We start from the raw sequence: 276285 nt of genomic DNA, 5'->3' as shown, positions 1-276285 counted from the left end.
TATTTAACCCTCTGTTTCCCATCATGTTTTGGGTGTAATTGTTTCATGTTGCTGTGGTGTCTTTTTACGCGCTTTACTTTTGTATTGTTCCGTGTTTTTGAGCGCATTTGATTTATGTTGTGCTCTCGTTTTGGGAACTTCAATAAGGTGTGCCCGTTTACATCACGCTACTCTCCTGCACCTGACTTCGCCTCTTTTACACATGCTGACACAAGGGGTCTGAATACTTTCCGAAAGCACTGTTCATCCGTTTTCTCAGTTAGAAGAGATCTTTTGATTGGTGTAGTTGTTGACAATAATTATTGTTGTATTTTCTGAAAATACTTAGGTTAAACTCAGATTTGTAATGGGGTGAATTGTAACATTTGTTACAATTAACCCCTTACCTAAAATTCAATGGTATTTAATATGGTATTTTGACACATTCACATAATGATATAACATTTCACATTTTTACATCAAGTTTGCTAGTACAACTAAGATAACACCTTAGAAAAATACCTTACTCTTGCCTAAAAGAGGAAATGAAAACATGTTGTCAATTTGGGGTATTTCATCTAAATATCAGTTTTAACCCAGAATGTTTTCAATCAGCCCTCATTCATACCATTGAAGATGTAACAATTAACCCCGTGAGAGACACAAGAAACAACTTCCACAACTGTCGGTTGAATTGTAAACAACAGGCCTGTCCTAGAATCATCATTACAGTGGGTAATGGTAGATAAAATATGTATGTTGTCTGTATAAAAATATGAATTCAACTCAAATATTATTTTCATACTAAGAAAAAGTATAAAACTGTTACTTTGTTCCCCGGGCTCCCCTACAATACAAAAAGCTATCACACATCAGTACAAATATTCGAAGTGTTACAATGCTAAAGAGCCTTTCCAAATCATTACATTTACATTTTAGTCATTTAGCAGAAGCAAAAAAATAACAAAATAAAAATAACCAAAAATGTGCAACAGCATTTCATATCATACTGATCGAGAAATCTTTTGAAACATGTTTTTGAAGTGCACTGTATCTTCTAGTTTTGTGTGACAAAGTGAATATCACACCAAATCAACAATGACATATTTGTTAGGTTGAATAACATCTTCATATAGAAACATATTGCATTTGTATTTATTGGCAAGTTAAAATTCAGTCATTCATCTGTTATCCAGATGAAAGGTTTTGTTCATTCTGATGCCTCAACTAGCCTACTACCTAGCTCTACCTTTTTGTATTGTAAGGATTCTGCTAGATGTATAGCCTTATGGTTGCTGCAGAGTCCATACATCTTATTGCCAGGGTTACAGGTTCAAGCACTGTGAATGATGTGATTCACATCCTCTCTCCAGAACATAATTGCATAAGTGAGCCCAATTGCAACAACACTTTGGTAGAACAAACATGCAGAGTAGTTGTATTGCATTGTATCTATACAATAAAGGAACAAAGGAAATGTAAACAAGTTTGGGTTTCTTGAAAAGGGCATTTTCTCTCCATTGCAGTTTCTTGTCAATAACCACTCTCTGCTTGGCCTACTAATGAGTGCACAACCTCTATCTCATCTCAGTTATAAGTTACCACAAGTTTGATCATTCTGAAGGTTGAGGTCCATTTAGTTCTGGGTCAGAAAATGTGAGATGGGTGAAATGAGTTATTTTATGACATCGGCAGATCCTAGTCTCTCAAGCCAGACGGCTTACTTCTGCAATCTTTGAATCAGTTGCCTACAGGCTTACAATCAGGGACGAACTACCGCATTTTCGGCCCACGGGGGAAGTCAACTAACTTCCTTCATTTCAACACGTTGCAATGGGGGCAGTGATTTTTTTAAGCTGTTTTATAGCTCATCTCACGCTTTTGTTCACACTTTGCCATGAGGATGATAGAAAATGTTGCAGCCAATTTTTTGCAACTCTACACATTGCTCTCATATGCTATCTGGGGTCCCTCGACTTCCAGGGGGCCCCCAACCCACGTGCCCTGCGTACCCCGTTCGGTAATCCAGCCCTAATTACGATGCTCCAAGGTCGGGATATCCAAGACTAACCAGATCCTAGGTGAACACACATCTGAACTGTAGCCTCATTGATAGTAACTATGGTAACATTATGGTTGAGGTGATTGCTGTGTTCTAACCTGTGGTGCTGGACTTCTCCTTCTCCTCTGAATACAGCAAGCTACCAGCATCACTACTATAAAAAATCTGCATTCACTGGTCCTAATACTCGTCCTTTAAGCTTGTTGCCTGTATTAAGTAAATTATTGTATCTGTACAAGTCAAGGATTATTTATCATGTAATGGTCTGATAACGGGTTTCCAGCATGCATACAAAGAAGGGCATTCTACGAGTACGGCCTTAGCACAAATGACAGATGATTGGTTAAAGAGTATGGATGACAGAAAGTTAGTTGGTGCAGAGTTGTTGGATTTCAGTGCTGCTTTTGATGTAATTGATCATGAACTGTTACTAGGAAACCTCAAATGTTATGGTTTTACGTCTGCAACTCTATCCTGGATGGAAAGCTATCTATCCAGGAGAAGGCAAAAAGTGTTCTTTAATGGTAACTTTTAAAATAGTAAAGATATACACTGTGGTTTTCCTCAAGGAAGTTGCCTAGGCCCACTTCTCTACTCTATCTTTACTAATGATTTACCTTAAGTAATGAACTAAGCAAGTGTGGTCATGTATGCTGATGACTCTACAATGCATAGCGCAGCATCAGAATGTAATGAGCTAACAGATGTGCATGAGCAGTGAACTAAGACTGGTGTCTGAGTGGGTTGATATGAACAAATTGGTGTTGAACATTTCTAAAACTAAATGTATTGTATTTGGTTCAAGATGTATGCTTGCTGATGATCCCCTTTGAATTTGTCGATGAATAGAACACATGTAGAGCAAGCAACAAAAAAAAAACTACTAGGCGTCATGTTGGACGCAGCTTTATCATGGTCAGAACACAGATAATATTGTTATTAAGATGGGTAAGGGAATTGCTGTCAAAAGAAAATGTTCAGAGTATGTAACATCTAGTGCACTGAGTAAGATGATTCAATCCCTGGTTCTATCACACTTAGAGTACTGTCCGGTTATGTGGTCATCTGCAGCAAAAAAGGATATAAAAAAGCTTCAAATGGCTCAAAACATGGCTGCCAGATTATCTCTTCATTGCTCTAACCGTATGAATATTATCTAAATGCATCAGAATCTCTCATGGCTTCTGTCACATTCTGACCAGTAAAGGGGTTATTTGTTATTGTAGTTTGGTCAGGACATGGTGGGGGGTATTTGTTTTATGTGGTTCGGGGTGTGTGTTTATGTAGAGGGGTGTTTGGTTAGTGTTTTCCGGGGTTTTTGGGCTATGTTCTATGTTAGTATATTTCTATGTTCTAGTCTTTGTAATTCTGTGTTTAGTTTATTGATTTGGCCTTCAATTGGAGGCAGCTGCTCCACGTTGCCTCTGATTGAAGGTCCTATATAGAGGGGTGTGTTTTGTTTGTGGGAAGTTGTTCTTTGCATAGCTGTGTGTTGCCTGCAAGACTGTTTGTCGTCCGTTCATTGTTTTCGTGTTTTATTTTGTAAATAAACATGAGCATTCACGTACCCACTGCGCCTTGATCCATTCACTACGACGACCGTTACAGAACTTCCTACCACAAACGGACCAAGCAGCGGGGAAAGGAGCAGCAGGTGGACTATCGGGAGTTTTGGACTTGGGAGGAGATATTAGCCGGAGAGGGACCATGGAGAGAGGCTGAAGAGGACCGGGAACGCTAGAGGGGAACACGGCTGGCAAGGAAGCTGGAGAGGCAGCCCCAATACTTTTTTTGGGGGGGGCACACGGGTAGTTTGGCTGGGCCAAGGGTAAGCCCTAAGTCAACTCCCAGTGCTTATTATGGGGAGCGTATGGTGAAGAGAGCGCCGGTGTATGCGGAAGTGCGCACAATCTCGCCCATGCGCACGCACAGTCCGGTGTGAGTGATCCCAGCCCCTTGCAAGTGCCGTGCTAGAGTGGGCATCCAGCCTGGAAGGAGGATGCCTGCGCAACGCATCTGGCCACCAGTGCGCCTCCTAGGCACAGGCTATCCTACACCTGCTCTACACACGGCAACCATCAGGCCTCTGCACAGCCCAGTTCGCCCTGTGCCAGCACTCCACTCGTACAGGGTTACTATGACCATCGAGCCTGGACGGGTTGTGCAGGAGGTGCGCTCCAGACCTCCAGTGCTTACCCATGGTCCAGTGTATCCTGTTCCCACTCCACGCACTAGCCCTGAGGTGCGTGTTTCCAGTCTGGCACATCCAAAGCCAGCACCACGCACCAGGCTTCCAGTGCATCAGCCCAGTCCAACTCGTCCTGTTCCTGCTCCTCGCACTAGCCTTGAGGTGCGTGTCTCCAGTCTGGTATCTCCACTACCAGCCCCACGCATCAGGCTTTCAGTGCGCAGTCCCTGTCCAGAGCTTCCTACGACAGTACCCCGTCCAGAGCTTACGACGACAGTACCCCGTCCAGAGCTTACGACGACAGCACCCCGTCCAGGGCTTCCGACGACAGCACCCCGTCCAGGGCTTCCGACGACAGCACCCCGTCCAGGGCTTCCGACGACAGCACCCCGTCCAGGGCTTCCGACGACAGCACCCCGTCCAGGGCTTCCGACGACAGCACCCCGTCCAGGGCTTCCGACGACAGCACCCCGTCCAGGGCTTCCGACGACAGCACCCCGTCCAGGGCTTCCGACGACAGCACCCCGTCCAGGGCTTCCGACGACAGTACCCCATCCAGAGTGTCCGGAAACAGTGCCCCGTCTAGAGATGGCCCAAAGTCCGGAACCAAGAGAGACGGCCCACAGTCCGGAACCGTGTGAGACGGCCCACAGTCCGGAACCGTGTGAGACGGCCCACAGTCCGGAACCGTGTGAGACGGCCCACAGTCCGGAACCGTGTGAGACGGCCCACAGTCCGGAACCGTGTGAGACGGCCCACAGTCCGGAACCGTGTGAGACGGCCCACAGTCCGGAACCGTGTGAGACGGCCCACAGTCTGGAACCGAGTGAGACGGCCCACAGTCTGGAACCGAGTGAGACGGCCCACAGTCCGGAATTGACGCAGCCAGAGTCGCCCGACAGTCCGGAATTGACGCAGCCAGAGTCGCCCGACAGTCCGGAATTGACGCAGCCAGAGTCGCCCGACAGTCCGGAATTGACGCAGCCAGAGTCGCCCTTCAGCCTGAGGTCTCCAGAGTCGCCCTTCAGCCTGAGGTCTCCAGCTTGCCCTTCAGCCTGAGGTCTCCAGCGACGCCCTTCAGCCTGAGGTCTCCAGCGACGCGCATCAGCCTGAGGTCTCCAGCGACGTGCATCAGCCTGAGGTCTCCAGCGACGCGCATCAGCCTGAGGTCTCCAGCGACGCGCATCAGCCTGAGGTCTCCAGCGACGCGCATCAGCCTGAGGTCTCCAGCGACGCGCATCAGCCTGAGGTCTCCAGCGACGCGCATCAGCCTGAGGTCTCCAGCGACGCGCATCAGCCTGAGGTCTCCAGCGACGCGCATCAGCCTGAGGTCTCCAGCGACGCACATCAGCCCGAGGTCTTCAGCGATGCGCCATGGCACAGAGACTTCGGGAGGGGTAACATTAAATATGTATTCAGCGGGGGTGGACAGGTTAGGTGGGGGACTTAGGCCAGAGTCTGAGCCACCTCCACAGTAGGAGGATTGGGGAGGGGGGGTGTAGCACGGGAACCGTCGGTGACGGCAGCCACCCTCCCTTCCCTCCCTTTACTTGGGGGGGTTTATTTTGTGTTTATTTATTTTTTGTGTGAGGTGCATCCGGGGTCTGCACCTTTGGGGGGGTACTGTCACGCTCTGACCAGTAAAGGGGTTATTTGTTATTGTAGTTTGGTCAGGACGTGGCAGGGGGGTATTTGTTTTATGTGGTTCGGGGTGTGTGTTTATGTAGAGGGGTGTTTGGTTAGTGTTTTCCGGGGTTTTTGGGCTATGTTCTATGTTAGTATATTTCTATGTTCTAGTCTAGTCTTTGTAGTTCTGTGTTTAGTTTATTGATTTGGCCTTCAATTGGAGGCAGCTGCTCCACGTTGCCTCTGATTGAAGGTCCTATATAGAGGGGTGTGTTTTGTTTGTGGGAAGTTGTTCTTTGCATAGCTGTGTGTTGCCTGCAAGACTGTTTGTCGTCCGTTCATTGTTTTCGTGTTTTATTTTGTAAATAAACATGAGCATTCACGTACCCACTGCGCCTTGATCCATTCACTACGACGACCGTTACAGAACTTCCTACCACAAACGGACCAAGCAGCGGGGAAAGGAGCAGCGTGTGGACTATCGGGAGTTTTGGACTTGGGAGGAGATATTAGCCGGAGAGGGACCATGGAGAGAGGCTGAAGAGGACCGGGAACGCTAGAGGGGAACACGGCTGGCAAGGAAGCTGGAGAGGCAGCCCCAATACTTTTTTTGGGGGGGGCACACGGGTAGTTTGGCTGGGCCAAGGGTAAGCCCTAAGTCAACTCCCAGTGCTTATTATGGGGAGCGTATGGTGAAGAGAGCGCCGGTGTATGCGACGACCGTTACAGCTTCACGTTAAAACAAATTACTATCTAGTCTTCTGATTTCTTTAGGAATGTTTTATTTTTTATTTTTTAAACACAGTATTTTTCAGTCCAATTAGTACATACTGGCAACACGCATAACCACCAAACCAGACAGGCAAATTCAGGGCAGCTAAAACAACTCAAGCCAAGGACAAATTGCCCTAAATCTATAGTTTTATATAAAGCCATAGCTGAATGGATCTTTTTACCAATCCATATTTCTCAGGCAAAAAGTAAATCCACCTTCAAGAAAGAAAAAAAATACTTCTAATATGATAGACCATATGACTGGACAGGAAATAGAAAGCATCAACTGAATTTTAAATGTGTTTCCTGTCAGGTATTTTATTTATCTGTATTGTCCACTTGTTGAATGTTTGAAGTCTTGATTGTGGTTGTTTGTAATGTCTTGTTATTAATTGGTGTTGGACCTCAGGAAGATTACTTTGCTAATGGAGATCCTAATAAAAATTACCAGCTGAACCTGACCCCAAGATGAGCACCATGGGTAGACCTGGTCCTAGGTAGATGAGAGTTAACATGGTGGAGAGATGAGCATATTAATGGTAATACACACTACCTATATTTGTAGCCGATGCAGGACCCTGACTGAATTCAGGTGACTGTTACCAGGCAACAACACCCATAGAGTTCCCACTGGGAACAACACATCATTTCAACTTGGATAATATTTGTGAGACGTTGATAGATGAGATTAGAACCTATATTCACTCACTCAAAAAGACAGACACAAATGTGGTGAATTCCCAATGTGTTATCACTATGCTTTCAACCATCTAAAAGAACAACCAAATTCCAATGGAAAAATAATGTTCGATTTTTTTTGTTTGGTTGTCACTTAAATGTGTTATCACTGCACTTTAACCATTTAAAAAGCACAGAAAAGTTGAAATGCGAATACAATGACATTTTGTTTATATATACACAACATGCTACGTTCCCCAAATAGAAAACCAAATAATGTCACTCAAACAGAAAGGGGGACTAACAAAAAGTCACTGACAACAACTAAAACAAAACAGGTGGGGTTCTGAACGACACTCATGGGGGTGTCCACTGAAAGTTGACTAGCAACAACAACTGGAACCTAAAAGACACCTGTAACAAACAACTTTATGTATTTTCACAGTGCATCATCTTATAGTACAACCAAAAGACCTGGATTGCAGTTGAGATTACATTAAAAGTATGTACGCGATGCATAGTCCAAGTGATCAATGTTGTTTGAGATTCTTTATTATAGCAATTGTGAAGATCTCCACAGACTTGCGACCTTTGCATGCTATCTTGAACATGCACACTTTCTATGATTACACAAGAGGACATTATAGTGACAGTAACCTCAAAATGTGGCCATGGATATGTTACTCTTTAGGCCACAGGTGTCAAACTCATTCCATGGAGGGCTGAGTGTCTGCAGGTTTTCACTCCTCCATTGTACTTGATTAATGAATTAAGGTCACTAATTAGTAAGGAACTCCCCACACCTGGTTGTCTATTGCTTAATTGAAAGTTAAAACCAAAAACCTGCGGACACTAGGCCCTCCATGGAATGACTTTGACACCCCCGCTGTAGACCATTTACTATCTTACAAAAGTAATATTGAATTGTGATTGGTTGACAACGCAACCAAATATCAACATTTAAAGGTGCTTGGATAGTTTCATCTGAGCCACTGGCTGGATCTTCCACCTTAATTTACATTTTTGGTTGAGATGGAGATGTGATCCCAACATATAAATTGTTAACTTGTCAAAAGTAAAAAAATGAAGTTAAGTTCAAATGAAAGATAAAGAATAGGACTAAATCAAATAAAACTTTTTCTATGAGAGATGGGTTTATTTACAGAGCAAATCAGTTGAGCAATTCCTGTTGACATATCAGTGCAACATAATGTAAAGTGTGACCTAGGTTATTCTGAATGTAATGAAGTCCACATTCTCAACCATTTGACACCGAAATCCCTCTGATGGTATAGACCTTCCACAGACTCATCATTATTAGTTTCACATTCTGTCACTGCTTTTCTACAGTCTAGTAAACTATGGAAGGTTTGTTTCAATCTGGTAATGTTTTCTCACATGCGCCGAATACAACAGGTGTAGACCTTACTGTGAAATGCTTACTTACAAGCCCTAAACCAACAATGCAGTTTTAACAAAATATGAACAAAATATTTACTAAATAAAGTAAAGTAAAACAATTAATTTAAAAAATGAACACAATAAAATAACAATAATGAGGCTATGTACAGGGGGTACCGGTACCGAGTCAATGTGCAGGGGTACAGGTTAGTCGAGGTAATTTGTACATGTAGGTAGGGGTAAAGTGACTATGCACTGATATTAAACAGCGAGAAGCAGCAGTGTAAAACCAAAAAGGGGAGGATATCAATGCAAATATGTTTCGGTTCAGATGGAGATGTGAGGATAAGTTCGAAGGCATTATCCTCCACGTGTCTATGGTGGGATTTTGGCGATAGGCTACTTTCAAGGAAAGTCATTCTCATAATATGAAGTAAAATGTCCAGGTTTCAAATAATTAAGGAACAGAAAAAATATAGCAATGGTAATGATAGGCCTAACCGTCTTCTGGTAGATGGAAAAGCTTTCCCAAAACGTTCTGTATTAAATGTTAACTACAATAGCTACAAAGTAGCTTATGCCTACCTGTCAGAATGATATCATGATTATTTGAATCAAAACAGTATCCATTTCTTTTGCAAACTCCATCTCATGTGCAAGAGAAACACTGCAAACAAAACAACATTGCTAGGTGCCTGCACACTTACAGGGTAACGACAATCAAAAATCAACATTTCTTAGATATTCCCCAGACGTCAAAAGTGATCTCCTGATGTGGTTTAAGCATTGTTATGGTCTTAGAACATCATTCGTTTTTAGTTTTTCTTAAAAAAGTGTGACTTTGAGAGTGAAAATCTGAAGATTTTGAGAGATCTGAAAGTGTACGTTACTGTTTCTCATAGAATTTTTCATACAGGCCACCTGTGGTTCAGAGGTTCTTTTTAAACAGCAGTTCCCGTCCACTAGCGTTGGTCATTAGCTAGACATCCAGAGTTCCACCCAGAACCACGGAACGCTGGGATGAGTTCTGAGTAGAATTACAGGTGGTCACTATGTCTGTGGCTGATGAGAGAGAGACACAGAGAGAGAGATAGGGAAAGAGAGAGAGAGAGAGAATGATAATCACAATCTTGTCAGTGGGATCTCAATGAAAGACATGATGCCAGAAATCTCTTTATATAATTTGTGTGCTATTGAAATCACAGTTACAAAAAGCAATGATAACACTGATGTAATGCATGATGCTGTATGTGCATTTGACTCAATAACCATTCACATCTTTACAATACAAAGTAGACAATAGAAACCATGTAGCAGATGCAGAATAAGAGGATAAGAAGCATCTTACCATGAGACACTCCTGTTAACATCAACAACACTCGTCCAAACACAGCCTCCATGTCTCTTCACACAACAACCTTCTAATTCCAGTTACATTAAAAAAAAACTTGTTTAGGTATTCTCTTATTTTTTTTTAAATTGATCCTAAAGGCAGAAACATATTGATTAACCTAGTTGTCAGACAAGTAGTGAGGTGGTTGAGTCAGGAAATCAAGTGATGGTGTTGCCTCTGTGAGCAGGTGAAGTGCTTAACACAAGGGTCACATCTCACTTCTACATCCCATGGAGTCTGGCTTCTACCTCTGCATTGCTTGCTGTTTGGGGTTTTAGGCTGGGTGTCTGTATAGCACTTTGTGACATCTGCTGATGTAAAAAGGGCTTTATATATACATTTGATTGATTGATTGATTGGCATGCAATATACGGCTCTGAATTAAATTTGTATGTGTTTATTTGGGCTCAGCATAGTAGGTGGCCTGTGTCAGTGACAAAACCACTGATATGTTTCTTTCTTTGGCACATCAGACTGAAAGAGGAAGTGTTTGATAACAGAGTTTGTGTGGCCAACAATAACATTTTGTTCAAGTAGGCCAACTGATTGGTTAGATTAGCTACTAGGCAAAGCCAGGCCTTTTTACCAGCTTATACATGTTCTTTACCACCATACACACCAGTGGAGGCTGTTGAGGAGAGGACAGCTCATAATAATGGCTGGAATGGTATCAACCACATGGAAACCACTTGCTTAATGTGTTTGATACCATTCCATTGACTCCATTTCAACCATTATTATGAGCCGTCCTCCCTTCAGCAGCCTCTACTGATACAGACCATGCTTTTGATACTCTATATAGAATGGAGTGGGTTCACTTCTGATCTACTGGAATGACTTGAAAGGGAAGTGAGAGAAGAGGTTTTAACCTTATGGTGGCATGGGGCGCGCACAAGATAACAGTCAGTGCAGATCATTTGTTTTGGTAGCTGAAGGAATTATTGGATTTCCTTACCCAATTATGACCATTGGATAATTTCTACGGGTACGTTTTTGGGTACTCCTCTTCAGAATGTAACTGTGGGGGGAAATACTGCAATGGGTGATGAAAATGTGGTGAGCACAGTCCCCAGCTCATGGCCATCACCTTACGACCCCGGCCCTCCAGTCAAGCCCCAGGGGAAAAAGATGAGAGGCCAAGAGGGTATGTCACTTATTGAGATGCAAAACAATATTGTAATGCTTTTGACAGCAAAGATAGATGAAAGGGCAAATGGCTTGGAGGACTTGGTTAGGGAGAAAACGATGAAAATTGAGGCCATTAAAAAATCTGTTGACTTTATCTTTGGAGAAGTGAAAACTCTCAAAAGTGACATGAAGAAAGTGGAAGTTATGTGACTGGAAAATGAAAAGAAGGTGGCTGAAATCGAGCAAAAGGTGAATGAGGCAGAGAGATACCAGCGCAGGTGGAACCTGAGGCTCCATGGAATTCCAGAGCAGGCGGGTGAGGACATCAAATGCAGAGTTGTTGACATCTGTGGATCTGTCATTCCCGAATCAAAAGCCAAACTTCAGGAAAAACGTAGACATCGTCCATCGTTTGGGAAGACTCAAGGATCAAGACAAGAGACCGAGGACAACCATCATCCGGTTCACCAACAGATCTACACGTGATCTTCTCTGGCGGCGAGCGAAGAACGTTGAATTGTTTGTTAGAATGGATCCATCAGACGTTCCAATGGTGTTGAGAAGGAAATGTTATTCCTCCTGTTCGTTAGGTTAGATACCTTAAAGGTATATCACCCGGTGTTGATAGGGAAATGTTTTGATTTTCTCATCTTCGGTCAAGTTTCCTAGACTATTTTACATATACAGCTGCAGACTGAATGTGTAGTCTAGACTTCACCTCCACTCGTCGAAAGTTTTTCTGGTCTAGTAGTTTTAAACCGTTTTACATGCCAGTAGCAACCCGGCAATGGACTCGTCTCAATGGTTGATTATTCAGGGTACAACTAGAACCACTCTACACACCGGCAGCAACCCGGCATGTTTTGGTCTAAAGAGTTAATTCTTTAGGAGTCCTTTATAAGCACTCTGGAAAAAGGGGCGTTTTGGCGTAATGTCTGTGCTCACATGGGTGTTGTTACTGACTGGGTAAAACTCTATATGAAAAATAATTATCTCATTTAGAAGGCGAAAATCACATTTTGCATTCTCACAAATAGTTTCATATTTAACCATTTAAGTTTTACAACATTTAGATGTAAATCTGACATATACAGTTTACATACACCTTAGCCAAATACATTTAACCTCAGTTTTTCACAATTCCTGACAGTTAATCCTGTAATTATTCCCTGTTTTAGGTCAGTTAGGATCACCACTTTATTTTAAGAATGTGAAATGTCAGAATAATAGTAGAGAGAACGATTTATTTCTTTCATCACATTCCCAGTGGGTCAGACGTTTACATACACTCAATTAGTATTTGGTACCATTGCCTTTAAATTGTTTAACTTGGGTCAAAAGCTTCCACAAGCTTCCCACAATAAGTTGGGTGAATTTTGTCCCATTCCTCCTGACAGAGCTGGTGTAACTGAGTCAGGTTTGTAGGCCTCGTTGCTCGCACACACTTTTTCAGTTCTGCCCACAAATTTTCTATGGGATTGAGGTCAGGGTTTGTGATGGCCACTCCAATACCTTGACTTTGTTGTCTTTAAGCCATTTTGCCACAACTTTGGAAGTATGCTTGGGGTCATTGTCCATTTGGAAGACCCATTTGCGACCAAGCTTTAACTTCCTGACTGATGTCTTGAGATGTTGCTTCAATATATCCACAGAATTTTCCTGCTTCATGATGCTATCTATTTTGTGAAGTGCACCAGTCCCTCCTGCAGCAAAGCACCCCCACAACATGATGCTGCCACCCCCGTGCTTCACGGTTGGGATGGTGTTCTTCGGCTTGCAAGCCTCCCCCTTTTTCCTCCAAACATAATGATGGTCATTATGGCCAAACAGTTCTATTTTTGTTTCATCAGACCAGAGGACATTTCTCCAAAAAAGTATTAACTTTGTCCCCATGTGCAGTTGCAAACTGTAGTATGGCATTTCAATGGCAGTTTCGGAGCAGTTGCTTCTTCCTTGCTGAGCGGCCTTTCAGGTGATGTCGCTATAGGACTCATTTTACTCTGGATATAGATACTTTTGTACCTGTTTCCTCCAGCATCTTCACAAGATCCCTTGCTGCTGTTCTGGGATTGATTTGCACTTTTTGCACCAAAGTATGTTAATCTCTAGGAGACAGAACGCGTCTCCTTCCTGAGCGGTATGACGGCTGCGTGGTCCCATGGTGTTTATACTTGGGTACTATTGTTTGTACAGATGAACGTAGTACCTTCAGGCATTTGGAAATTGCTTCCAAGGATGAACCAGACTTGTGGAGGTCTACAATTTTTGGCTTATTTCTTTTGATTTTCCCATGATGTCAAGCAAAGAGGCACTGATTTTGAAGGTAGGCCTTGAAATACATCCACAGGTACACCTCCAATTGACTCAAATGATGTCAATTAGCCTATCAGAATCTTCTAAAGCCATGACATTATTTTCTGGAATTTTCGAAGCTGTTTAAATGCACAGTCAACTTACTGTATGTAAACTTCTGACCCACTGGAATTGTGGTACAGTGAATTATAAGTGAAATAATCTGTCTGTAAGCAATTGTTGGAAAAATTACTTGTGTCATGCACAAAGTAGATGTCCTAACCAACTTGTCAAAACTTTAGTAACCTGTTGAGTATAGGGGAATATGCATAGAATATGCATATTGTTAGTAGATATGGATAGAAAACACTCTGAAGTTTCTAAAACTGTTTGAATGATGTCTGTGAGTATAACAGAACTCATATGGCAAGCAAAAACCTGAGAAAAAGTCAACCAGGAAGTGGGAAATCTGAGAATTGTAGTTCTTCTTTTGAATCCCTATTGAAACAACAGTGTCTGTGGGGTCACATTGCACTTCCTAAGGCTTCCATTGGCTGTCAACAGCCTTTAGAACATTTTTTCATCCTTCTCCTGTTACTGGGCAGAGAATAGTAGCTCAGTTAATGAGTGGACTGCCTGAGGACAAAGGGCTTGGTGATGCGCAAGCCTGCGAGGGCGCCGTTCCTTCTTTTTCTCCTGGAATGAATACACTATTGTCCGGTTGGAATATTATCGCATTTTTATGTTAAAAATACCCTAACGATTGATTGTAAACAACGTTTAACATGTTTCTACAAACGGTAATGGAACATTTTGACTTTTCGTCTCTGGTACTGCGCTCGCGCATTATGCCTTTGGATAGTGATCTGAACGCACAAACTAAACGGAGGTATTTGGACATAAATATGGAGTATTTTGAACAAAAAGAACATTTCTTGTGGAAGTAGGAGTCCTCGGAGTGCATTCTGACGAAGATCAGAAAAGGTAAGAGAATATTTATAATACTAATTCAGAGTTTTGTTGATGCCAGAACTTCGCGGGTAGCTGTATAGCTTGCTTCGATGGCTGAGCTATGTTCTCAGAATATTGAAAAATGTGCTTTCTCCGCAAAGTTATTTTGAAATCTGACAAAGTGGTTGCGTCAAGGAGTAGTGTATCTATAATTCTTTCAATAACTGTTGTAAATTTTATCAACGTTTATGATGAGTATTTTTGTAAATTGATGTGCACATTCACCAGGGGTTTTAGTGGGAATACATTTTCTGAACATCACGCGCCAATGTAAAATGCTGTTTTTGGATATAAATATTAACTTTATCGAGCAAAACATACATGTATTGTATAACATGAAGTCCTATGAGTGCCATCTGATGAAGATCATCAAAGGTTAGTGAATATTTTAGCTGTACTTTTGGTTTTTGTGATGCATGTCCTTGCTTGGAAAATGGCTGTGTTTTTTTTTTGTGAAGTTTATGTCCTAACATAATCTAATTTTATGCTTTCGCGGTAAAGCCTTTTTGAAATCGGACAATGTGGTTAGATTAATGAGAGTCTAATCTTTAAAATGGTGTAAAATAGTTGATTGTTTGAGAAAATAAAATTATGAAATTTTTGCTGTTTTGTATTTCGCGCCATGCTATTTCACTGGCTGTTGAATAGTGTGTCCTGCAGGTGGAATGCTAGCATCCCACGTAGCCCTGAGAAGTTAATGACTCCAACGTAAGTGTATGTGAACTTCCGACTTCAACTGTACATTGTGAAAGCTCTTAAAATTACAATGTTTTATTATAACGTCTTCAATTATATCACAAAACAATACATTATCTGACATGATTGTTCTTTAAGTCCCTCCCGACCATTTCCCACATTCTTTGTGTTAGAAATATTGTTTCATTATCCACTTTTGGATGTTGGAGTTTTGTCAGGAAGAATCACTTTGTAACAAAATGTTTTTTTCCCCTCAATACTACATGGCAAGGGAGAGAAAGTTCCTGCAATGTATTTACGACCGTCATAAAACTGGCCAACTCCCCCAGAAGAGGGGGGTCTTGAAACCTTTGGTTAGCCGGCACCTTTGATCTCCGTCCAGGAGGGCAAGTCATGACAGCTCTGCCCAGAGTACAAAACGTGATTCCATAATCAACCTCATTCTGAACACAAATCAGAGAGCCAATGTTTACACAAGGCATACAGAAACATACAGGTTGTGGAGTGTAAACAAAGTAATTGATTTAACCTGTCTGGGCTAGGAGGCAGTATTTTCACGGCCGGAAAAAAACGTACCCAATTTAAACAGGTTACTACTCTGGCCCAGAAACTAGAATATGCATATTATTAGTAGATTTGGATAGAAAACACTCTGAAGTTTCTAAAACTGTTTGAACGGTGTCTCTGAGTATAACAGAACTAATATGGCAGGCAAAAAACCTGAGAAAAATCCAAGCAGGAAGTGGAAAGTCTGAGAATTGTAGTTCTTCTTTTGATTCTCTATCGAAACTACAGTGTCTGTGGGGGAGGTTGCACTTTCTAAGGCTTCCATTGGCTGTCAACAGCCTTCAGAAAGTGGTTTGAGCATTCTCCTGTCACTGGGCAGATAATAGGAGCTCAGTTACTGAGTGGTCTGCCTGGCAACAAAGGGATTGGATATGCGCAGTGACGCGAGCGCGCCATTCCTTCTTTTTCTTCTTGAATGAATATGCTATTGTCCGGTTGGAATATTATTGCAATTTTACGTTAAAAATACCATAAAGATTCATTTTAAACAGCGTTTGACATGCTTCTAGGTACGGTAATGGAACATTTTTACTTTTCGTCTCTGTTTCCGCTTGAGCGTTATGCCTTTGGATAAGTGATCTGTACGCACCAACAAAACGGAGGTATTTGTACATAAATATGGATTATTTCGAACAAAAACAACATTTCTTGTGGAAGTGGCAGTCCTGGGAGTGCATTCTGACGAAGATCAGCAAAGGTAAGAGAATATTTCTAATACTAATTCTGAGTTTAGGTTGCCCCGAACTTGGCAGGTGTCTGAATAGCTCGCTGTGATGGCTGAGCTATGTACTCAGAATATTGAAAAATGTGCTTTCTCCGTAAAGCTATTTTAAAATCTGACACAGCGGTTGCATCCAGGAGTAGTCCATCTATAATTCTTTAAATAATTGTTATATATTTTGTCAATGTTTATGATGAGTATTTTTGTAAATTGATGTGCACATTCACCGGACGTTTTGGTGGGAATACATTTTCTGAACATCACGCGCCAATGTAAAATGCTGTTTTTGGATATAAATATGAACTTTATCAAACAAAACATACATGTATTGTGTAACATAATGTCCTAGGAGTGTCATCTGATGAAGATCGTCAAAGATTAGTGCTTCATTTAGCTGTGTTTTGAGTTTAATTACAGTTACATTTACATTTAAGTCATTTAGCAGACGCTCTTATCCAGAGCGACTTACAAATTGGTGCATTCACCTTATAATATCCAGTGGAACAACCACTTTACAATAGTGCATCTAAATCTTTTAAGGGGGGGGTTAGAAGGATTACTTTATCCTATCCCAGGTATTCCTTAAAGAGGTGGGGTTTCAGGTGTCTCCGGAAGGTGGTGATTGACTCCACTGTCCTGGCGTCATGAGGGAGCTTGTTCCACCATTGGGGTGCCAGAGCAGCGAACAGTTTTGACTGGGCTGAGCGGGAACTGTGCTTCCTCGGAGGTAGGGAGGCGAGCAGGCCAGAGGTGGATGAACGCAGTGCCCTTGTTTGGGTGTAGGGCCTGATCAGAGCCTGAAGGTACGGAGGTGCCGTTCCCCTCACAGCTCCGTAGGCAAGCACCATGGTCTTGTAGCGGATGCGAGCTTCAACTGGAAGCCAGTGGAGAGAGCGGAGGAGCGGGGTGACGTGAGAGAACTTGGGAAGGTTGAACACCAGACGGGCTGCGGCGTTCTGGATGAGTTGTAGGGGTTTAATGGCACAGGCAGGGAGCCCAGCCAACAGCGAGTTGCAGTAATCCAGACGGGAGATGACAAGTGCCTGGATTAGGACCTGCGCCGCTTCCTGTGTGAGGCAGGGTCGTACTCTGCGAATGTTGTAGAGCATGAACCTACAGGATCGGGTCACCGCCTTGATGTTAGTGGAGACCGACAGGGTGTTGTCCAGGGTCACGGCGAGGCTCTTAGCACTCTGGGAGGAGGACACAAGGGAGTTGTCAACCGTGATGGCGAGATCATGGAACGGGCAGTCCTTCCCCGGGAGGAAGAGCAGCTCCGTCTTGCCGAGGTTCAGCTTGAGGTGGTGATCCGTCATCCACACTGATATGTCTGCCAGACATGCAGAGATGCGATTCGCCACCTGGTTGTCAGAAGGGGGAAAGGAGAAGATTAATTGTGTGTCGTCTGCATAGCAATGACATGAGAGACCATGTGAGGATATGACAGAGCCAAGTGACTTGGTGTATAGCGAGGATAGGAGAGGGCCTAGAACAGAGCCCTGGGGGACACCAGTGGTGAGAGCACGTGGTGCGGAGACAGATTCTCGCCACGCCACCTGGTAGGAGCGACCTGTCAGGTAGGACGCAATCCAAGCGTGGGCCACGCCGGAGATGCCCAGCTCGGAGAGGGTGGAGAGGAGGATCTGATGGTTTACAGTATCAAAGGCAGCAGATAGGTCTAGAAGGATGAGAGCAGAGGAGAGAGAGTTAGCTTTAGCAGTGCGGAGAGCCTCTGTGACACAGAGAAGAGCAGTCTCAGTTGAATGCCCAGTCTTGAAACCTGACTGATTAGGATCAAGAAGGTCATTCTGAGAGAGATAGCAAGAGAGCTGGCCAAGGACGGCACTTCAAGAGATTTGGAGAGAAAAGAAAGAAGGGATACTGGTCTGTAGTTGTTGACATCGGAGGGATCGAGTGTAGGTTTTTTCAGAAGGGGTGCAACTCTCGCTCTCTTGAAGACGGGAGGGACGTAGCCAGCGGTCAAGGATGAGTTGATGAGCGAGGTGAGGTAGGGGAGAAGGTCTCCGGAAATGGTCTGGAGAAGAGAGGAGGGGATAGGGTCAAGTGGGCAGGTTGTTGGGCGGCCGGCCGTCACAAGACGCGAGATTTCATCTGGAGAGAGAGGGGAGAAAGAGGTCAAAGCACAGGGTAGGGCAGTGTGAGCAGGACCAGCGGTGTCGTTTGACTTAGCAAACGAGGATCAGATGTCGTCAACCTTCTTTTCAAAATGGTTGACGAAGTCATCCGCAGAGAGGGAGGAGGGGGGGGGGGGAGGAGGATTCAGGAGGGAGGAGAAGGTAGCAAAGAGCTTCCTAGGGTTAGAGGCAGATGCTTGGAATTTAGAGTGGTAGAAAGTGGCTTTAGCAGCAGAGACAGAAGAGGAAAATGTAGAGAGGAGGGAGTGAAAGGATGCCAGGTCCGCAGGGGAGGCGAGTTTTCCTCCATTTCCGCTCGGCTGCCCGGAGCCCTGTTCTGTGAGCTCGCAGTGAGTCGTCGAGCCACGGAGCAGGAGGGGAGGACCGAGCCGGCCTGGAGGATAGGGGACAGAGGAAATCAAAGGATGCAGAGAGGGAGGAGAGGAGGGTTGAGGAGGCAGAATCAGGAGATAGGTTGGAGAAGGTTTGAGCAGAGGGAAGAGATGATAGGATGGAAGAGGAGAGAGTAGCGGGAGAGAGAGAGCGAAGGTTGGGACGGCGCAATACCATCCGAGTAGGGGCAGAGTGAGAAGTGTTGGATGAGAGCGAGAGGGAAAAGGATACAAGGTAGTGGACACATGTCCTTGCTTGGAAAATGGCTGTGTGATTATTTTTGTCTACGTACTCTCCTAACTCTAAAACAAAGCTCTCCCTCACCCTCAATTTGGCAATCTGACCATAACTCTATCCTCCTTATTCCTGCTAACAAGCAAAAACTCAAACAGAAAGTACCAGTGATGCTCTCAACGCGGAAGTGGTCCAATGAAACGGATGCTAAGCTACAGGACTCACTAGCATAGACTGGAATATGTTTCGGGATACATCCGATTGCATTGATTGTAAAGATTGTAAAGCTGCCGCGGTCATCCCCCTCTTCAAAGGGGGAGACACTCTATACCCAAACTGCTACAGACCTATATCTATGCTACCCTGCCTTTCTAAGGTCCTCGAAAGCCAAGTTAACTAACGGATAACCGACCATTTCGAATCCCACCGTGCCTTCTCCGCTATGCAATCTGGTTTCCGAGCTGGTCATGGGTGCACCTCAGCCACGCTCAAGGTCCTAAATGATATCATAACCGCCATCGATAAGAGACAATACTGTGCAGCTGTATTCATCGACCTGGCCAAGGCTTTCGACTCTGTCAATCACCACATTCTTATCGGCAGACCCAACAGCCTTGGTTTCTGAAATGACTGCCTCGCCTGGTTCACCAACTACTTCTCAGATAGAGTTCAGTGTGTCAAATCGGAGGGCCTGTTCACCGGATCTCTGGCAGTCTCTATGGGGGTGCCACATGGTTCAATTCTCGGGCCGTCTCTCTCCTCTGTATACATCAATGATATCACTCTTGCTGCTGGTGATTCTCTGATCCACCTCTACGCAGACGACACCATTCTGTATACATCTGGCCCTTCTTTACAGATGGGCTATGTACAGGTGCAGTGATCTATGAGCTGCTCTGACAGCTGGTGCTTAAAGCTAGTGAGGGAGAAATGAGTCTCCAGCTTTGATTTTTGCAGTTCAATCCAGTCATTGGCAGCAGAGAACTGAAAGGAAAGGTGGTCAACCTCCAGACGAGCTTCAAAGCCATACAACTCTCATTCTGTGGCCTCCAACTGCTCTTAAATGCAAGTAAAACTAAATGCATGCTCTTCAACCGATCACTGCCCGCACCTGCCCGCCCGTCCAGCATCACTACTTTGGACGGTTCTGACTTAGAATATGTGGACAACTACAAATACCTAGGTGTCTGGTTAGACTGTAAACTCTCCTTCCAGACTCACATTAAGCATCTCCAATCCAAAATTAAATCTAGAATCGGCTTCCTATTTCGCAATAAAGCATCCTTCACTCATGCTGCCAAACATACCCTCGTTAAACTGACTATCCTACCGATCCTTGACTTCGACGATGTCATTTACAAAATATCCTCCAACACTCTACTGAACAAATTGGATGCAGTCTATCACAGTGCCATCCGTTTTGTCACCAAAGCCCCATATACTACCCACCACTGCGACCTGTACGCTCTCGTTGGCTGGCCCTCGCTTCATACTCGTCGCCAAACCCACTGGCTCCAGGTCATCTACAAATCTTGCTAGGTAAAGCCCCACCTTATCTCAGCTCACTGGTCACCATAGCAGCACCCACCCGTAGAACGCGCTCCAGCAGGTATATTTCTCTCCCAAAGCCAATTCCTCCGTTGGCCGCCTCTCCTTTCAGTTCTCTGCTGCCAATGACTGTAACGAACTGCAAAAATCAAAGCTGGAGACTCATATCTCCCTCACTAGCTTTAAGCACCAGCTGTCAGAGCAGCTCACAGATCACTGCACCTGTACATAGCCCATCTGTAAATAGCCCATCCAACTACCTCATCGTCATACTGTTATTTATTTATTTATTTTGCTCCTTTGCACAACAGTATCTCTACTTGCACATTCATCTTCTGCACATTTATCACTCCAGTGTTTAATTGCTATATTGTAATTACTTCGCCGCTATGGCCTATTTATTGCCTTACCTCCCTTATCTTACCTCATTTGCACACACTGTATATAGACTTTTTCTATTGTATAATTTACTGTATGTTTGTTCATTCCATGTGTATCTCTGTGTTGTTGTTTGTGTTGCACTGCTTTGCTTTATCTTGGCCAGGTCGCAGTTGTAAATGAGAACTTGTTCTCAACTAGCCTACCTGGTTAAATAAAGGTGAAATAAAAATAAGAAAAAAAAGTTGTTTACCACATCAGTCACTGGCTTCATTAAAGTCCAGGTAGCAGATAAAGGACCCTATCAGATATTTGTATGTAGTTGCTGTTGTATATTAACTAATATACATGGGTTCTAACTTGAACAATTATTTGTTAGTTTACGATTTAAAAATGTATGCTCCCTGCATATAAAAAAGACAAAAACTGCTGGAAAGCCCCAAACACAAGATCGTAATATTGATGACTCACTCACATGGTGAGCCTACTGTAGCCATAGTACACATAGTAAGCTGGTGCGCACCAATTTCTACTTCACTTTTTAGTATGGAAAACAGCAGTGATGTAAATTACTTAAGTAAAAGTACTTTAAAGTACTACTTACGTCATTTTGGGGGGTATCTGTACTTTACTATTAATATATTTGACAAATTTAACTTTTACTTCACTTCATTACAAAAGAAAATAATGTACTTTTTACTACATGCATTTATCCTGACACCCAAAAGTACTCATTACATTTTGAATGCTTAGGAGGACAGGAAAATGGTGTAATTCACAAGAGATCATCCCTGGTCATCCCTACTGCCTCTGATCTGGCGGACTCCCTAAACACTAATGCTGAGTTTGTAAATTATGCTTGACTGTTGGAGTGTGCCCCTGGCTGCCATAAATAAAAAAATAAAAGAAAATGGTGCCGTCTGGTTGGATTAATATAAGGAATTTGAAATGATTTATACTTTTACTTTTACTTTTGATACTTAAGTATATTTTATCATTACATTTACTTTTGATACTTAAGTATATTTAAAACCAAACACTTGTCTTTTAGTCAAGTAGGATTTTACTTTGTGACTTTCACTTTAACTTGAGTCATTTTCTAATAAGGTATTGTCGTGGAAATTCTTACACAGGGACACTCAAAGTCAATCTTAAATGAATCATTGTTTATTCTCAGCGCGCTTGTCAGACGGTTGCTAGGAGTGGTGGTAGGAGTCAGGCGCAGAGAGCAGAGGTACGGAACTTAGTGTTTATTTAAATTTAAAAAAACAACACGATCGATGCCAACACAAACGGCGTGGAAAAAATGCCAAGTGCCCAAAACAGGTGCACAGCCAGCATACAATATTACAGTCGTAAATTGCTAGCACATCCAACTACAAAAACACAACCTGACGCTAAAATAATCCCGCACAACACTGGGCGGGCTAACCAGGCTTAAATAACCAAAATCAAAAGACAAATGAGGAACAGGTGCAAACAATAAGACATACCAAACGAAAAGGAAAAAGGGATCAGCGGCGGCTAGTAGGTCGGTGACGACGACCGCCGAGCGCCGCCCGAGCAGGCAGGGGAGCCACCTTCGGTGGGATTCGTGACAGTACCCCCCCTCCTGACGCGCGGCTCCCGCAGCGCGCCGCCACCGACCTCGAGGGCGACCCGGAGGACGAGGCGCAGGGCGATCCCCATGAAGGCGGTGGAACTGCCTCAGTAGTGGGGGGTCCAAAATGTCCCTCCTGGGTACCCAGCACCTCTCCTCCGCGCCGTACCCCTCCCAGTCGACGAGGTACTGTAGGCCCCCCCCGAAGTCTGGAGTCCAGAATACGCCGGGGACCCCCCAATGTCCAGCGGGGGGGGAGGAACCTCCGGCACCTCACCTTCCTGCATGGGACCAGCCACCACCGGCCTGAGGAGAGACACATGAAACGAGGGGTTAATACGGTAGTAAGATGGAAGTTGTAACCGGTAACACACCTCATTTATCCTCCTCAGGACTTTCAACGGCCCTACACACTGCGGGCCCAGCTTCCGGCAGGGCAAGCGGAGGGGCAGGTTTCTAGCCGAGAGCCAGACTCGATCCCCTGGTGCAAACACAGGGGTCTCACTGCGGTGCTGGTCAGCGCTCTTCTTCTGCCGTCCACTCGCCTTTGTAAGTGCGTCTTGGACGGCTCTCCAGGTGTCCTTCGAGCGCTGCACCCAATCCTCCACCGCAGGAGCCTCGGTCTGGCTCTGGTGCCATGGAGCCAGGACCGGCTGGTAGCCCAACACGCACTGGAACGGTGACATGTTGGTTGATGAGTGCCGTAGAGAATTTTGGGCTATTTCTGCCCATGGCACGTATCTCGCCCATTCTCTGGGCCGGTCCTGGCAATACGTCCTTAGAAACCTACCCACCTCTTGGTTCACCCTCTCCACCTGCCCATTACTCTCGGGGTGGAAACCCGAGGTCAGGCTGACCGAGACCCCCAAACGTTCCATGAACGCCCTCCAAACTCTGGATGTGAACTGGGGACCCCGATCAGAAACGATGTCCTCGGGCACCCCATAGTGCCGGAAGACATGGGTAAACAGGGCCTCCGCAGTCTGCAGAGCCGTAGGGAGACCGGGCAACGGGATGAGGCGACAGGACTTCGAGAACCGATCCACAACGACCAGGATAGTGGTGTTCCCCTGAGATACGGGAAGGTCAGTGAGGAAGTCCACTGACAAGTGTGACCACGGCCGCTGTGGAACGGGGAGGGGGTGTAATTTCCCTCTAGGCAGGTGTCGAGGAGCCTTGCTCTGAGCGCACACCGAGCAGGAGGAAACATAAAACCGCACGTCCTTACCCAAGGTGGGCCACCAGTACTTCCCCCTCAGGTTCCGCACTGTCCTCTCGATCCCAGGGTGACCCGAAGAGGGGAGATTATGGGCCCATCGAATCAATCGATCCCGGAGACCAAGCGGTACGTACTGAACACCTGCCGGACACTGCGATGGTGCAGGTTCCGACCGTAACGCCCGCTCGATCTCCGCGTTCAACTCCCATACCACCGGAGCTACCAAACACGACGCCGGAAGAATGGGAGCTGGATCGATGGCCCTCTCCTCGGTGTCATATAGGCGGGACAGTGCGTCGGCCTTCGTGTTCTGTGAACCTGGCCGATAAGAGATTGTGAACCGGAAACGGGTAAAGAACATGGCCCACATGGCCTGACGCGGATTCAGTCTCCTAGCTGCCCGGATGTACTCGAGATTACGGTGGTCAGTCCAGATGAGGAAAGGGTGCTTAGCCCCCTCAAGCCAATGTCTCCACACCTTCAGAGCCTTGACCACAGCTAACAACTCCCTGTCCCCCACGTCATAGTTCTGCTCCGCCGGCCCTAGCTTCCTAGAAAAGAAAGCGCACGGGCGGAGTTTGGGTGGCGTGCCCGAGCGCTGTGATAGCACGGCCCCCACCCCAGTCTCGGACGTGTCCACCTCCACTATGAATGCCAAAGAGGGATCCGGATGAGCCAGCACTGGAGCGACGGTAAACAGCTGCTTCAGGCGACTGAACGCTCTGTTCACCTCTGCTGACCAGCGCAAGCGCGCCGGACCCCCTTCAGCAGTGAGGTAATGGGAGCAGCAACTTGACCAAAGCCCCGGATAAACCTCCGGTAGTAATTGGCAACCCCTAAAAACCGCTGCACCTCCTTTACCGTGGTCGGAGTCGGCCAATTACGCACGGCTTTAACGCGGTCATCCTCCATCACCACCCCCGAGGTGGAAATGCGATACCCCAGGAAGGAAACGGCTCGTTTGAAAAACTCACATTTCTCAGCCTTGACGTACAGGTCATTCTCCAGCAGTCGCCCAAGCACCTTGCGCACCAGGGAGACATGCGCGGCGCGGGTGGCGGAATAAATCAGGATGTCGTCAATATACACCACCACCCCCTGCCCGTGCAGGTCCCTGAGAATCTCGTCAACAAAGGATTGAAAGACGGCTGGAGCATTCTTTAACCCGTACGGCATGACGAGGTACTCATAGTGGCCCGATGTGGTACTGAATGCGGTTTTCCACTCGTCTCCTCCCCGGATACGCACCAGATTGTACGCGCTCCTGAGGACCAGTTTCGTGAAAAAACGCGCACCGTGAAATGATTCCACCGCCGTAGCGATGAGAGGTAGTGGGTAACTGAACCCTACTGTGATGGAATTTAGACCTCGATAATCAATGCACGGACGCAACCCTCCATCCTTTTTCTTCACGAAAAAGAAACTCGAGGAGACGGGTGACATGGAGGGCCGAATATACCCCTGTCTCAGAGATTCCGTGACATATGTCTCCATAGCCAACGTCTCCTCCTGTGACAATGGGTACACGTGACTCCTGGGAAGTGCAGCGTTTACCTGGAGATTTATCACGCAATCCCCTCGTTGATGAGGTGGTAATCAGGTCGCCCTCTTTTTACAGAAGGTGATAGCCAAATCGGCATATTCTGAGGGAATGCGCACAGTGGAAACCTGGTCTGGACTCTCCACCGTCGTCGCACCGATAGAAACTCCCTTACACCTGCCTGAGCACTCCTCTGACCACCCTCTGAGAGCCCCCTGTCTCCACGAAATATTGGGATTGTGATTGGCCAGCCAGGGAATCCCCAGCACCACCGGAAACGCAGGAGAATCAATGAGGAAGAGACTAATCCGTTCCCCATGATCCCCCTGCGTTACCATGTCCAGTGGCACCGTGGCCTCCCTGACCAGTCCTGACCCTAATGGTCGGCTATCTAAGGAGTGCACGGGGAAAGGTTGGTCCAACGACACCAGGGGAATCCCTAGCCTTAATGCGAGCCCACGATCCATAAAGTTTCCAGCTGCGCCTGAATCGACTAGCGCCTTATGCTGGAAAGAGGGAGAAAACAAGGGGAAAGTTACTAAAACTAACATGTGTCCAACAGGGAGCTCTGGGTGAGGTTGGTGCTTACTCACCTGAGATGGACGAGGAGTGCTCCGCCTGCCATCCCGATTCCCAGAGGAGCTCCCCCAGCACCGGTCGGTAAAGTGTCCTCTCCGACCACACTGGGTACAAGGGGAGCCTCCTCCTCCGGTTCCCCTGGACGCGGCCCCCCCTAGCTCCATAGGTATGGGAGCTGGAGGACCTGGAGGTGGAACCAACAGGGCCCCGTCTGGACGCCCGCGCGCAGCCAGCAGATTGTCAAGACGAATGGACATGTCGATTAGTTCGTCTAGTGACAGGGTAGTGTCTCGACAGGCTAGCACACGGCGGACGTCCTCCCGGAGGCTACACCGATAGTGGTCCATCAGGGCCCTGTCGTTCCACCCCGCTCCAGCAGCCAAGGTCCGGAACTCCAGAGCAAAGTCCTGTGCGCTCCTCGTCTCCTGACGCAGGTGGAACAGCCGTTCACCCGCCGCCCGGCCTTCTGCTGGGTGGTCGAACACGGCCCGGAACCGGCGGGTGAACTCGGGGTAGTGATCCCTTGCCGAGTCTGGGCCATACCACACTGCGTTGGCCCACTCCAGGGCACGTCCCGTTAAGCAGGAGACGAGGACGCTTACGCACTCCTCTCCCGAGGGAGCTGGATGAACGGTAGCCAGGTACAAATCCAACTGTAGCAGGAACCCCTGGCACCCAGCCGCCGCTCCATCGTACTCCCTGGGGAGAGCCAGGCGTAGGGCTCCGGGTCCGGACGTCGGTGGAGGGGTAGATGGTGGAGGGGGATTTGGTGCTGGTGATGCGGTAGGGAGGCCACTCCTCTCCCATCGGTCCATCCTCTCCATCATCTCCTCCATCGCTGAGCCGATTTGGTGGAGGATGGTGGTATGGTGAAGGACCCGTTCCTCCATCGATGGGAGAGGAGGGGAGGCTGCTCCTGCTGACTCCATAGTCGGTGTGGGATTCTGTCAGACGGTTGCTAGGAGTGGTGGTAGGAGTCAGGCGCAGAGAGCAGAGGTACGGAACTTAGTGTTTATTTAAATTTAAAAAAACAACACGATCGATGCCAACACAAACGGCGTGGAAAAAATGCCAAGTGCCCAAAACAGGTGCACAGCCAGCATACAATATTACAGTCGTAAATCGCCAGCACATCCAAGTACAAAAACACAACCTGACGCTAAAATAATCCCGCACAACACTGGGCGGGCTAACCAGGCTTAAATAACCAAAATCAAAAGACAAATGAGGAACAGGTGCAAACAATAAGACATACCAAACGAAAAGGAAAAAGGGATCAGCGGCGGCTAGTAGGTCGGTGACGACGACCGCCGAGCGCCGCCCGAGCAGGCAGGGGAGCCACCTTCGGTGGGATTCGTGACAGCGCTGGAGAGGTTCCAACAAACTCAATGCACCATAGTACACATGTCAATCAGGAGCTCCCCTGGGCAGACCTAGCAGTTGTCTTATAAACGGCTATACACAGACAAGTTATATTTGCATGATTTAGCATAATTAATTAATCATTACCTTTTGTTTCATTCGTGTGACCGACCAATACTGTTTCATAACGTGACAGACCAACATTGAGTGAACATTATCAAGCCAGCAGTAGATAAAACAGTAAGTTAATTCTCTCCCAAGTTTTAGCTTGCAGCTATCACTGTCTAGCTGGCTAGCTTAAGGATATGTACTAGCCCATACCAGTGACAAACTTGATGTGTTATCGACATATGACAGTACACAAACAAAATCTAGCTCACTTATTTTGCCAGCTAGAAAGAAACGGCAACAAATGAATTCACAAACGGAGGAAGATCCTAAGATAAAAAAAGTAATCTTCCCTTTGAACAAAATCTACTCCTCCAAAGAAAGCCTGTCCCCAGATCAGCAATCAGATCCATAACCAGAACATCGCATTTCAATTTAGTCCACATGCAGGATCTATAGAAAACCCCGGTGCCCCAGACACCATCCAACGACCAATCCACACTCACACACACACAGAGCCTAAGTGCAGACAGCCAGAGGCTCCCAAAACACAACACATGCAGCAAGCTCCAGAAACAAACTTTCCCATTGAGCAAAATCCACTATCCAACCCTCTAAAGAAAACCTGGCTCCTTTCTCCGAAATTCTACCAGATCCACAATTGAATACCTGGCCAAAGCGTCGCATTTTGGTTTAGCCCACCATCCACACACATACACACACACACACACAGTTTCGGGACCAGCCACAGGGCTCTACACTTAAGCAATAAGTCCCGAGGAGGTGTGGTATATGGTGAATATACCATGGCTAAGGGCTGTTTTTACCCACGACGCAACGCGGAGTGCCTGGACATAGTCCTTAGCCATGGTATATTGGCCATATACCACACCTCCATCGCGACAAAAGCTATTTTACACTTTTCCCATAGGCTTCTACTATCTATAGTATGACAGCACCAGCAGTTAGCTACCAACAGCTGGCAGACATGTTAATTTAGTTACTTCAGCATTAATCAGTGTTATTTAGATGGAAATGCAGTAGCTCTATAGCTATCTAGTGTTAGCATAGAGGTAGTAAGCAAGCTCTTTAACTTACCTGGTGAAGCCCTGATAATGCTCTGTCTCTGCTGGTGCTGCTGGCTTTGTGATACTTTATAACCTCGTTGTTGGCAGGGACTGCACTACATTTAAAGAGCAATGTTTTTCTGAAGCTATCCTTCCATTGTTGGTAGCCGTGGAAGTTCACAAGGATGAAATGTTCCCCGCAGATTGACGAATAGATGCCCAATTTGCCCGCCTCATTTTTACAAATGTATTCTTCTTTTTATGAGGTGGTTCATTTGCGTGCCCATAGAAAGATACTCACATTTGCATATCAAGTGTTGCTATACCCTGCATCGACACAAAGCTTGGCCATCTTGATGAATAAAAATGGAATTGCTAGCTAGCTCCATACTACTGACCCACAAATGTATTTTTGTGGTTGTTGTTTTTTTACCCATAAGTACATGAAGGGTGAGCATGGATTTTATTCCCTCACCATGTGACGCTGACCGCGGAGCGTTGTGGGATTGCTTCCAAAGTTAGACCTGATTTGGAGAAAGCCTCAAACACAACTTTGAGAACAATATTACAGTATTATTAAAATATATTTAAGTGTTTGTATTTTGGGGATGTTTTCTCAGGGTGCTCTACGGTACAATTGTATGCGTTTCTGTAATTGAGAAATTGCTGCTACTTGCCCTCTCAGGAATGCGTGCTTAGTCCACTCCTGTACTCTTTGTTCACCCACGACCGCATGGCCGCGCACAACTCCAACACCATCATTAAGTTTGTTGACAACACAGTGTAGTGCCAACAACCTTTCCCTCAACATCAGCAAGACAAAAGAGCTTTATGGAGGGCTACAGTAAACGGCGGGCTGAGAACGGCCACATTCATATCGACGGGGCCGTAGTGGAGCAGGTCGAGAGCTTCAAGTTACTCGGTGTTCACATCACTAAGGATCTATCATGGTCCAAACACACCAACACAGTCGTGAAGAGGGCCTCTTCCCCCTCAAGAGGCTGAAAAGATTTGACATGGGCTCTCAGATCTTCAAAAAGTTCTACAGCTGCACCATTGAGAGCATCTTGACTGACTGCATCACTGCTTGGTATGGCAACTGCTTGGCATCAGACCGCAAGGCGCTACAGAGGGTAGTGCATACGGCCCAATACATCACTGGGGCCGAGCTCCCTGCCATCCAGGACCTCTATACCAGGCAGTGTCAGAGGAAGTGCCTAAAAATGGTCAAAGACTCCAGCCTCTCAAGTCATATACTGTTCTCTCTGCTACCACATGGCAAGTGGTGCCGATGAACCAAGTCTGGAACCAAAAGGATCCTGATCAGCTTCTACCCCCAAGCCATAAGACTGCTAAATAAATAGTTAACCAAATAGCTACCCGGACTATCTACATTGACCCTTTTTGCAGTAACTTTTTTGACTCATCATATACGCTGCTGCTGTTTATTATCTGTCACTTTATTCCTAGTTATATGTACATATCTACCTCAATTACGTCGTACCCCTGCACACTGACTCAGTTCTGGAACCCTGTTAATATAGCCATGCTATTACCTCGTACCCCTGCACATTGACTCGGTACTGGTAGCCCGTGTATATTGCCATGTTATTACCTCGTACCCCTGCACATTGACTCAGTACTGGTACCCCGTGTATATAACCATGTTATTACCTCGTACCCCTGCACATTGACTCGGTACTGGTAGCCCGTGTATATAGCCATGTTATTACATCGTACCCCTGCACATTGACTCAGTACTGGTACCCCATGTATATAGTCATATTATTACCTCGTACCCCTGCACATAAACTCGGTACTGGTAGCCCGTGTATATAGCCATGTTATTACCTCGTACCCCTGCACATTGACTCGGTACTGGTAGCCCGTGTATATAGCCATGTTATTACATTGTACCCCTGCACATTGACTCAGTACTGGTACCCCGTGTATATAGCCATATTATTACCTCGTACCCCTGCACATAAACTCGGTACTGGTAGCCCGTGTATATAGCCATGTTATTACCTCGTACCCCTGCACATTGACTCGGTACTGGTAGCACGTGTATATGTAACCGGTGTGAAATGGCTAGCTAGTTAACGGGGTGCGCGCCAGTAGTGTTTCAATCGGTGACGTCACTTGCTCTGAGACCTTGAAGTAGTTGTTTCCCTTGCTCTGCAAGGGCCACGGATTTTGTGGAGCGATGGATAATGGTGCTTCGAGGGTGACTGTTGCGAATGTGTGCAGAGGGTCCCTTGTTCAAGCCCAGGTAGGGGAGAGGAGAGGGACGGAAGCTATACTGTTGCATTGATGCTTTTGACCCGGATTACTGGTTGCTGCGGAAAAGGAGGAGGTCAAAAGGGGGGTGAGTGTAACTGGTGTGAAATGGCTAGCTCATTAGCGGGGTGCACGCTAATAGCGTTTCAATCGGTGATGTCACTTGCTCTGAGACCTTGAAGTAGCTGTTTCCCTTGCTCTGCAAGGGCCTCGGCTTTTGTGGAGCGATGGATAATGGTGCTTCGAGGGTGACTGTTGCGAATGTGTGCAGAGGGTCGCTGGTTCAAGCCCAGGTAGGGGAGAGAAGAGGGACGGAAGCTATACTGTTGCATTGATGCTTTTGACCCGGATTACTGGTTGCTGCAGAAAAGGAGGAGGTCAAAAGGGGGGTGAGTGTAACTGGTGTGAAATGGCTAGCTCATTAGCGGGGTGCGCGCTAATAGCGTTTCAATCGGTGATGTCACTTGCTCTGAGACCTTGAAGTAGCTGTTTCCCTTGCTCTGCAAGGGCCGCAGCTTTTGTGGAGCGATGGGTAATGGTGCTTCGAGGGTGACTGTTGTCGATGTGTGCAGAGGGTCGCTGGTTTGAGCCCAGGTAGGGGCGAGGAGAGGGACGGAAGCAATACTGTTACATATATAGCCATGATATTACCTCGTACCCCTGCACATTGACTCGGTACTGGTACCCTGTGTATATAGCCATGTTATTACCTCGTACCCCTGCACATTGACTCGGTACTTGTACCTCGTGTATATACTATAGCCATGTTTCCATTACTCATTGTATCTATTATTATGTTTATTGTAACTTTTTTTACTTTTCTATTATTTCTCTATTTTCTTTCTCTCTGCACTGTCGGGAAGGGCCTGTAAGTAAGCATTTCACTGTTAGTGTACACCTGTTGTTTACGAAGCATGTGATGAATACAATTTCATTTTCTTTGTGAGGGAGAACTTCATTTTAACAAAGTGTTACAGGTTCATGCTGTTTGTTTTACTTGAGAAAAAGTATTCAAATGCAATTTGTTTCCATATACTGAGAAAATGTTTTAATGCCATTGCTAATTCCTGTCTGCCCCCCAAAAAATGGAAATAAAAGCCAATACCATAGAAATATGTATTAGAAATCAATGAATGAATACAATGAAAGACCAAAGGGCTTAAGAAATGAGAAATGAGGTCCAGAATGTTTCGAAAGTAGTAGATAATGAGAAATTACATCCAGAATGTTTCAAAAAGTTACTTGCTTTTATTATTTTCTATGCATTCAAAATCACAAATACATCAAATCAAAACATGATGAACTTAAAATAAGAAGGGAAGTGTCTATGTTACAGTTTCCCCGATTAAAGCCATCCCAAACTCATACATTTCTGTTACTGTATATCACAAGCAACATAAAAGAAAACACTTCAATATACTGTACTATATACTCCTGTCACGTCCTGACCAGTATAAGGGGTTATTGGTTATTGTAGTTTGGTCAGGACGTGGCAGGGGGTATTTGTTTTATGTGGTTCGGGGTTTAATGGGATATGTATTTATGTAAGAGGGGTGTTTGTTTTATGTGTTCCGGGGTTTTTGGGTAATGTTCTTGATTTGTATTTCTATGGTTTTCTATGTTGTGTATTTCTTTGTTGGCCTGGTATGGCTCTCAATCAGGAACAGCTGTACATCATTGTTTCTGATTGGGAGTCATACTTAGGTAGCCCTTTTTTCACCTGTGGTTGGTGGGAAGTTGTTGTTGCATAGCTGTTTGTGTAGCCTGCAATACTGTTCGTTCGATCGGTTTCTTGTTTTTGTTTCGTATGCGTTCAAATAAAGTTAAGATGAGCACTCAACCCGCTGCGCATTGGTCCATTACGTACAACGACCGTTACAACTCCTTTCAAATGTTTAACAATAATTAACACTAGAATAGCCTTGTTTCGAGGAACTCCCCTTCGAGCCAATGTCCCTCCCCCCAAACTCTCAGTTTTTTAGCTTACTTTATTATTTCATGTCTATTGCTTCTGATATTGTTATGTAGACCAGACTGTTGTCTCTTTTCAATTATATGTGACATTTGATAGTCCATTTTTTATATTCTTCTACATATTCCTTGCTAATATGCACTGACTCCCTATTCGCCAGTATCTAATCAACTATCTGCTTGCACCTGTTACGCACATAAGCTGTCTTCATAATTTGTTTGTACAGCACTGATGAAGGCATGAGGTCAAAACGTATAATCCGTTTTTGTTTTATAGCACCTTTTTGTATTCTTTTGAGCATGGATTAAATGAAGTACATTATTTTTGCATCTCCTTGGGTTATTCCTTTTCATGGTTTTGAATGCAAGTACCTTTTGAACGCTACATACAGTACCAGTCAAAAGTTTGAACACACCCACTCATTCAAGGGTTTTTCTTAATCTTTACTGTTTTCTACGTTGTAGAATAATAGTGAAGACATCAAAACTATGAAATAACTCATATGGAATAATGTAGTAACAAAAAAATTGTTAAGCAAATCCAAATATATAGATTCTTCATAGTAGCTACACTTTGCCTTGATGACAGCGTTGCACACTCTTGGCATCCTCTCAACCAGCTTCAGCTGGAATGCTTTTCCAACTGTCTTGAAGGAATTCCCACATATGCTTAGCACTTGTTGGTTGCTTTTCCTTCACTCTGCGGTCCAACTCATCCCAAAACATCTCAAATGGGTTGAGGTCGAGTGATTGTGGAGGCCAGGTCATCTGATGCAGCACCCCATCACTCTCCTTCTTGGTCAAATAGCCCTTACACAGCCTGGAGTTGTGTTGGGTCATTGTCCTGTTGAAAATCAAATGATCCCACTAAGCACAAACCAGATGGGATGGCGTATTGCTGCAGAATGCTGTGGAAGCCATGCTGGTTAAGTGTGCCTTGAATTCTAAATAAATCACAGACAGTGACACCAGCAAAGCACCCCCACACCATCACAACTCCTCCTCCAACCTTCACGGTGGGAACAACACGTGCGGAGATCATCCGTTCACCTAATTTGCGTCTCACAAAGACACGGCGGTTGGAACCAAAAATCAAAAATGTTGACTCATCAGACCAAAGGACAGATTTCCACTGCTCTAATGTCCATTGCTCGTGTTTCTTGGACAAAGCAAGTCTCTTCTTATTGGTGTCCTTTTATAATGGTGTCTTTGCAGCAATTCAACCATGAAGGCCTGATTCACGCAGTCTCCTCTGAACAGTTGATGTTGAGATGTTTCTGTTACTTGAACTCTGTGAAGCATTTATTTGGGATGCAATTTCTGAGACTGGTAACTCTAATGAACGTATCCTCTGCAGCAGAGGTAACTCTGGGTCTTCCTTTCTTCCTGTGGTGGTCCTCATGAGAACTTGTTTCATCATAGAGATTGATGGTTTTTGCAACTTCACTTTCAAAGTTCTTGAAATTTACCGCATTGACTGACCTTTATGTCTTAAAGTAAGGATGGGCTGTCGTTTCTCCTTGCTTATTTGAGCTGTTCTTGCCATAACATGGACTTGGTCTTTTACCAAATAGGACTTTCTTCTGTATATCACCCCTACCTTGTCACATCACAACTGATTGGCTCAAACGCATTAAGAAGGGGAAAAAATCCACAAATTAACTTTTAACAAGGAACTCCAGTTAACTTAAATGCATTCCAGGTGACTAACTCATAGCCCATCATTCTAGGAAGTAGGAGACAGCTCTGGTGACGTGAGATGTGGTCTATGACATTGTGATGTTTGACTGACTACACCACAACATTGGTTCTTCATGAAGGGAAGTGCTACAGTCTGTGTGATAACATTTCTTTCACTGGCCCATAGAAAAGTCAGAAAACCCTGCACATATTCACTTAGTTTGTTGTGCTTCAAACAAAAAGTTGTAGATAATGAAAATGACAAACAATGACTGTTTCTCAAATAACCAACAGATGATTTAATGTTGATGGATGTAGTTATGACTCTTTGTACCAACTACAGTAACATATGAAAATAAAAATGAGCAGGGGGAGAGAGTGGTTAGTGAAGCAGCAGGTTTAAATACCCTGAGCCCAGGTGGCTCCAATCACGCCAGCTCCAATCACTAACGACCCTCCTCAGCCTGCAGGAGGAAGCGTGACAATGGTTACACATAAAATGCATTTCTCATTATTTGTATTATTAGGTAGTCACATATTTGTAGTTCAGCCAGAGCAATATGTAGAGCTTGTCAAAGTTATCATTTGTAATAATCATTTGGCAAGTTATTAAAATGAGGTCCAGAATGTTTTAAAAGTAGTAGATAATGAGAAATGATGTCCAGAATGTTTCAGGAAGTAGTAGATAATGAGAAATGAGGTCCATAATGTTTCAAAAATAGTAGATAATGATAAATAATGTCCAGGATTTTTTTGAAGGAGTAGTTAATGGAAAATGAGGTCCAGAATGTTTAAAAAGTTGCTTGCTTGTATTTCTATGAATTCAAAATCATACAAATACGCTATATTAAAGCATAATAAAGTTAAGGAAAGTGTTTTGTTACCTTTCACCATTTAACAAGTCTTCCCAATATCATACATTTAGGTTACTGTATGTCACAAGTAACGTAAAACAAAACACTGCAATGCAATACACTGTACTATAAACTCATTAAAAATTCAAAATGATAATAAAAGCTTAATTACATTTTAAAAGAGCGAAATCAAATATTTTCAATGGTAAGCAATATTAAATCATCATCAGGTAATCTCACAGCCTAGTTGGTCTCCATAGCACCTCTCAGGACATAAACACCCTCATCTGAGTCCCACCATGATCCACCTGAGACTGCATACACTCTGCTTACTCAACATCAGAGAGAGAGAGAGAGAGAATTAAGCAGAATAAAATTAGAAACGTATTAAACAAAATACCTTCAGTAAAGGTACAATGGTGCATTACTGACCTTTTTCTTGATGATAGGTTTCCTTCTTGTAGAAACAGTATGATCCCAGACAGACTGTCAGAAGAATGAAGACTTCAGCGAGTTGGAAATAAACAAACACACTGACTCCTCGTCCTAGGAAACAGAATGACACTTAAATTAAGTATTCAGCTAATTTTGACAAGCTATGTGTTTGAAAAATAGTCAAAAATCGGATTTATTGAAGTTTCCATGTGGTCTATATTAAAGAAAATATCAAAGGGATGCAAAAGAGCCTAATTTCGTAGAACGACCCTAAAGGTCATGATGATAATGACGATGAAGTCAATCATCATCATCATTAATATCAATATAATCATGTATTATTTTGCATGATGTGTCTGCTAAACTAAACAAAGTGACACAGAGAGTACAGGGTTGACAATGTGAGAGTACAGTAGCTTACCTAGACAAGGTGAGATTCTCTTGCTGACAGTATCACTGCTGATGTGGTTTCTGACGGTACAGGTGAGATCTCCTGACAAGCCTTTCTTCAGAGTGATGGTGTTTGTCTCATCACCAGGAGAGGTCTCAGTGTCTCTCAGTGTCTGTCCATCCAGAGTCCAGCTGTACTGGGGACCATCCCCCTCAGAGGAACAGGACACCCTCATCTCTCCATGGGACAGACACTCAAAGGACAGCTGAGGACTGGACACTGGAGCTGTGGGGGAAGAAGGATATGTAACTGTAGTAAGAGGGCATAACACATTAGAACACAACACCAGCCATTCTTCTTGAAAGCCACAGAAACTACTGTAGTCAACAGGAGCAGCAGATTCATGACACACAATGACTGCATTTCAAATAACCAACAGATGATTTAATGTTGATGGATGTGGTTATGACTCTATGTACCAACTACAGTAGACTATGAAAATAAAAATGACTCCATGGTTACACATAAAATGCATTTCTCATTATTTTGATTATTACGCAGTCACATATGTGTAGTTTAGCCAGAGCAATATGTAGAGCTTGTCAAAGTTACTACTTGTAATAATTATTTGGATAGTTAGTTAATTACCTTCGATGAACAGTTGTAGTCCTCTGGCCCATAATGATACCCCTGCTGAATTAAAGTTTTCTAGCAGATATTCACCAGAATCTGTACTTCTTGTGTTATTTAACCTAAATGTCCCATTGTTTATAAAGAAGTGTACTCTGTCTTTAATGCGGGTGTCTCTTATTACCAGTATGTCCTTCTTCATTTTGAGTATCTCTGTTTTTGCACTAGTTGGGTCTTTATAAAATGTGAGATCATCATATCTCGTGTCATCAGTCACCAGCTGGAGATAGACAGTTCCTCCCAGAGCTCCATAACACTGAGATCCATTCTGTCTAGCATCACAGGAAGTCTCCAAGCCTGAAGATCAAGAAGAAAAGACAATGTAGTGACTATCACTGTTCTAACCCATGTCAAGTCATGTTTAATTTTTCAGATGAGAATACAAGTGACTAACAGTATAACCAAACCAACAGCATCAACATGATAGGGATCATTAAGTCAGTGATCATTATCATGGGACAATGAGTAAAGAGACAACTGTCTTACATTTACATTTACATTTAAGTCATTTAGCAGACGCTCTTATCCAGAGCGACTTACAAATTGGTGCATTCACCTTATAATATCCAGTGGAACAACCACTTTACAATAGTGCATCTAAATCTTTTAGGGGGGGTTAGAAGGATTACTTTATCCTATCCCAGGTATTCCTTGAAGAGGTGGGGTTTCAGGTGTCTCCAGAAGGTGGTGATTGACTCCGCTGTCCTGGCGTCGTGAGGGAGCTTGTTCCACCATTGGGGTGCCAGAGCAGCGAACAGTTTTGACTGGGCTGAGCGGGAACTGTGCTTCCTCAGAGGTAGGGAGGCGAGCAGGCCAGAGGTGGATGAACGCAGTGCCCTTGTTTGGGTGTAGGGCCTGATCAGAGCCTGAAGGTACGGAGGTGCCGTTCCCCTCACAGCTCCGTAGGCAAGCACCATGGTCTTGTAGCGGATGCGAGCTTCGACTGGAAGCCAGTGATATTGTCAATGCTTTAGACACGAAAATGAAATGTGCTGCTTTGTTTGGACCTGTCAAAAGCTTTTTGATACTGTTTATCATGCTATTTTAATGAATAAATTGTCCTGAATAGGCCTGAGCTCGGACACCTGTTTATGGTTTCTTAGTGACAGAACTCAGGCTATCGTGACTGATGGGGTTAACTCTGAATTTCTTGAAGTACATAAAGGTGTACCACAGGGGTCAATTTTGGGACCTGTTCTCTTCACTATTTACACTACAGGTCAAATGTTTTAGAACACCTACTCATTCAACGTTTTTATTTTTTAATTATTTTTTAAACTATTTTCTACATTGTAGAATAACAGTGAAGACATCAAAACTATGAAATAACACATATGGAATCATGTAGTAACCAAAAAAGGGTTAAACAAATCAAAACATATTTTATATTTGAGATTCTTCAAATAGCCACCCTTTGACTTGATGACAGCTTTGCTGGAGCCAGGTGCAAGCAGATAGAAAAGGGCCAACAAGTGACATCTTTCAGTCAAAGGTAGATTAAAACAATTGTCATTTTCACTAGACTGCATAATATTTTACCAGTTGGCCAACAGTGCTTCATAGGTCTACATTAATTAATAGGCTACACCAACAAAACAACATGGTGACTTTGAGAGAACCCCGAGTTCATTAAATTGCAACAAATACAACAAGAAAACTTTAGATGAATGTGTTAATTTCTCCATTTACAGTGGTATAATCATTTCAGTGTTTTTTTTACTGGTAATATATGCTTTTAAATAGCACTTTCGGTTCAGGGCTTTCTGTGGTGGAAAATACGGAGCGCAGGGGTTGGTGAAGTTTTCTAGTTGCGCCTTGATTGGCTCAGTGTTCTGTCACTCATGGGGACACTAGATCACCGCAAAATGGAAAATTCAAGCCCCTTGAGTGCTGCCATAGAGTTACATTAGAAGTGCCCTTCCAAGAAGGCTCAAGGTCATTGGCCACAGGTGAAATAATATCAAATCATGTTATATGTACCGTAACTGTAATGTCCTGACCAGTATAAGGGGTTATTTGTTATTGTAGTTTGGTCAGGACGTGGCAGGGGGTGTTTGTTTAGAGTGTTTCGGGGTTTGTTGGGCTATGTTCTAGTATGTCTATTTCGATGTGGTGTTTATTGGGTTGACCTTCAATTGGAAGCAGCTGCTCCTAGTTGCTTCTAATTGAAGGTCCTACTTAAGAGGCGTGTGTTTCTATGGGATTTTTTCGGTAGTTGTTTCTTGTTTAGCTGTGTGCCTGACAAGACTGTAATCATCGTTATTTTTGTATACTTTTGTTTTTCCTTCTTTCTGCCTATTAAAAAGAAGATGAGTATACATATTCCCGCTGCGTTTTGGTCTAATCCTTACGACACCCGTGACAGTAGCATTGATTGGATTGATCATGTCAACATCATACTTTCAAAATCTTAGCTAGCAATCATCATCATGAATCAAGTGGACAATCTACTGGCAAATCCTTTTCAAACCTTGTCATATGAAGAGAAAATATGGAGAGAAATTATAGATAAAATGTATCGGGGCTCATCGCAAATTCAACAATGAGTGGTTTGGAAGGAATCAGTGGCTAACTGCAAGCGTTCCAAAGCAATCACTAGCCAGCTATTCAGTGGAGTGGGTGTGTGGTCCAAGTCTGGGTTTAAGGGTCTCTTTTCCTAGCTTAAACGTATAAACATTCAACATTGGCCATGCTGTCAATCCAGCATGACTTCTGCCACGTTCAAAACAACTGGAAACTCAGAATTGGGAAATCTCAGACTTCAGTGAGTTCAGGAAAACTGAGAACTCAGAAATCGTGACGTCAGTGATCTTCAGGTCGGAGCTCTGGAAAGAGGCCCGAGTTCCCAAAACTTATTTTCCCAGTCGGAGCACCATAAATCCAGAGAACGACAGACTTTGATGACAACATTTTCCCACGAATGACCGCTGCGCTACCTTCCTGTTCAAGTGAGCACAACACAACAAGATGAGTCCAAAAATGTCTTGTATGCTGCTGCATAAATTATGGAATATGCCAGGGAGATATGTATACTGTAGCTAAGAAAGTAATACTAAGTGTATGTTGTGTAGTGAGCTGTTAATTTGGTCCCTTTCCCCCTCATCATTTAGCCTACTGTTCTGACTTGGTGGTGCACATGTAGCCTATAGCCTGTTTTAGAGAAATGTCATCATGGAATATTGTAAGAGCTTCCATTGTCTGCTTATATGTTCCCTTTTGTAATGAACACTAGGGGAGACAGAGAGCTGGTTTCAAGTGCAGGGCGCAGCAGGTGTTTATTGCAAAGGACCACAGGAGGAGGCAGGTAGCTGGGTCCAGGGGCAGGCAGAAGGTCATACACAGGAGGAGTCAGGTAGCTGGTTCCAGGGGCAGGCAGAAGGTCATACACAGGAGGCAGGTAGCTGGGTCCAGGGGCAGGCAGAAGGTCATACACAGGGGGTCCCAAAGGGTGACAGTACAGGCAGGGAAAAGGCTAGTAACGTAGCCCGGGAGATCAAGCAATAGGTATATAACAGGAAATCCGAGGCAAAAAAAGGCAAAAAGGCGTCGTTAGTGAGGCAGGCAAAAACTATCATACATGGGAGAAGAAAATCACTGGGAAAACTAGAACTCTGAAAGACGTGTGTCACAAAACAAGCAATACCTCATAGTGACGGGGTGCAAGAACTGAACTACACAGTGTGTGTAAATGACATACAGGTGTGTGAACAGGTGATCAAAATTCAGGTGATTGGGATTTGGAGAGTGAGAAGCAGACGTTACAAAAACATGTTAAATCAATAACAGAAGGACTCACTAGGGCAAATGCACACTGTTTAGTTGTTGGGTTGTTCATGTATATTTCATAAAAATATGTACAGAAATATGGGAACGCTAGATACAATTAGTTACAGTAACAAATGAAGCAACAAATCTTTAATACTATGTATAAAGACCAACCCTTCACAACCTGGCCTACATCGAAGAACCTCTCTCATTGGCCAAGCTGTATTCCAGCATACACAGTCTCCTCCCACCCCTCATGTCTGTCTCTCTCTGTGGTTGGTCTGGAACCCTTCAATACTACTACCTGTCCATACTCCACATCCTCTGGAACCTCCCTGTGTTTCTCCATCTTCTTTAGAATATTGATGTCAGCATGTTCCAGTTCTGGACTCTCATCAGCATCTGTGGGGAGATGCAACATGAGTGTTTGGGGAAAAAAAGGGTAGGATACTGCACAGATCGTTTATTGACATTTAACATTTGGGGGTATGTTAGTTGCCTACAGAAGCACTATGGTTGGAGTGTGGGTATAGTAGCTATAGATCACTAATGTATCAAAGGTCATCCAATGTCATGAGAGGAGTTAGAAATAGCATCCAGTCACCTAAGGTACTTCACATACACTTGGCTTATCTGTAGATCTGGAAATAGCCCCGTTGAAACGTATCTAGGCAGTCCTAAGGTGAGCTACAACACTGACACAACAGTCACATGAGCTGACTGAATGTGGTAACCATCTGGGTATTCTATATAGTAATCTTTGAGGTTTACTAGATTTGCTAGACTGTCACCGAGTTGGTATGGTTTGGTATGGTTTGGTATGGTTGGTAAGGTTTGGTTTGGTTTGGTATGGTTGATATGGTATGGTTTGGTATGGTTGGTATGGTATGGTTTGGTATGCAATGGTTTGGTATGGTTTGCTATGGTTTGGTTTGATATGGTATGGTTTAGTATGGTATGGTTGGTTTGGTATGGTATGTTTTGGTATGGTGCGGCCCTGTTTATAGCTGATGAGGACACCCTGACTGAACTCAGGCCACCGTTACCAGGCAACTGTCACGACTTCTGCCGAAGTCGATGCCCCTCCTTGCTCGGGTGGTGTACGGCGGTCGACGTCACCGGTCTTCTAGCCATCATTGATCAGTTTTTCATTTTCCATTGGTCTTGTCTTGTCTTCCTACACACCTGTTTCCAATCCCATTAATTACATGTTGTGTATTTAACCCTCTGTTTCCCCTCATGTCCTTGTCGGTGATTGTTTGTGATGTTATGTTACGTGTGTTTTTGTATCGGTGTGCGACGGGTATATTTTACCCATGTTATTTTGTACTTTGGTTTTGGAGTTTGTTTTTTCATTAAATACTCCAGATTAACCAATTTGGTTTCTCCTGCACCTGACTTCCCTGCCCCCTACATACACAATTATGACAGCAACAACACCCACAGAGCACAACAACAGAACTCATCTACAGGTGGTAACACAGAAGCACATACAGCATGCTGACCACTTCCTTTTTGAGAACATAAGTCTAGCATCCTAAACTGAAGGTCTAAGTTATTCTTAAACTCCTACTGGCTGTTTGCATTTAATGATTCCATGGCTTTTAAGCCCCTTATACATATAGTGTTGTGTTATATAGTGGGATGGAAAAATATTATTTGATCTACTCGAAATACTCCATAATGTCAAAGTGAAATGAACATTTTACATACATTTTTTTTCAAATTAATAAAAATGTAATAACAAAAATAGTCACTGTGTAAGTATTCACCACCTTTGTTTAGGCAAGCCTAAATTAGTTCAGAAGTAAAATGTGGCTTAACAAATCACATATTAAGTTAAATGGACTGACATATTAGGTGTTGACATGATTTGTAAATGACTTCCCCTTCCTCTGTCCCCCATACAGTCAAGTATTGAATTTCAAGCACAGATTCAACTACAAAGACCAGGGACTTTTTCGAAAGCCTCAAAGACAGGCAGTGATTGGTACATGGGTAACAATAACAAATCAGACATTGAATATATCTTTAAGAATGGTCAAGTTAATAATTATGCTGTGGATGATGCATTAAACCACCCAGACACATCAAAGATGCAGTAGTTCTTTTGAACTGAGCTGCAGGACATAGGCTTTCAACAAATTGACAGGGGTTTCATGCTTTTTATATCTGGGAGTGGATTCATCTTTTTTTTAATGTTCTTCCACTTTGACATTACAGAGTATTTTGTTTAGATCATTGACCAAAAATTACAATGAAATCCATTTTAATCCCACTTTCTAACACAATGAAATGTGCAGAAATCCAAGGGGATGTAGACCTTCTATAGGCACTTGTAAATCTACATGAATGCACATGTGCTGTGTCTCAGCATATTGTACTCTCCTATGTTACATAATTTGTTTCAATTTGACAGTATTTCCAGACATTTAAGGAAATGGTTACTAGGTCTAAGGAAGTAGTACATATGATCTCTGCATGGAGATGTTGATGGTTTACCTGGCAGTATCATGGCTACTTTGATCTGCTGCACCTTATTCCATTTGTTTTGTAATTGGTCATTTTAATAGATAGGGGAAAATAAAATCAATCAATCAAATGAATTTATAAATCCACCTTCAAGAAGAAAAAAAAAAAACTTAATGCGATAGACCATATATATATATTTTTTAAGGTGGATTTAGTTTTTGCCTGAGAAATGTGGAGTGGTACGAGTTCCATTCAACTATGGCTCTACATAAAACTGTAGATTTAAGGCGATTTTTCCTTGCCTTGGGTTCATAGATGCCCTGAATTTACTTGTCTGGTTTGGTGGTTATACGTGTTGCTAGTATGTACTAAATGGCCTGAAAAATACTTTTTTTTTTTTTTTTAAATATAACATTCCTGAAGAAAATCAGAAGACTGGATAGTCATTTATTTTCATTGTGAAGCCATCAGAGATTCGGATGCATTTGGATAATATTCATACGGCTAGAGCAATGAAGAACTAAACTGTCAGACATGTATTGAGCGATTTTGATCTTTTTTATATCTTTCCTTGCTGCAGAAACTTCCTGTCAACCATACTCTTTAACCAATCATCTGTCATTTGTAATTGTAGAATGCCCTTCTTTGTATGCATGTTAGAAACCCGATATCAGACCATTACATGAGAAATAATCCTTGAAATAATCCTCTTCTTGAACTGCACTGTTGGTTAAGGGCTTGTAAGTAAGCATTTCACAGTAAAGTCTACACTTGTTGTATTCGGCGCATTTGACAAATAAAGTTTGATTTGATGTGTACAGACACAATTTTTTCCCAATAATTTTCTTAACACAGGCAGCAAGCGTATAGGACGACTATTAGGACCAGTGAATGCAGATGTTTTATCCTTAGGTAGTGGAATAACCTTTGACTCTTTCCAGACTTCTGGGCACACCCTATACATCGAGCACTTATTACAAATATGAGAGATTGGGGTAGATATTTGGTCAGCTGTAACTCTAAACAATTTGCCGTCAAGATGATCTGTACCAGGTGACTTGTCATCCGAAAGAGACAACAGAATCCTTCTACCTCTCCCTTTCTACTTGGTGAAATTCGAACATGCATTGTCTCTCTCTCCTTCATGATACAATCTTTTATATGGGTATATGACATGGAGCCATCAGTTGTAATCATAGCATTCCTCAACTTGTCCACTTTGACTGTAAAATATTCATTAAAGTAGTTTGCGATGTCATGTGGTTTTGTAATAAATATACCCTCTTATTCAACAAAAGAGGTAGATGTTCGAATTCTTACCCATAATAGCATTCAACATTCTCCACAGTTTTTCCCATCACCTTAACTTCATCAGTTTTGTGCTGATAGAATCCCTTCTTCTTTCCTTTGTATAGCTTGATCGCAAGATTTCTAGATTTACAATAACTTTGCTTATCAAACAGAGTAACAGATTTGTCTGCGGCTTTTTTGGCATCGTAACGTTGAATCATTGCATTTCTTAGCTCATCAATCCATGGGGCACCGTTTGACCTCACAGTGTATTTTACCTTAAGGCCTTTGGTATTTTAGTTTTCCTAGTGAGTGCAACCAAGTTATCATGACTACAACCTAGTTCCACTGATACAGCTTTTGAACAATGTTCAGCCATGTTAGTAAAAATGTGATCGATACAAGTTGATGATGTGATATTGGACCTTTGGCTGAGGAAAGAGAGAGAGAGAGAGTTTGCAGAGCACATTTTGAAGGGGCTGTGTTGTCTACCATCACTCACTTCCGGAAGTTTACTCGAAAGACAAGTGAACGATCCCTTCACTTCATTTTGTTATAACATCTTTGGTCTGACAGACGTTCGCGTGACAACCAGAATGCATTGTATGATGTCAACAAGCATGGCGCGACACATAGCTGACAATTAGCTTAGCATTAGCTCATTGTTATCAGTATAACCTTGAAAAAATTATTTTACACACATCATATGTGTCCATTACAATCTACGCAAGAATCGGAATGCATAATTTTTTTTTTTATTTTACCTTTATTTAACTGTTCTGGCTGGAGATGCACAAATGTCTGCCTACTTGATCTGGAGAAACACTGGGTAGTGCTTGGGCTCTCATCGAAGAGAAGTTTGTCCGGCTCAGTAATGATATTTGGAACTCAAGCATGAAAAGCTTAATATGGAATGTAGATTATTTGAAATGATGAGTGCTTCTTACAGTCACCTTTTATGTTATTTATGAAAATACTTTTCATTCAAATCATATGGTTTGGTTTCAATACTTAAAAACCAAATGGTAGGTCCATGTAGTCACAACAATACAGTAGATGGATGTTGGATAAATTGTGATTTTATTGAATGGCCCAAATTTGGAGCAGAGTTTTATTTATTTTTGTTGAGCGAGGAGCAGTTATTAGCGGAGCAATGAGCAAGATTTTTTGACTGCTCAACTCTGTTCACATACTCTGCTTCGTGGCAAGCAACACTGAACCATGCATAAGAGCACCAGCTGTTCCATAGCAATGTGAGTGAGACCATTGAAACAGGTTAACATTCAGGGCCAGACAGATTACCAGGGTCCATAGTCAGAGCATGTGCTGACCAGCTCGCAAGTGTCTTCACTGACATTTTCAACCTCTCCCTGACCGAGCCATTAATACCTACATGTTTCAAGCAGACCACCACAGTCCCTGTGCCCAAGAACCCCAAGGTAACCTGTCTAAATCACTATCGACCCATAATACTGGTCATGGCTCACATCAACACCATCATCCCAGACACCCTGCACAGTACACACTCCAATTCACATACCACCACAACAGATCCACAGATGACACAATATCTATTGCACTCCACACTGCCCTTTCCCACTTGGACATAAAGGACCACCTATGTGAGAATATTTTTCATTGACTACAGCTCAGCGTTCAACACCATAGTGCTCTCCAAGCTCATCACTAAGCTAAGGACCCTTGCACTGAACACCTCCCTCTGCAACTGGATCCTGGACTTCCTGACGGGCTGACCCAGATGGTGAGGATAGGCAACATCAAATCCACCACATTGACCCTCAACACAGGGGCCCCGCGTGGCCACCCACGACTTCAACACCATCATTAAGTGTGACGACGACACGACAGTGGTAGGCCTGATCACCGACAACGATGAAACGGCCTATAGGTAAGAGGACAGAGATGTGGCAGTGTGGTGGCAGTGTGGTGCAGGTGTAGTACATGGGGATGTTTCAAACATACTACTCAGCATTAAGTGTCCCGCTTGCGTAGACTCATTAGCTAGCTTTGAGGTGGCACGGTTGGCTAATATGCTTGAGGGAGGACAGTCAAGAGTGTTGGTGAGGAAAATGTCCAGAGGTCGTGTCGGGTATGGGCCGAATCGGGAGGAAGTGGTACTCGGTACTGTACTTTTCTATTATTTCTCTATTTTGTTTCTCTCTGCATTGTTGGGAAGGGCCCAGGTGCATTTCACTGTTAGTCTACACCTGTTGTTTACGAAGCATGTGACGAATACAATTGATTTGATTTGTGAGGGAGAACTTCATTTTAAGAAAGTGTTCATGCTGTTTATTTCTCATGAGAAAAGTCTTCAAATGCAATTTGGTTCCCTATCCTTTGAAAATGTATTAATGGTATTGCTAATTCATATCTCGCAACTTAATGTTTTTTTATTTTTAAATGCCAATACCACATAAATATGTATTAGAAGTCAATGAATGAATACAATGAAAGAGCAAAGGACTTTGTGCTTTCTTGAAAAGGGTACATATATTTTCTCTCCATTCCAGTTTCTTGTCAAGAATCACTCTCTACCAGGCACTAATCACATCAGACCACAGAACTGGTTACGTGAGATGTGGTCTATGACATTGTGATGTTTGACTGACTACACCTCAACATTGGTTCTTCATGAAGAGAAGTGCTAGTCTGTGTGATAACATTTCTTTCAGTGGGCCAAATAGAAAAGTCAGAAAACCCTGCACATTGTCACTTAGTTTATTGTGCTTTAAACAAACAGTAGTAGATAATGAAAAATGAGGTCCAGAATGTTTCAAACAGTAGTAGTAAATGAGAAATAAGGTTTAAAATGCATAAACAGTAGTAGATAATGAAAAATGAGGTCCAGAATGTTTCAAACAGTATTAGATAATGAGAAATTAGGTCCAGCATGTTCAAAAGGTAATAGATAATGAGAAATGAGGTTCTAATGTTTTAAAAGTTGCTTGCTTTTATTTCTGTACATTAAAAATCACACAAATACATCAAATTAAAACATGATCTAAGATGACGCCAAAGAAGATGGCTGATGTTTTAAATGCTCCTAACCAGCTGTGCTATTTTGTTAGTTTGTGTTGTTTTTAACATTTTTTTACTTATTTTGTACATAATGTTGCTGCTACCGTCTCTTATGACCAAAAAGAGCTTCTGGATATCAGAACAGCGATTACTCACCATGAACTATTTACCACCACAGACCGATGCTGGCACTAAGTGGTCAGGGACTTTAATACAGGCAAACTTTAATCGGTTTTACCACATTTTTACCAGCAAGTCAAATGTGCAACCAGAGGAAAAACAACTCTTGACCACCTTTCCTCCCCACACAGAGATGCATAAAAATCTTTCCCCCGCCCTCCATATGGCAAATCTGACCATAATTCTATCCTCCTGATTCCTGCTTACAAGAAAAAACTAAAGCAGGAAGTACCTGTCACATTCGTTGAAATAATGATCGGACCAAGGCGCAGCGTGAGTAGAATTCCACATAATTTATTAGAAAGTGAAACTTTAGAAAAATACAAAACAAATAAAGAATAAACGAACTGTGACTACAAAGCAACTACACATAAACAATATTGTATAACCCACAAGTGAAAAACAAGCTACTTAAGTATGATCCCCAATTAGAGACAACGATTACCAGCTGCCTCTAATTCGGAATCATACAAATCACCCAAACATAGAAAAACTAAACTAGAAACCCACATAGAAAATAATATCTAGACAAACCCCCAGTCATGCCCTGACCTACTCTATCATAGAAAATATTAGCTTTCTATGCTCAGGACGTGACAGTACCAGTGACTCGCTCAACACAGAAGTGGTCAGATGACGCGGATGCTACGCTACAGGACTGTTTTGCTAGCACAGACTGGAATGTGTTCTGGGATTCATCCAATGGCATTGAGGAGTATACCACCTCAGTCATCAGCTTCAACAATAAGTGCATCGACGACGTTGTCCCCACGGTGACCATACGTACATATCCCAACCAGAAGCCATGGATTACAGGCAACATCCGCATCGAGCTAAAGGCTAGAGCTGCCGCTTTCAAGGAGCGGGACACTAATCCAGATGCTTACAAGAATTTCAATCAGATCAGCATAGTCCCTGTGCCCAAGGAAGCGAAGGTAACCTGCCTAAATGATTACTGCCCCGTACCACTCACGTCAGTAGCCATGAAGTGCTTTGAAAGGCTGGTCATGGCTCACTTCAACAGCATCCTCCCGGATACCCTAGCCCCACTCCAATTTGCATACCGCCCCAACAGATCCACAGATAACGCAATCTCAATCACACTCCACACTGCCCTTTCCCACCTGGACAAAAGGAACACCTATGTGAGAATACTGTTCATTGACTACAGCTCAGCGTTCAACACCGTAGTGCCCATGAAGCCCATCACTAAGCTAAGGACTCTGGGACTAAACACCTCCCTCTGCAACTGGATCCTGGACTTCCTGACTGGCCGCCCCCAGGTGGTAAGGGTAAGCATCAACAAGTCTGCCACATTGATCCTCAACACTGGAGCCCCTCAGGGGTGTTTAATTAGTTCCCTCCTGCACTCCCTGTTCACCCACGACAGCATGGCCAAACACGACTCCAACACCATCATTAGTTTGCTGACGACACATGCTTGCAGACGTGGTATGCCTGATCACCGACAACGATGAGACAGCCTATAAGGAGGAGGTCAGAGAACTGTCAGTGTGGTGCCCGGACAACAACCTCTTCCTCAATGTGAGCAAAACAAAGGAGCTGATCGTGGACTACAGGAAAAGGTGGGCCGAACAGGCCCCCATTAACATCGACAGGAATGTAGTGGAGCGGGTCGAGAGTTTCAAGTTACTTGGTGTCCACATCACCAACAAACTATCATGGTCCAAACACACTAAGACAGTCATGAAGAACGCACGACAAAACATTTTCCCCATCAGGAGACTGAAAAGATTTGGCAAGGGTCCCCAGATCCTCAAAAAGTTTTACAGCTGCACCATCGTACGGCCCTGGGGCCAAGCTTCCTACCATCCAGGACCTATATAATAGGCGGTGTCAGAGGAAAGCCCATAAAATCATCAGAGACTCCAGTCACTCAAGTCATAGACTGTTTTCTCTACTACTGCACGGCAAGCAGTACCGGAATGCCAAGTCTAGGACCAAAAGGTTCCTTAACAGCTTCTACCCCCAAGCCATAAGACTGCTGAACAATTAATCAAATGTTCACCAGACTATTTACAATGACCCCCCTCCCCCTCCATTTGTTTTGTACACTGCTGCTACTCTCTGTTTATTATCATGCATAGTCACTTCACCCCTACCTAAATGTACCGGTACCCCCTGTATATAGCCTTGTTATTGTTATTTTATTGTGTTACTTTTTACTTGAGTTTATTTGGAAAATATTTTCTTAACTCTTCTTGAACTGCGCTGTTGGTTAAGGGCTTGTAAAGTAAGCATTTCACGGTTAGGTCTACACTTGTTGTATTCGGCGCATGTGACAAATAAAGTTTGATTTGATAAAGTTACAGAAGGAATGAAAGTCTGTTACAGTTCCCTATTTAAAAAGCCTTTCAACTCTCATACATTTCTGTTCCTGTATATCACAAGCAATAAAAAACGAAACCCTGCCATGTAATCAATACACTGTAATATGCACGCCTTTAACATTTTAAATATACTTAACACTAGAAAAGCCTAGAGGGACCCCCTTCAAGCCAATGATGAGTCTTTCAGATGTCAACATTCTAACAGTCTAATAAATAAATGTCATGTATGATATTGGTAAAATAATAATTTGTTTGTGTTTAAGAAGGTAGCATTAGAATATGAAAGAAAATGTATTTTCAAAAACAACTTTTTCATTAGTTTATTTAACAGTATGAACAAAATTAAAAGCACTAAATCACTACAATTCAAGATTTAAAATCCATCAAATAAACATCATCACATAGATCATTCACTATTCATGTTGTTAAGGGCAGGTCTGAAGGAACATAATTAAAATAAGAAAATAAAAGTCAAAAGAATAGAATGGCATTTTTTTTTTGGTTTAAATACATTACTGTGCTTTGAGTTTCAAGATTAAAAGAGTGATAAGCAGTATTATATCATCGTTAGTCATTATTTCATAAGGTAATCTCAAAGTCTGGTTGATTCCCATAGCAACTCTTAGGACATGAACACCCTCCTCTGAGTCCCACCATGATCCACCTGAGAGACTTCATATTCCTCTGCTTACTGACCATCATCTGGAGAGAGAGAGAGAGAGGGAGAGAGAATTAAGCAGAATAAAATGATCAAAAATTAAAACAAAGCTAGACCTTAATTGAAAGGTATAATGCATGGTTACTGACCTTGTTCTTGAGGACAGGTTTTCTTCTTGTAGAACCAGTATGATCCCAGACAGATTGTCAGCAGAATGAAGACTTCAGCAAGTTGGAAATAAACAAACACATTGAACCCAGATCCTGTGGAAAAGAGAGACAGAATAACATATAAATTAAGAGGGGAACAGTAAACATGTCATCTCCCACGAATTATTCAGTCTCTTAGCTAATCCACACCCTATACTCCATGTAATGCACCAAAGAAAAACGCCACCTGCTTGAGAAGAAGATTTTGGGTCCAGTTATCCCTCTCACGTCACCTCCTATTCTCTAGGTGTGAATCACAAATTTCATTTCAATACTATAGCTCCCACCTTGGGCCAATTTGTATATATTTGTAAATGCTGGATCTCTATGGGAAGACGCATTTTACACCCAAGTTTCATAAAAATCGGAACAGGGCTGTCTGAGATATCGCGTGTGACCAACATGCTGACCACACCGCCCACGTGTTGAGGGCACGAGCACTGAAAAACAAACATACAGTACATGTTATCAAACCCTTTTATCCACTCGTGCGCATCAACGGGCGTCTGCATAGCCAGACGCTAAAATAGAACTTTGTTCTAACTTGTTTCTATTTTAGACACTTGACGCGCTGCAAGTCCCCAGTAGCAGTGTGTGGGTAAAATCACTGGGGAAGCCAAGCCAGAAAAAAAGCCATATTACAATCTATGTGTTGCGATAATTGGTGTTTGCTCTATAACCTGTTACTTCATATGCCTTGCTACCATGATATACTGTATAAGAAGACACAGTGGCAGAACAAATTCAACAACATATTTGTTTCATCACAAAACCGGACAGCAACAGCTGTCTGGTGAAATCCACAAAGAATACAGCATGGTCAAGCAAGTTTCCAACATTTTCGGACTACTAAACAACTATTGATTTAAAACCAGAGAGTTAACGCAAGTCGCAAAGAAAACAAGAGCAGCCTCCAATTTTCCAGCACCATTTCAACATCATCAAATCACCTATGCTTAGTCTAACACAGTGACAACTAAAAGATGCCAAACACAATTTAGTCCGATTAACCTAAGCTAAATATGATGTGGCTGTCCATGGTTCTGATTTCTATATGTGTGTGTTTGTGTGTGTGCAAGTAGAAAAAACATGTTGAGTCACCCTACTTGCAGAGAAATGGCAATGCCATCCATCCTCCTCTCTTTCATGTTAACGAAACAGTTTATCTTTGTCATACAGTACACGCTTTTATTTTTTGTTGTCCTAGGCTACCTTACGAAAATGCTTGCTTGCATGGGCAACATTATCTACTTAACATTAGCCTTCTACATCTAGCTACATACTGAACTTCCATCCTCTCAGGCCAGGGACAATTTATGGTTGTATCAGAATTGCCGTTATAATCATTGGCCAGTATGGAGAATTAAGAAAAACCACAGGTCCAAATCCCTATCTCAATGAATGGCTAATTTAGGAAAGGGACCATTTTAACTAGCTAGCTAGCCAACAGAGGACAACAACACAACAAAATGCAACATTTCAAGTGGTTTCTGCTCTCGATGCGATGTTATAGGAGTGAAGCCAAATCCAAACTGGCTAATATTTTATACTTTTTTTTTTACTAAGGGTGGCCAAATACTCGCTGGCTTCCCTTGCATTCAATGCTACAAGCGGCAACAATGTCACACTCTTTTTAACCAGACTGCATCGGATAGATAGCCAACACATACAGAGACAGAGGGGTGCTGTTACCCTTGCGTGGATGCTTACTCTGGTGAGATACTATTAGCCTCTTGCAAATTTAAGGAAAATGTTGAAACACAGAGAGACGAAATAGTAATTATTAGTTTTTTTCTTGGTAATTTTTTGGGGGAAGACTGACTTACCGTGGCATCCATGAATACAAGCCACTACAAGTCTCACCTCTCCCTTCTACTCATTGTTTTTTACGATCATATACCCATGTGGACGATTGAAAGATAAACAAGGTCCACACTCCAGCAGGGGTTGGAAAGTAAATTATTTTCCAATTGTTTCATTCTGAACAGTACCATTATTTTTTTTCATTCCGTTCAGCTGTTCCGACCCAAACAATTAAGTTCTGAACCGGTTCGAACCTAAAAACAGTAACGGTTTACATTGTTCCTTTCTGTTCCTTTATAACCCTCTGAAATTGATTTTTTTTACATTTAGCTCAACATTAAATTACTTCACCAATGGATAGAGCAGCTTGCTATGGTGCGGGCAAGCCATGCACATTCATTGGACAGACAAGTGTTGTGTAGAGTGCGAGATGCGACTGAAATTTCATTGGTGATGAGAGCACTGGGAATGAAGCGCTGGGCATCTTATTGTTATGACATGCATTATCTGAATTGGGCCCTCAGAAGTATACCTTTGGAGGAGTGGCTTCTATGAAGGAACTTTGAATATCTTTTAACTTAGAGAGTTGGCTTAACTAACATTGGACTAAAGCTAGCCCTTGATTATAACTCTCAGTTCCATTAAGGTACACATAATGCCACCTAGAGTTTGAGATCTAGACCAGAGCTTGCTAAGTTAGCTAGCTAACAAGCTTGTGTGTGCAGAGCAGCACCAGAATTAAAATTAAAATACATCTTACCTTAATTGTAGTTAATAAATCCAATATGAAACGTGATAACAATCGTATCCTTAACTAGCATTGAAAAAGTGAATCCATTCTTCTCTAATTAAATATCTCTCACCCTAATTTCTGAATGAGGCTTGTAACGTCAGTAGTTAGAGTAGACTGTGCTTCAGAAGGAGGGGGAAGGGCACACTGGCAAAGATTTTCAACTGGCAGGCAGGCAGACACTGGAATAAGTTTCTGAGTGACAAAGTGAGGGTTTGCTGTGTTTTTTGCGGGACTGGAAAAATGCAAGTCCGTGGGTTGCCTACTTGGCAGCCTACCACGATGGTAACCATTCAGCCCCTCAGTAACCCGGCGGGTAGCAGCACCCTCACTCCGGTTTCCCGGGAACCCCGCTTACCTCCCCCGGAGCGCTTTGATGGAGAATCGGGCACCTGTTGGCCGTTTCTCACTCAGTGTTCCCTCGTCATGTAGCTGCAGTCTTCCTCCTTTCCTTCGGACCGCTCTAAGGTAGCGTACCTCATCACACTGACGTCCAGGAGGGCCCTCGCCTGGGCTATGGCTGTTAGGGAACAACAGTTGACCATTTGCTTCAGTCTGGAGGAATTCGTGGCGGAGGTGAAAAAAGTTTTGAGTTTCCGGTGTCCGGGAAAGAGGCTGTTACTCCAGCTTCGGCAGGACTCCCTCAGTGTAGTAGACTATGCTGTGGATTTCCGCACGCTAACAGTGGAGGGTGCCTGGAATCCAGAAGCGCTCATCGACACATTCCTGCATGGATTATCGGAGGAAGTAAAGGATGAGCTTGCAGCCTGGGAGTTACCACCGGATCTCGACTCACTCATCGCTTTAACCATCCGGATTGATTGTCGGCTACGGGAACGTAGGAGGGAGAAGAGGTCTGATTGCAGTCCCAATCACTCACTCAAGGATCCTACCTTGCATCTGAGGAACTCCGGAAGTTCCCAGCGTCTACGTCCCCGAGAGGATCCGAGCTTACCCAAGTTCCTATAAGAGCCTCCGAAGACTTCCGATTCACCTCTTACCGAGCCGATGCAGCTCGGCAGGGCTAGGCTGTCTCCTGCCAAACACGTACGCAGACTTGATACCCAGAGTTGTCTGTATTGTGGTACTGCCGGTCATTTTGTGTCTACCTGTCCCTTCAAGAGACCAAGCTATTTGTTGGAGTGAGTACACTGGTGGGTCTTAAAGATAATTGTTCTTCTCCCCTTACTCGCCCCTCTCTCCATGCCAGCTGTGGGGCGACCAGTCCAAGTCTCTCCAGGTACTCATCAACTCGGAGGCTGATGTGAGTCTTATGGATGGGTGAAGTTGGAGTTGTGGGTCAAGTTGGATTTGTGGATGCGCCTGGTAGTAAAAAGGGGTCTTACTGGAGTGAACAGCAAAAGGGACAGAGTGGAGAGAGGTCAACAAAGAGTAACAAAAGGCCTTTATTGGTTTAACCCTCATCGACGACATGGAGAAAAGGTGGGATGTCTCCACACGGGAGCTATTTTTGGATCCACTGCAGAATCCAATGTATAAGGCCACCATGTCGGTCTGAAGATATGAGGATATCCGTCGCTACCTGAGGCTTGATGACAAGTGGACCAGAGTGTTGAGAAGCAACGGACGACCTGGCAGCCTTCCGGTATGTGTGGGACCTTTTCCTAGCAAACTGTAGAGGAAGGTTCATCCCCAGTGACGCAACTGTGGATGAGCAGCTTTCCTCCAGACGTGACGCTTGGCATTCCGTCCAAAGACTTCAATCTTGGTTTCATCAGACCAGAGAATCTTGTTTATCAATTTTTTTAATTTAAAAAAATTTTTTTTATCATGGTCTGAGTCCTTTAGGTGCCTTTTGGCAAACTCCAAGCGGGCTGTCATGTGGCTTTTACTGAGGAAGGGCTTAAGGCTGGCCACTCTACCATAAAGGCCTGATTGTTGGAGTGCTGCAGAGATGGTTGTCTTTCTGGAAGGTTCTCCCATCTCCACAGAAGAACTGAGTCAATGTAAAGATGTGGGGTGATGAAAGAGAGCCATGTCACCACCATTCAGAGCAGCCATGGCCAGAAGAGGAAGAGGTGCCAGCTCTGGCCAAGAGAAAAGGATAGTAAAGTCAGCTGCTGGTGTTCTCAGTGCAACACACCCATCTGCAAAGAGCACAGACACATGCTTGTTGTTGGTAACAAATGCATGGACCAAGACAGCATGACTAAGCATCACACAGACGCACACTTTGTTCCTTTTAGTGTTCATGTATTCTAAATTCACAATTGTTGGTGTTGTCGTTTATATTGATGATGAACTTTGGATTTTCCAATAAATATTTTGAAATATTATAAAACATGCTTAAGGTGGTTTTATTTTGTTCTTCACACTAAAAGGTTGAATGTGAAACTTTGATTGTAAGATTGATTGTAAGAAAATGATGCTAATATTTTCAATTGCTGTTATGAATTTTCATATGTTATCATTGTAATGACTATCAAACTGTTGAAGAGCGACAAAAAAACATTTCAAACAATAAAATAATTATTGAAAGGTCCAAATCATCAATCAAAATAATTATGTTCCACAAAATGGATAATATTTTAGACCCATATAAATAAAACACAGATATTACATTATCAGGTAATTTTGACCCAGCATATGCATTCTTGGGGCGCCATGTTTACTATGCATCCTAGGGTTAAATCTTTCAAAAGTAGAGGACTTTCAGGACCATGTCTTGTTACACTACAGTTAATCAGGAGATGAAGAAGGCGTTGTCATGGTACTCTGGACACATTTTTTTTAGGAATCACAGTTTTGAGAGAAATATTCTTTAAAGTCAGAAAGGGCAACTGCAGGAAACTACATGAGCTCCTTTAATAACAGTTATTATACATTTTTGACCGTTTTTAGAATTGTAAACACTTTTTTGAAATTGTGATCCTTTGCTCTGGACAAGGGCATTTCCTGGCACAGAGCCCACATAGAAATGAATAATATAAAAATAATTGTCCTTGTAAAATTCCCCTAAATGTCTTTTTTTGGCTCAAAGAATGATAACTATTTATTTTTTTTGTTTCCCTGGCAGACAAGAATTGTCCCAACTTTGAAGAATCCCTATATATTTTGGGGCGGGAAGTAGCCTAGTGGTTAGAGCGTTGGTACAGTAAATGAAAGGTTGCTAGATCGAATCCCCGAGCTGACAAGGTAAAAATCTGTCGTTCTGCCACTGAACAAGGCAGTTAACTCACTAGGCCTTCATTGTAAATAAGAATTTGTTCTCTACTGACTTGCCTAGTTAAATAGAAAAATAGTCATTGAGCTATAGTTTTTAAAGGTGGTTAGCTCCTTACCTCCAATTATCAGTTGTACTCCTCCGGTGCTCAAACGTGTTCCATGTGAATCATAGATTTCTAAGAGATATTCACCAGAATCACTCTTTTCTGTGTTAGATATCCTAAATGTCCCGTTGTTGATAAAGAACTCTGATCTTGCTTTAATGGAGTCATGGAATCTCACTGTGTTGTTTTTCATTGTGAATATCTTTATACTTGCACCAGTGGGGTCTTTTCTGAATACGAGTTCAGACCCTGTGGCATTATTCATCAGCTGAAGATAGACAGTTTCTCCCAGAGCTCCGTGACATGACATGTTCTGTCTAGCATCACAGCATTTCTCCTCCATGCCTGAGGAAAGGAGGGAAAAAATGACACATTTGTTGATAGTGATTACTGTTATTCTTCATCTGAAACTCTAAGAAAATTTCATTTTGTGACATTATGAATTGCCAAGCAGCATATCACCCTGCATCTCTTTGCTGGCTTGCCTCGAAAGCTAAGCAGGGTTGGTGCCTGGATGAGACACCAGATGCTGCTGGAAATGGTGTTAGAGTGTCAGTAGGATACACCTTGTCCTCTAGTCTAATTTTTTATATTCATATCCCAGTGCACCAGGGCAGTGATTGGGGACATTGCCCTGTGTAGGGAGCTGTCTTTCGGATGGGACACTAAACGAGTGTCCTGACTCTTTGTGTTCACTAAAGATCCCATGGCCCTTACCGAAAGAGTAGGGGTGCTAATCCCAGTGTCCTGGCTAAATTCCCAATCTGGCCACCTAATCATCCCCCCTACTCTCCCCTGCAACTATTCCCCAGGTCGTTGCTGTAAATGAGAATGTGTTCTCAGTCAACTTACATGGAAAAATAAGGGGTAAAAAAATATCTAATTTGACAAGTAAATAATTTAAGATTGCTTGTGAAGTGTTAAAGCTATCAAACATGATATGCTCTGCGATAGGCCTATTACATTGAATTGTGTCTGTATCTTTTCTCCTCATAATAACACAGGATTGAACTCTGCTGTAATTATTCAGTTACCCTTTATAACACTGCCTTATTGTTAGAACGTGCATGTCACGACTTCTGCCAAAGTTGATGCCTCGCCTTGTTTGGGCGGTGCTCGGCAGTCGATGTCACCGGTCTTCTAGCCATCACTGATCCATTTTTCATTTTCCATTGGTTTTGTCTTGTTTTCCTACACACCTGGTTCCAATCCCATTCATTACATGTTGTGTATTTAACCCTCTGTTTCCTCTCATGTTCTTGTCCGAGATTGTTTGTTTTGTTATTTTTGTCGTGTATTATGTATTGGTGAGCGGCGGGTATTTTTACCCATGTTATTTTTATGTACGTTAGTTTTGGAGTAGGTTTATTTGTTTATTAAACAACTACCGTGAATACAAGTTGGTTTCTCCTGCGTCTGACTTCCCTGCCACCTACACCCATGACGATGACAGTGCATGACCTCCATAGACAACCAACTGTAGCCTCTTACCATTAGAGTCCAGTTAACATCACCAGGAGTCCAAACACCAAAAGCATGTTGTCTTCACAATGGCCAACCACTGATATGTGTTGGAAACTGTAGATTCACTATACAAATCCCAAATTCAGATTCCAAACCTGCCACACCGTGTGACTAGGATGTTTGAGCAAAACACGCGATAGATTGTGTCACTTCAGGGATGAAAAACGAAGTGTTTGAACACAGTCTTGATCTCACTTCTTTATTTCAAAGATAAATGCATGAACATTTTATATACAATAAGGCATTAAATAAGATACAAAGAAGTAAGATACAGCACACACAAGTGAACAAGAGATCTTGATAATACATTTGCATGAGGGCTGAAAGAGGAAATGTGATACAGAAGAAATTGTCACACTACATTTAGTCTGTGAGAACTTTGGATTTCTGCACCACAGACCGAGCCCTGTGGTAGGTCCATGTCAATCTACACTGTAAGTTATTTAGTAAAGACTATGCCCTTTATAAAGCTGTGTCTGTTAGTGTTTCTCTGACACTAACTCGGTCTCAAGTGCTAGTTTAACTTGTGCAAGGAAGGTTGAGAAACAATGTTACACCACACAGTGTCACGGTCGTCGTATGAATGAGACCAAAGCGCACCGTGTGTATCGTTCCACATTTTTATTTAACTGTGAAACTATGCAAGACATACAATAAACTAATAAACAAAAACAACAAACCGTGACGAAGAGGTGCAACATACACTAACTCAAAATAATCTCCCACAAACCCAGGTGGGAAAAACAACTACTTAAATATGATCCCCAATTAGAGACAACGATGACCTCTAATTGGAGATCATCCCCCCCAAAAAACATAGAAAAACAGAAACTAGAACATAACAACATAGAAAATGTAAACTAGACAAAACCCCGTCACGCCCTTTCCTACTCTACCATAGAAAATAAAAGCTTCTATGGTCAGGACGTGACACACAGGTCATGTGTTCAATGTGAGCCTCCTAATGGTGGCCTCGTGTGGGGAAGTGTTTTTCCATTGAAAATTAAGGTGAGAGTGACCTTTAGTTTGGACCTTTAGTTTGTGAACTGAATTAACAATGAGGGCCACAGAAAATGTTGTGGCAGGTCAGATATGTTCCCCTGGATGCTATTGTTAAAGATGGGATGATGCCTCTATATGCTAGCCTGGTTCCATTCTTTATATGCTCTGTAGCCACCTCTATCATTGTACTGCTATCATTGTGGTGCCATCGACCTTTCAGTTACTGGCCCAATGCTCTGACCTCAAGGCTACCTGGTGTCAGAGAAGACTACTTTGTTTTAATGCATACATATGACGTAATGTATAATAACTGATTCCAATCATGTAGATGATGTCATGAATTGTAGACGACGCCAATAGAAAATACTGTACCATGTTTGATTTGGACTGTTTTGCAGTATCTAAAAACTATATTTAGTCCACAATGTGTTTTTTTTAAATCAGTATTTTGTTTTGCAAATTATCGTATCATTGTGGATTGACACTTTAATACATTTGTCTAACTCTAACTTGACATTAAATATTTGGAATGGCAATGGACAAACACAGGGTGGAGTTTGCTACACAGCACAAAGATACTGGACCATCTGTATGCCACTACAGGGAAATACCATAATGACTATCGTAAATACTGTGTCATATAAAGAGAATGTATACCGCCAGAAACACAATAGTACTGTCAGCTGCATTTGTGATCTGAACATGTATTTATTTGGGTGAAAAAGCAATTATTATTATAAAAAGCAATGAAAAATGAATTGCTTGTTTGTTTTCAACCTATTTTCAATAAAGTAGCCTATTCTGGTTATAACATTTTTTACAAAAACAAATATTTTGTGAATTTAGACAATATAAAATTACAATTAGCTATAGTGTTTCCCTTTCAGAAATCTTAATATTTTAGCAATATAAAAGAGAGTATGCCTGTTGTAGTACACACTTTAACAACTATATAGAAAAGTGGTATTTATATCTTCAACTGCCAATATTAGAGAGAGAGAGAGAGAGAGAGAGAGAGAGAGAGAGAGAGAGAGAGAGAGAGAGAGAGAGAGAGAGAGAGAATGTACTGTACTGTTTTGGCCCCTATATCCAATTAAACAAATATATCTAAGAGGTATTCAGGAGAATCATTCCTTTGTGTGTTAGTAATCATAAGGGTCCTATAGTTGATTAGGAAGGATGCTCTGGCTTTAATGGAATCATAGATTATCACTAGATGGTTTTTCATTTTGAGTATCTATGTAATTACACCAGTGGGGTCTTTTCTTAACATGAGTTCAGATCCCATGGCATCAGTCATCATCTGGAGAGAGACACTTCCTCCCAGAGCTTCATAACATTGAGATCCATACTCTCTACCAAGATCACAATGGGTTTCGATGCCTGAGGATAGAGTGACAATGTTGTCACATTTCTGACACAACTGGTATAATTCTTTATAATCTAATTATCTGATTCTGTGGCTAATAATGAGTGAACATGCTAATAATATAAACATATAACATTATAATGCTCTAAATGTATTATAGAGAGAAATAAAGTAGAAACAAGAAATGGACATTAACATGATCTTCCCTGGTATGGCATAAGTGTGAATCGCTTTTCTCATAAATATGTCTTCCATACACCAATAATACATCTGCTCTGATTGGGGGACACTAAACATTAAACAATGACTTAGCCTAGCTTTTTTTTAATGCAACAAAAGGATAACTACATAGGAACCCAAACAAAGAATAAAATGACCATGAGACACTCCTGCTAACATCACAAACAGACCAAACACAGCCTCATGTCTCTTCACAACGCAGTGCGCAACTTAGCAAATTAACCTACTGTACTTAAACAAAATCCTACATTTTTTATCAGTCCTCTATTTTCTACCAGTGTAATTTGGACCTAACTGTATTCATAGGTTCTGACTCAGAGTTTCACATCTTAATTTAAACAGTCAGGCTGGCTACATGTCTCCTGTGTGATGATATCAGAGAAGAAGTAAAAAGTGTTAAGTGAGGCTACTTTTGTGTTGGCACCTGAGAAAATAACACCTCATTCGTTGTGTCAGGGCAGTGGTCAGCTCTCACACACCGCTGTCCAACACTGACATGAAGACAATACCTTCTTCTTCACAATTAGTAGGCTCTTTCACTCCATTTTAGATTGTGATCATTTGAAAAAGAAATGAACAAGTAAGAGAGAGATAGAAAGACAGGAATTTGAGAGGAGATGTGAGAGAAATAGGAAGAGAAAAAGAGAGGAACAGCAGTGTTTCCCTAAACGTGGTTTGTGACTCTCTGGTGTTTTTGACCAGCTGAAACGGATTCCTTTTGGGTTACAGCTGTTGGCTAGACACAATAACATGACTTTATAATGGACTGGGTTCATATAGCACTTTGTGGGGGCTCAAACCTTGTTGAATTGAGTTTCTTATTGGATGAAAAATAAGATGTGCTTTAGAAAACTGTTTGAACCATTCTGCCATTGAGGATAGAGTGAAAAGTATAAAGTTCTCAACTGAACCTCTTTCATAATTTCACTTATGGACTTTGTCACCGATATGATTTTACAAGTAAAATCATAAACTAACTTGTTTTGGAAGGAATGATTGTTTATCACTGATTTTAGTCATAAGATGGAGATACAATTCTAATATCTGTAAGATACTGTATAAAGGATTTAGCTTACAATAAGACCCACTACCCAAGTCCCACTACCATCATTAGAAGACCATACACAGCATGCATGTTGATTAATCTGTCACAACAAGGGCCTATGTCTTAGTATTTCCAGCAACCATTGACTCACAATGGGGGTCCCCACTTTGTATTACAAAAATAATGGACTCAGAATATTAGTCAAACTGTCACTAAAGCTGCTTTGTATTGTTTAGCTGTGTTCTGCTTTTATTTCATTGCCCATCTGTAATGTGTCCATTTAGAACATTTAGAAAGATACAATAGAGACAGGGTGTACTGAAAGATGTTAAATATAACATATTAAACCAGGGTTGTCTACACATCTCAAGATCACTTTAGACATCATTCTAGAAAGTAGGAGACCTCAGAACTGGTGACATGAGATGTGGTCTATGATGTTGAGATGTGGTCTGTGATGTTGTGATGTTTGACTGACTACATACACCTCAACATTGGTTCTTTATGAAGGGAAGTGCTACAGTCTGTGTGATAACATTTCTTTCACTGGCCCATAGAAAAGTCAGAAAACCTTGCACATATTCACTTAGTTTACTGTGCTTTAAACAAACAGTGGTAGATCATGAGAAATTAGGTCCTGAATGTTAAAAAGAGTAGTAGATAATGAGAAATAAGGTCAAACATGTTTCAATGGTAGTAGTGAATGAGAAAGGATGTCCAAAATGTTTCAAAAGTAGTAGATAATGAGAAAAGAGGTTCAAAATGTTTTCTAAAAGCAGCTTGCTTTTATTTCTATGCATTCAAAATCACACAAATACATCTAATTAAAACATGATGAAGTTACAGAAAGAATTAATGTGCTACAGTTCCCCATTTAAAAAGCCTTCCCAATATACAGTGTTATAACATTTCTTCAGTGGGCCGATAGAAAGGTCAGAAAACGCTGCACATATTTGTTTGTTGTGCTTTAAACAAAAAGTAGTAGCTAATGAGAAATGAGGTCCAGAATGAGGTCATGTACACCTCTCTTTATCTTCCTCTCTCTAAAATTTTTGTTTTCATTGGATTTAAAAAAAAATAGAATAGGCTACTTTATTGAAAATATGTTGAAAACAAACAAGCAATTGCTTTTTCACCTAAATTAATACATGTTCAGATCACAAATGTAGCTGACAGTACTATTGTGTTTCTGGCAGTATACATTCTCTTTATATGACGCAGTATTTACGATAGTCATTATGGTATTGCCCTGTAGTGGCATACAGAAGGTCCAGTCTGTTTATGGTGTGTAGTAAAAACCTCTCTGTGTTTGTCCTTTGTCATTCCAAATATCTCATTTAGAGTTAAAGTTAGTTAGAGTTAGATTCAGTTATTGAAGTGTCATTCCACAGTTAACCAATCAACAACAAAAAACGATCCTAGTCAAACACATTTTCTATTGGCGTCATATATAATTCATGACATCATCTAGACATTATTGGAATCAGTAATTATGCATTACATCATATGTTGCATAAACAAAAAAAACATATGCATATGTATGCATTAAACAAAGTAGCCTTCTCTGGCACCAGGTAGCCTTGAGGTCAGAGCGTTGGCCCAGTAACTGAAAGGTCGCTGGCCCCACAATGATAGCAGTACAATGACAGAAGAGGTGGCTACAGAGCATATAAAGAATGGAACCAGGCTAGCATATAGAGGCATCATCTCTTCTTAAACAATAGCATCCAGGGGAACATATCTGACCTGCCACAACATTTTCTGTGGCCTTAGTTGTTAATTCATTTCACAAACTAAAGGTCTATTAAAACACAACTTGATTTTTAATGGAATAAATGTATTTCCACATCAGGGCTGCAGGTAGCCTAGTGGTTAGAGCATTGGGTCAGTAACCGAAAGGTTGCTAGATTGATTCCCCGAATCGTTCTGCCCCTGAACAAGGCAGTTAACCCACTGTTCCTAGGCCGTCATTGTAAATAAGAATTTGTTCTTAACTGACTTGCCTAGTTATATAAAATTAGAATGCTCACAGTCAACACAGTGGTGTAATGTTTTGAGGTATCTGTACTTTACTATTTATATTTTTGACAACAAGAAAATAATATACTTTTTACTCCATACTTTTCCCCAAATGTACTCATTACATTTTGAATGCTTACCTGGACAGGAAAATGGTCCAATTCACACATTTAACAAGATAACATCGCTGGTCATCCATACTGCCTCTGATCTGGCAGACTCACTAAACACACATGCTTCATTTGTAAATTATATCTGAGTGTTGGAGTGTGACCCTGGCAATCTTAAAAAATGAAAGAAAAGAAAATGGTGCTGTCTGGTTTGCTTAATATACGGAAGAGAAATGATTTATACTTTTGATACTTCAGTATATTTTTGCAATTACATTTACTTTCACGTAAGTATATTTAAGTATATTTAAAGCCAAATGATTTGACTTTTACTCAAGTAGTATTTTACTGGATGACTTTCACTTTTATTTGAGTCATTTTCTATTAAGGTTTTTACATTTACTCAAGTGTGACAATTTGGTACTTTTTCCACCACGGAGTGAACAAGTGACAAGTGTGGTGTAACAGTGTTTCTCAACCTTGCTTGCACCAGGGATGGTTGTTCCTCCTTGGAGGAGTGCATTAAGTTAAACTAGTACTTGAGAACTGACTGAGTTGGTGTCAGAGAAACACTGTAACATATATTCAGTGGGGAGAACAAGTATTTGATACACTGGCGATTTTGCAGGTTTTCCTACTTACAAAGCATGTAGAGATCTGTAATTTTTATCATAGGTACACTTCAACTGTGAGAGACGGAATCTAAAACTAAAATCCAGAAAATCACATTGTATGATTTTTAAGTAAATAATTTGCATTTTATTGCATGACATAAGTATTTGATACATCAGAAAAGCAGAAATTTATATTTGGTACAGAAACCTTGGTTTGCAATTACAGAGATCATACATTTCCTGTAGTTCTTGACCAGGTTTGCACACACTGCAGCAGGGATTTTGGCCCACTCCTCCATACAGACCTTCTCCAGATCCTTCAGGTTTCAGGGCTGTCGCTGGGCAATACGGACATTCAGCTCCCTCCAAGGATTTTCAATTGGGTTCAGGTCTGGAGACTGGCTAGGCCACTCCAGGACCTTGAGATGCTTCTTACGGAGCCACTCCTTAGTTGCCCTGGCTGTGTGTTGTCGTGGACGAATCAGAATTAGTTGGGTAACATAGATAATTAAGATGTTTTATTAGTATAATATGCTTATTTGAGGTACTTGTCATTAGAAAGTGTCCATTGGACTCTGGTGTCTTTTCAGTTGCACGTCTACCTTAGCTGGGGCTCAGACACTTGGGGCCTAGAGAGGGGAGAGGCCAGATTTGTCTTCATATGTGAATGTGTCTTTACTTATTCTTAAACCATGTGAAGGGATGGCGTGATTAATGGGGAACCAATGACTTGTCTCCACAATGTCTGTGAGCAAGTCACTCCCTCCTTTTCTTTATTGTGGGGAGGATTATGGCAGTAAATGAATCCTTGTATGTCCTCTCTTAGATCTCGCACTTATCCTGTGATAATATATGGCCTAGAGGCTCACTCTCAGTGAGCCTGTCCAGGAGTGGGAACAAGAGGTGTTTTACTGAGGATGGGCCACTATGAGATAGCACTGACAAAGGAGATTTATGATGTATTTTGATAAGAACGCCTAAAAAGCATTCCAGAGGACATGAACTAATGGTTCTGTTCTATGAAGTACCAGGGAGGGACGGTTCTAGGGGGACCAGATACTGGTCTATGTAATGAACCCTGTTGACATAGCAGTTACTGTCTGCTGTGTTTTATTGATATCTGTCATACAAAACTTAACCTTTGTGAACTGTTACTAAGTATCTGTGGTTTGTCAATGTACATTGAAGGGGGTGTATCGTTGCTATAAAAGATCCCTGTAGCCATTGTGTAATCACCTTCCTGGTTCATTCGAGAGAGTGCATTATTGAAGGTCAAGAACTTTTGCAAAAGTATCTTAAGTATTAAAGATGTAGTTTAACTCGGACTGGTGTGTTTGTAACTCCTCATTTGGTAATGCGGAAATTAGCCACCACAGTGTTTCGGGTCATTGTCATGCTGGAAGATCCAGCCACGACCCATCTTCAATGCTCTTACCGAGGGAAGGAGGTTGTTGGCCAAGATCTCGCGATACATGGCCCCATCCATTCTCCCCTCAATACGGTGCAGTCATCCTGTCCCCTTTGCAGAAAAGCATCCCCAAAGAATGATGTTTCCACCTGAATGCTTCACGGTTGGGATGGTGCTCATCCTTCTTCTTCCTCCAAACACGGCGAGTGGAGTTTAGACCAAAAAGCTCTATTTTTGTCTCATCAGACCACATGACCTTCTCCCATTCCTCCTCTGGATCATCCAGATGGTCATTGGCAAACTTCAGACGGGCCTGGACATGCGCTGGCTTGAGCAGGGGGACCTTGCGTGCGCTGCAGGATTTTAATCCATGACGGCGTAGTGTGTTACTAATGGTTTTCTTTGAGACTGTGGTCCCAGCTCTCTTCAGGTCATTGACCAGGTCCTGCTGTGTAGTTCTGGGCTGATCCCTCACCTTCCTCATGATCATTGATGCCCCACGAGGTGAGATCTTGCATGGAGCCCCAGACCAAGGGTGATTGACTGTCATCTTGAACTTCTTCCATTTTCTAATAATTGCGCCAACAGTTGTTGCCTTCTCACCAAGCTGCTTGCCTATTGTCCTGTAGCCCATCCCAGCCTTGTGCAGGTCTACAATTTTATCCCTGATGTCCTTACACAGCTCTCTGGTCTTGGCCATTGTGGAGAGGTTGGAGTCTGTTTACGGCGTCTGTTTACGGCGTTGGCACACTCCAGGGCTTTGCTTGAGAGGCAGGAGACAAGGGCAGACACGCTCTCACGTCCCGAAGGAGCCGGGTGGACGGTCGCCAGGTAGAGTTCCAGCTGGAGTAGGACCCCTGGCATCCGGCAGCCGTCCCATCATACTCCCTCGGGAGCGCGAGCCGAATCCCGCTGGGCCCAGGTGAAGGATGGGTGGACAGTGGGACCTGCTGTAGTGGGGCTGGTGGAGGCGCTGGAAGACATCCTCTCTCCAAACGATCCATCGTCTGCAGCACGCAATCCATGGCGGTGCCCAGACGTTGCAACATGGTCGCGGGCTGCTGGATGCACTCCTCTATCGCCACAGGGAGGGCGTCTGCTCCTGCTGACTCCATTCTTAGGTGAGAAATTCTGTAAGCAATCCTGTGTGTAGCTGGTGTAGAGTAGTCAGGCGCAGGACAGCAGATATGAGTAATTAACGTACTTTACTCAAAAATTACAAATACAATGCAAAATAACGAGCCCACAAATAACGGACCATCTTACAATAAACAATGACTCACAAACAAACATGGGAGAACAGAGGGTTAAATAATGAACAAGTAATTGGGGAATTGAAACCAGGTGTGTAAGACAAAGACAAAACAAAACAAATTTCTCAAACATATGACTATTTTACACCATTTTAAAGACAAGACTCTCGTTAATCTAACCACACTGTCCGATTTCAAAAAGGCTTTACAACGAAAGCAAAACATTAGATTATGTGCTGCATTTAGCTGTCTTCTGGGTTTTTGTGACATTATATGCTAGCTTGAAAAATGGGTGTCTGATTATTTCTGGCTGGGTACTCTGCTGACATAATCTAATGTTTTGCTTTCGTTGTAAAGCCTTTTTGAAATCGGACAGTGTGGTTAGATTAACGAGAGTCTTGTCTTTAAATAGCTGTAAAATAGTCATATGTTTGAGAAATTGAAGTAATAGCATTTCTAAGGTATTTGAAAATCGCGCCACAGGATTCAACTGGCTGTTACGTAGGTGGGACGATTTGGTGCCACCTGCCCTAGAGAGGTTAAGACCCTGTCTACCGACGCCCCAGTGCTAGCTCATCCAGACCCCTCTTTGCCATTCATAGTGGAGGTGGACACGTCCGAGGCAGGGGTTGGAGCTGTGCTGTCGCAGCGTTCGGGCGCGCCCCCCAAAGCTTCGCCCCTGTGCATTCTTTTCTAAGAAGCTGAGTCCGGCGGAGCGTAACTATGATGTGGGGGACAGGGAGTTGCTAGCCGTGGTCAGGGCCCTGAAGGTGTGGAGACATTGGCTAGAGGGGGCTCAACACCCTTTTCTCATCTGGACTGATCACCGTAATCTGGAGTACATCGCCAAGCCAGGTGTGCTATGTTTTTTACGAGATTTCGGGTCACTATCTCGTACATCCCAGGTTCCCGGAACATCAAGGCCGACGCACTGTCTCTTCTCCATGATGCCGAGGAGCGGTCCATCGACCCCACTCCCATACTTCCATTATCCTGTCTGGTGGCACCGGTGGTCTGGGAGGTGGATGCGGACATCGTGCAGGCATTGCAGTCAGAACCCACTCCTCCTCAGTGTCACGCAGGGCGGAAGTACGTCCCTCTCGGTGTCCGCAATCGTCTGATCCGGTGGTCGCACACGCTACCCTCCTCGGGTCATCCTGGGGTTGAGCGGACAGTGCGGGGTCTTAGAGGGAAGTACTGGTGGCCCACTTTGGTGAAGGACGTGAGGCTCTTTGTCTCTTCCTGTTCGGTGTGCGCCCAGTGTAAGGTGCCTAGACACCTGCCTAGAGGGAAATTACAGCCCCTCCCCATTCCACAGCGACCATGGTCCCACCTTTTGGTGGATTTCCTCACGGATCTCCCGCCGTCTCAGGGGAACACCACGATCCTGATCGTTGTGGATCGGTTCTCTAAGTCCTGTCGTCTACTCCCTTTGCCCGGTCTTCCTACGGCCCTACAGACCGTGGAGGCCCTGTTTACTCATGTCTTCCGGCACTATGGGGTGCCTGAGGCCATCATCTCTGATCGAGGTCCCCAGTTCACGTCCCGGGTGTAGAGGGCGTTTATGGAGCGACTGGGGGTTTCAGCCAGTTTGACCTCGGGTTTTCACCCCGAGAGTAATGGGCAGGTGGAGAGAATTAACCAGGATGTGGGCAGGTTTCTGCGGTCCTATTGCAGGACCGGCCGGGAGAGTGGGCGAGGTTTGTGCCGTGGGCCGAGATGGCGCAGAACTCTCTTCGCCACTCTTCTACTAACCTGTCACCCTTTCAGGTGGTGTTGGGTTACCAGCCGGTCCTGGTGCCCTGGCATCAGAGCCAGACTGAGGCTCCTGCAGTGGAGGACTGGGTACAGCGCTCTAAGGAGACCTGGAGTGCCGTCCAGGAATCCCTTAAACGGGCTGTGGGACGGCACAAGGAGAGCGCTGACCGCCGCCGCAGTGAGGCCCCCCGTACACAGTCCGGTCCATCTTGGACTCCAGGCGTCAGGTAGGGGGCCTACAGTACCTCGTGGACTGGGAGGGGTACGGTCCGGAGGAGAGGTGCTGGGTACCGGTGGAGGACATCTTGGATCCTTCAATGTTGCGGGAGTTCCACAGCCTCCATCCAGATCGCCCTGCGCCTCGCCCTCCGGGTCGTCCTCGAGGCCGGCGTCGGAGCGCAGCGGAAGCCACGCGTCAGGGGGGGGTACTGTCACAACGTCCACAGAAGGTGGCGCCTCTCCCCGTTCGGGCTGCACTCGGCGGTCTTCGTCGCCGGCCAACTAGCTGCCACCGATCTCCTTTTCTGTTTCTTTTGGTAATGTCTGTTTAGGGTAGCACCTGTTTTGTGTTTAGTAATTAGTGGGGTATTTAGTCTGTCTGTTTTTTGTTTGGGGTTGTGCGGGATTGTTTCGTGTCAGTTGTTGTATGCTGGGGATTTATTTTTCCTCAGGCCGTTATGCATTTTGGGCATTAGGGTTGCTGGGCTGCGTCCCGACTCGTTCAAGGGCTGTTTAGTCTTCGTGGGTATTTATTTTACCCTGCCTTGTTTGTTCGGCTTTTGGATTGTTTCATTAAACGTGTTTCCTGCGCCTGACTTCACCCCTCCTGCATGATCTATTTTATGACATTTGTGTAGGTTATAATAGTCACAGTTGGAACAAAATCACCTATACACTTCCTGATGAATTCAATCCCCATGTTCATGTATACGTCAATGTTATTCTCAGAAACTATCCGGAACATATCCCAGTCCACGTAATAAAAAAAAGCATTGATTCCGATTGGTCAGACCAGCTTGAGTAGACTTTAGCAAGGGTACTTCCTGTTAGATTTTCTGCCTATCGGAAGGGAGGAGCAAAATGGAGTCGTGATCTCGGAAGCAGGGGATGGTTTGCAAGCCTCCTGAGTCGGACTAGAAGTCCACTCCGAATACCTCTTCTCTGCCGGCGGCATCTTGGAGCAGCCTATGTTCAATTTCCTTGGGGGTACAAATAAAGGATCCGATTTGGGAAATTCCTGATCATAATGCTGGTGATTTACCGCATCTCAAATATCCAAAATTCTTCCCGGCTGTATGAAATTACACAAAAAAAATTCTGGGCTACGAAATATCACATCTGACTTGATAATATATGTGATATCAACAGAGAGGTATATTTTCTGGGTGATTTCAATATTGACTGGTTTTCGTCAAGTTGCCCACTCAAGAAACAGCTTCAAACTGTAACTAGTGCCTGCAACCTGTTTCAGGGAAGTTACAAACAGCACAGGAATTAAATCATCAACATGTATCACATCTTTACTAATTCAACTGCTTTAAAGCAGTATCCAAGTCCATTGGCTGTAGTGATCACAATATAGTAGCCGCATATGGGAAAACCAAAGTTCCAAATGCTGGGCCTATTATAGCGTATGAGAGGTCATTCGATACGTTTTGTAATGATTCTTATGTTGATTATGTAAAAAATATTTGCTGTTCTGTGGTGCAATGAGGAGCAACCAGACGCTGCAGTTGACACATTTATGAAATTGCTTATTCCAGTTATGAATAAGCATGTCCCCATTAAGAAAATGACTGTAAAAAATGTTAAATCCCCATGGACTGGCGAGAAATTGAAAAATTGTATGGTTGAGACGGATGTGGCGAAAGGAATGGCAAATAAGTCTGGCAGCACAACCGATTGGCAAACGTACTGCAAATTGAGAAATCATGTGACTAAACTGAATAAAAAGAAGAGGAATTTATACCATGAAACAAAGATATATGACATAAACATTGATAGTAATAACCTTTGGAACACCTTAAATGAAGTTTTGGGCAAAAAAGGCGAACTCAGATCCGTCATTCATTGAATCAGATGGCTCATTCATCACAAAACCCACTGATATTACCAACTACTTTAATGATTTCTTCATTGGCAAGACTAGCATACTGCTTGAAGTAACACTGGATTGCCTGGTCCTTAAATGTCAATGGAGAGAACATTAATAATATGCATGTCAATCTCTCATGGCTCAAAGTGGAGGAGAGATAGACTTCATCACTACCTGTTTTTGTGAGAAGTGTTGACAAGCTCTTTAAAATAACAGAACACAGCTTGGACACCCATGCATACCCCACAAGACATGTCACCAGAGGTCTCTTCACAATCCCCAAGTCCAGAACAGACTATGGTAGGCGCACAGTACAACGTACAGCCATGACTACATGGAACTCTATTCCACATCATCAGGTAACTGATGCAAGCAGTAGAATCAGATAAAATAAATGAAAATACACCTTATGGAACAGCGGGTACTGTGAGAGACACACACACAGGTACAGACAAACACATACGCACACAAACGCTAGCACATGCACTCTACACACACGTACATTGAAATATTGTTGTATGGTCGTATTCTACATTTTGTATTGCAGATATGTAGTGGTGTAATAATGTTATATGATGTGCTGTTTATCTGTTGTTCCTTAATGTGTTTGGACTCCATGAAAACTAGCTGCTGCCTTGGCAACAGCTAATGGGGATCCCTAATATATACAAATACATATAGTTAACATATAGAAACCCTGGTTGCAATAAAACATTTAAAGGAATCACATATCTGAGTTGAGATGTGACAAATGCTATGATGCTGCTACTTCAAGAGGGTCATTCAGTGAAATTAGTCCCTTTTAGGTAGTGTAACCTGAAAATGAATCACTAATCTCTCAAGTGGCTAGATGTTCTTTACCATTCGGCCATCAGATTTGCCACTAATGCTCCTTATAGGACACATCACTGCACTGTATACTCCTCTGTAAACTGGTCACCTCTGTAAACTGGTCACCTCTCAAGACCCACTGGTTGATGCTTATTTATAAAACCCTCTTAGGCCTCACTCCCCCTTATCTGTGATATCTACTGCAGCCCACATCCTCCCCATACAACACCCGTTCAGCCAGTCACATTCTGTTAAAGGTCCCTAATGCACACACATCCCTGGGTCGCTCCTATTTTCAGTTCGCTGCAGCTAGCGACTGGAACAATCTGCAACAAACACTCAAACTGAACAGTTATATCTCAATCTCTTCATTCAAAGACTTAATCATGGACACTCTTACTGACAGTTGTTGCTGCTTTGTGTGATGTATTATTGTCTCCACCTTTTTGCCCTTTGTGCTGTTGTCTGTGCCCAATAATGTTTGTACCATGTTTTGTGCTGCTACCATGTTGTGTTGCTACCATGTTGTTGTTATACATTTACATTTTACATTTTATTAAATAGTTATGTTGTGTTGCTACCATGCTGTGTTGTCATGTGTTGCTGCCTTGCTATATTGTTGTCTTAGGTCTCTCTTCATGTAGTGTTGTGTTGTCTCTCTTGTTGTGATGTGTGTTTTGTCCTATATTTATGTTGTATTTCTCTTCTTTTTTTTTACCCCAGGCCCCTGTTCCCGCAGGAGGCCTTTTGCCTTTTGGTAGGCTGTCATTGGAAATTATAATTTTTTCTTAACGGACTTGCCTAGTTAAACAAAAGGTAAATATATTTTTTTTTTAAACAATCACATATTATAAAGAGAAATCTTCAGAAATGACTTTGGCAAAGCAACAAAATAAGGCTTTACAATAATGGTGAACACCTGGAGACATTTTGGGATGAAGTGGGTTAAAATCTTCCTAGAAGTCACAGAGGGTGACAGAGGGACGTGTCAAAATGCTGCATTTTGGCACGTTAGCAACTGTTTTTTCATATAGAAAATTAGAGATAATGAATTCTCCATGTGGTCTATATTGAAGAAAAGATCAAATAGGGACTAATTTTGTGGAACGACCCTAGAGGTCATGATGATGATGATGACGATGACGAGGACGTCAATCATAATCATCATCATCTTTATCAATATAATTTGGTATTATTTTGCATGATGTGTCTGTTAAATTAAACATAATGACACAGAGATTACAGCATTGAAAATGTCATGCCCCGGGCACTTACCAGTGGAGGTTTTACTGATGGGGGACTCAGTCACAGTCGCCACTGTTGTAGACTCAATGCACAGGGTATTACCAATGGTATTCACCCACTCTGATACCTTTGTCCCGTTGGATAAGGTGCAGTTAACATATATCAGCCCTGTAGGCAATCCAAACAACATTAATCACATGTGTATCTGAATTACATGTAAATACTGGCAAATGGATAGTGCTGTTTAGAAACAGGTCAATTCTTATTGATAAGAATTGATCATAACAATCATCATTATTATTATCATAAATCAATGATATTGTTGATAATATATTTTTTTAACAAAGTAAATTAAACAGTAGATTACCTGGACAGTGTGAGATTCTACTGCTGACAGTATCACTGCTGATGTGGTTTCTGACGGTACAGGTGAGATCTCCTGACAGGCCTTTCTTCAGAGTGATGGTGTTTGTCTCATCATCAGCAGAGGCCTCAGTGTCTCTCAGTGTCTGTCCATCCAGATTCCAGCTGTACTGGGGACCATCACCCTCAGAGGAACAGGACACCCTCATCTCTCCATGGGACAGACACTCAGAGGACAGCTGAGGACTGGACACTGGAGCTGTGGGGGAAGAAGGATATGTAACTGTAGTAAGAGGGCATACCACATTAGAACACAACACCAGCCATTCTTCTTGAAATCCACAGAAACTACTGTAGTCAACAGGAGCAGCAGATTCATGACACACAATGACTGCATTTCAAATAACCAACAGATGATTTAATGTTGATGGATGTGGTTATGACTCTATGTACCAACTACAGTAGACTATGAAAATAAAAATGACTCCATGGTTACACATAAAATGCATTTCTCATTATTTTGATTATTAAGCAGTCACATGTGTAGTTTAGCCAGAGCAATATTTAGAGCTTGTCAAAGTTACCACTTGTAATAATTATTTGGATAGTTAGTTAATTACCTTCGATGAACAGTTTTAGTCCTCTGATCCCTGATGATTTCCCTTCTGAATTAAATGTTTCTAGCCGGTATTCACCAGAATCTGTACTTCTTGTGTTATTTAACCTAAATGTCCCATTGTTTATAAAGAAGTGTACTCTGTCTTTAATGCGGGTGTCTCTTATTACCCATATGTCCTTCTTCATTCTGAGTATCTCTGTTTCAGCACCAGTTGAGCCTTTATAAAATGAGAGTTCATCATATATTGTAGCATCAGTCACCAGCTGGAGATAGACAGTTCCTCCCAGAGCTCCATAACACTGACATCCATTCTGTCTAGCATCACAGGAAGTCTCCAAGCCTGAAGATTAAGAAGAAAAGACACTGTGACTATCACTGTTCTAACCCATGTCAAGTCATGTATCATTTTACAGATGAGGATACAAGTAACTAACAGTATAACCAAACCAACAGCATCAACGTGATAGGGATCATTAAGTCAGTGATCATTATCATGGGACAATGAGTAAAGAGACAACTGTCTTCTACAGTGTTCTGAATATTGTCTATCATCATCTGTCATTTCTGCTACGTGATATACAAGACTCTGATATTATGTTCTCCATAAAAGAAGAGGAAAACCAACACATATAAAGATGTTTCTTACAATGAGACACTCCTGCTGAGATCACCAACAGTCCTAAAACAGCCTCCATGTCTCTTTACAACGCAGGGTCTCAGTTTATCAAATTAACTTTGGTACTTCAGCAAAGTCCTCTATTTTCGATTCAGAGCTGAATTTCCATAACCTGGCAATGTTTTACGGCACAAACAAAACTAATGTAAGGAAAGTATGAGAGATAGCTGCTCCTGCCACTCAGAAGACCTCACCCAGTTTGTGACAAGCAAAAGAAGAAGTGTAATTTTGAACCTATTCATAGATTCTGACTCAGAGGAAAGAGGAAGAGCCTCATCAAAGTCTCACTTTGTAACGGTCGTCATATAAAGGGGACCAAGGCGCAGCGTGTTGAGTGCTCATCTTGAAGTTTAATGAAGAAAAAAAATCGACCACTTTACAAAATAAACAAAATGACAGCCGACAGTTCTGTCACGTACTCAAATGAAACAGAAAACAACTACCCATGAAAACAAAGGGCAAAACAGGCTGCCTAAGTATGGCTTCCAATCAGAGACAACGATAGACAGCTGCCTCTGATTGGAAACCATACCCGGCCAAAACATAGAAAAACAAAACACAGAATGCCCACCCATCTATCACACCCTGACCTAACTACACAGAGAAAACACAGCTCTCCTAGGTCAGAGCGTGACACTACCCCCCCCCAAAGGTGCGGACTCCCGGCCGCAAACCTGAACCTATAGGGGAGGGTCCGGGTGGGCACCTATAATTGGCTCAGGGCGTAGCATCCCCCACCGCCCGCCCGCTGATCCCCCGCTTCTGTGTGTCCGGAGGAACCAGACCGTGGATCATCGCCGGAGGCTTTGGAACGCCAACCGCCGCTGAAGACTCCGGGCTGAAGGCCGCCGCTGAAGACTCCGGGCTGCGGACCGCCGTTGAAGGCTCCGGACTGGAGAGACAGGCACCGGCCATACTGGGCTATGGAGGCGCACTGGAGGGAGAGCGCGAGGAACAGGCACAGGACGTACTGGGCTATGGAGGCACACTGGAGGGCAGGAATGCTGAGCAGGCATACTCCTTGCTGGCTGAGTGCCAACCTTAGCACAACAACAGTGAGGAGCTTGCACCGAGCACACCGGGCTGTGAGTGCGCATGGGCGACACAGTGCACATCACCGCATAACACGGTGCTTGTTCAGTCACTCGCTCCCCACGGTAAGCACGGGGAGTTGGCTCAGGTCTTAAACCCGCCTTAGCCAATCAACCCGTGTGCCCCCCCAAAAAAAATATGCGCGCTGCCTCTCGGGCTCCTGTTGCTTTCTTGCCGTTCCTCCCAGTATCGCCGTTCCACCCTCGCTGCCTCTATTTCCTCCTGCAGGCAGCGATACTCCCCCGGCCTTGTTCAAGGTCCTGACCCGTCCAGTCCTCTGATCCACAATGCTTGGTCCAATCTTGGTGGGTAGTTCTGTAACGGTCGTCATATAAAGGGGACCAAGGCGCAGCGTGTTGAGTGCTCATCTTGAAGTTTAATGAAAAAAATCGAACACTTTACAAAATAAACAAAATGACAGCCGACAGTTCTGTCAGGTACTCAAACGAAACAGAAAACAACTACCCACGAAGACAAAGGGCAAAACACGCTGCCTAAGTATGGCTTCCAATCAGAGACAACGATAGACAGCTGCCTCTGATTGGAAACCATACCCGGCCAAAACATAGAAAAACAAAACTAACTAAACAGAGAAAACACAGCTCTCCTAGGTCAGAGCGTGACACACTTCTTCATTATATAAACAGCCAGTGGTGACCCATAATTCAGAGCAGGTGGGACAGAGCCCCACCAGTTTTGAGCCCACCTGTTTAGCTAGCTCAAGAAAGCAAAAAAAATATATATTTCTTGAGTAAGGCAGCTCCAAAGAGCTAGGCTAAAACACCTGCATTTTGGAGCTGCCTTACTCAAGAAAGCAAAAACATTTTTGCATGCGGCTTTATTAAGTCAATGATTCTTTATTTTTTTACATTGTTTGCAAACTGATATGTAACACGTATTAATGCCAAAATAACATGCAAAACAGGCATCATTTAGCTCAGAGATTTCTGTGGTGGTGGGGCAGAAGAGGGAAATACAGAGTGCAGGGGTTGGTTAAGTTCTCTGGTTGCGCCGTGATTGGCTCAGTGTTCTGTCACTCATTGGGACACTAGATCACCGCAAAATGGAAAATTCAAGCCCCTTGAGTGCTGCCATAGAATTACATTAGAAGTGCCCTTCCAAGAAGGCTCAAGGTCATTGAAATTATAAAGAGAAATTGTAGATAAAATGTATCAGTTTTTGTGAGAAGTGTTGACAAGCTCTTTAAAATAACAGAACACAGCTTGGACACCCATGCATACCCCACAAGACATGTCACCAGAGGTCTCTTCACAATCCCCAAGTCCAGAACAGACTATGGTAGGCGCACAGTACAACGTACAGCCATGACTACATGGAACTCTATTCCACATCATCAGGTAACTGATGCAAGCAGTAGAATCAGATAAAAGAAATGAAAATACACCTTATGGAACAGCGGGTACTGTGAGAGACACACACACAGGTACAGACAAACACATACGCACACAAACGCTAGCACATGCACTCTACACACACGTACATTGAAATATTGTTGTATGGTCGTATTCTACATTTTGTATTGCAGATATGTAGTGGTGTAATAATGTTATATGATGTGCTGTTTATCTGTTGTTCCTTAATGTGTTTGGACTCCATGAAAACTAGCTGCTGCCTTGGCAACAGCTAATGGGGATCCCTAATATATACAAATACATATAGTTAACATATAGAAACCCTGGTTGCAATAAAACATTTAAAGGAATCACATATCTGAGTTGAGATGTGACAAATGCTATGATGCTGCTACTTCAAGAGGGTCATTCAGTGAAATTAGTCCCTTTTAGGTAGTGTAACCTGAAAATGAATCACTAATCTCTCAAGTGGCTAGATGTTCTTTACCATTCGGCCATCAGATTTGCCACTAATGCTCCTTATAGGACACATCACTGCACTGTATACTCCTCTGTAAACTGGTCACCTCTGTAAACTGGTCACCTCTCAAGACCCACTGGTTGATGCTTATTTATAAAACCCTCTTAGGCCTCACTCCCCCTTATCTGTGATATCTACTGCAGCCCACATCCTCCCCATACAACACCCGTTCAGCCAGTCACATTCTGTTAAAGGTCCCTAATGCACACACATCCCTGGGTCGCTCCTATTTTCAGTTCGCTGCAGCTAGCGACTGGAACAATCTGCAACAAACACTCAAACTGAACAGTTATATCTCAATCTCTTCATTCAAAGACTTAATCATGGACACTCTTACTGACAGTTGTTGCTGCTTTGTGTGATGTATTATTGTCTCCACCTTTTTGCCCTTTGTGCTGTTGTCTGTGCCCAATAATGTTTGTACCATGTTTTGTGCTGCTACCATGTTGTGTTGCTACCATGTTGTTGTTATACATTTACATTTTACATTTTATTAAATAGTTATGTTGTGTTGCTACCATGCTGTGTTGTCATGTGTTGCTGCCTTGCTATATTGTTGTCTTAGGTCTCTCTTCATGTAGTGTTGTGTTGTCTCTCTTGTTGTGATGTGTGTTTTGTCCTATATTTATGTTGTATTTCTCTTCTTTTTTTTTACCCCAGGCCCCTGTTCCCGCAGGAGGCCTTTTGCCTTTTGGTAGGCTGTCATTGGAAATTATAATTTTTTCTTAACGGACTTGCCTAGTTAAACAAAAGGTAAATATATATTTTTTTTAAACAATCACATATTATAAAGAGAAATCTTCAGAAATGACTTTGGCAAAGCAACAAAATAAGGCTTTACAATAATGGTGAACACCTGGAGACATTTTGGGATGAAGTGGGTTAAAATCTTCCTAGAAGTCACAGAGGGTGACAGAGGGACGTGTCAAAATGCTGCATTTTGGCACGTTAGCAACTGTTTTTTCATATAGAAAATTAGAGATAATGAATTCTCCATGTGGTCTATATTGAAGAAAAGATCAAATAGGGACTAATTTTGTGGAACGACCCTAGAGGTCATGATGATGATGATGACGATGACGAGGACGTCAATCATAATCATCATCATCTTTATCAATATAATTTGGTATTATTTTGCATGATGTGTCTGTTAAATTAAACATAATGACACAGAGATTACAGCATTGAAAATGTCATGCCCCGGGCACTTACCAGTGGAGGTTTTACTGATGGGGGACTCAGTCACAGTCGCCACTGTTGTAGACTCAATGCACAGGGTATTACCAATGGTATTCACCCACTCTGATACCTTTGTCCCGTTGGATAAGGTGCAGTTAACATATATCAGCCCTGTAGGCAATCCAAACAACATTAATCACATGTGTATCTGAATTACATGTAAATACTGGCAAATGGATAGTGCTGTTTAGAAACAGGTCAATTCTTATTGATAAGAATTGATCATAACAATCATCATTATTATTATCATAAATCAATGATATTGTTGATAATATATTTTTTAACAAAGTAAATTAAACAGTAGATTACCTGGACAGTGTGAGATTCTACTGCTGACAGTATCACTGCTGATGTGGTTTCTGACGGTACAGGTGAGATCTCCTGACAGGCCTTTCTTCAGAGTGATGGTGTTTGTCTCATCATCAGCAGAGGCCTCAGTGTCTCTCAGTGTCTGTCCATCCAGATTCCAGCTGTACTGGGGACCATCACCCTCAGAGGAACAGGACACCCTCATCTCTCCATGGGACAGACACTCAGAGGACAGCTGAGGACTGGACACTGGAGCTGTGGGGGAAGAAGGATATGTAACTGTAGTAAGAGGGCATACCACATTAGAACACAACACCAGCCATTCTTCTTGAAATCCACAGAAACTACTGTAGTCAACAGGAGCAGCAGATTCATGACACACAATGACTGCATTTCAAATAACCAACAGATGATTTAATGTTGATGGATGTGGTTATGACTCTATGTACCAACTACAGTAGACTATGAAAATAAAAATGACTCCATGGTTACACATAAAATGCATTTCTCATTATTTTGATTATTAAGCAGTCACATGTGTAGTTTAGCCAGAGCAATATTTAGAGCTTGTCAAAGTTACCACTTGTAATAATTATTTGGATAGTTAGTTAATTACCTTCGATGAACAGTTTTAGTCCTCTGATCCCTGATGATTTCCCTTCTGAATTAAATGTTTCTAGCCGGTATTCACCAGAATCTGTACTTCTTGTGTTATTTAACCTAAATGTCCCATTGTTTATAAAGAAGTGTACTCTGTCTTTAATGCGGGTGTCTCTTATTACCCATATGTCCTTCTTCATTCTGAGTATCTCTGTTTCAGCACCAGTTGAGCCTTTATAAAATGAGAGTTCATCATATATTGTAGCATCAGTCACCAGCTGGAGATAGACAGTTCCTCCCAGAGCTCCATAACACTGACATCCATTCTGTCTAGCATCACAGGAAGTCTCCAAGCCTGAAGATTAAGAAGAAAAGACACTGTGACTATCACTGTTCTAACCCATGTCAAGTCATGTATCATTTTACAGATGAGGATACAAGTAACTAACAGTATAACCAAACCAACAGCATCAACGTGATAGGGATCATTAAGTCAGTGATCATTATCATGGGACAATGAGTAAAGAGACAACTGTCTTCTACAGTGTTCTGAATATTGTCTATCATCATCTGTCATTTCTGCTACGTGATATACAAGACTCTGATATTATGTTCTCCATAAAAGAAGAGGAAAACCAACACATATAAAGATGTTTCTTACAATGAGACACTCCTGCTGAGATCACCAACAGTCCTAAAACAGCCTCCATGTCTCTTTACAACGCAGGGTCTCAGTTTATCAAATTAACTTTGGTACTTCAGCAAAGTCCTCTATTTTCGATTCAGAGCTGAATTTCCATAACCTGGCAATGTTTTACGGCACAAACAAAACTAATGTAAGGAAAGTATGAGAGATAGCTGCTCCTGCCACTCAGAAGACCTCACCCAGTTTGTGACAAGCAAAAGAAGAAGTGTAATTTTGAACCTATTCATAGATTCTGACTCAGAGGAAAGAGGAAGAGCCTCATCAAAGTCTCACTTTGTAACGGTCGTCATATAAAGGGGACCAAGGCGCAGCGTGTTGAGTGCTCATCTTGAAGTTTAATGAAGAAAAAAAATCGACCACTTTACAAAATAAACAAAATGACAGCCGACAGTTCTGTCACGTACTCAAATGAAACAGAAAACAACTACCCATGAAAACAAAGGGCAAAACAGGCTGCCTAAGTATGGCTTCCAATCAGAGACAACGATAGACAGCTGCCTCTGATTGGAAACCATACCCGGCCAAAACATAGAAAAACAAAACACAGAATGCCCACCCACCTATCACACCCTGACCTAACTACACAGAGAAAACACAGCTCTCCTAGGTCAGAGCGTGACACTACCCCCCCCCCCAAAGGTGCGGACTCCCGGCCGCAAACCTGAACCTATAGGGGAGGGTCCGGGTGGGCACCTATAATTGGCTCAGGGCGTAGCATCCCCCACCGCCCGCCCGCTGATCCCCCCGCTTCTGTGTGTCCGGAGGAACCAGACCGTGGATCATCGCCGGAGGCTTTGGAACGCCAACCGCCGCTGAAGACTCCGGGCTGAAGGCCGCCGCTGAAGACTCCGGGCTGCGGACCGCCGTTGAAGGCTCCGGACTGGAGAGACAGGCACCGGCCATACTGGGCTATGGAGGCGCACTGGAGGGAGAGCGCGAGGAACAGGCACAGGACGTACTGGGCTATGGAGGCACACTGGAGGGCAGGAATGCTGAGCAGGCATACTCCTTGCTGGCTGAGTGCCAACCTTAGCACAACAACAGTGAGGAGCTTGCACCGAGCACACCGGGCTGTGAGTGCGCATGGGCGACACAGTGCACATCACCGCATAACACGGTGCTTGTTCAGTCACTCGCTCCCCACGGTAAGCACGGGGAGTTGGCTCAGGTCTTAAACCCGCCTTAGCCAATCAACCCGTGTGCCCCCCCCAAAAAAAATATGCGCGCTGCCTCTCGGGCTCCTGTTGCTTTCTTGCCGTTCCTCCCAGTATCGCCGTTCCACCCTCGCTGCCTCTATTTCCTCCTGCAGGCAGCGATACTCCCCCGGCCTTGTTCAAGGTCCTGACCCGTCCAGTCCTCTGATCCACAATGCTTGGTCCAATCTTGGTGGGTAGTTCTGTAACGGTCGTCATATAAAGGGGACCAAGGCGCAGCGTGTTGAGTGCTCATCTTGAAGTTTAATGAAAAAAATCGAACACTTTACAAAATAAACAAAATGACAGCCGACAGTTCTGTCAGGTACTCAAACGAAACAGAAAACAACTACCCACGAAGACAAAGGGCAAAACACGCTGCCTAAGTATGGCTTCCAATCAGAGACAACGATAGACAGCTGCCTCTGATTGGAAACCATACCCGGCCAAAACATAGAAAAACAAAACTAACTAAACAGAGAAAACACAGCTCTCCTAGGTCAGAGCGTGACACACTTCTTCATTATATAAACAGCCAGTGGTGACCCATAATTCAGAGCAGGTGGGACAGAGCCCCACCAGTTTTGAGCCCACCTGTTTAGCTAGCTCAAGAAAGCAAAAAAAATATATATTTCTTGAGTAAGGCAGCTCCAAAGAGCTAGGCTAAAACACCTGCATTTTGGAGCTGCCTTACTCAAGAAAGCAAAAACATTTTTGCATGCGGCTTTATTAAGTCAATGATTCTTTATTTTTTTACATTGTTTGCAAACTGATATGTAACACGTATTAATGCCAAAATAACATGCAAAACAGGCATCATTTAGCTCAGAGATTTCTGTGGTGGTGGGGCAGAAGAGGGAAATACAGAGTGCAGGGGTTGGTTAAGTTCTCTGGTTGCGCCGTGATTGGCTCAGTGTTCTGTCACTCATTGGGACACTAGATCACCGCAAAATGGAAAATTCAAGCCCCTTGAGTGCTGCCATAGAATTACATTAGAAGTGCCCTTCCAAGAAGGCTCAAGGTCATTGAAATTATAAAGAGAAATTGTAGATAAAATGTATCAGCGCTCATCACAAATTCAACAATGAGTTGTTTGGAAGGAATCAGTGGCTAATTGCAAGCGTTCCAAAGCAATCACTAGCCAGCTATTCAGTGGAGTGGGTGTGTGGTCCAAGTCTGGGTTTAAGGGTCTCTTTTCCTAGCTTAAACGTTGTGGTGGCTAATTTCTGCATTACCAAATGAGGAGAGTTAAACACACCAGTCCGAGTTAACTACATCTTTAATACTTAAGATACTTTTGCCAAAGTTCTTGACGTTCAATAATGCACTCTCTCGAATGAACCAGGAAGGTGATTACACAATGGCTACAGAGATATTTTATAGCAAAGATACACCCCCTTCAACGTACATTGAGAAACCACAGATCTAAGTAGCAGTTCACAAAGGTTAAGTTTTGTATGACAGATATCCATAAAACACAGCAGGCAGTAACTGCTATGTCAACAGGGTTCATTGTATAGCCCAGTATCTGGTCCCCCTAGAACCGTCCCTCCCTGGTACGGTATAGAACAAAACCATTAGCTCATGTCCTATGGAATGCTTTTTAGGCGTTCTTATCAAAATACACCATAAATCTCCTTTGTCAGTGCTATCTCATAGTGGCCTATCCTCAGTAAAACACCTCTTGTTCCCACTCCTGGACAAGCTCACTGAGAGGGGAGTGACCTGCACACAGACATTGTGGAGACAAATAATTGGTTCCCCATTAATCACGCCATCCCTTCACATGGTTTAAGAATAGGTAAAGACACATTCACATGAAGACAATATCATTCTGTCCTCCTCTCTTGCTGATATTCTGCATAGCAACAGAGACATGTAAAAAACAAGTCTGACCTCTCCCCTCTCTGGGCCCCAAGTGTCTGAGCCCCAGCTAAGGGAAACGTGCAACTGAAACATACCAGAGTCCAAAGGAAACTTTCTAATGACAAGTATCTCACATAAGCATATTATACTAATAAAACATCTTAATTATCTATGTTACCCAACTAATTCTGATACATCCACGACAACGTATAAACATTCAACATTGGCCATGCTGTCAATCCAGCATGACTTCTGCCACGTTCAAAACAACTGGAAACTCAGAATTGGGAAATCTCAGACTTCAGTGAGTTCAGGAAAACTGGGAACTCAGAAATCATGACGTCAGTGATCTTCAGGTCGGAGCTCTGGAAAGTGGCCGGAGTTCCCAAAACGTATTTTCCCAGTCAGAGCAACATAAATCCAGAGAACGACAAAATTTGATGACAAAATTTGCCCACGAAGGACCGCTGCGCTACCTTCCTGTTCAAGTGAGCACAGCACAACAAGATGAGTTCAAAAATGTCTTGTATGCTGCTGCATACATTTTGTAATATGCCAGGGAGATATACAGTTGAAGTCGGAAGTTTACATACACTTAGGTTGGAGTCATTCATTCTTGCCGCTCCGATCCCGTTAGCGGGATCAACAGCCAGTGAAAAATCAGAGCGCCATATTCAAAACCAAATCTAATAATTTCTATTTCTCAAACATAGGACTATTTTACACCATTTTATAGATACACTTCTCCTGAATCGAACCACGTTGTCCGATTTCAAAAAGGCTTTACAGCGAAAGAAAAACATTAGATTATGTTAGGAGAGTACATCGACAAAAATAACCACAGCCATTTTCCAAGCAACTAGCATGCATCACAAATACCCAAAACACAGCTAAATGCAGCACTAACCTTTGACGATCTTCATCAGATGACACTCCTAAGACATCATGTTACACAATACATGCATTTTTTGTTCGATAAAGTTCATATTTATATATAAAAACAGCATTTTACATCGGCGCGTGACGTTCAGAAAATATTTTCCCGCAAATACTGCCGGAGAATCAGCGCCACAATTTACAAAAATACTTGTCAAAAACGTTGATACAAAATTAAACTGTCATTAAAATAATTATAGATGAACATCTCCTTTATGCAAACGCTATGAAAGATTTCAAAAAAGCTTCATGAGGAAAGCACTCTTTGCAATAATCTGAGTACTGAGCTCAGAAAAATACACAAGGCTATACAGATAGCCGCCATCTTGGAGTCATCCAAAATCATACATTGCATTAGAAATATTCCCTTACCTTTGATGATCTTCATCAGAAGGCACTTCCAGGAATCCCAGGTCCACAACAAATGTTGTTTTGTTCGATAAAGTCCATAATTTATGTCCAAATAACTCCTTGTTGTTCGCGCGTTTAGTAAGCTACTCCAAATGTAGGAAGCGCGCGGACGATGTCGCGACGAAAAGTAAAAAGAAGTTGTATTTACGTTCGTTCAAACATGTCAAACGTTGTAAAACATCAATCTTTAGGGCCTTCAGAACGTGAAGATTCAGTAATATTTCAACCGGACGGTTCCTGTGTCTTGAAAAATAATTTGGAACGGAGGATCCACTCTCATGAACGTGTGCCAAGGAGTGATGTCATCCCCTGCCTCAACAACTTCCCCTCCTTCTCATTCGGTCTCTGTTCATCGTAGACGCTTCAAACAACTTTGTAAAGATTGTTGACATCTAGTGGAAGCCGTAGGAAGTGCACAATTATTACTACGTCACTGTGTATTCAGTAGGAAACGACTTGAAGAGAGCCCATGCATCCAGATTTCCACTTCCTGGTAGGATTTCTCTCAGGTTTTGCTTGTCATATGAGTTCTGTTATACTCACAGACACCATTCAAATGGTTTTAGAAACTTCAGAGTGTTTTCTATCCAAATCTACTAATAATATGCATATCCTAGCTTCTGAGTTTGAGTAGGAGGTCGTTTAATATGGGCACATATTTTTTCCGAAATTGTCAATACTGCCCCCTATCCTTAAGGAGCTGTAAACTCGTTTTTCAACCACTCCACAAATTTCTTGTTAACTAACTATAGTTTTGGCAAGTTGGTTAGGGCATCTACTTTGTGCATCACACAAGTAATTTTTCCAACAATTGTTTACAGACAGATCATTTCACTTATAATTCATTTTAATCACAATTCCAGTGGATCAGTAGTTTACATGGACTAAGTTGACTGTGCCTTTCGAAAACTTTGAAAATTCCAGAAAATTATGTCATGGATTTAGAAGTTTCTGAATGGCTAATTTACATAATTTGAGTCAATTGGAGGTGTACCTGTGAATGTATTTCAAGGCCTACCTTCAAAATCAGTGCCTCTTTGCTTGACATCATGGGGAAATCAAAAGAAAGCAGCCAAGACCTCAGAAAAAAAATTGTAGACCTCCACAAGTCTGGTTCATCCTTGGGAGCAATTTCCAAATGCCTGAAGGTACCACGTTCATCTGTACAAACAATAGTACGCAAGTATAAACACCATGGGACCACGCAGATTTAGATGCACTATTGTAAAGTGGTTGTTCCACTGGATATTATAGGTGAATGCACCAATTTGTAAGTCGCTCTGGATAAGAGCGTCTGCTAAATGACTAAAATGTAAATGTAATACCGCTCAGGAAGGAGACGCGTTCTGTCTCTTAGAGATGAACGTACTTTGGTGTGAGAAGTGCAAATCAATCCCAGAACAGCAAAGGATCTCGTGAAGATGCTGGAGGAAACAGGTACAAAAGTATCTATATCCACAGTAAAACGAGCCCTATATCGACATAACCTGAAAGGCCACTCAGCAAGGAAGAAGCCACTGCTCCAAAACCGCCATAAAAAAGACAGACTACGGTTTGCAACTGCACATGGGGACAAAGATCATACTTTTTGGAGGAATGTCCTCTTGTCTGATGAAACACAAATAGAACTGTTTGGCCATAATGACCATCGTTATATTTGGAGGAAAAACGGGGATGCTTGCAAGCCGAAAAACACCATCCCAACCGTGAAGCACAGGGGTGGCAGCATCATGTTGTGGGGGTGCTTTGCTGCAGGAAAGACTGGTGCACTTCACAAAATAGATAGCTTCATGAGGAAAGGAAAATTATGTTAGGCATAGCTACCAAATACTATTTGAGTATATGTAAGCTTCTGACCCACTGGGAATGTGATGAAAGAAATAAAAGCTGAAATAAATATTCCTCTCTACTATTATTCTGACATTTCACATTCGTAAAATAAAGTGGTGATCCTAACTGACCTAAAACAGGGATTTTTTATTAGGATTAAATGTCAGGAATTGTGAAAAACTGAGTTCAAATGTACTTGGCTAAGGTGTATGTAAACTTCAACTGTATATACTGTATTTTATACCATCTATTGCACCTTGCCTATGCCGCTTGGCCATCGCTCATCCATATATTTATATGTACATATTCTCATTCACTCCTTTTAGATTTGTGTGTATTAGGTAGTTGTTGGGGAATTGTTTGATTACTTGTTAGATATTACTGCACTGTCCAAACCAGAAGCACAAGCATTTCGCTACACTCGCATTAACATCTGCTAACCATGTGTATGTGACCAATAAGATTTGATTTGACAGTGTTAGAATAAAAAACAAAACAAGGCATTGATTTATATAGCTTTAAATAGCATTTTATAGATGTTAAGTATTTCTATCAAGTCAAAACTGGAATTTCTACTCAAAACAAAGGTTGTAAAAGTATGCTAGACATTTATAGAATACATTAGTGGTCGACCGATTATGATTTTTCAATGCCGATACCGATTATTGGCGGACCAAAAAAGCCGATACCGATTAATCGGACGTTTTTTGTTGTGCTTTTTTTACATTTATTTTTTGTTTATTTATTTATAATAATGATAATTACAACAATACTGAATGAACACTTATTTTAACTTAATATAATACATCAATAAAATCAATTTAGCCTCAAATAAATAATGAAATATGTTCAATTTAGTTTAAATAATGCAAAACAAAGTGTTGGAGAAGAAAGTAAAAGTGCAATATGTGCCATGTAAAAAGCTAAGGTTTAAGTTCCTTGCTCAGAACATGGGAACATATGAAAGCTGGTGGTTCCTTTTAACATGAGTCTTCAATATTCCCAGGTAAATTTTAGGTTGTAGTTATTATAGGAATTATAGGACTATTTCTCTCTATACGATTTGTATTTCATATACCTTTGACTATTGGATGTTCTTATAGGCACTTTAGTACTGCCAGTGTAACAGTATAGCTTCCGTCCCTCTCCTCGCTCCTACCTGGGCTTGAACCAGGAACACATCGACAACAGTCACCCTCGAAGCAGCGTTACCCATGTAGAGCACGGGGAACAAATACTCCAAGTCTCAGAGTGAGTGACGTTTGAAACGCTATTAGCGCGCACCCCGCTAACTAGCTAGCCATTTCACATCAGTTACACCAGCCTAATCTTGGGAGTTGACAGGCTTGAAGGGGTGGGTATAATTTGTGGAACGTTCCAACAGGAATCTGTTCCAAAAAAACGTAAAGTAAAAGGTTGCCAACCAACAGCGCATACAAAGTAGCAACGCATACAAACTGTCATGACGTTGGCCTCTTTGAGTACAGGGAGGGCAGTTGACCCCCTCCCCCCTTGCACCATCCCCCAACCTACCTTCCCCCACCCAGTCCCTGTGTGAAGGAGTGGTAAAATTCCAGAGAAGAGTCTCTGGCCACATGGCCCATAGAGAGACACAGGAAATTCTTCCAACTCACAGAATTGGGGAACCGAGTGACATTTGTGTTCTGGAGAAGGTATGGAAGACTGGTGAAGAATCCAGCTACGAACTGGTCCGCTTGGTACAATTTTGTGATACTCAGAAGAGACAATATAGCCATATTACCATAAAACTGTTTATATAATAGCCTCAGCGATGAGACTTGCATCCACATGGTTGTATAGAATGTATTAATAAGGATAAAACTATTTGTAATACATTGAGATGCTATGTACTGATGTTAATGTGATAGAATTGTATTTCTGTACCAAGCTTAACTCAGTCATCGGCACGCCCCCAGGGACACAGACAGGACCAGGCGTCATGTGACATGTTCACTATAAAACTATACCCTGATCTACTTTCTACAGACCAGGCCTCCACTCCATTGCGAGTTGGCCAATAGGTTTGACCATCCAAGTACTCTACTGAAAGTGAACCATACCACGTGGTTAACTTTTAGACTATTGATACCGACAGAATAAGAACAAGTCTTTGATATTAATGAATAGTCTGCAGCTAGAAATTATATCATTGAACGCGAAGACCAACGAAACATCCATTCTATAACGACATTAATGAATGTCGCTTTGAAAGATCCATTCTAACCGAGAGAGAGAGAGAGAGAGAGAGAGAGAGAGAGAGAGAGAGAGAGAGAGAACTCTCCAACAGAACGACTCTTCAACAAGGATCCCGACGACACACTGAGCGTAAATATATATTGATTGCAATTGTTCCCAAATGAGTGAGTGTTCATGTGCAATTGATTAGCATGTCAATTGTTAATATTAATGAACTCTGTGTACCTCCTCAGCTGAACATTTTATGACCCATTGTTCTACAAGACACCAGCCATGCCTGTTTTAGACCACTAGGGCACATTACTCTACCAATTCTTTGTGATGATAATTACTGTTTGTATACTTTCTGTGAATTACTTAGTTTAGTAAATAAATGATTTTAAGACAATTGATGTATGGATGATTTTAGTAAAGACTGGGTTCGTGCAGATACAACAATTTACGACGTTTGGAATGAGACTGGACGCGAGGTAAAATACACCATTTAAACCATAAGATAATCGGCCTATACTATAATAGAATATAATATAAAATGTTATAATATAGGAAAGTTATATTAGGAAAATTATAACTTTGTAATCTGAATATTTTCCTTGGTGCCCCGATCTCCTAGTTAATTACAATTAAACGATTAATCAGTTTAATCGCGTGATAATAATTACAGGGAGTTAATTGATAAACATGTCTTCCGTTTAATGGTACCCCAAAGACACGACAAAACCTAGCTAACTAGCTGCCGAATAGGCATCAACTCACCACGTAGCTTATTCTTAATGTTTGTCTATAGGCAACCAGAGTGAGGACAGACATTTTTCGGAATAAACGTGATGAGTGAAAAACGCAATGAAATAGACCACTCACTACCCGGTATCTTATTCTGCCGCTATACAACTTTGTATGCGTTGTTTTTTGGCAACCTTGTTATTTACGAAGTTTTTGGAATAGATTCCTGTTGGAACGTTCCACAAATTATACCCACCCGGCTTGAAGTCATAAACAGCTTGAAACACAGCGAAGAGCTGCTGGCAAAACGGACGAAAGTGCTGTCTGAATGAATGCTTACGAGTTATGTTATGTCAATGTTATGTCATAATTACGTAAAATTCTGGCAAATTAGTTCGCAACGAGCCAGGCGGCCCAAACTGTTGCATATACCCTGACTCTGCGTGCAATGAACGCTAGAGATGTGACACAATTTCATGTTAGCAGGCAATATTAACTAAATATGCAGGTTTAAAAATATATACTTGTTTATTGATTTTAAAGAAAGGCATTGATGTTTATGGTTAGGTACATTGGTGCAACGACAGTGCTTTTTTCGCAAATGCGCTTGTTAAATCAACACTCGTTTGGCGAAGAAGGCTGTGATTCAATGATAAATTAACAGGCACCACATCGATTATATGCAACGCAGGACACGTTAGATAAACTAGTAATATCATCAACCATGTGTAGTTAACTAGTGATTATGTTAAGATTGATAGTTTTTTTAAGATAAGTTTAATGCTAGCTAGCAACTTACCTTGGCTTCTTGCTGCCCTCACGTAACAGGTAGTCAGCCAGCCATGCAGGCTCCTCGTGCGTTGGATTGGATTAGTAACCGGAAGGTTGCAAAAACTAATCCCCCCTGAACAAGGCAGTTAACCCCCGTTCCTAGGCCGTCATTGAAAATAAGAATGTGTTCTTAATCTGACTTGCCTAGTTAAATAAAGGTGTAAAAAAAAATAAAAAAATGTCCCCCCCAAAAAAAAAAAAATCGGCAAATCGGCGGCCAAAAATACCGATTACCGATTGTTATGAAAACTTGAAATCGGCCCTAATTAATCGGCCATTCCGATTAATCGGTCGACCTCTAGAATACATCGTACATAGTTTATATTTCTGTGACAAACGGTGAATTAGCTATTGATTTATACAGCTTAAAATTGCATTTTAAAGATTTGATGTATTTCCATCAAATTAAAATAGATTTTTTTATTCAAAACAAAGGTTGTAAATGTATGCTAGATATTTATAGAATGCATCATATCTATTTTTATGTTTCTGTGACAATCAATTAATTAGTTATTGATTTTTACAGTTTTAAATGGCATTTGGCGAATGTCTGTTGAATGTCTGAATGTGTGAATATAAAACCTACTTTACCTAGCTTGTCACAACACCCAGCTACTATAGCTGGCTAATGTTGGCTAGTCAGCTAGCTTGCTAAATAGCGATTTCGTAAATTAACTTTATGACAGAAAAATATGCATAATCATTTGTCTCTACATTAACTAACATAATCCTCTCAACTGTACATTTTTTTGCATGATTCGTTATGACGTTAAAATGACTTACATTTGCTTCCATCGTAGTATTATTGTCAGCCATCTTTGCTGAAGAAAGTCTCCAGCAATGGGTCCCATCGCATCAAATTCATCATGGGAAACACTCGATATGACTTTGCATAAAGTTGGGAAAAGTTTACAATACCCAATCAGTGCATCCGCAGTGGCAGCACTACAATTCCCATCATGCACAAGGTCTTGGGCGGATAAACACTCATCGGCCAAAGTTGAAAGTTTTCCATGCCCGATGTGAAGAACGAAAGCATGCACACCGATGTGGCCAAGTTTATTAAATTAGTTCAAATGTAACGTTATCTTGTTGTGTTTGTGTTAACGTTTGAATATGTCTTTAAAGAAGGAGCATGCTTCAAATAAAAAATTTAACCATTTGATCTACCAGTATTTAAAAGAGAACGGCTTCCAGAAAGCTGCAGAAGAACTCAAGAAGGATGTGAAGGTCGCTATATCTACTATGTTTCCTGCATAATAAATTGTAACATTAGTGCTATCATTCACCTTAGGAAACGTGTTACGATGTAATAAAATAGTTTGAACAGTGTAGCTAGGAGGAACAGCCGGAGCGACGCTTGAACAAGAGTCTATGCAACAAGAATCAATTGCAGGGTTCCCCAATAGGCGGCCTGCGCCTGCTTATTTGAAACCTGTTCCCAAGTACACAAGTAGAGTCATATGTGATCGTATACCAATGTAAACAAGGTTTGAAATGATTCTGTTTTTGTCAAATACTATATATTTTTGCGGTCAATTTGCAGTGTACAATTATTTATAACTATGTTCCGGTCTCCGGACCATCTGCTCAAGGAAAAATCGGCCCGCTGCTGAATCTAATTGGGAACCCCTGTTATATGCTCTCTACACTACTGTGCCAATGCCATGAAGGTCCAGACCTCTTGGTAGAGGCTGTAGACTATACATGGAGATTACACTAATAGATTGAACTCTGCTGTGTAGAGTTTCTTGTTTTCATTATATAGCTAGCTAGATTTCCCTGTGTTTGATTTTGTCAGTCTTTATTTTTTATATAGGGTGGAGAACCAGAAGCCTTGTCAACATCACTACTGGAGATCTTCAATAAATGGTTCGGAGAGTGAGTAGCCTATACTTTTTCTTAAAATACCAGCCATTATTTTGTCTGATAAATTGATTGCATTGGGTTTGATTTTAACATTCAACTGTGTTCTTAAGTACTTCCAAGAGTACAAAAAAGGGAACAGAACCGGATTCTTCCAAGTTAAAAAAGAACTGTCATGCAGACCCTGAAAGCAGCACAGAGAGCTTGAGTTCAGCGGAGGAAGACACAAAACCTGTTAAAGATACAGCCTTTATTTCCAATTATCGAACTCCTGTTAAAGGTACAGCCTTTATCTCCAATCATCTAACTAACTGTAGTATCAGACATACAGTATGGGAGACTAAATCCAAAGTAAACAACAACCAATCATTTTGGATTGAGATGTTTGACAAGCAGGTGTCCACATACTTTTGGTCATATAGTGTACAATGCCTTCAGAAAGTATTCAGACCCCTTGACTTTTTCCACGTTTTGTTACGTTACAGCCTGACATTTCACATTCTTAAACTAAACTGGTGAGCCTAACTGACCTAAAACAGGGAATTTTTACTAGGATTAAATGTCAGGAATTGTGAAAAACTGAGTTTTTAAATGTATTTGGCTAAGGTGTATGTATGGCCTTGACTAGAATACAATATATACATATGAAGTGTGTAAAACAGTATGTAAACATGATTAAAGTGACCAGTGTTCCATGTCTATGTACATTGGGCGGTAACCTTTAAGGTGCAGGGATGAGTAACCAGGTGGTAGCCGGCTAGTGACAGTGACTAAAGTTCAGAGAAGGGTACTGGACGGAGGCCGGCTAGTGGCGAGTCCTTGATGATCTTCTTGGCCTTGCTGTGACACTGGGTGCTGTAGTTGTCCTGGAGTGCAGGCAGTGTGCTCCCAGTGATGTGTTGGGCTGACTGAACCACTGTCTGGAGAGCCCTGCGCTTGCGGACAGTGCAGTTGCCGTACAAGTCGGTGATATAGCCCGACAGGATGCTCTCAATGGTGCATCTGTAAAAAGTTGTGATGGTCTTAGGGGCCAAGCCAAATTTCTTCAGCTTCCTGAGGTTGATGAGGCTGTTGCGCCTTCTTTACAACACAGTCTGTGTGGGTGGACCATTTCATTTTGTTAGTGATGTGTACGCCGAGGAACAGATATATCAACCCAGTCTGTCACAGACAACACCAGGAGCAGAGACATCACATCAACCCAGTCTGTCACAGGCAGCACCAGGAGCAGAGCCATCACATCAACCCAGTCTGTCACAGACAGCACCAGGAGCAAAGACATCAACCCAGTCTGTCACAGACAGCACCAGGAGCAAAGACATCAACCCAGTCTGTCACAGACAGCACCAGGATCAGAGACATCAACCCAGTCTGTCACAGACAGCACCAGGAGCAGAGACATCACATCAACCCAGTCTGTCACAGACAGCACCAGGATCAGAGACATCAACCCAGTCTGTCACAGACAGCACCAGGAGCAGAGACATCACATCAACCCAGTCTGTCACAGACAGCACCAGGATCAGAGACATCAACCCCGTCTGTCACAGACAGCACCAGGAGCAAAGACATCAACCCAGTCTGTCACAGACAGCACCAGGAGCAAAGACATCAACCCAGTCTGTCACAGACAGCACCAGGAGCAGAGACATCAACCCAGTCTGTCACAGACAGCACCAGGATCAGAGACATCACATCAACCCAGTCTGTCACAGACAGCACCAGGAGCAGAGACATCACATTAAACCAGTCTGTCACAGACAGCACCAGGAGCAGAGACATCACATCAACCCAGTCTGTCACAGACAGCACCAGGATCAGAGACATCAACCCAGTCTGTCACAGACAGCACCAGGAGCAGAGACATCACATTAACCCAGTCTGTAACAGACAACACCAGGAGCAGAGACATCACATCAACCCAGTCTGTCACAGACAGCACCAGGATCAGAGACATCAAGCCAGTCTGTCACAGACAGCACCAGGAGCAGAGACATCACATTAAACCAGTCTGTCACAGACAGCACCAGGAGCAGAGACATCACATCAACCCAGTCTGTAACAGACAGCACCAGGATCAGAGACATCAACCCAGTCTGTCACAGACAGCACCAGGAGCAGAGACATCACATTAACCCAGTCTGTAACAGACAACACCAGGAGCAGAGACATCACATCAACCCAGTCTGTAACAGACAGCACCAGGAGCAGAGACATCACATCAACCTAGTCTGTCACAGACAGCACCAGGAGCAGAGACATCACATCAACCCAGTCTGTCACAGACAGCACCAAGAGCAGAGACATCACATCAACCCAGTCTGTCACAGACAGCACCAAGAGCAGAGACATCACATCAACCCAGTCTGTCACAGACAGCACCAAGAGCAGAGACATCACATCAACCCAGTCTGTAACAGACAGCACCAGGAGCAGAGACATCACATCAACCTAGTCTGTCACAGACAGCACCAGGAGCAGAGACATCACATCAACCTAGTCTGTCAGACAGCACCAGGAGCAGAGACATCACATCAACCTAGTCTGTCACAGACAGCACCAGGAGCAGAGACATCACATCAACCTAGTCTGTCACAGACAGCACCAGGAGCAGAGACATCACATCAACCCAGTCTGTCACAGACAGCACCAAGAGCAGAGACATCACATCAACCCAGTCTGTCACAGACAGCACCAAGAGCAGAGACATCACATCAACCCAGTCTGTAACAGACAGCACCAGGAGCAGAGACATCACATCAACCTAGTCTGTCACAGACAGCACCAGGAGCAGAGACATCACATCAACCCAGTCTGTCAGACAGCACCAGGAGCAGAGACAAAACATCTCCAGTTAGATGAGAATAATAGCAAGGCGTGTCAGAGAGTATGGCAGCTCTATTCCCTCTGTCACCTTCTCTGTCTCAGTCACAGAGTGTTGGTGACCCATCAATACGACTGGGATCCTCAATCATCCTCTATTCATCTTATAAGAATTTTTTGAAGATAAATATACAACGCAGAGGATGAGAGGACGAAAGTACTAATGGTCAATAGGGAATTGTCAATGTAAATAGTTGGTCTTCGGTTCAACATCTGTAGAATCTGTGGAATGTCAGTCCTGGACTCAGAGCTACGTGTGCCACGTTTTCATTGGTCTGTACATTGAGTCTGGAGCAAGATACTTGTTCTTTGGCCATTGGACCAGTTGTACTGCAAGGACATCTGATTGGTCATCCCCAGGCTAGGGTGGGGGGTTATAAATGTCATCCTGTTCCTTTGTTCTGTGGAGAAAAGCTGAGGACAGGGGAGACTGAACATCTACCTCCCAGCATAACATCTATGATTTGTCCTTCTCATATAAACCTATTTTTCTCCCTCTGATTTGCTTTGGAGTTTGTGTTATTGAAGAATAACATCAACTGCTAACAATCTCAATGAGATGTGAGTCTGAAGGAAGGTTCATCATGACTACCGTGTACTGATAGAGGTAACCCAGTGAGCAAAATGTGTCAAAAAGATGGCTTGGAAAAGCTGGTTTGGTTTTCAACTAAAATATGTCTTTTCAATGTCTTTTTGACATCATTTCAACGTCTTGTGCTCATTGGGAAAGCAAGGTCTGAGATGGGTCTGAGAAAGAGAGATACAGCTATGCAACAAGACTTGTCTTTTGGACTGTGAGTCAAAGGAACAGATAAGGATGTGAAATTGGTATTCTGAGGAGATATATTCATGACTCAAGGCTTGTGAAGTCTATCCTGATAAATACCGGATGTCTGAGGAATTTTTAAGACGGTGAAGGAAAGGAATTGATGCACAATTAATTTGACATATGAAGGTTTACAATATCTACACAGATGAGATCCATATCCATATCTGAGGACTGTGGAGGAAAGGAATGGACATTCATGAGCAATTGATTTTGTGAAGAGATATGTGAAGAGATATGTTTATGTCTCAAGGCACACAAAGTCTATCTTGATAAAGATACACTACATGACCAAAACTATGTGGACACATGCTCGTCGAACATCTCATTCCAGAATCATGGGGATTATCATGGAGTTGGTCCCCACTTTGCTGCTATAACAGCCTCCTCTCTTCTGGGAAGACTTTCCACTAGATGTTGGAACATTGCTGCGGGGATTTGCTTCCATTCAGCCACAAGAGCATTAGTGAGGTCGGGCACTGATGTTGGGCAATTAGGCCTGGCTCACAGTCGGTGTTCCAATTAATCCCAGAGATGTGTGATGGGGTTGAGGTCAGGGCTCTGTGCAGGCCAGTCAAGTTCTTGTGCTGACATTGCTTCCATTAACAGTTTGAAACTCGGGAGCGAGTGTTGCAACCGAGGAAAGACAGTTTTTTACGTGCTTCAGCACTCGTCAGTCCCGTTCTGTGAGCTTGTGTGGCCTTCCACTTCGCGGCTGAGCAATTGTTGCTCCTAGACGTTTCCAATTCACAATGACAGCACTTAAAGTTGACAAGGGCACCTCTAGCAGGGCAGAAAGTTGATGAACTGACTTGTTGGAATGGTGGCATCCAACGACGGTGCCACGTTGAAAGTCACTGACCTCTTCAGTTAGGACATTCTAATGCCAATGTTTGTCTATGGAGATTGCATGGCTGTGTGCTTGATTTTATACACCTGTCAGCAATGGGTGTGGCTGAAATAGCCGAATCCACTAATTTGAAGGGGTGTCCACATACTTTTGTATACAATACACCATGTATTCCCAAACTGCAGTACGCGCAATGCCGTCGGGGGTACGCCAAATAAAAATGTAATTCACATTTAAAAACAAAACATTTATATTTTCCAACAGGGCTATACATTTGGGTGAGTTTTTTTTTCTCTCGCCCTGAGTAGCCTCGTTTCACTGCCAAAAAAAAATTAAACCATCTAGTGTTCAGTGAAATAACAACACAATGTCAAATACAGGTAGCCTAGTCAAATAATTAACACCCAATCACATTAACCGTTACTCTCTCGCGGGAAACCTTCACTCTTGCGCAGACATTTAGAAATGAAACATGACAATTTGAAAAATAAATCACGGGAGTTTTTTGAGCAAGAATAAATACGACTTTCGTGTAGTAAGACGTATAAAAGCAACAGATACCATTAATAAGAAGAGGCTAGAAGCGTCTTATTGTCACGACTTCCGCCGAAGTCGGTCCCTCTCCTTGTTCGGGCAGCGCTCGGCGGTCGACGTCACCGGCCTTCTAGCCATCGCCGATCCACTTTTCATTTTCCATTTGTTGTGTCTTTGTTTTACACACCTGGTTTCAATTCCCCAATTACATGTTCATTATTTAACCCTCTGTTTTCCCCATGGTTTTTGTGCGTGATTGTTTTATGTATGTTTGGTCCGTTATTGTGGGCTCGGTATTACGACATGTTATTGGAATATTTGAGTAAAGTTACTTGCGTTACTCGTCTCTGCTGTCCTGCACCTGACTCCTCTGCACCAGCTACACCCAGACCACTACACTTATATGGTGAGCTACCAAGTGGCGAGGACAGGCAAGCCCCATACTATTGTGGAGGACTTAATTCTTCCGGGTGCCGCGGATATGGCTGGGACATTGATGGGGGATAAATCCCCAAAAACTATACAGACAATGACTTCATCAAACAACACTGTTTCACGACGCATCAATGACCTGGCAGGAGATGTTTTGAAACAATTACTGCTTCTTATACAAGCCAGTGAATTATATGTGTTACAGCTGGATGAGTCAACAGATGTGGCGGCCTGGCACAGCTCCTGGTATATGTCTGCTACGTTTATGGGGGGGCAATCTTCTGAAAACCACTGGAAACCAGGACAACATGAGAGGATATTTTTATTGTACTGGACAGCTTTGTGACATCAAATGGACTTTGGTGGTCAAGATGTGTTGGTATCTGCACTGATGGCGCAAAAGCCATGACAGGGAGACATAGTGGAGTGGTAACGAGTGTGCAAGCAGTTGCTCCCGACGCCACTTGGGTACACTGCAGCATCCACCGAGAGGCTCTTGCTGCCAAGGGAATGCCTGACAGCTTGAAAGACGTTTTGGACACTACAGTGAAAATGGTTAACTTCGTTAAAACATGGCCCCTGAACTCTCGTGTATTTTCTGCATTATGCAATGATATGGGCAGCGACCATGTAACGCTTTTACAACATACAGAAGTACGCTGGTTATCAAGGGGCAAAGTTTTGAGAATTTCTTTTGAATTGAGAGACAAGCTTAAAGTTTTCTTTACTTTGACCATAATTTTCACTTGTCTAACCGCTTGCATGATGACGAGTTTCTCACACGACTGGCCTATCTGGGTGATGTTTTTTCTCGCCTGAATGATCTGAATCTAGGATTACAGGGACTCTCTGCAACTATATTCAATGTGCGGGACAAAATGAAGGCTATGATTAAGAAGTTGGAACTCTTCACTGTCATAATTAACAAGGACAACACACAGGTCTTTCCATCATTGTATGATTATTTGTGTGCAAATGAACTCAAGTTTAAGGACAATGTCAAATGTGATATAGCGAAGCACCTGAGTGAGCTGGGTGCGCAATTACGCAGGTACTTTTCCGAAACGGACGACACAAACAACTGGATTCATTATCCCTTTCATGCCCTGCCTCCAGTCCACTTACCGATGTCTGAACAAGAGAGCCTCATCGAAATTGCAAGAAGCAGTTCTGTGAAAATTGAATTTAATCAGAAGCCACTGCAAGATTTCTGGATAGGGCTGCGCTTAGAGTTTCTTGCCTTGGCAAATTGCGCTGTTAAGACACTGATGCCGTTTGCAACCACATACCTATGTGAAAGTGGATTCTCTGCCCTCACTAGCATGAAAACTAAATACAGGCACAGACTGTATGTGGGAAATGATTAAGACTGAGACTCTCCATCCTTTCAAGCACACTCTTCTCCTTAACCTGTGGTGAGTTATTCACCATTTTTGATGAACAAATAAGGTTTTATATGTAAGATGGCTAAATAAAGAGTAAAATTATTGATTATTATTATTTGTGCCCTGGTCCTATAAGAGCTCTTTGTCACTTCCCACGAGCCGGGTTGTGACAAACTCATTCTTATGTTTAATAAATGTATCGTATAGTGTGTAGGCTTACATTGATGGCAAAAAAAACTACATTTAAGAGTACGCTGACCCTGGTGCTAGAGGGGGTACGCAGCTGGAGGTTGAATGTTTGAAGGGGTACGGGACTATAAAAAGTTTGGGAACCACTGTACTAGCTGTACAGTCCAACAGTTTGAAAATAGCAGAGCGCTGGCTTTAACGGGTCAGAATTGCCAAGAACATGCGTTTGACACTGGTGCCGCCTTAATGCCAGCCGGAAATAGAGCCCTGAATATCATGTATGTCATGTTTTTTAAAGATATCTGTCTTTCCAGGCTCCCAGACCGCAAAGCATCAGAGCCCAGCTACTGCCAGACCAGCTAAGGGCAAGGCTGCAGTGCAGAGCACCTCTGGAGGAAAGGCCACAGTGGGGGAGAGCTCTGGGTCTGACAGCTCAGAGGTCTCTGAAGACTCAGAGAGTGAGGAGACACCACCACAGGTGAGGAATCACACTGGTCAGTTCAGAGGTTAACACTGATAGGTCATGATGTCAAAGTGAGATATTCTTCCTGTTAATGATGGTGTCCTCTGTTCCTCTCCCCCACTGTTTACAGAAAATCCCTGTGACACCCAAAGCCAATCATGTTCCAGCTGCAAAGGTCAAGGCTGGGTCAGCGGTCACACCATTGACCCTGAACAAGAAACCAGCAGAGAGCTCAGACAGTGACAGCAGCTCAGGGAGAGAAGATGAGAGCTGGAGTCTTCTTCCACAGGTGAAATAGGAGGGGGATGGAGATACAGATGTTTCAAGTCTTAATGTTACATGCACAAGTACAGGGAACTGCCTTTTGTTTGGACACACCTACTCATTCAAGGGTTTTTCTTTATTTTTACAATTTCTACATTGTAGAATAATCGTGAAGATATCAAAACTATGAAATGGCACATATGGAATCATGTTGTAACTAAAAAAGTTTTAAACAAATCAAAATATATTTTAGATTCTTTGAAGTAACCACCCTTTGCCTTGATGACAGCTTTGCACACTCTGGTTGCTTTGGGACTGTGCGAGTGTGTTTGGGCCATTTTAAGTCTTTAGTGATTTGGACACCGAGGAACTTGAAGCTGTGTACCTGCTCCACTGCCACCCCATCGATGTGGATGGGGGGAGGGCAGTGTAGAGAGCAATTGAGATTGCGTCATCTATGGACCTGTTGGGGAGGTATGCATAGTGTAGTGGGTCTAGGGTGGCTGGGATGGTGGAGTAGATATGTGCCATAACCAGCCTCTCAAAGCACTTCATGATTACAGAAGTGAGAGCTACAGGGTGGTAGTCATTGTGGCATAAAGCCTTAGAGTTCTTAGGAACAGGGATGATTGCGGTCATCTTAAAACATGTGGGGATTACAAGAGTTCTTGTCAGTTGTAAGAAATAATAGCGGATACATAACATAGACTGCAAAAAAATAGATTGCAAAATAATCACATGGATGGATGGAAGATTGATGCATTGATACATTGATTGACAGTTGGTTGAGTGCTCTGTCTTTGAAGCAGACATCCTCCCCGAAAAGCAGACCTGTTTCTTTTCTTTTTTGTTTTCTTTTTTAATTAGTGGATTCTGCTATTTCAGCCACACCCGTTGCTGACAGGTGTATAAAATCAAGCACACAGCAATGCAATCTCCATAGACAAACAGGGAAGGCCCTTTCCTGTTTTAGCATGACAAGGCCTCGTGCACAAAGCGAGGTCCATACAGATGGTTTGTTGAGATCGGTGTGGAAGAACTTGACTGGCCTGAACAGAACCCTGACCTTAACCCCATTGAACACTTTTGGGATAAATTGTAACGCCAGCCTAATTGCCTAACATCAGTGCCTGACCTCACAAATACTCTTGGCTGAATGGAAGCAAGAACCTGCAGTAATGTTCCAACATCTAGTGGAAAGCCTTCCAAGAAGAGTGGAGGCTGTTATAGCAGCAAAGTGGGGACCAACTCCATATTAATGCCCATGATTTTGGAATGAGATGTTTGACGAGCAGGTGTCCACATACTTTTGGTCATGTAGTGTACAGTGCCTTCGGAAAGTATTCAGATCCCTTGACTTTTTCCACATTTTGTTATGTTACAGCATTATGATAAAAAATTTAAAAAGTTTTTCCCTCATCAATCTACACATAATACCCCATAATGACACAGCAAAAAGAGGTTTAGACATTTTAGCAAATTTATTACAAATAAAAAATAAGTATTCAGACCCTTTACTCAGTACTTTGTTGGAGCACCTTTGGCAGCGATTACAGCATCGAGTCTTCTTGTGTATGACGCTACAAGCTTGGCACACCTGTATTTGGGGAGTTTCTCCCATTCTTCTCTGCAGATCCTCTCAAGCTCTGTCAGGCTGGATGGGGAGCGAAGCTGCACAGCTATTTTCAGGTCTCTCCATAGATATTCGATTGGGTTCAAGTCCGGGCTCTGGCTGGGTCACTCAAGGACATTCAGAGACTTGTCCCGAAGCCACTCCTGCGTTGTCTTGGATGTGTGCTTAGGGTCATTGTCCTGTTGGATGGTGAACCTTTGACCCCAGTCTGAGGTCCTGAGCGCTCTGGAGCAGTACATCAAGGATCTCTCTGTACTTTGCGCCGTTCATCTTTGCCTCGATCCAGACTAGTCTCCCAGTCCCTGCCGCTGAAAAACATCCCCACAGCATGATGCTGCCACCACCATGCTTCACCGTAGGGATGGTGCCAGGTTTCCTCCAGACATGATGTTTGGCATTCAGGCCAAAGAGATCAATCTTGGTTTCATCAGACCATAGAATCTTGTTTCTCAAGATCTGAGAGTCTTTAGGTGCCTTTTGGAAAACTCCAAGTGGGCTGTCATGTGCCTTTTACTGAGGAGTGGCTTCCGTCTGGCCACTCTATCGTAAAGGCCTGATTAGTGGAGTGCTGTAGAGATGGTTGTCCTGTAAGTTTCTCCCATCTCCACAGAGGAACTCTGGAGCTCTGTCAGAGTGACCATTGGGTTCTTGGTCACCTCCCTGACCAGGGCCCTTCTCCCACGATTGCTCGGTTTGGCAGGGCGGCCAGCTCTAGGAAGAGCCTTGGTGGTTCCAAACTTCTCCCATTTAAGAATGATGGAGGCCACTGTGTTCTTGGGGACCTTCAACGCTACAGACATTGTTTAGTACCCTTCCCGAGATCTTTGCCTTGACACAATCCTGTCTTGGAGCTCTACGGACAATTCTTTCAACTTCATGGCTTGGTGTTTGCTCTGACATGCACTGTCAACTGTGGGACCTTATATAGACAGGTGTGTGCCATTCCAAATCATGTCCAATCAATTTAATTTACCACATGTAGACTCCAATAAAGTTGTAGAAACATCTCAAGGATGATCAATGGAAACAGGATGCACCTGAGCTCAATTTCGAGTCTCAGCAAATGGTCTGAATACTTGTAAATAAGGTATTTCTGTTTGTTTTTAATACAGTTGCAAAAATTTCGAAAAAAAACTGTGTTCGCTTTGTCATTATGGTGTATTGTGTGTAGATTGCTGAGATTTGTAGTTATTGAATCCATTTTAGAGAAGGCTGTAACGTAACAAAATGTGGAAAAAGTCACGGGGTCTGAATACTTTCTGAGGGCACTGTATATCCCTGGGTAGTGCAAAATAATCTTCATAATTCGTTTTCTAAAGGAATTTCTTCACTGTTGTATCTGTCTTGATTCAGACAACAGCTGCCACAACTAAAGCTACACCAGTGAAGCATCCAAAACCAAGTTCAACAGCCAAGACAAAAGCCACTCCTACTACCCCAGCTAAACCAGTGGTTGCTGCTACGCCAAGAAAGGCACCAGCTAGTAAGGATTCCAAACAAACTGCATGTGGCCCTATGTGTGTTCTGCATTGATGGTGGTGTAAGTTAATGTAGGTTTGTCTCTTTCCCTTGTATGTAGCTGCCCCAGCCACACCAAAAGGAAAGAAGGTGACCACAAAAGACAAGACAGCAACAAAGAAAGCACAGGTACAGATAACTCTCTAAATTGACTTTTCTCATCTGTACATGCTCATGGTGAACCACATACTGTTAGCTAGATAACTCCCCATAACTAAATTATTCTTACCAACCCTGGTTTCAGGCCTCAGCTTCATCAGCCAAGAGGAAGAGATGTGAAGAGAAACCAGGGGACATGCCCGCTATGGACAAGAGGAAGAAGCCCTCCCCTCCACAGGCGGAGACTGTCCTGTTCCTCCTACTGGGGGAGATGAGTCTGACTCAGACTCTGACACCGAACTGGATGTGGAGAAGTGGAAGAAACTGGCACGGGAACTGTCAGGTGAGAGAGAGAGGGGCAAGAGAGGGGAGGGAGAGCGGGGAGGAGGGGAGGGCGAGAGGGGAGAGAGAGGGGGGAGGGAGATGAGAGGATGGAGAGGGTTGTGAGTCAGAGTGGGTGAAGGATTTAAAATCATAACAGCCATAAGACAGACAGCATCACCCTTTAATAACTTCATTATGTCAATATAAACAGAACTGTATTATGTATTTTACATAAAGTACAGGAGGTGTTGACAGTTCATCTGCATGATGTATTTATATGAAGTACAGGAGGTGTTGACAGTTCATCTGCATGTATTTTACATAAAGTATAGGAGGTGTTCATAGTAGGTCTATGTTAGCCATGTTGTTTATTTACTATCGACCTACCTCTGTCCACAGACACTGATATTGCCAAAATAGACGCCATCACTGCACTGAATGCTCCACCTGCTCCCACCTCACCTGCCTCAGCAGCAAAGAAAACAAGAGCACCGAGGAAGCCCAGGGCTAAATCTGCACTGGAAACACCCCCCAATCCCAGGGCCAAATCTGCAACGAAAACACCAAAACCCAAGGCTGACGCTGCAGTGAAAAGGGCTGGTCATGCTAAAAAGTTCAAAGCTACAACTGAAAAGAAAGCCATGGCTAAGGAGAATGGGAAGACCAAGACACCAGCAAAAGCCAGTAAAGCCAAGTCTATTCAAGTGAAGAAGGCATCACCTCCCTCCCCATCCCCTGAAGGCCAAGCAGAGGAGATCAACAATAATACAGCTGACCTAAAAACTGTAGCAGACAAACAGCCACCCTCCATGCTCTCTACCACAACACTTAATGGAAAACAGACAGCCAAGAAAGGAAAGAGGAAAAATGGGAACATTAGTAAGGCTAAAGCAGATAAGAATCTACCAGAACCCAAGAAGAAGAAAAAGAAAAAGGAGATTGTAGAAGAGAAGACGGAACCAGAGAAGAAGAAAAAGGAGAAGACGACTAAGGAGAATGGGTCAGAAAAAGAGAAGGAAAGAAAGAAGAAACAGGAGAAGATGAGCAGGGACAATGTGACTGAGAAGAAACAGGAGAAGATGAGCAGGGACAATGAGATTGAGAAGAAACCAGAAAAAGAAAAGAACAAGACTAAAGGGAATGGCGTTAAAACTGACCCACAACCTCCAACAGAGAAGAAGAAAAGTGAGTGACTCTTTGTCTAAAATCTTTGTCTCAGACAGCGAAATAACTTTATACTGAAGAGTGTCTGTTTAATGTGTGTTATACTCTCTACAGAGAAGAACAAGCTGAAACTCTCAGTGGAGATTGCAGTGCCTGAGACTCCGGTCACCCCCGCCCAAGACTTCATCCCTGTACAGGCATCCACAAAGACCCCTCCTAAAAAGGTAAGGAAGCTATCATCCTCATCTTTACCAAGGTGTAGAAGTAGTAGCAAGACAGACACACATGCTTTTTCTTGACGTTGAATTCCAGCATGTTTATACTGCTCACTGCATGCCTTCGTCCTCAGACCTATAACTGTTGCAATATACAGAGCCTTAAATATTTTTGTTTTTGTTCTCCTCAGAAAAATAAATTATCTAAGAGTAAATCAGGCCTTTAGAGATGGTCACCTACAATGGGGCTGTGTCAAGTGTGGACCTGGACCCAGGATTCTACCTAAATGGTAGTAGAGCAATAATGGTAAAGACTGTCTGTCCACACAATGGTCTCCCTAGACCAAATCAACTGGGTCCAGTTTTTCAAAAGTTATCTATCTGGATTTCGCCTATCAGAGAGGTTTAAATGCATAGAAATAGAATGAATAGAACAGAAGTCCCCATTCAGGTCAATGATTTGTCTGTCCTATTCATTCTATTTCTATTCTAATTGTATCTGATAGGCGAAATCCAGATAAATAACTTTAGAAAAACCAGGCCCTGGGGATTTGTTAGATTTTTTTTACAACATTGTATACTGTATTAAATTAACACTTTTCCTGTTGGTACATTTTATTGAAGTTAAAACATTGCTTTTTATTCGTTTATCCCCCCAAAATAATTGTACAGTTTGCTGTTTTGCATACTATGTGATGTGCTGCAGCTATCTATGTTACTGTACATTTTAATTATGTTTCCTTGCATGTTCGTGTGATAGTGAAAAACAGAACATTTTAAGGAAATGTCAAATTTACTATAGCATTAGCCCATTCATAGCCGCTAACTACCTTTAGCGCCTATTGATGATAGTATCTTCTGACGGGGAGTTTTGATAAGAGCCACCACGCTCATTCTGAATGTGAACATGCATTGCTTGCGTGCGAATTTTGAAACATAAGAAACGTACACTACCGTTCAAAAGTTTGGGGTCACTTCGAAATGTCTTTGTTTTTGAAAGAAAAGCACATTTTTTTGTCCATTAAAATAATATCAAGTTGATCAGAAATACAGTGTAGACATTGTTAATGTTGTAAATGACTATCGTAGCTGAAAACGTCAGATTTTTTTTAATGGAATATCTACCTAGGCGTACAGAGGCCCATTATCAGCAACCATTACTCCTGTGTTCCAATGGCACGTTGTGTTAGCTAATTCAAGTTTATCACTTTAAAAGGGTAATTGATCATTAGAAAACCCTATTGCAATAATGTTAGCACAGCTGAAAACTGTTCTGATTAAAGAAGCAATAAAACTTTATTTTATTGCTTTCAAAAACAAGGGCATTTCTAAGTGACCCAAAACTTTTGAACAGTAGCGTATATATTCATATCAGTGAGAAAAAAATATGATAAACACCTTTATTGGATTAAGTTTCCCACACAGCCATTTCTCCATGTTACAGTGCTGTTTACGGACAAAAGACGGAAGACAGAGCAGACTACCTGTGCTAATTAGCTATCTGCGTCCTCGAACACCTGTGTGTAAACGGAAGGCAGACGCCACAAACGTTGTCACTGAAAAATACTGTCGGCTGCGTTAATACTGGTAAAAACAGTGTACAGTAATGTGTATGAATATGAAAGTAGAGGGATTTATGTTTCTACAACCGTAACGCAATTGAGAATTGATTTCCGTTTAGATGCTGTTTTGGCTGCCAGAGCCAATTTGCCCTTTAACTTCTATGGGCTACGTGGGACGCTAGCGTCCCACCTGCGGGACACAGCCAGTGAAATATCAGGGCGGCAAATTCAAAACAACAAAATGTCATAATTCAACTTTCTCAAACATACAACTATTTTACACCATTTTAAAGATACACTTCTCCTTGATGTAACCACATTGTCCGATTTTCAAAAAGGCTTTACAGCGAACGCAAAACATTAGATTATGTTAGGAGAGTACATAGACAAAAATAATCACACAGCTATTTTCCAAGCAAGGACATGTGTCAATAAAACCCAAAACACAGCTAAATGAAGCACTAACCTTTGACGATCTTCATCAGATGACACTCCTAGGACATTATGTTACACAATACATGTATGTTTTGTTCGATAAAGTTCATATTTATATCCAAAAACAGCATTTTACATTGGCGCGTGATGTTCAGAAAATGTATTCCCACCAAAACCTCCGGTGAATGTGCACATCAATTTACAAAAATACTCATCATAAACGTTGACAAAATATTTAACAATTATTTAAAGAATTATAGATAGACTACTCCTGGATGCAACCGCTGTGTCAGATTTTAAAATGCTTTACAGAGAAAGCACATTTTTCAATATTCTGAGTACACAGCTCAGCCATCACAGACACCTGCCAAGTTCGGGGCAACCTAAACTCAGAATTAGTATTAGAAATATTCTCTTACCTTTGCTGATCTTCGTCAGAATGCACTCCCAGGACTGCTACTTCCACAAGAAATTTAGTTTTTGTTCGAAATAATCCATATTTATGTCCAAATACCTCCGTTTTGTTCGTGCGTTCAGAGCACTATCCAAAGGCGAGCGCGGTACCAGAGACAAAAAGTCAAAATGTTCCATTACCGTACTTAGAAGCATGTCAAACGCTGTTTAAAATCAACCTTTATGGTATTTTTTATGTAAAATTGCGATAATATTCCAAGAAGGAACGGCGTGCTCGCGGGACTGAGCATATCCAATCCCTTTGTTGCCAGGCAGTCCACTCAGTAACTGAGCTCCTATTATCTGCCCAGTGACAGGAGAATGCTCAAACCACTTTCTGAAGGCTTTTGACACCCAATGGAAGCCTTAGCAAGTGCAAGTTAACCTCACAGATACTGTAGTTTCGAAAGGGACTAGAAAGAAGAACTACAATTCTCAGATCCTCCACTTCCTGGTTGACTTTTTCTCAGATTTTTGCCTGCCATATGAGTTCTGTTATACTCACAGACACCATTCAAACAGTTTTAGAAACTTCAGAGTGTTTCTATCCAAATCTACTAATAATATGCATATTCTAGTTTCTGGGCCAGAGTAGTAACCTGTTTAAATTGGCTATGTTTTTCATCCGGCCGTGAAAATACTGCCCCCTACACCCCAACAGGTTAAACAAAACACGTCCTTGAACTATAAGGAGTAATGTTAGGCTCCTTTGGTCCATTATTGGGCTAGGACAGCATCTGCTGCTGTATGTCTTACATAGTGAATACATATAGCTGATCCGAAATGGAGGTAAAGATCAAATTAACCTCAAAATACCAATGAAACCAAGGGGCCCTTGTTTTACCCTAACACCCTAGTGATGAATGCATAACCTAAATGGTAAGAGAATCACGAGGTTGAAAAATATTTTAAAGATATTAGGACTAAGAATATTTTTCAAAAAGTTTCATGGTCAGAAAGTATGTTACTTTTCTACTGTATTTTTATTAAATTAAAAGTCATATTTTTCGACAGTTTGTGTTTTTAAGTGCATTTTGTTGCAGTAGGTTGGAGGCACTGGTGCCAATAGCTTTATCTTGAAGCACTCCTGAAGCACTTTACAGCTGGCCCACTTTATCACCATCATCTCGCACCTTGTCTAAAAACATGACTTTTGACTATTCTATCGACAAAGAAGATAACGTCAACATCTCTTGGTAAAATGTGACACTAACAAACTCATGTCTTATCAACTTAGCTATCTAACTTATTAAAACGGTTGGTAGATATATGAAATGTTTAGGTTGAACGCAGTCCGCCACAAGGCTGGTCGTCAGGGCAGCGGTTCAGAGTTCAATTCAAGAGGCGAGCACATGAAAAAGGTGAGTTCAGCCAGATTGATACAAGGCAATGCACAACGAGCAGGTAAAGTCAGAACCATGGAGGAATAATTCAACCTAATCATCTGCTATACAATTGGCTACTTTTGCTTTCAGATGCCATTCAAAAACAAGTTCCAGGGCAGAAAACTATCGTAAGCCTACTCACCAAACAGATCTGTCGTAGTGTAAAAGGTAATTCATGTGCAATCATGTAATGGGAAAAGTAATTTTTTTTATCCATTTTGAAATGTCCAAAGAAAGGTTAGAACCTAATCTAAACTAATGTCTATATTATCGAAAATAAGTTTGAAGGTTTATACCCTGAATATGAAAGATTGGCACCGGAGGTGATGACAGCCGTTTTACGGGCTCTTGTCCGATTGTGCCATTTTGTGTTTTTTTGCGCAATTTTTTACTTTTGTTTTGTACATAATGTTTCCTCCATCGTTTCCTATGACTGAAAAGAGCTTCTGGATGTCAGAACAGCAATCACCTTGAACTGGAGTCAGACGCGAAGGATATACTGCTCTTCCTAGACCAAGCCCAAATCCATATCATTCGTATGAAGAGGAGATGCCGTTACAGAGTCGAAAAGCCGGTTGCCTGGCGAGACTGCATCGGCAAGTGGATGATCCACCTTCACCCTCTGTTCTACTAGCGAACATGCAATCACTGGAGAATAAACTGGATGAGCTCCGTTCGAGACTATCCTATCATCAGGACATTAAAAACTATAATATCCTATGTTTCACAGAGTCGTGGCTGAACCAGGACATGGATAATATATAGTTAGCTGGGTTTTCCATGCATCGGCAAGACAGAACAGCAGCCTCCGGTAAGATCGGTGGGGTGCTCCGGTAAGATCGGAGGGTGGGGTGTGTTTCTTTGTCAACAACAGCAGGTGTGCGATCTCTAATATAAAGGAAGTCTCTAGGTTTTGCTCACCTGAGTTAGAGTACCTCATGATAATGTGTAGACCACACTATTTACCAAGAGAGTTTTCATCTATATATTTCGTAGCTGTCTATTAACCACCACAAACCGATGCTGGCACTAAGACCACATTTTCAACCTCTCCCTGCCCCAGTCTATAATACCTGCATGTTTCAAGCAGACCACCATAGTCCCTGTGCCCAAGAACGCCAAGGTAACCTGCCTAAATGACTACCGCCCCGTTGCACTCACATCTGTAGCCATGAAATGCCTTGAAAGACTGGTCATGGCTCACATCAACACCATCATCCCATAAACACTGGACCCACTCCAATTCACATACCACTCCAACAGATCCACAGATGATAAAATCTCTATTGCACTCCACACTGCCCTTTCCCACCTGGACAAAAGGAACATTCTGCATGAGAATACTGTTCATTGGCTACAGCTCAGCATTCAACACCATAGTGCCCTCCAAGCTCATTACTTAGCTAAGGACCCTGGGACTAAACACCTCCCTCTGCAACTTCCTGACTGGCTGCCCCCAGGTGGTGAGGGTAGGTAACAACACATCCGCCACGTTGACCCCTCAACACCGTGGCCTGTGTTTAGTCCCCTCCTGTACTCCCTGTTCACCCACGACTGCGTAGCCAAGCACGACTCCAACAATATCATTAAGTGTGCCAACGACACGACGGTGGTAGGCCCAAATTACAGACGACAATGAGAAAGCCTATAGAGAGGAGGTCAGAGACCTGGCAGTGTGGTACCAAGACAACAACTTCTCACTCAAAATCAGCAAGACAAATGAGCTGATCGTAGACTACAGGAAAAGGAGGGCTGAGCACACCCCCATTCACATCGACAGGGCTGTAGTGGAGCGGGTCGAGAGCTTCAATCAACGTCCTTGGTGTCCATATCACTAAGGACCTATCACTAGCGTTGGACTAGTAACCGGAAGGTTGCAAGATCGAATCCCCAAGCTGACAAGGTAAAAATCTGTCGTTCTGCCCTGAACAAGGCAGTTATCCATTAACCCGCTGTTCCTAGGCCGTCATTGAAAATAAGAATTTGTTCTTAACTGACTTGCCTAGTTAAATAAAGGTTAAAAAAAAATCAAAAATAATTCCAAACACACCAAGACAGTTGTGAAGAGGATACGACAATGCCGATTCCCCTTCATGAAGCTGAAAAGATTTGGCATGGGCCCTCAGATCCTCAAAAAGTTCTACAGCTGCACAATCGAGAGCATCCTGACCGGTTGCATCACTGCTTGGTATGGCAACTGCTCAGCATTCCGACAGCAAGGCGCTACAGAGGGCAGTGCGTACAGCCCAGTACATCACTGCGGCTGAGCTTCCTGCCATCCAGGACCTCTATACTAAGCAGTGTCAGAGGAAAGCCCTAAACATTTTCAAAAATTCCAGTCATCCAAGTCATAGACTGTTCTCTCTGCTACCACACAGAAAGTGGTACCGCAGCGTCAAGTCTGGGACCAAAAGGCTCTTTAAGAGGTTATACTTGCCTACGGAGCTGTGAGGGGAACGGCACCTCCGTACCTTCAGGCTCTGATCAGGCCCTACACCCAAACAAGGGCACTGCGTTCATCCACCTCTGGCCTGCTGGCCCCCCTACCTCTGTGGAAGCACAGATCCCGCTCAGCCCAGTCAAAACTGTTCGCTGCTCTGGCATCCCAATGGTGGAACAAGCTCCCTCACGACGCCAGGACAGCGGAGTCAATCACCACCTTCCGTAGACACCTGAAACCCCACCTCTTTAAGGAATACCTGGGATAGGATATAGTAATCCTTCTAACCCCCCCCCCAAAAAAATAAGATATAGATGTACTATTGTAAAGTGGTTGTTCCACTGGATATCTTAAGGTGAATGCACCAATTTGTAAGTCGCTCTGGATAAGAGCGTCTGCTAAATGACGTAAATGTAAAAATACTCCCAAGCCATGAGACTGCTGAACAGTTCATCAAATGGCTACCTGGACTATTTGCGTTGACCTAATTTTATTCATATTTTTTCATGTTTTTTGCACTGACTCTCTTGCACAGGCTCGATGTACACTCACTGGACTATAACCACACACACGGAGATGCACACAAAACACACATGCATACAAAACGCACATGGCGCCACACACACACACATTCCTACACATACGCTACTGCTACTCTCTGTTTATTATCTATCATAATCACTTTACCCCTACCTACATGTACATATTACCTCAATTACCTCGACTAACCCGTAACCCTGCACATTGACTCGGTACCCCTTCTACAATGAAAAATATAAACGCAACATTTAAAGTGTTGGTCCCATGTTTCATGAGCTGAAATAAAAGATCCCAGAAAATATTATTTCTCTCAAATTTTGTGCACAAATATGTTTACATCCCTGTTACTGAGCATTTCTCCTTTGCCAAGACAATCCATCCACCTGACAGGTGTGTCATATCAAGAAGCTAATTAAACAGCATGATCATTTCACAGGTGCACTTTGTGCTGGGGGCAATATGCAGTTTTGTCACACAACACAATGCCACAAATGTCTGAAGTTTTGAGGGAGCGTGCAATTGGCATAGTGACTGCAGGAATGTCCACCAGAGCTGTTGCCAGATAATTGAATGTTAATTTCTCTACCATAAGCCGCCTCCGACGTCATCTTCAGAATTTGACAGTACATCCAACCGCCCTCACAACAGCAGACCACGTGTATGGTGTAGTGTGGGCGAGCGATTTGCTGATGTCAACGTTTTGAACAGATTGCCCCGTGGTGGTGGGGTTATTGTATGGGCAGGCATAAGCTACGGACAACAAACACAATTGCATTTTATTGATGAATGCAGAGATACCGTGACGAGATCCTGAGGCCCATTGTCGTGCCATTCATCCCACGCTATCACCTCATGTTTCAGCATGATAATGCACAGCCCCATGTCACAAGGATCTGTATACAATTCCTGGTAGCTGAAAATGTCCCAGTTCTTCCATGGCCTGCATACTCACCAAACATGTCACCCATTGAGCAAGTTTGAGATGCTCTGGATCGACGTGAAGAGGAGTGGGACAACTTTCCACAGGCCGCAATCAACAGCCTGATCAACTCTATGCGAAGTACATGTGTCACACCACCTTTTTTTAAGGTATCTGTGACCAACAGACGCATATCTGTATTACCAGTCATGTGAAATCCATAGATTATGGCCTAATGAATTTATTTTAATTTACACATTTTCTTATATGAACTGTAACTCAGTAAAATCTTTGAAATTGTTGCAAATATTTTTGTTCTTGTATATGCTTCTCTGCTAAAATCTGGGTAAAAGATTGAAAGGAATGTGAGTCTAATTCAGTACATTTAGTTATTGCTTGCTTTTCTAAAGTCTACCAACCTTGCCAGCAGGATTGCCTGCTAAAATAGTTAGAATAAACTAGCTACTCTAACTTGATTGATAGTCTGAAATGGCTTCTTGGTATCTAGTTATGAGGTTGGGACATTGGGAACCTATCTGGGCTAGCTAAAGACAACTTCATAAAATTGCTAAGTGGCTAGTAGTATTACAGAGAAACAAAAAATAAACAAATGTATTTTTTATTCTATTGTATTTATTAGCATGCCCCTGTGCCCCCTATGGGCATGATACCTGTGACTCTGATGATTTCACACTACTGTTTGTACAATATGCTTTAAACTACGGTTGATACTACATTTGATAAGCTGCATTCCCTGTAGAGTTGAGACGTGTCCGGAGGGACACATCCTGCTGGATGATGATGAGGATGAAGAGGATGGCACCATGGACACACGGTCCTTGCTATCCGGGATCCTTGGGATGTCGTTACCGCATTGAAATTGCCATTTTAAATGGTTAGGGTAGGAGTTTGGGTTTAGGGCAGGGACTTCCCAAGGATCCCAGATAACCGTGGACACACACTCGCCAGCGATCAGGTATTGTGCTCTAATATAACAACCACGAGTCAGAGACGAATATTCTAGCCAGTAACCCAGCAGAGAAGCACAGAAACTGTCAGCTGAAGGATACTGAATATGACAGATGTTTTATCCTCTCTATCCTGGGATCGTTGTTCTGCATTCTCTTTCCTAGGTGGTGGAGCTGGTCAAGATGCTGGAAAAAGAGGTCCATCTGAGAGCTCTGAGGAAAGCCCTCCGCAGCACCTCAGCCCACCTCACCCTCATCACGTATGAGGGTATTTCTCTGTATGTATCTCTCTATATCTGTGTGTGTGTACGTGTGTCTATGTAAGTGTGTGTGTATATCAGTAGGTGTTATCCCTTGTCTCTGTCTGTCCTATCTGTATTCAGGCAGCAGAGCCGTATTGCGGTCCTGGTGACCAACCTCAGTGGCTCCAACCTTCAGTGGCTTGTGGAGGCTGCCTGCTGTTTCTACGAGCTGTCCCACTCCCTCCACACCCTACCTCAACATCTTCCTGTCTGGACAGAGACCCAAATTCACAGTCAGTCCCACAGTTCTGTCAATGGAGTGGACCCACCTGCCATTGTCTCTCCCAGCTCGTCTCAGCGAAACACGCAGCAGGGAGAATCATCCCCTAAGTTAACATTATGGCCTTAGCTTGGTGATAATAATATACTATATTATAGAAACGTCATTAGACACCTTTCGGAGACGCCATTGAGAGATCCCTTCATAGTCAGTACTATGCTCTCCTGTCTGGTCTGTCTGTCTGTCTGTCTCTGTCTGTCTGTCTGTGTCTGTCTGTCTGTCTGTCTGTCTGTCTGTCTGTCTGTCTGTCTGTCTGTCTGTCTGTCTGTCTGTCTGTCTGTCTGTCTGTCTGTCTGTCTGTCTGTCTGTCTGTGTAAGGTGGTCTTGGCGTCTGGTTTTATCCGTCACCTCCTCTGTGTTGAACCTTGACCCTCAGTTTGGCCTTGGGCCAAACTGGTGTCTGCCTGGTGTCTGCATCCCAAATGGTGCCCTATTCCCCATATAGTGCACTTATTTTGACCTGAGCTCTATGGCACCTGCTCAAAATAAGTGTAATATGTAGGAAATGGGGTTCTATTTGGGGACGCACACTATAACACTTTAACCTGGGTGTTTTTGTTTCTTTATTTTACCTTTATTTAACTAGGCAAGTCAGTTAAAGAAAACAATCTTATTTTCAATTACGGCCTAGGAACAGTGGGTTAACTACCTTGTTCAGGGACAGAATAACATATTTTGACCTTGTCAGCTCGGGGATTCGATCGGTTACAAGTCCAACGCTCTAACCACTAGGCTACCTGCCGCCCCTGGGTGACATGTTACAACCTGCCGGTGTAACATGTCACCTGGAGGACCAGCTACTATGTATTGTTGCCATGGATATAGTACTGTTATACAGGATGTGGTGGCACTGTGTGATTCACAGTCTGTTTGTTGCCCTCTTGTCAATAGCAACATGTACAAGATGGCGCCGACAGAGAGGACCGCCTCGCTTCCAGTCCTTAGGAACTTTGCAGTATTTTGTTTTTTTATGTATTATTTCTTAGATTGTTAGCCCAGAAAATCTTAAGTGTTATTACTTTTTCAAATATTACAAGCATTTCGCTAAACTCGCAAAAACATCTGCTAACCATGTGTAGGTGACCAATAAAATTTGATTTGATTTGGTGGCCCAATGGACTCTTCTACAGTGCACTTCCCTCCTGCTGACACTTGGTGGTGGTGTTGCTAAAGGGAGTATAGAGGAGAGAATGGAGCTGGTGAGTAGTCAATGAATCCAAATGCTTTCGAAATTATTCTTTCAATCCAAAAAAATAAAAGCACATGTGTTGTAACTGTGTGGCTGATAGACATAGACCAACTGCACCAGAATGCAAGGAATCCATTTGATGAAATTAATTGATATGTAGATAAGCTAGGCTTCTGTCATAATCTACATATCTGCTCCTCCTCTCTCTCTTTCTCTCCCCCTCTCTCTCTCCAGTTGATCTGGCCCCTGCTGCCCAGGGTGGGGAACTTGCTGTTATCTGGGCCCCTAGGGGTCCTGCAGACCAAACTAAACGATAGCCGTCTCCTGGATACTCTGTGTGCGTTTGCTCAGGTCTTACTCCAGACCCACCCAGACCTGGCCAGAGAGAGTGTCTGGGTCCTCAACAACCTCACAGGTTAGACAAGGATCTGTGTGTTTGTGTGTCTGTGTCAGTGGAGGCTGGTGACTTGAAACATTTAGGAGGATGGGTATAGGCGCGTAACAGTAACATACAGTAATGAGAGAAAATTGATTGGGGTACTCACAGTGCTTGGAGAGGAAACATTCAATGTTCCAGTGGCGTTGACAATGGTAGTGGAGTGGAGATCACCTCTTAATCAGGGAACAGAGGGCCTCCCAAGTGGCGCAGTGGTCTAAGGCTCTGTCCAGGCTCTGCCGCAGCCGGTCGCGACCGGGAGACCCATGGGGCAGTGCACAATTGGCCCTGCATCGTCCGGGTTAGGGGAGGGTTTGGCCAGCAGGGATGTCCTTGTCCCATCGCGCACTAGTGACTCCTGTGGCGGGCCGGGTGCAGGGCACGCTGACACGGTCGCCAGGTGTACAGTGTTTCCTCCGAGACATTGGTGCATCTTCCGGGTTAAGTGGGCATTGTGTCAAGAAGCAGTGCGGCTTGGTTGGGTTGTGTTTCGGAGGACGCACGGCTCTCGACCTTTGCCTCTCCTGAGCCCGTACGGGAGTTGCAGCGATGAGACAAGACTGTAACTACCAATTGGATACCACGAAATTGGGGAGATAAAGGGGTAAAAAAATATGAAAAAATCAGGGAACAGGGGTGGACTTAGCTGTAAATGCAGATACATTCCATTACAGCTGCGCCATCATAGATTTGAACAACAAGTTTCTTCATGAAGTTAGACACAGACTGCCCATCTCGCCCACGTGACACATCATAGTAGCCCAAGAAACATTCCTGAATAAATCCCTGATCATCCACATACCTGACCATAACTGACAACTGCAAGCAGACTGGTGGCACCATTGGTCCCAGAGTTGTGGGTTAACTTTTACTCCCTGGGGCCCAGAGTTTTTCCTTTTCTGTTAACCTAACCAGGAATTCTCTGGACCCTATAAGGTATGACAGTGATTAATCAGTTGTAAAAGGTTTTATAAGGGCTATGATGGGACCAGTTTTTCCTAATCGGGTCACATGGTTTTAAAAACGGAGAAAAAAAAACTCTTGGCCCTGGGGGGTGAAAACCCTGTAAAACTGCAGCAACTTATTAGGTTGCTGGATGGAATCCCCGAGCTGACAAGGTAAAAAATCTGTCATTCTCTCCCTGAGCAAGGCAGTTAACCCACTGTTCCCCGGGCGCCGAAGACGTGGATGTCGATTAAGGCAGCCCCCTGCACCTCTCTAATTCAGAGGGGTTGGGTTAAATGCAGAAGACACATTTCAGTTGAATACATTCAGTTGGACAACTGATATAATTCATATGAACAAGTTACTGCAGTTTGACAGTTGCAACTGTAGACTATTATGTTGATTGATTCATTCCAGTTAATTCCAGATAATAATTTTGGATTGAAAACGTATAGGCATACCTGAGTACAGTGGAAAGCCTACTTGAGCATTCTGCGTCAACCTCGCTCTTTAATCTAACTTTTTCTGGATGATGCGATGGAAGCTATTGAATTGATTTCGACATCTCAGAAAGACCCTGGAAAGTTCCATATACAGTAGAACGTTCCATATGTTCAGCAAGTAAAGCATCGTAACCTGCAATTATCTCTGCAAGCTCCTTGTAGTTGCACTTGTTAGAGGAACTTTCCCTCTCGTTATGTCCTCTAAAAGCTCATTCTTGCAGGCCCAAAAACACAGTGGTGTTGATAAACCGCTTGGGAACATCCCTGTTTCTTTTTACTTTCTCATGTGTTGCGCAGCTTGAATACACACACCTTCTTCATGATCGATGCGGCTTTTTCCCAGAAGCTTGAATCTGATGTGGCATGTATATGCTCCCTGCTTTTGTTTTGGCGTTTAGCTGAATGATTGATGTTCTTCAGGTCACTGTACCCCTCTTTCGCCCAAGGCTGACTTTCCAAAGAGCAGGCAAGGCCTGCAATACAGGCTGCTTGATGAAAGGCTCCCTCTTAACCAGCTATACTTTTGATATCAATTCGTATTGAACGCCCTCACCTTTTCATATTTCTTCATGAAACTGATCTCAGGCAGAGGTCGAACCTCGGTTTTAATTCACACCTTTTCCATGTACCCCAGAGAATGAAAGGGGTTTTTCAACAAAAAGTCACAAAAAAAAATCCTGCACACTGGAGCTGGTAGCTAGCAAAAATAAAGTTCTAAAACCAAGAAAACAATGTATAATCTACCTCCAATGTCTCCTGTCATTTGAAGAACCTAATTTGAATTGAATAATATCAAAAAATTGCTCAACTATCCTTTTAAATCTCTATCCAATAATGTCACCAACTCACCAAGCTTCTCAACACATAGATCCCCCCCCCCCCGCCCCGCCCTATAATGCTCTTTGGCATAACCCCAATACAACACACTAGGTTCATTCTCTGATCCTAATCCTATGATTGGATGGACAACATGTCAGTTCATACTGCAAAAGCTTTGATTGGTTGGAGGTCGTCCTCCAGAAGTGGTCATAATTACCATGTAGGTCTATGGAAGGGGGTGAGGCCTATGAGCCTCCTAGGTTTTGTATTGAAGTCAATGTACCCAGAGGAGGACAGAAGATAGCTGTCCTCCAGCTAAACCATGGTGCTACCCCAGCGAGTGCTGTTGAAGTTACTATAGACCTTCATTGCAAAACAGTGTTTTCTAATCCGTTTTTGGTGACGTGAATATATTTAGTATAGTTTTATCTAAACAGGAAAACATTTTTAGTTTCACTATTTTTATTTCTATGAAATTTCACTGAGGAGGATGGTCGGTCCTCCCCTTCCTCCTCTGAGGAGCCTCCACTGGTGTATGTGTTGTGTGTGAGAGAGTGAATTATTTATAAATCTGTGTGTGTTATCAAGCCGTATAGATTACTGCTCGTCATATAAAGTGATAGTATTTTTAGCAGCAGTGGTACATCACTCCCTTCACACTGGAGCTCTGCCATGTAGAATGCTTGTGTAATATCCATCATATTACAAATGTCAACTCCTTTACACACAATTCGAGTATCTAATTTGACGGGACACATGAATAATTTGACCCAGTCAGGAAAAGTTACAGCATTACATATTTTTTTCCTGGTCAAGTTACATTCTCTTATTGACACGTTATGTGGCGTATTTAACCTCTGTGTGTCCAGCACTATGCTTCACCATCCACTGAGCCATACACTATGGACGTCAGCACTTTGACTCAGTTTGGTTAGGGAAAGGATTTGATAATGAGATTGAATGATAATCTTTCTCTCCAACCCACCAGGTGCTAAGGGTTCTGGGTAACATAGCCCACCAGGGGAGAGATTACTGGAGAGAGAGCTCCACCTGGCTCAGGCTGGCCTACTGCCTGCTCTCTGTACCACACTCAAGATGGCTGATCCTGAGGTGGTGACTCCACCTGGCTCAGGCTGGCCTTCTGCCTGCGCCACACTGAAGATGGCCGACCCTGAGGTGGTGACTCTCCGTCTTGCCCTAACACAGGCTGTATGTACAGACTTTTATGAGTGCTTTGTTCTGTTGTTAAAGCTGGAAACCTCTTCATCCCCAAAAGGAACCTACAGAACAGTGACACAAAAAAATACTTCCAAATGTTTTAACTAGGTTTACTCAGAAGACCTACCATGTACATTTAAAATGTTTTTATGAAATGATGTGATGTCCAAATGTTTTTATGAAATTATGTGATGTTGAAATGTTTTTTTAAATAATATTATGTGCTGGATATCTGTACAGTAAAACAATCAGATGTTATTTTTATACTGTTTTTATAAAATGCAAAATTCTACTAACAGAATGTGATTTGTCTTAAGAACCTCTTGATTTCAATAGATAGCAGATGTGTTTTGACCGGTAGCCTAGCGGTTAACAACTGTCGATGTGCGCTTGAGCAAGGCACCTAACCCTAATTGCTTCTGTAAGTCGCTCTGGATAAGAGGGTCTCCTAAATGACTAAAATGTAAATTCATTGTTTTGTTATTTCTGCCAACTTGTTATTCAGGCCAGTTGGAGAAACAGGAAAAAGTCTCTGCACACTTAGTCAGACGCAAATGTATTTTAATAGAGGCTAAGCTTTCAATCAGTCGACCTTCATCAGAGCATATATTAAAAGGTGTGTGTGCGCGAGATTGACCCTGTAACCTCTTCCTCAGGCTAATTGTGCATAGCCAGGAAGTGTCCGGTGAACGAGGTTAGTGACTCAACAACAGTAAACATACACACCATGTTCCCATCAGTCATCAGGTTTTATAAAGGTTGATTACCTCTGATAACATTACCTTTGTCTGGGTTGTGTGTTTCAGAAAATCTAAGAGGCCAGCCCTTGACCATCCCAGTGGTCAGATAGCCAGAGAGGCTGGCTGGTACAACGTGTGTGTGAAGTAGTGAGACCGACTGTGTTGGACTGTTAAAACGTGCCCCATACCTGTCCTGTACCTGCATGGCACCTGATAAGCTATGGGAACGTCCCTTAGTCGACACTCACCTGTAGAGCCTGTCAGCTGGTGCAGAGGTACAGCCTGGCTCCTTAGATCCCCTGCCAATCAACGCCCGTCCTGGAGACCTGCAATCTACTCCGTCTGTTTACATTGGCAAAGTTCAGACATAAAGGCCAATGATAACAGGGTTAAAAAGGGTAGACTATAATATCTGTGATTGACCTATTTTCTTTCAGAGAGTCAGTGTTTTGAATTTCAACTACAGAAAAAGTTTGAATGTTGGAAAACGGTCAACCAAGTGAAAAATGGATGCCCATTTGCAGACTACCCCAAGAAGTATGTATTGTTATAATAGAACAACAGGTTGGCATTTCTGTGATCTCCAAGGTCAATGGAAGTACTGGGCTCTCAAAATGTGTTGGTTTTTACAAAGTCAATATCGGTCAGTGTACAAGTAATGTTGCCACTTAAATGTATTAGGGCCTTTTACAAGATATTCCTTTTTACAAGATATTACATAGAAAACAGACCTGTTTTATAGCATGTCATCTGTTATGTTTTGACTTGTACTCTTCTTTGCTATCTGCACTTTTCTTCTTTCTGACCCCTCCCTCCTCTGACTCTTTCCTCTCGGACCCCTCCTTCCTCTGAACCCCCTCTTACCCCTCCTCTGACCCTTTCCAGTTTGCTCCCTCCCTCTCTCTTTCCTCACCCCACTCAAGTTCTTCCTCTTTCTGTCATTTACAGGTCGCCACTTGGTCACTGCAGACACTATGGTGAGATGAATGAGAGAGAGAGAGAGAGGGAGAGACACACAGTTTGGTTGAATGAACATTGATGTGAGTTTATATCTGCAGGTGTTGAATGTTTCTATTTTAATCAAGTGTTCCTTAGCTTTAATGGAAAACTTTTCTTGTAAATGTGTGAATGAGACAATGTTTTTCAGTGTTGTATGTTATTGCATGATGCTATTTGAATCGTTGTCAGATGAGAAGACTTCAAAAGTTTTGCTTGTTCTTGATCTGCATTTAAAACATTTCATAAATTGACTGAATATTGTTTTGCAGTGTTTGGTGTGCAAATGCAATTAAGTGCAACATGTTTGTGTTGAAGTACAATGCCGTACAGTGTATTGACAGAAGAATTAGAATATTTTTTGTGTGTGTGTGACAATGTCTGTCAGAGAATCAGTGATAGAGCGAGGGAGAAAGACTGAGGGTAGCGATATAGAGATATTGCTGTGTAGCTGAATAAGGAGAGATTGGAGGGAAAGCAGCTGCAATATTACTCTCGGAACTGTTACAGTTCTGTGTGTTGTCTGTGTGCTGTCTGCCTGTTGTCTGTGTGTTGTCTGTGTGAGAAACAGTGTCTATTAAGGGTCTCTGCATATCGTGTTAAATGTAGAGTGTCAAGTGTGATTTACTGAGGTTATAGTGCAATGAATGCTAAGCGAGAGGTGGGGCTGTATTTCCTGCAGTGCCAATAAGTATTTATAGCTTCATTTAATATTTTTTACAGTATGTGAAACTGAAAACCTTGGCATTCTTTCATTTGACATATTACTGTGATGAAGCAGCAAACTACTGTAGCTGGTGGTGGTGGGAATTCAACAGCAGAGTAAACCCCTTCAGGGAAGTACCGGTAGGTCAGTAGGAAAGAAGTTAGAAATATGAAGGTGAATAAACAGGTTGATAAATTAGAATTCGAAAGGTAAATAAACAGGGTGATAATGGGCAAACAGAGAGAGAGAGAGGGGTGAAAGCGGGGTCATAGGGGTATACTACAAAGCAGGTTGAGGAGTTAGTGAGGTAACTTTGATCAAATTAGTTCAACTCGAGATAACAGGTCATACGAAAGTGGCTCATCTTTTAGCCAGGTACATTCTTATGGCAACGAATCCTTCAGATCTAACCTGCTCCGGGGGAGGCTAACTCACGGCTAACTCCATTTACCATGAATGAAATTATTTAGCTGCGAGTTGAGGACCGATTACATCAGCTGCCCTCCCTCTTGCAAAGATTGCGTCACCATCCCCTTAATTTGAGGCAGACGACTGATTAAACATTTTATTCATTTGGTAATGACAGACTGCATTTTAAATTTAACGGACAGTAACACTTTTGTACACGTGCCTGAAAATGTATTGTTCGCGGGTTTTTGAGCTACTCCTAAATTGCACCGCGGCCGCCCTGGCATTTTTCTGAGAAATATATATTTCACCGTGACCTACTGCTGCTTACTATCAGGCAGTGAGGCAGCCTGTTGCAGAGTGTGTGAGTGGTGGGGAGGAGAGGGAAAGAGGGGTGTGTGTGTTGAGATTGAGCGCTGCAGCTGAGTGATTTGAGTGAGCCGAGACAAAGCAGAACGCGCGCATGTCGTGTCAACCTTTTACCTGTTGTAGGTCAGATTGTCATTATTGAGACAACCTACTGTTTTTCCAACAGTTTTTCCATAAAACATATTAACGCGCTAGAACTAATGCGCATCAAGAAATAACAGCGTCAAAACATAGGAAAACTACTTTAGATACATTCGCTCAGAGGTGGTTTAAACTGCATTATAAACTGGGTGGTTTGAGCCCTGAATGCTGATTGGCGTACACCACGGGTATGACAAAACATGTATTTTTACTGCTCTACTTACGTTGATAACCAGTTTATAATAGCAATAAGGCACCTTGGGGGTTTGTGGTATATGGCCAATAAACCACGGCTAAGGGCTGTATACAGGCACTCAGCGTTGCATCATTTGTAAGAACAGCCCTTAGCCTGGTATATTGGCTATATATCACACCCCCTCAGGCCTTATTGCTTAGTTATAAACTGGGTGGTTCGAGCTCTGAATGCTGATTGGCTGAAAGCTGTGGTATATCAGACCATACAAACAAATATTGGCCATATACCACTCCCCCTCAAACGTATTGCTTAATTATAATGTTGACTTTGCTTATGGAAAACCATGGAGGTTATGGAACTCCCTGATGTACTTCAGAAAAGTCCACAATGAAACTGACATTAAATGTGGAGAATGATACATTTGCATCTGTTGGTCATCAAGTAGCCTATTATTTTCTATGCTACTGTAGGCTACTGTAGCCTACCATTTGATACAAAAAATATGTTGAAATGAGGATATCACTGGAGCCATTGCAAATCAATTTGTGCCACTTGTGTAGCCTACCTGGAGCTGGCAAACGGATTTAAGAAATAGCTTATAACTTCAGTTTATTGTTGTTGTAGCCTTGTTATAATGCTATTATTAATGGCCATGTTTAGTTAATGAAATTGGAAATGATCAATTCAGTTCATATTCAGTTCATATTATTAACGTTTGATACAGTGATTAAAATAACGACCCTCAATATCTTATTCCAGCAGACTATTAAACAACAGAAAACCATGGCAAAATGTAATTACAATCATAAACCCTGATTTTAATCAGTAAGCCTAGCCTATTGAAATGATAAGCCAATTCATTGAGAACGGTTTGCAGTCTTAACATCTGGCACATAATAACAGCACAATTGCCAGAAAATAAATAAGCATCTGTACACTATTCCTGGAAACTGAAAATGGCCCAGTTCTTCCATGGCCTGCATACTCACCAGACATGTCACCCATTGAGCAAGTTTGAGATGCTCTGGATCGACGTGAAGAGGAGTGGGACAACATTCCACAGGCCACAATCAACAGCCTGATCAACTCTATACGAAGGACATGTGTCATGCTGCTCGAGGCAAAGGGTGGTCACACCAGATGGTTCTGGTTTTCTGATCCATGCCGTACCTTTTTTTTAAGGTATCTACATATCTGTATTCCCAGTCACGTGAAATCCATAGGTTAGGGCCTAATGAATTTATTTCAATTGACAGATTTTCTTATATGAACTGTAAGTAAAATCTTTGACATTGTTGCATGTTTTGTTTATATTTTTGTTCAGTGTATATTGGCCATATACCACAAACCCCCGAGGTGCCTTATTGCTATTATAAACTGTTTACCAAAGTAATTAGAGCAGTAAAATACATGTTTTATCATACCCGTGGTATACTGTCTGATATACCACAGCTGTCAGCCAATCAGCATTCAGGGCTCATACCACCCAGTCTATAACTGTAGATAGTTTATAAATGTATAGATTATAATACAATCCCTTTGATGACAGGTCTCCTTCTCTCAATTTTAGATAATTTTCTCATTAATCCTATTATATTACTCTCTTGCTCACACACACACACGTTGTACATCTCACACCTGTCCCCCACAGCTCTCTCTCAGCTCTCTCCCCAGCACCGTTGTCCCCAGCCTTCCCTCCTCTTCAGGGGGCTGTGCTACTGGGGGACCGAGGGCACGGTCCTCCAGACAGGAGGTGGCGCTGTTCCAGACCCTGCAGGAGGCTCTGAGGGAGATTGACCTGCCTGAAACACAGGACCTGCCACAGGGTGAGACCCGAGCTACGATCACCAGGCTGAAACGTTCAGGATGTGTCAGATAGAAGTGTTCCAGGCTAGAAAGACACCTCCATGTTTATTACAATCTCTATGATATTGGAGTCATGCTCTACCACCTTTCATTTCTACCTGTGACTCTCTGAACCATTGAATCCGAACAAAGCCTACAGGCCAGGTGAATCTATCACTGGATCTTAACCTGCACAGAGTCACCCAGACCATGTGAGTTTAGCACTATATGTCACTGGGTTAGCAGGTGAACAGGTGTGTCAAAGTGTGTCTGCAGACCGGAAAGGGCCAGAGGGCTGTGTGCGTGTAGGAAATGAGCTTAGATGACCTACCATATTTCTGACCCCTGTATAGTTGTTTTTGGACCTAACTACTTTCTATTTCATGAAAGGCTGAAGTACCGATGTATGGGGATTTTGACCATAATGGCAGTTCTACTGTGTTCTCTTCCAGGTATGAGTCACTCTGAGATGTGCATCTGTGTTTTGGGATCCCCACTCCCCTACCTCTCTCTGCTGTTAGAGGCAGGCCAACGGAGCCCAGGTATGGTAGCAGAACACACCCAGACAGGAAACACATCAGATATGTACAAGCAGGGTTTGTACGTTCATGAAAATCCTGGAAAATACATAGATTTTTGCAATTGTGTTTTCCATGCCAGGAAAAGTTTTGGAAAATTATCAAATCTCAAAAGGTTAGAAAAAGTCATGGAAATTATTTTAATCATTTATTTTAATGTCATTTAGGAACAGTTCTTTTTTAATAGTTGATCAATCACATAATAATCACCATATCAGCCAGGATCGGAATATGACACTTTAGCACAAGACTATTCAACTGGCAGCCCAGCTGCTAGATCCAGCCCGTGTTATTAACTTAGATTGGCCCTTTGATCAATTCTGAACATTAATATTTTTAAAAACGCTAAAATATGACATTCAGTGCCAAAATGACATGCACTATGGTGGTTGTATACTGTGTAGTGTAGTTTCTAGCGGTTTTTAGCGGTTTCTAGCATCTGTGTGGCATGTTGACAATTTTTTATTCATATAAACTTGACTCCAGCATTTGAACGGTTTAATTAAGCGACAAAATATTATGCTCACAATTAACTTCTTTTTTTTTTTTTTACATCTGGCCCAATAAGAATATAGCTGAATAGCCTTGCTTTAGTGCGTACTTGTAACGATGTGCGCTGAGAGTTGGGAAGCAAGTTCAAGGAGTGAGTGTTTTAATAAATAAACACAACATAATACAAAATAAGAAACACGAACAACTCACAGACATGGAACAGAAACAATAACACCTGGGGAAGGAACCAAAGGGAGGGACATATAAAGGGAAGGTAATCAGGGAGGTGATGGAGTCCAGGTGAGTCTGATGATGCGCAGGTGCGCGTAACGATGGTGACAGCTGTGCGCCATAACGAGCAGCCTGGTGACTTAGAGGCCGGAGAGGGAGCACACGTGACAGTACTGTATGTGTGTGCGCGCATCACCTACATGTGTGCGAGTGGGCGGTTGCTCAAGGATATTGTAGCAGCAGGTAGGCCTAGACCAGGGGTCTCCAACCCTGTTCCTAGAGAACTACTGTCCTGTAGGTTTTCACTCCAACCCTAATCCATCACACCTGATTGTAATAATTAGCTGGTTTATAAGTTGAAATCAGGTTAGTTACAACTGGCGTTGGAGAGAAAACCTACAGGAGAGTAGCTCTCCAGGAACAGGGTTGGAGAGCCCTGGCCTAGACTATAAAATATGATAGAAAACAGATTAAATAGGTAGCCAATTCAAAATATATATTGTAGCCAGGCTAGTTATCTTTATAGTTAACTGTTTAGTTATTATTAGCATGTATTCATGTCTTCATCATGTCCAAAAACATTCCACTGACACTCGCGAATAACGATTTAAATGATTAATATAAACTATTATTTTTTGCGAAACTAACGATTCATTTCGCCATTGTATTAGTTGGGATTCTGTTTAATCGCGGTGAATCAAATCATATGAATCGTGAAAAGTAATTTTAGGAAAACATATTAGATTTAGCATTTCTTTTGGATTAAGTGGCTTCAACTTGTTTTGTAGATACTTCCAGTTGATTTAGGCATCCATTGTATGGGACATTGCAACATCAATAGATGCTAGTCAGCCTGCAAAGTAGCCTGGGCAGCCGCTAGTGGGCTTTATGGATCTACACTATCGTCTGGGCTTGATGTGCACAGCTAGCAATACACTGTTTGTGTTTGAGCAGGGCTGGATCAAAATCCTGCACACCCAGTAGCTGTCCAGACTGAGGGTTGACCACATGTGTTTTATGAAGTTGCCTAACATGCTACATGGCATCAGAGAGCAGCCAGCAGCCAGTGTCAATACCACATTTATGATTACTTTTTTATATGTATGTAGAGACTCCGCCAATTGTTGGTCATGGAAATTTGGTTAAAAGTCATGAAATTCCATCTGTCGAAATGTCAAAACAAAATAAAAATGTGGTCACCGTTTTTGGGGGTATGAACCCTATAATCACTTCCAATAAGTACCAGTACGCACTTGCCGGTCTGACAGTAAATCAATGTAAAAGCCTGTTTGGCTAGAGCATCGGCCAAAACATATAACTTTACCTTTCAAAGTATGTGCCAAAGTGTTTTCCAAGAGGTCTTCCAAGTGTCCCTTAGTGCCTAACAGAATGGTGTTAGATTGTACATGGTTTTCTTATCAAACTATGGACCTTAACACTTTACCTTGTCAGATCACCAGTAAAATACACTATACATAAAAAAATATGTGGACACCCATTCACATTAGTAGATTTGGCTATTTCAGCCACACCCGATGCGGAGAGGTGTATAAAATCGAGCACAAAGCCATGCAATCTCCATAGACAAACATTGTCAGTAGAATGGCCTTACTGAAAAACTCAGTGACTTTCAACCTGGCACCATCATAGAATGCCACCTATCCAACAAGTCAGTTTGTCAAATGTCTTCCCTGCTAGAGCTGTCCCGGTCAACTGTAAGTGCTGTTATTGTGAAGTGGAAACGTCTTGGAGCAACAACAGCTAAGCCGTGAAGTGCTAGGCCACACAAGCTAACCGAACAGGATCGCTGAAGTGAGTAGCGTGTAAAAAATGTCTGTCCTCGGTTGCAAGACTCACTACCAAGTTCCAAACGGCCTCTGGAAGCAACATCAGCACAAGAACTGTTCGTCGGAAGCTTCATGAAATGGGTTTACATGGCTGAGCAGCCGCACACAAGCCTAGGATCACCATGCGCAATGCCAAGCGTCGGCTGGAGTGGTGTGAAGCTTCATGGTTCAGACTCCTTAGTTCCAGTAAAGTGAAATATTAACGCTACAGCATACAATGACATTCTAGACGATTCTGTGCTTCCAACTTCATGGCAACAGCTTGGGGAAGGCCCTTTCCTGTTTCAGAATGACAATGCCCCTGTGCACAAGCGAGAACATTCAGAAGTTTAAAAAAATTAAATTGTTGTTGAAGTTTTTCGATTTGTCGAGATCGCGTGGAAGAACTTGATTGGCCTGCACAGAGCCCTGACCTCAACCCCATCAAACAACTTTGAGATGAATTGGAACGCTGACTGCAAGCCAGGCCTAATCGCACAACATCAGTGCCCAACCTCACTAATGCTCTAGTGGCTGAATGGAAGCAAGTCCCTGCAGCAATGTTCCAACATCTACTAGAAAGCCTTCCCAGAAGAGTGTAGGCTGTTATAGCAGCAAAGGGGGGACCAACTCCATATTAATGCCCATGATTTTGGAATGAGATGTTCGACAAGCAGGTGTCCACATACTTTTGGTCATGTAGTGTATATATTGGAATGGCAATCTTTTTATGGGATTCATTAGTGTCATTATCAAATTACATAATCGCCTTCTAGAGAAAAACTCTTGAGTCTAACAGTAATAGCTCTAATTTTAGCCTGTTGGCCAACGGGTTGAGGTGAAAGCTCACTAGTGCAGGTTGACATTTCATTAGAATGTCACTCCCCTTCTTGACTCTTTTTATATATAAATAGCAGACATGGGCAGAAAATAGTTGCATTTTGTACTTTACAGTATGTGTTTATTTGTAGTTTATTTGAAAATACTGAGGTAGTTGAATATAGTCTATAGAGTTTCAACTAAAAGGCAACTATTTTCTGTGATATTCAAATGCAGGTCTCAGAAAAACAAATAATAGTTGAAGGTATTTGAATATATGCAAGTTATTTGAGAAAAATATATAAATATATTTGATGGCTGCCAAATATTTGACGAGGAACCAAATACTACAATAGCAGGGTTCCCCAACTGGTGGCCCAGTGATATTATTTGGCCCCCCAAAGTGTTATGAGCGTAAAAATAAAATACACTTTTGTTGGACATACATTTTTTTTTTTTTTACTCCAGCAAATCAGCTCCAACTGATTTTAAGGGGGACATGGTATCACCTCAACATTAGATTAGACAACTTTTGCAGCTTCAAAATGACTTACAAATATATTTTCATGAGTGACATAAGGTTATATAGTAACACTTAACATCAAGTTTTTATACATGTGTAGTAACTTAGTGATTTATTACAATCGCAACATTACTGTTACATAGGACTTTGGAAATTGCTTTATTGTTGCATAATAATGGAATTATTACATAAGTGGAATAAGGAACAGTCACTATTCCTCTTGTGTACAGTAGTTACTAAAACTTTAAGCTCATTGCTATGCAATTAAAATACAATTACCAAAGTATTACATAACAACATGTTAAAATGTTGCTTCAAAAATAATTACAGTTTTATAACAGTTTGATTTGGCAATATAGTGATATATTCTTATATATTGTACAATGAGGAATTCAACTACAATTCAACTACAAAATACTAGTCTTCTCCCATTTTTTAACATTGCCCCCACTATGGTTGCACATTTGGGGAATATTCAGGAAGTGCAAACTTTCCGTGGGAATTAACAGGAATATATGGGAATTAATGAGAATATATGGGAATTAACGGAAATATGTGCAAATTAATATTAATACCATTTAAATGGAGATGTTTTTTGCATTGGATATATTTACCATATCATATGGAGACAGAAACATAAACCTTTTACCGTATCATAAGTTGACATAAATGCAAATGATTAAATCCTTCCAATAGAAATACAAATGTAAAAAATTCGTTACGAATTGAACTTTAATTAAATGAGTTGACTCCTCACATGGGATGATTTCACTGAACAACAAAAGAAAGGGAATACTGAATGATCCACAATGATCCATCGCATCTCCCCAAAAAGTTTTCAACATACATCTGTAAAACGATAGTCCAGAAACTAAAGCGTTGGTTTTCTTCCTCTCAGGCTTCCATGTCTTCTCCCTGGACCTCCTCAATGTCCAACTCTTGAACATCAGACTCTGAGGCCTCATCTTCACTGTCACTTTCCAACCTTGTTGATGGCTTGTAGTCAGACTCACAAAGCCTCAAATTTGCCAGGATGGACATACATTTTTAAATCTTTGTATTGGTCAGCCTGTTGCGTGCTTTGGTGTGTGTGTTCCCAAACAAGGACCAGTTGCGCTCTGAGGACGGCTGATGTTGGTGGGATTTGGAGGATGATGGAGGCAACAGGGGAAAGCGCCTCAGATTCACAAAGTCCCTTCCACCAGGTGGCTGATGAGATAAGTTGGCACAACTGCCATATTGCATCTCCATCCCAAAACCCTTGCTTGGAAGTGTATTTCACCAGACTGTCAAAAACCTTGCCCTCATCCAGGCTAAGGTGGCGAGACACGGTAGTGATGATAGCATAGGCCTTGTTGATCTCTGCACCAGACAGGATGCTCTTGCCAGCATACTTGGGGTCCAAGTGTGTATGGGCATCAGGCAGAAGTCTTCACGCTTTTTGATGTATTTCAGAACTGCAGTTTCCTCTGCTTGGAGCAACAATGAAGTGGGCAGGGCAGTACGGATTTCTTCTCTTACATCTGCAAGCAGAGTCTGAACATCAGACAGGATGGCATTGTCTCCCTCAATCCGTGCAATGGCTACTGCTATAGGTTTCAGGAGTTTCAGGCTGCTTACCACTCTCTCACAAAATACATCATCCAGGAGGATCCTCTTGATGGGGCTGTCCATATCGGCAGACTGTGATATGGCCACTTCTTGGAGATACTCCTTCCCCTCCAGGAGACTGTCAAACATGATGACAACCCCACCCCGGTGGGTGTTGCTGGGCAGCTTCAATGTGGTGCTCTTATTTTTCCCACTTTGCTTGGTGAGGTAGATTGCTGCTATAACTTGATGACCCTTCACATACCTAACCATTTCCTTGGCTCTCTTGTAAAGTGTATCTATTATTTTCAGTGCCATGATGTCCTTGAGGAGCAGATTCAATGCATGAGCAGCACAGCCAATGGGTGTGATGTGAGGGTAGGACTCCTCCACTTTAGACCAAGCAGCCTTCATGTTTACAGCATTGTCTGTCACCAGTGCAAATACCTTCTGTGGTCCAAGGTCATTGATGACTGCCTTCAGCTCATCTGCAATGTAGAGACCGGTGTGTCTGTTGTCCCTTATGTCTGTGCTCTTGTAGAATACTGGTTGAGGAGTGGAGATGATGTAGTTAATTATTCCTTGCCCACGAACATTCGACCTTTCGAGATGATTGCAATACAGTCTGCTTTCTCTATGATTGTCTTGACCTTCACTTGACCTCTGTTGTACTCTGCATCCAGCAAATGTGTAGATAAAGCATGTCTGGTTGGAGGGGTGTATGCTGGGCAAAGAACATTCAGAAATCTCTTCCAATACACATTGCCTGTGAGCATCAGAGGTGAACCAGTTGCATACACAGCTTGAGCAAGACATCCATCAGCATTTCTCTGACTACGTTCCTCCATTGACTCAAAAAAGGATGACCATGAGCTGTTGCTATCTGATTCATAATTTTCACCTCGAATAGAAGTAGAGGGACTTTTGTCAGAGGTTTCTTGTTGTGAGCGCTGAGGGAACTTTATGCACTTGGCCAGATGATTCTGCATCTTTGTTGCATTCTTCATATATGATTTGGCACAGTATTTGCAAATATACACAGCTTTTCCTTCTACATTAGCTGCAGTGAAATGTCTCCACACATCAGATAGTGCCCATGGCATTTCCCTGTAATGATTAGAAACAAATTAGTAAAAAACAAACAAATACAATTTAATGTACAAATAAATAGTTAAGCAGTTGATTAAACAACTCATTTGTAAGATACATGTTTTAAAATGAAACATCTATGGAAGCAGGTGAATTAACTAAGTGTTACTGAGATTGCTAACAGTAACAAAATATGGCTATTACGTGTCAAAAGGAAACAATATATCCAAAAACTGCCGACTTGTATCAACTACAGCCAAGGTAGGTGGGAAATAATGTTAGTTTGTATACTAAATAAACTATCCCTTTAAAGATGTGTTTGAAACAAGATCACTTCCCCTCAGATGGACAAAGAGTATCAAAGTTGTTTTTGCTAAGCATCCAACTTGCTGTTTGCAATGTTTGCAAATGGCTTTGAATATCGCTGCAGTATTTTCAGTGGCATTAATTAATCAAATAAATTGCAGCTTTCAACCTTTTCAAACCAAACTTTATTGGTCACATACACATGGTTAGCAGATGTTAATGTGAGTGTAGTGAAATGCTTGTGCTTCTAGTTCTGACAATGCAGTAATATCTAACAAGCAATATAACAAATTCACAACAACTACCTTATACACACACAAATGTAAGGGATGAATAAGAATATGTACATATAAATATATGGATGAGTGATGGCCGTGCGGCATAGGCAAGATGCAGTAGATGGTATAGAACAGTATATGAGATGAGTGATGTAGGAAATGTAAACATTATTAAAGTGCCGTTATTTAAAGTGACTAATGATAGGCATAGGCAAGATGCAGTAGATGGTATAGAACAGTATATATATATGAGATGAGTGATGTAGGAAATGTAAACATTATTAAAGTGCCGTTATTTAAAGTGACTAATGATAGGCATAGGCAAGATGCAGTAGATGGTATAGAACAGTATATATATATATATGAGATGAGTGATGTAGGATATGTAAACATAATTAAAGTGCCGTTATTTAAAGTGACTAATGATAGGCATAGGCAAGATGCAGTAGATGGTATAGAACAGTATATATATATGAGATGAGTGATGTAGGATATGTAAACATAATTAAAGTGGCGTTATTTAAAGTGACTAATGATAGGCATAGGCAAGATGCAGTAGATGGTATAGAACAGTATATACATATGAGATGAGTGATGTAGGATATGTAAACATAATTAAAGTGGCGTTATTTAAAGTGACTAATGATAGGCATAGGCAAGATGCAGTAGATGGTCCCGGCTTTGATGCACCTGTACTGACCTCGCCTTCTGGATGATAGCGGGGTGAACAGGCAGTGGCTCGGGTGGTTGTTGTTCTTGATGATCTTTTTGGCCTTCCTGTGACATCGGGTGCAGGAAGTGCTGTAGTGGCATGTTGAAAGAGTCATACAGAAGTTGAGCATCACAACGTATTTATACATATCTGTACAAAATATCATTTGTTTTTGTTTGACTTGATAATGTACACCTGGGGCAATGGTCATTCAGGAGAATGGACATTTACAGAATGTTCAGATAGAAATGTATTGTGTAGATCAATTGACTGTCAGATTGGAATAGTATAGGAGATTGTGTTTGCTATTCATTCTGTTTCTATCTTCCAACATACCGTTCCAGATACAACCCTGCCATTAGTTGAAGGCAGGCAATCCAATAGTTTCTGAAAAGTAGTCACTTCCACAGATCTATATATATATATATATATATATATTTTTTTTTTATTTTTATTTTTATTTTGTATTATTTTTTTACATTTTTTTAAGTAGTTGCTTTCTGAGGTCTGTATTCAAAAAGTTTTGAAAAGTAGTAATTTTTTGGGATCTGTATTCAAATAGTTGTACACTCTTAGAAAAATCGGTTCCAAAAGGGTTCTTCGTCTGTCCCCATAGGAGAACCCTTTTTGTTTCTAGGAAGAACCCTTTTTTTTGTGATCAACATTTTATTTTTATTTCACAATATACAACACACAAGGCCGGATCACTTTACAAATACTAGCCAACATGACAACATTAACATTCAATACAACTATTTACATACTGTCAGGAGTCAATTATATGAGTGCACAATATGACATTTACAGAAAGGAAGTAAGAGTTTACAATAAAACATTCCATTTTATTCTCAGATAGCAACAAAAAAAATGTAAGATCGTAGGCGCTTCCAAAGTAACGATTTGTTCCCCCCCAAAATAGTTACTTTCCACAAAGCTTAGTTAAAACTATAATTATCCCAGGTATGATAAATAGTCATTCTCCTGCCTGCTTTGTCCCTCTGTTAGGACCAATAACAGATTAAAACACTTTACTCCAACATTGAAGTGGGAACAAGTGGTAAAAAAAATAGTTGTTACATGTGGCACGATCATCTTTATGACTTTTGACCTTTTTCTATGGAAATATGTCAATGATATTTCCAATCTCGTTTTCTAGGTACATCGGCCCTATGCCAAACACAGGATGTCCAGCACCCCTCTATAATCCTTCCCTCCCTCCCTCCCTCCCTCCCTCCCTCCCTCCCTCCCTCCCTCCCTCCCTCCCTCACTCACTCACTCCCCCTCTTCTCGCTCTCTCTCTTACACCTTTCCAATTTCTCTCTACCTCACTTCCCCATCACCCACTCCTTCTGTTCCTCCCTTCTTCTCTCTCTCTCATTTACCTCTTTCACATCCCCCTCCTCTCTCTCTCTCTCTCTTTAGGAGATGCTCTCCTGTGTCTCTGTCCGTCCTGGCTCTCTCGCTCCTCCTCCTCCCTCCTGGTCCACAAGGCTGTCACCTTTGACCTTGGAGGGCGCACTTTCTTATCCAACTTCAACCCGCCTCGCAGGGTCACCTACTTCCTGTCATCTGACCCGTGGGCTAAGGAGGAAATGACCCGAGAGACAGACTGCCCAAGCGGAGGTTCTGGAGCACTGGGTCAGTTCTGGGGGAATGTTCTGACCACCAGGGTTCTGCTGCAGAAGGCCAAGATCCACTGCCCCCCAACCCTGGCCCTTCTGTTACCACCCGGGCAGATGAGGCTGGAGGAGGGCAGGACAGGAGGGGTGGAGGTGGTGCACCTGGAAATGGGGGCGGAGGAAGGGATGAACTCTGTCCGAAACAAGGTGGACACTTTCCTGGAGTCTGAGAACATGAGGGGATCAGAGAGGGTATGTCCTGTTTGTTAAAGAATTCAGTCAGCCTTTATGTAAAAGTACACAAAGCTTTCCTTTCTCTCTGTGCCTAGGTGGTGCTCAGGTGCAGTGGGGGGAGGTTCGTGGGCGAGGCAACCTCACCCCCTGTCTACCTGTCCAGGAACAGCAAGGATGAGGTCTGGGCCAAGGTGAGTTATCTCCTGCCCCAGCTCCTCTCTGGCGAGGCAGTGCTGCTGGAGGCCTACTGCTCCCCACTGAAGCCTGGGCCACGGGTACAGGACCGCACCTGGGAACAGTACACTGGTGAGGGCTTTAGTAAGGATGGATGAGTGTAGTTTGATGTTTGAGGACCTTGTTTTCATGCGTATTTGTATGTGGTCTTCATATGACATTGAACTTGTAAAGACTCTCTAACTACTTTCAATGTAATGTACTACGACCATTACTAAAGATGGTCCTCTCCATCTCTGTTGTAATGAGGTAGTTGTTGTGTGTCTGTGTGTCTGTCAGACTGCAGGCCTCAGGTTCCAGACCTGTCCTTCAGACTGTGTGCCATAGTAACTCGCTCACCTCTGGACCTGCCTCTCCTCTACAAGGTGAGAGTAAGAGAGAGAGAACGAGAGAGAACGAGGTAGGAGAGAAAAATGAAATGTTGACTATGTGCATCATGAAAACGTTGTTGTATGACTAGCAGCAGCTTTTTGACCCTTGTCTTCGCATTGTGTTTACCATGTATTTGCATTGACCCTCAATACTGTAAACGTATAGCTGAGTGTACGAAACGTTAAGAACACCTGCTTTTTCCATGACAGACTGACCAGGTGAATCCAGGTGAAAGCTATGATCCCTTGTTGATGTCACTTGTTAAATCCACTTCAGTCAGTGTAGATGAAGGGTAGAGACAGGTTAAAGAAGGATTTTTAAGCCTTGAGGCAATTGAGACATGGATTGTGTTTGTGTGGCATTTAGAGGGTGAATGGTCAAGACAAAAGATTGAAGTGCCTTTCAATGGGGTATGGTAGTAGGTGCCAGGCGCACCAGTTTGTCTCAAGAACTGTAGCGCTGCTGGGTTTTTCACGCTCAACAATTTCAAGAATGGTCCAGCACCCAATGGACATCCAGCCAACTTGACACAACTGTGGGAAGCATTGGAGTCAACATGGGCCAGCATCCCTGTGGAACGCTTTCGACACCTTGTTGAGTCCATGCCCTGACGAATTGAGGCTGTTCTGAGGGCAAAGGGGATGCAACTCAAGATTAGGAAGGTGTTCTTAATGTTTTGTACACTCAGTGTATTTGTATATAGCTCTGTAAAATGTTGATGTTGTCTCCTCTTCAACATTATGGTAAAATGTAGATTTAAATAGACATACCCAAAAGTAATACTTTTTAATGACATGGTCATTAACAATAACGAGCAATGCTGCATAGTTTTCTGGTCCTTTTTTTATCAATAGCTGAGGTGTACTGTACATAGTACAAATAATATGAAAATATATGATTTATATAATTTTTTTCCTATTAGGGCTTGAAATGACTTAAATGCTTTCTAAACATAGTAACAACCAAATTCTAAATGACTTACTATAAGATTTCACATTTCTGATAACTGTAAAATAAATATGATCATATTTAGTGACAGTACAAATTTGGCCCCATTTCATATAACTGACGACGGAGAATTTTCTGCCAAGTGTCCTCTGAGCGACTTACAGACGCCATTTAAATGTCTGCAGAATCAACCGTCTGTGACCAAGAGAAAGTGGTCGTGTATGAATTCTACAAAATTATTTTGTATTTTTTCATGGTGAGAGTGCTACATCTGGCTGAGAATATCACAGTGAGATGAAACTACAGCAGTTGTATTCGCCAGACTGTCCCCTTTAATATGTCGTCTACAAGGAAATCGATTATTTGTCTGGATAGGCCAGAACATGTGACATGTCACTCCCTATGCAAATGTATGAAACCTGACACTTTAAGTCAGCTCGTCACTTCAAGCCAACCTGATACTTCAAGTGAGAGTGTTAGCGGAAAGAACTATAAGGAGTTGGACCCTCCGACGTTCACAGAGTGTTCTGTACACCAAAATATCAGTCAGAACCACTCAAAGTCCCCTAAATAGGGGACTTAACATCTAAGAGGTTGTCTTTAACTCGGGAATGGGAGACACATTCATGTAATAGGCCAAATACTTGAACTGAACTGTTTGTTTGAAATCAATGACCTTATCCCTAACTTCTCTTCTATCTTCTTCCTCTCCCTCTCTCTTCCTCTCACTCAGTTGGTGTGTAGAGTGGGAGTGTCCGACGACCCTCTCTCTCACAGCCACTCCCTCTCTCAGTCTTTGGAGACCACCCTATTAGAGTGTGGTTTCACTGACCCTACCATGGCAAAATCTCTCTGCCGCCTAGCACTGGACACCGCCCTGTCCTGCCTCTGTGTTGTCATGGAAACAGAGTCAAGCATGTCCGCAGAACAACGCGGTGGAGCGGGTGCCCAGACCGACATGATAGGTGTGTGTTGGTTCACTGCCAAACTTTTCCTCTAAGGCAGCATGAAGCTGTCTGAGTTGATATATGATTTAATAAAGATTACTGCAGATTACTGTTGAAGCCTATGAAAGCATGGGTATACTTATGACATCATAAGTCTCACGCTCTGTCAACACTGTCTCACTGAGCTACTATCTGACCCTTCCTCTCCATATCTCCCTCTCTACCACTCCATATCTCTCTACCTCCTTTCTACTCCCTCTCTCCTAGGCGTGGACCTCCTTTTCACCATGGATGGCTCCATCATCAGGCCTGTTATTTTGGGCCTCCATCCCTCCCTCTGTCTCCACTCCTCCTTCCAAGAGCGAGGGATGGGGATGGAGGGATGTGACAGTGGGATAGAGGGGTGGAGTAGGGGCACCCTCCTCCTCACCCCCCTCACCCGCTCCCAGTACCACCTGATGCAGGGGAAAACTGTGTTGGTGGTGGGAGCAGGAGGACACAGTAAGAAGTTCATCTGGAAAACAGCCAAACAGTACAAGCTAAAGGTGAATGTCTACATGGAGAATAACTATATAGATTAATGTAGAATAACTACACTCTTAGAAAAAATGGTGCCAAAAGGGTTCTTCAGCTGTCCCCATAAGAGAACCCTTTTTGGTTCCAGGTAGAACCCTTTTGGGTTCCATGTTGAACCCTCTGTAGAAAGGGTTCTACATGGAACCCAAAAGTGTTTTTCATAGGGTTTTCCTATGGGGACAGCCGAAGAACCCTTTAAGGTTCTAGATAGCACATTCTTTTCTAAGAGTGTAGACAGTGAAAGTGAATACATTAGATTGCCCAGCATAGACTTTTCAGCTATTTTAGAAGTGCATTTTACTGCACTGCAAAGTCCGATTAAATGGCACATTAATGGTTACTGGCTAGCTAGTTATGCTAATGTACGAATTGAACTCATTAACTTTCTCCCCTCCAATCAGATCCTGTTGGTGGACAGTGACCCTGCCCACTTCGCCTCTCAGTTGGTCGACCACTTCCTCCCCCTGCCAGACCTCCCCGACCATCGGCGTGACGACCAGCACTGCTCCCGCATCTGTGATTGGCTGTTGTCCTCCAGCCTCCACCCAGACGGTTGCGTGTGCTTCTGGGACGAATGCGTGGTGCTGACATCGCTGGTCTGTGATAGGCTGGGGCTCAGGAGCCCTCCTCCGGAGGCCATCCGCATTGCGAAGGAGAAGAGCCGCACCCACAGGCACCTCCTGGGCCTACTGAAGTCTACTGGGACTAACCTGATCAGTGTTGAGCAGCCCTCTGGTCAGCCAGATAGCCTGGTTGAGTTTAGAGAGGATGAGAGGAGAGGTAGACAGCAGAATGGCATGGTCAACATGGAAGGAGATAGCATGAGAGCTATGGCCGATTTTGACAGGGGGGATCTCTTCAATGACGCAATGGGCAAACACGACACTACCGCCCCTACCTCTTCATCCACCTCACCATCCTCTTCCTCCTCACATTCCTTTGACACTTTCCGTCCCTCTGCTCCTCTCCTCTCTCCCTCCCCTTCCTCCTATGCTGTTCCCTGTATCCATGTGGAGAGCACCCTGGATCTGGAGAAGGCAGCCAGTAGGGGGGAGGGGGGGCCTGGTGGGGCCAGTGTGGGGGTGGTGAGGTTCCCAGCGGTGATGAAGCTGGAGTACGGCGCGGGGGCGGTGGGTGTGAGGAAGGTAGGCTCTCTGGAGGAAAGTCTGGCACACTTTGAGAGGATCAGCGGGGACCTCCGCGAGGAGACAGACTACCCCGGCATCGGCCTGGGCTGGGGCAACGCCATGATCCTCATGGAGTACGTGGGAGGCACCGAGCACGACGTGGACGTGGTCCTGTTCGAGGGGAGACTGGAGGGCGCCTTTGTGTCTGACAACGGCCCCACGCGCACCCCAGCCTTCACCGAGACGGCCGCCCAGATGCCCTCAGGGCTGGCGCCGGACAAGCGTGCTCAGCTGATCCGCGCGGCACACCACGCATGCCTGGGCTGTGGCCTACGAGACGGCGTGTTCAACGTGGAGCTGAAGATGACAGAAGTGGGCCCGAGGCTCATCGAGATCAACGCCCGCATGGGCGGCTTCTACCTGTGCGACTGGATCCGTCAGCTGTACGGCGTGGACCTCCTGATGGCCGCCTTCATGGTGTCCTGTGGGGTGCGTCCCTGCCTGCCCTCAGCCACAGCCCTCCCAGCCAGAGGCCACTTTGCTGGGGTGATGGTGGTGGTGTCACGGCACCTCCAGGCCCTGAGGACCACAGCCAGCCCTGAGCGCCTGAGAGGGCTCCACCAGGAGGGGGCGTTGTGGCTGAACGAGCTGGCGGAGGAGGATGAACTGATCTCTGGTGAGTACGAGGAGCCCTTCTGTAATGTTGGGGTGAGAGATGCCCACAACGCCACCAACGCTCGCCAGCGCCTCCTCGCCCTCTGCCAAGGGCTGGGCCTGCACTGTCCTCCACGCTACGACCTGGGCTACTTCCTGTCCCATTTCAACTAGACAGGAACTCAGGGAGGAGAAGCAGGGTTTGTTCAGGAGGGTGCCACATTTACATTTTAATCACAGATCAAAATAATACAAAGAGCTGAAACAATTCCTTACTCTGCAGAATTATATATATTATATTACTGCCTGAATGTTTGTTCATAACATTGGACCCTTCTGAATAGAACCCATGTTTAGCAAGGGTGTGCTGTGTGCAGGGGTTAGTTTAGTTAGCTTAAAAGGTACATCACAGGATGAAAAAACACTCCTCACATCAAAATATAATATGTTATCTCAAAATTGCAAATTCAGGGACTAATCATTCAGGTAGCAGAACCTTTCCATTTTTAGCACTTATATTTTGGGGACCATCTCAGGAATAAAATACAAGTTTAGATAAGGTATCTTCATCAGTGATTGGGTAGAATAGGATATGGGTGTCTACCTATCTACCAGGGTTCAGGAAGTGATTTGAATTTAACATTCAAATATGGAAAAATTGCAACTTTTTCAGTTTATTGACAAGTCAAAAAAGAAATAGAGGCCCTTTGTCCAATTATTGAATTGGAATTTCAGTTTACTTCCTGAAATTAACCCCAATCCTGTTATCTATATCTACTACAGTGAGGGAAAAAAGTATTTAATCCCCTGCTGATTTTGTACGTTTGCCCACTGACAAAGAAATGATCAGTCTATCATTTTAATGGTAGGTTTATATGAACAATGAGAGACAGAATAACAAACAAAAAAATCCAGAAAAACGCATATCAAAAATTTTATAAATTGATTTGCATTTTAATGAGGAAAATAAGTATTTGACCCCCTCTCAATCAGAAAGATTTCTGGCTCCCAGGTGTCTTTTATACAGGTAACGAGCTGAGATTAGGAGCACACTCTTAAAGGGAGTGCTCCTAATCTCAGCTTGTTACCTGTATAAAAGACACCTGTCCACAGAAGCAATCAATCAATCAGATTCCAAACTCTCCACCAGGGCCAAGACCAAAGAGCTCTCCAAGGATGTCAGGGACAAGATTGTAGACCTACACAAGGCTGGAATGGGCTACAAGACCATCGCCAAGCAGCTTGGTGAAAAGGTGACAACAGTTGGTGCGATTATTCGCAAATGGAAGAAACACTAAAGAACTGTTAATCTCCCTCGGCCTGGGGCTCCATGCAAGATCTCACCTCGTGGAGTTGCAATGATCATGAGAACGGTGAGGAATCAGCCCAGAACTACACGGGAGGATCTTGTCAATGATCTCAAGGCAGCTGGGACCATAGTCACCAAGAAAACAATTGGTAACACACTACGCCGTGAAGGACTGAAATCCTGCAGCACCCGCAAGGTCCCCCTGCTCAAGAAAGCACATGTACATGCCCGTCTGAAGTTTGCCAATGAACATCTGAATGATTCAGAGGACAACTGGGTGAAAGTGTTGTGGTCAGATGAGACCAAAATGGAGGTCTTTGGCATCAACTCAACTCCCCGTGTTTGGAGGAGGAGGAATGCTGCCTATGACCCCAAGAACACCATCCCCACCGTCAAACATGGAGGTGGAAACATTACGCTTTAGGGGTCTTTTTCTGCTAAGGGGACAGGACAACTTCACCGCATCAAAGGGACGATGGGCGGGGCCATGTACCGTCAAATCTTGGGTGAGAACCTCCTTCCCTCAGCCAGGGCATTGAAAATGGGTCGTGGATGGGTATTCCAGCATGAAAATGACCCAAAACACACGGCCAAGGCAACAAAGGAGTGGCTCAAGAAGAAGTACATTAAGGTCCTGGAGTGGCCTAGCCAGTCTCCAGACCTTAATCCCATAGAAAATCTGTGGAGGGAGCTGAAGGTTTGAGTTGCCAAACGTCAGCCTCGAAACCTTAATGACTTGAAGAAGATCTGCAAAGAGGAGTGGGATAAAATCCCTCCTGAGATGTGTCTTTAAACCTGGTGGCCAACTACAAGAAACGTCTGACCTCTGTGATTGCCAACAAGGGTTTTGCCACCAAGTACTAAGTCATGTTTTGCAGAGGGGTCAAATACTTATTTCCCTCATTAAAATGCTAATAATTGTATAACATTTTTGACATGCGTTTTTCTGGATTTCTTTGTTGTTATTCTGTCTCTCACTGTTCAAATAAACCTACCATTAAAATGATAGACTGATCATTTCTTTGTCAGTGGGCAAACGTACAAAATCAGCAGGGGATCAAATACTTTTTTCCCTCACTGTAGGTTGTGGCATCAGCAGTCTACCTTACTACATCATAATGTAGTAGGCTGCACACTGTGACCACATAGCAGTTGATTAATAGCCTACACACTGTGAAAACATAGTAGTTTTTTATTTATAACCTGCAAACTGTGAACACATAGCAGTTGATTAATAACATATATACCGTCAACACATAGCAGTTGATTAATAGCCTGTACACTGTGGACACATAGCAGTTGATTAACCTCTCTAGGGTAGGTGGCACCAAATCGTCCCACCTACGTAACAGCCAGTGTAATCCCGTGGCGCGTTATTCAAAAACCTTAAAAATGCAAAAACTTCAATTTTTCAAACATGTGACTATTTTACACCATTTTAAAGACAAGACTCTCGTTAATCTAACCACACTGTCCGATTTCAAAAAGGCTTTACAACGAAAGCAAAACATTAGATTATGTCAGCAGAGTACCCAGCCAGAAATAATCAGACACCCATTTTTCAAGCTAGCATATAATGTCACATAAACCCAAACCACAGCTAAATGCAGCACTAACCTTTGATGATCTTCATCAGATGACAACCCTAGGACATTATGTTATACAATACATGCATGTTTTGTTCAATCAAGTTCATATTTATATCAAAAACCAGCTTTTTACATTAGCATGTGACTAGCATTCCCACCGAACACTGCCGGTGAATTTTCTAAATTACTCACGATAAACATTCACAAAAAGCACAACAATTATTTTAAGAATTATAGATACAGAACTCCTCTATGCACTCGATATATCCGATTTTAAAATAGCTTTTCGGTGAAAGCACATTTTGCAATATTCTCAGTAGATAGCCCGGCATCACAGGGCTAGCTATTTAGACACCCAGCAAGTTTAGCACTCACCAAAGTCAGATTTACTATAAGAAAAATGTTATTACCTTTGCTGTCTTCGTCAGAATGCACTCCCAGGACTTCTACTTCAATAACAAATGTTGGTTTGGTTCAAAATAATCCATAGTTATATCCAAACAGCGGCGTTTTGTTCGTGCGTTCAAGACACTATCCGAAAGGGTAAATAAGGGTGACGAGCATGGCGCAATTCGTGACAAAAAAAATCTAAATATTCCATTACCGTACTTCGAAGCATGTCAACCGCTGTTTAAAATCAATTTTTATGCAATTTTTCTCATAAAAAAGCGATAATATTCCGACCGGGAATCTGCGTTTAGGTAAACAGACGAAAGAAAATAAAGCATTCGGTCGACTCGGGCACGCGCCTAAGCCCATAGTACTCTGATCGGCCACTTGCCAAAAGCGATAAAGTGTTTCAGCCAGAGGCTGCCTCGATATCGTTCAGCTTTTTCCCGGGCTCTGAGAGCCTATGGGAGCCGTAGGAAGTGTCACGTTATTGCAAAGATCCTCAGTCTACAATAAAAAGAGCCAAGATAAAACACAACTTGTCAGACAGGCCACTTCCTGCATGGAATCTTCTCAGGTTTTGGCCTGCCATATGAGTTCTGTTATACTCACAGACACCATTCAAACAGTTTAGAAACTTTAGGGTGTTTTCTATCCAAAGCCAATAATTATATGCATATTCTAGTTACTGGGCAGGAGTAGTAACCAGATTAAATCGGGTACGTTTTTTATCCGGCCGTGTCAATACTGCCCCCTAGCCCTAACAGGTTATTAGCCTGAACACTGTGGACACATAGCAGTTGATTAATAGCCTGCACACTGAACACAGCCGTTGATTAATAACCTGCACACTGTGAACACAGCAGTTGATTAATAGCCTGCACACTGTGAACACAGCAGTTGAAAATTAACCTGCACACTGTGGACACATAGCAGTTGATTAATAACCTGCACACTGTGGACACAGAAGTTGATTAATAACCTGCACACTGTGAACACAGAAGTTGATTAATAGCCTGCACACTGTGAACACAGCAGTTGAAAATTAACCTGCACACAGCAGTTGATTAATAACCTGAACACTGTGGACACAGCAGTTGATTAATAACCTGCACACTGTGGACACATAGCAGTTGATTAATAACCTGAACACTGTGGACACATAGCAGTTGATTAATAACCTGCACAATGTGGACACAGCAATTGAAAATTAACCTGCACACTGTGGACACATAACAGTTGATTAATAGCCTGCACACTGTGAACACAGCAGTTGATTAATAACCTGCACACTGTGAACACAGCAGTTGATTAATAGCCTGCACACTGTGAACACAGCAGTTGAAAATTAACCTGCACACTGTGGACACATAGCAGTTGATTAATAACCTGCACACTGTGAACACAGCAGTTTATTAATAACCTGCACACTGTGAACACAGCAGTTGATTAATAGCCTGCACACTGTGAACACAGCAGTTGGAAATTAACCTGCACACTGTGGACACAGCAGTTGATTAATAACCTGAACACTGTGGACACAGCAGTTGATTAATAACCTGCACACTGTGGACACAGCAGTTGATTAATAACCTGCACACTGTGGACACAGCAGTTGATTAATAACCTGCACACTGTGGACACAGCAGTTGATTAATAACCTGCACACTGTGGACACATAGCTGTTGATTAATAACCTGAACACTGTGGACACATAGCAGTTGATTAATAACCTGAACACTGTGGACACATAGCAATACAGGGTTGGAACAGGTGGGAGAGGGAGTGATATTACACATGCAGTAGGTCAGAGTGTCATTAGCTAAGTAGTTATATGAAGGAAGAGCAGAGGAAGATTGCAGATTTTGAGGAAGGGGGTTTGAGGAGAGCAGTGGAATAGCTGGAACAGGTGGACAGGGGTGGCGATTGCAGGACCTTTTAACTCTTGGCCCAGAGGTGATGTCTGCGGGGCCAGTACGTTTGAACTTTTGGGAAAATGTAGAATTTAGGAATGCTGACTCCCATACATGTGAAGTTAGAGGTCATGTGAAAGTTCATGTCTTAATTTAAAAGGTTGAGGTGAAAGGTTGTTCCCCCAAAAATAACTCACTAACTAAAAGTGTATGGAAATGGGGATTGAATTCCACCACATATTCACACCAATTTTAACCCATAAAACAAAGTGTGTTATTTTGTTAATGGGAAATAATTTGAGGCAGTTTCACCGTTGCAATCCTCTTGACCCTGAAACATGACCTAACCTTGGCAGTTAATGTCTGTGGTGTGGCATTTGGGGTCTGGTGTCAGACTGGCCCAGTAAGCAGGGTGAAACTGAGATGCCATACGTATCCTGGCCACACCACACAACCCCCCAGACAAGGTTTACAGTGGTCAAAAGGTTGGGGATTTCCCATATCTTCTGTTTCTGACTATTTGTTTATGTATTTCTGAGGTAACATTTGTGAAAATACAGTAAACATATATTTTTTTTACCTTTATTTAACTAGGCAAGTCAGTTAAGAACAACGCTGGGCCAATTGGCTGCCTCCCAATCATGCCCAGATGTGATACAGCCTGGATTCTAACCAGAGACTGCAGTGACACCTCTTGCACTGAGATTAAGTGCCTTAGACCGCTGCACTACTCGGGAGCCGACACTTCTGACTTTTACTCAAAAAGGAGGTGTGAGAGGAAAGTTCAAGAATAAAACAACCTATCAAGATTACATCATTAAAACCAAAGAATATGTCAATGACAGTGACTAAACCAATCCAATGTTTTATTATTAAATGATTAACAATCTGTAAGGTCACACTAGTGGGCAATTTCAAAGCTGAAAAAAAACGTTGGTGTTGAGCAAGGGTTGGAACGGAAATTATTTTCCAATCATTTCGTTCTGAACAGAATCACAATGTTTTTTTGTTTCCTTCCACTGTTCCGACCAGCAAAATAATGTTCTGAACCGGTTCAAACCAAAAAAAAAATACTGGATTATATCATCCCTTTCTGTTCCTTTTTTAACCTGTGAAATCAACCGTGTTTTACATTTAGCTCATTAAATTACTTCAACAATCAGCGCGGATAGAGCAGGCAAGCTAGTTGTTTACACGCGTGATGTGCAGACAACTGTAGCTTACGGCGCAAGATGCGACTGAAATTTTGTGGGTGGGGAGAGAGCAAGAGAGGGTGGAGGAGGAGTCTGGAAGCACTGGGCATCTTGTTATGACATGCAGGATCTGATTTAGGTCCACATAATTATACCTAGGAGGAGCGGCTTCTATGGAGGAACGTTGAATGTCTTTTGAGCTAGCTAGCTAACATGCTTGTGTGCAGACCAGCACCAGAATTAAAAACACGTCTTACCTTTTTGTAGTTTATAAATCCAATGTGAAACGTGATAACTAGCATTGAAAAAGTTAATCCATTCTTATTTAGTTATTTTATGGTTTTCGGTTCTGTTACCTGAACTGGTTTCAACCACAGATACAATGTTTACAGTTACACATTGTTTTACAAATATACAGTATGCATCATAAATAATTTCACCACATGACAGCAATGGTGAACAAAGCCTTAATATTAACATGTGTTTAATCTCGGTTATCCAGAAGTAGAATTCTCTCATGAAAGTTTGTAATTTCCTGTTACGAGAAATCTGTCCACGAGAGATTAACACAGATTTAAAGGGATTTTTCTGTTGACAATAAACAATAGCTAATGTGGAAATGTATTTTCCTTAACAAAGTTTCGAAACAATAAAAATAGAACGAATATCGTGTTATGATTCAGCAACTGTTTTGATTCAAATATAATCAATTCACATTTCCTGTGTTGTGTAAAATACAATAAACATTCAAATCAACACTCTTCTGTGTTTGTTTTTATTGACAAATTGTTTAAATTAAATGACTTTATTAATGAAAATCGAACTGAAAACAGAGCTCCTATCCACCATACAAATCTCCTGTTATCTCTCTTTCATACTTTATGTATGTAACAGTTTTGCTTCCGTCCTTCTCCTCGCCCCTACCTGGGCTCAAACCAGGGACCCTCTGCACACATTGACAACAGTCACCCTCGAAGCACCCATCGCTCCACATTAGCCACGGCCTTTGAGGAGCAAGGGAAACACCTACTTCAAGGTCTCACTGTGAGTGACATCACCAATTGAAATGCTATTAGCGCACACCTCGCTAACTAGCTAGCCATTTCAGACCAGTTACACTCACCCCCCTTTTGACTTCCTCCTTTTCCGCAGTAACCAGTGATCCGTGTCACGGCACCAATGTAACAGTTTTGCTTCCGTCCTTCTCCTCGCCCCTACCTGGGCACACATTGACAACAGTCACCCTCGAAGCACCATTACCCATCGCTCCACAAAAGCCGCGGCCCTTGCCGAGCAAGGGAAACACCTACTTCAAGGTCTCAGAGCGAGTGACATCACCAATTGAAGCGCTATTAGCGCGCACCCCGCTAACTAGCTAGCCATTTCACACCGGTTATATGTAGATGGGTGATTATTACAGAAAGTGAAGCTGAGTTACTCCACAAAGAGAGACTTATTTTTTATTTCTATCGCCTGGCACTGTGAGGTGTTTTCTTCTGGACCTCTCTCTCTCCCTCTCTCTCTCTCTTGTTTTGACTCCTAGGGGCAGTCCAGTCCTGTTGCTAGTGGAGACTGTCGGAACTGCTTCAGTTCAGTTATACCTCAAACAAATCACTTCAGTGCTGAACCTTAGTGACATTTGGTTGAGGTTTTCTCTCTTTCTCAGCGCTTCCCGTTTTCATAAGTGAGTCTCAAAACAAGGCTGCAAAATGATTCCCTGTGGATGATGAACTGCACAGCAGCTGTATGTCATCAGTTGGTCAGACTTACTGTAGCAGTAATAATACAAATAGTATTATTACCTGCTGTCTCCATTACACTTTACATTACAGTGCTCTTATTAGTGTCTAATTATTCCTGTAAATTCAGTGTAAAATGTATTGTACTTACTCATTGTTGCCCTGTACCTACAGCAGTACGTACATGGTAACAATGCAATGTACGTACAGGATAACAATGAGTAATTACAATAGTTGTTACACTGAACTTACAGCTATAATTAGACAGTAATGTAAAGTGTTTCTGTATCTTTTTATCCCTCCCCACAGTCACAGCCAGATGAACTCAAGACCAGCACCTTTGAGAATGGACATTCCCATGACGACGGATAGAGGGATGGATGGAGAGTGGGATGGAAGGAAAGAATGGGGGGATAGAGGGGATTAGGGCGGCTATGGGACAGAAGCCTCTTCATCGATTCATCAGAGGAGAGCCACAATGTCTTGGGGTAAGAAGAACCAACATAAGACCTATTATGACAGCAGAGGTACTCATGATGAGAAGTAAAAATGCAGCAGTATTGATCTGTTCATGGTGTGCATGTAAACATGACGCTGGCATAAATATCCTAACATAGATCTATCTGTGGGCATTGGGCTACTCTGGCTTCAAGTTGTGGCAGTAGTGAAGTGTTAATACGTCTCACCAAGAGAAAAAGAGGCCACTTATTTACAGTATACTTGAGAGATACTGTTCATTCATGTTTACTGTCTGTGTGTAGATTACTTTCTAACTGAATAACCTCTTTCTCTCACTCCCCATCCCTCTCTTCCCAGATTGTGATTTTGTTCTTTGGCTGTGGGGAGCTCATAATGGGGACTGTGCTGGCGAAAACCCCTAATATCCATAATAGCATGGGTTCTTACAACTCGTCCTACATCCATCCCCTTCTGGCAGGGGGCACTGGTACCCTACACGCAAGGATGTGGAGTAACAGATTACACCTTTTTTAACTGTAATCGGTTACGTTAACAGCTAAAATATTTGAAGGACTAGAGATACTTTTGAAAACGTAGATGATTACTTATATGATTACTTATATGATTCAGAAAGCATGTTTGCGGAAAATATATTTTACACCTTTCTGTTTTGTCAATGACATTCAAATCAGCATTGAAAAAATGCGTAAATATTCATTTGTTCTGCGTGAGTGAGTCTGACCACAAAACAGAGACCACTATGATGAAACACCAAATGCATTTGATGTATCGCGGGAAAAGAGCAGGAATATGTTTTTGTAGGGAACAGTGCAAACTATGACTTCCAATAGTGCGACTGCTGTCGGCATCCAAAAATTATCCAACTTGAATAAACGCTTGGCGATACTGATATCACTTATTATTAATATCGAGGCTGCATAGCGCATTGATGTGAATCCCACTGCTGCTCTGTCATTTATTTGCACCTCATGGATTGTGGTTGTTGTGGATGGCTGTTCACAAATGTACAGTGCCTTCAGAAAGTAATCATACCCCTTACCCCTCGTGTTACAGCCAGTGCTTGACTTGGGCAGGAGCTCACCGGACCAGAGCTGAGTACTGGTGTTGTGCCGATAATTGAGAATTCTGGCAGGGGGGAGATTTTCAGCCCAACACCGGCACCTATTTCAGTCCAAGTCAAGCAGCTGGTTACAGCCTGAATTCAAAATGGGGGAAATATATTTTTTTTTCTCAGCCATCTACACCGAATACCCCATAATGAGTGAAAACATGTTTTTAGAAATATTAGCAAATTTATTGAAAATGAAATACAGAAATATCTCAATTAAGTAAGTATTCACACACCTAAATCAATACTTTGTAGAAGCACCTTTGGCAGCGATTACAGCCAGTGGTGATTTTAGCATGTAGAAACTTTTTATTGGGGGAAGCATGCCAGCAAAGCCACTACACAACACAACACTAAACACAATTATTGCACTATAACAGTGACAAACGGTGCCCTCAAACTGTTAGGGACTACATAAAGCTGTCCCAACAGCAGTCCCAACATCTTACCACTGCTACACCTGGCTATCAGCGGAGCCTTGTCTGGCAGCGAATCAGTTCATTCAGCCTCATTTACTGCCTTTTAAAAAAACATAGCTGATATGGCTGACTTGCTTAAAAAAATGTGGTTTCTACTGACAATTTGATGTACAAACTATGGCATAAGGGGACGACAAGCGGATAAGAGCCAATCCGTAATTTCGATTAAGATATTAATGAGCGAGCTAGGACGGACGTAGTCAATATATATATATATATATATATATTTATATTTATATATATATATATTTATATTTATATATATATATTTATATTTGTTCAGCACTTTTGAAATGTACAGCACCATAATTCAGAAGATGGTCCGTTGTTACAGTGTTCTCTCAGTACACCAAGTGATAAAGGGGGCATATAAGCAGACAATGAAAGCTCTTACAATATTCAATGATTACATTTCTCTAAAACAGGTTATAGGCTACATGTGCATCACCAAGTCAGAACAGTAGGCGAAATTAAGATGAGAAAATATACCAAATTATTAGGGTGAGGCTTATGGGCTGCTAACAGTTTACTACACAATATACACTTAGTATTACTTTCTTAGCTACAGTATACATATCTCCCTGGCATATTACATAATTTATGCAGCAGCATACAATACATTTTTGTACTTGATTAGGAAGGGGCAAATTTTGTCATCAAACTTCATCAAAGTCTGCCATTCTCTGGATTTATTGTGCTTTCAAGACAACTGTGAACTCGGAAAAAAACAAGGTCCAATCATGATGACGTCAGTGATCTTCAGGTCGTAGCTCTAGAAAGAGGCCTGAGTTTGTATGTGTCTTTATTAACTCATTTATTTATTTTTTAGCTCTGCCCCACCTGCCCTGAATGACGGGTCACCACTGCACTCAATTAGTAAGAAGAGAATCCTCATGTGCTTTGAATAAATATGTTTCTATTAATGTAACAAATACAGCTGGGTTGATTTAACTAGTTGTGCAATGGCCAAGATGTGTGATATATAAACTCAGTTTCTCACTGCAGGAATCCTCTCAATCTATATAGGTTTACAACCCTCCAAGAAAATGGTATTCTCACATTGGTTTTAGCTGTCTGTGCACCAGTTGGTGTAAAGTACTTAAGTAAAACTCCTTTTAAGTACTACTTAGGTAGTTTTTGGGGGTATCTGTACTTTTCTTTACTATTTATATTTTTGACTACTTTTACATTTACTACACTACATTCCTAAAGAAAATCATGTACTTTTTACTCCATACATTTTCCCCGACACCCAAAAGTATGAGTTACAATTTAAATGCTTAGCAGTTCAGGAAAAGGTCAAATTCATACACTTATCAAGAGAACATTCCTGGTAATCCCTACTGCCTCTGATCTGGTGGACTCACAAAACATAAATGCTTCCTGTGTAAATTATATTTGAATGTTTTAGTGTGCCACTGGCTGTCAAAAAAAGTTAGACAGGATGTATCACACCTGGTCATGATTGGGAGTCCCATAGGGTGGTGCACAATTGGCCCCGCGTTGTCCAGGTTTGGCCAGGGTAGGCCGTCATTGTAAATAAGAATTTGTTTTTAACTGACTTGCCTAGTTCAATAAAGGTTAAATATAAGGAATTTGATGTATAGCATTTACTTTTACTTTGTACTTTTACTCAAGTATGACAATTTGGTACTTTTTCCACTGCTGTACTTAAGTACATTTAAAATCTGCTACTTTTAGACTTTTTGTCAAGTAGTATTTTACTGGGTTACTTTTCCCTTTTACTTGAGTCATTTTATATTAAGGTATCTTTACTTTTACTCAAGTATGACAATTTAGCCTCTCACCAATCCTAATTCTCCATGTCAATCTTCTTCCCTGAAACATCAATTCAAATTAAAATCTACTTTTATTGGTCACATACACATGTATTGGTCACATACACATATTTAGCAGATGTTATTGCGGTGTAGGGAAATGTTTGTATATTAGTGACTAGTGTTCCATTATTGAAGTGACCAGTGATTCCATGTCTATGTACATATGGCAGCAGCCTCTAAGGTGCCGGGTTGAGTAACCGGGTGGTAGCAGGCTATTGATGGCTATTTAACAGTCTGCTGGCCTTGAGATAGAAGCTGTTTTGCTGTCGCTCGGTCCCAGCTTTGATGTGTGTGTGTGTGCGTGTGTGCTTATGCTTTTCGGTATCTCTCCTCATCTGTTTTGTAGGTTGTTGTCCAGCTAATCTCGTCTAGCCGGCTGTCTTTGAAACAATTAAGATGGGGTAAAAGAGGATATTATCTTGTCAGGTCTGAGTGAAATCTAAAAATGAGGAGACATACTGGTCAGCTTCTCCTGATTAATCTTCACTTCAGCAGGCCTATGTATAATCACCTACCAACAAACATGTACTGATGGCTTGTGTTTGTGTATGCTACTCCCCCTAGTGGCGATGTATAGTTATAGCCAGAAATTGTACTTCAACTGATCAATGGTAATGATCAATAACATATCAATTATACTGTACAGTAATCAGTGGCATCATGCCCATAGGGGGCACACGGGCATGTGCCCCCTCAGATTCGTCCTGTTTAAAAAATAAATAAACAAAAATTATACTATATACCAATGTGGCAGTTGTACTAAACTTCTAAGGCTTAAAAGTTCTTAAAGAATTTTTATTAACTAAAATGACAATTGTAAAGAGGTATGCTTTGATCTGTGATTCTCAAACTGGGGGGTCGCGATGCCCCAAGAAGGATTTGGGGGATTGCGAGTGTGAAACTGAATGAAAAAATAAATATTTTAAAGTACAGTGGCTTGTGAAAGGATTCACCCCCGTTGGCATTTTTCCTATTTTGTTGCCTTACAACCTGGAATTAAAATGGATTTTTTGGGGGGGGTTTGTATCATTTGATTTACACAAGATGCCTACCATTTTGAAAATGAAAAATATTTTTTATTGTGAAACAAACAAGAAATAAGACAAAAAAAAACTGCAAAACTTTAGCGTGCAGAACTATTCACCCCCCCCAAAGTCAATACTTTGTAGAGCCGCTTTTCGATGCAATTACAGCTGCAAGTCTCTTGGGGTATGTTTCTATAAGCTTGGCACATCTAGCCACTGGGATTTTTGCCCATTCTTCAAGGCAAAACTGCTCCAGGTCCTTCAAGTTGGATTGGTTCCACTGGTGTACAGCAATCTGTACACCAGTGGAACGCCAACCGCCACTGACGACTCTGGGCTGAAGACTCTGGGCTGCAGACCGCCGCTGAAGCCTCTGGGCCTTTTAGTAATTTATCTAGAGCGACTTACAGTAGTGAGTGCATACATTTTCATTTGTACTGGCCCCCGGCGACTTAGTGAGTGCATACATTTTCATTTGTACTGGCCCCCGGTGCGAATCGAACCCACAACCCACACTCTACCAACAGAGCCACACGAGACCAGTACGAAGGCGGTACAAGGCGGTATGATCCTACTTGCTCTCGATTCCAGAGAAGTGACATATCCCTAGTTGATATTGGCAGTTAACATGAATGACTTTCAGCTCAAAATGCAGGTGTAAAACGCTGTTAATTTCTCTATCTTGCATTTTGAAAATGCATCACTGTTTATGGCTGTAATTACAGGGTACTTTTGTGGAGAAATTGTGCATGTGTGTTTGTGTGTGCATGTGCGTGCACTGTAGAGTCCCACACGGTTCCATCTCTGTGGAAGAAGGCAATCATCACCCCTCTTCCCAAAATGCCTTCTCCCAAAGAAAACATACTGTAGACCTGCTGCTCGAACCTCCATTTTAAATGTCTTGAAAAGATGATGGTGTGTAAGCTTCAGTTAGACTAAACACACTGTTGGACCCATATCAGTTTGCTTACAAATAAAAACGTGGCACTGATGAAGTAATACTCACCATAGTGCATCTCATCCAACAATCCTGCAATATCTGGAGAACCCCAAGGCCTATGCCCCACTGCTATTTGGGGATTTTAGTTTAATACCTTGCAGCCACACATCCTACTCAGCAAGTTCAGACAGGGGTCAGTCAACCCCTATACCATCAGGTGGTGTCACTCATTTCTGACCAACAGGACCCAGCAGGTCCAACTTAACCAGATCCTGTCTGAGCCCAAGGTCATTAATACAGGTGTCCCCAAAGGCTGCGTGAGTTCACCCATCCTATTCACACTGCAAATAAATGTACAAGTAGTCACCCTGATAACTATATTGTCCAGTTTTTTGATGATACTGCCATTCTTGGTCTAATGTATAGACACTGACACTACTGTGTATAGGTCAGAGATACAGAGGTCAAACGTATAGACACTGACACTACTGTGTATATGTCAGCGATATAGAGGTTTAGGCAGTGGTGTGATGACCACCACCTCATCAGGCAAACTGAGGATTTCTTTTTGGACCCCAAATCTGTTGGTGACCACTCACCTGTGGTGGTCCATAATGTCAACTGATTATTGTCTGATCGTTTGATTTATTAGGATCCCCATTAGCTGACGCCAATGACAGCTAGTCCTACTGGGGTCCGACACGTAACAAAGAAAATACATTATAGACAAAAAACGTTACAATTGACACATACTAAACAAAAATATAAACACAACATGTAAAGTGCTGGTCCCATGTTCCATGAGCTGAAATAAAAGATCCCAGAAATGTTCCATATGCACAAAAAGCTTCTTTCTCCCAAATGTTGTGCACAAATTTGCTTACATCACCGTTAGTTAGCATTTCTCCTCTCCCAAGATAATCCACCTGACAGGTGTGGCATATCAAGAAGCTGATTAAACAACACAATCATTACACAGGTGCACCTTGTGCTGTGGACAATAAAAGGCCACTCGAAAATGTGCAGTTTTGTCACACAATACAATGCCACAGATGCCTCAAGTTTTGAGGGAAACGTGCAATTGGCATGCTGACTGCAGGAATGTCCACCAGAGCTGTTGCCAGAGAATTGAATGTTCATTTCTTTACCATAAGCCGCCTCCAACATCATTTTAGAGAATTTGGCAGTACGTCCAACCGGCCTCACAACCGCAGACCACGTGTAACCTCGCCAGCCCAGGACCTCAACATCCGCCTTCTTCACCTGCGGGATCATCTGAGACCAGCCACCCGGACAGCTGATGAAAATGTGGGTTTGCACAACATCAGGCTTCTTCACCTGCAGGATCGTCTGAGACCAGCAACCCAGACAGCTGATGAAACTGTTGGTTTGCACCACCAAATAATTTCTGCACAAACTGTCAGAAACCATCTTAGGGAAGCTCATCTGCGTACTCGTCGTCCTCACCAGGGTCTTGACCTGACCGCAGTTCGGCGTCATAACTGACTTCAGTGGGCAAATGCTCACCTTCGATGGCCACTGGTATGATGGAGAAGTGTGCTCTTCACAGATGAATCCCGGTTTCAAGTGTATCGGGCAGATGGCAGTCAGCGTGTATGGCGTTGTGTGGTCGAACGGTTTGCTGATGTCAACCTTGATTGCAGATTGATGGTGACGGTGGGGTTATGGTATGGGCATGCATAAGCTACGAACAACGAACACAATTGTATTTTATCAATGGCAATTTGAATGCACAGAGATACCGTGATGAGATCATGAGATCCATTGCCGTGCCATTCATCCTCCGCCATCACCGCATGTTTCAGCATGATAATGCACGGCCCCATGTCGCAAGGATCTGTACACAATTCCTGGAAGCTGAAAATGTCCCAGTTCTTCCATGGCCTGCATACTCACCAGACATGCTCTGGATCGACATGTACGACAGCGTGTACCAGTTCCTACCAACATCCAGAAACTTCACACAGCCATTGAAGAGGAGTTGGACAACATTCCACAGGCCACAATCAACAGACTGATCAACTCTATGCAAAGGAGATGTGTCCTGCTGCATGAGGAAAATGGTGGTCACACCAAATACTGACTGGTTTCCTGATTCACTCCCCTACGTTTTTTTTAGAAGATATCTGTGACCAACAGATGCATATCTGTATTCCCAGTCATGTGAAATCCATAGATCATTTCAATTGACTGATTTCTTTATATAAACTGAAACTCAGTCAAATCTTTGAAAATTGCATTCATATTTTTGTTCAGTGTACATTTAACATAAATCCTCTTTAGGATCCGCCCCTTTTTTCAATTTTAGCCAAAAAATGACATACCCAAATCTAACTGCCTGTAGCTCAGGCCCTGAAGCAAGGATATGCATTTGCTTGGTACCATTTGAAAGGGAACACTTAAAATTTTGTGGAAATGTGAAAGCAATGTAGGAGGATATAACACAATAGAATTGGTAAAAGATAATACAAAGAAAAAACAAATGTTATTTTGTATTTTTTTGTACCATCATCTTTGAAATGCAAGAGAAAGGCCATAATGTATTATTCCAGCCCAGGTGCAATTTAGATTTTGGCCACTAGATGGCAGCAGTGCATGTGCAACGTTTTAGACTGATCCAATGAACCATTGCATTTCGGTTCAAAATGTTGTATCAAGACTGCCCAAATATGCCTAATTTGTTTATTAACCTGTTGAGGACAGACGTTCCGTTAGCGGAACCCTGTTCCGCCTGCGGAACCCCTAGCCAACAGCCAATGGCATCGCACGGCGCGAAATACAAAACCCAACTAAAATACCACAATTCAATTTTCTCAAACAATCAACTATTTTACACCATTTTAAAGATAAGACTGTCGTTAATCTAACCACATTGTCCGATTTCAAAAAGGCTTTACAGCAAAAGCAAAACATTAGATTATGTTAGGAGAGTACATAGACACAAATAATCACACAGCCATTTTCCAAGCAAGCATATATGTCACAAAAACCAAAACCACAGCTAAATGCAGCACTAACCTTTGATGATCTTCATCAGATGACACTCCTAGGACATTATGTTATACAATACATGCATGTTTTGTTCAATCAAGTTCATATTTATATCAAAAACCAGCTTTTTACATTAGCATGTGATGTTCAGAACTAGCATACCCACCGAAAACTTCCGGTGAATTTACTAAATTACTCATGATAAATGTTGACAAAATACACAACAATTATTTTAAGAATTATAGATACAGAACTCCTTTATGCAATCGCTATGTCCGATTTTAAAATAGCTTTTCTGCGAAAGCACATTTTGCAATATTCTGAGTACATAGCTCGGCCATCACAGGCTAGCTAATTTGACACCCACCAAGTTTGGGGCTCACTAAACTCAGAATTACTATTAGAAAAATTGGATTACCTTTGCTGTTCTTCGTCAGAATGCACTCCCAGGACTTCTACTTCAACAACAAATGTTGTTTTGGTTCCAAATAATCCATAGTTATATCCAAATACCTCCGTTTTGTTTGTGCGTTCAGGTTACTATCCGAAGGGTAACGCGCGAGCGCATTTCGTGACAAAAAATTAAAAAATATTCCATTACCGTACTTAGAAGCATGTCAAACGCTGTTTAAAATCAATTTTTATGCTATTTTTCTCGTAAAATAGCGATAATATTCCAACCGTGCAATGTTGTATTCATTCAAAGGCTGAAAGAAAAAAAATGGAGAAGTCTCGTGAATGCGCATCTCAGTCTCACTGTCCCCAGGCTGACCACTTACAAACTCTACTGTTGTACTTTGCCCAGAGACAGCAGACACCCCATTCCACTTTCTGGCGGCTTTAGAGAGCCAATGGAAGCCTTAGAAAGTGTCACGTTACAGCACAGATGCTGTAATGTCGCTAGAGATGCAACAGAAGGACAACAAATTGTCAGACAGGGCACTTCCTGTATGGAATCTTCTCAGGTTTTGGCCTGCCATATGAGCTCTGTTATACTCACAGACACCATTCAAACGGTTTTAGAAACTTTATAGTGTTTTCTATCCAAATCTACTAATTATATGCATATTCTAGTTTCTGGTCAGGAGTAGTAACCAGATTAAATCGGGTACGTTTTTTATCCGGCTGTGAAAATACTGCCCCCTATCCCAAAGAAGTTAATAACTTTTCATGTTCAAAATTGTGCACTCTCCTCAAACAATAGCATGGTATTATTTCACTGTAATATCTACTGTAAATTGGACAGTGCAGTTAGATTAACAAGAATTTAAGCTTTCTGTCAATATCAGATATGTCTATGTCCTGGGAAATGTTCTTGTTACTTATAACCTCATGCTAATCGCATTAGCCTACGTTAGCTCAACAGTCCCGTGGAAGTGACACCGATCCCGAAGATTAACGTGTAGTGTATCTATCAGTTACACATACATGTCAGTATATACACACAACAAGTAGGTCACATGGGGGTGAGGCATTGTGCCGTGAGGTGTTGCATTTGTTTTTGAAACCAGGTTTGCTGTTCACTTGCACTATATAAGATGGAAGGGAGTTCCATGCACTCATGGCTCTGTATAATACTGTACGTTTCCTTGAATTCGTTCTGGACCCCTGGTGGCATGTCTGGTGGGGTAAGTGTCTGTGTCAGTGCTGTGTGTAGTAATGGTTTGTTGTAATTGTGTAAACCCTCACTCCATTCCTGATAATGATACATCAGGTTGCATTGTGTACATCTTTTTCAGAATGTGGATATTTCTGCAATGCAAGCAAAGGAAAGGAGATGGATTACAGAGACAGCCAAGACCATGCATCAATGATGACAGATATCAGGCACATAGTTTGTGTATATACAGGACCTGTCTGTAGCTAAGTATTTGTATTATTTATTTTACTGTCGTTTTTGCTCATCTTTATCAAGGGTGTCAATAATTTTGGACCTGTGAGATCCCTTGCTTTGGTGGTAATCAACAATGTTTCAGTAAGCGGAATAGAACCCGGGCAATTCTTTAGGGAGTTATCTTTCAGTGAGATGTTGTATGACATCTTCTGCTAACATAGCTGGCAATTTCATATGGTCATAAATGTAGTGTACCATACTTTTCAGTGTTTGGTTTCTTGGTGGGTACTCAGCGATTGTGTTTATAGGTGGGTACTCAGTGATTCGTTTCTTGGTGGGTACTCAGTGATTAGTTTCTTGGTGTATACTCAGTGATTAGTTTATTGGTGTGTACTCAGTGATTAGTTTATTGGTGTGTACTCAGTGATTGGTTTATTGGTGTGTACTCAGTGATTGGTTTCTTGTTGGATACTCAGTGATTAGTTTCTTGGTGGATACTTAGTGATTGGTTTCTTGGTGGATAGTCAGTGACTGTTTTTTTGGTGGGTGGTCAGTGACTGGTTTCATGGTGAGTACTCAGTGATTGTTTTCTTGGTGGGTACTCAGTGACTCGTTTCTTGGTGGGTACTCAGTGATTGTGTTTGCATCATTGTCCTCGGCGGTATTGTCTGGAGATTCATCATATGGAGACTCTGAGAGCCCAAGATGTGGTTCCACTTTCTCTGTGCTCTGTTTGAAACATGCCTCTATTCGTTTGGAAAAGATACCACTTCCCAACATATTTGTGGATGCAGGAGATTCTGCCCTGAAAGCAAGAGCAGTGCCATGTGTTTCCCTTTGAGTTGAACATTATCATAACTCTTCCTAATTGACTGTAGTATTGAAAGGTAGTGAGAATGTATCGGACCATCAATATCTACATGAGCTGCAAGGGTGGTTCCATGGTTGACTGCTTCTTTTTGCAGTTTGAGGCACTTCTCTTTTTCTCCCTGGCCAAACCATTTGTTGGTCACCACCTATTCCAATACATCAGCTCTCAAGTTCTCTTTAGATGCATCTGAAGTGCAATTATCTATTGAGTACAGATGGGATTTTCTGCCGCACATTCATCCATTTCACAACTTTGTGTGTAGTCCCATGTTCTTTTAATGGCTTGGAACACAATTACCCCAGAAGGATTTGCCACTGCAAGCAACACATTGTCCTGGTCAAGGCACTGACTCTTGAGATTGGAGTGAGCTGTAATATCATTCTCAGCAGTTGTATGCTCTCTTTGTTGATGTTTCCTCTGGTTATTTTTGTAAAGCCACAAACTGCAGTTAAGAGATTTGATTTTCCGCTTGACTGCAGGTCTCACAGCTGGACGCCCTGAACCTGGACCTCTCTCAGTTGCAGTGGTTACACCTGGGGCTCTCACCTTTGTAGTGGTTATACTTGGGGCTCTCACAGTTCCAGTGATTACATCTGGGGCTCTGGCAGTTGCAGTGGTTACGCCTGGGGCTCTCACCATTGTAGTGATTATACTTGGGGCTCTCACAGTTGCAGTGGTTACACCTGGGGCTCTCGCAGTTGCAGTGGTTACACCTGGGGCTCTCGCAGTTTAACCTGGAGCTCTCGCAGTTGCAGTGGTTACACCTGGGGCTCTCACAGTTTAACCTGGGGCTCTCGCAGTTGCAGTGGTTACACCTGGGTCTCTCGCAGTTGCACTGGTTACACCTGGGGCTCTCGCAGTTGTAGATGTTACACCTGGGGCTCTCGCAGTTGTAGTGGTTCCACCTGGAGCTCTCACAGTTGCAGTGGTTACACCTGGGGCTCTCACAGTTTAACCTGGGGCTCTCACAGTTGTAGTGGTTACACCTGGGGCTCTCGCAGTTGCAGTGGTTACACCTGGGGCTCTCGCAGTTGCAGTGGTTACACCTGGGACTCTCGCAGTTGCAGTGGTTACACCTGGGTCTCTCACAGTTTAACCTGGGACTCTCGCAATTTAACCTGGGACTCTCGCAATTGCAGTGGTTACACCTGGGTCTCTCGCAGTTGTGGTGGTTACACCTTGGGCTTTCGCACTTACACTGGTGTTAAAGGAATTTTATATCTTGATGATAATAATCAATAATCAATTTGCCTTGACTAATGCCCAAGGTTTGTAAGACAATGGGTTCAAATAATTAGGCAAGGACTCAGCTTTCTGCAAAAGGTTTCTGTAGCTTTATTCAGAGAATGTTCTGGCGTCAGGATAACAAAACAGTCATTATATAGTTCTTGCTTACTTACGCGCATGCATTTACACACAATCTGTTGGTGACCTGCAATCCCCATTGACTTCTCACGCTGTTTATCACATTCTGGCTCAGCCTGTTCCTTTCCTTCAAGGTTAGGAACTCTTTGAAGTTTTACTCCCTTGACCATCTGCTTCTGTAGCTCTCTATACTAATTGCATACACACATTTCTTTCCCTCTCCAGTGGTTCCTGGACTTTCTGGAACTAATCAGACCAATCGATCACTACATTGATCATTACATTGATTATTCATTAACCATGCTGTATGACTAATAATTCATCATGGTTTATTGATTCATTTACCTTTATTAGATAATTCTCTTATCAACTGGTTACACCTGGGGCTCTCGCAGTTGCACTGGTTACACCTTGGGCTCCTGCAGTTGCAGTGTTACACCTGGGGCTCTCGTAGTTGCACTGGTTACACGTATTGACTCATATTGTGGAATGTGTTTGGTAAAATCTCTCCTATTTACATGGGTGTTGAGGCAGTATGGGCAGTGGAAATGCTATGCTCCTCAGCACTCTAAATGGCATATGAAATGGAAAAAACAAAACACAAAGTTTTCATGGAAGGGGATGCAAAGAGCATGGCTAGCTAATACTAACCATGGTAGCATCTGATGATGGTAGCTGCTGACCCAGCTTAATTAATGGAAGGCCTAACTTTATGTGGCTAGTACTGTATGTGTAGCTATATATAGCATCATTATTAATTTGCTCCCCCCTCAAAAAATGTTTTTTAGGTGTTTGCTTTCCATGCACCCACATGAATTGATACGCCCGTTAATGTGAGTCATTGGTAACTGCATATGTAGAGTGTGTCAAAGTGGGCGTTGTGAAATAAGTGGGAGGATCAATATATGTATGACAGCCTAACAGCTAATTGGGCAGATTGGTTGCCACTCAAGACCGTTTCGCTGTTTCTTTGTAGCATTCTAGCTAAACCTAACCCTTTTCCTAACCTTAACCTGCTGCTAGGTTAGTTCTCCTAACCTGCCACGTTACTTATTCTGACCTGCCACGTTGCTTTTGATAAGCCACTTAAGCAAACATTGACCGTTAGAGGAGTGATTTTATTTTCTGCTGCAATTACCTCCTCAAGGTACTAGCTAGCTAGGCCAGTTGGTCTCGCGACCAAGTCAACGGTTGTCACTAGTTAGCACAGCCACAAAGTCGTAAAAATTCATGTAATCTAAAATGTTGGTCTTAATTTAAGATTAGGGTTAGGCATAAGGTTAGGGTTAAAAATCAGATTGTAGAAGATAAATTGTAGAAATAGGCGGGGTTTAGCCATAATTATGACTTTGTTACTGTGGTAACTAGTGACGACCCAAGTGGTCAACGGTCAGGTTGACCACCATAGATAGCATCAAGTATAGAGAGCAGCACTCAGCAGGCCGCAGGTGAGCCACGCAAGCGCAAGAATTTTGTTATGTTCAATTTGAGTCTGCAATGGGTATTTGAGCTTTTACTCTGCGTAAATACATTGTCAATTAGCTAGCTACTTTACTACAATGTTGGGGAATTAGTTCGAGAGTCAACACTAAAAAGTTGTCTAATGCTAATATTAACTTAGCTATCTAGCTAAGCAAAGGTTTTTAGTAGGCAAAGCTACCTCTTAACATATTCCTCTCTTCCTACTGTATATATATATTTTATTAGATGGCTAGCTGACTTTACTTAAACCAAAAGTTTGATCACTCTGGGTTCATTTCATCATTGGGTGTAGCCTATTTGATTGGCTACCACCCCATAAACTCATCTTCTAAATCATCCTTGCAGAGATGGACAGCACACAGGACGGACTGGATATTGTCACCAAACCCATCATAATTCTGGGCACTGCTACCAGAGACAGAAGGTTTCTGCACTGGGTAGGCCAAGTGCTGAAGCTGAAGTGGCTGAAGAACAAGAGCCAAGAAGTGTGTTACCAAGTAGCAATTCGAATGGTTCATTAAGAAGTTATTCTGACCTTTGACCAATAACATGACAGATGTTCACCCACCATCTATTTCTCAGGAGGTCAAAGTGATGATCGGGGAGATGCTGCCCTCCTTCGCCTGTGGATGTGTGGAGAACAATGACTTCCTCTCCCTGCAGGAGATCCTGGAGAGGGTGAGGATTTCTTCACCACACAGACACCTTACACATTGTCTGAGAAACTCCTCACACACACCCTCTCTCCCGCAGATGGATGTGAACTGTGGGGACTACGACGGCACCACCCCCCTCCACAAGGCCTGTGAGAAGGGCAGGCTGGATATGGTCAAGTACCTGATGGGTAAAGGAGCCAGCACCCAGCTCAAAGACCGCTTTGGATACACACCTCTTCACCTGGCCATCAAGAACAGGTGCAGTGTGAATAATTAGATTTGCTTTTGTGATATGAATACCAACTGAGTGACAAATACAATTGTCTGTCAAATAATTTGAAAGATGTTCCTGGAATGAAAGTATTCCATTGTAATTTTTCCTTCCAGGCACTTTGACATCATCCGCATCCTGCGTCTGAAGGGAGCCCCTCTGTCTTTGGAGCTTGTGAGGATCGGGCTGGAGCTGATCAAGTGAGTACATCTTATCTAGCTACATTTTAGTCATTTAGCAGACACTCTTATCCAGAGTGACTTACAGTAGTGAATGCATACATTTCATACATTTTTTTTTTTCTGTGCTGGCCCCCCGTGGGAATCGAACCCACAACCCTGGCGTTGCAAACACCATGCTCTACCAATTGAGCTACAGGGAAGGCATTTGGTCACAGCATATACAGCTCGCTTATCTGTCTATAAGCAAACAAGTGTGTTGTGCTAATCCTTGATGCACTATGCAGAAATCCCATCAATTCCTGGTTGCTAAAATTGTTTACCTAACTTCAGTTGACAAAACAAGTACAGCATAGAGAATCATTGTACCATCTAAACTGCCTGTAAATATATTTTCCATGTGCAAAAATTGTATTTTCAGAAGCTGAACAAAAGATGCATAAAGTATAAACAGATCTTAGACTTGCTGACAATGAGATCTGTAATTTGTCAGGTAGTTATATTGCAGCTGAAAGAAAATATCCAATCAATCTAGTTTATTTTAAATTTTGTGGGTACATGTCCATTTTTGTGTTTTGATCAGGGTTGTCCAGAACAAGGACTACCAGCTGTTGCAAGCCTGGTACCTGTCTGGAGTGAACCTGGACCAGAGTGACTATAATGGCCGTACAGCGCTGCACATTGCAGTCAGGCTGAGGGAGAGGACCATGGTGTCCAGGCTGCTGGAATACGGAGCCACCCCTCTGGTACTGCCTTATCTGTAAATATGACAAGGGTTTGGCTGTTTTACCGGTGATATGGCAGCTGCAGTCCTGGGGCAGCCTAATGACCTTAAATTGTTAAGACCAATGTTAAATGTTCGCAATCCTAGTTTAACTCCCCCGAAACCCTATTTGCACACTTCAGGAGCGTGACATCTGGGGTTGGACTGCAGTGGACGAGGCCCAGCACAACCTGCCCAGCATCCTGACACTGTTTCACCCCTTCACTTAGTTCCCCAACAGGCCTACCTGCTACACATGGCCAACGGGATGATCTGTACACCCCCCAAGAAATTCATCCTTTTTAAACCAGCCAACAACCCTAGACATTCAAGTTAATTCAGTGTACATACTTTCAGCAAAAAGTGTTATCGTACAATGCTTTGCTTATTGATAAATGAATATACTGACAATCCCCTTAAGTGTTTTGTCCCCAACAGCATGACACTTTTATAAATGCTTTGTTATACACCATTTATTTACTCCAGAGAATAACTTGTACAACTGGATCTGTCATTAGGGAAGGGAGGGACCAGTAAAACCAGACAACCCAGCTGATTAATTTCCTGCTTTGTGTGTAGGTGACAATTTCTCAATGTTGTGCTCCTTGCGTCTGCTGTGTTCTCTAGTTAGTAGACATAGTTGGCTGTGTGCAGGGACTGCATGGAAGCCTGGTCATCGCTGCTGACTGCTGTGTACTTTCCCTTGGAGGCCAAACCGTTGCTCTGAAATTGAAATTTGTGTTTTAGTGAAAAAAACAAGTGGTTCCAGAATTAAGCTTTGAGAGAAAGGAGATAAAATTGGAACCCAATTCATTTTAAGTAGAGGCCGCCACCATACAATAGCTTCCCAACAATATCCCTGTAGCCAGCACCTGCAAGTAAGTCATCCACTGTACCCTAGAATAGCCCCACCATCATACCTTGGCTCTGGAGGTGAAAGCGTCCTGCGCCGACTGCTTGTTGGCGGCCTTGCCTTTCCAGGCGGCGAGGGCGGAGGCCTGGAGCGCACGGCCGTAGGAGAAGGAGAGCTTCCAAGGCCGGTGGAGGGAGGTCAGGTTCATGGCATTGAGGTTTTGGGTGGCCTCCTCTTCACTCTGACCTCCAGACAGGAAGGTGATGCCTGGGAGAGGGGGGGGGGGGGGGGGTTAATTTCAGCGTCGCCTGATCGTAACTAAATATACAAGTTTTAGTCCTTCAAATCTACCTAACCCATTGTGTTGATCCCATCACCACCCCTACAACCAGGCTCACCGGGCACAGCGGCAGGAACAGTGCGCCTTAGGGCGGTGACGGTGGCCATGCCAACCTCTTGGGGGGGTGAACTTCTTGGGGCAGGAGTGTCCAGCGGTGACCATGTTAGGCTTCAACAGGGTGCCCTCCAGGTAGACATGGTGGTCGTTCAGAGCCTTGTACGTGGCAGCCAGGACCTGGTGAGAAGGAGGGTTTAGATGCGTTCAGTTCAGCCATGTCAATTGGAGTGTGACTAAGAGATTTGGGGTGATAGGTTTGTAATTTCATGCTGTTAAACAAGTCCAGCACTGGCTTTGTGGAAGGGAGAGAAAAGTGATTCAAATTAACTGAAGGCCAACAGATTTGAGTGTATAACAAGGTTATGAGCTCACCTTCTCAGTGACATACTGAGTGCGCAGCAGGTCATGGTCTCCATCAGGCAAAATCTCTGGCTCCACGATGGGCACCAGGCCGTTCTGACGAGAGGAAGAGAATTATCAGGTGTACACACTTATGTAGACAAATCTTACCATTAAGGAATTTCTGATCATTTGTTAGTTGTGAAGTCAGGTACAGCAGTAGTACTGTACATCTGACAGTTTCCCTTCTGGGACATTAAAGTTCATCCTATCCTAGGGTACTATAGTTTTAGAAGGGAGAAGTTCTCATGGCATGCACACACCTGTTGGCAGATACTGGCGTATCTGGCGAGGACATTGGCATTCTCTGCGATGGCGAGGTCCGAGGGGCAGGCGTCGGAGATCTTGAGCACACACCTCCATTTGGCGAAGTCACAACCATCTTTCTTGTACTGAGCACAACGCTCCGAGAGTCCATCAAGACCTGATGAGAGAAAGATGATATTATACTTAAACAAAAAACACAATATGCAACAATGTCCAAGATTTACAGTTCATAAGGAAATCAGTCAATTGAAAAATTCATTAGGCCCTAACCTATGGATTTCACATGTTTGGGAATACAGACAGGCATCTGTTGATGACAAAAAAAATTAAGCTGGGGCGTGGATCAGAAAACCAGTCAGTATCTGGTGTGACCACGATTTGCCTCATGCAGCAGGACACATCTCCGCATAGAGTTGATCAGGCTGTTGATTTTGGCCTGTGAAATGTTACGCCTCTTCAATGGCTGTGCGAAGTTGATGGAAATTGTCTGGAACACACCATCTAACATGTCAATCTAGAGCATCCCAAACATGCTCAATGGGTGACATGTCTGAGTATGCAGGCCATGGAAGAACTGGGACATTCAGCTTCCAGGAATTGTTCAGATCCTTGCGACATGGGGCTGAGCATTACCATGCTGAAACGTGATGGCAGCGGATAAAACGTCACAACAGGCCTCAGGATCTCGTCCCGGTATCACTGTGCATTCATTTTGCTATCGATAAAATTTAAATTGTGTTTGTTGTCCGTAGCTTTGCCTGCCCATACCCCCACTATGGGGTACACTTCATAACGTTGACATCAGCAAACCGCTCACCCACGGGTTGCAGTTATGAGGCCAGTTGGACTTAATACCAAATTCTCAAATTATGTTGGAGGCACCTTATGGTAGAGAAATTAACATTTAATTCTGGCAACAGCTCTGGTGGACATTCCTACAGTCAGCATGCCAATTGCACATTCCTTTAACTTGAGGCATTGTGTTGGGACAACTGCACATTGTAGTGGCCTTTTATTTTAACAAGGTGCACCTGTGTAATGAGCATGCCTTTTAATCAGCTTCTTGATATGCCACACCTGTCAGGTGGATGGATTCTCTTGGCAAATGAGAAATGCTCACTAACAGTGAAGTAAACAAAATTGAGAAACAAGCTGTGTGTGTGTACAGAAAAGTTCTGAATCTTTCATTTCAGCTCATGAATCATGGGACCAACACTTTACATGGTCCATTTATATTTTTGTTCAGTCTTTGCTTTCATAGTGATGCAATGCATTTTACTGTTGACGGTTTGCAATCCATCATGTCAAACTGATTCAATGTGGTCTTGGGATTTGAGAAACTGGTTTCAGACTTGACACAAGGCTTTGTTACTTAGTTGCAACAGAAATAAAGAGCGTAATCTTACCCTGTGTGGTAGTCTCTCCATCTGTTCCGTTCAGACCAGCTGTGCCTTTGTCCACCTAGAAAACAAACTTTCAAGCTATAACCCCTTTCCCAGTAGTGTGTAATCCTTAGTGTCATTATGACATCCAATCTTGGTAAGTGAAGCCAGTATAGCAGATAGTCCAGTAATTACTTGTTGGATGGATGGGCGTGTGGTCATAATTGTCTTCACTCAACCAGTCTTATCAGTAGACTATGGAAGAGTCATTCATTACAACTGCAGCATAGCCTCAGGTCCTGTCTGAGTACTTTTGAAAATACATACTTCCTCCCTGTCTTGTTTTCACCAAGCAAACTGTCCCAGATCAAGGATGGCATTCAAAAAGGGACCAGATCTCACTGGTCTTCTCACCTTAATGCCGACCACGATGCCCTTGTCCTTGATGACCTGGGGGAAGAGGACGCCCTTGTCCGACATTTGGTACAGCGTCTCATGGAAGAAGATGATTCCGCCAATGCAGTTGGGGTCAACTGCAGAGAACAGGAGGTCACGGAAAGTCCGACGGTTCTCCTCGTTGTTCTCCACGTTGATCTTCTGCAGGCGCTTACCCATTGTGCCTAGTCGGAGAAATGATGGGAATGTAAGAATGACAGATACCTATAACTGCTTAACGTCTCCCTCTAACGCTCACCCTTCAGATGGCCAACACTGCTACTTGCTGAGAAAAATACATCAGCAGTTTCCAACCTCGCCAACTCCCCCCGCCACCCCACTCATCCATGCCCAGCTTTGCTTCACCTGTAGACTCGTCTGCTGCTAGGATGCCCTTCCCTGGAGCCACAATCCTCTGGGCAATGTCAGAGAGCTCCTTCTTCTGCTCCGGAGAGAGGGATGGGAACTGGGTAGTCATCCTGTGGAGAAAAGAGAACACAGAACAGAATTCAGTCCATTAACCTAAAATCCAGTGTACGCTAGTTCTGGTGGTTGTTAGTGTTGCATAGTCTCAGACACTAACAGTATACCTACCACCAGGACCCTTCACCCTACCCAACTCTGTCAATATTTGGCTTGTCCGCAGTTTGAACTTTAGTCTGAAAGCTAATAAGTTACCTTGCCCCTACCTAGGACAAACAGGTTCACAGTTCACTATAGAAGTCAGTCAAATCATTCACACCATAAAGATGGTAAAGAGCCATCAAATTTGATCAGATTCACAAGGACTCAACGTAAATATTTTTTTTAGAAGTTACACAATTTTGTGGCGCGTTTCACGCCAAATTAACAACGCCATGCATGCGCTATCGAGTTACAGAAACTGTTTTCGATTAAACAAGTTAATATCAACCTTGAAGAAAAAAAGATTTATGGAAAAATGTACACGTTTTTGCAGATACAGTTTGCCTACAACGAATACAAATTTGACTAGAAGTGAAGAGCATAGGCTGCAGAGTACCGCATGGAGCCTCAAACATTGCAAACATCCAAGATATTCTTGCAACATCGGGTTGAAACATTGTAAACTTAATTTCATTGCAACATTTAAGAGCCTCTGTTTTAAGTCTTGTAGCCTGGAAACAGAAAACATTTTTGACATTTGAGCCTTTTCATAGATAAGCTAATCGTGAAAATGAAGCTGAAAGTCAAACTTACTTGAATATATGACAAAGTTAACACCAATTGCAGAAAACGAATAGAGAAATTGCCTCTCCTGCCTCCCAGTAATTCGGAATAATTGAGAAGATGAACGATTTTTCGAAACAAAGTGCTATTTATCGGACGGGTGACGAAAGCTGAGTGATGTGGCACGGGCGTGCATCCCCACTGGAAATGCTATTGGTCCAGACAGTCGGGCAGGGGGCGTTTTTGTGTATAATGCGTCTTTTGTGGACTTTGAGTTGTATCAGAACTTGAAAGTATTACTTCGAGGTAAAGGAGCATCCCTCTGTAAATCCTTTGTTATACATAGCAGCATGCGTTGAGTGCATGATGATGGTTTGTGTGTGTGTGTGCAGGTATTCCTTATTATCAAATCTAATTTTAATTGTCACATGCTTCATAAATAACAGGTGTAGACTAAGTGAAATGCTTACTTATAGGCCCTTCCCAACAATGCAGAATACAAAAATAAATATATAATAGAAGAAGACAAAATCACACAAGGAATAAATACACAATGAGCAATGGTAGCTTGGCTATATAGTGAGGGAAAAAGTATTTGATCCCCTGCTGATTTTGTATGTTTGCCCACTGACAAACAAATGATCAGTCTATAATTTTAATGGTAGGTTTATTTGAACAGTTAGAGACAGAATAACAACAAAGAAATCCAGAAAAACGCATGTCAAAAATGTTATACAATTATTTGCATTTTAATGAGGGAAATAAGTATTTGACCCCTCTGCAAAACATGACTTAGTACTTGGTGGCAAAACCCTTGTTGGCAATCACAGAGGTCAGACGTTTCTTGTAGTTGGCCACCAGGTTTGAACACATCTCAGGAGGGATTTTGTCCCACTCCTCTTTGCAGATCTTCTCCAAGTCATTAAGGTTTCGAGGCTGACGTTTGGCAACTCGAACCTTCAGCTCTCTCCACAGATTTTCTATGGGATTAAGGTCTGGAGACTGGCTAGGCCACTCCAGGACCTAAATGTGCTTCTTCTTGAGCCACTGTTTTGTTGCCTTGGCCGTGTGTTTTGGGTCATTTTCATGCTGGAATACCCATCCACGACCCATTTTCAATGCCCTGGCTGAGGGAAGGAGGTTCTCACCCAAGATTTGACGGTACATGGCCCCGTCCATTGTCCCTTTGATGCATTGAAGTTTTCCTGTCCCCTTAGCAGAAAAACACCTCCAAAGCATAATGTTTCCACCTCCATGTTTGACGTGGGGATGGTGTTCTTGGGGTCATAGGCAGCATTCCTCCTCCTCCAAACACGGCGAGTTGAGTTGATGCCAAAGAGCTCCATGATCATTGCAACTCCACGAGGTGAGATCTTGCATGGAGCCCCAGGCCGAGGGAGATTGACAGTTCTTTTGTGTTTCATCCATTTGCGAATAATCGCACCAGCTGTTGTCGATGGTCTTGTAGCCCATTCCAGCCTTGTGTAGGTCTACAATCTTGTCCCTGACATCCTTGGAGAGCTCTTTGGTCTTGGCCATGGTGGAGAGTTTGGAATCTGATTGATTGATTGCTTCTGTGGACAGGTGTCTTTTATACAGGTAACAAACTGAGATTAGGAGCACTCCCTTTAAGAGTGTGCTCCTAATCTCAGCTCGTTACCTGTATAAAAGACACCTGGGAGCCAGAAATCTTTCTGATTGAGAGGGGGTCAAATACTTATTTTCCTCATTAAAATGCTAATCAATTTATAACATTTTTGATATGCTTTTTTCTGGATTTTTTTGTTTGTTATTCTGTCTCTCATTGTTCATATAAACCTACCATTAAAATGATAGACTGATCATTTCTTTGTCAGTGGGCAAACGTACAAAATCAGCAGGGGATCAAATACTTTTTCCCTCACTGTATAATGTCTCTTTTCAGGTTTTCATACTGTCTTGTGTCTTTCCTGCTGTTGTGTATGTGTGTCTGCAGTCTGTTGGTATGTCTGTCTGTACATCTCTCAGTAATATGTTTGGATGTGTCTGGATATGTCGGTTTGTGAATGGGGTTATCATCTACAATAGATCGGTGTCAAATGACAGAATCCACATTATGAAATGAACATGTTACTTATTCCCCTGACTCTCAGTGAATAGCTCATGTTTGTGTCTGTCTAGGTCAACACCTATTTGATATACTGCTCTGACAAGGTTCCTGTAGAATCATACGGCGGCCTACCACTTTACAACCGTAAAGGTCAACTGATACTGAAGTGTACAAATGTGTGCCAACCAAACTGTATAATGTGAAGGGTGTATTATGTTACTGGCTATGGACAGGGATAAACCTAAATTCCTGTTCCGCCTCTATAGACATCATTCATAAAAGATGGCGATAACGGGACAAAACAACAAATGGGTGTGCCAATGGCATAGGGAGGGGGCGCTCTGCTACACAGTAGGGGTGTTGTGAATGACTGCATCAGACAAATGTATTTGAACCCCGGGTATGAGGTAGGCAGGGTGGAAAACTAACGCACAAGCTATTACAAATCAAGCTTACACAAGATGGACCATGGAACCGCCAACAATGGTCTCACAAACACTCTGGGTCAGAGTCCGTTCCCATCATCCTCTCATTCACTGGAGAGAAAATGAATGAAAGTGTGAGAGTGAGAGCAAGAGTGAGAAACCACAAATGAGGCACAAACTTTATTTCTGTACTTTGATCTCCAAAACCAGACAATGCTGTTACAGTCTTTAGTGTTGTTTACTTGCAGCCACAAATAAAACAGTGAGATAATATGCCACCTGTGGCCGCTACCAACATTTATTTATACAGTACTACATACTTCACTTCTCCATCCGCAGATAACACATAGACTGCAGTCAGAGTGCAGTATAACTACAGTTAGAGTGCATTATAACAGCATTATGCTGCAAATACTGTGTCCAAAAAAACTGTTTATTTATTCTGTAATTGCTGCCCCCAAAATACCACAGTCGACTGCAGTTACTGCACTTTCAAAACTGCAATCCTTTTTTTGTAAGGATGGTAGCAGTAGAATTAGAATCTCTCTAGTTCTCCAACTCGTCTGCAGATTCGTGTATAATCTCTATGATTCTGAATGTAATTTCTTCCACCAAAGTGGTGGCGCCCTTTAAAATGATGAGTGGTTCGACTTTCAATGTCAGTGGCTACTTCCGTTTCCGGAAGAGCCGAAAGAAGCCGCAATATCAACATTCATTGACAGAATTTGTAAATAACACTATTTTAGAAAAATTGGTAAGGAATTTGAATCAAACCACCGACTCTACAAGAAATAACAAATCAAATGTATTGATGTAAAGTGCCCCACTCAACTGTTCTGTTTAGAAAGGCTATTTTATAGCGTGTGGTATATTTGAATTAGCAAGCTGGCTACTATTAGCTACTGCTCTCTACAACGTATTTGGGTATTCGCTAACTAACTGGTAAATGTAACATTGCCAAATAGCTGAAATTGAATTATAATTAAAACAAATGTCTGCTCTTTCGAAATTATATAGTAAGCTAATGACTGTAGCTAGCTAACGTTAGCTAGCTACGTGGGTTTCCTACAATAAGATCCACCACGTTAATTAAGGTTATCTAAAGTTAGCTAGCTAGAATCTCAATGTGCACATATTTAATATCCCCCTATATCAACTACAGCGGTGTTGGGTTCAGGATGTCAGGACAGAAGCGTCCGTGTGACTCCAGCGCCCCCTCTTCCTCGTCCGGTGCGCCCCCCGATAAACGGAGGGAGCGAGAAGGAGGAGAGGACGGGGTTCCCGGGGTCAGCGCTACTGCAGTGGAAACCGTCATCAAACTCGGAGGGGTGTCCAACTCGGTGAGAGAGCTGCAAAGTGCCTAGCCTGTATTTATCCTATCTGTGTCTGTCTGCCTTTACATATGGTGGTAGTTATGGCTCGTCAGCAGTGTCGTTGATTGTGTTGTTCTCATCTGTTCGGTCTCTTTCTCTTGTGGTCAGGAGGAACAGGATGTCAAAGCTCTCCATGTGAAGAACAGGAAGTTGGGAGAATCCCTCGATCAAAGACAGGTATGTTAGACTCACACACACATAAACAAATACACAGGCACACACAAACCTACAACTCCTGTTTTCACTATATACATTTATAATGGGACCGTTGCTCTGCAGGTGATTGAGGATGAGCTGAGAGAGAGAATCGAGAGACTAGAGACTCGTCAGGCTACTGATGATGCCAGCCTACTGATCCTGAACAGATACTGGAATCAGGTAACTATTCATTCACTCAAATAATGAACAATATACAATTAAAACATTGCACATAGATAGAATTTGCATTAAAACAATTCTCTATATTCTAAATACCATCTACTTCCCCCTCTCCTCCTCTTAGTTTGATGACAATGTGCGCCAGATTGGCAGGCGCTACGACCAATCAGGAAGCGAGCCTGTGGAAACCCCGGCAGGAGAGGGGCGGAGCCTGAAGCCTGACACCCCAGAACCCGACGGCGACTCCAACCAGGAGAGAGCCAAAGACCGAGGTAAAGAGGGAGAAAAAGTATTTGCCCCGTTCTAATTTGATCTACTTTTGCATATTTTTGATTCTGAATGTTATATCTTCAACAAAAACCTAATATTAGATAAAGGGAATCTAAGTGAACAAATAACACAACAATGTCTTACTTATTTCATAAACAAAGTTATGCAACACCCAATACCCCTCAATAACTGGTTGTGCCACCTTTAGCTGCAATGACTCCAACCACATTGCTGTGGAGAAATGTTGGCCCACTCTTCCATGCAGAAGTGTTACTTTTTAACCATATTCATGTAGACTTGATTGTGCATTTTGGATCAGTCTTGCTGCTTGACCCAGCTACGCTTCAGCTCACAGAAGGATGACATTCTCCTGTAGAATTCTCTGATGCAGAGCAGATTTCATGGTTCCTTCTATTAAGGCAAGTCATCCAGGTCCTGAGGCAGCAAAGCATCCCCAAACCATCACACTACCACCACCATGCATGACCCTTGGTATGAGGTTCTTACTGTGGAATGAAGTGTTTGGTTTTCGCCAGGGATAATGGCACCCATCTTGTCCAAAAAGTTGACTAAAGTTTGCCAAAAAGCACCTGGATGATCATCAAGACTCTTGGAAGAATGTTCTATCGACAGATACAAAAGTATAACTTTTGGAAGATATGGGTTTTGCATGGAAGAGTGGGCCAAAATTCCTCCACAGCGATGTGAGAAACTGAGAACTACAGGAAGCATTTGGTTGCGGTCTTTGCAGCTGAAGGTGGCACAACCCGTTATTGAGTGTAAGGGGGCAATTACTTTTTCACACAGGGGAATTGAGTGTTGCATAACTTTGTTAATTAAAGAAATAAGTGTCCAGTTTTTGTGTTATTTGTAAACACATTTTCCCTTTATCTAATATTAGGTTTTGGTTGAAGGTCTGATAACATTCAGAATAAAAAATATGCTAAAATAGAGAAAATCAGAAAGGGGGCAAATACTTTTTCACAGCACTGTATATACATATATGTACAGTACCAGTCAAAAGTTTGGACACCTACTCATTCCAGGGTTTTTCTTTATTTTTACTATTTTCTACATTGTGTCATTTTTTTCCCTACGTGTTTTTTAAATTTAGGGATAGCCAGGGGCACAATCCAACACTCAGACATAATTTACAAACAAAGCATTTGTCTTTAGTGAGTCCTCCGGATAAGATGCATTCGGGATTACCAGGGATGTTCTCTTGATAAATGTGTCAATTGGACTGTTTACTGTCCTGCTAAGCATTTCAAATTTAATGAGTACTTTTTGGTGTCAGGGAAATGTATGGAGTTAAAACGACATTATTTTCTTTAGGAATGTAGTGAAGTAAAAGTTGTCCAAAATATAAATAGTAAAGTATTGTCCCCCAAAAATGACTTAAGTAGTACTTTCAAGTATTTTTACTTAATTACTTTACACCACTGTTTGGTAGTGAGTACTAACTCCTGTCTGCACCATGTGGCTGTCCTCCAGGCCAACAGGGAGAGACAACCACGTCCTTCCTGGCCACGCTGGCCAGCAGCAGCAGCGAGGAGATGGAGGCGGAACTGCAGGAGAGGGTGGAGTCTAGCCAGAAGCAGGCCAACCGCGTGGTGGAGATCTACGACAGCTTGAAGACCACCGTGGAGCAGCTGAAGAAGGACCAGGACTCTGGAGCAGGTGATGGGGAGAGAGAGGGGCAGGGGGAAGAGTGGGAGGAAGTGGGGGGCGGGTTTGAGAGGAATGAGGGAAGTGTAGGCGTAAGGGGATGGCTTGAGAGGAATGAGGGGAGTGTAAGGGGGAAAATGGAATGTTTTGAGGGGAGTGTAGAGGTAAGATGGGATGGTTTTAGAGGAATGAGGGGAGTGTAGGGGTAAGAGGAGATGGTTTGAGAGGAATGAGGGGAGTGTAGGGGTAAGAGGAGATGGTTTGAGAGGAATGAGGGGAGTGTAGGGGTAAGGGGATGGTTTGAGAGGAATGAGGGGAGTGTAGGGGTAAGGGGATGGTTTGAGAGGAATGAGGGGAGTGTAGGGGTAAGAGGAGATGGTTTGAGAGGAATGAGGGGAGTGTAGGGGTAAGGGGATGGTTTGAGAGGTGTGTAGGGGTAAGAGGAAAGAGGGAATGAGATGTGAAGAAGGGTGAGGGTTGGGGTGAAGATGGTGAGAACAGCAAGGGTGTAAGTGTTTTATTTATTTTTAATTTTCGAACAGAAGCTAGTATTAGCATTTAGTAAGGTCATTGTTGTGTGAGCAAAGTCAGGAGTATTAATGTCATGACATCATGTCTTGTATTCCCAGAGGGCTCTGTGTGGCAGGTCGCTGTCCAGCTCAACACCCTCCTGTCCAATGAGAACGACCGGCTGCGTCAGCTGACCGATGACCTCCAGCAGAAGCACAGTCACATGACTAGCGAGGTGATTTGATGCACCACATCACGGCAGGGGTGGGCAACTTTGATGTGGGTGGGGCTCACGTCCCCCTCTTGACAGCGGATAAATACTTTTTTATTTTTACATTACACATTTTGCCATAGGGTAGAGAGAAATGTTTGCAGTTTTTAAGATGATATCTGAGTTAGACTGACTAACAAAATCAATGGGGGCCCCCGACAGGTAATTCGACCATGATTACTACATTTAGATTGCTACGGTAGTCTAGCCAGCTGTCTAAAACTGTTAGCTGACTTGGCTAATTGACTGATTATCAGTGACTGACATAACAACAGGAAAACTGCTGATACACAACCACATTTCCAAATTGCACCTTGTGTATTCTACTATTCTAACTCGTAACAGTGAGTTGAGACCCCGACTGAGTTCCTAAAAAATTAAAGGGGGGGGAGGGGCGCCATTTGCCCATCCCTGTCTTACATCAACACTTGCACTAATTCTCTGTTTTTTTATCTCTACACTATGTACCTTACTAGTGGATCACCACCACTCCCACCAGCCCCCATATTGACAGTAACTCTGTGTCCCTGTAGTCTCGTTCTCTGGGCCGGGCGGTGGCGAGGGCAGACACACGGGTCAGTGAGCTGCAGGGCCTCATCGAAGAACTCCAGTGGGACATGGAGAAGATCAGACGCAGAGAAACCCGCCTCAACACACACCTGGGAGAAATCCTGGAGAGGGTAAGGCTGCTGCTGTGTGTTTTTGTGAATCCACGTCAAGTCTCTCTGCAGCAATGTGTTTGACAGCCACTAGCCTATGTTTACCATTTTGTAATGGAGTATTTCTGTGTCATGTCGTTTATATACCACAGCACTATATCTATGTAAATGTAGCATGTTTATTCTATGTGTTATTCCTCCCAGGTGAACAGTAAAGGCTACAAGGTGTGTGGGGAGGCCAGCAGTGTGTGTGGAACCATCACCATCAACAAGAGAAAGGTATAAAAACATCCTCTTTGTTCTGCCATTTGTACTTGTCAGAAACAACATGGACCTGGAGTTATAACTCTTCAATTTCCCCTTCCTCTCCTTTCCCCCTGCCCCCCTCTTTCTCCGTCTCTCTCTTCTCTTTCCCCCTCCCGTCTGTCAGTTTGAGGAGATGAACAGTGAGTTGGAGGAGAACAGGGAGCTGGCGGAGAACCGTCTGAGTGAGCTGCAGCGGCTACAGCAGGACCTGCAGACGGTCAACCAGGAGAACAACAACATGAAGGTGAGCCTGCAGGGACAGAGCGAGGGACAGGGCCTCTCCCCCAACCCAGCCATTGGTTTACCTGAGGTCCCACATCCTTACTCAGTCAACCAAACCAGTCAAATGAAGGTAAATAGATAGGTGGAGGTTCTTGTTTTTCTCTGTTGCTTTGCTCACTCTCTTTGCTCTGTCTATCTCTTTTATCTCTCCTTCTCTCACACGTTCTCTCTCTTCACCTCGCGCTCTCTCACTTCATTTCTCTCTCATTCCATTTCTCATCTCCATTTCTCTCTCTCTTTTTCTGCTTCTTTCTCCCCCTCTGTTTCTCTCTCTGTTAGGTGGAGTTGTTGAGTCGTGCTGAGGGGGTGGTGAGGGAGAGCTCAGAGTACCGCTGTCTCCAGTCCCAGTTTTCTGTCCTCTACAACGAGTCTGTGGGCCTTAAGTCTCAGCTGGACGAGACGCGCACACGCCTCAACACCACCAGAACGGCACGCCTCCGACAGCTAGAGCACATGGAGGTGTGTGTGTGTGTGTGTGTGTGTGTGTGTGTGTGTGTGTGTGTGTGTGTGTTTCGAGCTAGAGGTATGAACTTTTAAACATTTAAATGAAATAAGAATCCTTAACGCTATTTATGAGAAGAAAAATACCCCCTAGAGTCAATCTAATTAGCATATTTAAAAATATGTCACTTTAAGCTAGAGATATCCACCATTGGCAGCCTTTCGCATCTGCGGTGAAAGGTGGCCGAGCTACAGCGGTGTTTGTCACACCCCGAAAATTGGTCTTCTCACGAAAACATCTGTAGCGTCCGAACGGTTTGGCATACAAACTCTTATAACCCCTCTATGGAAATAATAGACTCTCAACAACATGGTGTTCTACGACCCCCACAAGTGTCACAGGACTCGTCTGAAGTCGGTTCCGCTGATCTGCCAATTTCTATCTGTAATGTCCGAAACTGTTTTTGGCTACACACTAATTTGACCACTCTGGAAAGGTGAGAGTCTGGAACATGTACACGTCGGTTGTTATACTTTAGGGCGCTCACAAGCCAGACTGTTTACAAAAATGGAAGTGGAAGTATATAAATGGAAATAAATATGGAAGTAGTTTAGTGCCCACAAATTGTTAAATATGGGTAAAAAAAATATACACAAATTATTTCCTGATCATCCTTATCTCTCAGATATAGGACAGACACTTTTAAACAAACTTTGCAAGCCAAGAAATTGCAAATTATAGCTTTTGATTGCCGATAGATAGTCCTAGTGCAGGGTTCTGCCTGGTGGCTGATATGCCTGTACAGTGACCCTCTCTTCATCCTTCGCTAGCTTGCCAGGAAAGATGCAAGTGTTTGTTCTCGGAAGGACGACAGCTAAATCAGTCTCCTCTGTTAAAAAAATACAGAATCTTCACACTCAGAAATGGGAGTCGATGATTGGAGTTGTAGTTAACAGTTGGAAAAATGGCAGAGAAAGGCGAGTGACAGCAGAGAAGTCCTGTATGGCAATACTTTGAGAAGTTAAATGAAGGAAATGCTAACTTTACGAGATGGAATTGAGGTATAGTAATGTAGGTGCAATGTTTAACCATCTGAAATGGACGCACCGTGAGACCCAAACCATTGCTTGGAGCTGCATTGTGAATTCACATGGAATTTTATACATTTTTCTTATTGTTTTTAACGGAAAACTGATTAAAAAAATGTCTACGTGCAGTTTGAAGGAAGTTGCGAACTAGCCCTAACGCAACTGCTAACTAGCATTAGCCCCTATAACTGGAAGTCTATGGGTATCTGCTAACATGCTATTAGATACCCATAGACTTCCAGTCATTGCGCTAATACTAGTTAGCATTTGCGCACAAAACTACCTGTAACTTCCTTCATACTTGACACAGAGACATAAAAATGGTATCCACAAGTTCACCTGACTCTGGAAAATTATATTAAGTGCCCCATTGCCAAAATTCTGAAGTATCCCTTTAAACACAATGGGGGGGTGTGTGGTAACGGTCTTCTCTCTCCTCCAGAATGATGAGGTGTCTCTCCAAAGGAAGGTGCGTACAGAGGTGTTCCAGCTAGAGGACACTCTGGCCCAGGTCAGGAAGGAGTACGAGATGCTCCGGATCGAGTTTGAACAGACCCTCGCTGCCAATGAACAAGCAGGTCAGTGTCTTCACCTCACATGAAAACAAATATGGCCTTACGCTCCTTCTCACCAGCTACTATTTACCTGCAGTTTCAGATCCTCCTTGAAAACAGCATCTCATCTATTTCTTCCTCTCTCAATCTGTCTCTCTCTCAGGTCCTATCAACAGGGAGATGCGTCACCTGATCAGCACCCTGCAGACACACAACCAGCAGATGAAGGGAGAGGTGGTGAAATACAAGCTGAGACTGAGAGAGGCACAGACTGACCTCAGCCAGGTGAGAGAGACAGACAGACAGACTGACCTCAGCCAGGTGAGACAGACAGACAGACTGACCTCAGCCAGGTGAGAGACAGACAGACTGACCTCAGCCAGGTGAGAGACAGACAGACTGACCTCAGCCAGGTGAGAGACAGACAGACTGACCTCAGCCAGGTGAGAGACAGACAGACTGACCTCAGCCAGGTGAGAGACAGACAGACAGACAGACAGACAGACAGACAGACAGACAGACAGACAGACAGACAGACAGACAGACAGACAGACAGACAGACAGACAGACAGACAGACAGACAGACAGACAGACAGACAGACTGACCTCAGCCAGGTGAGAGAGAGACGGACAGACCGACTGACCTCAGCCAGGTGAGAGACAGACGGACAGACTGACTGACCTCAGCCAGGTGAGAGACAGACAGACTGACTGACCTCAGCCAGGTGAGAGACAGACAGACTGACTGACCTCAGCCAGGTGAGAGACAGACGGACAGACTGACCTCAGCCAGGTGAGAGACAGACGGACGGACAGACTGACCTCAGCCAGGTGAGAGACAGACGGACAGACTGACTGACCTCAGCCAGGTGAGAGACAGACGGACAGACAGACTGACTGACCTCAGCCAGGTGAGAGAGAGAGACGGACAGACAGACTGACTGACCTCAGCCAGGTGAGAGAGAGAGACAGACAGACAGACTGACTGACCTCAGCCAAGAGAGAGAGAGAGAGAGAGAGAGAGACTGACTGACCTCAGCCAGGTGAGAGCGAGACAGAGACTGACCTCAACCAGGTGAGAGCGAGACAGACCGACCTCAGCCAGGTGAGAGCGAGACAGACTGACGGACTGACCGACCGACCTCAGCCAGGTGAGAGAGAGACGGACTGACCGACCGACCTCAGCCAGGTGAGAGAGAGACGGACTGACCGACCGACCTCAGCCAGGTGAGAGAGAGACGGACTGACGGACTGACCGACCGACCTCAGCCAGGTGAGAGAGAGACGGACTGACGGACTGACCGACCGACCTCAGCCAGGTGAGAGAGAGACAGACTGACGGACTGACCGACCGACCTCAGCCAGGTGAGAGAGAGACGGACTGACCGACCGACCTCAGCCAGGTGAGAGAGAGACAGACTGACGGACTGACCGACCGACCTCAGCCAGGTGAGAGAGAGACAGACAGACGGACTGACTGACCTCAGCCAGGTGAGAGAGTGTGAGGCATGCAAGGAGGAGACTGTAAGAGAGACTAAGGGAGTTGAAGCCCATTAAGAGAGAGAGAAAATCCTGTCATCTGAATTCTGTGCAATTGCCTCCTCTCATAGGCTCGCACTACGAAGGGCAGCGCTATCCTCCAATCACAATCCAGTACGGAGCTGGATGTGAAGGAAGAGACCACCTCCCCCCTGATGCCTGCTGCCTCTGGTGATGTCACCATCAAGGTGGAGTCTGACAATGGTTCAGCCACGCCCAACAGCACTAGTAAGTGTTATTAAGTGTTTATTAACTATTTAGTAACACTTTATTAACTCTTAACTGATATTCATCCTCTCTCTGTAGGTACCTCTTTGAAGACAGAGCCTGGGACAGAGACAGAGGGAGAAATCAAAGAGGAGGAGAAAGAGAAGGAAGTGAAGAAAGAGGAGAAGAAGGAGAGAGAGAAGGAGAGAGAGAGGCCAACCCGTGGAGGGGGTGGGGCCGTGAAGGAGGAGAAGGAGAAGGCTGGGACCAGCAACCAATCGGAGGAGGTGGCTCTGGAGCGCCCGTCTGTGATTGGAGGACCAAAGAGGAAGGAGGTGGAGCAACTAAAAATTGTCAGGGCAGACCTAAAGTAAGTTTGATGATGGGGGTTAGGATGATATTAATTTTGATGGGGGTTAGGATGATATTAAGGATGATGGGGTTAGGATGATATTAATGATGATGGGGTTAGGATGATATTAATGATGATGGGGGTTAGGATGATATTAAGGATGATGGGGTTAGGATGATATTAATGATGATGGGGTTAGGATGATATTAAGGATGATGGGGGTTAGGATGATATTAATGATGATGGGGGTTAGGATGATATTAAGGATGATGGGGGTTAGGATGATATTAAGGATGATGGGGGTTAGGATGATATTAATGATGATGGGGGTTAGGATGATATTAATGATGATGGGGGTTAGGATGATATTAAGGATGATGGGGTTAGGATGATATTAAGGATGATGGGGTTAGGATGATATTAATGATGATGGGGGTTAGGATGATATTAATGATGATGGGGGTTAGGATGATATTAAGGATGATGGGGTTAGGATGATATTAATTTTGATGGGGGTTAGGATGATATTAATGATGATGGGGGTTAGGATGATATTAAGGATGATGGGGGTTAGGATGATATTAAGGATGATGGGGTTAGGATGATATTAATTTTGATGGGGGTTAGGATGATATTAAGGATGATGGGGTTAGGATGATATTAAGGATGATGGGGTTAGGATGATATTAATGATGATGGGGTTAGGATGATATTAATTTTGATGGGGGTTAGGATGATATTAAGGATGATGGGGTTAGGATGATATTAATGATGATGGGGTTAGGATGATATTAATGATGATGGGGGTTAGGATGATATTAAGGATGATGGGGTTAGGATGATATTAATTTTGATGGGGGTTAGGATGATATTAATGATGATGGGGGGTTAGGATGATATTAAGGATGATGGGGGTTAGGATGATATTAAGGATGATGGGGTTAGGATGATATTAATTTTGATGGGGGTTAGGATGATATTAAGGATGATGGGGTTAGGATGATATTAAGGATGATGGGGTTAGGATGATATTAATGATGATGGGGGTTAGGATGATATTAAGGATGATGGGGGTTAGGATGATATTAAGGATGATGGGGGTTAGGATGATATTAAGGATGATGGGGGTTAGGATGATATTAAGGATGATGGGGGTTAGGATGATATTAAGGATGATGGGGGTTAGGATGATATTAAGGATGATGGGGGTTAGGATGATATTAAGGATGATGGGGGTTAGGATGATATTAAGGATGATGGGGGTTAGGATGATATTAAGGATGATGGGGGTTAGGATGATATTAAGGATGATGGGGGTTAGGATGATATTAAGGATGATGGGGGTTAGGATGATATTAAGGATGATGGGGGTTAGGATGATATTAAGGATGATGGGGGTTAGGATGATATTAAGGATGATGGGGGGTTAGGATGATATTAAGGATGATGGGGGTTAGGATGATATTAAGGATGATGGGGGTTAGGATGATATTAATGATGATGGGGGTTAGGATGATATTAATGATGATGGGGGTTAGGATGATATTAATGATGATGGGGGTTAGGATGATATTAATGATGATGGGGGTTAGGATGATATTAATGATGATGGGGGTTAGGATGATATTAATGATGATGTTGTCGCTGAGGAAAGCTCTGCTCTGTCCCCTTGTAGGAAAGCGCAGGAGTCTCAGAGGGAGATGAAACTACTGTTGGATATGTACCGGTCAGCACCCAAAGAGCAGAGGGACAAGGTCCAGCTCATGGCCGCGGAGAAGAAGGCCAAGTCAGAGGTACATACTTAGCTGACGTTACTAACACAACAGTGAAACTTCGCTAGCAAGCATTGTGTGGGACGTTCCTCTATTGAAGCATATAGTTGTTGATAGTATTGAATTCTTCACGTGTTTTATTGATTCATTTTTAGATTGATGGTATGATAGTTAAGTAATGGTCTGTGTATTGGGTTGTTAGTATTGAGGGGTAGTAGTTGATGGATGGAATAACTGTTAACCGCTGTGTGCTCTCTGTGTATTGATTTACTATTGGTTATTATAAACTGGGTGGTTGGAACCCTGAATGCTGATTGGCTGAAAGCCGTGTTATATCACACATTATAAACTGGGTGGTTTGAGCTCAGAATTATCATTTTACTGTTCTAATTACGTTGGTAACCAGTTTTAATAATAGCAATAAGGCACCTCGGGGGTTTCAGTAACTGACTTTTTGGAAATGCTTGTCTATAAAGATTGCATTTGTCTGAAGATTTTATACACCTGTCAGCAACTGGTGTGGCTGAATCCACTAATTTCAAGGGGTGTCCACATACTTTTGTACATATAGTGTACTACAGCTAAGGGCTGTGTCCAGGCATCCACATTGCATGCTAAATAACAACAGCCCATAGCTGTGGTATATTGGTCATATACCACACCCCTTTGAGCCTTATTGCTTAAATATACACTGAGTGTACAAAACATGAAGGAACATGCTCTTTCCATGACAGACTGACCAGGTGAATCCAGGTGAAAGCTATGATCCCTTATTGACGTCACTTGTTAAATCCACTTCAGTCAGTGTAGATGAAGTGGAGGGGACAGGTTAAAGAAGGATTTTTAACTTGGCACAACTGTGGGAAACATTGGCGTCAACATGGGCCAGCATCCCTGTGGAACGCTTTCAATACCTTGTTAAATAAAAGAGTCCATGCCCTGACGAATTAAGGCTGTTCTGAGGGCAAAAGGGGGTGAATCTCAATATTAGGAAGGTGTTCCTAATGTTTTGTACACTCAGTGTATATTGAAGGTATTTTCACATTTTGATTGAACAGATGAGAGAGAATGACAGTGGGGACAGAAAGGTTGAATCAAAGGGAAGTAGACTGGATTCATACTGAAGATGTGTGGCGGAGCTGTTTGCATTACCGCTTGACCAGCCAGGCCACTTGACTTACTGTTGGGTGATTAGAAGTGATTTATTGATGGTGATAACAGCTGTGTTTTCTGTGTGTCAGGCGGAGGAGCTGAAGCAGCGTCTAAGGGATCTGGAGGAGAGGGAGAGGAGAGAGGGGAAGAAGATGGCCGATGAGGAGGCACTGAGGAAGATCCGCTCTGTGGAGGAACAGATCAACATCCTCAACAAGAAGCTCTCCCTGGCTAAGCAGGTGTGTGTGTGGGTTGTGTGTGCGTGGGGGGGTTTACATATGTGCATTTAAGCATAATACGGTCAATTTTAAAGACACTAATTTCTCACACCATCATTCATATACCCCCCTCTCTGCTCCTCCCCCCTCCATCTATCCTTCAACCCCACTTTCTCTCTCTACCACCCCTCCTTCTCCTCTTCCATCCCACCTCCCTCCACTCCCCCGTCTCTCCCCTCCACTCCCCCCCACCGTCTCTCCCCTCCCTCCACTCCCCCGTCTCTCCCCTCCACTCCCCCCCACCGTCTCTCCCCTCCACTCCCCCCCACCGTCTCTCCCCTCCACTCCCCCCCACCGTCTCTCCCCTCCACTCCCCCCCACCGTCTCTCCCCTCCACCGTCTCTCCCCTCCACTCCCCCCACCGTCTCTCCCCCCCACCGTCTCTCCCCTCCACTCCCCCGTCTCTCCCCTCCACTCCCCCCCACCGTCTCTCCCCTCCACTCCCCCCCACCGTCTCTCCCCTCCACTCCCCCGTCTCTCCCCTCCACTCCCCCGTCTCTCCCCTCCACTCCCCGTCTCTCCCCTCCACTCCCCGTCTCTCCCCTCCACTCCCCCGTCTCTCCCCTCCACTCCCCCGTCTCTCTCCCCTCCACTCCCCCGTCTCTCCCCTCCACTCCCCGTCTCTCTCCCCTCCCCGTATCTCTCCCCTCCCCGTATCTCTCCCCTCCACTCCCCCGTTCTTTCCTTCCCATCCTCCCCCCCTTCTTTCCTTCCCCTCCACTCCCCGTCTCTCCCCTCCACTCCCCGTCTCTCTCCCCTCCACTCCCCCGTCTCTCTCCCCTCCACTCCCCCCGTTCTTTCCTTCCCATCCTCCCCCCTTCTTTCCTTCCCCTCCACTCCCCCGTCTCTCCCCTCCACTCCCCCGTCTCTCTCCCCTCCCCGTATCTCTCCCCTCCACTCCCCCCCTTCTTTCCTTCCCATCCTCCCCCCCTTCTTTCCTTCCCCTCCACTCCCCCGTCTCTCCCCTCCACTCCCCCGTCTCTCTCCCCTCCCCGTATCTCTCCCCTCCACTCCCCCCTTCTTTCCTTCCCATCCTCCCCCCCTTCTTTCCCTCCTCACCCCCCTCCCCCCTGTCTCTCCCCCTTCCCACCAGGAGGAGGATGCGTTGCTGAGTGAGATGGATGTGACAGGCCAGGCTTTTGAGGACATGCAGGAGCAGAACATCCGGCTGATGCAGCAGTTGAGGGAGAAGGATGACGCCAACTTCAAGCTGATGTCGGAACGCATCAAGTCCAACCAGATCCACAAGCTGCTCAAGGAGGAGAAGGAGGAACTCGCCGACCAGCTGCTCACGCTCAAAACACAGGTGAGAGGAAGTGATTGAAACGGTGCAGTAAAATGATTTGAGCGTCAGAATGTCACCAGCTCATTGTGAGAGATAAAGTTTGGGAAAGACAGTAACTTGACAGTAGCAAATCTCTCTCTCAGGTGGATGCCCAGTTGCAGGTGGTGAGGAAGCTGGAGGAGAAAGAGCGCCTCCTCCAGGGCACCATCAGTACAGCAGAGAGAGAGCTGGCTCTGAGGACACAGGCTCTGGACATGAACAAACGCAAGGTAGCTAAAACACACACTCTTACTAGGCTTAGGTAACTGCACAGGTGAATACACACAGAGAATACCTACTTCCTTGAAAAATGCCAACAGACAACATATCTGCTTTCTACCCCCCGTCTCCTCACTCCACCCCTCCTCTAGACCCAGGAGTCATCGGTACTGTCGGAGGAGGTGCGTAGTCAGCTGGACCAGGTGCAGCAGAGACTGGGAACTGTAAGGGAGGAGGTCATAGAAAACAGCATCTCCAGAGAGAAGGAGTCCTTCAACGCGCGCCGCGCACAGGTCAGGCCACACACACACACTCGCCATGTTTAGGTAACTGCCCACGTGCTCATGTAACCACACACACGATTCAAATTCACTTGAACCGAATTGAACTTTGGTTTATTTAAAGATTGCAGCACCCTAACTAACCCTGCTCTTCCTATCCTTGTTGTGTTTCAGGAGGACATCTCCAAACTGCGGAGGAAGATCGAGAAGGCCAAGAAACCAGCCGAGACTGTCCGCAACGGAGACGACATCCTCAACGAGGAAATCAACGATTACAAGGTAATCTGGATGAACACGCTTTTTATACCAGGTGTACTGTATGTTTAATTAAGCAATAAGGGACGAGGGTGTGTGGTGTATGGCCAATATACCACGACGCAACGCGGAGTGCCTGGATATAGCTCTTAGCCGTGGTATATTGGCCATATACAACAAACCCCCCGAGGTGCCTTATTGCTATTATAAACTGGTTAGCAACGTAATTAGAGCAGTAGAAATAAATGTTTTGTCATACCCGTGGTATACGGACTGATATACCACGGCTGTCAGCCAATCAACATTCAGGGCTCGAACCACCCAGTTTATAATATGTAATAATGCAACTATAATTCACCTGTTTTATCAATCGTACTCCCCATCTCTCTCTCTCTCCCTCAATTTCTCCCCCCCCCCCAGGCGCGTCTGACGTGCCCGTGCTGTAACTCCCGGGTAAAGGACGCTGTCCTGACCAAGTGTTTCCACGTCTTCTGCTTCGAGTGTGTAAAGACGCGCTACGACACGCGCCAGAGGAAGTGCCCCAAGTGCAACGCCGCCTTCGGCGCCAACGACTTCCACCGGATCTACATCGGCTAGAGAGGGTGGAGGAAGAGGGGGATGAAGAGGAGGAAGGGAGCGTAGGATAGTGGTGCCGGGAGGTCAGCGGTATCCACACACCGGGCTTTCTCTCCAGCCAAACAAAACTGTTATCACCACTCTAACGAGTGACGTGGAATGAGACTAGAAATCTGAGAGGTTTGATGGACATGTAATCATTATGGGAATCTATCCACCTTGCTCTCTGATAGGCTATGTGGAGTTGCTGACACCTATTCAGTACTCTCGGATCTCCACAATAGTGGTGGGGGCTAAGGGTTGTTTCTGGATTGGTGTACATTACATTGTCTTATAGAGTTCATGGTTATATTTGCTGGCTGTGCACTGGGAACTAGACACCAGATGACCTTCCTTGGGCTCTGAATTTAGACTGGTGTGTGTGTGGGAAAGGAAAAACAGAGGACCCATTTGCTTAGATGGTTAGAAATCAATTGTGAGAGTCCCTGGACCAACAGGGACCCTTGCTCCACCTGTACTCTGTGTTACCAGTCAATGTTGTCCTTGTATTTCTCTTTTTGTATTTGAAAGCTGCCTCATCAGGCCATAGACAGACATGCTACCAATGTGTTATATAGCTGCTCTGAAAGTTATTCAACTGCCATCAAATCTAGAAGCTTGTCTTGCAATTAGTTACTTATCAGTAAAGTTTGTGCATTTTTATTAGCTACAATATATCATTCAATGTCATCACCAAATTCATCATATCATCAGAATCATATTAATGTTTTAACCCTTAACCTGCGTTAACCACAAATCCCAGTATGCAAATCCCAAATGTGTTTATGCCGCCATCCAAACCCACCCCCTTTAGCACCCCAGACCGGTTTGAAGAGAGATCTGTCAGATTGTACTAAACCAGAAGCAAGCATCGTTTGACGGAAAGGGGCGCCCATCGAGTTGTAGCGGCTTTTTTGCAAGACAATCCACCGTGGCGTTGAAATTGATGCAAGGAACAAATTAACATATAATACAATCCGTGTGGAATACTGAAACCAAAAACCTTTAGGGGGACGCGCGCTTTTTAAGCACGTCAATGATCGTGCCTTCCAAAACTTTCCTTTTAACGCACAAACCTGAAAAACCTCGACACGTTGTAAAATAATCACTAGCGTTCAAAATACTGTCCACCGCTGGAAAATTATACGTTTTTTTAAAATTACGGTTCTATTCTTAACCAGTTCAATACCAAATATAGTCATTGTGTTAATATGAAATGTCCTTGAACGGTGCTCTGGTTTGGGGTAACGTTGCCAAAGTTTATAATTAAAAACGCTGAGATAAGTAATTTAATCACTTGCACGTGACACATTTTATGTTTGATTATACAACCCACGAGCACTAATTTAGAGTATAGGGCCCCAGCTAATTCTGTTTTCTCAAGTTTGCAAGGCTCGTGTCTCCAGATTGTATTACCCCTGCAGAGCACGCCGATGTAATGGGCTACATCTCGGCCGTTTTGTTTGAATGACTGACAACCGAAGCCGTTTTTAAACCTCTGGTTTTTACTACGCCTTTTTTAAGCAAATTTGCACATACCTCGATCTGTGTTGACCATAGATTTCGCCGCTTATCCTATAGAAAACGTTTTTATGTAATTGTCCATTATATTTATAACGTGAAGGAATCCAAAAAATCGGATTTTCCAAAATGATCAACAACAGTGCAGATTCATCCTCAGTACGGGTTTTATCATCCACACTTGTTTTGGTGCTCGGTTTGGCAGCGCGATGCGTCGCGCAGGCCATGCCGTCCAAAGAGAGCCCTCAAGCAGCCCCAGCATCATTCAGTCTCCGGTCCCTGGTCACGGGGACCTGCGAAGATGTCCATAGATACGTGGAATCCGTGGTGGGAACCAATGTGATCGAGTCGACTGTTGAGGTGAGGTTTGGAAAATAAACCATATTGAATGTAGGCCTACTTTATAGTCGTTATTTTAGTAAATCTAATCAGCACCCAATCCTGTTTCCTGTTATTCTAGCATGTTCATCAATGAACTACACATAATTTATCAATTAGAACTTATTTCTAAGGGTGACCTTTGCTACCTTCAAAAGCATTGCATAATTGTGGTTTTCTGTCAACTAAAATTGTACTCAAATTTGACTGCATTCTGCATCACTTCCTTCACTCCATCCCACCCCCTTTTTCCTACCCCCGACCCCCTTCCCTGCATCTCCCCCTCTACCCTTGCCTCACTACCTGATAATCTCTCCTCTGACCCCCACTCTACTCTGCCCTAATTTCATGTCTGCCTATATCCATGCACCCCCTCCCCTGCTGCCACTACTGTGTGCCCGGCACCCCTACCCCAGAGTGTGCTGTTGTATTTAGTCAGTGCTTGGTCAAGAGAACATCTATTCCATGGTAAGAAACCACCAGGTTCCCCACCTGAATAACCTCTGCTCTGACATGGACCCAAAACAAAACTCCTTATAGCCCTGAATGCAGGGCACGTGTCAGTCACGTCATACAGCGTGTCCTATAGAAAATTACAACATCACTCTCAAATTGGAGGCTACATCATGGCAGTTGTATATATGGTTTTATGTGTTTGTAACAGTATATAGCCATATTCATTCCCATGTTTTAGATTGTCAGGGGGGCTTTTTAAAAGTTGCATGCAGACACATTACAAGCTGTCAGAGATAGAAAGTTGTCTGTGTCCTGCTCTAACCCAGAGGAGGCTGGTGGGAGGAGCTATGGTTGTTTGTGTCCTGCTCTAACCCAGAGGAGGCTGGTGGGAGGAGCTATAGCAGGACGGGCTCATTGTAATGGCTGGAATGAATGGAACGGTATCAAACATAAGGAAACCACATCTTTGACTTGGTTCCATTTATTCCAATGGAGCCATTACAATGAGCCCGCCCTTGTATCACTCCTCCCACCAACTGCCTCTGTTTGACACACAGAACAGTGCTGCTTGTGTAGTAGCAACAGGTGCAGAGTTGTCTGTGTCCTACTACTGTGACTACCCTTGACCTCAGCTAAACAGTCTGGAGTGTTGTCGGTCCAGCTGTCAAGTCTTTTTTGACGTGATACGACAGCTTCGGAATCACACACACACACACACACACGTGTAACGGCATCAACAACACCCCTATAATGCCAGCTGGGAAAGACACTTGTGCATAGGACTGCACTTGGATAGTAACTGACTGGCCTTTGTTTAACTGACTAACTGAAGGCCTGTGTGTGATCAAAGGCAACTTGTAGATATGTCTGTGGTATTAAACATACCTGCAACCCACAAAAAGATCTTGGTCAGAGACGATTGAATCAGTGACTAACCTATTTATACTGATTGACCACAGCTGTTGCTATCATTCTAATTTAAGGGTATCAGTTGTCAGTCGTGCTGCACTAACACTCACTAGAGGATCATGGGAAGAAATGAATGTTACTGTACATAAGCTATAGGTCGGGGGAAATGTGGTGACTTCATTGGTCATTTTAAAGGGAATGTCTGCTCTACTCTAGAAAGGGAATATAATATTTTTCAACCAGAGCAACAGTTATAATTCTCAAATGTCAAACATTCTCCACTCTCCCTCTCTCTCTCCCTCAGTTCTTTGAGATGTTGAGCCGGTTTCTGGCTGAGGGAGCTGCCAGCGGACTGAATATCTTCGCTCTTTACGTCACAGATATCCTCAGGGTCACAGGAGTTGATGGTGGGTGTCAAGAGTTTATGTTTAGTTGGAGGGAGAGAATCCTTTCTGCATAGAATCCCATCTTTTCTGGATTTAAAGAGCTAAAATCAGAATGTATTGCCACCACACCACTGGCAACCAGAACATTTTCACTTTCAGGCCGTCGGACCAGTATCTTTAGTTAGTTAATAGTTGCGCCAGGGGAAATGTTTTGGTCTTGTCTAAGAAGAGCTGCTTCTCCCTCTCTGTATGGGAACTGGGAGGTGTGACTTTTTCCTCTTGTGTCTGTGACTTATTCTCTGAAGTAGGATCTAACAGCACATGCCATTCGGTCTCAATGATTGCTTCTCAAATTCACTCACGCCTTAAAATATATGCACTGACAATTTCAAGAGTAAAGATGGTGACGGCAAAATAATTGCATTATCCCCAGCAATATTCAAACACGCTTAACCCTGCCCCTTCCCTCTTTCTCTCCAGTCCACCTGCCGTTCCCTCACTTCACCGCAGAGGGCGTGGCCTCGGCTGGTCAGTGGGCTCTGCTGGCTCTGATTGGCTACTGGGTGCTGTCCATCATCTTGCGCCTGCTCGTGGGTGTGGTGAGGAGGGTGTTCTGGATGCTGAAGGCGGGCACGGCGCTGTGGCTCTTTGGCCTGATCGTCAGCGATGCCAAGGCTGGTTCAGACACCACAGCCGTCCGGCTAGCAAGCCTGGTGCTGGGGTGTGCCCTGCTGGGGCTGGCCGGCTCTGGATCAGAAAAAACAGTTCAAGTGGAAGACCGCATGAGCATCCTGGAGGGAAGGGTGAAGGCGGTGGAGAGGAGGAAGGGAGAGGAGTGATGGAAGGAGAGAGGGGGAGGATAATTGGAAAGGATGGTGGTGATGAAGAGGGTCTGTGTCAGTTTCTCAAATGAAATAAAGCAACCACCACGATTTCTTTGATTGAAAATGGCTTTTCAGTTCTTATCCCATCAGGTGCTTGTCTATTACATGTAATATCATCTGACATCTGTGATACATGGCAAATACGGGGGATAACAAAAAAAAGTGAGGAAATGGACAAAGTATTCAAGGGATTTAATTATACTGAACAAAAATATAAACACAACATGCAACAATTTCATGACTTACATATAAGGAAATCAGTCAATTGAAAGAAATTCATTAGGCCCTAATCTATGGATTTCACATTACTGGGCAGGGCTGCAGCCACAGGTGGGCCAGACCCAGCCAATCAGAATTAGTTTTATCCCACAAAAGGGCTTTATTACAGACAGAAATACTCCTCACCACCTCTCCTCAGGCGATCATGCAGGTGAAGAAGCTGGATGTGGAGTTCCTTGGTTGGCGTGGTTACACGTGGTCTGCGATTGTGAGGCCAGTTGGACATGCTGCCAATTTTTTTTAAATGTCATTGGAGGCAGCTTATGGTAGAGAAATCAACACAAAATTCTCTGGCAACCGCTCTGGTGGACATTCCTGCAGTTAGCATGCCAATTGCACGCTCCCTCAACTTGAGACATCTGTGGCATTGTGTTGTGACAACTGCACATTTTAGTGGTGTTTTATTTACCCCAGCACAAGGTGCACCTGTGTAATGATCTCGCTGTTTATGGTAGAGAAATTAATATTCAATTCTCTGGCAACAGTTCTGGTGGACATTACCTGTGTAATGATCTCGCTGTTTAATCAGCTTCTTGATATGTCACACAGGTCAGGTGGATGGATTATCTTGGCAAAGGAGAAATGCTCACTAACAGGGATGTAAACAGATTTGTGCAAAACATTTGAGAGAAAGCTTTTTGTGCATGTGGAAAATTTCTGGGATCTTTTATTTCAGCTCATGAAACATGGGACCAACACTTTACATGTTGCGTTTATATTTTTATTCAGTGTGGTTTGTTTCACTCCATTATACATGTGACACAGACCAATTTTAAGCGCATTAGTGGTTTTGGATGTGTCTATTTGCGCTCTCTCATTTAGCAGATGCTTTTATTCAAAGGAACTTAGTCGTGCTTGCATACATTTTACATCTGCGTGTTCCCAGGAATCAAAACCGCTACCCTAGCATTACAAGCGCCATGCTCTACCAACTGAGAAAAAGTAGATTGACAGTGCATTGATAAAACTACTACTAGGGACACTTCCACACTGATCTGAACAGGGTTAAAGTAACATGACAATCTGGTATTTTGGCCTACCAGAGAGACCATAGATATAAAGAGGTGCATTCTGCTGAGCCAATGCACCATAGACTATATGCAGTAGTAACTAAGAGATCTTGGAATTAAGGCACTCGGAGAAGAGGCTGGAAAGAACAGAATAGAGGCAGTTTGAAAGTAGTAGAAATTCAACCTGGCTTCATTAAGCAATTAGGCACGGGGTGTGTGGTATATGGCTAATTTAGCCCTTAGCCATGGTGTCCTTATGCACAACGCGACGCGGAGCCGTGGTATATTGACCATATACCACAAACCCCCGAAGTGCCTTATTGCTATTATAAACTGGTTACCAACGTAATTAGAACAATAAAAAATATTTTTTGTTCATACCTGTGGTATATGGTCTGATATACCATGGCTTTCAGCCAATCAGCATTCAGTGCTCAAACCACCCAAACTTCTTTTATTTAATGATGGAGGCCACTGTGTTATCGGGGACCTTCAATGCTGCAGAAATGTTTTGGTACCCTTTCCCCAGATCTGTTCCTCGACAGAATCATGTCTCTGAAAGGTTCTGAATACTTATGTAAATAAGGTATTTCTGTTTTACATTTTTCATACATTTCCAAACAATGCTAAAAACCTGTTTTCACTTTGTCATTATGGAGTATTGTGAGTAGATTGATAAGGGGAAAAATATATTTAATACATTTTGGAATAAGGCTGTAACGTAACAAAATGTGGAAAAAGGGAACGGGTCTGAATACTTTCCGAATGCACTGTGTATGAATGCAGCTACCAATACACTGAAACCAATGGATGCAGTTCATCACAGCGTACTACACTTTATTACGGGCGACAGGTTGAGTACACATCACTACATTCTGCATCAGAAAGTAGGCGGGCCCTCTTTGAAGAGTCATAGATCGATCCGTTGCTCTCTTTTTGTTTATAAAGCTCTTTTACAAAAAAAACCGCTGCACCTGACATCATTCATAACCTTCAGATGTATAAATTACCATACACGATCTCAGGGATTGCGACCTCTGGAGATTCCTTCGGTCTCTACAGTTCGGTAAATCCGTTGTAGTTTTTTTTCTTCTTCACCTTTCTTGTATAAATAAACTATAAACTAAACTAAAACTCTTGAAAAGTGGATGAATTGGTGCCTCCAGTGCATTCAAGATGGCTGATTGAGGACCTTTTTAATGAAGCATGTGTTTGTTTTTTATGACTGGGTTGTGTATCTCTTTTGTGCTTTTCATATTGTATTGATGTGTATATATTTTATCTGTAAAAGAGACCTTGGTCTCAGCATGAGTCCTTGTCAAAATAATGGTTAAAGGTTGGGAACCATTGATGTATTGAGTGGTAGGCCAAATCAACAGTAGCATAGTATCAACTCACCTTCACTAGTAGAGAAAACAGTCAGCAGCATCCAGAGGAGCATGGCCTACATGGGATACAGTATAGAATGTTTATTGTTCGAGATCGGCCATTTGCGTGCAGTTGGTGGAAAAATAGTTGTAGGTTGAATATGTTGTGAATGTCCGATTCATTTATTCTTGGAGCGTAATTTCAACGTTTGTTGAGCATATGACCGTACATAATATATGATTTGCCTCAATACAGGAGAGTTCAACAAATACAAATATAGCTTCATTTTATTTAAAACCCAATTTGTGTACAGTTTCAGTAATCTTTGTGAATAGCTAAGACATTCAGAACCGTATTCAGAACCTATCCAACAGTAAACAAAATGTGCGCACATTGCGTGATTGAATATTCCAATCAACTCCAGTCCAAGGCACAAATTCTTCTCGATTCCGCCAGGGTTTTCAAACTCGTCTCTATGATTCCACCGTATCTGTCGAATTGGAGCGTCAATGTCCCGTTTGTTTTCTACATTCCGTAACCAAGACCCAGTACAGAGCATACGTAGCCTGAACAACCACTTGTGGTCGCTATTTACTTGTCTATGACTGTCGTGTGCGTTTCACCCGGCCTTCTCCCTTTTCCATTTTTTTCTGCATAAAAATGTCTCCGTTTTCACCCCATGCAGTAGGTGGCGGCAATATACCGTTTTTGTTTGTAGTCCGCCAATAAAAACAGAGAAGAAGAAGGAGCTCCCTTCCAGATTGCATCCGCATGCCGTGTTAAACACGGTAAAAGTTCCTGCAACACAGAGAACTTCAGCGAAGCAATCAACATGCCTATGTTTTTGGTAAACACTAATGTGGCCAAGAGTGACATTCCGCCTGCACTGTTGTCTGAGGCCACAGAGGAACTGGCAAAGGCGATGGGCAAACCTGTGCAGGTGAGTCTTCCAAACGTGGCACAGCAATGCCTTTTCCCCCCCCGTTGTAGATAGCTAGCTAGTTTGATGCTGACGCATTTTTCTGCACCGAAAATGACATTGCAGAGTACCCCCTTTTGTTTCCCTTGAGCGACCTCTTCAGTCTTTACCTATCCATAACAGAACCGTTATACAACTGGGCATGTGCATATTGCATATTCCAAAAAGAGAACAGGGTTTACAGTGCTGCAGGTCTGCTGTACTTTGATAGGTCCAGGACAGAAATACTGTAACACACAATCCAACAACTAGTTCTTATTTATTACAAGTTTACATGAACAATTTCACTGTCATGGTTGGAGTTTTCCTCATGCCTTTTAAACGCACGTTTGTTCCAGCTTCCACTGACTGTATGCCCTGTTCTCTGTTTGTGTGTCTCTCTCAGTACCTTGCTGTGCACATCATCCCAGACCAGTTGATGATGTTTGGAGGGAAAGGAGACCCTTGTGCTCTCTGCTCCCTTCACAGCATTGGAAAGATGGAAGGAGCTCAGAAACGGTACTCTAAACTACTGTGTGGACTGCTTAACAAACACCTGGGCATCTCCCCTGACAGGTAATGGACACACACGCATATGAAGTGTTCATGCAGTATATTAACTCATTCCTCTTGTGTCTCTGTGTCAGGATCTACGTGAACTTCTTTGACATGGAGGCAGCGAACGTAGCCTGGAACAACTCTACCTTCGGCTGATCATTGGATCTAAACTTCAATGGGAGCTGATCCCTCCTTTCCCCCACACCTTAATAATGGTAGTACAGCATTAGAGTAGGCTGACGTAGAGCCGCATTGATAAATGGACCCTTGCTTTATGCAGATCCTTCATTTGTACTGGACCCTTGGCTTTGATGTTCCAATAAAGGGATTCTCATTGATCACAACTTGTTCTGTTTTCCCTTTGTCGTTAACTTACTGGATGCTTTGCATTGGGTTAATTAGGAGCATGCATGAAGCAGTTCAACATTACCTCACACAGACTATCTATTGTGTTAAATTGTTAGGTAAAGTTCAAGGTACAGGGGGAAAAAATAAGGTATAGTTGATAGCCTCCTAGCTTAATGTAAACCACTCTGTGCTGGTGGAGTGATTTGCTAGGTGTGTATATTTGCCTTTTGTGCATATGTAAATAATTGAACTTCGTATATCATTGAATGTATGGTACAGAGTGCCCATGACACTTGATGTTTGCCCTGCAGCCCATGTCCACCAATAGAGGGCAGCAATAGAAGCATGTCTTTTGACTTTTTGTGTATTTATCCTCTGCAATTTCTGGTCGATGTATCTGTTGGCTGATGTAACATATTTTAAGATGTCAAATCAAAGATTTATGTATTCACGCTCCACCTGCGCTATACAGACAACCATTTTGTTGCCTTGCACCATTTCTGGGGTTCAATCAGGGTCACTGGATAGAATGGTATCAGATTACATTGGAGACTGTTCTGAATTGAGATGATAGTACTGACATTTAGATGTATAACACCCTCTCTTATGATAGGAAGTATGTTGCCACTGGTGGATGAAAAACACTTCAGCAGCCAAACCTCATTCATATGTCCACACAGTTGTTTAACGTGTAGAATGGTCCTCAGCACAGGCGGTTTACCTATATATCTTGCTCTTGCTTCAGGTAAACTGACAACTTTGCCGGTTATTCATGGTGAACACATGTAGCCAAGGCTTCCATGCCTGCTGCACTTCTATTTGCAGCCTGGTATCATAGACAATACGTAACATAGTAAATGTAAATCCAAGACATTGGGAATGAGTATGATATGTTACGTTTGGTATGGTTACATAAGACAGAAGTTTACTTAAGGCAAAAATGAGAGTAGGGTGGGTGGGAGTGTAACACAAACGTCTAGCAACCCAAAGGTTGCGTGTTAAAATTTCATCATGGACAACCTTAAAATTTTAGCTAATTAGCAACTTTGTAACGACTTTTTAGCTACTTTGCATCTACTTAGCATGTTCGCTAACCCTTCCCGTAACTTTAACCCTTTTAGCTAACCCTTCCCCTACCCCTTTAAGCTACCCTTAAACCTACCCTTAGCCTAGCTAACGTTAGCCACAACAAATTGGAATTTGTAACATATTGTATGAATTGCAATTCGGATTCTGTGCTTCCAAATTTGTTTGGGGAAGGCCCTTTACTGTTTCAGCATGACAATGCCCCCGTGCACAAAGCGAGGTCCATTCAGAAATGGTTTGTCGAGATCGGTGTGGAAGGACTTGACTGGCCTGCAAAGAGCCCTGACCTCAACCCCATCAAACACCTTTGGGATGAATTGGAACACTGACTACGAGCCAGGCCTAATTGCCCAACCTCAGTGCCCAACCTCACTAATACTCTTGTGGTTGAATGGAAGCAAGTCCCCGCAACAATGTTCCAACAGCTGGTGGAAAGCCTTCCTGGAAGAGTGGAGGATGTTATAGCATTAAAGGGGGAACCAACTCCATATTAATACCCATGATTTTGGAATGAGATGTTAAACAAGCAGGTGTCCACATACCTTTGCTTATGTAGTGTACATCCAATATGAAGCATAACATATACTAAATGGACTGTCGGAATTACATTAATAAATAATACAATATGCTCTGAGACCAGATTGCAATCTGAAAATAATGGAACTGTCCAAAGCCATGAGAAATCCAGGACCTGAGGTGAGTAAAAATAATTGTGCGAATTGTTAATGTACAGAACCAATTTCACGTCGTGTTGTATACAGTGTCTTAACTTTTCCATAGCTCACAAACAGATGTAGTAGGAAGGAATTAAATGTAACTAAATGTCCCGTGTGGCTCAGTTGGTAGAGCATGGTGTTTGCAACGCCAGGGTTGTGGATTCAATTCCCACGGGGGACCAGTACGGGAAAAAATGTATGAAATGTATGCATTCACTACTGCAAGTTGCTCTGGATAAGAGCGTCTGCTAAATGACTTACATGTAAAATGATCTACAGCTATAATCTGTACCTAAAACACTTGTGGACCAGCACTAACTTTTAGAACTGAGGGACTTTTGAGAAGAATGGGTGTGACTGTTTGCCTGTCAACATAAAATGAATCATTCACATTGTATTAAGACAAACAAAGTAAATAAATGTGTATTGACACGGCTTGGCATTATGGTAGATAAAAGTATTTTGTTTTCTGCAGTACTTTTTCGTTGACATCTTTCCAGACCAGATGATGACGTTTGGGGGAACCACACGGTTCTGTCCACAGCATTGGAGCTATCAGTGAGGAACAGAACCTGCTGTATTCTAAACTACTGTGTGAGCTGCTCAACAAACACCTGAGCATCGCTCCTAACAGGTACAGTACACGCATGCATGCTTGCATATACAATACCCTCGGAAAGTATTCAGACCCCTTGACTTTTTCCACATTTTGTTAGGTTACAGCATTATTCTAAAATTGATTACATTGATGAAGAAAATAAACAATCTACACACAATACCCCATAATGACAAAGCAAAAACAGTTTTTTAGAAATCCTTGTAATTTATAAAAAAAATTAAAACTGAAATATACCATTTACATAAGAATTCAGACCCTTTACTCAGTACTTTGTTGAAGCATCTTTGGCAGCGATTACAGCCTTGAGTCTTCTTGGGTATGACGCTACAAGCTTGGCACACCTGTATTTGAGGAGTTTCTCCTATTCTTCTCTGCAGATCCTCTCAAGCTCTGTCAGGTTGGATGGGGAGCGTTGCGGCACAGTTATTTTCAGGTCTCTCCAGAGATGTTCAATCAGGTTCAAGTCCGGGCTCTGGCTGGGCCACTCAAGGACATTCAGAGACTTGTCCCGAAGCCACTCCTGTGTTATCTTGGCTGTGTGCTTAGGGTCATTGTCCTGTTGGATGGTGAACCTTCTCCCCAGTCTGACGTCCTGAGTGTTCTGGAGCAGGTTTTCATCAAGTATCTCTCTGTACTTCGCTCCGTTCATCATTGCCTCGATCCTGACTAGTCTCCCAGTCCCTGCTGCTGAAAAACATCCCCACAGCATGATGTTGCCACCACCATGCTTCACCGTAGGGATGGTGTCAAGTTTCCTCCAGACGCTTGGCATTCTGGCCAAAGAGTTCAATCTTGGTTTCATCAGACCAGATAATCTTGTTTCTCATGGTCTGAGAGTCTTTAGGTGCCATTTGGTCAACTCCAAGCGGGCTGTCATGTGCCTTTTACTGAGGAGTGGGTTCCATCTGGCCACTCTACCATACAGGCCTGATTGGTGGAGTGCTGCAGAGGTGGTTGTCTTTGGAAGGTTCTCCCATCTCCACAGAGGAACTCCAGAGCTCTGTCAGAGTGACCATCGGGTTCTCGGTCACCTCCCTGAACAAGGCCCTTCTCCCCCGATTGCTCAGTTTGGTCGAGCGGCCAGCTCTAGGAAGAGTCTTGGTGGTTCCAAACTTCTTCCATTATAATAATGATGGAGGCCACTGTGTTCTTGGGGACCTTCAATGCTGCAGACAATTATTTGGTACCCTTCCCCAGATCTGTGCCTCGACATAATCCTGTCTCGGAGCTTTATGGACAATTCCTTCGACCTCATGGCTTGGTTTTTGCTCTGAAATGCACTGTCAACTGTGGGACGTTATATAGACAGGTGTGTGCAATTCCAAATCATGTCCAATCAATAGAATTTACCCCCAGGTGGACTCCAATCAAGTTGTAGAAACATCTCAAGAATGATCAATGGAAACAGGATGTACCTGAGCTCAATTTCGAGTCTCATAGCAAAAGAGTCTGAATACTTTCTAATAACCTGTTTTCGCTTTGTCATTATGGGGTATTGTGTATAGATTGCTGAGGATTTGTTTTTATTGAATCCATTTTAGAATAAGGCTGTAACGTAACAAAATATGGAAGAAGTCAAGGGGTCTGAATACCTTCCGAAGGCACTGTGTGTACACACACACACACACATACACAAATTGAACATTTTGACCCGTTACATTTGTCTCTGTCTCAGGATCTGCATTAACTTCTGAAAAATGGAACGTGGCCTGGGACAACACAACATTCGGCGGTGTTCTTTCATCGAAAAAATGAAAGAAGAGTGGATGATAAGTTATCCAATTAAATCAAGAGACTGCATTGTTGTTACAATAAAAGTTCTCGTGTTTATTGTGTTGTTTTGAGTGTTTATTCTATAAACATGAAAGGCGAGCAAGAAGATAACCATTAGTATAACAGTCCATAGTCAGTCTAAAAGTTTCTATTATCAGGAAAAAGTTATTTTATTTCTGCTCCTAAAGCCAAACAGTCATGGACAGGCAAATACAGCTGGTTCTATACTTGGGCGGTAGAGAGCAATGTTGAGAATGTTGAGCAATTGAGAGAAGAGCACTGCGCCCACTCTAGTGGCTTGAAGTAAGCAGTAGTATCATGGTTCATTGGCAGTCTATAGAGGGCCTGTAACAGTGGCGGTCCTAGACCATTTCAACTGGGGGGGCCAAGCTGAGGCCAGTTGTACTGTTAGAGGGGCCAGTTACATTAGACGTTATTACTGTCATATCGTTTTCTTCACTGCATTGCAGGCATTAGCAGGCAAAATACCATGTTCATAATCATCATCGTTGCCACTGTCTAATAACGGATGTAAAAAAAGAACGATAGCAAAAAGGGGTCCAAAATTGTTGTCACAGGGGCATTGCCCCCCCCCCCCTCTTTTTACTGACTCGAGAGTCATGATTCGTTTTTCTGAGTGACTCGTTCATTTTAGTCGTTCGTTCTCAATGAATCCTACAGCAGGATTAATACACGCTCCTCCGGCTCAGCGGCTCCAGAGACGTGCTCCGACCACCAGCTGTCTGACATGCTCGCAGGGAATAGATCACGAGCATAAAGAAGAAAAATACATGTTTACAACTGATCATTGATCGCATTGTGCAATACTGAATGCAATTAATTGATCATTAAATGTTATGATGGACACAGCTTTGAGGTTTGTAGAACCAAAACATACACAGCCTCTAGAATCTGCTCAACTCCCACTCGAGAACGAATCGTTTGAGGAGCTGCAGTTCGCGAATGACATTGTGCTTATCGCACAGTCGTTCACAATCTAGTCCAGTTGTGGCCACAACTTAGTTTAAAATGTATCAAGAATTAATCTTATTTGTATGCATAGCAATCATCAAATGTATATTGTTTAAATCCCACGTTTACATGTCTCAGTCACAAATGATAGCTCCAATAAGTCCCCTATTGTGAACGAGAAGCTTGTAGAATCATGACTCTTTCGAGTTTTCAGTTCACCGTTCGCAAGTAGGGGTCCTGTGTGCTCTGGGCATTACTGACTCGAACAAAATTAGTCTAAAGATTCGTTCTTTTGACTGAACGGGTCGTAAAGATTTTCAGTAAAAAGAGCCGAACTTCCCATCACGACTATAAACACACCAATGGCAAATTACTTCTCGCTAACGAGAGACTTACATTTCAGAGGCCACACCCCACTCGCATGCACAGAATGGTCGAAACTGTTTTAAGCACAGTAAAGGTACTGAACATGTCTTGTGTTAAAGCTTGAATCCCTAGGTGCTACATCCATTTTTGGACTTGAATAAATTAATGATAGGGTACTATGGGTAACTGCCCCCTTAGAACAATGTCTAATAAATAAATGTTTGGAAAACAATTGGTATGTGGATGAAGGTCATGCTTAGGCGAATAAACAATAAAGGGAAATAAATGGCTACAGTTTACACTTTTTTTTGTTATTTCATGAAATGTTTTTAGAAAAAGGGAGTTTTTTAAAAAAGTACCGGGTAATCCCTCCATGGGGTAACTGGCCCCTGGGGGAGAGTCAGTGCTCAAGTACATAGCCAATGAGCGTACAAGGTTTCAACATTTATGGCCAATAGGATCTCTGTTATCAGATAGAACACATCTGCATTACAGTGGAGGTATGTGGATACTAGGGAAAATCCTGAATGGAAACAAGTTTCTGGACTGCAAAAGGTGGATCCATGGCCCAGCGTTTCTATGGAAACCAGAAGTGGAGTGGCCCCTGGAACACATGAACTCAGTTTCCCTCACATTTGAAGACCCTGAGATTAAAATTAGTATTGTTGTCTGCAGTACTACTGTCAATGAGATTGAAAATCCTACCAACAAACTGCTATTTTATTTCTACACTTGGATGAAGTTGAAGCCTGCAGTGGCTTGGTTCCTGAAAGTGAAAAAAGTGTTAGTCACTTGTACAGGAATACACACACACAGCATACACACACACTCACAGAACCAGATGGTGAAAGACAAGATTCAAGCCTACAAGACAACATGCGGTGGTCAAGCTGTAAGTCTGGACAAACCTTTGAATGCAGAGGTGGCGATTATTCGTTTCACCCAAAGACAGACTCCCAAAGGAGATCTTGACTTTGACAATGACGCTATCTACAGTCAAGAAAAGAAGTAGCACTCATAAATTGGATCCAATGTTGGTGGATTGAGTTCTCGGAGTCGGAGGACGGCTGTGTAAGACAGCTATGCCTGAAGAAGTCAAGCACCCTGTCATTCTCTCCAAAGCCCTTCACATATCTACACTTATCCTCCACCACATACATCAACAAACAGGACACGATGGAAGGAATCACATGCTCTCACTTCTCCCCGTCAAAGGTATTGAATCACCAATTCAAACTCTGCAGCAAGGAAAATCATTACAGAGTGTGTTGTGTGCAGAAAGCAAAGAGGCAAGATTGGTGAGCAGAAGATGGCAGATTTGCCACTTGAAAGGACCATGCTAGACATCCCACCATTTACCAACTTAGGTGTGGATTACTTTGGTCCTATAGAAATCAAAAAAGGAAGATGAAATGTTAAAAGATATGGAGTGATCTTTACATGTATGTCCACTAGAGCATTACACATTGAAATTGCTTACTCTCTTGACACGGATTCGTGTATCAACGCCATAAGAAGATTTATGTGCAGAAGAGGACAAGTACAACATGTGAGACATGATAATGGGACTAACTACATTGGCACTGAGAGAGAACTCAGAGAAGTTCTATCTGATTTAAATCAAGGCAAGATCCAAGATGCTCTCCTTCATGAAGGAATACAAGAGTTTCAATCCCCCTGGGGCATCCCACCATGGAGGAGTCTGGGAAAGGCTCATTGGGATGATTTGCCAGGTGCTTCATTCTGTCCTGAAAGAACAGACCCTAGTTTAGGAGGGATTGCACACTGTGCTGTGTGAAGTAGAGGCCATTCTAAACAGCTGCCCAATCACCACGGTAACCAACGACCCCCTGGATCGAGAAGCACTCACGCCAAATCACATTTGACTGTTAAAGTCGAAGCCTGCCCTACCCCCTGGAACCTTTGAAAAAAACTACCTGTACATCAGACGACTTTGGAAGCATGTCCAGTACATGGCCGACTTATTTCGGAAGAGATGGACACAGGAGTACCTGCCACTCTTGCAGGAAAGAAAAGTGGGGTAAAGTGAAACGCAGCTTCTGTAACAGATGTATAGCGTACTCTCCTTGCGTTGTGTTTTTTTTCCTAATAAATCACATCAGCCAGCGGTCCCAGTTGAGCATCATTTATTCCTGTTGTTAAATGAGAAACAGCACGGTAGTTGTGCAGGGCTTAATGATACTGATGGCTGTCGATGGCAGAAGCCCTTGCATCACATTTTCATACTGGGTCACAAAATACAAAAATACAATACAAAATATAACATGTGTAAATACCTGTTGTTAAATGAGAAACAGCACGGTAGTTGTGCAGGGCTTAATGATACTGATGGCTGTCGATGGCAGAAGCCCTTGCATCACATTTTCATACTGGGTCACAAAATACAAAAATACAATACAAAATAGAACATGTGTAAATACATGTTGTTAAATGAGAAACAGCACGGTAGTTGTGCAGGGCTTAATGATACTGATGGCTGTCGATGGCAGAAGCCCTTGCATCACATTTTCATACTGGGTCACAAAATACAAAAATACAATACAAAATATAACATGTGTAAATACCTGTTGTTAAATGAGAAACAGCACGGTAGTTGTGCAGGGCTTAATGATACTGATGGCTGTCGATGGCAGAAGCTGTAGCATGAAGACAACTGTGTTAGCAGTGGGCTTATGTGACCATTACAACGATGTATGCTAGCTAACACTTATCTACAGCAATCATATGCCAAAGCACATTCCAGAAAGCCCCTCAATCCCTAACAGGTACCATATACTCACACATGTATAAATCCGTAACGTACAGCAAACTTGAACACATTGTAAAATATAAAATATAAAACAGTATTCAGAACGTGACCTACCCCTTGCATCACATTTTCATACTGGGAAGACCTGACGTTCGCGATCTCCCCCTATCTGCAAGCGGGGCCAATCACAACACACCTTATTGTCATCAGTTGAACCAACCAATACGAATGCTTGAACATTAAGTACACATTTCTTTAGAGGCAAGTGGAAACATAACCAACCCTGTTACACTTCCATGAAGGATTGGTAATGGACCCCATGGCACCACGTAGTGCATGGATACTTGGACTTTTTGTTGAAACCAAGCTTGATTCCAAGCGGTTAGTACGTGCAGTATGCCTAAAGACAAGAACCAATATTATAGAAAGACCAATATCAAGATCTACCTACTGCAAGAAGGTGCAGTCTAAGAGGAAGGCTCCTTCAAGTTAAGTAAATAATTGTTTTTGATTTCACACCAAATACAATTGGGGCCGGTGTTTGCCACTAATCCCCTGTCAAATGTGCGTACCCCCTCTACAGGCCAATGGAGATTACAGTTAAAAGGCAAACGTGCTCCAAGGCCTACTGGGAGTGACTGGAATGGCAGCACATACTATTTTGGCCATACCATGCTGTTTGTTTGATTAGGTTTAATGATCAAAATTAGTTTTGGTAGAATTCAGTACATTCTTGTATTCAGAAGAACAACAAATACATGTATTATTATTTTTCATCTTGAATCAACATTTCACCACTCTCCATCGTGGCAAAAGGATTAGAATGGAAATTGTATCGGGACAATTTTTTGGGGCAATTTAGGCACTACAATGACAATTGAGTACTTTCCACCACTGGCTTTAAAACGTCTTTTAGCGCTGATCCCGTAACCGGGATCAACATCCAGCCAAAAATCAGAGCACCATATTCATAACCAAATCTAATAATTTCTGTTTCTCAAACATAGGACTATTTTACACCGTTTTATAGATACACTTCTCCTGAATCGAACCACGTTGTCCGATTTCAAAAAGGCTTTACAGCGAAAGCAAAACATTACATTATGTTAGGAGAGTACATCGTCAAAATAGCCACACCGCCATTTTCCGACCAACCACATGCATCACAAATAACCAAAACACAGCTAAATGAAGCACTAACCTTTGACAATCTTCATCAGATAACACTCCTAGGACATCATGTTACACAATACATGCATTCTTTTGTTCGATAAAGTTCATATTTATACATAAAAACAGCATTTTACATCGGCGCGTGATGTTCAGAAAATATTTTCCCTCAAATGCATCCGGTGAATCAGCGCTACAATTTACTAAATTACTATTCGAAAACATTTTTAAAATGTAATATTGTCATTCAAAGAATTATAGATTAACATCTCGTGAATGCAACCGCATTGCCAGATTTAAAAATAACTTTACTGGGAAATCACACTTTGCAATAAACGAGGTGCTATGCTAAGAAAAATAGGCTAGGCGATACAAGTTAGCGCCATCTTGGAACCATCTAAAATCAAATATACTATTGTAAATATTCCCTTACCTTTGATTATCTTCATCAGAAGGCACTTCCAGGAATCCCAGGTCCACAACAAATGTAGTTTTGTTCGAAAAAGTTAATAATTTATGTCCCAATAGCTCCTTCTTGTTAGCGCGTTCCGAAGGCTACTCAAAATGTACTGAAGCCTGCGGAACTTGTCGTCACCAATGTGCCAAAAATATATATTTACGTTTGTTCAAACATGTCAAACGTTGTATAACATAAATCTTTAGGGCCTTTTTCAACCAGAGCTTCAATAATATTCAAGGGGGACGATTGCATTGTCTTACTAAACGTTTCGGAAGATGAGGCTACCTATGGGCGTCCGCGTCATAGTAGTAATGGCCCTACCTCTATGACCAACTTTCCAAGCCTCTCTTTCGGTCAGTTTCTACCATAGAAGACTCAAACCACTTTGTAAAGACCATTGACATCTAGTGGAAGCCTTAGGAAGTGCTCAATGAATCCTAACTCACGGTGTGTTTTATAGGCAAAGTGTTGAACGTGATTCCACAAATCAGATTTCCACTTCCTGTTAGGATCTGTCTCGGGGTTTTGACTGCCATATGAGTTCTGTTATACTCACAGACACCATTCAAACATTTTTGAAACTTTAGAGTGTTTTCTATCCAAATCTACTAATTATATGCATATCTAGCTTCTGAGTTTGAGTAGGAGGCCGTTTAAAATGGGCACGTATTTTTTTCAAAATTCGCTGTAGCGCCCCCCTATCCTTAAGGAGCTATAAGATGGTTACAAGAATGCGCACGTGCGCAGTTTAGAGGGAACATTGGTTAAAACTATCATTTAGTATAACATACATTTCAAAAGCATCTCAAACTTAACTTGTAAAAATGAACTATAGCCATTGAATTTTATAAGGTGTGAATATACCGTGTGTTATAGGGAAATAATGCTTCCTCTAGAATGCCCTTCAAGACAATCAGAAAGGAGTATTCAACAATGCCATGATATAAACTCTTTCATAAACTGGGTGGCTTGAGCCCTGAATGCTGATTGGCTGACAGCCATGGTATATCAGACCATATATCACCTGTATGACAAAACATTTATTTTTACTGATCTAATTAGTTGATAACCAGTTTATAATAGCAATAAGCACCTTGGGGGTTTGTGATATATGGCCAATATACCACAGCTAAGGGCTGTATCCAGGCACTCCGTGTTGCGTCGTGCTTAAGAACAGCCCTTAGCCGTGGTATATTGGCCATATACCACCCCCACCCCCGTGCCTTATTGCTTAAATGTACAATACACTGTTATGTATAATACACTGTTATGATAACTCAAGATATAACAGTGATGTGATCAAATGTATGTTTCCTTTCCCACGTTGTGTGAATGTGTTCTGAACGCATCCTTTATCTTATTTTATTTGTTTATGTACAGATGATTGTTTTCTCCCCTTACTATTTATTTTATTTTCATGTAAATCCATCATTCTGTAATTGGTATTAATCATCAGGCCAGGAGATCAAGTAAAGAGTAAGCTGACCTAGGAACATGGGCTGTTTCTCCACTTGAAATAGCTATTCAAGAGTTTCATCATTCAATGCTTTTAGTTGAGAGGTTAACTATTACCTCATGTTTTTAGAGAGGGAAAAGGGCAATAAACACACTGACTGTAGGATTCATATCATGTTGCTAGTGTAGGAGGGGATATGGAGAGTTTACTAACCAGTGGAGGGTGAAATGGCTACTTTGAATACAGAGTTAAACTGGCAGTCTGAGTTAGTTGGTGGGGAGGTGGAGGCTGGTGTTCAGCCACACCTTTCCTCACAAGAGTCTGGGAGTGTTGATCGGAATAAATGGTTGTTCTACTGGTATAGGCCTGTCAAACAATGATTTACCAACAGGCCAGAACAAGACACTTTTTAAAAGTTTATTTTATTACTTTACTCCCCAATTTCGTGATATCCAATTGGTAGTTATAGTCTTGTCCCATGCACCGCCTCATGGGTCTCTTGGTCAAAGCTGGCTGTAACACAGCCTGGGACCGCTGCACCACTCGGGAGGCCCAGAACAAGGCACCTTATAAGGTTACAATTGTCACATAGCACCTAAAAAAATGGTGTAGTTTCATTCTTGAACAAGCATTGAACATGCAAATATAGGTTACTTGCTATTCCTGTTCATTCATTCCCAAGCCCAGTATGTTTAAGAAGGAGTCTTCCACCAGTCGAACATTGTGAAGGTTATTTATCTACCTCATGGAACAATGTAGATAAGAGATCATCTATTTATTATAGAGTCTGCATCCACAAACAAAAGAGAAATAGTCACATGCAAACAATCATACATACAAACTATTTTCATTGCCAGGAATCCTAAACAAACAAATCATATTCGTTAATAATAAAACAAGTTTGAATTGCCTTTTTGTTTTTCGTTTTAGTTAAAGTAGTGCCATATTGTTTAAATTAATTTATAAAGTGAAACAAGTTAGGTTTTGAATTAGACCATTTGCATTTGTGAATATGAAATGTACCTAATATTATTAGCAGTTTAATTAAATATACTACATCTTGATCAATGTCAGAATTTCTGAAATAAATCATAATATCAAAACCATTAAATTGTACAACCGGTCCTATTTGTTTTGTAACAAAGTTCTGTATGTCAATCCAAAAAATTATACTATAAATACAGGCAAAAAAAATCACAACAGAAATCACAATTATAGTCAATATTCTGCTTGAATCTTTCCAAAACATGTTTCACAGGATAAATTCTATGTAACATTTTAAATGAAACTTCCTTTAGCTTGTTACTGATACAATATTTGTTAGTAATTTTCCATGCTTTCCACCATTGTATATCACCATAGATATTCAACCCAAAAAATCTTCCTGAGGGAATTGTAGTATCACAAGCAATATTCCTAATCTGTTTATTACTACATTTATTAATATTGCTAATGAATATATTTTCATGTAAATCTACAACCACAGAGGAATTTAAAAGAAATACAACCCTCCTTGGAATCGCATCAAAAACAATTGCATATTATTTTGGGGTTATTGGAATTCTAAATTTATCAAGAAATTCTGCAAATGAGACTAGATATCCATCCTCATTCAGTAACTGACCAGCCAAAATAATAACTTATTTTAAAATCTTATATCTATTCTGGAGACTACTTCTGCGCAATCGCCTTCTCATGATGATCCCCTTGAAGCACGTGCCAGGGGCAGGACCCAGCCGCCTAACGTTGTTAGCTAGCTACCTGTGTACAGTCAGCACATATTGTTACACACTTTGTGGCACTAGGATGAGAGATTGAACGTTTCCAACTAGCTGATTGACACGTTTGGCAAGTATTAAGGATACTTTCATTGGAGTCAAATGAAGCTGCTACCAACTTGATAACATTTGCTACTGTGCTAGCAAGAAAAGCAGGACAACATTCTGCTATCTAGCATCTCTGGTAGTGCTAACTAGCTATGACGCTAATAATGTCTTAAAGCTATTACTAATAGCTAAACATTTTGTTTGCCTGAATGGCTATTGGTCGCTGAGCTTCCCTATTTCACTGGCAAAATTGTTATATATATATTTGTAAACATTTATTTAACTTGGCTAGTCAGTTAAGAACAAATTCTTATTTTCAATGACAGCCTAGGAACAGTGGCAGAACGACAGATTTGTACCTTGTCAGCTCGGACTTGCAACCTTTAGGTTACTAGTCCAACGCTCTAGCCACTAGGCTACCCTGCCGCCCCAAAGATGACAGTCCACACTGCAGGGTCTCCCTTATTATGTATTTGACAGTTTGTTCCTGTTTCCAGGTGGACTCCCTGGGTGCTGGTGTAATCTTGAAGCTACGTGCCAGTTTCATAGCTTCATGAACTTTGGAGGTGAAGTGTTTTTTCCAGTGTTGGATTGATGTTGTTGCAGTTATGTCAGAGGCCATCCTCACCTTCCAGTACCAGCTCAATGGAGTCATGGAAACAATCCTCAAAACCGCTGTGCATGAGATCACTCGGCTGGTGAAGGACAGCTTCCTAGAAGAAGTGACAGGGAGCAAGCGGGAAGTGGACGTCTTGAAGGAGAGGCTGCAGCAGTGTGAACACAGATGGAGGGATGGAGAGGAGAAGAGGAGGGAAGATAAAGAGCAGAGAAAGAAGAGAGAAGAGAGAGAGCAGAGGGGGATGTGTAGGAGATGTGGTTGTGCTGGAGACACTGAGGAGAGAGAAGAGGCTCTGTTAGGTGAGTGAGGAGATGTATATATATATATATATATATATATATATACACATACACACACACACACACACAAATTATATAGGATCTATAACTTTCTACTGTTTTGTCCTCAGCAGCAGAGGAAGGTTGTGTTATCAAACAGGAGATCTTCCAGCCAGGTGGACCCAGCACTCTCCCAGAGAGAGAGGAAACGGTTACACCCAGCTCTTCCTGTGTCTCTGAAAGGATGGAAGAGAGGGAGGCCCATGTCGTCCGCATCAAAGAGGAGTCTGATGACTGGGGGGATCTGGTTACCCAGATGATCACATCCACATATTCCCCCATAATGAGCCAGAGTCATCTGGAGAGATTGAAGTCACATCATGGGGCCAGTGAGCTTCTTCCTACAGTACCAGCACCATGGACCAGGAAAGAGCAGCACCTACTCCCAAGGTCAGTGATACCCACCCAGGGAACAGAGCATGCTGTTGGTGCCCTCGAGGACAGCCCCTACGGCCTGATGATCAACACAACGGCACAGCTGAGGGTCAAACCTTTCAGCTGTCCACACTGTGGGAAGAGCTTCCCTCAACTCCGAAACCTGAAAGACCACCAGAAGTACCACCACACAGGGAAGAAGGCCTTCACCTGCTCCCAGTGTGGTAAGGGTTTTGTGTACATGTCCCACCTCAGGGTACACATGCTGCGCCACACGGGGGACAGGCCGTTCAGCTGCTCTCAGTGTGGGAAGAGCTTCAGCCTTCAGAGTGGCTTGAAGAGACACAGGGTCATTCACACTGCAGAGATGCCTTACCACTGCACGGACTGTGGGAACAGATTCAATTCTAGAGCGGACCTGAAAAGACATGAACAGGTAGATTCATGCAGCAAGGTAGACCTTTGAGATGAAGCAGGTTGATTTAGAAAATCAGAGGGGGGGGGGGGAATAAGTGCCCATGTGTACTATGTTCAGTGTATCTATTAGTTGCTGATTCATTTAGTGTTGAGAGGAATAAAACTCTTTATGAATAAATTATTCTCATCCTTTCTTAATAAATGATTGGTCACACAGTGTTATTTGTTACATACGCACACAAATATCTTAAAAGTAAAAGAGTAATAAGCAAGTATCCTTGTCAGAGCCTGAATGGCCCATAGAGTAACTTACTCTGGCAAATAAATACATTTGGAACTGTGCTTTAGACAGATTGTCACATCAAAGAAAAATATTAGATCTGTGCAATTGCATTGGCAGTATGATCACCTCGATGTCACAGATCAGTGGGAGGAGGGACCCATCCTCTACAGTCTAGTTAGGTATTAGTTTAGCTATAACGTATAATCTGTGCTATAATATACAGTAGTGTTCGGGAAACGAAGCATTGAGCATTTCAAGCTAATTGGGTCGAAAATATGTTCATTACTCTTGGCTCTGATCAACACGTACACTAGTGGCAGCTGCTGGTCAAAATAATTTAGAACAGCCAAATTATTATAGTTGACATCGCACGCGCAGGGTTTCAGCAGAAAAAATCTTTGGGGTAACTTTTTTTGTCTTCTACAGAAACAAATCAGGTGGTTGTTCGACAAAACGACGATTCGGACGTCATTGATCACGTGCTTCTGACAAAGCGATACAAGCGTCCGTACACTGCTTCCAAATAAACCGTTAAACTACTTCTACTCATGCCTCGGAGTTCCGGTATAAAACGTGACATCACTAACATATAGTAGCTTCCTGTCTCTCACCTCTGTGTACAGTTCTGGTAGTGATAGGTAGGAGGTTTTGTTACTAGTTGATTTGTTGACGCACACCAAAAATAACGTTTGGAAAGTGGTAAGCATATTTTTATTTGTGTCAAATGGTTAGAAAGCTGCTACACAACCCTGTGTTATTAGCTTAGCTAGGTGCTATTAGAAACGCGGGTGTATTTACATTCTAGCGTTGCTTTCTATTGTATTGGGTGGCACAGAAACAGTCCGGGGGAAGCCAGGATTTAATTACAATTCCATTGCAACTTACTGTGCAGGAGGGCAGGACGGTTAGTCATTATGGTGGGGGAATTTGAGACATCTAAAGGATTGTATTATTAAACAGTGTATGTAAATACACATGCGTTGCTAAAAACACCTACTAGTTAGCAAGCTTGAAATGTGTTAACGTTATGTGGTTTACCTAACCACAGCCAAACGTGGTGTAAGTAAGGGTTTATTAATATGTTCGTTACAATCATGTTTCAGGGATAAATTATTGGTAGGTGAACCTTATATTACTGACAAGATATTTGAAGCACATTAAGACCACATTTGGTGTATTTGACAGTTTGCCCATATTTCCAGGAGGATCCCTGACTCTGGGCACTGGTGTGATCTGGAGGAGGCTAAATCCCAGTCTTTCCATTATAGTGAGCCGAACTGGGAAACAAGGGGGTCAGCTCATCCATAGAAGACTGGCTGTGAACTCTGGGACTGGTACCAATAAGGGAAGGGGGGTTGATTTTCCAGTGTTGGATTGATGTTGTTGCAACTATGTCAGAGGCAATCCTCACCTTCCAGTACCAGCTCAATGGAGTCATGGAAACAGTCCTCAAAACCGCTGTGCATGAGATCACTCGGCTGGTGAAGGACAGCTTCCTGGAGGAAGTGACATGGAGCAAGCAGGAAGTGGATGTCTTGAAGGAGAGGCTGCAGCAGTGTGAGCAGAGATGGAGGGATGGAGAGGAGGAGAGGAAGAGGAGAGAAGTTGAAGAGAGAGAGCAGAGAAAGAAGAGGGAAGAGAGAGAGCAGACAGGGATGTGTAGAAGATGTGGTTGTGCTGGAGACACTGATGAGAGAGAAGAGGCTCTGTTAGGTGAGTGAGGAGAGATATACATACACACACACACCTGATATAGGATCTATAACTTTGTTCTGTTCCATCCTCAGGAGAAGAGGAAGGTTGTGTTATCAAACAGGAGATGTTCCAGCCAGGTGGAACCAGTGCTCTCCCAGAGAGAGAGTGTCCACAGGAAACGGCCACACCCAGCTCTTCCTGTATCTCCGAAAGGATGGAAGAGAGGAAGGCCCATGTGGTCCATATCAAAGAGGAGTCTGATGACTGGGGGGACTTGGTTACCCAGATGATCACATCCCCAGATTCCCCCATGATGAGTCTGAGTCATTTGCAGAGATTGAGCTCACATCCTGGGGGATGGACCAGTGAGCCTCTACCTCCAGCACAATTGGCCAGGGACCCTCCACCTCTACCTCCAGCACCATGGACCAGGAAGGAGCAGCACCTACTCCCAAGGTCAGTGATACCCAACCAGGGGACAGAGCATGCTGTAGGGGCCCTCGAGACCAGTCCCAATGGCCTGAGCATCAACACAACGGCAGAGCTTGGGGTCAAACCCTACAGCTGTCCACACTGTGGGAAGAGCTTCCCTCAGCTCCGAAACCTCAAACACCACCAGAAGTACCACCACACAGGGAAGAAGGCCTTCACCTGCTCCCAGTGTGGTAAGGGTTTTGTGTACATGTCCCACTTCAGGGTACACATGCAGCGCCACACGGGGGACAGGCCGTTCAGCTGCTCTCAGTGTGGGAAGAGCTTCAGCCTTCAGAGTGGCTTAAAGAAACACAGGGTCATTCACACTGCAGAGATGCCTTATGTGGTGGAAATTAAATATTAATTACATACTATACTGTTTAATTAGACATACTATGCTCTTTTTACTTAAGAGAATTGTCTACTGTTATATGTTAGTTTTACTGATACAGGCTTGTCTTGTGTGACTAAGTCATAAATCTGAGCGCACAGATTTATGAGCTGCTTGGATGTGACACAGTTTGTGACCTCCTGTGTTTACGATCGGCAGGAATTTAGCTATGTGGGATTTGCAGGGAGGAACAGAGAGTGGAGGCGATATCAGCTATCATGATCTACACAGATGAACTAAATTACTTCTTACAACTCTGTTCCCAGGGCCTGTTTCTGCACATCTGCTAACTGTCACAAAGATAAAAGGATGTACTTTCTATAAAAGGTGAAAGACAGCTCTGATCATGGAGCTTTTCAAGTCGGACTATTTTTAGTGATGGTTGATTGCTTCATTTTTGCAAATCTTATAAAGTTGTTTTGAAGAAGTCTTTCTCCTTTTGGTTAGAAATACCACCATACTTACCACTGCATGGAATGTGGGAACAGATTCAATTCTAGAGCAGACATGAACAGATTCATGCAGCAAGGTAGACCTTTGAGCAGAAGCAGGTTGATTTCGAAAAATAGAGTGGAAAATAAACTGCCCACGTGTACTATGTTCAATGTGTTGTTGCTGACGCATTTAATGTTGAGAGGAATAAAACTCTTTGAATAAATTATTCTCATCCTTTCTTAATAAATGATTGATCACACAGTGTTATTTATTTGTTACATACACACACAGATATCTTAAAAGTAAGAGTAATAAGCAAGTATCCTTGTCTGAGCCTGAATGGCCCATAGAGTAACTTACTCTGTTACATAAATACATTTGGAACTGTGCTTTTTAGACCGATTCTACCATCAAAGAAAAATATTTACCAGATCTAAGCAATCACATTGGCAGTATGGTGCATTTAATGTTGAATGGAATAAAACACTATATGAAGAAATTATTCTCATCCTTTCTTAATAAATTATTGGTCACAGTGTTAACTGTTACATACACAAGCAAATATCTTAATAAGCAAAATAAACCTGAGTAAGTGGCCTGGTCCGAATCAAAATGGCACATAGACTAACATTAAAATAAATGCATTTGACAGAGATTCAAACGTTGAAGAATAAGAATAACCAGTTCTGCGCAATTGCATTCGCAGTATGATCACCTCGATGTCACAGACCAGAGGGACGGGAACCAACCTCTCCAGTCTAGCCAAAGATAGAAGGGGTAACCCAGATACGTCACAGGGGCTATAAAGGTGAAGCATACATTTAGAAAGTTATCTCACCACCAAATATGGAAATGAGAGGAAGTCTAGTTGTGGGTAGTGGGAACTTGGTGAAACAGGGCCGACATTCTGCTAATTTTCTCATCAATGAAACATCTGATATCAATATATTTTTCTGTTCCCAAAACGAAAATATGTTACGAACACAGTGCACTAGGTTTTATCGACTTGAAGCTTTGCAAACGTTTAAAAAAATAGTTTAGGGTTGAAAGGTCGAATTGAGTTTATGCACACGCAAACGTCACAGAGGGGCGTTCCCTAACGGAAATAATGCTACAACGTGCCAATAGGATATCGCTAGCTCGTGCATGCCTTTGCCCATCTCCTTGCTTGTTCTGCCCACTATCTGCTCACACTCTAAACGACACTGTTGAACCATCTTGGGTTAGTTATATATTTAGTCTAGCCGTCTATCTAGTAGCTGTTAACTTATTACAATAGCTCGCTAGCTACCTGTCTTTGATACGTATTTGTACAGTTCTAGGAGAGATAGGATATATGTAAATAGCTGATTTGTTGACGAACAACAAATAACAACGTTCAGAAAGTGGTAAGAATATTTTGTGAAATTGACAGAGCTGTTATTATCTGTAGCTAAAGCTAGCTAGCAAGCTTTATAAATGCGTTATTTGGTTTACGCCTAACCACAAGTAAAACGTGGTGTAAGTGGTTTATTAATATGTTCGTTACAAGCATGTTTCTGGGCTAAATCATTTGTAGGTGAGATGCCTATTACTGACAAGATATTTGAGGCACATCCATGGTATTTGACAGCATACCTCTGTTTCCAGGAGGAAGATCCCTGACTCTCTGGACACTGGTGTGATCTGGAAGAGGTCCAGTGTTGGATTGTTGTTGCGGCTATGTCAGAGGCCATCCTCACCTTCCAGTACCAGCTCAATGGAGTCATGGAAACGGTCCTCAAAACCGCTGTGCATGAGATCACTCGGCTGGTGAAGGACAGCTTCCTGGAGGAAGTGACACAGAGCAAGCAGGAAGTGGACGTCTTGAAGGAGAGGCTGCAGCAGTGTGAGCAGAGATGGAGAGATGGAGAGGAGGAGAGGAAGAGGAGAGAAGTTGAAGAGAAAGAGCAGAGTGGGATGTGTAGGAGATGTGGTTGTGCTGGAGACACTGATGAGAGAGAAGAGGCCTGTCAGGTGAGTGAGGAGAGATATACATACACACACACACCGATATAGGATCTATAACTTTGTTCTGTTCCATCCTCAGGAGAAGAGGAAGGTTGTGTTATCAAACAGGAGATGTTCCAGCCAGGTGGAACCAGTGCTCTCCCAGAGAGAGATGGTTCCACAGGAAACGGTCACACCCAGCTCTTCCTGTATCTCCGAAAGGATGGAAGAGACAAAGGCCCATGTGGTCCATATCAAAGAGGAGCCCAATGACTGGGGGGACTTGGTTTCCCAGATGATCACATCCACAGTTTCCCCCATGATGAGCCTGAGTCGTCTACAGAGATTGAGCTCACATCCTGGGGGATGGACCAGGGAGCCTCTTCCTCCATTTCACACCATTGACCAGGAAGGAGCAGCACCTTCTCCCAAGGTCAGTGATACCCACCCAGGGGACAGAGCATGCTGCAGGGGCCCTCGAGACCAGCCCCAACGGCCTGATCATCAACACAACGGCACAGCTTGGGGTCAAACCCTACAGCTGTCCACACTGTGGGAAGAGCTTCCCTCAGCTCCGAAACCTGAAAGACCACCAGAAGTACCACCACACAGGGAAGAAGGCCTTCACCTGCTCCCAGTGTGGTAAGGGTTTTGTGTACATGTCCCACTTCAGGGTACACATGCAGCGCCACACGGGGGACAGGCCGTTCAGCTGCTCTCAGTGTGGGAAGAGCTTCAGCCTTCAGAGCGGCTTGATGAAACACAGGGTCATTCACACTGCAGAGATGCCTTATGTGGTGGAAATTAAATATTAATTACATACTATACTGTTTAATTAGACATACTATGCTCTTTTTACTTAAGAGAATTGTCTACTGTTATATGTTAGTTTTACTGATACAGGCTTGTCTTGTGTGACTAAGTCATAAATCTGAGCGCACAGATTTATGAGCTGCTTGGATGTGACACAGTTTGTGACCTCCTGTGTTTACGATCGGCAGGAATTTAGCTATGTGGGATTTGCAGGGAGGAACAGAGAGTGGAGGCGATATCAGCTATCATGATCTACACAGATGAACTAAATTACTTCTTACAACTCTGTTCCCAGGGCCTGTTTCTGCACATCTGCTAACTGTCACAAAGATAAAAGGATGTACTTTCTATAAAAGGTGAAAGACAGCTCTGATCATGGAGCTTTTCAAGTCGGACTATTTTTAGTGATGGTTGATTGCTTCATTTTTGCAAATCTTATAAAGTTGTTTTGAAGAAGTCTTTCTCCTTTTGGTTAGAAATACCACCATACTTACCACTGCATGGAATGTGGGAACAGATTCAATTCTAGAGCAGACATGAACAGATTCATGCAGCAAGGTAGACCTTTGAGCAGAAGCAGGTTGATTTCGAAAAATAGAGTGGAAAATAAACTGCCCACGTGTACTATGTTCAATGTGTTGTTGCTGACGCATTTAATGTTGAGAGGAATAAAACTCTTTGAATAAATTATTCTCATCCTTTCTTAATAAATGATTGATCACACAGTGTTATTTATTTGTTACATACACACACAGATATCTTAAAAGTAAGAGTAATAAGCAAGTATCCTTGTCTGAGCCTGAATGGCCCATAGAGTAACTTACTCTGTTACATAAATACATTTGGAACTGTGCTTTTTAGACCGATTCTACCATCAAAGAAAAATATTTACCAGATCTAAGCAATCACATTGGCAGTATGGTGCATTTAATGTTGAATGGAATAAAACACTATATGAAGAAATTATTCTCATCCTTTCTTAATAAATTATTGGTCACAGTGTTAACTGTTACATACACAAGCAAATATCTTAATAAGCAAAATAAACCTGAGTAAGTGGCCTGGTCCGAATCAAAATGGCACATAGACTAACATTAAAATAAATGCATTTGACAGAGATTCAAACGTTGAAGAATAAGAATAACCAGTTCTGCGCAATTGCATTCGCAGTATGATCACCTCGATGTCACAGACCAGAGGGACGGGAACCAACCTCTCCAGTCTAGCCAAAGATAGAAGGGGTAACCCAGATACGTCACAGGGGCTATAAAGGTGAAGCATACATTTAGAAAGTTATCTCACCACCAAATATGGAAATGAGAGGAAGTCTAGTTGTGGGTAGTGGGAACTTGGTGAAACAGGGCCGACATTCTGCTAATTTTCTCATCAATGAAACATCTGATATCAATATATTTTTCTGTTCCCAAAACGAAAATATGTTACGAACACAGTGCACTAGGTTTTATCGACTTGAAGCTTTGCAAACGTTTAAAAAAATAGTTTAGGGTTGAAAGGTCGAATTGAGTTTATGCACACGCAAACGTCACAGAGGGGCGTTCCCTAACGGAAATAATGCTACAACGTGCCAATAGGATATCGCTAGCTCGTGCATGCCTTTGCCCATCTCCTTGCTTGTTCTGCCCACTATCTGCTCACACTCTAAACGACACTGTTGAACCATCTTGGGTTAGTTATATATTTAGTCTAGCCGTCTATCTAGTAGCTGTTAACTTATTACAATAGCTCGCTAGCTACCTGTCTTTGATACGTATTTGTACAGTTCTAGGAGAGATAGGATATATGTAAATAGCTGATTTGTTGACGAACAACAAATAACAACGTTCAGAAAGTGGTAAGAATATTTTGTGAAATTGACAGAGCTGTTATTATCTGTAGCTAAAGCTAGCTAGCAAGCTTTATAAATGCATTATTTGGACGCCTAACCACAAGTAAAATGTGGTGTAAGGGTTTATTAATGTGTTAGTTACAAGCATGTTTCTGGGCTAAATCATTTGTAGGTGAGATGCCTATTACTGACAAGATATTTGAGGCACATCCATTTGACAGCATACCTCTGTTTCCAGGAGGAAGATCCCTGACTCTCTGGACACTGGTGTGATCTGGAAGAGGCAGTGTTGATTTTGTTGCGGTTATGTCAGAAGCCATCCTCACCTTCCAGTACCAGCTCAATGGAGTCATGGAAACGGTCCTCAAAACCGCTGTGCATGAGATCAATCGGCTGGTGAAGGACAACTTCCTGAAGGAAGTGACACAGAGCAAGCAAGAAGTGGACGTCTTGAAGGAGAGGCTGCAGCAGTGTGAGCAGAGATGGAGAGACAGAGAGGAGGAGAGGAAGAGGAGGGAAGTTGAAGAGAAAGAGCAGAGTGGGATGTGTAGGAGATGTGGTTGTGCTGGAGACAATGAGATGTCAGGTGAGTGAGGAGAGATATACATACACACCCACACGATATAGGATCTATAACTTTGTTCTGTTCCATCCTCAGGAGAAGAGGAAGGTTGTGTTATCAAACAGGAGATGTTCCAGCCAGGTGGAACCAGTGCTTTCCCAGAGAGAGAGGTTCCACAGGAAACGGTCACACCCAGCTCTTCCTGTGTCTCTGAAAGGATGGAAGAGACAAAGGCCCATGTGGTCCATATCAAAGAAGAGCCCAATGACTGGGGGGACTTGGTTTCCCAGATGATCACATCCACAGTTTCCCCCATAATCAGCCTGAGTCGTCTACAGAGATTGAGCTCACATCATGGGGGATGGAACAGGGAGCCTCTTCCTCCATTACCATTGGCCAGGAAGGAGCAGGACCTTCTCCCAAGGTTAGTTATACCCACCCAGGGGACAGAGCATGCTGCAGGGGCCCTCGAGACCAGCCCCTACGGCCTGATGATCAACACAACGGCACAGCTGAGGGTCAAACCCTTCAGCTGTCCACACTGTGGGAAGAGCTTCCCTCAACTCCGAAACCTGAAAGACCACCAGAAGTACCACCACACAGGGAAGAAGGCCTTCACCTGCTCCCAGTGTGGTAAGGGTTTTGTGTACATGTCCCACTTCAGGGTACACATGCAGCGCCACACGGGGAACAGGCCGTTCAGCTGCTCTCAGTGTGGGAAGAGCTTCAGCCTTCAGAGCGGCTTGATGAAACACAGGGTCATTCACACTGTAGAGAGAGACCTTACCACTGCACGGACTGTGGTAACAGTTTCAATTCTAGAGCGGACCTGAAAAGACATGAACAGGTAGATTCATGCAGCAAGGTAGACCTTTGAGATGAAGCAGGTTGATTTAGAAAATCAGAGGGGGGGGAATAAGTGCCCATGTGTACTATGTTCAGTGTATCTATTAGTTGCTGATTCATTTAGTGTTGAGAGGAATAAAACTCTTTATGAATAAATTATTCTCATCCTTTCTTAATAAATGATTGGTCACACAGTGTTATTTGTTACATACGCACACAAATATCTTAAAAGTAAAAGAGTAATAAGCAAGTATCCTTGTCAGAGCCCGAATGGCCCATAGAGTAACTTACTCTGGCAAATAAATACATTTGGAACTGTGCTTTAGACAGAGATTCTAACATCAAAGAAATATGTACCAGTCAAGTGGCCATTTGATTAATTTTTCTTATGGCTTGGGGGTAGAAGCTGTTAAGGAGCCTTTTGGTTCTAGACTTGGCGCTCTGGTACCGCTTTTCATGCGGTAGCATATAAAAAGTCTATGACTTGGGTGACTGGAGTCTGACAATTTTATGGGCTTTCCTCTGACACAGCCTATTATATAGGTCCTGGATGGCAGGAAGCTTGGCCCCAGTGATGTACTGGGCCGTACGCACTACCCTCTGTAGGGCCTTACGGTCAGATGCTGAGCAGTTGCCATACCAGGCAGTGATGCTGGTCAGGATGCTTTCAAATGTGCAGCTGTAGAACGTTTTGAGGATCTGGGGGCCCATGCCAAATCTTTTCAGTCCCCTGAGGGGGAAAAGGTTTTGTCGTGCCCTCTTCACGACTGTCTTGGTGTGTTTGGACAATGATAGTTCGTTGGTGATGTGGACACCAAGGAACTTGAAACTCTCGACCCGCTCCTCTAAAGCCCCGTTGATGTTAATGGGGGCCTGTTCGGCCCGCCTTTTACTGTAGTCCAAGATCAGCTCCTTTGTCTTGCTCACATTGAGGGAGAGGTTGTTATCCTTGCATCACACTGCCAGTTTCTGACCTCCTCCCTATAGGCTGTCTCATCGTTGTCAGTGATCAGACACTGTTGTGTCGTCAGCAAACTTAATTATGGTGTTGGAGTCGTGTTTGGCCACGCAGTCATGGGTGAACAGGGAATACAGGAGGGGACTAAGTACACACCCCTAAGGGGCCCCAGTGCTGAGGAACAGCATGGCAGATGTGTTGTTACCTACCCTTACCACCTGGGGGCTGCCCATCAGGAAGTCCAGGATCCAGTAGCTTAGTGATTTGCTTCGTGGGCACTATGGTGTTGAACGCTGAGCTGTAGTCAATGATCAGCATTCTCACATAGGTGTTCCTTTTGTCCAGGTGGGAAAGGGCAGTGTGGAGTGCAATTCCAATTGTGTCGAGTATAGGTTCATTACTCTAGGCTTTGATCAACACGTTGTACACTAGTGGCACCTGCTGGTCAAAATAATTCAGAACAGACAAATTATAGTTGACGTCGCGCATGTCGCAGCGCGTGCCCAGGGTAGCCACAGAAAATCTTTGGGATGGCTTTTTTGGCTCGAAACCAATAGCAAAACTATTACGTGGTTGTTCGACAAAAACGAAGCTTCGGGCGTCATTGATCACGTGCTTCTGACAAACGATACAAGCAACAGTACTCTGCCTCGAAATAAACTGCTGAGCGATTTCTACGCATGCCTCGGGAGTTCCGGTATAAAACGTGACATCCTAAAAAAATATAGTTGCTACCTTTCTCTTTTACCTCTGTGTACAGTTCTAAGAGACATAGCTAGGATGTTTGTAACGAGTTGATGGGTTTTAGCACAACAAAAAACAACGTTTGGAAAGTGGTAAGTATATATTTTTTGAGTCAAATGGTCAGAAAGCTGCTACACAACCCCGTGTTACTATCAGTAGCTCTTTAGCTAGGTGTTGTTAGCAACGTGGGTGTATTTACACATTTAGCCTTACTTTCTACAGTACCGGTTGGCACAAAAACCGTCCGTGGGAAGCCAGGAGTTAAATAGAATTCCAGTTAAACGTACTGTGGAGGTGGGCAGGATGGTTAGTCATTAAGACGGGGAATTTGAGACATTATCTAAAGGAACCTATTATTAAATATACTTCCCAAACGTGGGTCTTCCTCTCTGCCTAACCTTACCTCGTGTCAAAATAAAATGACCCCTCAAGTTATCCCTTATTTATCCACATATGTCGCACGTGCAGGACTTTTATTTTGACATGAGGTTAACAGGGAGGGAGTGGGTCTACAACAGACCCACGTTTGGAAAGTCTGTTTAATAGGATGATCCTTGACGTTTTGTCACAACACGCGTTGCCAAAAGCATCAACTAGCTAAACTTGAGAAATGCATTATTTGGTAGATCTAGCCACAACCAAAACAAGGTACATTGCATTCAGAAAGTAATCAGACCCCTTGGCTTTTTCTAAATTTTGTTATGTTACAGCTTAATTCGCAAATTGATTCAATTGTTTTCCTGCCTCAATCTACACACAATACCTCATAATGACAAAGCAAAAATATTTTTTAGTGATGTTTGCAAATGTATTAAAAATAACATAAATATCACATCTACATAAGTATTAAGACCCTTTACTCATTACTTTGTTGAAGCACCTTTGGCAGCGATTACAGCATTGAGTCTTCTTGGGTATGACACTACAAGCTTGGCACACCTGTATTTGGGGAGTTTCTCCAATTCTTCTCTGCAGGTCCTCTCAAGCTCTGTCAGGTTAGATGGAGAGCGTCGCTGCACTGCTATTTTCAGGTCTCTCCAGAGATGTTCAAGTCTGGGCTCTGGCTGGGACATTGAGACTTGTCCCGAAGCCACTCCTGTGTTGTCTTGACTGTGTGCTTAGGGTCGATGTCCTGTTGGAAGGTGAACCTTCACCCCCAGTCTGAGGTCCTGAGCAGGTTTTCACCAAGGATCTCTGTACTTTGCTCAGTTCATCTTTCTCCCATCCTGACTAGTCTCCCAGTCCCTGCTGCTGAAAAACATGCCCAGAGCATGATGCTGCCACCAACATGCTTCATCATAGGGATGGTGCAAGGTTTCCTATAGATGAGATGCTTGACATTCAGGCCAAAGAGTTCAATCTTGGTTTCATCAGACCAGAGAATCTTGTTTTTCATGGTCTGAGAGTCCTTTAGATGCCTTTTGGCAAACTCTAAGCAGGCTGTCATGTGCCTTCTACTGAGGAGTGGCTTCCATCTGTCCACTCTACATAAAGGCCTGATTGGTGGAGTGCTGCAGAGATGGTTGTCCTTCTGGGAGGTTCTCCCATCCACAGAGGAATTCTGGAGCTCTGTCAATGACCATCGGGTTCTTGCTCAGTTTGGCCAGGCGGCCAGCTCTAGGAAGAGTCTTGGTGTTTCCAAACTTCTTCCATTTAAGAATGATGGAGACCACTGTGTTCTTGGGGACCTTCAATGTTGCAGACATTTTTTGGTACCCTTCCCCACATTTGTGCCTCGGAGCTCTACGGACAATTCCTTCAACCTCATGGCTTGGTTTTTGTTCTGACATGCACTGTCAACTGAGGGACCTTATATAGACAGGTGTGTGCCTTTCCAAATGATGTCCAATCAATTGAATTTACCCCTGGGGGACTCCAATCAAGTTGTAGAAACATCTCAAGGATGATCAATGGGAACAGGATGCACCTGATCTCAATTTCGAGTCTCATAGCAAAGGGTCTGAATACTTATGTAAATAAGGTATTTCAGTTTTTTTATTTGCAACAATTAAAAAAAAAAGTTTTTTGCTTTGTCATTATGGGGTAAGGCACTGTAAGTAAAAATGTATTAATTGTTTGTTACAAGCATGTTTCTGCGCTAAATCATTGGTAGGTGAGCTTGCTCTTACTGACAAGGTATTAGAGCCACATCAAGACCGCATTTGGTGTATTTGACAGCTTGCCTCTGTTTCCAGGAGGAAGATCCCTCACTCTCTGGACACTGGTGGGATCTGGAGGAGGCTAAATCCCAGTCTTTCCCTTGTAGTGAACCAAACTGGGAAACAAGGAGGGCAGTTCATCCATAGAAGACTGGCTGTGAACTTTGGGACAGGTATTGGATTTTCCAGTGTTGCAACTATGTCAGAGGCCATCCTCACCTTTCAGTACCAACTCAATGGAGTCATGGAAACGGTCCTCAAAACCGCTGTGCATGAGATCACTCGGCTGGTGAAGGACAGCTTCCTGGAAGAAGTGACGGGTGGCAAGCAGGAAGTGGAAATCTTGAAGGAGAGGCTGCAGCAATGTGAGCAGAGATGGAGGGATGGAGAGGAGGAGCGGCAGAGGAGGGAAGTTGAAGAGAAAGAGCAGAGAAAGAAGAGGGAAGAGACAGAGCAGAGGGGTGTGTGTCGGAGATGTGGTTGTGCTGGAGAGAGACAGTTAGGTGAGATCCACACACACGCACACGCACACACACAATATAGAATTTCTGACTGTGTTTGGTTCTGTCCTCAGGAACAGGGAAAGGTTTTGATATCAAACCGGAGATGTTCCAGCCAGATGGACCCAGCGCAGGAGAGAGTCCACAGGATACAGCCACGCCTGGCTCTTCCTGTGTCTCTGAGAGGATGGTAGAGAGGGAGGACCATGTGGTCTATATCAAAGAGGAGCCCGATGACTGGGGGGACTTGGTAAACCAGATGGTCACATCCACAGATTCTCCCATAATGAGCCTGAGTCGTCTGCAGAGATTGAGCTCAAATACTGGGGCATGGACCAGTGAGCCTCCGCCTACACTCCCAGCATCATGGGCCAGTGATCCTCAGCCTCTAGCACCATGGTCCAGGGAACCTCTACCTCTAGCACCTCTGGCCAGGGAGCCTCCACCTCTACCTCCAGCACCATGGACCAGGAAGGAGCAGCACTTACTCCCAAGGTCAGTGATACCCAACCAGGGGACAGGGCATGCTGTTGGTGCCCTCGAGACCAGTCCCAATGGCCTGAGCATCAACACAACGGCACAGGTCAAACCCTACAGCTGTCCACACTGTGGAAAGAGCTTCCCTCAGCTCCGAAACCTGAAAGACCACCAGAAGTACCACCACACAGGGAAGAAGGCCTTCACCTGCTCCCAGTGTGGTAAGGGTTTTGTGTACATGTGCCACCTCAGGGTACACATGCAGTGCCACACGGGGGACAGGCCGTTCAGCTGCTCTCAGTGTGGGAAGAGCTTCAGCCTTCAGAGCGGCTTGAAGAGACACAGGGTCATTCACACTGCAGAGAGGCCTTACCACTGCACGGACTGTGGGAACAGATTCTATTCTAGAGCGGACCTGAAAAGACATGAACAAATCCAGTGCAAGATACACCTTTGAGGTGGAGCAGGTTAATTTGGGAGGGAGGAAATAACTGCCCATGTGTACTATGTTCAATGTGTTGTTGCATATACATTTTAATGTTGAAAGGAATAAAACACTATGAAGACATTATTCTCATCCTTACTTAATAAATTATTGTTCAGTGTTAACTGTTACATACACAAAGACATATCTTAAGTAAAAGAGTAATAAGTGGCCTTGTCCGAATCAAAACGGCACTGCCGATTCCAACATTGAAGAAAAATATGTAGGAGTTCTGCGAAATTGCATTCGCTGTATGATCACCTCGATGTCACAGAGCAGAGGGACGGGCCCCAACGTCTCTAGTCTAGCAAAATACAGAATGGGTAACCTAGATACGTCACAGGCGCTATAAAGCTGATGCATCCGTTTAGAACGTTTTCTCACTACCAAATATGGTAGTGAGAGGAAGTCTAGTTGGGGCTAGGTGAAACTGGTCTGATTTTCTAATCAATGAAACATCTCATCTGAATAAAAAATGTTGTTCCCAAAACTAAAATCAATTACGAACACAGTGCACTAGGTTTCATAGACTTGACGCTTTGACAACATGCACTCGTTTTCAATAACTCAATGTAAGGTCGAATTGAGTTTGTGCACACGCGCACTTCAGAGGGGCGTTCCCTAACGGAAATATGGAAATAATGCTACAACGTGCCAATAGGATATCGCTAGCTTGTGCATGCCTTTGCCCATCTCCTTGCTTGTTCTGCCCACCATGCTTCATCTGCTCACACTCTAAACGACACTGTTGAACCATCTTGGGTTAGTTATATCTTTAGTCTAACCGTCTATCTAGTAGCTGTTAGCTTATTACAATAGCTAGCTAGCTACCTGTCTTTGATACGTATGAGTACAGTTCTAGGAGAGATAGGATATTTGTAACTAGCTGATTTTTATGACGAACAACAAATCACGTTTGGGAAGTGGTAAGAATATTTTGTGAAATTGACAGACCTTCTGCAGTAATACACTGTGTTATCTGTATGTAAAGCTAGCTAGCAAGTTTGATAAATGCATACACCTAACCACAAGTAAAAAGGGGTGTACGGGTTTATTAATTTGTTAGTTACGAGCATGTTGCTGCGCTAAATCATTGGTAAGTGAGCTGCCTATAACTGACAAGATATTTGAGGCACATCAAGACCACATTTGGTGTATTTTACAGCTTGCCCCTGTTTCTAGGAGGAAGAGACCTGACTCTGGGCACTGGTGTGATCTGGAGGAGGCTAAATCCAAGTCTTTCCATTATAGTGAACCAAACTGGGAAACAGCTCATCCGTAGAAGACTGGCTGTGAACTCTGGGACTGGTACCAATAAGGGAAGGAGGGGGGGTTCCAGTGTTGATGTTGTTGCAGTTATGTCAGAGGCCATCCTCACCTTCCAGTACCAGCTCAATGGAGTCATGGAAACGGTCCTCAAAACCGCTGTGCATGAGATCACTCGGCTGGTGAAGGACAACTTCCTGAAGGAAGTGACCGGGAGCAAGCGGGAAGTGGAAATCTTGAAGGAGAGGCTGCAGCAGTGTGAACACAGATGGAGGGATGGAGAGGAGGAGAGGAAGAGGAGGGAAGTTGAAGAGAGAGAGCAGAGAAAGAAGAGGGAAGAGAGAGAGCAGACAGGGATGTGTAGGAGATGTGGTTGTGCTGGAGACACTGAGGAGAGGGAAGATGCTCTGTTAGGTGAGTGAGGAGATATATATATATATATATATACACACACACACAGTCTGATTAATCAGGCAATAATACACAATTAATTGGTATATACAGCCTGAAACGTATACCTGCAAAATCATGTACATTTTCCTTACAAGCCAGAATATGAATTAAATGTCATTTAAACGTACTCAAATTAAAATCAAATGCTATTCATCACATGCTTCGTAAACAACAGGTGTGTGTGTGGACTAACAGTGAAATGCTTCCAAATCCTTCCCCAACAGTGCACAGAGAAATAACATTTGGAAATAATTAAAAAAAGTACCACGTAATAATTGTTACACAATGAGTAACGATAACTTGGCTATAAACAAGGGGTACCAGTACTGAGTTAATGTGCAGGGGTATGAGGTAATAACTTGGCTATATACACAGGGTACCAGTACCGAGTTCATGTGCAGGGGTACGAGGTAGATATGTACATATAACTTGGAATAAACTGACAGACCATCAACAGTTGCAGCAGCATATATGATGAGTCAGAATATTCAGTGTAAATAGAGATTTACCATTCAAATAAATGATTACCATTATGTTGTTTGTAGTTAGATTGGTAAAAGCAATGTCAAATTGATTGTATAATTGATTCAATTAATGCAAACATGGCTCTAAAAACAAAAATAGACGTATAAATGTTCTAATATAATAATGATATTGAACAAAAAAATGGCCAACAATTAAACAGAAACTCAGCTACTGCTCTGTCTGGATGAAGTGCCATTCTGTGACTTTGGCTAATATGCCTTTTTTTGTGGTATCGAGTATCGTGATGTATTGAGTATTGTGATACTAAACCTGGTATCGAAGTCAAAATTCTGGTATCGTGACAACACTAATCCAGATAGCAAAATAGTTACCCAATAGCTACCCAGACTAACTCTTTAGCAGTCTTAAGGCTTGGGGTGGTAGAAGCTGTTCAGGGTCCTGTTGGTTCCAGACTTTGTGCATCGGTACCACTTGCCATGTGGTAGCAGAGAGAACAGTCTATGATTTAGGTGGCTAGAGTCTTTGACCAATTTTAGGACCTTCCTCTGACACTGCCTGGTAAAGAGGTCTTGGAAGGCAGGGAGCTTGGCCCTAGTGATTGAGCTGCTTGACACGGGTGTGGTAGGCCTGGTCACCGACGACGATAAGACAGCCTATAGGGAGGAGGTCAGAGATCTGGCAGTGTAGTGCCATTACAACAACCTCTCACTCAATCTGAGCAAGACAAAGGACCTATAGGAAACGGAGGGCCAAGCAAGCCCCCATTCACATCAACGGGGCTGTAGTGGAGCAGGTCGAGAGCTTCAAGGTCCTCAGTGTCCACATCACTAAGGATCTATTATGGTCCAAACCACAGGAGGTTGGTGGCACCTTAATTGGGGAGAACAGGCTCATGTTGATGGCTGGAGCGGAATTAGAGGAATGGTATCAAATACATAAAATACATGGTTTCCAGGTGTTTGATACCATTCCATTTGCTTCGTTCCGGCCATTATTATGAGCCATCCTTCCCTCAGCAGCCTCCACTGGTCCAAACACACCAACACAGTCGTGAAGAGGGAACAACAATACCTATTCCCCCTCAGGAGGCTGAAAAGATTTGGCATGGGCCCTCAGATCCTCAAAATATTCTACAGCTGCACCATTAAGAGCATCTTGACTGGCTGCATCACCACTTGGTATGGCAACTGCTTGGCATCCGACTGCAAGGTGCTACAGAGGGTAGTGCGTACGGCCCAGTACATCACTGGGGCCGAGCTCCCTTCCAGTCAGGACCTTAAATCAGATGATGTCAGAGGAAGGCCCTATGCAACCGCATGGAAAGCGGTACTTATTAACCAAGTCTTAGGGCTGGGCACTATGGACAAAATATTATATCACAGTATTTTTTTGAAATTGGACGGTATTTGACTGTATTTTTAGTTTTTGAATAATAGAAGTTCTACATTTGCTTCATGAGTAGTGAGTGATCCTAGGGTGGCAACACATACATTCTAAGTGATTTCAATTAGTATTTCTCCATTCTGATTGTTTTATACGTTCAATTCAACTTCAACCAAAACAAATTTCAGTACTTATCATTTCTGCATTTCCTGCACTCAGTTGTAGTGGTGGGAAAAGTACCCAATTGTCATACTGGAGTAAAAGTAAAGATACGTTAATAGAAAATTACTCAAGTAAAAGTGAAAGTCACCCAGTAAAATACTACTTGAGTAAAAGTTTAAAAGTATTTGGTTTTAAATAAACTTAAGTATCAAAAGTAAATGTAATTGATCAAATGTACTTAAGTATCAGAAGTAAAAGTATAAATAATTTCAAATTCCCTATGTTAAGCGAACCAGATGGCACCATTTTCTTTTTTTTAATTGTATTTACGGATAGCCTGGGGCACACTCCAACACTCAGACATAATTTACAAACAAAGCATTTGTGTGTAGTGAGTCCTCCAGATCAGAGACAGTAGATGACCAGGGATGTTCTCTTGACAAGTGCGTGAATTGGACCATTTTCCTGTCCTGCTAAGCATCAAAATGTAACGAGTACTTTTAGGTGTCAGGGAAAATGTAGGGAGTAAAAAGTACAGTATTTTCTTTGGGAATGTAGTGAAGTAAAAGTTGTCAAAAATAAAAATGGTAAAGTACAGATACCAAAAAAAAGACTTAAGTAGTACTTGAAAGTATTTTTACTGAAGTACTTTACACCACTGCTCAATTGAGATAATTTCCACACTGCCACATAGGGCTGCACGATATTGGCAAATAATCTAGGACTTATTTTTAACCAAATGTTGCAATTGCGATTTGACTTGCGAATTAGAGCAAAACTGTTGGAATCATGGAAATAGAATGACTATTCCAATTCTATAATTAGAATATAATAGTGGGCACTTTGAATACGGTGTGGTTTGAGACGACAACGAATTAAAATGCCAGGGAGCAGTTATTGTGAGAGTTGGAACTAAAGTTTTGGTAAGTGTTTCCTACGGGACCCTATAAGCTTTGGTTTGATTGCATGTTTTCTCTTAGCTACTTCATGTAGCTAATACATTTTTGCTTTGCATATTTCTCTTTGATTTAGAAGATACTGTTGCACAAACAACATGCTGATTTAGGTCTACACCATCACTGGTATTATCAGGCTGTATTAGCTAGCTACGTTTGCTTTTACTCAGTACATTTATTAGCTAGCTAGCTATTAGTGGCTAACAATTAGCATCTCACAAGATTAAGGGCAACTTGCTAAGAAAAGACAAACTAGCTGTTTGCTGATATAACACAAACTAATAGTGTCATTATGGAACACCTAGTGGATGTATATTAAGAAGCAAAGTGAAAACAGCATTGTTGTCATGAACATTGTTGCATGTGCTGCGTTGACCATGCAGACTGAATGCAAGTGTCTCATGGTTGAGGAACATCAAATGCGCTCTGAGGGACGGGGCGTGGCTAAATCTGTGTGGAAAGTGTCGCGGAGAGAAAGAGCAGAGAGAGATGACTCAAGTAGCAAAGTAAACTATAAAAATTGACATGACGTATCACATTTAACAAACTAAACATTCAAATACTGGCATAGCAGGTAAAGTAAAAACCCAAACCGGTACCGGCATCAATACAGGTATATCATAAAATACGGTATACCGCCCCCCTCCACACACACTTTTTTGACTCATCACATATGCTGCTGCTGGTACTGTTTACTATCTGTAATTTTATTCCTAGTTAAATGTACATATTTTCCATCTATTACCGTGTACCACTGCACATTGACTCTACTGGTACCCTGTAGCCAAGTTATCATTACTCATTGTGTATCTATTATTTATTATTACGTGTTTTACATTTTTTCTATATTTTATTTTCTCTGCATTGTTGTGTAAGCATTTCACTGTTAGTCCACACCTGTTGTTCACGAAGCATGTGACAAATACAATTTATTTGATTTCAGTACAGGAGGGGACTAAGCACACACCCCTGAGGGGCCCCCGTGTTGAGGGTTAGCGTGGCAGACGTGTTGTTGCCTACCCTTACCGCCTGGGGGTGGCCCGTCAGGAAGTCCAGGATCCAGTTGCAGAGGGAGGTGTTCAGTCCCAGGGTCCTTAGCTTAGTGATGGGCTTGGAGGGCACTATGGTGTTGAATGCTGCGCTGTCGTCAAGGAACAGCATTCTCACATAGGTGTTCCTCTTGTCCAAGTGGGAAAGGGCAGTGTGGAGTGCAATAGAGATTGTGTCATCTGTGGATCTGTTGGGACGGTATGCGAATTGGAGTGGGTCCAGGGTGTCTGGGATGATGGTGTTGATGTGAGCCATGACCAGCCTTTCGGAGCATTTCATGGCTACAGATGTGAGTGCTACGGGGCGATAGTCATTTAGACCTTGGCGTTCTTGGGCACAGGGACTATGGTGATCTGCTTAAAACATGTAGGTATTACAGACTGGGTCAGGGAGAGGTTGAAAATGTCAGTGAAGACACTTGCCAGTGGGTCAACGCATGCTCCGAGTACGCGTCCTCGTACTCCGTCTGGCCCTGCGGCCTTGTGAATGTTAACCTGTTTAAAGGTCTTACTCACATCGGCTACGGAGAGCGTGATCACACAGTTGTCCGGAACAGCTGGTGCTCTCACGCATGGATCAGTGTTGCTTGCCTCGTAGCGAGCATAGAAGGCATTTAGCTCCTGGTTGGCTCGTGTCACTGGGCAGCTTGCAGCTGGGTTTCCCTTTGTAATCCGTAATAGTTTGCAAGCCCTGCCACATCCGATGCGCGTCAGAGCCGGTGTAGTAGGATTCGATCTTAGTCCTGTATTGGCGCTTTGCCTGTTTTGATGGTTCATCGGAGGGCGTACTGGTTTCTGTGCGGTTTGTCCTTCAGCTGCTCAAAATTTGAGACAAAATATCCACAGAAAGGTATTGTTTACCCAACTTTAATGAGCCGGTAAGGAGTATGGTTTGGTTCGGCACAGAGGTAAAGTTATTTTTATTGGTAAAAAATGTTTATATTCTGAATCAGGGGAGGATGGAGAACAATACACGTTTTTTATTTAAGTAAGATTTTTTTTCATTGTCATGGCATGCTTGGTTCAGTAGCTATTGATGAGATAACCGAATATCGAATATAAAACTAACTTTACTTTGGTGCTGAACTGAACCATATACCTACTGACCATATACCTACCAACTCTTAAACATTTTTAGAAAACAATACTTAACTGTGGATATTTTGTCTCAAATTTTGAGCAGCTGAAGGACAAACCACACAGACAACCGCTAGAGTTTAAATGTAATTGTATTCACTATTCTGGCTTTTAAGGAACATTTTACACAATTTTGCAGGCATTAGTTTCAGGCTGTATATACCAATTAATTGTGTATTACAGCCTGATTAATCAGACTAACACACACACACACCTGATATAGGATCTGTAACTTATTTCTGTTCTATCCTCAGGAGCAGAGGAAGGTTGTGTTTTCAAACAGGAGATGTTCCAGTCAGGTGGATCCAGCGCTCTCCCAGAGCGAGAGGGTCCACAGGAAATAGCCACACCTAGCTCTTTCTGTGTCTCTGAAAGGATGGACGAGAGGGAGGCCCATGTAGTCCATATCAAAGAAGAGCCCAATGACTGGGAGGATCTGGTTACCCAGATGGTCACATCCACAGATGCCTCCATAGTGAGCCTGAGTCGTCTGCAGAGATTGAGCTCACATGCTGGGGCTTGGACCAGTGAGCCTCAACCTCCACCTCCACTCCCAGCACCATGGGCCAGTGAGCCTCTTCCTCCAGCACCATGGGCCAGTGAGCCTTTTCCTCCAGCACCATGGGACAGTGAGCCTCCACCTCTACCTCCAGCACCATTGGCCAGGGAGCCTCCACTACCTCCAACACCATGGATCAGGAAGGAGCAGCAACTACTTTCAAGGTCAGTGATACCCACCCACGGGACAGAGCATGCTGTGGGGGCCCTCGAAAGCATCAACACAACGGCACAGCTGAGGGTCAAACCCTTCAGCTGTCCACACTGTGGGAAGAGCTTCCCTCAACTCCGAAACCTGAAAGACCACCAGAAGTACCACCACACAGGGAAGAAGGCCTTCACCTGCTCCCAGTGCGGTATGGGCTTTGTGTACATGTGCCACTTCAGGGTACACATGCAGCGCCACACGAGGGAGAGGGCATTCAGCTGCTCTCAGTGTGGGAAGAGCTTCAGCCTTCAGAGCGGCTTGGAAAAACACAGGGTCCTTCACACTGCAGAGAGGCCTTACAACTGCACGGACTGTGGGAACAGATTCTATTCTAGAGCGGACCTGAAAAGACATGAACAGATTCATGCAGCAAGGTAGACCTTTGAGATGAAGCAGGTTGATTTAGAAAATCATAGGGGGGGGGGAATAAGTGCCCATGTGTACTATGTTCAGTGTATCTATTAGTTGCTGATTCATTTAGTGTTGAGAGGAATAAAACTTTGTAAATAAGTTATTCTCATCCTTTCTTAAATTGTTGGTCAAACGGTGTAACTGTGACACACACACACACACACACACACCTTAAAAGTAAAATAGTAAAATGTAAGTAGCCTTGTCCGAACCACAATGGCCATAGAGTAACAGATATCTTCCCCTGGGAAATAAATTAATTTGACAGAGATTCTCTCCTCAAAGAAAAAGATTTATGAGTTCCCGCGCATTCGCAGTATGATCACCTCGATGTCACAGACCTGTACGAGCTTTTGTGCTGAACACATTACATTGTTACAGGTGTCAAGCTTATGGGCATGTGGCAGCAGTGTGTTGGAGGGAGGTTCCAAGGTGTGAGAAGTGTGCAGCAGGGCTTGAGACAAAGGAATGTGTAGCATTGGGGAAAGTAGTGGTATGTGTTAATTGCAGGGGTGCCCATGGGGCTGGGCATCAGAAATGTTCAGTGCGAGAGAAGCAGGTTGAGGTTTCCAGGGTTAGAGTAGTGCAGAAATAGTTGTATGCTGAGGCAGTGAAGGAAGTTGAGGAAAATGGGTCAAGGGGGAGAGATCCTGAGAGAAGTGTTGTGAGTTGTAGATATGTACCAGTACAAGTGATATATGTTTCAGTAAGATTGGATTTTTAGAATTTATAGCAATGGTTATCAACTGTACTGCAGGGATGGAACGTAAGTCGCAGACAATTGAGGTTGTGGTGGCAGCTGCAGAGAAGTATTTGGGTGTGCGAGACTTGACATCAGAAGAGTTACAGGGTGTGTTAAGTGGCGGTGTCCCATCCTTTCAGGTTGTTGGCCCGAGGTAGGACTAAATACATTTAAATAGTGGAGTAGGGTGGTGTTATTTATTTTTTGTGAGTGTAGTGTTAGATGGTTGGGTATTTGTTTATTTTGTTCAAGCACAGTATAAGGGAGATGTACTCCAGTCTAGTAGGTGGAGGTAATGCAACATTTATTGGATGCCAACCGCCGTTAAACCTCATCGAAGAAGAAGAGACCCTGAGTGATGACTGCTCTGAGAGATGACGGCGCAGCTGGACCCTATTGGAATCTCCTGCCAGTGCTCAGGTACACATCGGAATCTTATTGGATATGGAAAATCGCGAGGGTTGGCCGAGAGGCGAGGTCCACTCGGGAAAATGTTGGTGTGGTAGCGGATTCGAGCTTTTGCACTACAGCGGACAGTTCTAACAAAAGTAAATATTGTTTATATTGCATGCTCCATACGTTGAAGATATACACCAAAAAACGCCGACGACCAAGCCAACGGAGTCAGTTGTTTTAGAGACCACTGTTTTAGCAGGTTTGTGCTGACCGACTGACTGCCATGTTTACGTTTTCGCGCCCGGACCCCCAGCTAGTTCACTAGCTAGCAATGCACGTTCACTGCATGTTGTGTTGGACTTGCTCGTCTGTAAGCAATGCATACACCTTTGTAAATGACAACAACATTAAAAACAGTATAACGTGCATGTATATACGTTTATAGAGTTATCTTTGTGACACAAGACATGTTAAACTCGCTTGTGCTAGCCCACAGTGTCTTCTTCTCGAGTCGTGTAACGTTACTGTAGCTACATCGCCATAAATCCGGATATATCCGATTTTAAAAAGTTAAATAATTAAGGTATTTGAGGTATAAATGTTATGTTGATGACAAAGTGTTAACAAAATCATCGTATTAAAGCTGACCTCTGATCACTCCCTAATCAGCATCGTTTCTTTAGTTTGAAAACAATCCCAGCAGTATTTTCTTCAGTTGTTAATGTGGTCAAATATGCCAAAAATGGTTTCCTGATCTTGAATACAGCGTTAGTCTACTGTACTGTAACTTTACTGTTGTCCTGTTATACCTCCTGATGTTTACATGATTCGTCTTGATTGACAGCTGAGCTTCCCACTCTAAAACCTGGGTGACGTCACACAAACCTGAGCTGGAGAGATTAAAGATGTCGGAGAAGGTGCAGAACACCTTCAGGTTGCAGTTGTCCTCCGTCATGGACTCCCTGCTCACTGCAGCCGTGTGTGAGATCTCCAAGATCTTTGAGGGCAGTCTGAGTGAGCAGCAGGCAGAGCTGATGCAGAGTGTAGAGGAGATCTCAGCATTAAAGGGGAAGCTGAGGCTGGCAGAGATGAGGTTGAAGGAGGGTGGAAAAATAAAGGAGTTGGATGATACGGCTGCCAACACCTCTGGGCAAACAGTCACTGACGTGACGACAATTGCTGAGATGGAAGAAGAAGGTAACTTGATATTGAGTAGACAAATAGCAACATAAAATGTCAGGTCTTGATAACTGTGTAGACACGAAATGCATTTTTTTTCCTCCCAGTTGGTGTCAGCTGAGCTTTATTTTTCTGTGTCATTACATTTCTATCTTTGGGTTTCTATGCAGTACCCGATTGGTGCGAGCCCCTTCAGTCAGAAGATTCTTTAATTCCACCCTCAAAGATCAAAAAGGAAAATGAGTGGCCATGGGTGGACCTGCGACCACTGAGTGTGTCTCTATGGCGCATCCCTAACATCAAACAAGAGGTCAGTGACCGGTCCAGTGTGGGAAACCTGAATCAATAAACAGACAGTCATAGTGCACACCCAAATGTAGCACACGGCTGAACAAAAGAATGTCTTCTGTTAATTAGGTTAAAGGGTAACTGAACCCCAATTTCAGCCTTTTCCCAACCCATTCACATTTTCAAAAATGCATTCAGTTTGGGGGAATTGGGGTGGGTAAACGTAGTTGTACCTGATCCAAATACTGTCTCATTAAAGCATATTTACCAGATGTCCACTGGCACGCTCTGATAATAAAATGATGTACATCATAGAAATATGGCTCTGGACAGTTAGCTCACAGTGGTAAGGTGCTGAGTTTCTGACATCTACTTACAACCTTGCGGTGTAAGTTTGAATCCCCATGAAATGTGACCTCACATTTATTGCATTATTATAGTGGGAAGAAAAGTACAATCACCTTGAAAATGAAGATTAGGGGCTCAATTCAATCCAACCAGCATTGCGGTATTTCTGTGAGTTCTGTGAGTTCATTTGACCATTGGAAAAAGAGCTACTGCGTAGTAGCTCTTTTTCCAATGGTCAAATGAACTCACAGATTGGTCTTGAGTTCTGTATAAAAACCTACAACTACTACCAGGGTGACTCTTCTCACAAGTATACTTTCACTTTTCAGAATTAGAAGTGTGGGCATGGGATGAATGTTGTAAATAAAGTATTTAAAAAAATATATATCTGGCCCATGTGGGATTAAAACTCACAATGCGCCACCATTCTATCATAGCAGTTGGGAAAAAATACAAGTTGAGATGACCACCATTGTCATCTATTTCTCGTTACGATGGATGTAGCTACGAATATAAACGTATAATCCTCATTGCCTACATGTTTTTGTTCTTTGTAGAAGCTCATAGATGTGTTTGAAACAGTAAGCAAAAATGTTGAATTTGGTCAAATGTGGAAATATGCCTTAGTGCCTTTTAAATTTCGTGTAAAGTCCGAGGTCTAGTCAAGGAAGCATAACGCAAACTATATTGGCACACTCCACTTACCAAGACCATTACCAAATAAGGTGCGCTGTCACCTGCTTTTATAGCAAGCCTTGACGTGGTACCACCCAGCATATCTAGAAGGGAGTACATTTCATACCGACCCTCCCTTGAGATGACGTGGTACCACCCAGCATATCTAGAAGGGAGTACATTTCATACCGACCCTCCCTTGAGATGACGTGGTACCACCCAGCATATCTAGAAGGGAGTACATTTCATACCGACCCTCCCTTGAGATGACGTGGTACCACCCAGCATATCTAGAAGGGAGTACATTTCATACCGACCCTCCCTTGAGATGACGTAGAGGAACCTTCTTAAGGCACCTCTACATCAGAGTTGAACTTTAAGCGGCAAAAAGAGCTAGATTTGCTACCAAAACTCCTAAATATATCACTTTTGCAACGAACTGTCTAAATAAATTGACGTTTCACTATAACGAAGCCTGAAACATCTGGATTTCCATGATTTTATATTTTTTATCATCAGTCACTCTTTAAATGTCTGCTTTAGTAGTACTTTGGTGGCGTTTTTGGTTGTGAGCATATTCATTATGAGTCTGTGTTTTAGCAGGCTGAAGATTTTGATAACCACTTGCTGACAGCCCTAGCCAGGAGTCCTCCACGAAAAGGTAAGAGTAAATCATCCTTGCCCCTTGTAATTGTAATTCAGCTCCTGGTGCAGGACATCATTACTGATCCCGCTCTTTCCGCTCCTCTCTCCTCCAGGGTCAGCTGCGGAGCGGTTGTTAAACAGACGTTTAAAAGACATACCTGAACTGAGCGGGGCCGGGTTAGGGTACGGTTGTGGTGGTTCAGTAGGGCGGGGGCGGGGGCTGAGGAAGACCCATGGTAGTCTGTTGTGCACATTCAAACAAGACAATCCGGAACCCCAGAGCAGCGTCTTATTAGACAAGAATGTCTTGAGGCACAGCACAAGACAAGGAAAAGATTGTGACTTACAAAGCAAACACAGTGAGGGGACACATGGGAAAACGAGTGACATAGTGAAAAAGAAGGTAGGAAGGAGAAGAAAGCATTTAAAAATGGAACCTAATGCAGAAGAAGAAGCAACAACCAGTGGAACTGACAAGAGTTTCTGCTGCAAATACTGTGGGAAGGGCTTTCACAGAGAGTTTGGCCTTTCTGTGCACATGAGGTCTCATAACAAGGGGACATACAAATGTCCCAAGTGTCCCAAAAAGTTTCCGTATCCAAGTGCACTCCGTGTGCACACATTGAACAGCCACGGCAAAACAGAAAAGAACAAACCTTGCTCTAACGTCAAAGAAAAGTCCAACTCTATCAACCACAAAGTGAAATCCCTCTCCCCCAGCAGAACAAAGCCTACTTCCCCCAACAACAAACCTCTCTCTTCCAGCAAGGTCAAACCTCTACCCCCCAAAGACAAACCTACCTCCCCCAACAACAAAGCTGGCTCCCCTAAAGGCAGCACACATCCACAACTTTATTCTTGTCACGTTTGCCATAAGGAGTACACTTCTGCAAATTCCCTGCAGGACCACGAACGCATTCACACAGGTGAGAGACCGTACCCTTGTAACCAGTGTGGGCAGAGGTTCCGTGTAAAGCAGTTCCTGATATTACATTTGCGTAAAGCCCATGCGGATGTGTACGGGGGTGAGGAGAGCAGCAGATACCTCTCCTGGACTGCACCAGTGGAGGATCCCATTGCTAACGGTGCTGAGCAGCAACCTGCCGTTAAGTCAAAGAGCAAAGACGATCGACGTGCAAAGGCAAACAGCAAACGGAAGCAAATGACAGTAACAGACGGTCTGTTTCAATGCACAGTGTGTAAAAAGCTGCTAAGTTCACAGATGAGCCTCGTTCAACACTTCCGCATCCACACAGGTGAGAAACCGCTCAGCTGCGAAGAGTGCGGCAAGAAATTCCGCTGTCACCCCATCTTGATCAGCCACAGGAGGTCCGCCCACCCGGGGAAGAAGTACCAATGCCTCAGGTGTGTTCAGCAATTTGAGACCATGGCCGAACGTAAGAGACATCTGTTACTAGTCCACCAATTCAAGAAACCCAACCCGCGGTCCCGCTGTCCTCGCTGTAACAGGACTTTCCACAACAGTAACTCCCTGAGGATCCACTATGAAACTGTCCATGCCTGAGTCTGTCCCCACATGGCTCGGCCTAGTCAAGTTGGAGTGTTCAGCAGGACCGGGATCAATTACATTCAGAAAGTCAGATTGTTACGTCCATTTGAAATTACATTTGTGATTTGAAAAGTGCTGTTTATTTTCGATTAGCCTTTTTGTAATCATTGACTGGCTGAGTGAAAAGGGAATTGACCCCAACCCTGGTGGCCAGTGAATTAACATAATGCTGAGAGAGGACGCTAAAAGAGCAAAAACTTGTGATTTGGTGGTCAATGTTTGTGATATGGTGCTCAATATGGGTATCACTGATAAAACTGTGATATGGGGTTGCAGGATCACATTTTTTTAAAGTCAGTGCCAGACCGGTTTATGGCATTTTTAATTTCAACGTCTTGGAGCCATGTTTTTATGTTTTTAGTTCCATGTAAACAGGTCTCTATCATTTCTATATTATTATGACAAATGTAACATGTTCTTTGTACTGTACATTCTCTGTTGTCAAGAAAAGCACAGGGAATATACTTTTGCTCAATTTCTTTTAATTTTTTTTTTACATGAATAAAATGTATTTACTGGAGGTTGACTTTATTCAATAGGTCATGCATACTTCAATATGGTTTTTCATGGATCACCCAGTTTATTAGTGACCTTTTATATGAATTACAATGATTGCACAAACATGGGCAGTAGAGACCTCCAGTAATAAAGGATAACAAATAGTACATTTTCCTCATTTGCAATAGTTATTTCAAGTCGTTAGATCTTCAGGTACATTTAAAAACCATGTTCACATTGAAGTGACTCAAATCCTTATTTTTTTTGCATATCCAATTTGAATCTGTTCATTTTCCTGCAGTCTGAACAGCTAAAAAGCACATGGAATCTGATATTTCAAGCCACGTTTCAAATTACCTTTGTAGGTGGTGTGAAGTCAGATACAAATATGATTCCTGGCAATGTGACTTGTCTAAGTGGTCAAATCTGATTTATTTGCCAGCAAATGGTTTTTAGACTTATTTGGCATATCTTGTTGCTTGCTAGCTACTATGTTGACAGTTTGACAACAAACATGTGGTAGCTAATGAGCTTGCTAATTGTTTTAACAAATGAGTGAATGTGTCAGAAAGATAAACCACTAACTAGTTGACTTTTGTGGCTACCCAAAAAGGACTTGTTTTGGAAATTGGATAATCTTATCCTTTGAGGCTTTAAAAGTGTTCTTACACTATGATTTTGAACATTCAAAGCAATTGGGAAACATCCATGGCATGTGTTGTTGTCACCTTAGCTTGCTGCATGCTGTAACTTCTGATGGTTACCAATCAGCCTATACCACTGTGCACACACCCTTAAAATTACTATGACAACTAGCGTAGCCATGTCAGCAAATGACTGCTGTCACAAACAAATCCGATTTGTCACTTGTAACTTGCTGTTTGGCCAGTCAGTATTACAAAACAGACTTGAAGTTTAAGGCTTTAGATAAAGTTAGAACTAACCCAAAATAGATAATCTGTGTTGTTATCAATTGGAGCAAATTAAGCATAGTGGGCAGGACCAAGCGCGAGATCCTATTGGCGCGTTGTAGCCGGTATTTGCATATTTTCGTTAGGGAACACCTCCTCGGTGAAGTGCGCATGTGCATAAACTTAATTCGACCTTGCACTCCTAAACAACGCAATTTTTTTAAACTTTGGCGAAGAGTCAAGTCTATAAAACTTAGTGTACTGTGTTCGTAGTTTTGGGAACAGAAAAACGTATTGAGATCAGATGTTTAATCGATGAGAAAATTAGCAGAATGTCGGCCCAGTTTCACCTAGTTCCATCCTCTCCCACTAACCGTGACTGGACATTCTCTGACTACCATATGTGGTGAGAACCTTCTAAACGGATGCTTCAATTTTATAACCCCTGTGACTTGTCTGTGCTTTAGATCTCCAGGTGTTGATGGAATTACTTCAGAATTTTACAAATTATTTTCTGTACAAGTAGCTCCCTTCCTATTTGAAGTCTGTTTAGAGAGTATTAAAAACAATCTTCTCCCTCCTACAATGAGTCAGGGGTTAATAACACTGATACCTAAGGCTAAAAAATAAGTGCTGCTCATCGATAACTGGCGTCCAATTTGTCTTCTTAATAATGAATAAGATATTAGCCTTACTGCTTGCACAAATAAATAAAGAAGTCCTGGATGCAATCATTGATGAAACACAGTCTGGCTTTATGACGAACATACATATTTCTAACAATATCAGTCTAGTATTAGACACACTTGACTACTCAGACCTAATAACCGAGGATAGCTTCATATTATTTTTTGTTTTTTATAAAGTATTTGTCACAGTAGAGCATCTGTTCCTCTTCCACTCCCTTGAGAAATTTGGTTTTGGGGATTTGTTTTGTAAGGCTATTAAGACTCTACAAATGGTAACAGCTCTATCAAATTGAAATATGGCACCTCACCTAGATTTGAGTTAAAGAGAGGAATTAGGCAAGGTTGTCCTATCTCTCCGTATCTGCTTTTATTAATCACCAAACTTATTACAAATTCTTTAAATAATAGTCCTGTACAAGGTATTTCCATAGCTGGTAAATAAATTATTATAAGCCAGCTGGCTGACGATACTACACTTTTTCTGAAAGACGCCAGTCAGAGTCCCATATCGATCAATGTGATACAATCCTTTTCCAAAGCGTCTGGTTTATATCTTAACATTAATAAATGTGAACTCATGGCTGTCAAAGATTGTGTGACACCTTCATATTATGGTATTCCAGTAAAAGGAAAACTTACATATTTAGGCATAACCATTACCAAGGATCAGAAGTCTAGAGGCTTACTAAATTTTAACCCTCTTATTAAAACAACCCAGCTAAATCAGTGGCTACAGAGGGACTTATCTTTAAAAGGAAGAGTCCTAATAACCAAGGCTGAAGGTTTCTCTAGACTAACATATGGCGCTCAATCTTTATATCTTGATGGTAAAATAAGCAAGATAGACCAGATGCTTTTCAACTTTCTGTGGAAAAACCGTACCCATTACATTAGGAAAACTGTTGTAATGAACACGTATGAGTATGGTGGGCTGAATTTCTTGGACTTTACTACCTTAAATAATATTTTAAGATCAATTGGATAAAACAATTCCTAAGAAGACCCACTTCTATGGGGAATTTTATTCCACATTATGTCTTTTCTACTTTTGGTCGCCTTAACCTCATGTTGGTTTGCAATTATAATATTGACAAAGTTCCAGTGAAACTTTCTGCTTTTCATCGGCAGGTTTACTTGTCATGGTCCTTAATTTATAAGCATAATTTTTCTCCACACAGATATTATATATGGAATAATCAGGATATATTGTATAAAATACTTCTTTGTTTTTAGAATATTGGTTCCGAAATAATATCCTATTGGTGAGCCAACTGGTAAATAATATCCTATTGGTGAGCCAACTGGTAAATAATATCCTATTGGTGAGCCAACTGGTAAATGCAGAGGGTTTTTTACTTAGTTATGAGGAATTCTTATCACTTTACAAGGTCCCTGTAACACCTAAAGATTTTGCAATTGTTTTACATGCCATTCCTTCAGGTGTTGCTTTATTATTCAGGAATGTGTCAAGACCTGACCCTCAGAGCCTACCTTCCATTAACCCTGTTGACTCATCAGTAGGAAAGATTTGTTTCTCTTTTGGTCCATTCAACAACAGAGCGATACGAACCTTGTTTCAGCAGGATGTTGTATCTATACCTTATGTCATGCCTTATTGGAACAGATGTATTGATAATATCTGTTGGGAAAAAGTTTGGATGTTGGCACACACATACCTACTTGTTAACAAAATTAAGGAAGTTTCCTTTCAAATTGGTCATAAATATTATCCTGCTAACCACTATATGAAGAAGTTTAAGGAAAACATAAACTCAAATTGTACCTTTTGTAATGACCACCCAGAAACAGTGTTGCATCTTTTTTGGCATTGTATTCATGTAAGGAAACTGTGGCAAGACATCAGTAGATTTATAATTTAACACATTTATGAAGATCTTACACTATTGTGGAGAGATGTACTGCTTGGATTCTTTACCTACGATAGAAATAAGCTGAAACAATTGTATGTAATTAATTTAATTATTATTTTGGCCGAATTTCATATTCACAAATGTAAATTTACAATCAAAACACCACATCTTACCTTACAAAAAGAAATTGAACTATATTTAAAGACAATTAAATACTCTACTAACGAGAAAGCTGTTAGAATTATAAGTGTATGTATGTCCCTTAAGGTCCTTGTGTAATGTGATATTGTACCCCCTAGCCCCGCCCCTAGCCCAATTGTCCTTTGTATATTATTTATATATACTTGTGTTCCCACATGTACTTCCTGTATTGATTTGTTGTTAATAAAATAAAAACGCTTTAGATCTCCAAACTCATTTCCCTTTTGCGGTCACTCCATCTACCCGGCTAGGGAATTGCAAATCCCGTAGAGGAGAACGTCTCATTCTCGCGAGACTGAGAATCAACATGGCTCGCTTCCATAGATTTCGCTAGCCATTTTAGTGAATTGAAAAATCCAGAAATCTCAGAGTTTGAGTTGTCTACTCGAATTCCAAATGACTCGACCAATAAAGCAAGTACTGTAGCTACATACAGTAACGGCTCTTCCAGGTTTCTTGCGTCTTTGTTAACCAGCTAGCTAGATAACGTTAACTGAGTCTGCCATCCAGAGCTACCCTTGTTTAGCTGTCTAGCTATCTTGATTTGCCTGGCTGCACTCTTCTTCACAGTCATCAGTGTTTGTTTTAAGGTAAGTCTCATCTGTTATTAACAGCATGTAGACTGGATATTAGTGGTTTAGCCAGCTAACGAGCAGTGATTCTGGAGGGGTGTGGTGTTGGCTACTTGGCTTTGTAGCTAGTTATGCTTCACAGACTGGCTCAGATCCAGATAAGTGTGGTGGACTGGAGAGGAGACGGATGTAGCCAGGTTGACTCCAACATTGCTGCATGTCAGAGGGTCACATCTATATAAATTACTGTTCCATCTTCTACCATAGTGACATCCTCCTCATCACCACCCCACCTGATTGGCAGCAAAGAAGTGCTCCTCTCCTTGGGACTCGGTGTAACCCTCCACCCTATCTACCCCTGTTGCCCCCAGAGCAGGGGGTAAGGACACCACCATAGCCACAATGCTGGAGTCTGTAAGGAACACGTTTCACGCCCAGCTGGCCACCGTCATGGACTCCCTGCTGGCGGCAGCGGTGTGTGAGATCGCCAAAATCTTTGAGAGCAGTCTGTGTGAGCAGCAGGAGGAGCTGACACAGAGAGGAGAGGAGATCACAGGCCTGAGGGGGAGGCTGGAGCGGGCAGAGAGGAGGCTGAAGAAGGAAGGAGAGGAAGAAGAAGGAGAGGGCCTACTGGATGTGGTAGAAGGACCGGTGAGAAAAACAGGAGGAGATGGCAGCCCTAGGCAGCAGTCTGAACCAAGAGCTGGTAAGAAAACCGGATGTCTCATCTGAAAATGATCTTAGGAACATTTTGGTTGAAAACACCCCTAAACTACTGTCTGGTTGTCTGTCTTGCACCGTTTGTTCAGGTTCAAGCTGGGATTCGGATGCGGCCTCTGAGACCCCCCCACTGGTCCAGGACAGCGGGTGTAAGAAGTCCCACAGGATGAAAAAGGAGAGGACTGAGCTGGAGGGGTCCTCCATCAAAGAAGAGGTCAGTCAGTCATTCTCTAACACAATAAGAATGTCTGTCTTTCTCTATTTAATTCATTTGTTTTATTCTATGTCACAAAGATAGTCATGCTGCTTTGAGTTTTCAATGGTTAATTTATTCAAAGGCTGTTAACACAGCTGTGATGCTGGCCCCCACATTAATGTTTTATTCTCTCCCTTCAGCTTAAACATTGCCCTCTTCCACAGTTCGAGGAGCCCCACCCTGCCCCTGTGGAGGGGGAGGGCCAAGGGCCAGGGAGGAGCTCTTCTGCTGGGGGTCAGAGGCTGGGAGAACCCTTGTCTGACACAACAGGGACCAAGGCAAAGTGTAAGGAAGTGTAATCCTTAACCAATCAATCTACATGTTTGTGTCCCCCCAGGATTTAGCGATTCTGCGATAGATTCTTTTTTTGGGTAAATCAACAATTCCTTGTATATTATGCTAGGACTTGCAAATTTGGCCAATCAACACACTAGTATTGCATAAAACAGTCAAATCAATATTAACATTTGCACATAAAACTGTCCAATCACCTCAGTACAAAAAGAGGGCTTTCAATCTTAACCAGTCACCTCACTTTTACTGCATACAATTGTTCAATCAAACACGTCAACAAACTTTCCCCCCAGTCAGCGAATTTTTGTGACAAAATCATTGCAAATTGCCACCCAAAATGTCAGAATTGCCGCAAGCAAAATCAAGCATTTTGGCCCACAACTATCGCAACTAAACGCTGTGATTTTAGAGCAAATAATCCTTGTCTGTTCATACTGTATCGTATTTTATACTTGTGGAACTGTTGGAATGAGTGTATTGAGCTCCCTTCATGATGTTGTTCCTATCTCTTGGTAGTATCCCATTGGGAGGGAGACCCCAGACCTCTTCAGAGCCAGAGCTCCACCTCCTTCTTCCATGGCCCCCGGGTTGGACATTTCTCTCCCAGACCCGACCACAGGTCTCCTGGGCTTGACCCCTGGGCCAGTGGGGTTCCTCTAGAGCTTCAGGATCCAAGCTTCCTGGACCAGAGCCCAGACCAGGTACTAGAGCAGAGAGAGCCCCGACAGTCACAGGACCAAACCAACCAATCCCAGAGAGGCCTGAGACCAAGAGACGACAGAGGGAGGGGCCTAGTTCATCAGAACCGCTGGTCATTGGCTGCTAAGGATCCAGTCAGACCACACCCCAACACACACGCTCAGAAACACGCACAAGGTCACGCACACACACTGGGCGGGGCGAGACCCTACACTTGCCCGTACTGCGGCAAGAGCTTCAGCTACCCGTCCCACCAGCGCAGGCACCTGCTGCGCCACACAGGGGTGAGGATGTACCCCTGCTTGGTATGTGACAAGAGCTTCCTGACTCCGTCAGAGCTCACGGTGCACACCCGCGTCCACACAGGGGAAAGGCCGTTTGGCTGCACCCAGTGTGGAAAGCGTTTTGCCCGCAGCGGGAACCTCCGGGCCCACCAGAGAGACGTCCACCTGGGGAAGAGACCCTTCGTCTGCCAGGAGTGTGGCAAGAGGTTCGCCCACAGGGGCAACCTGAGGGTGCACTACCAGAGGGTACACCAGGGCCTGCCATACCATGAGGATGAGTATGACCAGGATGGCAACGCTCTCCCTTCTACTGGGTAAAGGGTCAACAGGGTCACATTCAGTAGGAGCTAATGGGAGAAAACATTTTAAAATGGAAAATGAGGGTTCTTACAGTGCATTTGGAAAGTATTCAGACCCCTTGACTTTTTCCACATTTGATTACGTTATAGCCTTATTCTAAAATGGATTAAATTGTTATTTTTCTCAATCTACACTCAATACCCCATAAATGAATAAGCAAAAACAGGTTTTTAGAATATTTTGCAAATGTATAAAAATAAACCTGGGGAATATTTACAGGGGAGAGGAGGGGGGATGAATGAGCCAATTGTAAGCTGGGGATGACTAGGTGACTGATGGTATGAGGGCCAGATTGGGAATTTAGCCAGGACACCGGGGTTAACACTCCTACTCTTACAATAAGTGCAACATCCCATCCAAAAGACGACGCCTTACACAGGGCAATGTCCCCAATCACTGCTCTGGGGCATTGGGATATTTTTTTAGACCAAAGGAAAGAGTGCCTCCTAATGTCCCTCCAACACCACTTCCAGCAGCATCTGGTCTCCCATCTAGGCACCGACCAGGACCAACGCCGCTTAGCTTCAGAAGCAAGCCAGCAGTGGGATGCAGACCATTTACTCATTACATTGTTTCAGCACCTTTGGCAGTGATTACAGCTTAGGGTCTTATTGGGTATGACACTATAAGCTTGACACACCAGTATTTTGAGAGTTTTTCCAATTCTTTGTAGATTCTCAAGCTCTGTCATGTTGGATGGGGTGCGTCTCTAGAGATATTCGATTGGGTTGAAGTCTGAGTTCTGGCTAGGACATTCAGAGACTTTCCAAAGCCACTCCTGCATTGTCTTGGCTGTGTGCTTAGGGTCGTTGTTCTGTTGGAAGGTGAACCTTCATCCCAGTCTGAGGTCTTGAGCGCTTTGGAGCAGGTTTTCATCAAGCATCTCTCTGTACTTTGCTCCGTTCATATTTCCCTTGATCCTGACTAGTCTCCCAGTCCCTGCCGCTGAAAAAGATCCCCACAGCATGATGCTGCCACCACCATGCTTCACCGTAGGGATGGTGCCTGGTTTCCTCCAAACGTGACGCTTGGCATTCTAGCCAAAAAGTTCAATCTTGGTTTCAGCAAACCAAAGAATCTTGTTTCTCATGGTCTGAGAGTCCTTTAGGTGCCTTTTGGCAAACTTCAAATGGGCTGTCATGTGCCTTTTACTGAGGAGTGGCTTCTGTCTGGCCACTCTACCATAAAGGCCTGATTGGTGGAGTGTTGCAGAGATGGGAGAACCTTCCAGAAGGCCAACCATCTCCACAAAGGAACTCTGGAGCTCTGTCAGTGACCATCGGGTTGTTGCTCAGTTTGGCCAGGCGGCCAGCTCTAGGAAGAGTCTTGGTGGTTCCATAATTTTTACATTTAAGAATGATGGAGACCACTATGTTCTTGGGGACCTTCAATGCATAAGACATTTTTTGGTACCCTTCCCCCCCCAGATCTCTGCCTTGACACAATCCTGTCTTGGAGCTCTACGGACAATTACTTCAACCTCATGGCTTGGTTTTTGCTCTGACATGCACTGTCAACTGTGGGACCTTATATAGACAGATGTGTGCCTTTCCAAATCATGTTCAATCAAGTTGTAGAAACATCTCAAGGATGATCAATGGAAACAGGATGCACCTGAGCGCAATTTCGAGTCTCATTGCAAAGGGTCTGAATACTTATGTAAATAAGGTATTTATTTTTCTAAAAACCTGTTTTTGCTTTTGTCATTATGGGGTATTGTGTGTAGATTGATGAGAAAAACAATTAATTTAATCCATTTTAGAATAAGGCTGTAACGTAACAAAATGTGGGGGAAAGGAAAGGGGTCTGAATACTTTCCGAATGCACTGTATTTAGCATTTTGTCTTATGTGAATTAGGCCTACCTGCACATCTGTCTGCATTTTAAACTAATGTCCCATAGGAATGACTCCACCTGTCAAGTGACAATTATGAAGACAGGAAATGGTGAGAGCGAGAAAGGAAAGCAGCGCTCCCTGCGGGAGGAAGAGAAGGCATTTCTAAGTGTTGCATCAATTAAAAGGTTGTTATATTGTTAGTAGTGTTTTTATACTGAGAGACGGTGCTTTTACCCTTTACTCTACATGGTTGTGTATGTTAGCAAAAGTGACAAACGTGCAAACTGATTATGTATGATACGATTAGCATAACATTCCCTATTTTGTGTCGTTAGTCATCCTCCATGTGTAGTGTTCATATAAAGTAATTAACCGAAATAAAACCAGGTGTATTCATGGTCGATCTTACAATGATGATACAGTATCTTATTTCTGAATATGCTTTCTTTGGTCCATAAGGTAAGGAAAAGCAGGAACAAGGTTTTAGAAGGTACTGTGCTTTTGGGGGGGTAAGTGCAGTACCATTGATTGCCACCAGAGAGCAGTCTTACTTCTCCATTAAAATGCATAGAAGACATGTACTTACAGTATAGTAGACTGGTTGAAGACGTCGGCCTCGTCAGCACGTTTTGCGTCTAGTGTGTGTGAAGCATTATTGGCCTGCTGTTGGCTTTGCAAGTCACATTCTCTGCTTTTTACAGAGAGTAGTCCCTTTCCCCTGTTCCCTCAGGTTGTGTCAGACTGTTCAGCCGACCTGTTTGAGGAAGGCTCCACACCACTCTCACTTGAGTATCTTACGTAGTAATTTCTGATCAAATTTTGCTTTTTTGTAGCTTTGGCAACTATGTATGCGTTTTCTATACCTGTTCACTCCTCCCAGTAGGCTTTACAGATGCTCCCCACCCCTTGGCTGCAACCCTTGTAATTTAGTGTACCCTGCACACACAACCCATGTGGAATTCCTGGTCTCTGGCAGCGTTTGGAACTGCCGATTTGCGATCAAGAACGCTGAGTTCATCCCTTCAGTCCCTTGACTTTGTTGTCCTGATAGAGACATTGATCACCCCACCCCAGAGAACCCTGCTGCTCTCGCTTCATCTGACTACGTTTTCTCTCATAGTCTGAGAGCATCTGGTCGTTGTGGTGGCACAGGGCTACTAATGTCTCCTAACTGGAGATTTTCTCCTTTCTCCCTCTCACCTGTCTCCTCATTTGTATTCCCTGCTGTCACTGTCACTTGTCCACTCAAACTTAGGATTGTTGACATCCATCGCCCACCAGGTGTCCTTAGAGTTCCTCAATGAGCTTGACACCTTGATAGGCTCATTTCCTGACGATGGCTCACTGCTCTTGATTTCTTTCCAACTCTCTCTTTCCCCTCCCTCCTCTCCTCTTTTGACCTCACCCTTTCCCAGTCCCCTCCCACACACAAGACAGGCAAAATGCTTGACCTCATCATTACTAGAGGCTGTTTTCCTACTAATCTCATTGCAACCCCCCTCCAGGTCTCTGTTCTCCTACTAATCTCACTGCAACCCCCCTCCAGGTCTCTGTTCTCCTACTAATCTCACTGCAACCCCCCTCCAGGTCTCTGTTCTCCCACTAATCTCACTGCAACCCCCCTCCAGGTCTCTGTTCTCCTACTAATCTCACTGCAACCCCCCTCCAGGTCTCTGTTCTCCTACTAATCTCACTGTAACCCCCCTCCAGGTCTCTGTTCTCCCACTAATCTCACTGCAACCCCCCTCCAGGTCTCTGTTCTCCTACTAATCTCACTGCAACCCCCCTCCAGGTCTCTGTTCTCCCACTAATCTCACTGCAACCCCCCTCCAGGTCTCTGTTCTCCTACTAATCTCACTGCAACCCCCCTCCATGTCTCTGTTCTCCCACTAATCTCACTGCAACCCCCCTCCAGGTCTCTGATCACTATTTAGTTCATTTTTTCTGTCTCCCTTTCCTCCAACCCTACCCACTCAACCCCTGCCCAGATGGTCATGCGCCATCGCAATCTTCGCTCTCTCTCTCTCTCTCCCATTACTCTCCTCTTCTATCATATCATCTCTCCCTTCTGCTGAATCCTCCTCCCTTCTGTCTCCTGATTTTGCCTCTTCGACCCTACTCTCCTCCCTTTCCGCGTCCTATGACTTGCACTGTCCCCTTACCTCTCGGCCCTCCCCTCCTGCTCCCTGACTGTGTCCCTCTGCGAGCTGACAGAATGAGGCTGCGGAAATGGAGGAAAGGTCATCCTGAAGTTATCATCCTTTCACTCCCTCCTTCTCTTCCTCTGTATCCACTGCTGAAGCAACTTCTATCACTGAACATTTCAAGCTTCTGCCTCTAACCCTTGGAAACTATTTTCCACCTTCTCCTCCCTCCTTAATCCTCCACCCTTCCCTCTTCCCTCTCTGTGGACGACTCTGTCAACCACTTTGAAAAGAAGGTGGAGGGCATCCACTCCTCATTCACTCAGCCTATTGAGTCCACTGGTCTCTCACATAGAACTACCCTACGCTTTGGCCTCTTTCTCCCCTCTCTCCAGATTAAATCCTGCAACTAGTGAGATTACATTTGATCTGTCCCCTCTGACTACAAAATGGCCCGAGTCACTCCCCTCCTCGAGAAATGACCACTTGACTACTCTGATGTCAAAACAAACAAATCCCTTTATTTTCTTTCCAAAACACTTGAGCGCGCTGTTTCTGACCAACTCTCTTACTATCTCAGAATGATCTTCTTGACCCTAACCAGTCAGACTTCAAGACAGGTCACTCAACCGAGACTGCTCTTCTCTGTGACACGGAAGCTCACAGCACCCCCAAAGCTGACTCTCCTCAGTTTCATCCTCCTAGATCTATCCACTGCCTTTGACACCGTGAACCATCAGTTCCTCTCCACCCTCTCAGGGCTGAGTGTCTGCACATCACCAGCTCAAGCTCAACCTCGACAAGACAGAGTTGCTCTTCCTCCAGGGGAAGGCCTGCCTGCTCCAAGACCTCACCATCACAGTTGAGAACTCCACTGTGTCCCCCTCCCAGAGTGCGAAGAACCTTGGCGTGACCCTTGACATCACCTTGTCGATCTCTGCAAATATCAATGCAGTGACGAGCTCCTGCAGGTTCATGCTCTACAACATCTGTGGAGTACGACCCTACCTCACACAGGAAGCGGCGCAGGTCCTAATCCAGGCACTTGTCATCTCTCGTCTGGACTGCTGCAACTCTCTGTTGGCTGGGCTCCCAGCTTGTGCCATAAAACCCAGCAAATTATCCAGAACGCTGCAGCCCGCTGGTGTTCAACCTTCCCAAGTTCTCCAATTTCACCTCGCTGCTCCGCACATTCCACTACATTTTAGGCATTATCCAGAGCAATTTACAGTTAGTGCGTTTATCTTAAGATAGTTAGGTGGGACAACCACATATCACAGTCATAGTAGGTACATTTTTCCTCAAAGTAGCTATCAGCAAAGTCACTGCTAGTAAGCGGGAGAGCTAGGGTTTCAGATGTTTTTGGAATACCGCCAGGGACTCTGCTGTCCTAGCTTACGGGCAAGATGGTTCCACCATTGGGGTGACAGGACAGAGAAGAGTTTGGACTGGGCTGAGCGGGAGCTGCCCTCCCGTAGGGGTGGGAGGCCCAAGAGACCAGAGGTTTCAGAATGGAGTGCTTCGGTTGGGGTGTAGGGTTTGAGCGTAGCCTGAAGGTAGTGAGGGGCTGTTCCTCTTGCTGCTCCGTAGGCTTGTTCCCCCCCCCCCCCCCATGCCATTCGTGAGCTAACACTTGCACTTGACTTTTCCCCCTTACTAGCTTTGAGTTTTCTGATTTAAAGAAAAATGTACTTACTATGACTGTGGTATGTGGTTGTCCCACCAAGCTATTTTAAGATTAATGCGCTAATTTGTAAGTCGCTCTGGATAAGTGTCTGCAAATGACTAAAATGTATACTGTGAACAGGTATTCTTGATTAGTATCTCTCTTTCTCGCTTTGTCTTCTTTCTGTCTCTTTATCCCTCTCTATTTCTCTCACTCACACACACATACACGCACACACACACACCAGAATACGGGGTAACTTTCTGGATGGTCGTTTTCCCCATGCTACTGAGGCCATGATTTGTTCATTGAAACATTACATTCTCTGACCTCTCCCCTCCCCCAAGGTCTGTGGGGTTTAACTGTTCCATTTCAGACCTCAGACCCAGGGCTTTAGTGTTAGAACACCTCTCAGCCCTCAGAGAGCACAGAGGGAGAGGAATCGCTGTGTGTGCACGCCCAGGTGTTGGATGTTTGTGTACACCGGGTGTGAGTTAGGTCACTGGGTTTTGTGTGTGTATTGAGGAGGAGGTTGATCTTGTCATTCATGTTTGTTTGTGTGGGGGCTAGAGAGAGTGGTGTTGTAGCTTTGCTCTGTGCGTATAGGAGTGTTTGAGACTTTGCTGTGTTTTCTGGTGATATATTTTGGTATGTGTCTATACATCGAGTGTAGAAAACATTAGGAACACCTTCCTAATATTGAGTTGCACCCCCCTTTTGTCCTCAGAACGGCATCAATTCGTCGGGCATGGACTACAAGGTGTCAAAAGCGTTCCATAGGGATGCTGGCCTATGTTGACTCCAATGCTTCCCGCAGTTGACTGGATGTCCTTTGGGTGCTGGACCATTCTTGATACACACGGTGAACTGTTGAGCGTGAAAAATCCAGCAGCATTGCAGTTCTTGACACACTCAAGCCAGTGCGCCTAGCATCTACTACCATACCCTGTTCAAAGGTGCTTAAATATTTTGTCTTGCTCATTCACCCTCTGAATGGCACACATACGCAATCCATGTCTCAATTGTCTCAAGGCTTAAAAATCCTTCTTTAACCTGTTTCCTTCCCTTCATCTACACTGATTGAAGTGGTCAGTCCATGACAGACCTGGTCAGTCTGTCATGGAAAGAGCAGGTGTCCTTAATGTTTTGTACACTCTGTGTATACAATGTCTCTTTACAATTTCACCAATAAGTTATATCACTGCTTATTCAATGTGTTGTACACAGTGTATTTTTTGGTGTGTATATTTTGGTGTGGTGTATGTAATCCCCTTTCAGCCCCTGAAAATATAAGCAGCTTTGCCCCCCAGGGAAAGGAAACAAATGAACAGTTATGCCGACACATGCCGTGGCTGTGTCACCTAAATATTGTCAGACATTTTCATGACATACAGTAAATGGGGTGGTTTTCGGCATCGATGAACTTCAGTATGTGGGAATGGCCTTGTACTGTATTGTGCAGTTACACTGTAACTGACTATGTACCCAGTTACCCATCTCCATTTCTGATCCAACTATAACTGTTTTATATATGTTGTTACACTTGGTGTCTTCTCTTCCTAAGGCTACTTGTTCAATTCTCCAGAAAACTATTCTGCTGCCTCTCCCCTGCCCAAGATTCCCTTCCCCCCCCCTAAAATATGTAATAAAATCTAACTCAGTAGGGGGTTATGGATTCAATGGAATTATCACCCCTCAGATGTGTGTTTTGGTGCATGTGTGTACTGTACATACATCCCGTGTGTGTCGGAGAGCGAGACAGACTGCCAACAGTGGGGGTTAGAGGTTTGTCGCCCAAGGCTGCTCGTAATCTGCTCTATTGTCTGGTCCCCAGGGGCCATGTTTTCATTTAGGTTGCCATTACTGATTGTACTGAATCCTGCCTTTAGGGGATTACAGTGCTGTCTGTAGCTGAAGGCAGCATGTTTATTGATCTACCAGACTGTACTGTGGCACTCCATGTGCTAATAGTGTTAGCGGATGCTGGTTTAAAACTTTCATCACTGGCCCCCCAAGTGGCACAGCGGTCTAAGGCACTGCATTGCAGTGCTAGAGGCGTCACTACAGACCTGGGTTCGATCCGGGCTGTATCACAACTTGCCGCAAATGGGAGTTCGGTCGGGCGGCGAAAAATTGGCCCAGCGTCGTCCGGGTTAGGGGAGGGCTTTACTTGGCTCATCGCACTCTAGCGACTCCTTGTGGCGGGCTGGGCGCCTGCTGGGTAACCTCAGTTGTCAGTTGAACAGTGTTTCTTCCGACACATTGGTGAGGCTGGCTTCTGGGTGAAGTGGGCGGGTGTTAAGAAGTGTGGTTTGGCGGGTCACGTTTAGGAGGACGCATGACTCGACCTACTCTCCCGAGCCCGTTGGGGAGTTGCAGCGACGAGACAAGATCAGAATTGGGGAAAAATACAAAAAATATATTTAAAAATCTTTCATCACTGGCGTCTGTCTCGTAAGCCCTTTTGTGTCTGTTGAAATATGGATTTTGACGACGTGATTCAGAACCATCTTTTACCGTACAGCATTCTAAATACCAGAGCATTCTATCACTGTCCTCACACAACTGTGGATTTATCTATGTGATATATAACCCACATCAACCCAGTGTGCATGGAAGGGGTGTAACATATTCCCCTTTGTGAAAAAGATGGATGGAGATATAAATACAGTGAATGTGCTTCCGGTTGGGAAGAGGAATGCCGGGATAGAGTGGGGATTCATTATTCTAGCGCTCTGAAGTTCCTGTGTTGTCACATCTGCTCCTGCGCCTCCCCTCCGGCGTAAGACATCACCAGAGTGTTAACCACCGGCCCTGGGATACATCATTACGCACACCTGTGAATCATTATGATTCACTCCTGGACTCTACTACCTTCATTTCCTCCCCTTTATATGTCACTTTCCCAGGTCCACTCACCAGTTGGTATTGTTCTTGTGTATCGGCGTTCTGCCTTATGTTAGTGTCGTGTTCTTGGTTTTGTTGTTTTATTAAAATGTTTCACCTGCTTCGACTCACCGCCCCATCATTACATGTGTATTCTGAGTGGCTCTGTGGGTTGCTAGGCAACTCTGTGGATGAGTGGAGCAGAGTGTTCTGGAGTGGGGATTGGATGAGGGAAGAGCACCGGGTCACTAAGAACTTCACCCACAGATTCAGGCTCTCTGATTCAACCGTTTGATGATCAAGATAAAATATATTGCTCAACCAGGGTTTCAAATCAAATTGTATTAGTCACATGCACCAAATACAACCTTACAGTGAAATGCTTACTTACGAGCCCCTAACCAACAATGCAGGTTAAAAAAATACGGATAAGAATAATAAATAAAAGTAACAAGTAATTAAAGAACAGCAGTAAAATAACGATAGCGAGACTATATACAGGTACAGAGTCAATGTGCAGTGGCACTGGTTAGTTGAGGTAATATGTACATGAAGGTAGAGTTATTAAAGTGACTATGCATAGATGATAAGAGAGTAGCAATGGTGTAAAAGAGAGGGGGAGGGGGCAATGCAAATAGCCTGGGTAGCCATTTGATTAGGTGTGGTAGCAGAGAGAACAGTCTATGACCAGAGTGGCTGGAGTCTTTGACATTTTTTAGGGCCTTCCTCTGACGCCGCCTGGTATAGAGGTTCTGGATGGCAGGAAGCTTGGCCCCAGTGATGTACTGGGCCATTTGCACTACCCTCTGTAGTGCCTTGCGGTCAGAGGCCGAGCAGTGGCCATACCAGGCTGTGATGCAACCAGTCAGGATGCTCTCGATGGTGCAGCTGCAGAACCTTTTGAGGATCTGAGGACCCATGCCAAATCTTTTCAGTCTCCTGAGGGGGAATAGATTTTGTCATATCCTCTTCACGACTGTCTTGGTGTGCTTGGACTCCAAGGAACTCGAAGCTCTCAACCTGCTCCACTGCAGCCACGCCATGATAACGGTCTAGCACCTGGTTTCCCAAACTCATCAAGCGTTGATTATTTAAATCAGCTGTGTAGTTCTAGGGTAGGACAGAGTTTGGGGAACCAAGTGCTAGACCGTTATCATGGCGTATGCTTTATGTGAGGAAATGAATTTGTCGAGGGACATACAACCTGTAGACTGTCTATGAATAATGCTTTTTGTGATGTGAGATTCTAATGAATCCTCAGTGAGTCTCAGTTGAGGGTTGAACTTTGGCAGTGCTGTCTGGACTGGTTCCAACAACATCAATCTGTTCACTGGCTCTTCCTCTGATCCGTCCATCCCCCTTACCAATCTATCCCTTAGGGAGTATGTTCCCTGTAGTTTGGGACACCATGGCTGCTTCTCAATATCTAAAATGTCTTCCTCTCCTTGTCTTGTTCCCTTAATCTGTACTGACGTGAACCAACTGGAGTGGTGGAAGTGAATGCCCGGCAGACATAGTCCCACCATGTTGATGTCACCTCCTCTGCCTTTACAGATCAGTGCAGATGAAGGGGAGGGGAAACCACATCAGACTATTGAGATGAGCTCTGTGCCTTGGGTCCAACCTAGTGGCTGCGTTCCAGCATCGCCAAGGCAACAGGCACAGTCTGTGGGCAAGCCTTCATGGCTGAGTGGCGGTGTCGCTATGGGATACAAGGCCCGAGGTCTAATCCTCTCGTCTGCGGCCAGGGTCAGGGATGGCAGCCCTTGAAGGACATACTGCGGTGGGGTGGATGAAGATCAAGCTGGATTGTGGGAAGGATATAAAAAAAAGTGTGTGTTTGAGATGATAGATATTGCTCAGGGATATTAAGATGTCTAAGTGGGATGGCAAAACTGTATGGTAGTCAATCAAATGTATTTATAAAGACCTACTTACATCAGTTGATGTCGCAAAGTGCTGTATAGAAACCCAGCCTAAAACCCCAAAACAGCAAGCAATGCTGGTGTAGAAACACGGTGGCTAGGAAAAGCTCCCTAGAAAGGCCAGAACCTAGGAAGAAACCAAGAGAGGAACCAGGCTATGAGGGGTGGCCAGTCCTCTTCTGGCTGTGCCGGATGGGGATTATAACAGAACATGGCCAAGATGTTCAAATGTTCATAGATGACCAGCAGGGTCAAATAATAATAATTAGGGGGGTTGTAGAGGGTGCAGGAGTAAATGTCAGTTGGCTTTTCATAGCCAATCATTCAGAGTATCTCTACCGCTCCTGCTGTCTCTAGAGAGTTGAAAACAGCAGGTCTGGGACAGGTAGCACGTCTAGTGAACAGGTCAGGGTTCCATAGCCGCAGGCGGAACAGTTGAAACTGGAGCAGCAGCACGACCAGGTGGACTGGGGACAGCAAGGAGTCATCAGGCCAGGTAGTCCTGAGGCATGGTCCTAGGGCTCAGGTCCTCCAAGAGAGAGAGAGAGAGAGAGAGAGAGAAAGAAAGAAAGAAAGAAAGAAAGAAAGAAAGAAAGAAAGAAAGAAAGAAAGAAAGAAAGAAAGAAAGAAAGAGAAAGAGAGAAAAAGAAAGCGAATTAGAGAGAACATACTTAAATTCACACAGGACACCAGATAAGACAGGAGAAATACTCCAGATATAACAGACTGACCCTAGCCCCCCGACACAAACTATTGCAGCATAAATACTGGAGGCTAAGACAGGAGGGGTCGGGAGACACTGTGGCCCCGTCTGACGATACCCCCGGACAGGGCCAAACAGGCAGGATATAACCCCACCCACTTTGCCAAAGCACAGCCCCCACACCACTAGAGGGATATCTTCAACCACCAACTTACCATCCTGCCCACGAAGATCTCCCCCACAGCATAAACCCAAGGGGGGGCGCCAACCCGGACAGGAAGATTACGTCAGTGACTCAACCCACTCAAGTGGCGCACCCCTCCTAGGGACGGCATGGAAGAGCACCAGTAAGCCAGTGACTCAGACCCTGTAATAAGGTTTAAGGCAGAGAATCCCAGTGGAGAGAGGGGAACCGACCAGGCAGAGACAGCAAGGGCGGTTTGTTGCTCCAGTGACTTTCCGTTCACCTTCACACTCCTGGGCCAGACTACACTCAATCATAGGACCTACTGAAGAGATGAGTATTCAATAAAGACTTAAAGGTCGAGACCGAGTCTGCGTCTCTCACATGGATAGGCAGACCATTCCATAAAATGGAGCTCTATAGGAGAAAGCCCTGCCTCCAGCTGTTTGCTTAGAAATTATAGGGACTGTAAGGAGGCCTGCGTCTTGTGACCATAGCGTACGTGTAGGTATGTACGGCAGGACCAAATCAGAAAGATAGGTAGGAGCAAGCCCATGTAATGCTTTGTAGGTTAGCAGTAAAACCTTGAAATCAGCACTTACCTAAACAGGAAGCCAGTGTAGAGAGGCTATCACATTTTTTGGTTCTAGTCAAGATTCTAGCAGCCGTGTTTAGCACTAACTGAAGTTTATTTAGTGCTTTATCCAGGTAGCCGGAAATTAGAGCATTGCAGTAGTCTAACCCAGAAGTGACAAAAGCATGGATTCATTTTTCTGCATAATTTTTAGACAGAACGTTTCTGATTTTTACAATGTTACGCAGATGGAAAAAAGCTGTCCTTGAAACAGTCTTGATATGTTCATCAAAAGAGAGATCAGGGTCCAGAGTAACGCCGAGGTCCTTCACAGTTTTATTTGAGACGACTGTACAACCATCAAGATTAATTGTCAGATTCAACAGAAGATCTCTTTGTTTCTTGGGACCTAGAACAAGCATCTCTGTTTTGTCCGAGTTTAAAAGTAGAACATTTGCCGCCATCCACTTCCTTATGTCTGAAACACAGGCTTCCAGGGAGGGCAATTTTGGGGCTTCACCATGTTTCATCGAAATGTACAGCTGTGTGTCATCCGCATAGCAGTGAAAGTCAACATTATGTTTCCGAATGACATCACCAAGAGGTAAAATATATAGTGAAAACAATAGTGGTCCTAAAACGGAGCCTTGAGGAACACCGAAATGTACAGTTGATTTGTCAGAGGAATGGGAGATTCGATATAGGCCGATAGTTTTTTATATTTTCTGGGTCAAGGTTTTGCTTTTTCAAGAGAGGCTTTATTACTGCCACTTTTAGTGATTTTGGTACACATCCGGTGGATAGAGAGCCGTTTATTATGTTCAACATAGGAGGGCCAAGCACAGGAAGCAGATCTTTCAGTAGTTTAGTTGGAATAGGGTCCAGTATGCAGCTTGAAGGTTTAGAGGCCATGATTATTTTCATCAATGTGTCAAGAGATATAGTATTAAAAAACTTGTGTCTCCCTTGATCCTAGGTCCTGGCAGGGTTGTGCAGACTCAGGACAACTGAGCTTTGGAGGAATACGCAGATTTAAAGAGGAATCCGTAATTTGCTTTCTAATCATGATCTTTTCGTCAAAGAAGTTCATGAATTCATTATTGCTGAAGTGAGAGCCATCTCTTGGGGAATGCAGCTTTTTTAGTTAGCTTTGCGACAGTATCAAAAATAAATTTTGGATTGTTCTTATTTTCCTCAATTAAGTTGGAAAAATAGGATGATCGAGCAGGATGAGGGCTCTTCGATACTGCACGGTACTGTCTTTCCTAGCTAGTCGGAAGACTTCCAGTTTTGTGTAGCGCCATTTCCGTTCCAATTTTCTGGAAGCTTGCTTCAGAGCTCGGGCATTTTCTGTATATCAGGGAGCTAGTTCCTTATGACAAATGTTTTTTGTTTTCATGGTTGCGACAGCATCTAGGGTATTATGCAAGGTTAAATTGAGTTCCTCAGTTAGGTGGTTAACTTATTTTTGTACTCTGATCTCCTTGGGTAGGTGGAGGGAGTCTGGAAGGGCATCTAGGAATCTTTGGGTTGTCTGAGAATTTATAGCACAGCTTTTGATGATCCTTGGTTGGGGTCTGAGCAGATTATTTGTTGCAATTGCAAACGTAATAAAATGGTGGTCCAATAGTCCAGGATTATGAGGAAAAACATTAAGACCCACAACATTTATTCCACGGGACAAAACTAGGTCCAGAGTATGACCGTGGCAGTGAGTAGGTCCGGAGACATGTTGGACAAAACCCAACATGGTGGCTCGGAAAGCCTTTTGGAATGGGTCTGTGGACTTTTCCATGTGAATATTAAAGTCACCAAAAATTACAATATTATCTGTCATGACTACAAGGTCCAAAAGGAATTCAGGGAACTCACTGAGGAACGCTGTATGTGGCCCAGGAGGCCTTTTTTTTGTAAATTTAAATTTGCTATCATAAATGTTAGCAACACCTCCGCCTTTGCGGGATGTGCAGGGGATATGGTCACTAGTGTAACCAGGAGGTGAGGCCTCATTCAACACAGTAAATTCATCAGGCTTAAGCCATGTTTCAGTCAGGCCAATCACATCAAGATTATGATCAGTGATTAGTTCATTGACTATAACTGCCTTTGAAGTGAGGGATCTAACATTAAGTAGTCCTATTTTTAGATGTGAGATATCACAATCTCTTTCAATAATGACAGCAACGGAGGAGGTCTTTATTCCAGTGAGATAGTGGGTTCTTAGTTATCATATCCAGTGGGTTTTATTAGTTTCATGATGTATGGGGGGCTTCATTGGTTGAGTAGGTTGTAGCTGTGTTTAGGGGGTTGAGATGGTGGTGAAAGCTGATGATTGGGGGTTAGAGCTGATAAATAGGCCTTATTATTAGTTCCCTGCTTGGGGTTAAAACCTAATGGCAGTGGGCCAGAAGCAGAGATGAAACCAAATGTCACTGTCACTTCCATTGCTGTCTGCTCTCCATTTTCTCCCCCACCTCTCTTTTTCTCCCATCCATCCATTCCCGCTCCCTCTTTATAACTCTTTCTCTCTCTCTCTCTCTCTTTCTCCCTCTCCCTCTCCCTCTTGTCTCTAATAATTTGTAGTCAGTGGTCATGCAGATTGCAGTTGGTCTCTGATTGGCTGAGCTGGGAGGAGTCTATTCTGATGTGTCACACCCGTACCACATCAGCAGTATAGAACCTCCCTCTTTCCCTCCCTTCCTCCCTCCCTCCATTCCCCTCTCTCGCTACCACTCTCTCTCTCTCCCTCCCTCACACACACACACACACATACGCGCACGCGCGCTTTCACACACATTCATACGCCAGAGCTGACACTGCAGCAGAAAAACAGCCTGGTAGCGAAAGAGAGGGACTCCATCGGCTGTGAGAGAGAAGGACTGTCTTCATGGAGGCTCTCTCGAGGAGTACCTGACCAGAGGCAATGGGCTGTGTGTGTGTGTGTTAATGTGTGTGTGTTAATGTGTTAGGTCTGTGTGTGTGTGTGTGTGTGTGTGTGTGTGTGTGTGTGTGTGTGTGTGTGTGTGTGTGTGTGTGTGTGTGTGTGTGTGTGTGTGTGTGTGTGTGTGAGAGAGAGAGAGAGAGCGAGAGCACCACAGCAAGAGAAGCAGCACTGCAGATACTGACTGAGTCCGGGGCTCGGCTTGGAGCATCGACGGAGAAACGAAGATCCATTGCTCTCAACCTCTGTGTGTGTGTGTGTGTGTGTGTGTGTGTGTGTGTGTGTGTGTGTGTGTGTGTGTGTGTGTGTGTGTGTCAGTGAACGTGTATGTTTGTGTAAGAGCTGGTGTGTCATTCACTGCTCTGCCTGCATATCCGTATCGTCGGCCCTGTCCCAGAATGCTTCATTCTGCGCCCCTGTGCTGAGGAGGCGTTGGGCAGTATGGACGCTGAGCTGGCCGGGACCCCCCCCCACGGATCTAGGCTGCCCCCCCGGGACGGGCACACACCGCACCCCTGCTGATGGGCGAGGACACTGACACCACCCGAACACTGAACCACAGCTTCCTCCGAGACCACAACTATGTGACTGAAGGTAAGAGAGGACAGGGGCTGTGTGTGTGTGGCGGCAGGTAACATAGCAGTTAAGAGTGTTGGGCCAGTAACTGAAAGGTTGCTGGTTCAAGTCCCAAGCCGACAAGGTGAACAAAAAGCTGTCTGTTCCCTTGAGCAAGGCACTTAACCTTAATGCTCTGGATGAGAGCGTCTTCTAAATGACTTAAAGTATGTGTGTGTGTTTTCTCTCTCAATCTCTTTGCTCATAGGGTAGATCTATAATCTCACATAAGAGGATCCAGATTCTTTTAAAGGAGTTAGTCAGTACAGTCAGTTAGTCAGTACAATCAGGTACAGTCAGTTAGTCAGTACAGTCAGTTAGTCAGTTAGTCAGTACAGTCAGTTAGTCAGTACAGTCAGGTACAGTCAGTTAGTCAGTACAGTCAGTTAGTCAGTTAGTCAGTACAGTCAGTTAGTCAGTACAATCAGGTACAGTCAGTTAGTCAGTACAGTCAGTTAGTCAGTTAGTCAGTACAGTCAGTTAGTCAGTACAGTCAGGTACAGTCAGTTAGTCAGTACAGTCAGGTACAGTCAGTTAGTCAGTACAGTCAGTTAGTCAGTACAGTCAGTTAGTCAGTACAGTCAGTTAGTCAGTACAGTCAGGTACAGTCAGTTAGTCTGTACAGTCAGTTAGTCAGTACAGTCTGCACAGTCAGTTAGTCAGTTACAGTCAATTAGTCAGTACAGTCAGTACAGTCAGTTAGTCAGTACAGTCAGTACAGTCAGTTAGTCTGTACAGTCAGTTAGTCAGTACAGTCTGCACAGTCAGTTAGTCAGTTACAGTCAGTTAGTCAGTACAGTCAGTACAGTCAGTTAGTCAGTAGTCAGGTACAGTCAGTTAGTCTGTACAGTCAGTCAGTACAGTCTGCACAGTCAGTTAGTCAGTTACAGTCAGTTAGTCAGTACAGTCAGTACAGTCAGTTAGTCTGTACAGTCAGTTAGTCTGTACAGTCAGTTAGTCTGTACAGTCTGTACAGTCAGTTAGTCAGTGCAGTCAGTTAGTCAGTTACAGTCATTACAGTTTGTCGTTATAGTCAGTACAGTCAGTGCAGTCAGTACAGTCAGTGCAGTCAGTACAGTCAGTTACAGTCAGTACAGTCAGTACAGTCAGTACAGTCAGTGCAGTCAGTACAGTCAGTACAGTCAGTACAGTCAGTTACAGTCAGTACAGTCAGTAACAGTCAGTGCAGTCAGTACAGTCAGTTACAGTCAGTACAGTCAGTACAGTCAGTACAGTCAGTTACAGTCAGTTACAGTCAGTACAGTCAGTGCAGTCAGTGCAGTCAGTACAGTCAGTTACAGTCAGTACAGTCAGTACAGTCAGTACAGTCAGTTACAGTCAGTTACAGTCAGTACAGTCAGTACAGTCAGTGCAGTCAGTACAGTCAGTGCAGTCAGTACAGTCAGTTACAGTCAGTACAGTCAGTGCAGTCAGTACAGTCAGTACAGTCAGTGCAGTCAGTACAGTCAGTGCAGTCAGTTACAGTCAGTGCAGTCAGTTACAGTCAGTACAGTCAGTGCAGTCAGTGCAGTCAGTACAGTCAGTGCAGTCAGTACAGTCAGTGCAGTCAGTACAGTCAGTACAGTCAGTTACAGTCAGTACAGTCAATGCTGTCAGTTACTGTCAGTTAGTCTGTGCAGTTAGTTTTAGTCAGTGCAGTACTGACTTGCCTAGTTAAATAAACGTTAAATAAATTAAAAAATATATCCTTTAGCTCTGATCTCTCCTCTCTCTCTCCTGTCATCCCTCTATCATTTAGCTCTGATCTCTCCTCTCTCTCTCCTGTCATCCCTCTATCATTTAGCTCTGACCTCTCCTCTCTCTCTCCTGTCATCCCTCTATCCTTCAGCTCTGATCTCTCCTCTCTCTCTCCTGTCATCCCTCTATCATTTAGCTCTGATCTCTCCTCTCTCTCTCCTGTCATCCCTCTATCCTTCAGCTCTGATCTCTCCTCTCTCTCTCCTGTCATCCCTCTATCATTTAGCTCTGATCTCTCCTCTCTCTCTCCTGTCATCCCTCTATCATTTAGCTCTGATCTCTCCTCTCTCTCTCCTGTCATCCCTCTATCCTTCAGCTCTGATCTCTCCTCTCTCTCTCCTGTCATCCCTCTATCATTTAGCTCTGATCTCTCCTCTCTCTCTCCTGTCATCCCTCTATCCTTCAGCTCTGATCTCTCCTCTCTCTCTCCTGTCATCCCTCTATCCTTCAGCTCTGATCTCTCCTCTCTCTCTCCTGTCATCCCTCTATCCTTCAGCTCTGATCTCTCCTCTCTCTCCAGAAACAGATTTTCTGATTCTGTCCCTCTGTGGTTGTGTAACCCATTCTGTCCCTCTGTGGTTGTGTAACCCATTCTGTCCCTCTGTGGTTGTGTAACCCATTCTGTCCCTCTGTGGTTGTGTAACCCATTCTGCAAACTTGTGTAACCATGATACAATGTTCAAGGCCACTCATTTACCGTAAGAGCAGTGTGTGTGTGTGTGTGTGTGTGTGTGTGTGTGTGTGTGTGTGTGTGTGTGTGTGTGTGTGTGTGTGTGTGTGTGTGTGTGTGTGTGTGTGTGTGTGTGTGTGTGTGTGTGTGCAGGTGGTTGTGTGTGTGTGCAGGTGGTTGTGTGTGACTGTCTCTGGGTACTGTACATATACATACCATACATGCATATATACAAGTGACTCATTAATTTTGTTGCTCGGAAATTAAAACACACCAGAAATAAATGAAAACAGAAATCTCTCTCTGGTTATTGTTGAGTGTGTGTGGGCGGCTGACTGTCGAGTGACGTGCGTCAGAACAGAGGAGGTAGTTGTCTGAGTTTCATCACTGTATCAGAATTCAGGATTAATATCCCAATCTATTTCCCTCTGTATTCCTGTTAATCTGACCTCCACACTGTTCATTTGGCTGGAACACTGGGCCACTTTCACACAGCCACATTGTTCAGCAGCAGGTCCCAGAGGTAGGATTACAATTCCAGAATGTTAAGGGGTTGTGTACCCGGAATTACCCTGTCTAGATAATCCATTACACACTGTGCTATTTTCTGTTGTTTATATCATTTGTTTGTATGTATGTATTAACAATGTCTCAAACAGTAGTGTGTGTGTGTGTGTGTGTGTGTGTGTGTGTGTGTGTGTGTGTGTGTGTGTGTGTGTGTCTGAAATACTTTCTGTGTGTGTCAATGGATACTGAATACTGTACATTGTCTTTCACAAGGGTGTGTGTGGGTGGAACGTGTGTTCCATTGCATGCACACTGTCTCCCATACATCATACATCACCATCCGTCCATCACCATGGAAACAGAACAGGAAGATACATTTGCCGTGTTGGGAGTGGCCTTGGGTGATTGACAGGCTAGCCCCGCCCTCTAACAGTAGCCATATTAAATGATGCCATCAGACCACAGCCAGAGTCCCCGATGATTCAGAGGGAGTACACACCACCAACACCATGCAACTCCGGTCCTGGCAGAGAGGTGTGACGTATTAGCAGGGCCATTCACCTAGTCCCAAAACATGTTGCCTAGACCTGTGTTATGGTGCTGATTTGTCTCTGAAAACCGTTGCTGAAGATAGGAGAGTGCAGTGTCTTTTTACAATATACTATGGCGTTATAGAAATGATTGTAGAAACACAGGAATTAACAAATCCCATAGTCCCTCCCCCCTTCATCCATCCCCACCACCTCAACCTATCTCTCCACACCTCCATCTATCTACATATCCATCCATCCACCCCTGCTCTATTCCTCCTTCCCCTCCTGATATTACTCATTACATTGGCTATTGATGAAGTGTGTGTGTGCACACAGCAGTGAATCTGTAGCCATGTCAAGACTGAGGCCTCGCTCCAGTCTCCAGTGTTTCCTGCCCTAGGCTAGAAGAGGGGAGGATATTTAACCCATTTCCTCCTGTCCCCCTCCCCCTCTCTCTCCCCCCTCCTGCCCTATAGACTCCCCCTCCCTGTACAACCGTCCTGTCCCCCTCCCCCTCTCTCTCCCCCTCCCTGTACAACCCTCCTGTCCTATGGCTAGGAGTTCCTGGACAGAGATGGTAGGACGATGAAATGGACATGTTAACGATAATAATATTACCAATGATCCTAAAACCATGACAACATGCATGATTTGTTTGAATCAGTCACTACAGTAAAAGCAATGCCACCATTACTTGCATTATAGTGCAGAAGAAGGAAATTAGACACTTTAGAGCCCCCCCCCCCCCCACCTCCTCCTCTCTCCTTCCCTCCCTCCCTGTGGCATCCCTCTGGATGGTTGTGATGCAGTGTAACTGAGACCCTGCTGCCCCCCTCTTGCAGGGCTGCTCGTGGCTTTAGCCTGAAGAGCCCGCCCCGCCTCCTCCCCTCTCCCGGACTCCTCCCCCAGGATGTTGAACCCTATCCAGGTCCTGTGCTCCGACATCACTTCCCTCTCTCTGGAGCCCGAGCCGTTTGCCTCTTACACTGAAGGTGTGTTTACACTATACAGTATCAAGTACTTTTCACTTAATCACCTATTCAGATCTATCAAGACCCAGGGCACTGTGTGTGTGCGAGCGACTGTCTATCTGTCTGTCTGTGTGAATAGATTGTTTGTGTGTGTGTGTGACTGTGTCTGTTTCTGTGCGCATCTGTCTCTGTGAGTGTCTCTTTCTCTCTCTGTGTTTGTGTGTGTGGCGCCATCGCTTTCCTGAAATAGACTTTGACCAGACCAACTTCAGTCTCACAGAGGACGTGTCCTACTTAAGTCTGAGAAACACACTCATTGTCACTGGAGTCAGTGCTGTAAGACAGAGGATTATCTCTAGTGTCAGTGCTGTAAGACAGAGGATTATCTCTAGTGTCAGTGCTGTAAGACAGAGGATTATCTCTAGTGTCAGTGCTGTAGGACAGAGGACTATCTCTAGGGTCAGTGCTGTAGGACAGAGGACTATCTCTAGTGTCAGTGCTGTAGAACAGAGGGCTATCTCTAGTGTCAGTGCTGTAGGACAGAGGACTATCTCTAGTGTCAGTGCTGTAGGACAGAGGACTATCTCTAGGGTCAGTACTGTAGGACAGAGGACTATCTCTAGGGTCAGTACTGTAGGACAGAGGACTATCTTTAGTGTCAGTACTGTAGGACAGAGGACTATCTCTAGGGTCAGTACTGTAGGACAGAGGACTATCTTTAGTGTCAGTACTGTAGGACAGAGGACTATCTCTAGTGTCAGTGCTGTAGGACATGACTATCTCTGGTGTCAGTGCTGTAGGACAGAGGCTATCTCTAGTGTCAGTACTGTAGGACAGAGGACTATCTCTAGTGTCAGTGCTGTAGGACAGAGGATTATCTCTAGTGTCAGTACTGTAGGACAGAGGACTATCTCTAGTGTCAGTGCTGTAGGACAGAGGACTATCTCTAGTGTCAGTACTGTAGAACAGAGGACTATCTCTAGGGTCAGTACTGTAGGACAGAGGACTATCTCTAGGGTCAGTACTGTAGGACAGAGGACTATCTCTAGGGTCAGTACTGTAGGACAGAGAACTATCTCTAGGGTCAGTACTGTAGGACAGAGGACTATCTCTAGTGTCAGTGCTGTAGGACAGAGGACTATCTCCAGGGTCAGTACTGTAGGACAGAGGACTATCTCTGGTGTCAGTACTGTAGGACATGACTATCTCTGGTGTCAGCGCCGTAGATTTACGGTATAGATTTAATGTATAGGGGTTATATATACTGTATACATCACATATCAGAGCAGTGTTCACATATAGTATGGTACTCACTCACTCACTCACTCACTCACTCACTCACTCACTCACTCACTCACTCACTCACTCACTCACTCACTCACTCACTCACTCACTCACTCACTCACTCACTCACTCACTCACTCATAGATTGTGTAATCATTTTGTTCCCAGTAGTTTAGCTCCATTGTTGTGTGTTCTGGAGTATTGGGTTCACCCTGCGGTGTTACGCTCAGATCACTTATCTGCTGTCCTCCCTGAAAACCTTCTGACACACACCCAACATGGGGAATGGGTCAATTTTCCCTGATTTCTGTCCCTTTTTTTTAGGAGGGTAATTGAGTGTGTGCACAGACACATGTACACACACAGCCCAACCCCAATATACCCACCCACACACACACACGTCCCCTGTTAGGTGTTAATTTGTCCATGCTGTTAAGAGAGTGATATTGGCAGCAATGTTTACCCAGACCAGAGATGGTTATAATTGGAACAGTAGGACACCCCCACCCTCCTTATCAGCCCACAAGCAGTTTGTGTGTGTGTGTATGTGTTTTACTGTATGTGTTGGTGTGTGAATAGTCTCATGATTTGGTTCTGGGTGACAAGATAAGTGTGGGATGGACAGACTTCCCTGTGTGTGTGTTTTTTTTTGTTCGTTTGTGAAGGACGTGTGTGTGTGGTGTGTGTGTGTGTGTGTGTGTACGTGCATGTATGTGTGTGTATGTGGACAACGCGTGCGTGCATGCCTGATGCCTGTGTATATGTGCTCAGACTGGTTCTCTGTAGTTAGGTAGTGAGTCATTCAGACTGGTTCTCTGTAGTTAGGTAGTGAGTCATTCAGACTGGTTCTCTGTAGTTAGGTAGTGAGTCATTCAGACTGGTTCTCTGTAGTTAGGTAGTGAGTCATTCAGACTGGTTCTCTGTAGTTAGGTAGTGAGTCATTCAGACTGGTTCTCTGTAGTTAGGTAGTGAGTCATTCAGACTGGTTCTCTGTATTTAGGTAGTGAGTCATTCAGACTGGTTCTCTGTAGTTAGGTAGTGAGTCATTCAGACCGGTTCTCTGTAGTTAGGTAGTGAGTCATTCAGACCGGTTCTCTGTAGTTAGGTAGTGAGTCATTCAGACTGGTTCTCTGTAGTTAGGTAGTGAGTCATTCAGACTGGTTCTCTGTAGTTAGGTAGTGAGTCATTCAGACTGGTTCTCTGTAGTTAGGTAGTGAGTCATTCAGACCGGTTCTCTGTAGTTAGGTAGTGAGTCATTCAGACTGGTTCTCTGTAGTTAGGTAGTGAGTCATTCAGACTGGTTCTCTGTAGTTAGGTAGTGAGTCATTCAGACTGGTTCTCTGTAGTTAGGTAGTGAGTCATTCAGACTGGTTCTCTGTAGTTAGGTAGTTAGCCGGTCAGACTGGTTCTCTGTAGTTAGGTAGTTAGCCGGTCAGACTGGTTCTCTGTAGTTAGATAATGAGCCGGTCAGACTGGTTCTCTGTAGTTAGGTAGTGAGTCATTTAGACTGGTTCTCTGTAGTTAGGTAGTGAGCCGGTCAGACTGGTTCTCTGTAGTTAGGTAGTGAGCCGGTCAGCCAGACCAGTGTACCTATCTCTGGTCAGTCCTGTTGGTACTGTAATGGGAGACCAGGCTTGCTATGGCACTAGGACACATCCACTCTGCTTCCCACTGCACCATAGAGCTGGTATATGGACTCTGCATGGGGAGGCTATCGCTGTACGGACCAATTGTGCTGCTACAGTACAGTAGACTTCCATAGGGTTGTTGATGTGTGTCCCAGTACTGAGAGGAGAGAATGTGCTCCATATTCCATTTCGCTACTGTATGTATGTCTTGTCTCTGGTGACGCTGAGCTTTGTGTGTGTGTGTGTGTGTGTGTGTGTGTGTGTGTGTGTGTGTGTGTGTGTGTGTGTGTGTGTGTGTGTGTGTGTGTGTGTGTGTGTGTGTGTGTGCCTTTATGTGTGAGCTCTGAAATATATGGGTGTGTATGTACTGTGAGGATTGTGTGTTTAGCGTGTGTCCGTGGCGGCAGAAACAGTGCTGTACTGAACGACTAGTTGAAAAACGTGGAGGGGTTGGGTTGTGGTTTGGGGAACGCTGTCAGCATGGTCACTGTCCTTTTAAATACGCCACTCATTGCTTCAAGCCACACCTCGCCACAACCACCAAATGGGAGGAAACATACAGTACCTTGCAAAAGTATTCATCCCCCTTGGCGTTTTTCCTATTTTGTTGCATTACAACCTGTAATTTAAATCGATTTTTATTTGATGTAATGGACATACACAAAATAGTCCAAATTGGAGATGTGATTTTTTATTTTTTTTTACTTCTTTCAAAGAATTATATATATATATATATATATATATATAAATAAAAAAAAAAAAGGAAAATTGGTGCGTGCATATGCATTCACCCCCTTTGCTATGAAGCACCTAAATAAGATCTGGTGCAACCAATTACCTTCAGAAGTCACATAATTAGTTAAATAAAGTCTACCTGTGCGCAATCTAAGTGTCACATGATCTGTCACATGATCTCAGTATATACAGAGTCTGCAACACCACTAAGCAAGGGGCAACACCAAGCATGCGGCCCCATGAAGACTAAGGAGCTCTCCAAACAGGTCAGGGACAAAGTTGTGGAGAAGTACAGATCAGGGTTGGGTTATAAAAAAAGTATCAGAAACTTTGAACATCCCACAGAGCACCATTAAATCCATTATTAAAAAATGGAAAGAATATGGTATCACAACAAACCTGCCAAGAGAGGGCCGCCCACCAAAACTCACGGACCAGGCAAGGAAGGAATTAATCAGAGAGGAAACAAAGAGACCAAAGATAACCCTGAAGGAGCTGGGTTAAAGCTCCACAGTGGAGCTTTAACCCAGCTCCAATCTCCACAGTGGAGATTGGAGTATCTGTCCATAGGACCACTTTAAGCCATACACTCCACAGTACTGGGTTTTGCAGAAGAGTGGCCAGAAAAAAGCCATTGCTTAAAGAAAAGAATAAGCAAACACGTTTGCTGTTCGCCAAAAGGCATGTGGGAGACTCCCCAAACATATCAAAGAAGGTACTCTGGTCAGATGAGACTAAAATTGAGCTTTTTGGCCATCAAGGAAAACGCTATGTCTGGCGCAAACCCAACATCTCTCATCACCCTGAGAACAATATCCCCACAGTGAAGCATGGTGGTGGCAGCATCAGCATCAAACTGGTTAGAATTGAAGGAATGATGGATGGCACTAAATACAGGGAAATTCTTGAGGGAAACCTGTTTCAATCTTCCAGGGATTTAAGACTGGGACAGAGGTTCACCTTCCAGCAGGACAATGACCCTAAGCATACTGCTAAAGCAACACTCAAGTGGTTTAAGGGGAAACATTTAAATGTCTTAGAATGGCCTAGTCAAAGACCAGACCTCAATCCAATTGAGAATCTGTGGTATGACTTAAAGATTGCTGTACACCCGCGGAACCCATCCAACTTGAAGGAGCTGCAGCAGTTTTGCCTTGAAGAATGGGCAAAAATCCCAGTGGCTAGATGTGCCAAGCTTATAGAGACATACCCCAAGAGACTTGCAGCTGTAATTGCTGCCAAAGGTGGCTCTACAAAGTATTGACTGCAAACTCAAGTTTTCTGTTTTTTGTCTTATTTCTTGTTTGTTTCACAATAAAAAATATTTTGCATCTTCAAAGTAGTAGGCATGTTGTGTAAATCAAATGATACAAACCCCCCCAAAATCTATTTTAATTCCAGGTTGTAAGGCAACAAAATATGAAAAATGCCAAGGGGGTGAATACATTCGCAAGCCACTGTACTGTTCAAGAACGTACAAGAACGTTTTGGGGAATGTTTCAGGACAAACCATTCTGTAACGTAGCAAACGTTCAAGCGAACTGAACACACCTTTAATTTGGGATGTTTGTGGGCGAGGCAGGCCCATTATTTCCCCCAGATCTATGATTCCTTCTTCTGCTGCTACTGCCTGCCTCACCAACCAGACTGCTGCTGCCTGCCTCACCAACCAGACTGCTACTGCCTGCCTCACCAACCAGACTGCTACTGCCTGCCTCACCAACCAGACTGCTACTGCCTGCCTCACCAACCAGACTGCTCTGCCTGCCTCACCAACCAGACTGCTACTGCCTGCCTCACCAACCAGACTGCTACTGCCTGCCTCACCAACCAGACTCCTCTGCCTGCCTCAGCAACCAGACTGCTACTGCCTGCCACCCCAACCAGACTGCTGCTGCCTGTCTCACCAACCAGACTGCTACTGCCTGCCTCAGCAACCAGACTGCTCTGCCTGCCTCACCAACCAGACTGCTCTGCCTGCCTCACCAACCAGACTGCTGCTACCTGCCTCACCAACCAGACTGCTACTGCCTGCCTCACCAACCAGACTGCTCTGCCTGCCTCACCAACCAGACTGCTGCTACCTGCCTCACCAACCAGACTGCTAATGCCTGCCTCACCAACCAGACTGCTGCTGCCTGCCTCACCAACCAGACTGCTGCTGCCTGCCTCACCAACCAGACTGCTACTTATAGGGCCAGACCACTTCAACATGTTGCCATGGCAACACCTGCACGGGAAATACCCTGCCCAGTCCCCTCTTAGAGATAGAGAGAGAGACTCAGCACAAATTATTGTCTCCCTCCTGTCATGACGTTGGCCTCTTTGAGTACAGGGAGGACAGTTGACCCCTTCCCCCTTGCACCATCCCCCAACCTACCTTCCCCCACCCAGGCCCTGTGTGAAAGGGTTGTAAAAACTCTAAGAGGAGAATCTCTTGCCACATGGCCCATAGAGAGACACAGGAAATTCTTCCAACTGACAGAATTGGGGAACCGAATGACATTTAGGTTCTGGAGAGGGATGGAAGATTGGTGAAGAATCCAGCTACGAACTGGTCCGCTTGGTACAATTTTGTGATACTCAGAAGAGACAATATAGCCATATTACCATAAAACGGTTTATATAATTGCCTCAGCCTTGAGACTTGTATCCACATGGTTGTATAGAATGTATTAATAAGGATAAAGCTATTTGTAATACATTGAGATGCTATGTACTGATGTTAATGTGATAGAATTATATTTCTGTACCAAGCTTAACTCAGTCATCGGCACGCCCCCAGGGACACAGACAGGACCAGGTGTCATGTGACATGTTCACTATAAAACCATAGCCTGATCTACTTTCTTCAGACCCGGCCTCCACTCCATTGCGAGTTGGCCAATAGGTTTGACCATCCAAGTACTCTACTGAAAGTGAACTATACCACGTGGTTAACGTTTAGACTATTGATGCTGACAGAATAAGAACAAGTCTTTGATATTAATTATTAGTCTGCAGCTAAGTAAATTATATCATTGAACGCGAAGACCAACGAAACATCCATTCTATGACGACATTAATGAATGTCGCTTTGAAAGATCCATTCTAACCGAGAGAGAGAGAGAGAGAGAGAGAGAGAGAGCGAGAGAACTCTCCAACGGAACGACGCTCCAACAAGGATCCCGACAACACACTGAGCGTAAATATATATTGATTGCAATTGTTCCCGAATGAGTGAGCGTTCAATTGTCAATTGTTAATATTAATGAACTCTGTGTACCTCCTCAGCTGAACAGTTTATGACCCATTGTTAACAAGACACCAGCCATGCCTGTTTTAGCCCACTAGGGCACATTACTCTACCAATTCTTTGTGATGATAATTACTGTGTGTATACTTTCTGTGAATTACTTAGTTTAGTAAATAAATGATTTTAAGACAATTGATGTATGGATGACTTAGTAAAGGCTGGGTTCGTGCAGATACAACAATTTACGACGTTTGGAATGAGACTGGACGCGAGGTAAAATACACCATTTAAACCAGAAGATAATCGGCCTATACTATAATAGAATATAATATATAATGTTATAATATAGGAAAGTTATATTAGGAAAATTATAACTTTGTAATCTGAATATTTTCCTTGGTGCCCCGATCTCCTAGTTAATTACAATTAAACGATTAATCAGTTTAATCGCGTGATAATAATTACAGGGAGTTAATTGATAAACATGTCTTCAGTTTAATGGTACCCCAAAGACACGACACTCCTCCCATCATTCACTCCTTAAGGCCAGATCTTAGCAGGGTTCAAAGGCTGGATCTAACTTGCCACTCCACATCTCCACTTCTTCCTGTTATCATTATCAATACCATGGTTTATTCACACTTTACTAATGGTTACTAATCTATTTGGTAATGCTTTAATCACAGTTTATAAGCAGACCTCCTAATAGCATTGAACAGCCCCCGTGATATGCAACTTTTCAGGGAAGTTAGGAACAAATATACACAGGCAGTTAGGAAAGCTAAGGATAGCTTTTCCAAGCAGAAATTTGCATCCTGTAGCACAAACTCAAAAAGGTTCTGGGACACTGTAAAGTCCATGGAGAATAAGAGCACCTCCTCCCAGCTGCCTACTGCACTGAGGCTAGGAAACACTGTCACCACCGATAAATCCACTATAATTGAGAATTTCAATAAGTATTTTTCTACGGTTGGCCATGCTTTCCAACTGGCTACCCCTACCCCAATCAACAGCCCTGCACCCCCCACAGAAACTCGCCCAAGCCTCCCCCACTTCTCCTTCACCCAAATCCAGATAGTTGATGTTCTGAAAGAGCTGCAAAATCTGTACCCGTACAAATCAGCCGGGCTAGACAATCTGGACCCTCTCTTTCTAAAATTATCTGCCGCAATTGTTGCAACCCCTATTACTAGCCTGTTCAACCTCTCTTTCTTATCGTCTGAGATTCCCATAGATTGGAAGGCTGCCGCGGTCATCCCCCTCTTCAAAGGGGGAGACACTCTAGACCCAAACTGCTACAGACCTATGCCTATTCTACCCTGCCTTTCTAAGGTCTTTGAAAGCCAAGTTAACAAACAGATTGCCGACCATTTCGAATCCCACCGTACCTTCTCCGCTATGCAATCTGGTTTCAGAGCTGGTCATGGGTGCACCTCAGCCACGCTCAAGGTCCTAAACGAT

General features: G+C 43.3%; 15 protein-coding genes and 1 non-coding gene across 34 annotated transcripts in view; 14 read left to right on the top strand and 2 right to left on the bottom strand.

Annotated features, from left to right (window-relative positions):
- Positions 1-50382: 50382 nt before the first annotated feature.
- LOC106611884 (uncharacterized) lies at positions 50383-81033 on the bottom strand. Of its 2 annotated transcripts, XM_014212519.2 has the most exons (10): positions 80793-81033; positions 80148-80486; positions 79532-79786; positions 79196-79333; positions 74324-74662; positions 73708-73962; positions 73371-73508; positions 56840-57172; positions 50885-50998; positions 50383-50779 (listed from the first exon to the last, which is right to left on the bottom strand). In XM_014212519.2, exons 1-10 carry the CDS (start codon positions 80839-80841, stop codon positions 50766-50768), a joined length of 1974 nt encoding a protein of 657 aa, XP_014067994.2. In that variant the 5' UTR covers positions 80842-81033; the 3' UTR covers positions 50383-50765. The 2 variants fall into 2 exon arrangements, with proteins under 2 accessions (XP_014067994.2, XP_014067995.2); XM_014212520.2 differs by lacking the exon at positions 56840-57172.
- Positions 81034-92662: 11629 nt separating this feature from the next.
- LOC106611861 (uncharacterized) lies at positions 92663-103811 on the top strand. Its single transcript, XR_006756821.1, has 5 exons — positions 92663-92725; positions 100124-100287; positions 100403-100561; positions 103523-103652; positions 103749-103811. It is a non-coding gene; the product is annotated as an uncharacterized protein (transcript).
- Positions 103812-103977: 166 nt separating this feature from the next.
- LOC106611862 (nucleolar protein 58) lies at positions 103978-105821 on the top strand. The gene is made up of 3 exons (XM_014212474.2): positions 103978-104129; positions 104510-105295; positions 105389-105821. Exons 2-3 carry the CDS (start codon positions 104752-104754, stop codon positions 105571-105573), a joined length of 729 nt encoding a protein of 242 aa, XP_014067949.1. The 5' UTR covers positions 103978-104129; positions 104510-104751; the 3' UTR covers positions 105574-105821.
- Positions 105822-121526: 15705 nt separating this feature from the next.
- On the top strand, positions 121527-141289 carry LOC106611885 (carnosine synthase 1). Its single transcript, XM_014212521.2, has 9 exons — positions 121527-121600; positions 125091-125265; positions 125737-125826; positions 135151-135599; positions 135677-135887; positions 136095-136180; positions 137869-138100; positions 138350-138627; positions 139060-141289. The coding sequence occupies exons 1-9, from the start codon at positions 121598-121600 to the stop codon at positions 140611-140613; spliced, it is 3078 nt and encodes a 1025-aa protein (XP_014067996.2). The 5' UTR covers positions 121527-121597; the 3' UTR covers positions 140614-141289.
- Positions 141290-162417: 21128 nt separating this feature from the next.
- Positions 162418-165289, top strand: si:dkey-74k8.4 (L-asparaginase). 4 transcript variants are annotated; one of them, XM_014212522.1, is made up of 7 exons: positions 162418-162550; positions 163355-163494; positions 163592-163687; positions 163763-163923; positions 164053-164136; positions 164699-164861; positions 165022-165289. In XM_014212522.1, the coding sequence occupies exons 1-7, from the start codon at positions 162433-162435 to the stop codon at positions 165106-165108; spliced, it is 849 nt and encodes a 282-aa protein (XP_014067997.1). In that variant the 5' UTR covers positions 162418-162432; the 3' UTR covers positions 165109-165289. The 4 variants fall into 4 exon arrangements, with proteins under 4 accessions (XP_014067997.1, XP_014067998.1, XP_014068000.1 ...); XM_014212523.2 differs by having other exon boundaries at positions 162461-163028; XM_014212525.2 differs by having other exon boundaries at positions 162462-162674.
- A 47-nt stretch (positions 165290-165336) lies between these two features.
- Positions 165337-169876, bottom strand: aldob (aldolase b, fructose-bisphosphate). The gene is given in 10 exon segments (NM_001123627.1): positions 165337-165601; positions 165799-165998; positions 166130-166189; positions 166191-166305; positions 166501-166584; positions 166791-166951; positions 168201-168255; positions 168591-168796; positions 168978-169090; positions 169830-169876. Coding segments are annotated over 9 exon segments (1089 nt in total). The 5' UTR covers position 169090; positions 169830-169876; the 3' UTR covers positions 165337-165505.
- A 3087-nt stretch (positions 169877-172963) lies between these two features.
- Positions 172964-188774, top strand: LOC106611888 (E3 ubiquitin-protein ligase BRE1A). 3 transcript variants are annotated; one of them, XM_014212528.1, is made up of 22 exons: positions 172964-173067; positions 173476-173653; positions 173795-173863; positions 173966-174064; positions 174189-174336; positions 175829-176014; positions 176632-176747; positions 177317-177463; positions 177647-177721; positions 177873-177992; positions 178310-178489; positions 180003-180138; positions 180278-180399; positions 181725-181881; positions 181960-182230; positions 183888-184005; positions 185226-185375; positions 186508-186720; positions 186843-186968; positions 187110-187250; positions 187413-187517; positions 187914-188774. In XM_014212528.1, exons 2-22 carry the CDS (start codon positions 173492-173494, stop codon positions 188088-188090), a joined length of 3018 nt encoding a protein of 1005 aa, XP_014068003.1. In that variant the 5' UTR covers positions 172964-173067; positions 173476-173491; the 3' UTR covers positions 188091-188774. The 3 variants fall into 3 exon arrangements, with proteins under 3 accessions (XP_014068003.1, XP_014068002.1, XP_014068001.1); XM_014212527.1 differs by having other exon boundaries at positions 177873-178100; positions 186511-186720; XM_014212526.1 differs by having other exon boundaries at positions 177873-178100.
- A 280-nt stretch (positions 188775-189054) lies between these two features.
- On the top strand, positions 189055-192706 carry LOC106611889 (uncharacterized). The gene is made up of 3 exons (XM_014212529.2): positions 189055-189989; positions 191677-191779; positions 192239-192706. The coding sequence occupies exons 1-3, from the start codon at positions 189759-189761 to the stop codon at positions 192595-192597; spliced, it is 693 nt and encodes a 230-aa protein (XP_014068004.1). The 5' UTR covers positions 189055-189758; the 3' UTR covers positions 192598-192706.
- Positions 192707-196009: 3303 nt separating this feature from the next.
- Positions 196010-197153, top strand: mif (macrophage migration inhibitory factor). The gene is given in 3 exon segments (NM_001141547.1): positions 196010-196239; positions 196664-196833; positions 196905-197153. Coding segments are annotated over 3 exon segments (345 nt in total). The 5' UTR covers positions 196010-196131; the 3' UTR covers positions 196972-197153.
- A 13081-nt stretch (positions 197154-210234) lies between these two features.
- Positions 210235-212304, top strand: LOC106611892 (zinc finger protein 232). 2 transcript variants are annotated; one of them, XM_014212536.2, is made up of 3 exons: positions 210235-210399; positions 210875-211295; positions 211409-212304. In XM_014212536.2, exons 2-3 carry the CDS (start codon positions 210986-210988, stop codon positions 212173-212175), a joined length of 1077 nt encoding a protein of 358 aa, XP_014068011.1. In that variant the 5' UTR covers positions 210235-210399; positions 210875-210985; the 3' UTR covers positions 212176-212304. The 2 variants fall into 2 exon arrangements, with proteins under 2 accessions (XP_014068011.1, XP_014068010.1); XM_014212535.2 differs by having other exon boundaries at positions 211406-212304.
- Positions 212305-212658: 354 nt separating this feature from the next.
- On the top strand, positions 212659-215630 carry LOC106611893 (zinc finger protein 629). 2 transcript variants are annotated; one of them, XM_045724017.1, is made up of 3 exons: positions 212659-213108; positions 213595-214122; positions 214197-215630. In XM_045724017.1, the coding sequence occupies exons 2-3, from the start codon at positions 213801-213803 to the stop codon at positions 214940-214942; spliced, it is 1068 nt and encodes a 355-aa protein (XP_045579973.1). In that variant the 5' UTR covers positions 212659-213108; positions 213595-213800; the 3' UTR covers positions 214943-215630. The 2 variants fall into 2 exon arrangements, with proteins under 2 accessions (XP_045579973.1, XP_014068012.1); XM_014212537.2 differs by having other exon boundaries at positions 212662-213108; positions 213612-214122.
- Positions 215631-219725: 4095 nt separating this feature from the next.
- On the top strand, positions 219726-234929 carry LOC106611890 (zinc finger protein 175). Of its 2 annotated transcripts, XM_045724016.1 has the most exons (4): positions 219726-220037; positions 220270-220617; positions 220690-221111; positions 234453-234929. In XM_045724016.1, the coding sequence occupies exons 2-4, from the start codon at positions 220338-220340 to the stop codon at positions 234795-234797; spliced, it is 1047 nt and encodes a 348-aa protein (XP_045579972.1). In that variant the 5' UTR covers positions 219726-220037; positions 220270-220337; the 3' UTR covers positions 234798-234929. The 2 variants fall into 2 exon arrangements, with proteins under 2 accessions (XP_045579972.1, XP_014068006.1); XM_014212531.2 differs by lacking the exons at positions 219726-220037; positions 220270-220617; positions 220690-221111 and adding exons at positions 227387-227687; positions 227944-228441 and having other exon boundaries at positions 233908-234929.
- Positions 222855-226848, top strand: LOC106611891 (myeloid zinc finger 1). 2 transcript variants are annotated; one of them, XM_014212533.2, is made up of 3 exons: positions 222855-223233; positions 225337-225798; positions 225875-226848. In XM_014212533.2, exons 2-3 carry the CDS (start codon positions 225684-225686, stop codon positions 226732-226734), a joined length of 975 nt encoding a protein of 324 aa, XP_014068008.1. In that variant the 5' UTR covers positions 222855-223233; positions 225337-225683; the 3' UTR covers positions 226735-226848. The 2 variants fall into 2 exon arrangements, with proteins under 2 accessions (XP_014068008.1, XP_014068007.1); XM_014212532.2 differs by having other exon boundaries at positions 222861-223233; positions 225337-225803.
- A 937-nt stretch (positions 234930-235866) lies between the features above and the next one.
- LOC106611896 (zinc finger protein 878) lies at positions 235867-241193 on the top strand. 4 transcript variants are annotated; one of them, XM_014212541.2, is made up of 5 exons: positions 235867-235992; positions 236813-237165; positions 237318-237457; positions 239059-239119; positions 239217-241193. In XM_014212541.2, the coding sequence occupies exons 2-5, from the start codon at positions 236874-236876 to the stop codon at positions 240626-240628; spliced, it is 1905 nt and encodes a 634-aa protein (XP_014068016.1). In that variant the 5' UTR covers positions 235867-235992; positions 236813-236873; the 3' UTR covers positions 240629-241193. The 4 variants fall into 4 exon arrangements, with proteins under 4 accessions (XP_014068016.1, XP_014068015.1, XP_014068017.1 ...); XM_014212540.2 differs by having other exon boundaries at positions 235889-236120; XM_014212542.2 differs by lacking the exon at positions 235867-235992 and adding an exon at positions 236007-236227 and having other exon boundaries at positions 239062-239119.
- Positions 241194-245121: 3928 nt separating this feature from the next.
- LOC106611897 (zinc finger protein 500) lies at positions 245122-248231 on the top strand. Of its 3 annotated transcripts, none has more exons than XM_045724014.1 (5): positions 245122-245433; positions 245787-246121; positions 246225-246349; positions 246532-246676; positions 247202-248231. In XM_045724014.1, the coding sequence occupies exons 2-5, from the start codon at positions 245818-245820 to the stop codon at positions 247984-247986; spliced, it is 1359 nt and encodes a 452-aa protein (XP_045579970.1). In that variant the 5' UTR covers positions 245122-245433; positions 245787-245817; the 3' UTR covers positions 247987-248231. The 3 variants fall into 3 exon arrangements, with proteins under 3 accessions (XP_045579970.1, XP_014068020.2, XP_014068021.1); XM_014212545.2 differs by having other exon boundaries at positions 245123-245433; positions 245683-246121; positions 246556-246676; positions 247202-248229; XM_014212546.2 differs by having other exon boundaries at positions 245123-245433; positions 245683-246121; positions 247202-248227.
- Positions 248232-262684: 14453 nt separating this feature from the next.
- The window catches only part of LOC106611902 (serine/threonine-protein phosphatase 2A 55 kDa regulatory subunit B gamma isoform), a 25455-nt gene continuing 11854 nt past the window's right edge, over positions 262685-276285 (top strand). Inside the window, exons 1-2 of one of the 4 annotated variants that reach the window (XM_045724012.1) lie at positions 262685-263482; positions 267814-267963. In XM_045724012.1, the coding sequence (XP_045579968.1) occupies positions 267882-267963 (82 nt within the window). In that variant the 5' untranslated portion in view covers positions 262685-263482; positions 267814-267881. The remainder of the gene's footprint in view (positions 263483-267813; positions 267964-276285) is intronic. The other 3 variants (XM_014212562.2, XM_045724013.1, XM_014212563.2) reach the window with 3 other exon arrangements.

Source organism: Salmo salar, chromosome ssa09 (genome assembly GCF_905237065.1).
Source record: "Salmo salar chromosome ssa09, Ssal_v3.1, whole genome shotgun sequence".
In the NCBI taxonomy this organism is placed as follows: domain Eukaryota; kingdom Metazoa; phylum Chordata; class Actinopteri; order Salmoniformes; family Salmonidae; genus Salmo; species Salmo salar.
The sequence above is the reverse complement of the archived record's forward strand: the minus strand, read 5'-3'. Positions and strand labels throughout refer to the sequence as shown.

Coding starts and splice junctions, on each gene's coding strand:
- LOC106611889 (XM_014212529.2), top strand. CDS start 189,759: ATGATCAACAACAGTGCAGATTCATCCTCAGTACGGGTTTTATCATCC. Junction 189,990..191,676: donor TGATCGAGTCGACTGTTGAG/GTGAGGTTTGGA, acceptor TCTCTCCCTCAG/TTCTTTGAGATGTTGAGCCG. Junction 191,780..192,238: donor CAGGGTCACAGGAGTTGATG/GTGGGTGTCAAG, acceptor CTTTCTCTCCAG/TCCACCTGCCGTTCCCTCAC.
- LOC106611893 (XM_045724017.1), top strand. CDS start 213,801: ATGTCAGAGGCAATCCTCACCTTCCAGTACCAGCTCAATGGAGTCATG. Junction 214,123..214,196: donor GAGAGAAGAGGCTCTGTTAG/GTGAGTGAGGAG, acceptor TTCCATCCTCAG/GAGAAGAGGAAGGTTGTGTT.
- LOC106611862 (XM_014212474.2), top strand. CDS start 104,752: ATGGCTAAGGAGAATGGGAAGACCAAGACACCAGCAAAAGCCAGTAAA. Junction 105,296..105,388: donor TCCAACAGAGAAGAAGAAAA/GTGAGTGACTCT, acceptor TACTCTCTACAG/AGAAGAACAAGCTGAAACTC.
- LOC106611888 (XM_014212526.1), top strand. CDS start 173,492: ATGTCAGGACAGAAGCGTCCGTGTGACTCCAGCGCCCCCTCTTCCTCG. Junction 176,748..177,316: donor ACAGTCACATGACTAGCGAG/GTGATTTGATGC, acceptor GTGTCCCTGTAG/TCTCGTTCTCTGGGCCGGGC. Junction 181,882..181,959: donor AGCCACGCCCAACAGCACTA/GTAAGTGTTATT, acceptor CTCTCTCTGTAG/GTACCTCTTTGAAGACAGAG.
- LOC106611884 (XM_014212519.2), bottom strand. CDS start 80,841: ATGGAGGCTGTTTTAGGACTGTTGGTGATCTCAGCAGGAGTGTCTCAT. Junction 73,963..74,323: donor ACTAAAACTGTTCATCGAAG/GTAATTAACTAA, acceptor CTTCCCCCACAG/CTCCAGTGTCCAGTCCTCAG. Junction 57,173..73,370: donor CATCAGTAAAACCTCCACTG/GTAAGTGCCCGG, acceptor TCCTTTCCTCAG/GCATGGAGGAGAAATGCTGT.
- si:dkey-74k8.4 (XM_014212522.1), top strand. CDS start 162,433: ATGTATGACAGCCTAACAGCTAATTGGGCAGATTGGTTGCCACTCAAG. Junction 163,924..164,052: donor CACCTGGCCATCAAGAACAG/GTGCAGTGTGAA, acceptor TTTTCCTTCCAG/GCACTTTGACATCATCCGCA. Junction 164,137..164,698: donor ATCGGGCTGGAGCTGATCAA/GTGAGTACATCT, acceptor TGTTTTGATCAG/GGTTGTCCAGAACAAGGACT.
- LOC106611885 (XM_014212521.2), top strand. Junction 135,600..135,676: donor ACATGAGGGGATCAGAGAGG/GTATGTCCTGTT, acceptor CTCTGTGCCTAG/GTGGTGCTCAGGTGCAGTGG. Junction 138,628..139,059: donor CCAAACAGTACAAGCTAAAG/GTGAATGTCTAC, acceptor CCCTCCAATCAG/ATCCTGTTGGTGGACAGTGA.
- LOC106611892 (XM_014212535.2), top strand. CDS start 210,986: ATGTCAGAGGCCATCCTCACCTTCCAGTACCAGCTCAATGGAGTCATG. Junction 211,296..211,405: donor GAGAGAAGAGGCTCTGTTAG/GTGAGTGAGGAG, acceptor TTTTGTCCTCAG/CAGCAGAGGAAGGTTGTGTT.
- LOC106611891 (XM_014212532.2), top strand. CDS start 225,500: ATGTCAGAGGCCATCCTCACCTTTCAGTACCAACTCAATGGAGTCATG. Junction 225,804..225,874: donor TGCTGGAGAGAGACAGTTAG/GTGAGATCCACA, acceptor TTCTGTCCTCAG/GAACAGGGAAAGGTTTTGAT.
- LOC106611890 (XM_014212531.2), top strand. CDS start 227,657: ATGACGAACAACAAATCACGTTTGGGAAGTG. Junction 227,688..227,943: donor CAAATCACGTTTGGGAAGTG/GTAAGAATATTT, acceptor CCCTGTTTCTAG/GAGGAAGAGACCTGACTCTG. Junction 228,442..233,907: donor GAGGGAAGATGCTCTGTTAG/GTGAGTGAGGAG, acceptor TTCTATCCTCAG/GAGCAGAGGAAGGTTGTGTT.
- LOC106611897 (XM_045724014.1), top strand. CDS start 245,818: ATGCTGGAGTCTGTAAGGAACACGTTTCACGCCCAGCTGGCCACCGTC. Junction 246,122..246,224: donor GCAGTCTGAACCAAGAGCTG/GTAAGAAAACCG, acceptor CCGTTTGTTCAG/GTTCAAGCTGGGATTCGGAT. Junction 246,677..247,201: donor AACAGGGACCAAGGCAAAGT/GTAAGGAAGTGT, acceptor ATCTCTTGGTAG/TATCCCATTGGGAGGGAGAC.
- LOC106611896 (XM_014212541.2), top strand. CDS start 236,874: ATGTCGGAGAAGGTGCAGAACACCTTCAGGTTGCAGTTGTCCTCCGTC. Junction 237,166..237,317: donor TGCTGAGATGGAAGAAGAAG/GTAACTTGATAT, acceptor GTTTCTATGCAG/TACCCGATTGGTGCGAGCCC. Junction 239,120..239,216: donor CAGGAGTCCTCCACGAAAAG/GTAAGAGTAAAT, acceptor TCTCTCCTCCAG/GGTCAGCTGCGGAGCGGTTG.